Below are 281,835 nucleotides of genomic sequence, written 5' to 3' on the forward strand. Positions count from 1 at the left end.
TTTTGCTTCTGTGTACTTTTTATTCCAATGTTGTGTCCCTGCTGCAGCATTTGCTTCCTTCAAAAGCTCAAAAGACAATTTAGAGAAATATATATCATGATAATAATATATATGATAATACAATACAAAATTAATCAATATTGTTTTAATTAAATACATACTCATTCACTGCCATTGACGTCAAAGTTCCTTTTTTTTTTTTGTTACCTGGGCTGGCACTGAATGAGTTAAAGGCTCACTTAAGTTTTTTTTTTTTTGAGCACCCACTCTACCCCTTTGATTCCCAAAAGACCACTCTGAAAATTGTGGGAGTGCGGCTTGGCAATGTGAAAGAGCTGCCGGCAGTTGGACTGACTGAAGGATTTTGGATCAAAGTGATGAGTGAAATGAGATCATGGCCACTGTTTGCCAAAGACAGCATGCCACTTAGACAGCGCAAATTGCTCATTTGCTCATTCTTTCCATTTCAAGAGTGACAACATGTGCACTGAAAGGTAAGTTTTTAGTCAACTCGGAGAAGGAACAGCAACACGGCGGGGTCACGCTACACGCTGTGCGTTAATTAGCCGATAAACGCTGTGCAAAGAGAAGCTCGACTGTGCAAAGCCCATCGGATATCTGGCTCGTCTGCTGACGCTGATGTCTCAAATCAAGCGTTGTCAATTTCTCCTCCGTCCCTTCGCGGCATCGCAGCAGGAGATTCCAAAACAATCAGAAAGACGTTCGGTTCTTGATGATTGTGTTGTCGCTGCGAGTCTGCAATTGTATTCAAGCAGCAACGCAAAAGAAGACTTTCAAAACAACTTTTGTTCACTCTTTTAAACATAAATCCCTTGTAACATTTGTTGCGGCCATTTCATATCCTGACACGCCCCTCACTAAATGTCATCACCCCTGAAATAGCAACTGGTCTGGCCAAAGAATACTCTTTCTTAAACGCTGTATCAAAGCCAAAAGTTCAGTAGAGCCGCTCTGCGTTTTCCTTAATAGACAAACAGCTTATGGTATTAAAGTGAAGTCAAGCTCAAAATTTTCAAGCAGTATATAAACATTTGCTTGTATTATCAGCTATCTCTTCATATTGTGCTTCAGTGAGTCATGTCCTCTTGATGATAAAAAAAAAAAGGAGAGACACCTCACCTTCAGGATAATTCCACCATCTTACTCTCATGTTGCCACAGACTTACCTATTTGAAATTCATTACATCAGGTTGAACCTTTACGAGTTTCCGCACGCACACACAAGCAAGTTAAGAAAGAAAAAAGTGAATCTTATGTGTGAATATAATTGGAAATGTTTGTTATTCGATGCGATTCAGGCCTTATTATAGCAATTATTTTTGGGGGGGGAGGTTGTTGCTTTTATTTGTTTTATTTTCTCCAAAATGGCAGAGACAACAATTGAATAGACTCTGCTTTCTGTAAGGTGCCATCTTCAAGTGATGAAGCCCAGATTACATACATTTGTTCTAGAAATTAGAAGCGAAACTAGGGACATTCCTAATTCTCCGCGAAGCCAATCCTCATAACTCATCTCTGCTCCTTTGAAAGTAATCTTACTTTGCTGCGGCACTTGACATCCAACTAATTATAGTCTGTCTTGGCCTTGACTTGTCAAGGAGCTTCTCAGCTGTTGGACTGAATCGTACATTTATACTAGAGGGCAGCTAAAGTAACAAGATATTTTTATTGATCATTGTAACTGCTCGGCTTCCTGTTTTTGAGTACCCCGTTGTCTTATTGTTGCTGTTTTATCCATTGCGATGATCCCAGTTAATCCCAATTAAAGGTGAAGTCTATTTCGGACTATATATAATTTCCATCCCCCACTCATGCAGTCAATTATAACCCGACTGACGGCGTGTTCCAAAAGCATCTGCATTTTAGATTCTATCAACTTGGCACACGTTCTGAAGAGGAAGTGAAGATTGAGAGACTTTCATTTTCCTGTCTATGAATGCGTATGAAATTGCCTGTTGAAAGAACCTCCTCGATTGATTCTGTGCCTCTTGCACTTTGGGACATCGTGAGTGGCTTGAGTAGAATCACTCACATTTCAGAAGCGAAGAGCCTCGTCCGTCGTTAAAGTGTGACATCGAGCCTCGGGTTGTGATTATTAAGCTTAGAGTCAGAGATACTACTTTTTGGCTATTCTATACAGCTCTATTAATTAAATCAATTGTAATAATTAATTTTCATAATGAATTGTGATAATTATTACAAATGTATACCTGAGTTTTTAGGTCAAACACTAAAAAAAAAAAAAGGTGGGCCCATTGCACTTTGGCAGGCAGACAGAAAACTGATATCGGTAAACAGTATGTTTGCTCATTATTTATTTACACGTTCATAATTTATCTCTTAGGATGGAACATTTCCATCAAAACAACTAAAGTCCAATCATTTTTTTCCATCCCTTTATGTTTGAATACAACAGCAGGTAAACAAGAGGTTTGCTGTTATCTTCAATAGGAAGTTACAAAGCGCAAATAAAGCGTATTTATGACAGATTACAAATCAAGAAGAAATATTTTGGGTTGACTTAAAATATTATCAACGACGAATTGCGCTTCACTTTGGAAGTTGGAAACCCGAGCTGCTGGGATGATGTTGTGTGTGACTCTTATACTGCAGACGCACATTTACTGCATGTGGTCAGAACTCCTGCAGGACGTATTCCATTAAAACCACAAATGTACCAGGGGACAGCATGTTCCCAGACAGCACCATGAAAAAATGGGCCAAATGTGCATTGCCTGCTGTGGTTTGGCTAGACCCGCTGATCCATAAACATACTGGACATGTATTTTGGTCTGGTCTCAATGCAGTCATTTTAAAAATGCATTAATTTCATTTTATTCACATCTTCCCTTCACCATTTACATAATTGTGCCCCTCACAGAATGTACAAAATTAAATCATCTGCAAAATGGCAGACTCAATCCTGGGTGACATTTGCATTGATGCCACACATTAATTATTGCACACCCAGACTGACTTGTTTTGGCTTCCTTCCACCTGGGAGATTTCTTAAAAATAATTCTACTGCGTCTCTATCAGTAGCTGTTGGGCACGATTAAACAGTTCAGAGTAATATGTCGTATGAGCTATTCATTTTGAACCGTCTTTGCTATAATCTGATTTGCTGCACATTCATTTTTAACAATAAACTCAAACTGTCTCTTTCCTCCATTGAGCTGACAAACTTCCTTCTCTCTCCAGCAGAACAAATAAAATACCAGACAACTGTTGTGCCTTGCCAACGCTTTCCCCGCTTTGAAGCGAGGATGCATAATGCATGTTGCACACTCTTTATGATATCAAATGGCGGAGCGAAGCGCGTGTAGCTCGTACCCTCCAAAATGATGCACTTTTTGCCAAATTGCATTTTCCCATCGGCTCAAATGCACACTCATTTGAAAGCGCTAGAATATATTTCACTGAATCAACTGAGTACAAGTGCAAAAAAAAAAACATCATTTTTTTTAGCTGCAGGCTAAAGTAGCGAGACCACACTTTGGTTGCCATGACTAATATTTACTGGCTTCTTTTGCTGTCATTTCTTCTTATATACATTTTTTGGGCAGTTGGCAAATACTTTTTGCATGCTAAAGAATGTGGCCACAAAAATATTTGCCAACCACCAAAGGAAAGTCAACAGGATTAGCCCACTCTTTGAAAACAGATGAAATAAGTTCCTTCATGCTAGAAGAAAAGCTTTGCTAAAAGATTGCCTCCTCTACAAGCTCCGGTTTTGTCTCCAAGGAAACCAAGCAATTCAACAATTCAGGTACTGACATTTTGCGTGTGACTTTGCCATTCACTGCAGTCACACAATGGGCGGGGCTAGCATGCCTGCATTGGGTGCTGCCCAACCTCCAATTTAGGAGATATACATCTCTGCTCTTTGCTTTTCCTTCCTTTTTATCCCTTTGCAGCCAGGATGTGTTTCCTTGCTAATGAGATGTGACAAGAAGCCTCCCAGCATCATGCACACTTGACGCGGCAGTGATCAATTACTGATGTAAAAAAGTCACGAGCAATTCCTCACTTGTCATGCTAGCTAGGTCTACCCAAGCTTTGGTCACCTCTCCATCCATATGACATGTTCATGGATGCCATTGTTGAAGTGTCTACTGTCTTTGGAGTGGGCATTTATTTTTATCTTTGCCATCTCGGGTCACAGTGTGATACATTGGTGTGGAAATGCGCAAGGGTTAGAGAGAGAAGGCATTTCCTGCATACCTCACCATTGGCCGATCTTCTCTGCCGTCTTTTTTTTTATCGTAATAGAGCCTCACTTGCTCTCCCCTCCCTCCTTCCCTCCCTCGCTGCCTCTCTACCTCACTCTCACTCACCCACCCACCCACACACACAATCACACACACTCGCTGATTCCCCGAGACGAGTGGAAGCTTAAATGCGATCGTCATTTCTCTGTCATCTCCAGATCATTCAACATGTTATTTTTCTGAAAATCTTGGATATTTTTTTCCTTCGCTCCTTCCACATCCCAACTTTGCTGGAAAGCTGAATCGATGCAACAGAAGTTGTGAGACTGATCTAAAACGGCACCTTGAAGACCATTAAGAGATTTTCATCACTGGATCATTTGCTTTGTGTTCAACTAGTCAAGTGGATAAAAAAAAAAAAAATATTCCAGTCACCTTTTTGTTTCACGTCATGGAAACCTTGTAAACGCTGCTTTTATGGAGTGTGAAATTTTGGATGCATGAGCCAAGTTTGGAAGGAAAAAGTCAGACAAAAGCATGGCTGATGGAACAGCTGCAACGTGCTGAAGGCTTCTTTCAAACAAGACAACACAGGTACCAACTTGCATGGCCATTTGATTACACTTGAAAAGGGCAGACTTGCGTAAATGAATTAAAACAATAACACCAAAGCACTACAATTAAGCAACAACTTGTTTTAAGCACCCCTGGCACAAGCCCTAAGCTATTTTCAGAGCTGCTTTAGAAGCCTCAAGAGCGTATGCTTTCCTCATAATGGCCGTTGTCCAAGGTTACTCTCCGCATGTCTACAAGCAGGAGGGCGTACTTCACATTATTGAAAAGAATGACTGCGACTAGACTACGAGTCACTCAAAGAGCCAAGTCACTCAAAGAAATGTTCAGTGTCAGAATATTCAGGGGCCAGAGTTCAACCCGATCGAGGATGCTTTTTTTAATCACTGACGAAAACTCCTCTTATTTCGGTTCTAGTATCTTCAGAAATGACCACGGTGTCCATGGAGCCCGTTGGAGTCCTGGTGGAGAGGAGCACCAATGTCACCGAGCCCCCTCAGAGTGCTCATGAGGACCCGGCGGCCACCTTCACCATTGGCACGATTCTCTCCATTATGTTTCTCGTGGGAGTCTTGGGAAACATCTACACCCTGGTGGTGATGTGCCATTCCATGCGGAGCGCAGCTTCAATGTACATTTATATCATCAACCTGGCTTTGGCAGATCTCATGTATCTTCTCACCATCCCGTTTGTGGTGTGTACGCACTTCCTGAAGCGCTGGTACTTTGGGGACGTGGGTTGTCGGATCCTGATCAGCATGGACTTCCTGACCATGCACGCCAGTATCTTCACACTGACTATCATGAGTACGGAGCGCTACTTTGCGGTGCTCAGACCGTTGGATACGGTCAAACGCTCCAAAAAGTATCGCAAAGCCATCGCGCTACTGGTTTGGGGCGCGTCTCTTATCCTCACCTTACCCATGATTGTAAGCATTCAGTTAATGAAGGTGGGCAACAAGGCTATGTGTCTTCCCACCTTGTCATCCCTGTCCTATAAGATTTACATCACCTTCCTTTTTTGCACGAGCATTGTCGCCCCCGGACTGATCATTGGCTACCTTTACATCCAACTTGCTCGGACTTACTGGGTTTCACAAACGGTGACCTTCAAAACCACCAATAAGCTTCCCAACCTGAAGGTCAGTGGATATCTCTTACAATATATAACTTCTCAAAACACCTTTTGTTTTGTTTTAGGAATACGGCTATGGGGACTCAGTCAGCTAAAAAACCAAAAACCACACACCTTGTTTTCCTGCCCCCCCTTCTTGATCACATGACTAAGATTGAATATGAATTGATCTGTTTGCTCTTTCTCACCAACACATTGGCAACAGACGTCACTGTCAATGGACTGGTATCAAGTGCACACATGATAAGAGCACACAAAAGAGCACATACGGCACGTAGCAGGAAGCCATCTGAGTGACCGTGATGAGGCATTCAGCTTCACAATTACGATCTAGAATTAGGAAAGGCATTTGGGCAGTGGCCAAATGGCAGAGAGGTCACACCCATTGCCATCATCGTTCATCCAGATAAATATGACAACAGCGATGAAGTTATGACATTTTTTTGCCATACGAGTGTTATTCAAAAAGAAAATAGGTCGCTTCTCAGAGAAGGCTGTTATTTTTGTTCAAATGCTTGATCAGTTCCATTAAAGTGGCTTATTCAAGCAGATGAAAGGTGAAATCAGTTTTGCAACGGCATCATAGCAAGGCCAGGATCATCTTTGCATTTATCCTGCTCATCTAATAACAGATGATAAGGATTTGTATTTTCATTGGCTATATTTTGTCCCTTTCAAGGTGACTCAACTCCACAAAGTGTTGATATTCTCACAGACAGTCGCAACTTGGCCTATTTAGAGAGGGGCGATTTGCGCTGTGGGTGTGAACACAGCTGACTTGATCCACAGCCAGTATGTTTATAAGGAGCTGCAAGTAGGCAGATGATAAAGTTCACTCAAGTTGATCTTTGCACATTGTCATATTTATGAAGGAAATCTATTGCCATCCACCACACATGACAGAAGAGCTTCGATTGCTGACATATTCTCTCTGGTTTATCTCCTCCAAAGGTTCTCTACTTGATTTTCACCATCGTGCTCCTCTTTTGGGCATGTTTCTTGCCTTTTTGGATATGGCAACTCCTGGGTCAGTACCATCCGTCACTGCCCCTGTCCTCCACGGCCAAGCGCAACATCAATTACCTGACGACATGTCTGACGTACTCCAACAGCTGCATCAACCCATTCCTATACACACTGCTCACCAAGAACTACAAGGAGTATTTGAGGAAGCACAACCGCTCGTGGTCAGCCGGGAGTTTTTTTGACAGGAGAGGCCGTACGCAGCGCTCGCCGCGCAGGTCACCGTCCGCAAGCAGTCAGCAGTGTACGGAGAGTTTCATGCTCACGCACACGGCCTCCTTGCGTGCCCACAACAGCAGCTTGTGAGGTAGGCACATGCATGTTTTGATGACTCGTCACAAAAGTTGGAGCTGACCAACGCCGTCCAGACAGCAGATGTTGGAATTTCATCAGGGTTCCTCAAACAGTTTTTAATTTATTCAGACAGTTTTTTCTTTCCTTTTTTGGAGGAAGGGAAACATTTAGTCTGTGTCAATGTGGGTATTTTATGAAAGGTCAGCAGACACATCATTCTGCATTCCCTCTCACACAAACAACAAATACTAATTTCAGATGTCCCTTGCAAATGTTTTCTTCAGAGGAAATTGAGAGATTTATTGTTGTGTGATGAAGTGGAATGTGGGCAGATATAGGCATTCATTTCCTATCGCGATTGTCCTCATTCATGCTGCAGGCCAGCTGACTTTGAGCAAGTGGCCAGGGTACATCCTGGACTGGTTGTCAGCCAAATAAAGGACACTCCCTCACAAACATGCATTGCCACTCACATTTCCATTATTTTGTTCACCATCTCAGCTCTACAGATGAATCGCTTGTCATGCAACATTTTGAGTAGAGGTCAAAACATTCATCATGGCTTACCTGGTGTCGGTCACTTGAGGGTTGCAATACGAGCCCAAAGGCAGTTGCGATGCTGATTTCAGTAGACAGCAGTACTGGTTGATATGTAAATAAAGAACAAAAAAATACATGAATAAATAAATGCACAATTCATTATTATTTATTATTACATTTTTCTTCTTAATTGTGATTACATGACATTTTCTTGCAAATTCTTATTTAATAACATCCAAGAATGCGAAAGTGTTACATCAAGTTAATAAAAGATTTTAGGATGGTGTCTGTTCAAGTCGACAAGACAAAAATTGATTTCTTTGTGTGAACTTTACAACCCCGCAATGAAAATATTGACCCATTATTGTATTATGCAGAAATACAGAGCTGACATAAAACATTTACTATAAAAGCAAAGTTTCACACTGACATTTTATTCATTTATTTATTTTCTTATCAACAAAAAGAAACGGTCTCCCGGGAAACACTGGCAGCCTTTGAAAAATACATGTGGCAATAAATTGCCTTTTCAGCAGCCACTCATTTGCGACCAGTCGGTGGTAACATCTATCCCTTTTGGAAAACGACTACAAACTCTGTTTTGTTGTTCCGTCTGGGTTTCCTTTGATTAGTTTATTGTGAGTCTCAAGAGTGCAGCGGTTTTACTGCAGAATTCTCAAGTGCACCATAAAGGTTCTTCGACAAAATATCGCAGGTTAAAACCATGAATCCTCACAGTGACAGATCCCTGGCTGCCAATTGCAAAGTGCCTCCAAGTCATAATGACGCTTGATGGTATCATGATTACAACAACAAAAGGCAGGAAAAGGCCAGCGGACTCAGGAAACGGCAGGCATAAAGCATTGGGCAGCGAGCGGCATGCTTTCTACTTTTCTACTTTGAATGGGTTGTTGAATATTCACTACGGCTACAGTTGAATCTGTTTTGCACTTCACTCTGGAATATCCCTCTCAAGTGACCAAGATTAGCATTAAAAGGCCAATAATCATTGATGAAGACAATAGTTTAGGGCACTATTAAAATGCTGTCTCAGCAACAATAGCAAGGCCATCCATATTTAATACGGGGAAGTGTCAGGGGGGAAAAATGAGCAGCAGAATGAGCAATTAGACATGAAAACGTGTTTTGCAACAGTGATTCATGGCTCCACTTTGCAAGTTCTCCGTACATGGTTGCATGGGCATTTCGGAGCGGGCGTCTTCCTTTCGTGGCAGACAAGGGAAGGAGATGGACAATGTAAGGAAGGGGAAATTGAAAAAAAGAGCCATGACGATATTTGATGTACCTTTTGAAGTACAGTTAGGCGCCAATGTGCCAATATGTCGGCCGCACTCATCTTATTCTTCTACACGCGCACATTTTTACAATAAAGGAAAAGATCTCGACATGATTCTTTGAAAGCTGCGGACACATTCAAGCAATCCTCAATCCGTGACGAGCATGTTAAAGAATAAATGAGGAATTTAACAGGTTGCCATTTTCTTGTCTCAGTCGTAAGTGAGAAACATAATAGCAGTGGGACGCGTGTCTTGTAACACACTTAATTAAAGGTCTGACAGACTAAATGAGAGGTCATCTCTTTAAAGGTCTTCTGGTCACGCAGACAATAACTCATTTCTGCTAGCATGTTTATGAAAGACTTGCTGATCTTACAAGATGATTATAGTGACTTGACCCACAAACGGTAATTAATGTTCTCTTGCCAATGTGATAGGATTTTTTTTTTCTTCCTGTGAATGTAGTGAAGAGGCTGTAGTCTCTTGAAAAATGTCCAATTTAATTTGTTCTTCAGAAGATCTCATGCCTATTCATATATACATTGAAAGTAAGTGGGAACTTAGTAATTGGTTGAAATAGCTAACCAATGGTGGCTTCAAATGGGCTCCACATTATTTATATCCGGTGTATAGTGTTAAGGACTCTCCATACATATGTAAATATCCCTACCTCCTTTTATTTTTCGCGTGTTTCCTCTCTTTGTTTTATGATAATATAGTGTACAATAGCTACAGCTGCCAGGACAATCAGGTTGTTGTTTGTGGTTCAGTAAAAAAAAAAAAATGCTGGGCGGTATGTGCAACAACAGGTTAAAACGTGCGTTCTAAAGATTATCAAGCTGCTGGTCCTCATAGGCCATTGGTGTCAAACCCAAGGTCCGGGGGCAAAGATATAGCCCGTCGCATCATTTAATGTAGCCCGGAAAAAAGAAGAAACATCGACTTCATGTTAACTTGAATTAAAATTGCAAATTGTCTCCAGTTTAAAAAAATAGAGATATTGCTAGCAATTGTTGTTAGAGATGAGTTGAAGAGATGTTCTCCTTTTGCCTCATACCAAAATGCATCCGATGTTCCTCGGTGCCTTGACAGATTTTGAAACCCCCTACGGATGGACTAATAAAATAGTAAGACAATCCAAGTAAGAGCGTGCAACCAGACCGAGCGTTCTTGACTGCTGTTGCATCAATGCTGGGAGAAAACAAATGATGCTAGGGGATTGCAAAAGTGATGTCGGTGCCACGTCATCTTCTTAAGGCAATATAAACCAAAAAATGTCATTTATTTTTGGGAATTTTTTTGTCATCTAATAATGTCAATTATTTCTAGAGGATGACAAACCACCGTTAAGACGGAATGTTCAGGTGTGAAGTGTTTTAAGAACCCTTAAAGAGAATTTCTGGCCTCTTTCATCACGTGTCATCACCTGCTTGCAGAAGCGGCGAGATGAGCCGTGAAGATTGTCAGTGCAGTGCTGTCGCTCATCCTGATGGATATTTTCTCCCACTGTGCAAGTGCAGAGGCATCACTTTTTGCATTGAGGTTAGCCGAGATGGATGCTGACCTTGTAAAAATGAATAATATCACTTTTATAGAAGCACTCCCCCCCCCGACGGCTGTCTCGTACGTCATCACTCTGTACCTGGCGCCTTAAAGCCCAATCTGTGGGACATTTCTTCACCCCCACCTTTCAAAATAGCAAACGTTGCGAAATGTTTGCATTTGATCAGAGCTCATTATCATCATGTACATACAAGCGAAGATGCTGCTGACAAGCTAACCGACGGAATTCTCATGAATATTTCAAGTCTTGCATTGGGACATGCAAGGAGAGGATTCTATATATTAGTACCGTAATTTTCGGACTATAAGTCGCACCGGAGTATAAGTCGCACCAGCCATAAAATGCCCAAAAAAGTGAAAAAAAACATATATGTATATAAGTCGCTCCTGAGTATAAGTCGCCCCCCCACCCAAACTATGAAAAAAACCGCGACTTATAGTCCGAAAATTACGGTATTCAAAGTAGTCACAAAAGTCTCTTTCCATTCATGTTGTGCATTGCATTTCATAGTCAGGTTCAAAAGATAAGTCCAAGTTCTATTTGGGGGAGTAATAATCACTACAAGAGGAAAAATGCAGAGTAAGATGTACATGGAGCTGTATAAAAATGAGAAGTCTTTCTGTGAATATTAGTAGCTTGTTTTTTTTGCATGCAAGTGCACTCCAGTTCTGCCTAAAGTGCTTTAATTGCGTATGGCACAGACGAGATGAGATAATGGCTGTTATCCATTGAGAAGTGCCATTTATCATTTTTTTCGTCCATGTCCATTAACAGTTGTTAATTGTAGGAGCTGTCTTTTTTTTTTTAATATTATAAAATGGCCGTTTTTTTTATTTTTTTCCATTTTTTTTTTTTACAGATCTTGTTTTCAAAAGTATCTTTCTTCCATAAAAATCTTGCATCTTGTGTGCTCACAGAAAAGTCAAGCAGGCAAGTTGATATCCTGGTTGCCCTTGTAATGATAGAACATGAGTATCATCCATCACTGTAAATCACAAGGCCTTCAAATTTGTATTTGTGTCTGTTTGCTGAAAGATGCTCACTCTTTGGGTTTAATCTGAGCCAATAAATCAAAATCCTCCACCAGCACCATCAATCTAAAAAGAGTTTCTCTCACAAAAGAGTGCGCTCATGCTCTCTCTTGTTCTTTCCTGAGACAACCTTCACAATATGAACATAAATATCAATATTTTCTTCAGCGCTTCAATCAAAAATCACTATTGTATTTCTTAAAAAAAGACTTTTTTCCTCCGCTTCAGTGGAAGTAAAACCAGCCTGAGGATATTTTTGACATTGGATGGCTCCGGAAAGTTTGTGTGAACAAATGTGTCTTTCCACTTTTGGCGTGAAGTGATTTCAAAAGCAAGCGATCAATAAAGCATGAGCCCAATTCCAAAACGGCGGTTTGTAAAACTTTGAAGTTCGTAAAACACTCACACGAACTGCCGAACGTAAGGCATGAAGTCGGAACGCAAAGACATTTGACATTGGAGTGGCGACAAGGATAAACAAGAAATGTTGCCTGTCTTTAAATAAACGCTGTGACTATGGTTCTCACAGATCATTTATATTATGTGACCACTTTGACCACGTTATTAATTAGCGTGCTCATACAAATAGAATCCTCTCAAGGGACAGATTATGCACTTGTATACATTCCAAATCCGCCCCCCTAATGTGAATCAGAAATCCCAAATGCTTTAGGGCTAATCTAAAATCCCACTGGCTCACTATCATAAACGAGGATTTTTTTATGATGATTATTATTCTTAACATAATGAGCCAGAATGATGTCACTGAGTATTATTAGTCTGTAGAATGTCAAAATTAATATCAATTAAAATAATGCAAGGTGAATTGTGAGTTTCTTATTTTTTCACGTATATTTGAAATCCAAAACTGATTTTTTGATTGAAATCATTTTGTTACATCCCTAATATGTATTGATATATTCAGCTGGGTCCCTCTGATGCTGATCTTTGTTCTCTCTGTCGTATTCTTCCAACCTACCTACCTACCAACCAATCAACCATAAACAGAATAAGTAACTTAATTGCTAATTGAAAGCACAGCGTGTGTCTCGACCTGCTGAGGCTGCACAGCCTTTCAATGTCAATAGCCACTGAAATTAAGTTATTATGTTGTCAGATTAGAGAATCAACTCGCTGACATTGGAGATTAGTGTAAATCCTGATACCAACACCCAAAATGAACCGCTGGGTAAATCCCTTAACACCTCTAGCAAACACAGTGGATTGAATTTGACGTGATGACATTTCATAAACATCTTGCCGATTTTTATAAAAGAAAGTAAATGTGCAAAGGGTGGACAAATGTCACTGGGAGATGCTTGAGGGAGCTGACAGATGTTAACAGTTAACACATTCTGAGTTTATTATTTTTGAAACTGAAGACGGAGAGTAGCCAGATGTTGTTGTTTTTTTGCTCTCTGCAGTGAGCTTTTAAGACACAAAATATCTTTTTCAAACCACACAAAGGGAGCTATTTTCACACCTGGCGCAGGTCTAACGCTAAAAGCCATCATGGTTAATATTTGGAGAAATCTCGATTGAATGGCTAAAAAATTCATAATGGCGTTAGAATGCTAACAACTGTTTCATTCATTTTCTTTTCCTGCTTTCAAAACGGTGAACTTTATAAAGTGGTTTAATCGAGCAGGCGGTGGAAAAAAAATCTTCAGCCTTGGACTACTTTAAAACTTCATCAAGTAACTTCACGAAGCCAACCAAAACAGCTTACATAACGTCTAGCGACGGCTCTAGTCTTTAATTAGACTTTAGTTTCTAATTTATGTCGGCTGGGATTCATTTGTGTCCCTGAAGAGGATAAGCCATAGAAAAGAATGCAAAATTCAGTGACTTTTCAAAATGTTCTATTCAAACTTCTGTAAATATGACATATTTTGATGTCATGGCTCAATGCCTATCTTAAACCATACAATTGAATGTGACTATTTTTCCTAAAAAAGCTGGTGATACATTTTGTCACTATTTTCTATTCTCCAAATGCACAAATTATTTTGGTGTGGACAGATATGATGATATATGAATGCTTTCATTGTTTCCTGATGACCAAGTCATCATTGTACATTTAAAAATGCCTCGTAACTTGGCCCACCAAACAGGAAAAGCACTCTTCTTGCCTGGCTTCACTTTAAGGGTTTATTAAATCTGAAGCACTTTTTTTCAATTATCCCGTGAAAAAGAAACGAAAAGCCGAGGATCAATGGCCTGAAACTACACAAGACGTACCAGAAAGGAAGAAAAAAAAATGCTCATCTTCTTTCTTACGACTTCTGATTCAGCCAGAGGACGAAGCGGCCGAGAAATTTAAAACTACACTGGTGGACGGTGATGAATCAGAATCAGTTGACGTGGCTGAGTGGATGGCCACCGCTGCGGCGGTCACAAATGAAAAAGCCTGCAAATTTCTTTCAATCCCTTCCAACACTGGACTCTGTGCAAGACTATTCTTATTTATAGAAGACAGAAACAGACTTGCTCCCTTTTCTACTCTATTGAAATAGTTGTCAGATCTGCATTTAAGGCAACCAATTCAATTATTTCCTTGTGTCACATGATCTCTGATTTCTGTCCCTAATGCGACTTATTTTCCAAAGATGATGGCTTTTGTGTGTGAAAAGAGATCAGGAGAACCACGGAGGGTCAATACGCTTTACAAAGCATGAATGGTGCAGCCGCTGTATCGAGTTTGTCTTTAGTCTGCAGTTCTATCGCATTTAATCCTGGAAATTAGGATTCTTTTGTTCAAGATCAATAGGTCTCTCCGAGTAATCGCTGCCATCTCGCAAATCTCGTTCACGCTTGATTGCTTTTAGTCAGGTGAAATTTGACATGTGGACATACATAAACATTGCCCTACGTTGTCGGCCTCCACCTTGACATAAATAGCCAACGGCATCGTGCGAGCGCAGTTGCAGAGGAGTCACAAGTGTACAAGCCAAGTGATAGTTCACAGAAAAAGATTGTGCATTCCATGTTATCTGTTATAGAGGTTAAATATGACACGATGGGCGGACTGTGAGATTTATGTACGCGTTGTTGCAAGATAGCAATCTCTCATACAAGGTTGTTAAAAGGTCAAGGGCTGCTGTTGGATATTCCATTTCAGACATGCGACGGCATAATCTCTCTTTTAAAACACTCCGTGGCCGACTGCTTGACTTTGTAAAAATCCACAAGAACCCACACGGAGAGGGAAAGTTGGCAGTCTTAGCAGTTAGCATGGCAATGCAAACATCCTTCGTGACACTTCCCAAATAATTGTTTGAATAGGAATATGTATTGCTTTGTGCCAAACTATCTTTTGCTTTTGTCTTTGCACAACATTCATATCTGCAGTTAGAGTTTGTGAAATCACTGTATGACCTCAAGTGTTCATCACGAAGCGATAAACAACCCCACAGTTCCTGACACCCCCCCCACCCCCTTTGTCGACACACTGAGAAGTGCTCCTAGCCTTTTATGTGTCCTCCATTACCATGCTTTTGCACATAGGGGAAAATATGCACCTCATTGGATGATGCTGCCATGTAGGTGATAACTGGGCCATTTGACTATCACTGCTGAGAGAGGAGAGTGGCGCATGTGAAAAGTGGGAGTGGTTGTGAAGGAGAGACATTAGCGCAAAGGGCACATAGCCAAGTGCACAGGTGTCAAATGAACATAGACGGCCATTGGCTGGGAGAAGTTGTGATTCCTATTTTCTGCCGCCGGCTATTCAAGTGCCACTCAATTGCTAAGTAGAGAGGGACAAGGAGGACAACCGCTAACTTAAGCCACCCCGACCTCCACGTGACCCTTAAGTGTTTTGGAAAGGAGAGGCGGATCAACACATTGTATCAGCCATGTAGCTATTCTGTTCAGGCAAACTGAAATCGATTGTCATTAAGCAAATGGTTGAATCGTAAATCAAAGTTATGCACAGCTTGTTTGGTTACCGTGGAGATAAAAAAGCTCAAACAAGTCCAGCAGTGTTAGATCACAAGTTTAAATATATCGAGCAGCAATGAAAAGGTAGTACAAGAGGCATGTGCGCTTGTTTGCCAATACTTATATTTTGGATTTTGTTGCTCTGATAAACTAAACAGACACATGTCAGGTTCTACCAAATAAGACCCTACTAAACTATTTTGGGGATTATATTAATACACGTCTACCAGTGTCAGCCTGAATGTTCCATGCTCTGCTTTGTCATTCTGCTCCACCTCCAATGTATTCTATTTTTAGTGCTAGTGCGAGTCTAAAATCTTATCAGAATGTCAAACATTGCAATTAGAACATAATAGCACGTTGATGTAATGGTGATTTATCACGTCATGATTTTCATCCGTGCCACAAAAACAGAGAGATACATCTCGTCCGATGTGCTGTGACACAAATCAATGCTCCTGCACGATTAGCTCCCTCTTTCTTTAGCCTACAGGACTCCTCGTAGATATGAATGTGCGCATTGTGTTGGGAGTATCACGTTCCACATAAAGATGGGTCCATCACTTATTGTGTGGTGGGCATGATCACCGAAGCAAATTGCTGGTGTACATAAATCGACTTAATGTGTTCCCTGTGCTTGACAGATCTGACGGAAGTGTGCTGAAGGAAGAAAAAGGACCAAAGAACCACGTGGAAATGGCGTGTGATCTCTGTGAAATTGACAGGATAAAAAGAAGCGTGATAAATGTAATCGATGGGCTGAAATGATGTTTTTCGAACACACTTTCATACGTGTGCTCACGATGAACCTTTACGCTATGTATCGTCTGCTTGTTTTGCAATATGTGAGTCTGCATGAATATGTGTCCAGAAATGTGTTTAGGTTGTTAAGGCTAATGCAGTACTGTATATACTTCATTTCAACGAGCTTGTGTCTTGGCAAAATTCTGTCATGAACGCTTGCTTGAGTTTAAGCCCTGCTGATGTTAACGCTGCTAAAAATAACAATGTTCATCTGTGGAATAAATGGCGTGTTCTTGTTTTTCCTAGAATTGATATATGTATAGTTGGCTTCAGTTGCTCATGAATTGTTTATTTAAAAAAAAAAAAAAGATTTGGGCACAATGAAAAGAAAAAGAGTCAAAATGACAATACATCTGTAATGCCAGTGGAGAAAGGGAAGAAAATAATGAAGTTATAATATTATGATCATAATTGCCATCGTAAAATAAAGAGACTCTTCTTATAGTACGACAAAATATCTTGTTTTCTTGTAATTTTCCGACTGTTTGTAATATATGTTATTAGTAGTTTAGTCTTTTCAGTGTAGCCCTCTCTACCAAAGACAGAAAGGTGCATAAACTCCAATAAAACGCAACCAGCGCGTATTGTTATAAAGTAGCACAATGCAAACAAGTTCCTTTTTTTTCTTAAATATTACCATGTGATTTTTTTTTTTTTTATATATGTGTAGCTTAAATAAAGTGAAATTGCCTGAAATCTATCAAATGAAAGCACATTTAGTTTCATGCAATTGTATTTTGTTGGGAAACCCAAAAAATAAATGATGTCTGAATGTGTTTAATAAAATGATGTTGAATCTGCGTCTGTGTTTATTCTTTTTTTCATTTAATTAATTACAAGCTTTATCAATAACAAGCAACATGTAGTGTTAATGTAATATATGATTGAATTCGCTTTTAAAGTGCTTTTCTTTCAGCCTGTTCAGATTTGGTGCCAGCTTGATCACACTTTGCGTCCAAGCATCAAGCTATCGATTTACTGAGCATTAGAAGACAAGCTCGCTGTAAACATCACCATGCTCTTGTACTTCTATTTGAGGAGATTTGTGCACAAACATATAAAAACAACCGACATTGCGACACGATTAGTCATAACAGACAACCCGAGATTAAAAACCAAGGTGGTCTTCCTGACATGACTGTGAAATGTCAAGTCGGTGAGCCCTATCTATTCATGGCATAATAAATATAGTCAATTTAATGATGGCCATAAGATTTTGGTTCATGTATGCATCCTCCCAAGCGCTCACTCATCTCCAGTAAATGTCAACCCCAGTGATTCCTACTGCTTGCATAACACCTTTTGTTCACTTTTTTAAAAAAAAGTCTACGGATATAATCCTCAAGGACGGGAAAGTGAAATATTTTCAATACATGTCGTCTGCTTTATTTTCGTCAATAGCGGTTCTGTGTCATGAAAATATTCAAACTTCTCAATGGTTGACATTGAGAAAATCTTCAACGCAGAGGTAGGCTGACTGTGATTACGACTTGAAACAGAATGAGAATAAAGTAACCTGAAGTTTGTTCTGTTGTATCGAAGCAGTTGGGTTGGTCTCATTTGTCTATATACAAACACTTTGGTCCTTGATCTTGCATTGTTAACCTTTTGAAACAAACGAGCGCCTCTTCTCAAACAGACATTTCATTTTTTTTCCCCTCCCCAAATAGAATTCTTCTTGAAAATAATTTGCAGTGAATTATTATGTTGCTGTTGCTGTTGTTTGGTTTGAAATAATTCATCCATATTTATGGGGGAACAAAATGCCAATAAAACAATGGTGGGGAAAAAAACAAACTACTCTTCCCTACCTTCGCTGTGGGCTAATTAAAAGACTTGACTTACCATCTTACTCAATATAATAATCCCCGCTTCAAAAACGGCTTTAAAAAAAGATAAACATGCACTATCACAAAGAAAAAAAAAAGATTGGCAACAGTTTTCTGTTATGTCACACATTTTTCTGAGCACCTCACGTTTGTTCTGATTTCCAAGTATACAAAATAATTTGCTAAACACTGTGTCTTTTATGAAAACCATAAAACATAAGGCAACATTTGGATCATGAAAATGATTTGTGTGGCTATTCATGCTGTGACTGAGAATCAATCTCAAATCCCCCTTAGTTTTCTTCCAATCCCGAACCAACATAACTAAAAAAAAAAAAGAGAGACACTACTAGCAGAGGCAGAACTATGAAAAATTACAATCAATACAGACTGGGAGGAAGATATAGCATTTTGTGGACTGTATAGATTGTGTGCCAAGTGCTTTGTATACTTTGAAGGAAGTTCTATAAATTAGGCCCATTTACCATGTGCCCTCTGTGACAAACTAAGACCTCTATCTCCACTTTCCAGTTTGACCAGACATTCATGAAGAAAATGTTGGGAACATTCATCAAACCTATTGTGCACACAACCGTAATGTCCCCATTGTTGTTGTTTTTTCCCTTCAAAATTGAATGACACCTTTATTCATCTATCAGGTATGAAATATTGATGTGTAAGATTTGATCAATTATTCAGACTTTTTTTTTAAGGCCAGTGGAATTGTGTTTAATTGGCCAGTTCATGATGATGGAAATTGGTAACATCATTATGCTAAATTATAAATCAACAGCTATTTATGACAATAGGTGTCAAACTTGGCTTTTCCTAACGATGTTTCGCTCTTCCACTCTATGAGTGGTGAATTGGATTGCTAGCTTGGTTCAATGTAGTAAAGTAGATTTTGAATAACCTTTAGGGTTTTTAAATGAAATGAAATGTCTGCTGGCGGACATCTAAATGATGTTGTCATTACGATTCATATGAGAATTGCGCAAAAATGTGTAATTGCGTGACCTGTATTAATCGAAATCCTGCCGAGGTTCAATCACAAAACAGTGAGGCAGTCATGCAAAGCCTGCTCCACAAGGTTTAGCTGCATATATTGAAGATTGGACTTGTTGCTGTTATTTCAGACTCATCCAACAAAACCAGGTGGAACCAATTGGCCTTTTTATATACATAAAAAGCCCTTGAATTTTCCTTTGAAGTATTTATTACACCAAATAACATAACAAACAGACCACTATTGATGCCGACGTAACGGTGAAAGTCATTAAAAGTAAATGGCGTGCGTGGGGCGCCAGAGCTCACATGGCCAGTGCTTTTGATCATGATGACCGACGCTGAGCTCAAACATTGTTAGCGCTTCCCCTCAGATATTACATGCCTGTGTGGTGACATCAATATTTTTCATGACGGTAATGGTCACGGATCACAAGGCACAAATCCACAGAGGCTTAATGTAACGATTGTAATTAGTGCTCTGATGTGTGCACCACAAAATGAGCCAAACAGCTATAGCCTAAGACAAATATTAACTTGAATATATCAATGCCATGTGTTTCATCTAAAGAGACCAGGGGAGATTTGGATTTGCACCAACCGCCCGACATTTGGCATGTGGTCATTTCAATGAGTCAACATGTTTTGCCTACTGACACAATCACGAATGTTGTCTGAACTGTTTCGGCAATGTCAAGAATTTGCAGGGAGTCTGCTACATTCCATCCCACAACGGCGCAGACACCCTCATCAAATGAAGTGCCTGCCCTCATTCTTGGAAGATATTTTAAGGCCTCCTTTGACATTTGCAGAAATTAGCAGGAAGGATATTTTTGCGTAATGCATCTCAGATGTCGCCGGACTTGGCAATGCCAAAACCTTTCAAGAGTTACTTGACAGGTTCAGGACAGAAGATGGATCTCACATCCTAATGGTCCTTATTGGCTCCTTCTAGTCATTGATCACGATAATGACATTTACTTAGACTGACTGGAATCAATCAAATGGTAATGAACACATACCTACTTCACATACTAGTACATAGGCGAGAAGTGTAAATGATGGCTCCTGCACGATAATGACATTCCGTATTTGTCAAGATAAAAAAAGCTGGACTGAAAAGGGAATTAGTCCGCCATGCGGTTTCACCTTTTTAAATCGATTCTAATTTCATTCTTTTTGATTTATTACTTATTTTTATTCATGTCCACCTTTTTAAAACTAGTATTTATTGGTAATGTTGCATACTACCCTTGATTATGTCTCACTGCACAAGACTTTTTTACTCCTGTTTGATTTGATTAGGATTTCTTCCTAAAATTCCTGACAGAGCCATTGTTGTCCCCTTTAGAAAATATTTACCTTCCCCGTCCGTCACTAAAGGTGTTTATCAGTTTTCACTAAAGATGTTTATCAGTTTTCAATCTGACAGGTTAATTTACTTCAAGACCACAATTGGAAATAAGACCCATGCAAGCCAAGACGTCCACAACCCTTCCGGCTAGAATCGTAATTGTCCTTATTGGTTCAGTCAAGGTAATGGCATTGGGTCAGTAATTGGTAGAAGCCTGATTTGGGCTTCACAAAATGACTGTTGTCATCTCGTTTGATGAGGACTAATCCGCAATCAAGAAGGATTACAAACAAAGTCAAGTCAATACGATACACTCGTGTTCAAGGTGCAACAGTGGGCCCATGATGACAAGTCACCAGAATATATATATATATAAAATATTATATATAGAATACTAATAATAATGAAAATGATAATAATTCCATAATGCATATGGGTGCAAATGCAAACGTTTTTTTTAAAATCTCCACCATTATATGCAGCATAAATTGTGGATAAGAAGGCTTCATGGTCTTTGGCTTTTATTAGTAGGTTTATAGCACTCTGGCATTGCTTCACACAAATAAAGATGGATGAGCAGGGTTTGGTTCAGCTCTTTGTGTCTGCAGGGGTTACACTAAAAAGCATCTAAATCACCATCGAAATCTGATCTGCATTTTCTGCCTCTTTCTTTGGCATGCTGGCAATTTTTGCTTCAAGATAGGATGGAGCATACTAAGCAGTTCTCTCTTTTCCTATCAAAACATAAAGTATATGTTCTTTTCTTTTCTTTGAGGTCAAACCTCTCCTCAGTGGCACTGCTTGTTTACTTACTGCAGGTCCAGATGGCACCGTCGTGTACAGCCCACATGACAAAGTGTTTTATTTTACAGCTCACTCTAAGAAGCAGCAGCAGCATTGTAAAGATCCAGTAACCCGAATCCTTCACAATAGACAACATATTATGTGTTGTTTGCTCCAAAAAGTGCAAATTCCAAAAATATGCTTGAGCACTCACAACTGCGACAACTTAGTTGAATCCCAAAGGAAAGATTCCTTTCATAAAGCCTCTACAAAAGACTTAAAGCGGCACTGATCAATATTTTATACTGCCATGGTCTCTATTGGCCGGTATGAAAGAACCTAACGCCGCAGTTTTCCAAAGTCACTACAGACTGTGGTCAGTTGAACGTCTGGCTTTTGAGGTTCCCAACTTGTTTCACAGCGTGACTCCCACCAGCGGGATCAATATTCTATCCTGTCACAGCAGGCTGCTAGATCAACACACTCCCAAATGCTTCGACACTACCAAAGAGCAGGCGCACAAAATGCAATCGCATCAACTTATCGCACCGAGTCTTTCATTAAAAGCAGATCATTTCAGATAACTGTCTTAACTTGTTACAAAGAGCGCACCATCTGTCCAGCCATGTGGTGGTTGACAAATATTTTTTTTCAACACTTAAAGATGATATTGTATGCACCAGAGATCATACAAAATAAGTAGACTCCCATTTGGAGACTATTTTTCTGACCGTATTACAATTAGAAGTAATACAGATTCATTTCACCGAATGAATGGATCGTGAAATGCAGACTCTGGTGGATTGTGTGTATTGAGAAGAAGAAAAAAACAATTCACCTCAGCGGCCTCATTTCAGTTCAATTTCACGGGGTTGGTGTGTCATGAGATAGCACCGCAAGCCAGGATTCAGATTACAAAAGAAAGCATTTTTCGTTAGCTGGTTCCAAACCCATGGAGGGAAGGAACAGCAAAAGGATGAAAAAGACATTTACCTGCTTAGGGGATCAACACTGCAGATGTATCAGACAAAGAACTTTTGTTTTCTCGTCGATATTTGTTCCGTGTATTTGAAATCACTGCCTCTCACTTGAACAGACTGTATACACGGCGACTATAGATTAGCTTGCACTGGTGTCGCTAATAAATTATCCATGAATGATTCCATACCTGCGAGATGATTTATTATACGACTAAAACACACGAACCGCAGAAACGTGCCTTTAAGAAACACATACAAATCATACAAGATACAATAACTACTTTGGAGTTTCCCTCGTAAACATTATTTAAGCCTAATGACATTACGTGGGTTAATATAACTCGAATGAGTCATTTTATTTGACCTAATGAATCCTGGAGACTACGATTCATGTTTTTATTGTGATATGCCGGTAAAAACAACACTCATTCATCATCCCTTAGTGTTTTAAAGAAAAACAGTCGCCTATCGTTTCTCAACTGTTGACGTTGGAGCATTTACAAGACTGCTGCGAGAAAGGCTTGGTCTTCAGTCCCTGACTAAAACAACAGAAACTGTAAAAGCACACCAAGACAAACAATGACTTCCCTGTAAATGAGAAAAGTAATAAAACGCCGGCTTCTTTTCAGTGTTGTAAAGCCTGGCTGACAAAACAGTTATTGCTCTATTGATCCATGTATTGTATTCCCCCTGCCCACAGTGGTAATAACGTCAAGTTCTTTCGACACTTACATTTATACTATTTGTGTCCAAATAAATCGCCTCCTGCTTTCAAATGACACTCGAGACTCTTTAAATCTCACAAGTGAGACCAAAACACTTTCGTCATCCATCTATTTTCCACGGCTTGTCCTCATTTGTGAGCCCAGGGCCTTTGCTCGGTAAATTCCAAAGCCTGCGTCTGGCTCGATGTCAGCTTGGATCCATCCAGCTCATCAATTACCCACAACGGGATAAGCCATAGAAAATGGATGCATTAACACTACGTTCATTCACACATTTCACATTTAAGTGAATATTTGGGGAAGGAAGCCAGTGCGGCAAATGTTCACTGTGCCGCCCTCACATAATTAGCTTGGGTCAAACTTTTAGTGGCATCACTTATTAACAGTACACAGAGGCACTTCCACAAAAGACGAGCAATTTTAATTGACTCCACTCAACAATTATTGTCACTCTAAATGTTAATGAAGGAGAGACTGACTCCCACTTTCAAGCTACTCCTGATTCCGATCTGTAAAGAAGCTGACAATGTCAAATTGGGAAAAGCTCCGATAGAATTGCACAAAGCAATACAATAAATAGTTTCTAAGTAGCTGGAACTATTAGAGTAGCAATTGTTGACTGTAGGGAATCAAAAAAGAAATATGATAGTGTTAAAGCAATACTGTAAAAAAGATCAATATCACTTGAAGTGAAACACTTCTTTTAACATGAGGCTGTAGAGCAAGGTGCCCTCGAACCAACAACAGCTAATTGCATATTCATGTTTGGCTGCTGTCATTGGTGAAAACTATTTTGACTTCCCTTTCCTATCTATAAAACAAAACCTGGTTGAGCCAGTCGCTGTAACATGGCTCCAAGTTGGCACTGTCATTAATTAGGTTATTAGATCTCAGCCACTGTTGGAAATGCGGGTTCTTTCTATCCATTTTCCACAATATCATTTATCCTCATTAGGGTGGAGAGCAAGCTGGAGCCTCTCTAAAAAATGGCGTTTTGTCACACTATCACCAGTTTCAAGGGAGCGTGCAATTGGCATGCTGAATGCACAAATGTACGCCAGAGCGCTTGCCCGCGAATGAAATGTTCATTTCTCTACCCTAAGCTGTCTCCAAAGAGGCTTTCATCATTTCATGACTTTTCATCTGCATGCTGGTTATACGTACTTATCGCGGTCTCGACCTTCCCAAAATGCAACAAACGTTGATGCCCTGACCGTGGCAATGAGCTTTTGTTTGCTTTGATTGTACATGCTTCAAATTGAGAGGTAGAGTAAATATTTCATTGGAAAACTCGATTGAAACTGAATGGACACTTCTACTCGTTGTCCAGCACGTGATCATATAATTGCAAGAGTTACAAAAAAAGAAATACTTTCATAAATAGACTTGTTGCATACCTTTGAGCTTTGTCCAGGGACATTTTGTTTCCAATGTGCTCCATTTTTTTACCACTCTGCACTTGGATTGCCGTTTCGGGTCTTGTACTGCGTAGAATGACATCACAGACAGTCAAAACAAGTTTGTGTGTGTGGATCTGACGAGATCCGGCCCGTCAAAATCTGTAAAATGACTTTCCGAATCAATGCGGATGTTTTGCTTCACACAGTCAAGTGCTGACTCAAAAAAAAAAATCACGCTTGATTCCTTAGCATAGTTCATTTTAAAAGCCATTTCACGAAACAGAGTGAGAATTAATGTATAGGCAAAACTGTCACTCTGCATGATGAAACTCTCCATTTAATATTAATCATATTCATATATGCCTATATGAAAATAGACTGATCGAGATCATTATAATTCACAAAGCGAGGAAAAATGTTACAGGCAGTATGCGAGCTTTTCTCTTAGTGTGATCGCCAAGGGAAAAACTAATTATCTGGATTGTTCAAATGTATTGTTCGACAAATCTCTCCCGTCGAGTTTAAGGCGACACAAGTCTTAAAATATAAAACCAGTCTCAAAGTCATTTCCTCAAGTGAGGACTACAAAGCTTATCTGACTATTTGTATATGAATAGCTTGTGGCTGTAATGAACTTGAAATGAAAGGCCTAAATGAGTCACTTCTCCCAGTTGTAGTTGCTTCTGGAGGTTTTGTTCGACAGTTAATGACAAAGCTCCTTGAGGGCATGGCAATTGGAGGACCGGTCCAACGTCAAAGCACAAAACTATATAGAACTGCGGCTCTGGTATGGATCAATCTCAATGCGCCTCTCCTACAGTGAATTGGAAAAAAATGAGAGGATCCGCGTTCATTGGCTGGGAAGCGAGTCAACTGTGTTCACTCCCACAACGGCGTGATTGCCCATTTCTACCTCCCTGCATCTTGTGAAAAGCACCACTTTACCATCACAGTGTCGATTTGTTTCTATTTTTTGTTGATATTATTGCCACTCAGTCCGTGGCTCATAGTGTGAATCGAGCTGTCATCTCGCTATTGCCTAAGGCTGGGGGGAAAAAAATAAAATCAAATCCAAAATGAGCATGTTCTGTTTTTTCAGTCGGTTAAATAATCATGACAGCAGCGAGGCAAGCTTGTTCTCTCTCCCTTTGTTTGTGCTATTGAGATGATTGGAATAGAACTGGTATTGCACTGCTCATTTATGATTTCGCCGATCATATTTTATTGACATTGTCTAGACCTGCGCACTCTGTGCCCTACATTATTCACAGGATGTGGCTTCTGGATCAACTGGTGAGGCTGTCTCTTGAAATAGTATTAACATGACCTGGGATATTGTATTAAGGTGCTAAAATGACATTTCCAAGTGACAGAGTTTTGCACTTGAATAGCACCAAAGGCAGCCTGTGCAGAATGATTTGAACGGAATGTCAAATTTACCATTATCCCTGCAGGGGGAGGGCAGAGGTGCTTAAAATAAACGTGCTCCCAAGATTAGCGTTTTTTCTTTTCTTTTTTCTATCCCATTAGAAATCCCCCAGAGATGGATTAAAGATTTTAACAAACCATTTTCATACCAAAAACATAGAATTACTGTCCCTAGGAAGAAGGATGGATGAGGGATTTCAGATATTTATCCATATTTAGCATGCAATGGAATATGAGCAGCCTCTCGAAATATGAAGGGGATGTAGCTCGGAGGAAATGGCGTTAGGAAAAGTTTATACTGTATAGAGCTGAACTCTGTCAAAAATGTTTTCTTAGCATCTTTTGGTAAATATAACGATATTGAATTTTTTTAAAGACAGCAAAAGCAATACATAAACAACTTGAAATTCATGGTTTATGCACTCCTGTCCCATATGGAAAAATCGGTTATTTATGGATTGCAGAAAAGCGATTCACAATGATGCATGGATAGATAAAAATGTTGCTGAGTTGCACTACATACTCAGTAGTAATGTAGACATTTACATTTTCGCCAGCGTAGCTTCGTACTTAAAATCCAGACGGTAGGGGATAATTACTCGGCAGGTATCAAACGAAAGAGACGTATTCTTTTGATGAGTTACAAATCGGAATGTTGTCTTTTTTTTTTTATAGAGCACCTATTCAAACACAATGTCTGAATTTTACAGCAAACTCATGGGAAGCTTTCTTGAGCTGGACAAATTAATACTAGATGACTTCAAATGAAGAAATCTTATGTTAGGCTTAGGTGGAGAAAATAGGCCAAGAACTGGAAGAAAACTGGTCAAGGAGGCTTCCAAGAAGCACGGAAGGCGTTGCAGGAATTTCTAGCCAATGCAGGCCTTAGATAAGGCAAGAAAGCAAAACATATCTGGAAAAGCCAGGAACATCTGAACTTTATTTGGGTTTTATCTGCGGCACTTTAACAAGTGCCAGGTGTGTGCTGCGCTTCATTTAACAAGAGTTTGATCACTGCTTGGCCCGCTAATCTTGTCCTGTCCTCTTTGGTCCTCATAGGTTGTGTTTTTCCTGCACAGATGTGAGGGCAAATTCCAGTAGTGGACTGCATTTTCACAAAATATCACAATCTATACAACCACAGTTGCACATCCAGCTAATAAGTGACATATAGATCCAGCATTTTGCATGACTTTTCAAAAGAACAGGATCATTAAAATACATCCATTTTTAATAAATGGACAGTTGTTTAAACTGTTGGTGTGCACAGAAAATATGTTTCAAAATAAATGTAGATACAAAAGCTAAACAAAATAAAATACTTAAAAAGATTTTTCGTTTTTCGATTCTCTTATTTGTAATACTGTAATTAATCCCTTGGAGGAAATTCACTTGTGAACCTCTCAAGGTTAGCTGCTGGAGGTTTGTGCTGGATTCCATGAAATCGTGCGAGTGTTGCCAGATTTTCCTTCCGAATGTTACGGTGATGACGTCAGGAGCGAAACTGCAGTGTGCAGCCTGCTGCGATCTTGCAGGCTGATAAGCGACGGACGGGAGACACAGGCTGCGAACAAAACGAGCGCATCTTTCCAAAAACTTCTCCGGTGCGCAAAGCAACGGGGGAGACATGGAGAGGAGGACAAATAAGTCTTTTTTGAGTGCTGCTCCGCCGACAGCCGATGAGGAACTCGTCATCACCTCCACTTTTGGGACCCTCCTGTCCGTCGTGTACATCGTCGGGGTGTCCGGGAACGTGTACACGTTGGTGGTGATGTGTCACTCCATCCGCTTCGCGACCTCCATGTACATCTCCATCATCAACCTGGCTCTTGCTGACCTGCTCTACCTGTCCACCATCCCTTTCGTGGTGTCCACCTACTTCCTAAAGGACTGGTACTTTGGCGACGTGGGCTGCCGCGTCCTGCTCAGCCTCGATCTCTTCACCATGCACGCAAGCATCTTTACGCTGACGGTCATGTGCTCCGAGCGCTACCTGGCCGTCACCAAGCCTCTGGACACGGTGCGCCGCTCCAAGAGTTACCGCAAAGCTCTGGCGTGGGGCGTGTGGCTCCTCTCCTTGCTCCTCACCGTGCCCATGATGGTCATGGTTGCCGAGACGAGCGCCGAATCGCCGGACGGGAAAGTGAAAAGAATGTGCGCGCCCACATGGGCGCCGCTCGCCTACAAAGTCTACGTGACGGTTCTGTTCGGTACCAGCATCATGGCGCCGGGTCTCATTATCGGTTACCTGTACGTCAAGCTGGCGCGCACCTATTTGGAATCCCAGCGCAACTCATCGGTGATCAGCAAAGGCGCAAAGCGCACGCCGAAACAAAAGGTGCTTCTTATGATCTTCACCATCGTGTTGGTGTTCTGGGCGTGTTTTCTGCCCTTTTGGATCTGGCAGCTGCTGCCTCTCTACCACGGCAAGCCGCTGAGCCTGGCCTCGAGGACGCACACCTGTATCAACTACCTGGTGGCCAGCCTCACCTACAGCAACAGCTGTATTAACCCTTTCCTCTACACGCTCCTCACGAAGAACTACAGGGAGTACCTGAAGAACAGACACAAGTATGTATGCCAAGTCTTTGGATTCGTTGGAATTTATTATCATTTGCCATTAGTTTAAAAGTCAACTGGGAATTGGAGTGAAGTTTGACTTGATCACCACAGGCGGAGCTAGAGAGGGGGGCTGTGGGGGCACTGCCCCCCAGATCATTTGGGATATTTCCCATTTTTCCAGGAATCCATCATTGAGTGAATGGATGGGATTCATTGTAAAATTACATTCATATTTACATCACCGGAGAAAACATGCTTTCTGTGTTCATGTTAAGCAAGACTAGATACAAAACAAGACGATACCTACTGAAAAATACATATATTAGAGAAGCAAGAATTAATTGAGAACCAAGCATTAATTCACATTTGTGCATTTCCGATTGATTGACTATAGTCTCGCATTTTTGTTGTTGTTCCACTATTTAAAAACAAAACAAAACAGGAGCTTCTACAGGTACACCTCATCGTTTAAGCAGCGGCCACCCAGCCTGTATTCTTGGGGTAGACCAGCATCTTCCAGTAATCATTTGGAGTTTACGTCAGAGACGTTCGTCATGGGGACGTTCAAGTGATGTGGGAACCACTGGGAAGTCAAGTGGAGGGAAGGGAAGGGAGGCTTTTGAGGAAGCACAAGAGGTAGGTGGAAAAGTTGTTGCATAGAGCCAATGTCAAGTTGCTGCTGAGACGACTTTTCCCACTATACATCATTTTCCAAACAATGTGTGGCTATATTGATGGAAAAAGATTTGGTCAGGGAATAACCTGAGGCACATCCTGTTCATGATGTTCTTTATGGACAAGCAACTAATGCTCAAATGAGTCTCACGTTTAATTGATATGGTTTTAATGAAAGAAGCTTGTTTACTTGAATCGGCCTTATTAATGTATTATCATCTCAAACAGACACCTGTTCTTTTAAGCATCGAAATACTCAAAGAGGCATTATTTTTAAAACAAACCTCAGAGTTTGGATTGTCATTGTGCAGGGAAACGTGCAAAGGGTAGTATGGTAAAGCTATTGTGATATAATTCAGTTCATGAAACATTTGATTGATTCATTTTCTTTATAATACAGCCACAAAATTGGACTAGAAATGACAAATAGAGGAAACGTGATAGAACAGGAAAATACACACTAAAACATCTTATCCAATACAGTATATAAAATATCTTAATAATAAAAAAAAAACAAAAGAATATACACTGTTATGCACAATAATTTAAGATTTTAACAAGTAAGGTTTTTTTTTTTTGTAGCTGGAACTCACTCAGAAATTGGAAGTGGAGCTAATATTTATTTGGTTAACTTTCCCTTCATTTCTGAGTGAATAATTCATAAATCCAAGCGAGACAACATGAACATATTATTTAAATGGAAATAAGACTGAAATAGTTGATGTGTGCTCTACTAATTGGAATATTATTTCCCCATCAAACTTGGTATCAAAATGGACGGTTGCAGCTAATAAACTTGGTAATATGGCTTTGGGGATCATTTTCTGCGAGAGTCACTTAATAGAAAAATTTATAGTGGTACTTGCAAAGATTATTTGAACATAATTGGATGTTAAGTCACCAAGGCAACAGCGATCTGCTTCAGCCCTCATTTGAACTTGTCTACGAATACTAGCTAAATTACATTTTAAAAAGTCAATGTCCCAGATACACTTGAACTGTTAGTGTACAGACTCATGAATAAATTCATTGCCACCTATCTCTGAGTGCTTTGTGTACTCACAAAGCACAGAGGTGAAAAAAGCAGCCTCTTCTTTGCTACAGTCACATTCATTATGTTGTCAATTTCTGGCTGGGGGAGCTCAGTGCCAAAACCTCCTTTGCCTCCTTACATAGCGTTAATAAAATTAAGGAAGCACCAGAAAATACCCAAAAGTAAATTATCTGGCCTGGCATCTGGGGGGGATATTTCAACGGGGGGGCTAAAGCCACCGAAAAATATTGAATATATAAAAGAAAAAAACAATTGGTGAATACTGTATTTGGTGGCGATATTGCAAATGTTATCAAACACAGACAGGGATTGGAGAAGAAGCAAAGATTTATTAAAAGAGTGAAAAACAAATTTTGTCTTCATATAGTTTCAAATAATCACAGGTTAACAATCATTTGTTCACAACTTGATTTCTAGGTAAGAATGCAAACTGGCGTTCATTTCTAGACGGACAAATCAGGAGGTATTTGTCGGTACTTCAAAATGCCTTCGATTTCTTGCCGCAAATATAGCGCAAAACGTTTGGCTTTATCAAAATTGCTCAGGGGAAAAAGTCCATAGAAAATAATTGAAACGCAATGACAGTTAGAAAACATTTGACTGAAAGTTGAACTTTTATGGATATGCATTTGAAACTCAGTTAATCTGTCACATTGACAAAAAATGCCTATCTGATAGGCAAAAATGAAACAGCCTTGTGTTGAACGCTAAATAATGATTTGGCCTATAAACGAGTCGATAGACAATACATGATAGACAGGAACGCGGCTTATAGGTTTCAGCAAAAGACTTATCTTTCCCCCATATTTGTTGGCCATCTCTTCATTAAATATTAAAAGTCACACAAAACAGTCACTTGTTTGGGATCCTGAATGGAACATAAATGCCCTTAACACTTGAACTTCATTCAAAGTAATAATACTGCACAGTAAATAAGATTCAAACACCGTAAAGATCATGTGAATTGAAGTTGCACCACTCTGCACCCACAGAAGGAAGTCAAAGTAGCAACAAATGATTTTTTTTTTTTTTTTCGTCCTTCATCTTTCACCACTTGCATTCCGCAGGGCTCGACTGAAAGGGAGGACTGTGATGTCCATCCCGTCGCCCATGGCTGCCTCAGGGCAACGCAGGGTCGGCGATGGCTTGTGTAGGGTCGCACGTAAAGGACACCGTGATGGCGTATCGGGTACCCCAAGTCACCTTCTCCACACGGTGGAGGTTCTCAGAGCCGGAGGAGAAAAAAGACACTCGACCTTGGCAAGGAGAACGGGAAACGGAGGGGGGGGGATAAAAATGACACTTTTAAGGAAGCGGGACAAAAAACCTTTTTAACCTTTAACACTTTTGGGAAGAGAACTTAATGGCCCAGACCGATAGCAATCACTGAGAAGTTGGAGCACCAAACAGCTACAAATAGAAAAGTGGCCGGAGATTCATTTGCTTTGGCTTTTTTATTTGATTTTTACAAGGATGGTAAGTCTGACATCTTTTATGGACGTCATTGCTTGAGTGAACTTGTGAATGACCGATTTTTCTGTCAATTTTTCATTTTTTTAAATAACAAGGAAGCTCTTTAGTGTTGGAGAAGTGCTCCTTGTCTGCTGTGTGCAGTGACTCATTGCTCAAAGATGGGGAAAAAAACCTTTCCCAGTTTGTCATATTTCCTCTTCAGGGAATATTTCTTGATTTGACTTTTATGGTTTCACTTTGTGAGCTGCAGTTAGGGGGAAGTGTACTGTCTATTTTCTTTTTTTTTTTTGCGCAATGTTGAGATGGAATTCACATGGAAGTAAGTCATAGTTTGATGTTGTTGAAAGGAAGGCATTTTCAAGGACGCAATTAGCTGCAAATATCGTAATACTGCTTCGAAAGAATTGGCAAGATACAACACGCTCCGCTTAGCGATGACAATGGCGGGTAATTCAGGGGGATTTGTAGGAGGCGGGAAATTATATTATGATTGGACATACCAAAGTATTTAGTTGATTGTGACTTCACACAATAAAGTCTTTCAGCACCTGCTTAAAAAAATGGAAAGAATGTGTGAATTTTCTTCCACCGCAGGTAAAAGTGTGGTCGCACAGTTGACTCAGCAAGGTGAAATTAATTTCCGAAGCCTTTTTAATGGCTTAGCTCGGCCTTGATGACTTTGCTGCTTCAGTGTCCTGAAATATTTGTGTAAGAATATTAGTTCAGGGCCATTGGAAGTGTACTGGTTCACAAAGATGACTTTCATTTCGATAACTTGGGGGGTCAATGTCCCATTTACAATCATTCTTTTACTGACTGACATTAGTTTAGGCTGCTGGAGGAAAAAAAAATAGATGGGCAGAGACATTCATGCAAGCGTGTAAGGACTTTATGATGCCAGAAAATGAACTTTTCAAATCTTGAATATAAACTATAAAAATAACTACTTGACAATAAAAAAAAAAAAAATGCTTTACTCAAAACTATTTCACCTATTGTGCACTTTGTGTTTGGCCTATTGACATGATGGCTGATTTAAACAATCAATAAGCTATTTTGCTGTGATTTTGGTTGACATCAAACTGCAGACAGAAATGATGTCGAGACATTACGCAATCAATACAATCTCTCCTCAACAGTTACGGCCCAGCGTGAGCGTGCCTTATGGGGAGATATTTTTCTCTGAGTAAAGTAACAAGTAAAAAGTCATTTCATTGTGTTCTCTACAAAATGTTTTGTAATCAACAAATGGAAAAGACAAAGATAAAAATTAATTCCATGCCATTTTCAAGAGGAATCCTATATATATATATTTTTTTTCTTTAAAATGATCTGTCACTGGTTGAATAGAATTTATTTTTGAAACTGGTATTGGTAGAAAATATGATATTGAACATCCCTAGTGAGTCCATCCACCGATCATTCAGGTATTCTATCTCCCACACGCTCCTGAATGACACAGTATCACAAAGAGACATGATTATCTCAGGGACTTAATCACCGATCCAAATCAACCCCCTGCAAAGTCCAAACATAAGGGGCAATCATGTACTGTCAATGAGGTGAACAAGAAGAAGAAGAAGAAAAAAAAGCTAGGCTACTGCAAAATGTGTGCGAGATGTTTTAGTGATGTCTCTAAATAAACGCATCATGGAGCGGATTCTTTGACAGTTCTGTCATAAGTCAGGCTCAGAATTCGAAAGCAGGTTGTCGTCGACAAGTATGTGTGGCAAGGTTTGGGATTGCCGTGTTCTACTTTAGGAAACTGTCAACAAGATGTCTCAAAAATTGGAAAGGAATACCTTTGTGGATTCTTTTCATGGCATAAATAAGAATTCATTCAATTGACTTAACCGTCATTCATTTAAACTTCACCAGGCTTGTGACCATTTGCATTTTGGTGACTTGAAAATGATAAATTCTGAAAAATCTATTTCACCGTTGAATAAAAAAGTACACCCTGGAAAGTATTCACATTAAATATTGAACTTCATTTGTGCGTAGTTTTAAAATATGGATACAGTAAAAAGTACAATAAAGTTGTTTATAAATTCAAGGTCAGTCAAAAGAAATTTGTGCCATGTACTTAATAATAAAAATAAATAAAATACCACAAAATGATGATGTAGTATATAAAAATAGTTGGGCATGGATAAAAGCAAAGCGTGGGCTTGTGATGTACAACAAACTGCTTCAGCACAGCATGGGGCAAACTTTCAACACGCTGCTGAGGTCACAACAATGACTGCACAGTGTTTGACTTCAGTCTGTTCTCAAGTGAATTCAATGCAACGTCATTTATAATAATGCCCAAATTATTATGATGGATGTAATGCCTCCCTCCCCTTCCACGTCATGCAATAAGACCGTTTGACCTGCACCTCGAAACCGTATGAGGCAGTACATCACTTAGCAAGATTACGCTCACACTATTAGATATTCACTATAATCATTCTCTCATGAGCACTACTTGATTACCATTGTAATCCTAATGGATTACGTCTCAATTAATATGAATGAACAGTTGCTATTTACCTGCCTTTGGTTCCACTGTCTTATTGCCATTTTGGTCCATAAAGACAAATCTTCCTCCAGTGAAGTCAGAGCCATAGTCAGAAAGGTACAGAAGGGATGTGTAATCAAATGAGCCATAAGTCACCTGGGGAAAAAAAAAAAACGGAAAAGAATTTTTATTGAAAATATTTCATTACAATCTGTAAAATTATTTGTCACACAAATTGATAGTCTAGAGCCCGAAACAGGCAACGTAAAATAGCTCGCCGAGCATGACCAAAAGTTTACTTGTACTGTACGTCTTTCCTTGCTATGAACAAAACACACTTTGAATTGCGTCAAAATACAATTTGGGCTGTGACACACTAATCACTGCATGATCGATGGGAAAGAAATATGCTATCAAAAATGTCAGTCAATTTACATTTTAATGAGGGTGGGGGGGTGTAGCAATTACCCCTCCAAAAAAAAAACAGCGCAGGGAAGGCAAATCCTTCCCGGTTCAATTCTTTCTGTCACCCATATCCAGCAAGAATAAATGACACGACCAATATTGATAGGGCCACACAAAACCAATATAACACTGCAAATACGCCAAATGGCAATCCAACCGGAATATACAGTCTCATTATTGTAGTTTTTAAATAATGAAGAAATAAGTGAATTCTCAATTTGAACCTTTGCAAGATATTGGCCCCGAGAAATACATTTGCCAAACAAATTAAAAGGAGGCCTCCAACATGATTTAATGCTAAATATGCAGATGAATAAAAGCAGAAAGTCTATAGAGTCATTGCATTTTCACCTCTTGCTTTTTAAAGAGCCTCAGAGCCAACATTAACATTAAATACCTTATCAATGTGCGGGTGCCAGTACTCGTCATGTTGGGTCTTAGCTATTGTAGAATTGATCCTGGAGAAGAAGGTGGGCTTGGTGAGGTACATCAGTGTTTGGTCCAAATCAAACGCCTCAGCAATTACGGATTGGATTCGCTTGCGTACGTCTCTAAAAATGAAAAAAACATGAACGTGGTTAACAAAGCTGTATATTAAATAAAAGAAAAACAATTATTCATAATTTAATGATTCATTATTATCATAAATAAATAATAACCAATGACTAATAATACAAATTTGAAGACTGTCAAATAAAAGCCTAGTTGCTTTAAAATAACAATAGCAATTGTTCACCTGTAAAGTTGAAAATCCTCTTCTGTGAACACATCCTGGATCTGTTCGCCAAAATATCTGGAATCATCATTACCAAGGAGTCTGTGAGTTTGACTAACACGATTGTATGTGGACAAGAATGCAAGGAAGAAGCCGCTGCTCCCAAGAGGAATCAAATTTCATTGCCAGTTCATGGCAAACGGATGGGCTCTTGGGTAACAACCTGGAGACCAAAACTCAAAAAGCAATATGAGCCAGACTGATGACAACTTGAGAGAACCCATTTCCACATTACGCAAGACATTCCAGTAATATCATAAAAAAAGATGTTATGCTCGCAATAGTGTCCCACCTGTAAATGTTGACAAATTGTGGCCCCATTGACAATGCTCCTGAGTGCAGATCCAAGATGGAGGCCTTTTAAGGGGGAAAAAAAAAAAAAAAAAAAAAACATTTAGCACTGAGGGGAAAAAAACCTATACATTTTTTTTTTAGGATAATAATCTAGGACTGTTTAATGCCGAGAAATAGCTAAAAACCACTATGGACATAATTGGGCCAAATGGTGTTCTGTTTCCATGCAGGTATTTGCAATTTCAAAATGTGTTCCAAGAACATCATTCATGAGAAGAAACATTAAAAATAAGTGGAGAGGAGCGCTGACTGTGCAACAATTAAAGTTCATCTCATTTTATTAGGCAATATACTCACCCCTCCCTCTGATCCAGCCAGTTGAAGTCCTCTCTCAGCCAGGCTGTTTCAAAAACACCAATAAAAATGATTTACTTGTCCCTTCAACGCAGTGAAAATAAATGGCAAATAGAAATCAGACAGATTGTTTTCTGTTTAGCAGTATTCACCTCCTTAGGACCTGAGCTTCCTCCCTCGTCACTAGGCCGTCTGCGACGGCACGCCCGCACTTCTGAGGGGTGCATCCTGAAAAATAAAGGAACATCTTCATTATCTTTATTAGGCAATCTCCCTCTTACTTGACAATCACATCCTTTTCAAATTAAGAGCAAATTAATTACAACATGAAGCATTGGTGGACTCCTGCCCGTTTTGTCCATTGTAAATTACAACTACTCCCCAGGTCCAGCACTATTCTATTTATTATTGCTGAAATGTGTTATAGTGATATTTTAATGAACTTTCAGTCCAAATGGCTCCTCCACTGTAGCTTTAAATCTCCTATTTCAACATTGTGTATGTTGGCTGCAGTGGAGAGTAGAACATTTCTAGAGGGCAATGCAAACCTGGACATGTCTGCTGCATTGCAACGAGAATTCCAAATAAGGGAGATCCGTTTATTATTTATATTTGGGCATTCAATGAATTTGTGATACATGAGATTATTATTATACCAGTCCTTGAATATGAAGGTGGGAAAAGAGGCAAGTGGGAGTTTTGTGTGGCAGTTATTCAAGGTTGAGTCAACAGCTCCTGTCAAGACAATGACAACACCTCAGCGGGTGTCAAGGTGAAACAGCTGCAACATTAGACTGGGTAAAAAAAAAAAAAAAAAAAAAAAAAAACAGTTGGTGGCCCTTTTTTTAACACTCATAAATCACAATTCTGGCCTACAGCATTGCACCAAGTTCAGGCTCATTAGGACTCCAGTTTTCTACCTTTACAAACCTGCTGCCCTCTAGTGTACACTGGGGAAACTTCAAAACCACACCCTACCAGATTGATTGATTTCCACCATTTTTTCACAAATTATTCTGTTTGATTGAATGCCATTTAATTGATCATGCAACAGATGCACACTCTCTTGACAACATAGTCATTCCAGGGGTGTCAAAGCAAAAGCCTCACCTGGGTAGCGTTTGTAGTTCTCATAGTCTTCTGAGCACTGGACGATAAAGACCCTGGGCTTGGGGGACACGTGCTCACGCTGGCTGACCAATGTTTCCGTTATGCCACTATCCAAGGACGTGACATATAGCCAGGCTGCTGCCCCACACAAACAAAGACTAACCAGCAACAAAGCGGTTAGGCTTCTGGAAGTCCACCAAGCAGTGCCCTGCCGCAGTGCATTGCCCCTGACAAAAGAGATGGGGGAGAGAATCAGATTTACAAACTATTAACTGTAAAAGAAGCCAGCTAGTCAAATTTTCGACAGTTATTGATTGTTCATTTTAGGTGCATCAGTTCTGGAAAGTTATATTCTAGATACAACAATAATCTACTCATAATACAACGTGAAAATACCTGCCTGTTAATGAACTTAATGAATAGAAGCAAGGAACATCCATCCATCTATCCATTAAAATTTTAAATAATGATTGCAAGCTGGTATAATAGATTACAGCAGACAATAAATTGCAATATTTCCATTTCCACTCAAACGCAACCCGACGTACGCATGCGCACACGAACTACGTTGGCCCAGTTGATCATTGTTGATAGAATTAATGTCACCGACAGGAATGTGGAAACCTGAAACGTTTAATGTCTCGTTCTGAATTCAAGTCACACGATGTTATTCAACAATTCAGTACGTGTCATACTAACATTATATTTCTGCAAAGAAAGACCGTATCGACGTTAACTAAAGCTGAAAAAAGGTTATTGGCTCACCTTTTGATTTTCTTCCCTATCTCTGTAGAATTCAGGCCTTTCGCATTTCGCTGTCGTACTGGCGCCATTAAAATTGTAGCCTGTCGTTTTGCTTTCTAAACACGCTGTCATGAAAGAATATTGTGGTTGCTTTGATTGCTAATCATTCTATAAACATTGCTTAGCCGCGCCACGAGCACCCGAATCCTTTTCTATTTCCGGTTTTGCGCGTGTTAGACATCATGATTGGGTCGTATGAAGAAAAAGCGATTGTTTCATTGGACAACGTGTGGTCCAATGAAAATGGACATCAGTGAGGGATGCGGAAATGACATATTTTGTTTACATGCGTACTTGAGGAGTGATCTTTCACAGACGTAAAAACACAAAACCTTATTTCTATTATAAATACCATCACAAACAAGTATGAATAATCCACCGTGGCCCAATGGTAAGAAGGTTGTTCACTTGGATTTGAAAGGTGCACCTCCGAAAGTGGAATACATTTACCAGGTAAGATGTCGCATGCAAATGACTGTGCTGTGTAAAAACCCTTATCAGATTTGCCTTTTCGTCTTCACCCTGCAGCTGATAGAATGCTTTTCTAGGCTGGGTGCAGATGGCCTGCTTGTCGAGTATGAGGACATGTTTCCTTATGAGGGAGAGCTGACACTATTGCAAGCCACAGCACAACGTGCATACAGGTTCGACTGGATAATGGAATTTATTTTGCATGTTAAGATCATTTATGAATGTGGGGGTCACTCTTGTTTGCAGCCGAGATCAGATATTATCCATACAGAAAGTTGCAAAATCTAAAGGTATGGAGATCATCCCACTTGTGCAGACCTTTGGCCATATGGAGGTATGACAGATTTTGTATTGTAATCCAGACTGTAGATAATTTGCTTCTTTTTTCCCCCTATGATGTAGTTTGTGTTGAAGCATAGGCCCATGTGGAACCTGAGAGAGGTGTCAAACTGTGTGGGCACCCTCAATCCCCATAAGGAAGAAGGATTTAAGATTGTGGTGGAAATGCTGAGCCAGGTGGTGAAGCTGCATCCAGGTCTAAAGACACTGCATATAGGTGCAGATGAGGTAATGTAAACAGCATATTCTTTTGTTTGTCTTTAGCAATTAGGCCCATGTTCCCTTTTAACTTAAGGTGTACATGTTGGGTGAGGGTGAGCTTTCAAAAGTCTGGTTGGCTTCACCCGGACGCACCGTGGAACAGCTATTCTTGAGTCACGTTGCATCTGTGGTCAAGTACATCAAGGAAACGTGGCCTCATATGACCATCATCATGTGGGATGATATGATGAGGGATATGAGTCAGGACACGTTGAAAGGTTGGTAGCAATTTATTGTATATAGAAATGATATATTTATTATAATAAATAATAGAATTGAACATATCTCTTCTGCCCTTCTTGACACAGCTAGTGGTATTGTAGGACTCGTCCAACCAATGTTGTGGGATTACACCCCTAATCTGGATGTGAAGAAAACCGGTATGAACTGTGCCACACTTGGTCCAACTCAACAATTGGTACTGTTTGTTTGTGACGATTACGTCGGAACAAAATATCTAACAATGGATCTCCAACTTTCTTGACTAGTGTCGCTGCTGGAGAAGTACTCCAGTGCCGGTATGCAAGATATATGGGCGGCCAGCTCCTTTAAAGGTTCCACCAGTGTTTACACCAATGTACCCAGCACACAGAGACATGTCGATAACCATTTGCAGTGGTTAAAAGTGGCTGCATCGGTGCCCGCTGGTTTAAACATTAGGGGTATCGCCATGACAGGCTGGCAAAGGTAGGATTTTATTTATTTATTTTTTTTATAGCATACCACCATTAGGTACCCAAAACTGCAGTTGTGTTTTCCTAATGTCAGGTATGACCACCTCTCCGTGTTGTGTGAGCTCATGCCTGTGGGTCTTCCGTCACTAGCAGCCTGTCTCCAAACACTCATCCATGGCCAGTTTAGTCCTGAAGTTCAAAACAAAGCGATTAATATGTTGGGTATCGCTTCTGTGGAGGTAGAAGCCATGGGAAGGTGAGGTCCCTAACTTTGGTTTTGTCAAAAGACTCCCACGTTGATTCTCATTTTGCCTCGTGTCATGTTTAAGTACGTTTGAGGATGCCACCCTGTTCCCGGGAAGGAGACTAGCAGAGTCAATTGTGGATCTGGACTCGCTTCTTTGCCTTGAGGATCTAAGGTCCTTTGAAAACAATATGTAAGTAAATACAAGATATTCTAAAGAAAATATTCGGCTTGACTTTGTCTTTGTGTGTAACCTTAGGTATGTACGAGGATGGTTCAGTCCTTACCACAGATCAAGGATAGCAAACCCTCTCATCATTGTGCAGATTCAGAGTCAAGCATCAATGTGAGCAAACACGTTACAATTTTGACATTATTTCTTGCCCGTGAAATATCTTCTGATCACTAATACTGCGATTTTGTCTCCTAAGGTATTTGGCTTTGTTGCAGCAGAAGGTGGATGTTGTAAGAGAGGAGATGGTTAGTCTTTATCCAGATTCAACGGCACAAGAGTGGATAGATGAACATGTTAGCCCCGTGATGGCCCCCCTTCAGAGGATTTTAGATGACATCACAACATGCACAGTGGAGATAGCTCCATAAAGTCATTTGCTAAGTGTTTTTGTAAATTGTATTTTAATAAAGACAATGTACAAGCACAATTGGGTTTTTGTGTACAAAACATTCCATTAAACAGTCATATAAAAATGTAAAAAACCAAAATCCAACAGCAGGAAAAACAAAAAAAAAGATTTCAAGTTGTTTTAAGTAACTTGTTTGCTCCTTTGGACTTTAAGACAGCCCTGATTCAGAATAAACACCTCTTTGGTTCACTAAAGAAATTCACGCATAATTTACTTTTGGTCACGGAGAGCCCTTTTGATTGACATAGAGAATAAATAGCAAACTGTTCAGTAGGAAGGCACATTCAATTGGTTTTAAGCTGAAAAAATGAAAGAAAATATCCCATTCCCAAGCTACAATATAATAGTGGAATATTTTCTTATAAAGCCAATACTCTAATTCTGTATTTGCACGCAGAGTACATAAGGTTTGTAAGTGAGCATGAACATGCAATCGAAGCATGATAGTTATCTGAGCCATTGTTTTCCCTTAGCAATGACGTCATCTCAAACTTACTTTCAAATGAGATGAGGTCAAGGTTTTTCTTCTTCATCCTCGGATTCGCTGCTGTTATCCAAAAAATCAGCTTCCTCCTCTGCACACTCACTCATTTCTTTCTGCTCTTGCCGCTCCTCCATCCCCAAAAAGCGTTTGAGCAACGCAGCTACAGCCTCCACATCACTGACATGGGGAAAAAAAGTACAGCGTTAAATTCAATTGTCTTTTATGAAACTTTTCACAATAACACACTTTCTCTACCTTCGCCCCCCAACTGTGGCACTCTGAGTCAGCGGGTAGGAGAAACCTGTCGCCAGACGCAACATCACCATGTAGCCTTTTCCCAAATATCGGACTTTTTCTTCTTGGACACAGACATCCTGCAGATGCTTCAAGTCCAAAACAACTAAAGGATGGAGAAAAGCAAAATGATATACTTTGTGCACTCTGGAGTGACTAGCTGTTCCTTACCTTTCTCTTGGCCCCTTTTCCATAGCGTCAGAACTAAAGTGTACAAGCTAATGTTCTTGAGGTGAATCAGATTCTTAGTTTTGTCAAAGACTGCCTCCTCCCACTCTTCCATGTTCTGAATGGCCACAAACAGACATCCGGTGACATAGAAAAGCTTCCACAAGATGCTATCTGTGTAGAAAACATGTCAAATAACTTCGTCATTCACAATATATTTATAAGTCAGGAAATGATGTAAAATTGAGATTTCACACCTGAGCTGTAGTAGGCTGCCGCCAACCCAACAGCTGCCATACCTGGGAAAAAAAGTTGTTGTTGTTTTTTGACTGTGAAAATGTTACATTTATTAAACCAAACTATACAAATAAGAAAAATAAAATACCAATACAAAGAGACCAGGAACGAATGCCAGGGTCTCTCTTCAGGTGGAGCTTTGTAGAGCTGTGCTCCTCGACTACCATGTATCCCATCTAAACAGAGAAACAAAAACGTATCATTATTAAATCTAGCGTTTCACCAGTAGATTGTTGCTAAAAACATATTGGGTACATTTTGCATGCTATATTTATTCTAACAATGCATGAATTTTTAGATGTCCATCTGTCAATTTTCTGTGAATGTGACTGTGAACGCCAGTGTATCAAAGGTAATCTTCATCATGTTTCTAGAAAACCAAATCTAATATTTAAATGATATCACTACGTTGAATGTGGCAGTACTCATTGTATGTTGACATTGTTTTCTCCCAAATGTAACCATTTTGAGGGTTGAAAATGTGCAGGAAGCAAAACAAGTCAACAAGATGCTGTTACTAGTAATAGTAGTACGTAACTCCCTTTTTTAATTCAAAGAATGCTAAACATCTTACCTTGAATGAATCGATATACGAGAGCTTTCGCAATTTTATTTTTATTCGAAATGAAAAGGTACAGGATAATTGATGAGGAGATAAGGAAGTTCGACTCGTGTATTTTGTGGGCGACACTTCCTTCCTGGATGCGTGTGAGCTGATTGGATGGATTCGCTTCCGTTGGAATTCAAAATAAAACCATTTATAAAAACAAAATGAGTACGCTGTCGTCATTATACGACTAAAACAAATTTAAACTATATCTGTAATATAATGTGAAAATATTGAAATTATGGAAGAAAATACTCAATTGTGCATTTTGTGCTTTGTATTCGCATTAGAAAACGAATTCATGCATTTTTTTTGACATTTTTACTTAAATACTATGGTAATGCATGATAAAATAAGTATTAAAACATAATAATGATCATTTAAAAAAAATTAAACAAACAAAATAATCTTCCGGTCTGAGGGCTGCGTGCTGCGCAATCTGCGCATGCGCTGCTGCTGTACTGTTGTTCACCTCACCGGGTGCGACGATGTCAATAGATATGATTGGCTTCGGATTGAGAAATTTCGATTCCTTTAAAAACATTTATTATAAAATAACGCCTGAGTACTACACGGGTAACGCCGGCCAGTGATTGCTTATATACTGACCCGCCCTAACCGCCTCGCCAAGCCCTCAGCGGTGGTGCTATGCGTCTCTTCGTCGTTTTCTGGTGCTTTTAACAAAGTCTGAACCCGACCTTTTCCATAAAATAACCCGAGGTAAGCTTCTTAAATCTTTAAATAAATTGTGCAGTATACTTCATTCTCCTCTGAGTCTGATGATCTTCAAATATATATTTGGTTTGACTTGATTATATTTGTGTAATATGTATGTAATAAGTCATTTAACATGTTAATTTCAGGGTACTTCTGGAATGTTTATGATAAGCAGGCACAGTATGGGGAGGGTGGAGTCATGTTAAACATTATGTAATTTACATTATTCTGGGAACATTTTACGTGGGACTTTTATATTTCTTGGAAAGTGCTGCCATCTAAATTTACTGCCCTCTATTTCTAGGTAACTGATGAACAAAATGTCTGAGCTCAGCATTGGGAAACGCAAGGAAAAGTGTGAAAACTGCACCAAGCAGGTGATTTCACTTGGATTTTTCTTGTACATGAATAAAAGTAGATCATTGATTATTTTCTAAATCTTGATCGGTCGCTCAACACACAGTGCAACAAGAGACAGAGCGATGGCGATGTCAGCTCACACCAAAATGGAGAGCAAGTCAATGGACAGGTAGAGTCTTATTTCTAAGTAGTCAAACTGAAAACACGCTGGGTTGTTGGCGAAGATGATTAAAAAAAAAAGACTTTTGTCTTCATTCCGTCAGGAGAATAAGAGCTTACAGTTGTTGCTGAGTGCTTGTTTATCCTGCGATGGCTGTATGTCTGAGGAGGAGAGCCTGAAGATCTCTCAACAGAACTTGATGGAGATAGAGCAGGTTTTGACTCTCAATGAGGTACACACACACACACCTCTGTAAGCTTTTGCATTTTTCTTGCATTTTGGTTAAGACCTATCTTTTTCCTCATCAGAAGTGTGATGTGACAAACCACAGAGTTGTGGTAGCATCAGTGTGTCCACAATCGCTACCTTTTTTCGCCGTCAAGTTTGGCGTGGACATCGTTGAGGCCGCCGGTAAACTTTGCGGTTTTCTCAAGAGCCTTGGTAAGCTGATTGCTAACTCGACATTTGGAAATATATCCACAATGTGCATTATAATTGTATTCAAACTTTATGTAGAAATAGATGTTACTTGTCTTCTTACTTCCGCTTCCATAAAAACAGAGCCAATGGTGTGTGTGTGTGTGTGTGTGTGTTTTAGCCAACTTGCTATCTCTTTTCCATGCTAGGTGTGCAGTTTGTCTTTGATACCACTCTGGCAGCAGGATTTAGCATCATAGAGAGTCAAAAAGAGTTTATTCAGAGGTATCACAGGAGGCACCATGACTCCCATGCTTTGCCCATGTTCACCTCCTCCTGCCCAGGTAATCAAAAAAAAAAAAAAAAAAAAAAAAAAAAACGACGGTTGTTTGTGCTTATGCACCAAAAGATGCATGTTTTGAACTCATGGCCACCTGGTGATAAAAATTCCATTCCGACCCGGCAGACCCAAACGTAATGTGAAGGTCTGCTGGGAACATCAGAGTGAGTTTTAACGCCCACCATTTTTTTTTTTTTAGCAATACAGATAAGAGTGCAGTGCAGGGGTGATAGATAGAGCGCTTATGTTCCACCACTCCCTTCTTCAGCAAAAGTGAAAATAAACAAGTTGGAACATTCTCACAGTGATCCATCCATTCATTCCCCTGTGCAAAATTTAGACAGCGAAAGTCTGGAACTATGGAATAATAATAAAAGAATAATGATAATAATAAATAATTGCATGTTTGTACTGCTCTACAGGTTGGATTCGCTATTCCGAGCGTATCCTCGGGAGTTTGGTCACACCTCACATTTGCACAGCAAGGTCTCCGCAGCAAATTATGGGATGTCTCGTCAAAGACTACTTCTCCAAACAGCAAGTGAGTGCAATTGAGGTTCCCACAAAGGCTGATACAACAAAATATCCAAATGTTTTCTCTCTTTTTTTTCCACCTTTCTTTAAACAGAAACTAAATGCGGACAAATTGTACCATATAGTAGTGGCGCCTTGCTTTGACAAAAAACTGGAGGCTGTCCGAGAAGAGTTTTACAACAGTCTGCTGGAGAGCCGGGATGTGGACTGTGTCCTCACCTCAGGTTCAGTATTCCTTATCTTTTACACGGTCAGCAGTTGTTCTAGAGGTCATGTGGACAAATACCACCCCGCCCCTTTTCCTTCTCTGGACTCACAGTAGAATGTCTCATTGGAGATAATAGTTGGAAAAAAATAATAATTGCCTATTTTAGATGCACATGTACTGAGAGATATTTTGTGTCATTTCAGGGGAAATCTACTACCTGATGCAACAGAAGAAGGTTTCAGCAGAGGATTTGGACTCTTTTCCATTAGATCACGTGTGAGTAGTTGACCCCTCCGGTCACGGGCACAATCATATCTTCAAAACAATGACTCTGCAGGAAACCAAAAATACAATCACTTTCGATTGATCAATACTTAGTACATAACACTGACCATTAATATTAAAAATCTCATTTTCAAATTTGCTATTACAGGATTGGAGAAAGTGGAGACCCGGCCCTGGTTCGACACGAAGGTCGCGGTTCTGAGGGTTTTCTAGAGCATGTGTTCAAGCATGCTGCTAAGGAGCTTTTTGGTCTAGATGTCCACGAGATCACATACAAAACCCTCAGGTGAGATGCAAAGACCAGAGTAGAGCAAAACTCTTTCCTACCAAACGAGCACACACATGGGTTCTTATTTGTCTTCTGTAGGAACCGCGACTTTCAAGAGGTGATATTAGAACGAGACGGCGAAACGCTCTTGCAGTTTGCCGCCGTTTACGGCTTCAGGAACATCCAGACCTTGGTGCACCGCATGAGGAAGGGACGAGTACCTTACCAGCTGGTGGAGGTGCTGTCCTGCCCAGGAGGTAACTTCTAACTGAGCAGTCACACTCACTAACACCTCCTTCAAATCATAAAACACAATGTGTTACTTTCAGGTTGCTTAAGCGGCCGCGGTCAAGCTGAGAATGAGACGGGTGGCGGCGTAGATAAACAACTAGTCCAGCAGATGGAAGAAGTCTACAGCAGCCTGCCTGTCACTCTCCCCGAGGTCAACCCCGCTTTGCAGACCCTTTATCAAGACTGGCTTCAGGGCCAGGATTCCCAGCCGGCATGCAAGTTACTGCACACCCAGTACAGGAGTCAGAGTCGCACCCCCTTACAGCCACCTCACATGCAATGGTGAGGATGAGGAAACATGACTGGACACCATTTGATTGGTTCAGATTCTCTTCACATAAACTCTTACAACGATAAATTAAGGACCATCCAATACCTTGTAGCAAGTGAGCGCAGGACTCACAAGATGTAGTTCTTCCATTTGTCCGCTGGAGGGCGGTGTGTGTCTGTGGAAACGAGGGATAAGTTAAAAAATACTTTCAAATCCTACAAAGATGTGTTTAGCGAGGTGGCAAGTGTGATGTAGTTGCTGTTGCCAAGCAATAAGCCAACGAAAACAACTTTTAGGACTTTTGAAGTCAATGAACTGATTGGTACGTTTGTTGTCCTTGCTGAAAATATACAGCAGCAGAGTTACAAAGATAACTATGCAACTGATCACCTCATTCCATCAGTACTACTACGACAAACATTTTTTAACGTACTGTATATGTTATTATTTTACAAAATCTGGGTTCAGCAACTAAAAAGAGATGATTGTTTTTTTGTCCTTTACATTGTACACTTTGTTATTCCATAAATACGTACATTAGCACTGAATTATTTGCAGCATCATTTTTTTGGGTCCATTTAGTGAATATGTATATTTTCACTGTTAAAAAAAAAAATCTTTAAAACAATTGCAGCACATTAGCTGATTAATCTTAAAATATAGCTTGTGTGTGATACGTATTTCCTTTTAAACCACAAAGCTCCATTCAAACAACCGTGCGCACGTCAGGTTCAGTCTGACTAGTTGGCTGTCTAGAAGCAGCTCTTGTTTCAAGGATGAGCACTCTCTGGTGGAGCTTTGTTCTTGGATTTCTCTGTCATTCGTCTGAAGGGAACTCCTGGCCAGGTGAGGAATATCAAATCTGCTTTGTGTTGTTTACCCAAAAATTACGAATTGAAAGAGGTCATTTAAAAAAAAAAAAAAAAAATGAATCTCTCCCTTCCAGTTTCACAGGATCCTTCACACACATCAGATGCAAGTGTTTCCTCATCTGAAATAACATGCTCCACCACGTTATCTGATCCAGTGGGAGTCTATGTAAGACATTTTCCCGGTCAACGCGACGTGCTGTACCTGTCCTTGAACAGAAGCGTGGTAATCAAGAGCACAACAGCTGCAGAATTCAAAGGGCGAATTCACTTAAGCAGTTTCCGCCATGCCATACGCGGCAATGGCTTCACTATCAAGATTTCCCCACTGCAACTTGAAGACACCGGCTTGTATTACTGCAAGTGGAACCTCTTCAGATTGGATGATTTTACATTGCAAACCCTCCTCAGCAATGATACCCTGATTATTTTCAGAGGTACATTTGGTTTAAAATTGAAATTATTTCATAGGTTGTAATTAACAAATCCTTTTTTTCTTACAGATGTCAAACAATGCAGTAATGTTTTGCCTATCGCAATTGTTTTAACTGTGACTTTATTAACTGTCACAATAGTAGCGGTGGCCATGATTATGAGATGGAAAGTAAGTTTCATTATTATCATGAAGTGTTTGGGTTATTTGCATGAAAATAATGGAGTTTCAATTATTTTCTTTGCAGTTGAAAAGGACTTGGAGAAGTTCAAAAGCAACCAGAACTAACAGGTTACATCATTAGCCACAACACTGAGCATCATCCATGGATTGAAATGGCTGTAAACGTCACATACATGACTTATTCTGGAAACCTTCAATAGCAATTTGAGATTAGCAGTCCATATTCTGCATCTTTCATACAAAGCAAACTCTGCAAATATATCAACACATTTCTTTTGCTTTTTCATGTTTTGCAGCCCTGGTTATGCCTAAGACACCACATCCTGTTTTATTTTGCCAAGTGTGAAATGTTAACACGAACATTGCCAGTGTAAGCATTCTCACCTATTCTGCTCAAACAAAATAAAGATTGTAAAGTTTATATCTCAATGACTCTTTAATCATGAATGTTTATCAAACGTTGCTCTAGCAGTGTACTGCAATTAGTGTAAAAGCAAGATAAAATATCAAGTCTATAAAACTGCCATTAAATATTATACATACAAATAACGTGTTAGTCATCTTTCCACACGGTGCTTGCGTGCTTCACCGTTTTCAAAATGTACATTTACATGAAAAAAAAAAACTTTCAAACCCTGGCGCTCAACAGAAAAGCAAGAGAGAAACTGCATAGCAGTGTCTTTGGAGGGTTCGGGCCTCAAACCAGCATTGCATTCTTTGGAGACAATGACGTTATCCACTCAACCATTGCCTGTTGAGTCATGAGGAGAGATTGGTTTGTATTATCACAAATCATGAAGGTATCTTCAGGAAAAGTTCAGAGTAACCTTCAATTACAAACACTCGACCAAGATGTGTAAGACCTCGAATGGCCGAATGATTAAATCTTTTACCTTCAGTTCAGGAGAGGAGAGTTCGAATCATGCCTGTCGCTCGATTTATTTGAAAATGATGCAGAGCGGGTCTGTACAATGACATGAAAGGAGAATCATTGTTAGTCGGTAAGTCAGTGGAAACTCGCTTGTTCTCGTGAAACAAGAGGTGGAGCTTTAGCACTTTGTAGACCAGGATTTGTCACCTCTGCCTGTAAAGAAAAAGGAACATTGACAACGATTCCACTTAGGTTAAATGCTTTTATTTTTAAATGTAGACTGGAACCTGCCGCTGAAGCAGCCGGTCGCTGGTGCACAGGCAGAGTTCCTGAAATGTTGTAAAGACTCTGCAGGGTGGACACCTGCACACAACACAAACAAGGGACCCAATCAAGCTGCCATTTAGTACATTTTATTTGTGTGTCAACTCTGAAAATGGAGGCAGTCTTAAAGAACCTCTGCATGGTTTTGAGGGCTTTTACCTTTGGCCAGCAGGTGGCAGATTTTCCAACTGCATCCTTACTGGAAAGTGCTCTGCAGGAAGAGGGAGGCCTAAAAAAAAGCACCAAAAGTGATTTTAAATAATGGCAAGTTTGTAGTCACCTATCAGCAGGTCAGACAAGAAGTTGATTCCACAGGTTCAAAGCCTTGCAGATCCACACCAGCAGATCCATGCTGCGGAAACTAGGTCCTTTGGCACCACCTGGTGGACAAAAGAAAGAACAAGCTGAAATGTTTGACATGTGTCAAACATTTGGGCGCGTGCATGTTTCACCAGTGACGAATGGAGGGCCGCGCCGGACGTCTCTCCAACCACAGCTTGCTGGTCTGAAAGACAATGTTACAACTATTCTGCTTTTAAATTTTCAGCCTAACAAGCAAATTGAGCAAGAGTAGACCTGCAAGTGTCTCATGAAGCTATGTGAGGACTGCAAGGTGGCCATTTTGGACCCTGCAGACAAGAAAAAGAACAAATGTATGCTTTAGTCAATTTGACAAGATGCCTTGCTAATAAAAATATTTTTGCCGTTTTGCAGTAATCCTGCTCCCTCGGTTCCAGATGCAGGCCTGTGGACAGAAATGAGAAGACAATTAAAAGCAGTCGATTGAAAGAGTTGACTTTAAAACTCACAGAAAGTCAGTCTGCCATGACGGGCTCGTTTTGAGGGTTTGCACCTGCAGACAAAGTAGAAAATTAACACGAATGCATCGAAATCCCTGTTTCAGTAATTCTCTGGTGGATTCATGCAAACGCTGCTACGTCTACTTACCTTCGGCCAAACGACGCTGTCGTCCAGACGTTGCTAAATGTTTGTGCAAAAATTGTGTTAGTCATCTTTCCACACGGTGCGTGCTTGAGTTTTCTAAATGTACATGTACTTACCCACCGTTAAAAGCTTTAGATATATCGTTGCACCAAAATGCACGCCAAAGAAATGCCTTTTGGTGGTCGTTGAAGACGCTAACTGCTAACGCTAGCTTCTGCAAACTTTTTAGCTTGCAAGATGGAAACACTCCCAAAGTGCAACTTGACGCTGAAAGAGAGAAAAAGCAGTTAGTTTCAAAATGAACAAATATTGAACAGCCACCTTGTCAGTTGTGGAATGGAGTGCGGCTGGCGCAGCAGGTGGACCAGAGCAGCGTGGCGCGCGCTGTCAGAGGAGAGGGAAAGACTGGTCGGCGCGTTCATGACGCATTTTATACTCTTTTTGTGATGACGTCATCAAAAGAAGAAAGAAAAAAGAAAAATAACCCTTTCAAACGCAGGCGCTCAACAGAAAAGCGAGCGTGAAACCGCAAAGTGGAGTCTTTGGAAGGCTCGGGTCTCGAACCAGCATTGCAATCTTCGGAGGCAAAGGTGTCATCCCCTCGACCATTGCCTGTGGTTACAAGTGGAGAGATTTGCTTCTATTATCACAAATCATGAAGGTATCTTCAGGAAAAGTTCAGAGTATTCTTCAAATACAAACATTCAACCCAGTTGTGTAAGAGCTCGATCGGCCGAATGATTAAAGTTTTTACCTTTGGTTCAGGAGAGGCGGGTTCGAATCTTACATGTTGCTCTATTTATTTGAAAATGATGCACAGAGCGGGTCTCGAACCCGAGGCTGCTGGACACCGACCCACGTCGTGAACCATTCAACCATTTTGGAGTTGAAATTTTCTGAGTTTTTATTATGTATTCATAGGATATGTCTCACGAATTAGATAAAATCACTAAATCACTGCCACATTGCAGAGCACTCAGTGGTGTAGTGGTTAAAGCTTTTGCCTTATGTTCGGGAGAACCGAGTTCGAGTCTTACACTAATCCAACTTTAGCTCAAAGAATGCTTCGTGTGGGGCTCGAACCATGGTCTCCCGATCACCGGGTAAAGTTAAAACCTTTACGCCATTTTGTCAGCGAAGCCCGGCCATTTTTTTTTGGTAGTGTTCCTTATAATTCCAATTTGCTTAGGAAATTAATGAATTACCCAGGTTTACCTGAACACTCAATCGTGTGGTGGATAACACTTTTACATTATGTTCGTGAGAATCGAGTGCGAATCTTACACTGTTCCAACTGTAGTCAAAGACTGCTTCGTGTGGGGCTCGAACCATGATCTCCCGATCACCGGGTAAAGTTAAAAACCATTCTGCCATTTTGGACGGGAAATTGCGGCTTTATGTAGACTAGTGTATTGTACATAGCCTTAGATTTTTTTTGTTTTTTCTAAACATAAAATATTACCAATACTTATCCCGGACGTTTTTTTAGGGCTCAAAAGTGAGACATGTCCGGGAAAAAAGAGGACGTCTGTTGATGCTATTTTTTCAACCCCCCAAAAAAGTTACTATACCCGGACGTTTTTTCAGGGCTCAAAAGTAAGACATGTCCGGGGAAAAAAAGAGGACGTATGTTATTGCTATTTTTTTAACCCCCCAAAAACTTACTATACTTGTACTTAGCCCGGACGTTTTTTTAGGGCTCAAAAGTAAGACATGTCCGGGGAAAAAAAGAGGACGTCTGTTGATGCTATTTTTTCAACCCCCCAACAAAGTTACTATACTTATACTTACCCCGGACGTTTTTTCAGGGCTTAAAAGTAAGTATAGTAACATTTTGGGGGGTTAAAAAAATAGCAATAACAGACGTCCTCTTTTTTTCCCCGGACATGTCAACATGTCAACATGTCCGGGGAAAAAAAGAGGACGTCTGTTATTGCTATTTTTTTAACCCCCCAGAAAAGTTACTATACTTGTACTTAGCCCGGACGTTTTTTTAGGGCTCAAAAGTAAGACATTTTTTCAACCCCCCAAAAAAAGTTACTATACTTATACTTACCCCGGACGTTTTTTCATGGCTCAAAAGTAAGACATGTCCGCGGAAAAAAAGAGGACGTCTGTTATTGCTATTTTTTTAACCCCCCCAAAAACTTACTATATTGTACTTAGCCCGGACGTTTTTTTAGTGCTCAAAAGTAAGACATGTCCGGGGAAAAAAAGAGGACGTCTGTTGTTATTTTTTTAACCCCCAAAAAACTTACTATGCCTGGTCATTGTTTTACTAAATAAAGCCTTACTATATATGGTCATTTTTATTTAAACAAAAAAAACCACCTCACTTTATAGTCTTTTTTTTTTTTACCAAAAAAGCCTTAATATATATATGGTCATACTTAGTATTCTTGGTCATTTTTATACTAGAAAGAAAATCCCGGACGTTTTTTAGGACTCAAAAGTAAGACGTCCGGGGAAAAGAGAACGTCTGGTCACCCTAATTAGAACAATTAGAGAACTCATTAGTGGGGATGCAAAGGGGCTTGGAAATGAAATATGGAAAAAGCTGCAAATGTTTAATTGAGCTGTGAATAAAGCCTTATGTTTTATTAAAGGGTGAAGTTTTTTTTAATGACTCCTGCGTGGATTCAAAGTCAGGAAATGTAACATCTATCTACGCATGTTCGAGTTGTTTCCAAAAGTTGAAGCAAGTTGTCTTTAAACTTCATTGCACAATTCTCATGACAACTTCTCTGGTGGAATATTTCTGATTTTCTACACCCAGCAACAATAATCAGCTTCCTGGTGGTGCAGCTTTGAAACAACTCAACTGAGTGAAATATGGGATGGTCAGGTTTCAAGATAGAGAAATCACACAACACAAATAAGACATAAATGTAAAAGCTAGTATATTTAATTAGCAAATGTCAATGCACATTTTGTTCATGTTTTACAATCAAACTTAATGATCACTTTTGAGCGGCATCCCTTCAATGTTCAGTTATGGAGGAAGAATACAGTACAAATAAACAATCTGGTGAACAAGTGAAATGTTACGATGAAAATGCTGTCATGGGCCTCGTGGGAAGTTGGAACATATACTTTAGAAAATAGGATTTCTCTTAATTATAAGAATTCATAAAGATGGTGTCACGGAAGACAACTCCCTATTTTTCTTTCGATAGAATGTATGTACACAGCAGAGAGCAGATTACAAGTACAGTATTTTGACATTACGTGTCATCGAAACAAAAAAAAAAAAAATCACAATTTTGTTATGACGGAAAGTCATTTGAAACCCGATTCCTGTAGTTTCCGGCGCGCTTAACTCAATATTGTGTAAGGAAAATATAAACACTTTAGGGCATAAATCAGATTTTTTTTTTTTTTTTAATTTTAAGGACTTATTCCAAATACGTTTGTAGTAGCATCATTTGTTTTTCTTTATCGACTCCGCTACGTGTTAACAAAAAAAAAGGCCATAATACATGGCTAGAAAATGATACCACGGCTATAGCAAAACTTGTATAACCGCTAAATAAAAAAAGTATTGCACAATGTATAAAAAAAAACAAAAGCTTCGGGCAAATATGACTTGACTTCATTCTGCACAATGGTATGTAATTAATATTCAGTCTTGAATTGAGTGAAGGATGCAATGATGAACTCAGCTCTCTTGGGTGCTCTTTGTAAGCCTGCTTGGAGAACACACACACACGCACACAGAAACATTGGTATCATCATGCCACGTGACAAGGTGTTTGCAGGTTCTCTCTCGCTCCACTCAGAGGCACTCCCTAGAATTAGCTTAGGTGGTGTGAGTCGACAAAAATCTCTCTACGTGATTTAAAAAATAGCCATTCGCTGGAAAGTCATCAGAGGACATCTTCAAAGCGACTGATGTCCAAAACACCTCCTTGCTTTTGTGTTTCAGTCCCTCGCGTTTTCTTCAAGGGTGGACGTCGCTGTCGCCTTGACTATTTCTCTGTCCTCTCCAACTGAAGCTCTTTCAGCAGAGTCATTTAAGAGAAGTGCAGCAGAGGGACCTCTCGTCCCTTGTGGAGAATGGGAAGAAAACGAAAACGAAAAAAAAAGAAAGACAACTAGGCTGTGTAATGGTGGTTCCTCAAGAACATTTCAAAGGTCATATTTTGTCATCTGTCATTTCCAGGAACTGGGCATAGACGTCTCTGGAACACTCCCCTTTCTGGTTGTAGAGGAACTTGTAGTAGCTGCCATCAGCACAAATAGCTGCCAGACACAATGAAAGAAGGGCTGAACAACTGTTGCGTATCAAATGTTCCAAAGTCAATCCTGAGAAACTTGCAGCGTTGTTTGGAGAAGATTTATTTTGTGTCAACTGTCATTGTTTGTGACTAGCAAAGCGCTCTCACCTATGACAGCGTTGGGCTCTGTTCCGAAGGCACACAAACACGGGGAGCTTGACGGCAACTGGAACTTGGAAAAGCTCCACATGGAGCTGAAGTACTTGGGAAGAAAGCTGGCTGAGGCCAAGCTGGAGAGAGAGAGAGAGAGAGAGAGAGAGAGAGAGAGAGAGAGAGAGAGAGAGAGAATGACACACAAGGCAGTGTTTGAGATGCGGGAAAACAAACCATTGGATTGAAGGTTGCACACGGACAAACCTGGATTGCCTATTTCTCTTGGCGTCTTCGGCCGCAAAGATGTGCACTGTGCCGTGGTCACTGGATACACAAATGAGAGATGCGTCCTGGTTGAAATTGATGCTAGAAAAAGGAAGATATGGAAGAGGCAAATGAATGAGAGAGCACTCATACGAAGCTCACGTTTGTCTCACCAGTAAATGTTAGCCGCCTGAGAGCCTCGTCTCAGCTCTTGTATGAGCTGACCTGCCGACGTGTCAAAAATTCGGATAAGTGTCCCCTGTTGAGCGACAACATGCATTTGGGTCACCTTTCAACTGGCAACAATCAGAAAGAGAAAGAACAACTTTCATCAGCCTACTTTCTCTGATGCCGTTGCTATTCTGGTGCCTTGTAAGTTGAGGGCGATGCAGCACAGCGCCCCCTCGTGGGCGGGGATGTCCACTGGCGGTTTCTCTGTGTTTGCCAGGTCCACAATCTGAACATGGCCTGAGTGAGTGCCAGGGAACGCCAGAAGGGAGTTGTTGCTGTTGGGACACAGCACACACAGACCTGAAGAAAGAAAACAAGCCAGAGAATGACTGCTTTGTTATTGACACCATTTAAATGCTCGATTGAAAATGGACAAATAATTCGGGTTCAAAAGAAGCAACCCTGAAAGTGCAGGAACCGACCTTTGGGGTTGTAGCAGGTCTCAAACACGTGCAGCTGGTGAGGGTTATGGGTAAAGGTGAAGACTTTGATCATGGAGTCCAGGACCACCACAATTCTGAGCGCAAAACAGTTCAAGTTTCCTTAAATGAGTGCTTGTTCACTGGGGACGGACGGACGGACGGACGGACGGGGCTACCTGTCACGTCGAAGCTTGACTGCTTTCACCTCTGTGGAGAACTCAATCTCAATGACGGTCTTCTTCTTCAGGTCATCCCAGATCATTACTAGAGCAAAATCAAGCACACCTATAAGGACCGCAACGTTGTCAATAAACGGCTGCTCATCCACATACCTTTATTGGTTGGGTACTTGGGTTTCTTTCCTCCGCCCACAAGAGCCAAATAGTTGCACCGGAAAAGCATCTCCACATGGCCCACCCCGCCCTCCAAGAACTCTAAAACACAAAATGCATTGACATCAAAATTAAGCGCTCTATGATTTGATGAAACTCGGATCACTTCTGGTTATTCATTTGCCTTTGGCTCAGACAACAGAGAAGAGGAATTATATGCCCCCCCACACTCACACACACGCACGCACACAACCAGACACACAAGTTTGAAAAAAGGAAAACAACTCTGGAAAGGCTTAAGCTGCTGAGTAAATATATTTAGCCTATCCTGAGAGGAAGGTTACTCTTCTTTTATCCCCAAGAAAAACAATTTAAAAAATGGATGTGGCAAGCCTGGTTATAAATAACTTTTAAGCTAAAATTGTGATGAATAACAATATTAGTAGAATATAAAAACATTTGATCTTTAATGGATTTTCTGTGTGATCATACTCGACACGTTTAATGAAAAGCTGTTGTCACTTTTTTCCAGTAGAATGTGCACTTGCATCGTCCTTGCTTTACAACAACGACCCTCCAGAGGATAAGCAGTTGGAATGAATGAAATGTTTTCAGACATTTTTACCTTGTTTCTCCTTTTCCTTCAGAGGATCTGTGTTGTACACTCGAAATCCATTTTCCATCCCACAGGCAAAGCAACCTGCAGAGGCACATATTTCACAGAAAAGGGGTCAGGAATCAAAAGTAACATGAACTAACAGTTGTCAGCACACAAGACTTCTCAGACTACCAACAACAACATGCACGGACATTTATGACATTATTATTGAAGCTTCACCACGTATTGAACACATAGCTTTAGGTCAAATAGATTCGCGTAATTAAGGCAACAAAGACGTAATAGAGATAAGACTACGGTGTACTATAGGTGTGAGTGTGAAACATTTACTTCCGAATGTTTTGACTTGCCGTTGTATTTTTTTTGTAATGATAATGAACGATAGAATATGAATCACATTACAGTCTTTTCAAATTTGATGATAATAATGAAACGCATGTTAGAAATAATCGGTCCATAATGTGTTGCTGGTTGGATAGCACTCATTTATGTGTTGATTCGTCCACATTGTATTGAAGTACCTCGACATATATTGAACGTTGCACGGTTGTCGAATGTAATCACGAAAACAACGTAATCGGTGGCTAGCGAAGGCTAGCGGTGGCTAACAACAACAAAACGGTAGGTGTTTTGCGTTCAAACTTCCGTAAGTGACAAGGGCAACTGTCGTGATATTCGAGAGTTCCGAGTTAAGAAAATCGGTCATACCGTCATTTATATTAATTGTCGATTATTTTCAGAGGAGACAGTTTCGTTAGCGGTGTTAGCTTAGCATCAGCGGCGCTGTTCGTGTTCCTTTCGGTGAGAGAGGGAAAAAAACATGACAGCGTCACTTCTCACCGTGGTCCTGGTTGAAGCCAGCGTAAAGGAGTCCGTTCCCTTGCGGGTTAGACAGCAGTGAATTCATCGTTTTACGCGAGCAAGTGAATTGCAAATAATGGCATCAGTAATCAAACAACTGCTGCTGCTCGGATAGCTAGCTAGCTAGCTCGCTAGCGTCATCATCATTCCTCCCTCCAGAGTTGGCTGCCTGCATGGAGAAGGAAGGAAGGAAGGACGCTGGTTCCTGTTTAGCCCAAACATGACTAATTCTCAAAGCCGCTCGGTGTACATTTTTGTCCTATTCTAACACATGAGCAAGTTGTAAAAAAAAAAAACTTCAACAGTGCGTGGACCTGCTGGTGTTCCAGATTCCAGAGAATGAACAAAGTTAAATAGACTGAAGCTCCGACTGAAACCACTTGCGAAGAAGAGTGTTAGCGAATAAAAAGATAACGGTGCCACTTTTGTGTTACGTTGACTAGTTGGGGAAATTAGACAGGATTATCTTTGAACAAGTTCCCTGGTGGTCTAATGAATAAAGAAAAGGGCAGTCATGTTGCAATCAAAGTACGAGTGAATTCGAAATGAGTCAAAAATAAAAAAACATCTTTGTCAAAAGTTCAGATGATATTGCCCCTCTTTTATTTGTACAACCCTTTTTTTCTGCAGTTTTAAGTGCGCTGTCAAATTGAGCTTTAGTAGATGGCCCTGATCTTTTCCTGCATAGCCTACTCCTGAGTTGGTTGCATGATCCAACAATAGTTTTCAGAAACCTGAATTTCAAGAAGAACAAAGTTGCCTGAAATGTTCTTTGGGGGTGCACCTTGTCATGGAGAGACAGCCAGCCGGCCGGCCAGCCAGCGAGGTAGCCCAGGATCTCCATGCTGAGGTGTTACCAGCTTTCCTCCACTTGCAGAGTTTGAGCATACCTGCTTCAACATTTACTGTCCGTGGTCAGTCAAATGTTCACAGAAATATTGGGACATTTTTTGCAGAAGACTGTCACGCAGTTCACAGTGGTACATTTCAGTGCTGCAACACAATGACAAATAATGACACTGCTGTTCATTATTATTGTTTGTATTATAGTCATTAGGTTTGTTGAACAATGTTACACTGAACATTTGTTTCGCTGTCCGGTCCTAGTTTGATATTGAAGTGCAAATGAGGTGTTCATTTATGTTCAAGTCAATAACCAATAAAAGCTGAATTTACTGAAGAAAACCAAATTTATTCCCAAAGAAGTGAATGTTTTATCATTTGCACATACTAACCTTATGTAGAACTAACAGCAAACATTTCTGTAAAAAATAGTTACATTTAACTTGCAATTTACAGTCCCCATGACATAACAAGCAGAGAAAGAAGCACAAGCTGACCCCTTTCCTGTTCCCCAACCTCACTTTTTTGTATTAACAAATATTATGTTACTCGCAATCACGTCAGAACCCGCGTTTGCGTTAACTACGCATGGACGAGCCTGCGATGTCTTTTCAAGCCATGTAAACTGGAAAAGGCTTTGTTACAGTTAGCGCAAACATATGGTCTCTCTCCAGTATGAGTTCTCATGTGTAGCGTGAGAAAACAAGACTGGACAAAGCCCTTTTCGCAGACGCTACACTTAAAGGGCCTTTCGCCCGTATGGTACCTGCGGTGGATTTTAAGCTCGGCCGAGGAACGGAAGGACTTGTCGCAGTCGTCGCATTTGAAAGGCCTTTCGCCCGTATGGATCAACGTGTGCCTCACGAGCGCGTCTTTCCCGAAGAAGCCCTTGCCGCAATGCTCGCACGGGAAGCGCATGCCTTTGTGATGGAAGTTATCGTGCTTCAGGAGGCATCTCCTGGAGGTGAAGCTCTTCCCGCACTGAGCGCACGCAAAGGTGGGTAAAGCCTTATCGCTGAGGATATCGCCGGACTGGTGCACGCGCTCCACGTGCCTGGTCAGAGTGACGCCGTGTCGGAATTTCTTGCCGCACTCCCAGCAAAGGAAGGGATAAGCCTTGGTGTGTTTTTTCTGGTGCTCCACCAGGTCGGAGTACGATCGGAACCTTTTTGTGCAGTGGGGGCACTGGAAGGGCTGGTAGCCGGTGTGCTTCCACTCGTGTCGGATGAAACGCTTCAAACTGGCAAAGGTGGTCTGGCAGTGGGCGCAGGTGAAAGGCTCGGCGGGATTGTGGACGTCGATGTAGTGCTTATGCAGCGCCTTGAACACGGGGAAGTTGTCCTCGCACTGGTTGCACTGGAACGGCGTGTGCGATTCTTTGTGCATGGCCAAGGCTTCGGAGTCGCGCACCAGTTTCATGCAAACCTCGCAGTAGAGCGGGTTGTGCGTTTGCTTGTGGGAATCCAAGGTCGACTTGTACTTGAAGGCCTTGTCGCACTCGTTGCACCGGAAGCAATGGCGGACGTCTTCCGGTTGATCCGGGTCCACCTGTTGCTCGTTGTAACAGATGTTTCTCAAATGAAAGCGAAACGTCTGCTTGCACTTGAACTCCACGCTGCAGTGGGGGCAATAGTACGGGCCGTCCAGGATATTCTTTGCGTCCTCCGGGCTTTTCTGTCCCAATTCTTTGGAGGAGGACCTCTTTTCGTCAGCGAGCGTGTAATCGGGGTCGTCCGCCGTGTCATCGGCGGGCAGCGTTTCGTCGCCCGGCTCGCAAATAACGATGGCCGACTTGCTGTCCTCTTCTTCTGCCGTCTCTGCGTTTTCTTTCTGGGCTTCTGCCTCGGTCATGCCGCTTTGGCATTTGTGTTGCTGCAAGAAGCGGAAGTGCTTGAAATTTCTCTGACACACTGCACAAGAGTACATCAGCTCTTCCGAGTGTTGGTTCATGTGGCGCTCCATGAATTTGGCATGGCTCAGCACCTTGCCGCACACGCTGCACGTCCTGTCGTCCAAGCCGTCGCCTTTGGCCGAGACAAGCGAGTCGGAATACTTTTTGGGACTACTGTTGCTACTGCTGGTGGCCGGTGTCCTCCCAGATTTGCGCCACTGCGACAGGAGCCGTTTCATCTTGAGGCCGCGATTCTTTCGCACCGGTCTTTTCAGCAGATCAAAGTCCGGATCCCGCATGCTCGCGGGCACTTGAAAATCTTCGTCATCCAGACGCTTCTTTTTTCTCCCGCGTCTGCTGGGCGGTGCCTTTGCTAAGCTGTCCAGCACCGTCACCTTGCCATCCTCACCTATGATAAGAGTTTCAGATAGGTTGTGGTGGTGGTGGTCCATTCCACCATCATTCGCACGGGTACCTTCTTGAGCCGCCTCCGTTCCAATGTCTGGCTTCTCTTCCTGACCAATTCCCAACCACTGTTTTTGCACATTTTCCTCTGCAAATGGCATTTTGTTGCCAGCTTCGACCTCCATCTCTGTGCAGTCTGTGTAAACCACGCTACTCTCTGGATCCATTCCCGCTTGCTCATGGAGGATTGCATCTCTTTCCGCAGGAGGAAGACAGAGAGTGGACAAGATGCCACTGTCAACCTCACAAGATTCTAGAAAGAAGGAAATATAATATTTATGCTTACCACCCACGTTGGTTCCATGAATTCAATATTTGAAGGAATACATTTCATAAATTGGAGGTAAAAATAATGACATGAAATGATGCATGGATGCTTACCAACATCCTCCAACTGGCTGAGGTCTTTGTGTGTGTCCAACACTGTTTTGAGCCCCTGCGACCCAGTAAAAGACTCCATGCACTCTTTCAGAACTGAAGATGAGTCACTTAACAAAGACGCAATCTGACAAAGAAATACAGAATGAAATGGTAACTTTGGTGTTTAAAAGCCAATGGCGGCAAGATGCAGCCCTGATTTCCATATTCTGGATCACGGCATACAGCAGGATTTCAAAAACCGTGTGGGTTTTTTTTGTTTTGCATGTCAATAAGGAAATCTAATTTCTCATTTCCATTAAAGGATCTGGGCAAAGGCAAAAATTAGAAGTCCATTTGTGACCCACCTGTTGAAGAGACTGACTGGGAATAAGCTTTTCCAGCCTGGACAGAAAGAGCCACATCAACGTCTGGATTGCTTTGTCATATGTGGGACCAAAGTCTTCAGGAAAAACATCCTGCATGGAGAAAATTCACAATTGCTTAGCAAACAGCCTCACACAAACTCATTTGAAATGCGCTGCTGTTCAGTATCAACAAGATTATGTCGAAGAAACATGATTAATGTCAAAATAGTAGGGCATTAGCAAATTAATTCTAAGATGAAAATACCTCTTGGCGCTATCAAAGTGAAAAACAAACTTACTTGAAAAAAGTTGTTTCTTTCTTCTGCATTTCTCAGCAAATTCCGGACGAGGCTCATAAAATGAGAGTCAGAAATGTCTGGAGTTGCATTACTAGTCTGCAAAACAAAAGCAGTCAAAATAGACAAAGGTCAGAGAGAATCGGATTGCAAAATCTATCCAGTGACATCATGAATGAGGTTGCGCATGTTATATTAGCATTATGCTGCCAGACAGCAAATTTGTCATCTGAAAGAAATCAACCTCGCTTCAAAATGCTTGACCACGCTACTCACCTCCACTTTCCACAGTGATTGAAGGTTTTGCATACGATCAAGATGTGGCTGAATGGTCTGGATGTTGGCCGTCTCCTCAGAGCGGCACAGCTCCAGGATGAGCTGCAGTCATGAAGAGAAAAGAATGTTATGACACTTCATCTCAATTACTTGTAGAATTAAATACTATTCTAGTATTTGTATTTCATTATTTTGATGGTACTCAGTTTGAGAGACATTACAGTACGACTAGCACTTCCTCAACAAATCGATGCATAACAGAGATAAGAGTTCAGGGTTTTTTTTTGTACCCGTGCTCTCAGGCCCAAGATGAGTTCCGCACGTTGCCTGGTCGAAAGGAGTTGAGGAACAATGTCGGTAACCATAAACACAAACTCCTCAAGCAGTCCATAATCCGATACAGTCTTCTGCTCTATAGTTTGCCAGATGGCTGCAGAGACCAGACGAACCGGAGGAACCAGGAAGCGCAGAGTGGGGAAGGGGAGAGATGGACCTGGGTGTGAAGACAAATGTACGACTAAATCATAGACTTTTTTTCTTCTTCTCACCACAAGGACACTGACATATTTGAGAATCATAACTACATCTTAAAGAGACAGCAGCTATGTATCGATCGTTATGAAACAGAAAAACCCACGCCCATTATTTTTTTTAACATATGCACTGTAAGCAAACCGGAATAGATGCCTACAATAATAGAATGTCATTAAATCTTTCAGCTCACTTGACGCAGTTGGACTAGCTATTCCTTACTGCAGAATAAGTACAAGTCAAGCGTGATTAAATCAAACATCACGACACCATTTCTGCCGAAATACTCGTTGAATTACATATGTACGATAAATATAATAAATTTCATGAAGTACGACAGACTTCACCAGCCAAAGTCAAGCGCTTATCTTAGCTTGTGACTGCTAAGGCAGCGGAAAAAAAACATAACCTAAAATTTAACCAATTCACACGTACTTTGAAGCAAATGCTAGACAAAGTCAATCACAGGCAAGTTAAGTAACATAAATAAAAGTGCTTCCCCGCAGCAAAAAATAATCATTTGAGCAGCAAACCGGTGTCCGACACGAGTTAGCAATGCTATTCCCGCGCGCCCACTGCGTTGCGGCCTAGCTTAACTAATCCGCCCAGTTTTTACTCACCGGGTTGTTCGGAGGAACCTTCATCCATCCTAATATATTCACATTACACCGCAGTGGGGTGAATGTACATGCGTGAGTCAACACTCCAAGACCAAGATATTTTTAAACAGCAAATATCTCAAAACACCGTAGGAAATGGAGCTTTGTGCGTCAACGGTTGCCTTTGCGTTCCGTTCGGAATAACATTCCGGCGGACTACACTTTGAATTAATGGTTCCGTTTCCTCTAAGCGTCGTCGGATATGTTTTGACAATTACGTTTTAATATCGGCTAATTGTTTGTAAACGTAGTCTTTACATAGGATTAAAATATAACATAATATTAAAATAAATAAATAGACCGTAAGTATATCAAAATGTATCCCGGGTGAGGATAATTCTGATGGGGCAAAATTGTTCATATAATTTTCCTGTCAGTGGTGAGACTATAATGCCGTATCGTGCCTTTGCTAAAAATAAAAAAGTGAGTAGTGCTCAAGGGTACAAGATAAAACTCCCCGAGACAATATTTATTCAAGAGTTTATTTGTTTCGTTGTACATGTGACAATGACAAATAAAGATCTATTCTATTCTATTAGCAGGACAGTATCGTCAAGCTTCATGTTAGACGTTGTGGTTTTTTTTTTAACTGCATTTGTGTCTCACAATAGCTAATAGCTTCAAAACTAAACTACAGTACACAGGTTCGTTATTTATTACGGTCATGACTCAGAACAGAAGAAATTTTGACCGTAGCTACAAATGGACATTGAGCTATGTTTAAATTTGAATCAAGAAGAACCAGCCTTAGGACCGAGTCCTAAATTGGAAATGCATGCACAAGCTTCTTGTGTCTATTCAGTGTGTGGCGCCTTGAGAAAGCCTTAATGCAGATGTCGCACACAAACGGCTTTTGGCCCGAATGTAGCCGAGCGTGTGCATTCCGTAGACCAATTGTGATAAAGCCCTTGCCGCAAGTATCACATTTGAATGGTCGGTCGGTGGAGTGGTGCATGAGGAAGTGTTTCTTCTGTTCAGTAGCCGTCAGGAAAGTCTTGTTACAACCATTTGCGTTGCATTTCAAAGGTCTCTCTCCTGTATGGAGCAACTTATGTCTGGCGATGGATGAGACAGAAATGGACTTCCCGCAGTACGGACAAAGACAACGGCGGGTGCATTGGTCGATGTGTTTGCGCTTGTTGTGCTGTAGGAGAGCTCCTTTCTCTTTAAAATATGTCTGACACTCGGCACAGAAGTGTTTCTTCTTGTCTTTCTCCTCACTGTGGACAAAACGGTGGTGCCGTAGCAGGTTGGTCCTCTGCGAAAAGGTTTTCCCGCAGTCTCCACAGAGGTAGGGTTTCTCCTTCGTGTGAACCCTCTGGTGCGAAACCAAATCGCAATCGTTTCGAAATCCCATGGCGCAAATACTGCACTTTAGCGGCAGATGACCAGCGTGCCTCCATTCGTGTCGGATCATATACTCCAGCCTCGAGAAGGTTTGTGAGCAGTGGATGCACTTAAAGGGTCTGCCAACCTTGTGGAAATGTTGATAATGTTTGCGCAACGGCTTAAAAAGAATGAAGGTCTTCTCACAGCGAGTACACTGAAACTCAGTGTGGGAGGCCTTGTGCCTTTCTAATGTCGCTGCATCTTTTAGGACTTTCCTGCACACACTGCAGTAGAGTTGGTTATGAGTCTGCTTATGGGCTTCCAGCGAGAGGCTGAACTCAAAGGCCTTCTCGCAGTGGTCGCATTTATAAAGCTCCTGGCCAGGCTCGGGATCTTCTCGCTGCTGAGCGTGATCGTAGCATCGTTTGACTATATGCGTCTTCAGGGATGAGAGAAGCTTGAATTTGCTGTTGCAATGTGGGCAGGTATACTGTCCGTCCGGAAAGTGGCTTCTCACGTGACTTCTCAGTTTGGAGCTCACTCGCTCATTGCAGATGAAGCACTTGACTTGGGACTTTGACTTGGGACTTTTGACTTGACGAGACTTTTTTGGAGGGACGCTCTTTTTGCTGGCCCGATGTTTTCTTGATGCTTTTTCCTTATTTGTCACGGGAGTGACCTCATTTAACAAATGTGAAGATGAATCGACAGAAGTCACATCCAAGGCATCCTCACCCGAGTTGTCGAACCATGAACTCGGACTACTCAGAGAGTTCTCATTTGAATAGAAAGACCAGGAAGATTCTTCACTTCCAACGTCCTTACTGTCAGAGCAATCGGGAGATGCTTCCATTGGACTGGAAACACATGTGTTAACCTGCATATCCTCTTCCGTTCTATTCCCTGTGGTTGCTTTTTTGCATGGAGAAGACGAAGGGGTCTCCTGCGAGGAATTACCTGTTACTGCAGCACACTTGAGAGCAGACATGATGTAGGTGCTGTCCGAGAAAATATCTGTAAAAAAAAAAATTGTTTTTGCAAAGTTGTGGTCATAATTCATAAAAACTACAAATTAAAAGAAAATTAAAAACCACTTGCCATTGGGTTCAAGTAGGCTGTGGCCCTTGTGATACTGAAGCAGATTTGTGAGCGCATCACAGCTACGCATTGTTTGCAAAGAGTCACCCAGAACAGAGGACACCTCACGACAGGTGGAAGCAACCTACATGGAAAAATACGTGTGCTTGTAAATACAACTCATGGCTTTGTCATATATTCATGTTTTCGTGTTTGTACCTGTTGGAAAGTTTGCTCAGAAAGAAATTTCTCAAGTCTGCACAGAAAGAGCTCCACCAGGGACTTAAGAGCCTTGTCATATGATGGGCCAAACTCCTGGGGAAAAACCTCCTAAAAGAAAATTGGCATTTCACATCAGAACGTCAGGGTGCCAGTTTTGTTCTGAAAATATCTTAGCACTCACTGTAAAAAAGTGTTCCCTCTCAGCAGGATCATTCAGCAAGTGTTTCACAAAATCCACAAAACTTGAGCATGGGTTGTCATTTTCAGCAAAGCTCTGCAAAACATTGCCAAATCTCATTAGCAGATAGATAACGTTCGATAAAGTCACAACTTGTCTTCAAAGGAGATGACCTTTTCGACGCTGCTCATGTTATATACCTTCATTCGATCCAGGTGCTGCTCTACATCATTGAAATGAGTCTTGCCTTCCAAATGACATAACTCTAGGATCATCTAAAACAAAAAATGAATTACAATTAATATAGCAATTGTATTGACAGTTGTGTCCTAATTTGGAGTGAGTGACCAACTAACTTGCGCTCTGAGGCCCAGGATGAGTTGGGTCCGCTGACAGTCGGTGATCACCTCTGGCACGACGTCTGTAACCATGCAAACAAAATCCTCCACCATCTCATAATCAGTCACAACTCGTTGATCGATGATCTGCCAGATTGCCGCAGAGACGAGTTTAACTGGGGACACCAGTAGGCGCAAAGCAGACAACGGAAGTTGGACACCTACATGAAATATGAAGAGGTCAATGAAACATTCCCAAATGACCAAATGTTGCCAAAATAACTCGCGCACAGGGATATTTTTGGATTGAATGCACCTACCTGTATTCATTTCTATTTCCCTTCGAGTCCAAACTCTAAATGCGCCCACTTTACCAAACTACTTTCCGCGGAGACTCGAGTGTCGGGGGACGTTCAAGCTTTCCGGTCCGACGGTATTTTGTGTCCGATATGGTTGTCACAGTATAAAGAGTCCGCTTCTTCCAAAACCACTTGCAAAGATTTTACGGAAATAAAGTCATTCTTAATTGAGTAACTTTTATGCGTGTTGACTTAATTATCAGAACTAGTGTTGTATGCATGATGTGGGATTGTCTTTTTCCGCAAGTGATTCGTTCTTTTATTTTGTTCATATGACTTCAACCAGTAGGTGTCGGTAATGCGCATTGAAGCTGGTGCCACCTCGCCGTAAAACAGAACGAAGAAGAAAATGACGTCAGGACGTCTTTTCACCCTGTTCTTAAACCAATATTTCGTGTCACCAATTGTTTGCATTATGTCAGTGATTTCTCTTTCAGATGATTTTGACGTAGTGGGAAAACAAAATGACACGAATAACATAACTGCATGTGCAAATTTGAAAATCCCATTTGACCTCCTCATCACTTCTCACCAAATGTGCATGCAGTTGTGATAGTAACCACCACAAGACAAGCGATTGTATCACCTTTATTTGTGGTGGCATTGGCAACATGTTGAAAAAGCTGATAATTGAACATTTTTAATTGCCTGCGTGAACACCTCGAAAACAAAGCCAACTACAGCCATATCTGTAGAGCATTAGTGTGATCTAAAAGTTACAATTATAGACAACAGTGGGACAATTGTGACTTGTTCATTACAAAGATGATGAACATCTGCACCCACCAGAAATATACAAACCCTGCATTACTGTAATGTTTCCCGAACAGTTTAATGGGCACTCACAAATCAGTATAATGAATATGATGGTTGGAGAAAGCCACTTAAATATACTGTATTTTTTCAAAAAAAAATCACGTTTAAAAAACATGACTGTTTGCTGCTAAAACTGATTACAATTTGATTTTTGGTTTTCACCAAGTTTGATGGATTCAAAGTCTTTCTCTCAAAATGCAAGTGACAGAAAAGCAATGTGCATTTATTTCGAACACACACCACCTCAAAAAGTGAATAGCCCACCATAACTGCTTCAGTATTGTACAAGGCCAAATGAAATTGCAAATGCAACAAAACCTCAAACATTTTTTTTTTTTGAACATAGAAAATGTTTCTCACTTTGTTGCCCTTCCTTTATACAAAGTAATAAAAAAACTTAATGCAAGATGCGTCAAACAGAGAGCCAATAAGCTTAGAACAAGCTTCTGCAGATGCTGGGTCAGTAGACAATGCTGACAGCTCCTCCTACTTGCTCTGTCTCAGGCATCTTACTCTATCTAGCCTAGAGGGAGTTGAAAAGGAGGGAGTGGTTGGTTGGTTGATTGATGGGGAAGAGGGGAGTCCCAGGTATCCACTGCGTCATCTCCTCCTCCTGGCCCGTCCGTCCCCCTCTTTCAGTCTTTTGGGCACTTAAGCAGGCAAACTAAGCTTCTTCCCTTTGAGAACTACAATGAGAGAAATTGTGACATTCATTTGCAAAACATTTTTCTTCAAAAAAAAAAAAAAAAAATCATATACTACATGATGTGCTCAGCGCATCATGTCCACGGACAGATATGGAAAGGCAGCAGGACTTACCTTTCGTTACATACAAGTAGAAGAAGTCACAATAGAGGATGGTTTGCACCACCCCTGCAACAATGGCGATCATGTCGAAGAATCCCTCAAAGTAGAACCTCCATATCCAGTTGATGAGGTACAGGGCTCTGTAGAGTCCCAAGAAGAACAAGTAGTGGGTGGTGATGGTCTCAGCCTCGCCCGTTTTGCTTATCAAGAAGAGCTGCGGCAGGATGGCCACTGATTCCAAGTAGATGGAGAAAGTCCACAGGATCTGGAGCGCAACAGAGGAAAGGACTCAATGTTGGGGACATGAGAAGAATATAGATATATTGGAGGTTAGCTCCATCATCTACTTTTCTGCCACAGTGTCAACAAATAGTGAGCCTGACCTCCAGCGGAGAGAAGTCGTGATTCACGAGAAATGCGAGGCCACCGACAGGAACGATGAGAAACTCCACTCGGAATGTATCATGGTTTCCGTCGTACGTCGCTTTGAACTTCATGTAGATCAGGTAGACGGTGGCGTACGCACATCCGATATAGATGACCTGAAAGACAAATGGGCAGAAGTTGCTCCATGCACCGGACAAATATGATGGGACAATGTTGCGTGTCTGCAGGGCCTCACTTTCATGGTTGTGTTGTAGAGAGAGATGAAGGATGTGAGCAAGTCCAAGTAGCGAGTGGTGAAGACCAAGGCAAAAAGGATCTGACTCTTTCCGGAAATTCCTGCGAGGAGACAAAAACAAGCAGTTTCATAAACGCATCGAAACAATTCTTTTAGTCGATGCGTGTCATCTGTTAAGACTGAAGGCTGCCACGTCAGTCAGAGACCACACCACCAAAACCAAGTGACCTTTCTCGCCAAAATAAAATGAAGATAAATTGGAAAAAGCACAAGTAATCGTTCTGAGATCAACTGGACTTTGATCCCGAGAACCTAAAGTTAGGGTTCCGCTGCACTAAAGCGGCATAGCAAGCATCTCTTAACCAAACCACGAACCTCCTTTCAGGTTCCTTGCATACCAAATGAAGCTATAATTAATTTAGCCGCAATTGCGCTGCAAAATGTGACAACCATTCATTAATGTACGACATGACACACCTGTGATAAGCGACATTAGCAGGCTAGCTACAACTAACTGACAATACGACTACAGATGTGTACGATGGAACTTCACATGTCATAAACATATTGACACTATATCAAGTGCGAGTGCTAAAGGTTGCTCGTGTTGCGACTTACCGGCACAGGAACGGCTTTTCCATATTTTTAGTAGCAAGATGATGATGGCTGCTAGGTGGGACAGATCGCCGGTTAGCCTGAAGATATTCATCTTTCAGCAGACGTGAAGGGACTAAATACTGCGCAGTGATCCAAAAAGAGTCTCAGATGAGCTCAAATGCGTGCCCTTATCGCTTTTGGGGTGAAAATAACAGGATCAAGTGATTGTAGCCCGCTAAGATTGGGGAAAATGGCGAGTGATGCGCGACGTGGCTCGGGGGCGTGACGAAAACTACAATAGCCAATAGGAAATCGGATCCGCTTCTGGTTTCGACCAATAAAAAGAGCACTTTACGCCGTTGTCATAATTTATGCTCACTCACGTTGCGTTTATGCGGAGAAACACTCGGAATTTCTTTATTCGGCGCTAACACATCAAGTCAAGCAAAACGTAATTTCCTTGCATGCGTTTCTCGAACGTGCAACAATTTGTGTCTGTCAATACTGCTGCGATTAAAATAAAAAAGCATACTGGAAAAAAAGAAAAAGCCAAATATGGCATCTTTCAGTTGGAAAATGTAATCATATTCTTTATTGAGGAACTCACTGCATTAGAATACAAATATTGCTTGTGTCAGGATTCACGAAGCAATATAACTTGAACACTCAGACATGTCTAAACCGTTGGCAACAAAAGCGTCAAGTGAAACTACGCAAAAAGTGTAGATCCTTTTAATGGCTACAGTAACTTTCTAACACAAGGAACAGCTTATCAGTGGAATACTCTTCCATTCTAAAATCACAGAGCTGGTGGATGTTTATTTCCAGTTTAATTTCAATCTGTACATAATGAGGTACTGAAATTGACTGCACAACACTGATTTCAATATTTGTGCTTTTCAGAACAGGTTTTGTTAAAAAAATAAAATGGGTCTTTGAGGGAACCTTAATCTACCACTATCATGTATACAAGTATAAAAATTGATTAATCAGTCATTGAAATCATGTAAATGAATGTGCATTTAGATTTGATTTTTCACATTGACGTGGAAAGGTAAACAATTTACTTTCTACTTCCCACATAAAAACATTACACAGTACAATACAGCGATGTGTACCATCCCTACACAGCTCAAGCTAAGGGAAAAAAGTCACCTTTTCTTAAAAGTGATGAGGTATCACTGTCTCAAAAGTTTTTTTTTTTTTTTTTTTTTTTTTTTTTTACATCAATTTGACTTGAAAGCCATGCTTTCAGGGTTCATTTTGGCAAAATAGGTGCACCCTCACACCTAGCTCCGTTCTTCATTGAACGAACTCTTCAGTCACGTTCGACGCCTTCAAAACAAAAACTGCATCGTCGAGAACATAGTATTTGTTGTACATGTCCCCTTCACAGAGATATGGCAATCGGGTCACAGTCTCTACCTCAAATCCCGACTTTTGGAAGACGTCATGTGACAGACTGGTTACTTGCTCCTCCCATGTCTTTCCTTGTATGATGAGGTGTTCTTGGGGACGCTGCCATCTCCCACCTATCAAGAAATGACACAGAATTGGTGACCAAAAAATCCTTTCAAATATAAGATAACATCACATGGAATTTCATAAACCACCATTCAGAAGAAGGTGAAACAATTCGATTCCCTAAAAAGACAAACCGATTCGGACAAAATGTACTGGTGTGAACTGACCAACTTCTATGTAAGGCTGGAAGGGAAGAACAGCAGCCAGAATGAGGCGTCCGGTGTGGGGAACGAGCGATCGCCTGATGTCCCGCAGGAGATGTAGAGGATCCTCGCAGCGGTCCAACAGGTTGAGACAACTGATGACATCGTACTGAAGGCCGCTCCGCTGCCACTCGTCGATACCCATCAACCTGTGGATGAAAGGACAAATACAAATAAGAATGGCCAACAGCAAGTTTGCTTGGATTCCCTAAACGTATTTTGATGCCGATTTAAAAAAAAAAAATTCTACCAATAATGGAGGGGTGTAGACTGAATCGGTGGAGGACTATTCATTGTATCAAAACAAACCTCCAAATCCTTACATGAAATTCCTCCTTTGCAGATGCCATTTCATCGGTGGAGAGACCTCAGTAACATAAATTTCCCTGAAATGGCCTCTCATAATTTCTGTGACAGCACCATCACCAGCTCCGAGGTCCAGAAGTCTGTCTGCCTTCCAATCTGGGCCGATCTTTAGGAGTTTCTGAAATTGCTCCACGGAAAACACAAACATAGATCCACGCCCCAGAAACCTAAGCAGGAGAGCGCACGGGTAAAAAAAAAAGTGGATTCCGTATGAAAATGGAGACAGCTGTGTTTCCTCGAATGGACTCACCCATTGATGGAGGTGCGTGAAACCATCGGGGTAAGGACACTTGATACAAAGGAGTGATAGAGTTGTGTGAACAACCAGTTTGACTTGTCAATGCTTTGCTTGAGGAATGCCTTGGTGCCTGAATCGAGATGACTCTGAACAAACAGAGGTCGTAGAGACTCCCCAAGCAGATCGGGGCAGCATCTGTACCACTGCAACAAAAGAAAACACAACATTTAGTAAAACCGTCAGGACTTTGCAGCAAAATGAATGGGGCTGTGCAAAACAACGCTCATCCAACTCTTTAAACCTGTGCGAGTGATGACGTGTTATCATCCTACCTCCTGTGTCTCCATCGATGTTCCTTCCCCTTCGTTCATCATGTTCACTAAAAGTGAGCGTGCCAGCGAACCTCTCGCGTACTTAGCCGTCATCCTGAGGGAGTGCAGAAAGACGACGTAACCCAGCACCCACGCCACAAAAATCAATGTCCTCAGCTGTAGATGACACATAATGGACAACAACTCTGTGAGCAAGCGGACAGTTGACCCATAGACGAAGTCAGGAAGAAGTTAACTCACTGGACCGGGGAGACCAGCGAGATGTTAACATTGAAGACACAAGAAGATAAACGCGTCAAGGGGCAGTAATCTATCGTAAATCAATACGCCAGGATAATTCGCGTCCAAAACAAGCAAGCAAGCAAACAAACTCGAGGGTGTGGTGGATTTAAAAACGCCGGGAAGTGTTCATCCCGTCAGCTTTGGCCGGTGGCAAACCCACGTAAGCCTCTGCTCTGCTCTGCCCTGCCCAGAAGGAAAACAAATATTTCCGCGTGACACTTCCGGTGTAACCACTAAACATGTCCGGGTTTGATGGCAAGTATCCGGCTATATTAACAACAATTATAATACAATAAAATAATAACATTACAGAAAACCTCAATACTCAGTTGATTGTTAAATCAAGATGTAAAATAATAAAACAATACAATAATAAAATAACGCACAAATGTGGCAAAAGTACTCACCCAAAGTTCAGAGTGCTCATTCTATAAAGAATTCATCATTTCAATTATTTCCAGAAGAAAAGCCTTGTGAAATACTTGGTGAGAGGCTTTTATTAGCTGCAACAATACATTTCAGAAATACATTGTACCATTTTCTGTCCTTTGACATCCAAGCCTTCATTGACCACATCACAGGTCTCAGAAATCATGTTAACAGTTACTTGCAGGGAGAACAGATTGAAGAGCAATACTTTTGCATCCAACAGCACACTCATTACTCACCCCCCTGCAAAAGTACCGCAAACACAAAACTTTCCTTCTGTCCTACATTATCCAGGAGAGAAAAAGATTTTGCCATGAATAATTAGCTGAACTCCCCCTTCTCACCTCTTAAGACAACACGTGGACGTGGTTCACTGTAGTCTTACTTCATTATGAGTTGGGATGAGCTCTGTAACAACCTTACAGTCAAAGTCAAAAACGTTTTTAAATGATAACAGTTTCATCAAAACATTGCACTATTTGGAAATTATACTGCCAGAGTTCAAATTTAGTGCGACTTTCTGTGAAATGTCATTGATTTATCTGATTATCACTATCATACCCTGTTTCATATGAAAAGAGGTCCATACAATTGCGAGATAAAAAAAAAGGATGACTTGCTTATCCACCAATTTTATAGCTCACTTCCAATGTCGAAATTCTCCACAATATAATCAAGGGCATTTCCGTTCATCTGCTCACAGCACATATATTTTACCCAGTGGGGTAAGACAGCAGTTTGGGTTAATTTGAACTTCAATTCAAGGTTATTTTTAAAAATATGATATCATGAGGAAAGTGTTAAATAATGGTCAATATAGCAAAATGGCCCAAAATGTAAACGCGTGTTGTGCAAAATTTACTTGGGATAATCCCTAAATTAAACAAAGCTAAACGTACTGTTGCATACACTAACAAAGATATTTATGGGTGGGGAACCAGAATGCAAGTATGGAATGTGTTTCAACCCTCCCTTGCCATGACTCTTGGCTCAGCCAGTGAGCTGTGAATGATACCGGTGATGGAGTCCACTCCCTCTCCTTCCAACAACGTGTGGTGGTCGCCTTCAATGACGTGAACTGACACCTTGCCGTCACATACCTGAAAACAGATCAGAGTAGAATACAGTAGGGCTGTATTTTTGGATTCAATGATTCTTTCTTATTATTTCCCCCATTTATTGTTTAATAATTGAATGCTCTTACCTCGCTGAGCTTGTAGTCAGCTCCCAAGGCTTGTCCGTATTCGCTGCTGGTTTTGGCGCGCAGTAGCAAGACGTTGCCGCTGTATTTGGTAGTAGGGACGTAACGGTCGGCTGCCTTCAACTTGCAGTAAAAGGTGGAGGCTGCAAAGTTCAGCAAGTCCCGGCTTATGTTCTTGCGGCTGGATGTGATGACGTCCACCGCCGCGCTGACACGAGCCTCCAAGTCCGGCAGCGGGAGAAGCGTGTCCAGGAGCTGGTGGGTGACGGCGGCAACATTTTTAATCAGCCCTTTGTCATGATGAAGAAAGCCACAGATGCTCGCCAAGACGTTCTTTACCTTGCTGTACTCCGTGTCCGTAAACTGCTGGATGAAGGCACACAAGGCTTCGGTTTCAGCCTCGGATTCTTTGTCTGGTGTTAGCTTGGCCCTGTATCTCTAAAAAGCAAATCTTTTGTTCAATGTCATTTCCCACTGAAGTATCTCTTGTCATCATCCATAGTGGACATAAAGGCCTACACACACAAATTCTCTAACCTGTGTATAGGCCGCCACGTACGAGTGTGATCCGTCAAAGAGGAAGAGGTTCTCCACGGGCTGTTTCTGGTTCTGCAGCTGGGTGCACATTTCAAACGCCACGCAGGCACCAAATGAGTAGCCGGCGATTCGGTAAAGTCCATCTGGCTGAACGCGTCGAATGCAATCCACATAGTAGGCTGCCAGAGACTGGATACTGTCCAGCGGAGCATCTGAAGAGAGAAGACATTTTCTGGGGGTTAGTCTTATCATAAAATAACAAAACATTTGCTCAAAAGAGCATCATTGACAATACCTTTGGTGCACTGCAAGCCATAGCAAGGCACGCTAAGCTTGGAGGCAAGCGTCTTGAAAGCAGCAACGGAGCCCTCAATCGGGTGGACCAGGAACAGCGGCCTTTCCTGGCTCTGCACGTCATTGAGTGATGTCACCGTGGGGCCGTCCGGGTTGACGAGTAGCTCTGTCAGATTCGACTCGGACATGGTTCGAATGACGTCCTTTTTCGCTGGAGAAAATTGAATTCAATGAATCAAAGCAAACTTTCTAGAGCAGTATTCAGAGATATGCAAATATGTACCATTTGAGCCATCTGGTTTCTTATTGGACAGTTCACGCAGCTTGTTGATGGTAAGCTGCCGGATCTCTCTCATAGCCATAACCATGTCATAGTCACGCTCAAGAGTCTGGCGAACCTCCACACCCATCAACGAGTCCAGGCCCAAGTCAGCCAATGAGGTGTCGGCGTTCAGGCTGTTGACATCCCGCACGCCTAAGGAAGAGGTACATCGCATTGATCACGCCGAACCTAAAAATACGATGCTTACTCAAACAACATCTCATTCCATCAAATTTTACCCAGAATGTGAGCTACGGCATCCACCAAGTCCCTCTGGCTTCCTGCCTCGCTTTTTGTCACGGTCCGCTCGGCCAGCACAAAGCTCGACATCACGGGGCTCCGTTGGCACAGGAAGTGGTCGAGCGCATCCAGGCAAGAGGCGATCCTCTGCGGCAGGGTGCCACCAATCACGGCATCGTTGCCACCCATCGTCTCCAGCACCACGCCCACGTCCCCGATGGCCCCCCATTGGACCGCCAGTCCCGGAAGGCCATCGTGACGCCGCTTCTCACACACGCGTTCCATGGCCGAGTTAGCGTAGCCGTAATTACTTTGGCCGGCGTTGCCGCGACCGCAGCTGACCGATGAGAAGGCAACAAAGTAAGCCAGTTCTGGACAGGATTTTCTTGTGACTCTAGAGAGGGAGTTCAAGTGTGTCAGTAACCATCCTTATAGACAAAATAAGGTACGAGTGCGTCTTACTTGTCAAGGTTCACGGTGCCATGGTATTTAGGTTTGTTAACGTCAATGAACAGCTGGGGAGTCAGATTCTCCAACAAGCCATCTTTCAAAACCTGCAGACATGAGAAAAATGAATTCACTACAAACATAGTAAGGTTTCAACAAGAAGTCAAATTGGTGCTCTCTCGACTGAAGGAAACATCATTCAAATCAAACGATGCTATTTTAAGTCAAGACTGAAAATTATATTACCATGGCAAGGTGGAAGACCCCACCGACTGGACCCAGCCCGCAGGCCTCAGCGATGAGCTTTTCCGTTCCCTCAAGAGTGCTGACGTCGCTGGTCGACACCAGCACCTCCACATTCTGACTTTGCCATTCACTCACGCGCTTTGCCTGGTAACCTTTGAAGTAAGTTTCAAGTCAGTCATCTCTTACAAATAAATTGTAGTGCCTTCTCATTAGACCTTTACCATTCCTGATTCCAGATCTGGAAGTCAGCACCAGTTTGCGGGCTCCTTTTTCAGTCAGCCACTGAGCGAGCTCCAGGCCAAAGCCTCCGAGCCCCCCGGTGATGATGTAGGAGTGCGATGCGAGGCAGTAGGTACGCCGGAGGGCTGGGATCCTTAAAGGTGTCGCCGTCTCCTCGTGACACACCTGTGTGAGAAACAAGTCAAAGGATACATCGGTGATATAAGAATAGTAATTGTTTGATGTCATAAATGTGACTAACCTGCAGAAGGACCTTGCCAATGTGTTTGCCCTGGGCCATGTATCGAAACGCCTCCTCTACTCGGTCCCTCTCGAACACGGTGGTCTTTAGAGGCTGGACGACACGTCCCGAAATGCCCTCCTGGAGCAGCTGCGACACCTCTTGCCACTCACGATTGCCCTCTTCAAAGAGAGCATCCAGCAAGATGCCGTGGAATGCCACATTCTTCAAGAACAGCGCCATACCTGGAGGAATGAACATTTCACCAAAACCGAACAAACAGGCTGCCCTGCCCTGCCCTGCCATCACGTGACTTAAGCCCGGCCGGCTTCTTACTCACCGAGAGGAGAATTGTTGGAAAGGTCGTATTTGCCAATCTCCAGGAATCGTCCATGTCGGGCAAGACAGCGAATACTAGCTTGCAGCTTCTCCTCAGCCAGAGAGTTCAGGACCACATCCACACCTAAATAATATTAGATAGACATTGCACGGTATTGTCAGTTGGCCACATACATGAAAAATCAAGAAATCTCAGTTTCATTTCCTAATTGCGGCTGCATCACAGACAATTTATGACACAAACCTTTGCCCTGGGTGTGGAGAAGGACGTGCTGTTCAAAAGATGCATCTCTGGAATTAGCAAAGGAGTTCGCTGAGAGCTGGGGAAACTTCTGCTGCAGGTATGCACGCTTCTCCGCTGAGCCTGCAACCATGAAAGCAAAGATTATTTTGTTTTCTTTTTCTTCTTACCTTGAAAGAATACCGATATCTGGTCATCTATATTTTTTTGCAATTATTTGAATAGGGAAGTCTAACATTAACCATCAAAACATTTTTTTTGGAAAGATTGATTTGCCAATCAATTACAATAATAAAAGCAACTCACCAACTGTTGTGAAGACTTTGCAGTTCTTGCTGAGGGCAATAGCAATGGCGGCCTGCCCAACACCCCCTGATCCTGAGTGGATGAGAACGCTTTCTCCAGGGCGCAGCCTGCCACGGACCAGTAGAGAGTAGTAGGCTGTGGCGTAGACCACTGGCACTGAGGCAGCCTGCTCAAGAGTCCTGCGCGTGTCAAAACATCGGAAACAACCTCAACGACCAGGAAATTAGGTGGAAATGCCTACGACGGATACTAACCAGCCAGAAGGGACATCCCAGAGGAATCTTTTATCAGCATCCACACACGTTGCCAAGCCTTTAGCAGGTAAAAGTCCCATCACACGTCGACCATCTGGATCACGACCAGAAAACTCCATACCCAGCATGCACTGCTGCAATGCCAAGTCCCCTGCACCACGAGGACATTCGATATCATAAGCTCTCAGAAACAAGACCAACAATTTTCCATCGAGGTATTACCTGGAATAGCATCTGGCGGGAGCTTGCCGGTGGCGAGCATTATATCTCTGAAGTTGAGCGAGCTGTAATAGACGCGGCACAGCTGCACATTGGGGTCCCGCGGTACAAAATGGCGGAGCGGCGAAGCAATCCAGCTCAATGACGAAAGGTCTCCCCGCGTCAATACGTTGACATAGGCGTGCTCGGTCAGCTCTTCGTTTCCATCTAAAAAGACAAAGTCATGTTACAGGTCTAATTAATCAAGAATAATCACTTGAAAATAACAAGAGTGTTTCATTGAATATCTAAACAGTCAGGAACATCTTTTACCAAGCATTATGAGTTGGTGTCTAAATACGCCCCAGTGGCCGTCTCTGAATACGTTCATGAGCAGGTCCCCCTTGAGCGCCGCCTGCATTGATGAATGGTCAACCCGGAGCGTCGGCGCTTCTGATGAGCTGTTTAGATTGGACACAAATGCGCACCTGGGAAACAAACATTGACAATGAATAAAAAAAAAAGTTGAACGATGACAAAAATGCCTTCGGCTTGTGCCGTACCGTATTCGGGGGCCGCCTGGTTCCTGCCGCAGACAGTTGACCATTCCCACAATACCACAGTGGGGCTGAGACGCCGTCAACCACACGGGAGAATCTGAGGGCTCCGCAAGAGTTGCCTGTTCCAAGAGCAACAACGACATTTTCAGCAAAAGAACCACATTGAGGTTTGATCAACCGAAAAAAAAAAAAAAGCCGTGGAGCTCACCTTGAGCGTTTCCACCCATTTGTAGTCAGCCCCATCGACAGCAAGGACGTTGGCTTGTTTGGCGGGAGCCAGACAGCGACAGAGAAAGAGCACGGAGCCATAAAAGGACTTCCTGATGGCCACCGGGGTGAGCGAAGCTTCAGAGAACACTTTCTCCCACTCATCCTAGAGAAAAGGATGACAGAACTTGAAAAGACATGTTTAGCTGTCAGGAGAATTGTTTACTACATCTTCTCCACTGACCTGTGTGAGCAGTCCTTGCTGATTGTTAGCGTCGTTGACTCTGGAGAGGAAGCTCACCGTTTCCCCAAGAGTCTCTCCCTTAAGCAATGTGTGGAGGAGAACAAAGCCCCCTTGCCTGGCCCCAGAAGCTAGATTTGTCATCAGCATACGAGGGTCTACCCTTAGAGGGCCCCAGGCGTGGTTACACACCACCAGGTCGGCCCCTCCGACTGAACCGCCTGGAGCTGGGCCCAACAGAGGGTCCCACTGTGCTGATGTGACTGCAAGCTTCTCCAGGTCGCTCTGATAGGGAGCCAGAAGATCCTTGTCGGCTGCCGTGGCGACATAGTCCACACGTAACATGGGCTGGATATTGAGGAGCTCTACTACAGGGGAGAAGAGCTGACCATCGTTGGATAGAGCCTGGCGACAGATACACCAAAAAACGTATTACGTACATAATATTGCATTAGACCCTCCCCTATTTGCTGAGTTTCTTACTTCCAAGACTTTGATCTTGCCAGGCATGCTGTTTTCCAAGGCGGTGTCCACACAGTGTCTGAGAGCCGGGCCATCCAGAAGGCCCCGCAGCAGACTGTCCTGGAGCAGACACGCCCTTTGGTTTTGCACCGTATGCTCCAGCTCTGAACGAAGATTCCCATTTAGCTCCAGGTCACAGAGCATGTCGAGTAACCGGATCAAGCTGGGCGCAGAGGAATCAGACGTGGGAATGGAGCTTTCCAACGTCTCCTGTAGCCCGGGGATGCAGAGCTTCATCCCATGAGAAGACAACTTCTCCTGCAGTTTGTGGATTAAACCTAGATGGAGACAATGAGAGGCAATTCAAAGGAAAATTATATCCTATTTAATTTCAGAACTATATAGATTCAGCACATTGGAACAAAAGTAAAAAAACACAATACAATGACACATTTGAATGGAGGTTGAGATCAGCACCTTTGCAATGCTTTAGCAGCTCCACAAGCTTCCCGTCTTTTGCCAGGCACTCCGTCTCCACGTAGCGAACAAAGGAGAACTCCTCCAGGGTTGGGGGGTTCTGTTGCTGCTGTCGACGTGGCGCCACAGTTGCGTGAAGCCCGCTGATCTGTACTCCCCCGGCGGTGATTTTATCCAGGCAGCGGTTGACATTGACTGCCACAGCTAAGTCAGATGAGAGCAATTTGGATGCCATAGGACTCCAACCTTTGGTAGTGAGAGTGGAACACATACCTAGTTTTCCATCAGCATACTCGCAGACCTTCTCCAGGTGGATAGCGGGATCGATGCATACCGAGCGAATCCTGGTCGGCAAACGAAGACTCCGGCCAGAAAGCCCAACGACAATCATCTGCAGCATGGTGTCCAGGAAGGTAACCCAGTTTCCTGTCCATTGCAACTTCCCATTGTCACCTGGAGAAGAAAGAACATTTATTTGCAACAGGGGAATCCACACTTGAATTATTTATTTGTTGTAAATAACTGACCAGAATTGTTGGATTCCAAGATGCCCTGAAAAGTCTTGGCATAATCATAGCCACGCAGTCGCAGTTCCTTGTATATGTCATGTGTCAAAAGTTTCAGTTTGGGGTCCTTGTTGTCTTTGGAAGCTTCCTGGTTCAATTGACTGTGGAATGAATCCAAGGCTGCATCCTCCAGAACACTGACTTTTCCTGAAAATGGCAAAATAGTTGGAATTTAAGGCTTCAATTCAATCCATATTAATTGTGGGATTTTAAAATATGATTGTAATTCATTCTTAAAGTACCTACCACTGACAGCCAGGTTTCCATTCTCTGAGACTTCAAATTTGTTCGTGGCGGGCATGAAACGCACTTCTAACTGGACAAGACCTGTGAGAGACAAAAAGTCAAAACAATCCTTTTTAAAATGGATTTTTAATCATCATTTGGGAAATTGCTCTTCACGCTCACCAGTCTTTGGCAGAATTGTGGCCCGGTGGATGGTGACATCATCAAATGTCACAGCTGTTGCGTCCATGACAAGCCCCAGACTTCTCACTAAGGTACGCCAAGCCAGCACCAGGTAACCCGTCGCCGGGTAAAGGACACGCCCGTCGATGCAGTGCCCGATGAGATAATAATCCGGAGATTCCGGATTCATGTCTGTCGGTAATAAGACAATGGGTTAGTGGAAAAACGTTTGACCGATTTTCCGGAGTAAAACAAAGTAGTACTGCGCATACTGATGTTGTAGACGATGGCTGAATTTGATCCCGAGCCAGAGGAGAAATCCTCTGCCTTGGGGACATCCCATGTCTGAGAATGGTCCCAGTGCACCAAGGGAGAGATCATCGGGGTGCCAACTGGTACAGGGTATTTAACAGCTGAACACAGAGCGTTACCATCCGTGTTGATGCTAAAGAGACACACGTGAAATGGTCAATCGCAACGTTATCATTGGATGCAGGCGGACTGAGATATTTACTGACCCCTTCATGTAAAGTTTGCCGAGGTTTGAGAGAAAAAATTCCAGGTTATTGGGGTGACCTCTCTTCATGAGGGGAAGGGAAATACATGATTGCTTCAGGCTACGCTTCAGGATGGCCTAAGGAAAGATGACAGATCAAAATAAATAATATTTTATAAGGACATTGGAGATTCCGTTTTTTGTTTACCGCTTCAATGTTGTATTATAAAGTAGGATGGCCAATCTGTTTTTGTAATCAAATGAAATGAAATACCTGCAGAAGAGCATGAGGCGCTATCTCCAACACAACAGCATTGTCAGGCACCAGGCTGAGGCCCTCTTGGAAGAGAACCGGGCTCACGAGGTTATTGACGTGGTAGTCGGCTGAACTGTGAAGCGCCAGGGGTGTGTCCCATTGTGTCTGAGGGATGCTGGTGCTCACCCAACGGGCTGTGCGAAGCTTGGGATTCTTAATCACCTATAGCCAAGAAAACCATTTCTATCAGAATCATCATCCAGAATTATAAAGTCTTACAAAAGTGAATGGAGTGTGCGAATACCTTCTTTAGGGCTGCTAAGAGGGTTGGCGCGATGGACGCCATGTAGTAGGAGTGGAAAGCCACACCGGCGCTGCGCACCTCCTTTGCAAAAACCCCCTGCTCTTTGAGCTCAGTCACAAACTTGCTGACTGCCTCCTAATGAATAATAACCAAATGAGTTCAACTTGTTCAATCTAGATGGCGATTAGTATTGAACAATTCTTAGCTTACGGCAAAGACTTTTTCTATGGAAACATGTCTGACCTGAGGACCGGAGATGGTGACTGTGTCCTCGGCATTGTGGCAGGCTGGGACCACGCCCTTGGGACACTGAGCTATACACTCCTTCCATGTCAGTCCTGAAACATCATCCATCCATTCATTCATTCATTTTCTGCAGCAGTTCTTCAAATTGTGGTGCCATGACACGCCTCCCTCTTACCTACTGCAGCCATGCCCCCAGGAGGAAGATCAGCTTCCTTGATGCAACGTCCTCTCCAGTACGCAGCCAGGATGGCCTCCTCGTGGCTGAGGGAACCGTCAGCGTAGCCGCAAGCCAGCTCGCCGACAGAGTGGCCCACAATACCGTCCGGCTCTAGGCCCATTTGAGCCAGCAGGTCGATTTGAGCAATCTGCAATCAGAACACAAGTTCAAACGCCATCATTTGAGTCTTCAAAAAAACAACAACAACATCGTTGATCCTCTACCTGTATGGCAGCCAGACCAACAAAGGCATGAACGGTGTCTTCAAAAGTGGCCTCGTCGGCATCCATGAGAAGACGGGACACGACCAGGCCCGTTTCTTTCAAGGCCACGTCGGACCGCATTATGGATTTTCGGAAGTCTGGCAGCTGCATCAGGCTGCGACCCATGCCGGCCCACTGCGTCCCCATACCTGTGAGAATAAAAACGTGTCAGTCCGGAATACGATTTCAAATGGTTGTTTCTGTAAGCTCACCTGAGCATATGTACCAGAGGGGCCTGGGCGTGGCCTGCACCTGCTCGACTTCAGTGATGTCGGTCTGAGAGTCAATCAGCGTGTAGCCTCGATAGGGCATAGCAGCAGTGGGACCTCCAGACACTCCATTCAACAAAGACAGGAAGCTTTCATCGTGACTGCTTTCCTTAGCTTTTTGGAGCAGCGAGTTCACAGCGGCCTCTGTCCGGCCGCAAGCTTGAATCACTCGGGGGATTGTTCTGCTCGGTGCACAAACGTCACCCTGTGTCTGGGTGCTCCTTTCATTGGGGCGAAGGATCACATGGACATTTGAGCCCCCAAATCCAAAGGAGTTTATTCCTACGATGCCACCGCGGACAGGTATAGGCCGGTCGACAACTTGAACACGACCGTCGGTGAGGGCAGGAATGTCAGTGTTGGGACTGTTGAAGTGGAGGTTAGGTGCCCACACTCCTTTCTCCAGAGACAGCAACACCTACACAGAAGATCAAGGATGTATTGAGAGCATATGAATATCGCAAATGAATACAACCAAATCAAACACCGCACCGCACCGCTTCCCTCACCTTTGCCATGGCAGCCAGCCCAGATGCCGGTTCTGGATGGCCCATGTTGGACTTTGTGGACCCAATAAGCAGTGGCTCTCGATTTGGCTGGCAGAAGACATTGACGATACCGCCAACCTCCTGGGGGTCACCCACCTGCAAGTTCAGAGGATAAACATAACACGTGAGAACAGACCCAATCGTGAATTAGGTTCAGGTAGGATTTGGAAAAAAATCAAATTAATAATCCAATGCACTGACCTTTGTTCCAGTGCCATGTGCTTCAATGTACTCGACCTGCTCTGATGTGATATTTGCCTCTTGATAGAGAGACTGAACTAGAATCCGCTGCATCTCGCCTGACGGAAATGTTACTCCTACAGGACAAAGGGAAATGAGTGAGACAACTCTTTTCACGCACATTGTGAGCAGACGTTACTTGGCTATGCGGCTCAGAGGCACCGACTTCATTTCTGTCATTTAATGCTTTGTGAGATGTCCCTCAAATCATGGCTCACCCTGTTCTTTGTATCCATCCGTGTTGTTGCCGGCATTCAACACTGTGGCATAAACTCTCCTCGCTGCCGAGCGCTTGGTCAGCAACACCACCACCGCTGCCTCCGAGCGACAATATCCATTACCTTGACGACAGAATCGGAACAAGATCAATACGTAGAACGCACATTGATTTAAACACACGGATCAAACTATTTTTACCTGAGGCATCAAAGGACTTGCAGGTACCGTCGGGACTTAGCATGCCTAGTTTCATGAACTGCACCGAGGTGTTTGGCTTGAGGAGCAGGTTGACTCCCCCGACCAAGGCAGCGTCACAGTGGCCCAAGCGAATAGCTTGGAAGGCATTTTCCAAAGCTAGTAAACTGGAGGAGCAGGCTGTGTCTATGGCTGTGCTGGGGCCTGCAGAAAAACACAAAAGGCTTCAAGCCAACTCCCACAGACCCAGACCAGTACGAGTAGTCACCGATACCAAGACCTGATACCACCCGTATTTTTTTTAATAAATATTTATACAATTTACAAACATAATAATAGTTTTAAACAAACAAAACAGTCATAAGCATTTGTAAAAGGCTTTAAAAGTACTTTTTTATGAAGGTGAACACTGACAAAAATAAAACCGTCTGCATCATGTGTACCGTTGAAATCAAAGAAGTAGGAAAGTCGGTTGGCAAACATGGCACGCTGGCAGCCCGTCATGCTGTAGCCAAGAAGCTCCTCCGGATCTCTGCTCAGCGCCTCGGCAGCCTCGGAACCGCTCACCCCAATGTAGACGCCTGTTTTACTGCCACGCATGTTAACCGGGTTCAGTCCTGGATGACAACGTAAGCCTTATCAGCAATATCCATTTTGATTCAAATGCGACAATGTTATCATGCGTTTCGCTACTCCGCCCGCAACGTTTTATTGCCAACGTCCCTACCTCCATCAACTATAGCCTCGTAAGCAACCTCCAGCATGAGCCGAAGCTGAGGGTCCATGGTGTTGGCCTGTTTGGGATGGACTCCAAAGAATGCCGCGTCAAAACGGCTGATATCTTTCAGTTTACCGTTTCTCTTTGGGAGACCGTACAGGCCTGAAATACATGCCAGAATGTGTTCATGACTGGATATAGGTCAATCAGGAAAAACAGCAAATATCCTTGAATGTACTCACCCGGTGTCCACCTGCGATCATCCTCTGTCACCATATCCACGCCTTTAATGAGGTTCTCCCAGAATTCCTCCAGGTTGTCGGACTCGGGCAACCGGCCCGATATACCCGCGATGACGACGTCATCCATGCTGGATTTCTGTGAACAAAGGAGGGAAATATAATGCAAATCCAGCCATTGCGAATGACTTTCATCTTACCAATGAACAAATAGAACCCGAGCAGAAAAGAAACGCATTGAATAGCGGCTATGAAGATGGTTCAGTAGCAAAGCGTGCGGAATTGTGTCGGCTTTGACTGGCAGGTTTGGAAATGAGGGTTCCTACAAAGCACGCATGAACAAGCAATTTCTCACCAGACAATGTAGTCAATGTAGACTAGTGTACACATCAGTGATGGAGTGTGTGTGTGTGTGTGTGTGTGTCTTGCTCTTTGTTCTTCCTTTCTGGGCCATGCCTTTATGTCAGCGGGTGCTCTCAACAGCCAATGGGCTCTCCTGAATTTCAAATAATTCAGCCATCATGCTTAGATGTTCAAACATAAAACATTGAATAAATTTGACATTAAAAAGGAACCAAAATTCTGTGGAATCCAACAATGCTCTTCTTAATACGAGGATTTGGACGACAGTTATCTTGAACCTTTCCTGAAGGGATTTGGATTCCGGGATGCGCTTTCATTCGGATTAAAATGACATCTTCGGTACCAGACGCAGCCTTAACTGACCCGGCTCGCACGTAAACAAGCTGGCCATGACATAGCAGAATGACTGATTGTCAAGCATATGTGCTCTATCATCTTCTGGATTTGACCCAATCAGAATAATAACCACACCATATCGAAAGAATGCATTCTATTCCATTATCACTCCTTTATCTCAACCATTTTCTTCTCTTACTGTATCAAGTATGTGTTCTCAAACAAAGTAACAATGTTGACTAGCTTATGTCAAATTCTATTTCCCACGTCACATCTGAGATGTCACGCTATGACTCAGGTTGCCTCTACGAAAAAGTCCATTGAGGAAACTTCACCGATGATCTCACCGAGCGGTTAAACAAGTTTTGACTTGTCATACAACCTGTTAGAGGAAACACATGCTCGCTCGCTCATCCGCCCGCAATCGAGGAGGACAAACGTGCTTTTTTCATCATTAATTCCTAACAAATGTGTTTTGAGCAATCATCATGGCCACGTGTCCAGTCTTACGTAAAATGTCCAAAATCATGTGTCATCTGAATGTGTTAATATGCCTGAATGCATCACTAACAAGTGCACTCATTTGTGTTTTAGGAAATGAGCTAGTGTCATTGTTGGTCATCAAATGTGTCCAATTAATTCGGATGGCTTTGAAGGTTTTTGCAAAAGCTATGATGGCCATGTGCCAGTCAGGCTCTTTATATTTTCATGCCCACCCTTCTACTTTTGGCACACACACAATTAATTCCTCAGTCTGCTTGAGAAAGTCTTTTCACCCTTGTGTTACTTCATTTTAGTTCACCCAGTTGCTACCAGCAACCATGAACTCCAGTCAATTGGCAAGCAGAGAAAATAGAAATACTCTGCCCAGTTTTGGGGTTTTTTTTGGCTAACATTGAGGACACATCCATTACATAATATAGTGTATGTCACACTCCATGTACACTGTGTTTAGAATCATAGTTAATTCGTATGACGTATCGACATCCCATCACGAGGCTAGCTAACACACATTTGAGTCAAATTGAGTCACGCTATAAAGATGTAATCCGCTAGCTCGAAGCGGTTAGCGTGCTTACCTGTGTCGTATTTGTTCCGCTTAAGTCAGGAGCAGCAACCGCTTCGATGGGATGCAAAGGCGCTTGTGGGGCATATGTTTATTCCGTTAGTTACTTTGCGGTGGGCGGGGGCTATGTCGACTATCAACGAGGTGTTGAAAAGCAGCATCCGCACTTGAGCCTTTTCGCTTCTTCCCCTCTGATGAATTTAAATGTCTCGCATTGAGCTTGGCCACGCCACATGGGCTGACTGCCTGAGCAATCCAATGAGAAAAGAGGCCGGGCTCTCGGAGCCAGCCAGCACCGAGTCATTCATTCAACGCCCCTCGTAGTTTAGATGCATTCAAAAAAGACAAATAAATAAAGAAGGAAACGGTTAGTGGAGTTCAAAGCGACGTTGCAAAGTCATTCCCTGCGTCTCCATTCACTCCTTTGATTTGGAAGACTGTTACGGACGCTTTGATAGCTTTAATAAATGAGTTGCTGGCATTTGCTGCGTGACTCAAAACAATGATTCCAATATGTAGTTATTGCAAAACACTACATTCAATAATATATTCAATGTTATGCATTTGTTGTTTTGTCCTACCGTTTGCAAGGAAGAAAGATTTCACCAGTCTATACCATACAAAGACAAATATTTACCTTTGACACGGTCTTATTTTTGCCCTCCCTCCCGGTGTACATTAACCGGTCACGTTCAGACTTAGCGATCAAGTTTACGATTACGTAAATCGACATTGAACGTGAATAACCTCGCAGTGACGGTCCCTATGGATGACACGCACCGATTGATTTGACACATAAATTGACCAATGGCGTAGCGAGGGTGTGGAGATTCATCCAATCAGAAACAACAAGAAAGGAAATAGCGTGATAAGGAGGCGATGCCACTTGATGTGACGTAGACAACAATGTTGGCTGGTGTGGTTTTCCGAGGTTACTTTCGTCCATAGATTGAGCTCGCATGATATTCGGAGGAAACTCCTACTGACCCACTAAGATAGCAGAGCAAAAACTGAAAAGCTTCGTTAGGTCATTAAAAGGGAAAAAAACTTTCATTGCAACGTTTCATACATGGACTAAATTGAAAGTCCTCCAAAACTACTGCATACATTTACATATGTACATACATGTTTTGGCACTAGCAGCAACCGGGAGTAGGCTAGTTTTTGCACTTTAAAAATTGCATGTGACGCTTATATATCCTTTCATTGGCGATGTTCCTTTTTCTGTCTTTAACAAAGGCATCACAGATGCACTAACAACAATGATGACTATTTCCAAAACGCGTAGAGATGTGCAAGGTCAATCAATCCCTGGAATCTTTCAAACTCCAAGTAGCTCTAATCACGATACACTTATTCACTTGTAAACAATTTACTGATCACACAATGATCATATTTATGTGTAAGCCAAACAACAGTCTTGGATTACTGCGTCAGTCTTTAGTATTGTAGTTCCTGATCCTGCTGATTTTGCCAGGGGCTCCATGCCGGCAGTTTTTTGGAGGGTTCGATGGTACTTTAGAGAGGTTGTTCTTCTGCTGCAGCTCGGCTGGGGAACGACTGTGGATAGGGGCGCTGGTACCGGTCACCATCACTTCAGCAGTGGCCCTGCTTCTGCTCAGCTCACCTTCACCTTGATACAGATAGGAGGTATTGTCATTTAGCTGGTGTCATACCAAATAATACATGAGCACATCATACGGATCAAGGGTAAAGTTTCTGACTGAGGCAGTGTTGATTGGGTCAGGGGTCAAATGATTGCGTGCAGGCTATGCCAACTCTGGCATCAACCCATTAATCTGCTTAATGCAACACTGGCAAGGAAACAACAGTTGGGAACATTCTGGGAAAGATTTTCCATTCGTTCTTTGCAACTTGACTCAATGATGTCGAGTGAGTTTAGCAGAGTTGCATCTTTCAAGTGCGTTAACATAAGCTGGTCTTTTGTGTGGCATGCATGCTCAATACAGGCTTTTAGTGAGCTACATTTGAGCATATTCAAATTTTGATTCTATTGGCAGACAGCAAATAATGAAATGACATTGCAGCCAATATTGTCTTTTGGATAAGGTTACCTTCTGAATAAATAGATGAACTCAGTCCATGGTCCAGTACTTCCCAAATGCCCTTTAATGATTGCAATGACTCTTCTGAGCTGGCCTGTGTTTTCACCACCAATGAGGTTTGTTGCTGACTAGTTGTAGGAGTTTTGTCTGACAATTTGGAAGTCTGAGGAAAGAAGTTTTACGTTTTATCTTCATGCAGTGAAAGCTACGTTTTGTACACTATTACCTCAGACTCTTGGGTGGTTTTGTGGCCTGTGTAACAAAGGTTCCCGTCTCCACTTACGGGAGGCTCTCTGCTGTCTGATGAAGCAACATGTTCAGCAACAGTGCAAGCCATTTGCTGCTGCCTCACAGCATACTGGAGCTCCTACAACACACATAGTACATAAGTGAATTCGTTTCGCCCCCTTGTGGTAGAAATACGCAACAAACGTTAATTCAGCTCCTTCATAAGCAAGGGCTTTCATCCATCTATTTTATTTATCCTGTACAGGTGGGTGGAGCCCAAGATATATTAGCACACAGTATTAGTCCATGCATATTATTTATTGGTATAGCATGGCAATACAAATCATTTGGGGAGAGGCAGCAGCATCCTTACTTATACTGTACTAACAAAGCAACATAGCTCGAGAACGAACCTGTGTGGTGAGTTTATACTGCAGCTGCTCCAAAGCAAAAAGACGATCATCTGGATGTCCTTGTTCCTCTGTGACGGAATCCATCTTTGGTTCAATTCCCTCTGTAAGGCACACCAAATCAGATTAAGCGAAGATTTGTATTCGATTTTGTTTGCTCAGGATAAAGATTGGAACGGAGCTGACCTAACCAAAAATGTCAACAGCGCATTATACGTTTGTTATTGTACCGTGTAATCCTGCCGAAGTGATCCGGGCACGAAGGCAGTTGCCCATTTGTATGAGCTGCTGCTTCTCCTTGCTCAGGCGGGCAATGTAAGACGCCGCCTGCTTCAGCCTGGTGTGTGCCAACGCAATGTTCCTTTTAACACTCTGAACATTACCGGATGCGGCACCGGCCATCAGAGCCGAGTTAAGCTGCTGCTGCCACAGATAAAGCTTCTCGTCTCGGACTTGTTGCACCACAGTACTCTAAAAAGGACATGGGGGGGGAATGATTATCAAATAAACTTGCTGACTGTGTTCTCTATTGGTGACTTGAAATGGAGAACCTCTCCAGTACCTGATCTCTTATGTTGGCATGTCTAGGCTCTACGTGTGGCCCTCTCCCCACTTGGTTCCTCAAAGCACTGGAGTCAGCATCCTTCTCCAGACACCAAACTGAGGATCCAAAGCATAATAAACAAAGGTTTAAAAAAAAGAAGTCAGTATTTGCTAGAGAAGAGTGAATTTTGTGAATGTGTCCTACTGCAAGGCTTATCAAGTATGATTAGATTAACAACGTTGTGTGTTGAACAAAAAAATAAATAAACATACTTTGCAATATATAATCACACTTTGAAGGTTGAACAAAAACTCATACTACGATTAGATCCCATTTTCATATTGTACAACCTTTTTTCAGTGCCCTGAATTTCAAATAATCCGATTCCATATTCCAAAAAGTCGCTTCAGTCAATAATACACATTGAAATGAAAATGACCTTCTTTCAATTGGTCATGTGGATGTGGTTTGTCCAAAGATGTGTGAGCCAGGAACTCTTTCGATGTTCCTACGTTTGGCCTAGAAGCACCTTCCAGCTGCTCCTCAAGATGTCTGCATCGAGCTTTCAGGAGGAGCACCTCCTGCTTCAGAGCCTGAGTCTGGTCTGAAACAAAGCAACGAAAAGGTTAGCGTCCATTGTGTAATTCATGTTTGCATTGGTGACAGGAACCTCTTGGTGACATTTTAAAAACATCAACTATGTTTCTCTGAAAGAGACCTGACAAACTAGCTGGGATGGTCTTGGCAGAGATGTCCGGATGCTTGGCAAGAGGTTCAGTTGTGGAGGTAGCGGCAGGCGCTTCGGTGGCCTTGGCAGAGACAGCTTGAAGCTTGGTCTGTGGATGCGGTAGAAGATGACCAAGACCCTCCATATCCTTTCTCATCTGGGAAACGGCAGCTCGCAGAAACTTGTTTTGCTCAACCAGGGAACTTATTTGCTCTGCTTCCTGCACATCTGCTTTAGGTGTGAGACCCTGTTAGGATGTGATACAGCATAGTAAATCCACTAATGAGGACAGTGTAGCTATTATGCAAATCAGCTTTCAGAAAAAAAAGAACTACAATGCACATTTAGAGGAGTAAAAAAGCTTCACTGGATTTTTGCAATACAGGAAGTGGTTTGACCTTGCTAATGTCACACAAAGATACCTGCTGGTGTCAACAAGTAGTATGTCATGGTTTTCATCGCAACCACTTAGCCTTTAAGTGTTATTTGATAAGGTGCTGTTAATTCCTATGGTGCCAACAGTTTACAGCAGCTGCCAGTTTGGAGGAGTCAAGCAGAAAGGCCAATATACCTCACAGAGTGCTTGCTCAAGGAAAAAGACAAAGAGTGAAATTAAAATTCAGAAAATGGTCTTCATGCTTGCTTGCTTGCTTACCTCCATTGCTTTGTCACTCTCCTTTGTGCCATTCAAGTCACGCAACTGCTTTTCTTTCTCACTCAGCTCTGCCTTTGCCTGATAAAGATGAAGTCGATAAATAAAACACCAGATAACATACTTTGCTTTCATTTAAATGATTACAATATTTGTGGGAATTCATATTCATCCTTTTTTTTTCCTCTAAATATTTTTCAAAGATGGCAGCCAATACACATTATGACTTGTGTGTGATTAAAAACACATTTGCTCACCTCCCCTGGTTTTCACTTGATTGATTGTCACAAAAGAAGAAAAAAAAAGTATATTTTAAAGTCTTCTTTTATGATAGGAAGGGAAAAAAAAACCCTGACCTGGTCTTTGGCAAGTGTCAAATCTTGTATAAGCTGCTCATTATCCAGGTAATGTTTCGCTTTGACTGCATCATAGCGCTCCTGCCACTCCAACTCCAACTGGACTCGTGCCCGTTCAAGGGCTGCCTCTCTCCGCAAACCAGCGCTCACATCTTGCTTGTACCTAACAACACAACATGAAAATCAAGTTATCAACTTGACTATTTTACATTTGAATGGAACTGGCAGTCAATCGAGTCTCTCACCTGCTAATCTCCTCCCTGCTCCTCTCCAAGTCAGCACGGAGTTTGCTGTTACTGTTCTGTAAACGTATCAACTCGGTGTTGTTGGCGACCATCTCGTTCGAGGTGTGACTCACGTGCCTCTCCCAAACTGTCTGGGCTGCAGTCACGTCGGTACGAAGCCTGCGGAACACACACGCACGCGACGTTTCAATGTTTGCCTCAACATTTAGTTCCACAAACATAGCTGATCCACATGACGCGGCTCACCTCTTTATTGTGTCATCTTTCTTCTCCAACGTTTTCGCCATGTCTTTTTGTGCCGAGCAAGTTTTGGCGGACTGAATTTCCATATCATTCTTCAGTTTGACAATGTGTTTTTCTGTTTTCTTGAACTGCTTTTCATGGGCCTCCAGTTGTTCATCCTTCTCTTTCAGAGCCCGGGCCACCTCCTCGTGTCTTGATAGACACGGACATACACAATTTCAGAAATTTGTGCCGTGCTTTTTTTTTTTTTTTTTTTTCTTCTTCCTGGCTGACTCACTTCTTTATGTGGTCTTCCTTCTGCTTCTTCAGTTTGTTCTCCATCTGTTTCAATTTTTCCTCAAGTTCCTTTATCCTGAGACCAATTAAATGTAAACATACAGCGGTGTTCAAAGTCTCCAAGGAAATTTATGAAGAGTTTTTTTTTTTTTTTTACGTCATACCTGATCTCCTTGGCAGCAGTGGCTTGATTATTCAAATCAGCCTTGCATTGTAATTTGACTTGTAATTGCTTAGCGAGCTCTTCAGACGCTTTGAGCGCGTGTGTTGCTTGGAGTCCAGCCTGGCTCTGAACATCGTGCTCTTTGGTCAGCAACTTTATCTGAAGAAATAAAAATGTCAACAAAAGATTGTAGCCATATTTTGTATCAAGACATTTTCCTACTTTCTAGACCTTGAGCTCACTGGACAGCAGTACTGCACGCATCTCGTCGAGTTTTAAGTTGAACTCGTGCTCTTGTTGTCTGAGCTTTTTGTCACAAGCTGCTGTCATCTCCTGATGTCAAGAGAGAGATTTGAATTCATTTAAGTTTTGTTCAGAATCAGGTTCTAATTCAGTATCCCTACCATTTATTTTTATTGGCCACATGGTGATGATTATTTTGATGGGTGTGAGTTTAACAGCAGATTTCTTCGACTCATGAACATGAGCATACAAGATCCCTTAACCCTCTGACCATGACATACTGGTATACATAACAGCCAATTCGGTGTGGTTTGATTCCAAAGGTCGGGTTGTTATTTCAGTCTTGCACACTGTAGCTGTAACATGAGCGAGAGTTATGGCCACATTGTTGGTCGCATTCGAGTTTTAGAGTAGAGGTCAGGATAAGCTCATTGCATTGGCAGAGTGTGGTTCCTTGATTCATTTAAAAAAAAAAAAAAAGAAATTGGGAGAGGATGGGTTTCAGCCCTTAATATTTTTTGTCATACATCTGGTTTGGAAGTGGCCTCCCAGTAGCACTGATTGGGAAAAAAAATGCTTTGAGCATTTAAGCTGCCCGTCCCTGAATTAAAGGCTAAAAACCTTTTGTGTCTTCACCTGTTTCTGCTGAGCAAGTTCTCCCTCCATCTGGCGTAATCTGCGCTGTGCCTCTAGTTTCGTCCGCTCATGCTCCTCAATTTGCTTTTGAATTGCACCTGTCATAGAGCTTCCATCCATCCAGCCACACACAAACACATATGATTTGATGAATGATTTGATCAATGTGCCTGAGAGAGAAAATGACTATATCAACGTGATGAGGAAGCATATACAAAATGCTCTAAAGACCTTTCTGCACAGACCTCAGTCTGTCAGATAGCAACAGGAACACCTTTGTACATGTTCCTGCTTTGTTCCCTGTTTACACACATCAAACAGATCTTCCAAACTTCCTTCCACATCCACAAGTTCTCAGATCAAACAACACCTAAGAAAGTCATTAGAGAAGCCTGCAGGGGGGGTCTTTGTTAACGTGGTCCAAATCGAACAACCTCCTCAAGAGCTTTAAGAACAATGAGGCGACGTTGGCCACCCGCAGTCTGACTCGGCATTGATGAAGTCACCGTGGACGTGGCTCTGTAGGCATGCACACGCACAAAGACGCCAAGATGACAGGGACACACTGTGCAGGAAGGCAACGTTTCCTGAGAAGGTTGAAGCCCACCCACCACACAGCAGTAAGTCTTTCTTCCAATTTGGGAGGGGTAGAAAATATCAAACTGGGAAGATTTGAAAACGCTGCCCATTCTTAAATCCACTGTCATTTCATATTGATCTTATTTTCCAATCTACAAATACTTTGCAATGCAATGTCACCCAGTGCTGCATCTGAATAAATTCTTTCCATTTTTTCCCCCTCCTCCAGACTCACTGTCTGAGTTCTTCCAGCTGCAGCCTTTGTTGAGCGGCTTTGTTCTGGCTTATACGCAGCTCCTCCTGTCTCGCAATGGCATCTTTGGCTTGCTTCTCCTCCAGCGTGGCAACCTGGATACGGAGTCGGCTCAGCTCCTCTCGCCTGGAAATGGGAGCGTTTTTTGGGAATGACTTAAGACTACCTGCCAGGATCATTCCTGTCCTGCTTTAATATGTAACCCACAGTATTTACACAATCTGATCCCTTGGGTAATGAAAACATGATTATAAAAGCAGAATTGGTGATGCAGCTTAGCTGTTCTTTTGTATTCTAATATTGCAAAATGTAACTCAGATCAATGTTATCATTTGACCTGGTCTGCTCCGCATTCACAGCCCTGGTGGTGATGACATCGTATCGCTTCAGCTCTTTTTCACGTTCATCCAGGATAGAGAGATTGTACTGAAAGTCCTCTTTCAGCTTCTGGTTTTGATATCTCCAAAAAATATAGTACCGAGAAACAATGGATCAGGTCACCATTTATACAGACGGCATCATGTGCAAAATGTTCATTTTGAATTTGCATTAACTGCAGGACAACAATTACTCAGTAAGTAAATGGTGTCTCTGTATCTTAAGTCAAACAAACAATTGTTGTGATTGAATTATTTCACATGTCGTACTTGTGTATGGACATTTTTAACAGTGATCTGTCTTTCCACATAAAATGTCTTGGTTACTCTTGATCAACAGACCTCCATTGTATTGACTTGGAGGCAGATATCACGGAGACACGTTTCAAAACCATTGCAAATAAAAGCAATTCTGTGTGTATGCTACAATACTGTTAACAGCTGGGTGGGGAAACATGCTCCTTTGTAACATGGCTTCACACTCCAAGAGTTCAAATGTTCAATTCAACTGTATTGTACGCAACTGAGACATTTTGTCTCTGAATACCTGAGCGAAGAACACTCCTCCTTGGCCTTTTGAAGAGAATCTACCAACAGATGGATCCTTCTCGCATGAAGCTCCTTCCACTCCCTCTCTTTATTGGCCACCAGAGCTTCCAGGTCTCCCAGCCCGCAGTCTCGGGTGTTCCTACTTGCCTCCATTCTGGAACTGCAACACACAAAACAAAACAAGTCACGTTTTAATGATGACAAATAAAATGCATCAGACATGCATGCTTGTACGCATGGACAAAGCACCGGATAAAGTGTTAAAAAAAAAAAACAACAACACTCATTAGGTGAGGGGGTTGCTTAATTTCAAAAATACAATGGATGAAAATTTGTCGTACACCGTCCAGTATGCTTTGATATACATATTACTTTTCTTTCTATCAATTACCTATCACCTTGTGTTTTTGTTAAGCTACAAAAATCAACTTAACAAGTATGTAAATAGTATGTAAGACAAGTATGTCAATAAGAACGAAATATCCAGTTATCCCACCATGTAGTTGCCAGTGTGTCCTCAGTCGATGTCGACAAAGGCGCCGTAACCATTTGGGCGTTAAAGTAACCGCTGCTAACAGAGACGCTATCCTACATGACACAAATGTATTCAAACTAGTCAAATTGTGGTTGATAGCACAACAAAAGTGGATATTCATTGAAAACTACTCCTTTGCAAGGTACGACTGAATTAGCTTCTTTTGGAGAGGGGTCAAATGGTTTCCATGGTAACTGTACAATTGCAATTTCTTCCCTGGCTACACAAACAGCGATAAATGGTTCCTGGAGCCTACCGTGTATTTATTGCCTTGCGTATTTACCGATCTTTTGGTATGCTTTAAATGATTTATTTTATTGTATACATCAATACAGACTTTGAATTCATTTAATTTAGTCCAAACTATATTCATACGAGCCGGGCACTGTGTCACTTTGTCTATGGGTCAGTTCACTTGAGCGGGTCAGGTTTCCATGACAACCGCGAGTCTGTTAATATCTTCCCCAGTGACATGGACACCGCAGTCAATCGTTCCTGTATCGATTTGTCTTATTGACGGGAAAACTCAAAGACGATTGTATACCTGCGTTGAAATGTGTGTAAAAGAACAAATAAAAAATAATCGAAGAATAAATGTTTTATTTCATTTTGAATACATAAACACGGGGTACATCCATCATTTCCGTACACTTTTCAAGGTCATTGTAAGCGAGCGATGCTGCATATATACATTGAAACAAAAATGGAGGAAATATGATTTGTAAAATAGCCATTCTAGTTTCTTTTACGGTTTGATCAACGTAACGATGCGTGGATATTTTCAAGTGACGTAACGGTGACTCAAGTCCTCATGGGGTGTCCCAGCAGCACCGCCGTTTATAAAAGCAGTGTCGACATCACGTTCACATGGTCCCGCATTGAACGGCGCGGCGCGGCTCTCCAGTGGACAGGACAGCACAGCAGCATCTCTCCAGGTAGGCGACAGTGGACGGAAAATCTTGTGCTTTTACTCTCTTCAGTTTAATATGCGTCCACCTGTTCAACTGGCAACTGCGCAATAATTTGTGGCAGAAGCAACAGGTACAGAGATATACGGTTTTTATTTTATTTTTTTAAAACGAGGTGATTAAAATTCGTCAGAATAGGGAAACGTGTTAAGAATATCCAATGTTTGTCACAATCCGTTCTTGTCGCGCACTACTGATAGTCAAAATTCCATTAAATTTCCGGAACATTTATCACGTGAATAATATGAAAAAACGATTCTTAAAATAAATCGCGACTATGTAAAGGCAGTCCGAATAACATAAGAATCCAAGCGTAATTGTCAGTATGTGCTAATAAAGGATTTCACATCCATTGAGGAGACGCCGCGGTCCTCACGTACGCCAGCCGGCTTGGCATCACCGTGACGTCACACGCCTCCAAGCATACGAGGCGCTCGAGAGAATTTCACCCCAAAATCCTAAACATGCGCTTCTCAAGGATTTTGAATTAAAACCATCCGTTGTAAAGAGACGCCGCGGTCCTCACGTACACCAGCCAGCCAGTCGGCTTTGCTCTGCCAGCTCAATGTGACGTCACATTCCTCGAGATACGTAAACAGGCATCTGGAGTATCCCAGAATAGATTATACCACTTGAAATGACTCAACACCGCCTCATTACTTCTACTTTATAAAACAACATGAGATGTTTTCCCTCTATATATCAAGGGACGGAAGAAAGTTCAATCAAGAATTTCTGCCCAAATGAAAAGAACAACCATATTCAGAAACTAATCAAATGCTTTAGTGAGTTACATGAAGTGATGTGGCACTTAAAAAGATAGCTCGGATGGTCTTTACTTTTGTAAAAGTTGGTTGGTACAAAAGCATGTTGGTATCTGGAGTCCTTTCATCTGACTGTTAGACATGAGAAATGTTCCATTTGACACTTGCTCCCAGTGCATGCATGTGGATTGCAGAGGGTCTTAAATTAGTATTGGTGCTGATATTTCTTTGGCTCTGAACACAATGGTGGAGTCGAGCTGTGGTCATGCTGTGCCTTTGGGAATGGAGCAAAAAAATATCAAAAAGGAAACATTTGCGAAATCTTCTTTAGGACGAGAAACTAATTCCGTGGTCACTCATGTAAATAGCTGTTTCCAATTATAACCGTTTAAAAAAAATATATATATATATATTAGGGCCAAGCACAAGGCCCTCTTGGACAAATATTCTTCAGACAATAAAAACATGAATTTTTAGGTGGCTTTACATGCTAGAAAAAAAATCCATGTTCACCATTATGTATGTACATTGGTAAAACATTTTGTAAGAATGTCCTGATAGGGAAAGGTTGTGTCAGAAATTTAATGTTCTGTACATAATTCATCTGAAAATCTGAATATGTCATGACAACTTTCATGTTATTTTAAAATAAACATGGGAAACATTTGAAGAGCTTAACATTCACAAAACGGATGCTACAGTGGTTTATTTTTGTGTGTGCTGTTTGTTACCAGGAACACAATGAAACACATTTCATGCAGAACTATCAGGTGTCAACACGTACTCCTGCACATTTCATCACACACATTGCTTCATAGTAAAAAAAAAAAAGGCCAGTACAGTGGCAGCCAGTTATGATTGCTTTTTGACTCATATTCCATATATATTTTGTGTTAGTGTATTAAAGATGTGTGCGTGTGTTGCAGCTTCTGACTACCAACAGATCAGCCCGAGAATAGCATGGGGGGTGCAGTGGTGGACGACGGACCTACCGGTGTGAAGGCACCCGACGGCGGCTGGGGCTGGGCGGTGTTGGTCGGCTGCTTCGTCATTACTGGGTTCTCCTACGCCTTCCCTAAAGCCGTCAGCGTCTTCTTCAAGGAGTTAATAAAGGAGTTTGACGTGGGCTACAGTGACACCGCGTGGATTTCCTCCATTTTGCTTGCCATGCTCTACGGCACAGGTAGGCGCTTGTGACTCCATTTCCAAACTGGTGTGGTCTCACTCTTCGTGTCCCCCCCCAGGTCCTCTGTGCAGCGTGTTGGTGAACAGGTTCGGCTGTCGACCGGTCATGATGGTCGGTGGACTCTTTGCCTCATTGGGAATGATTCTGGCTTCCTTTGCAACCAGCATTCTACACATCTACCTCTGCACCGGTGTAATTACAGGTGGGCCACTCGCATTAACGTTATGGAACAGCTGAAATGGTTTTGAAGGTTGGCAATGATTTCCCCTTTTGTGTGACTAGGTCTGGGCCTGGCATTGAATTTCCAGCCATCCCTGATCATGCTAAATCGCTACTTCAGTGAGAAGCGACCTTTGGCTAACGGGCTGGCAGCTGCAGGCAGCCCCGTGGCTCTGTGTTGTCTTTCTCCTCTGGGCCAAATTCTTCAGTACCACTATGGCTGGAGGGGTGGTTTTCTCATACTGGGGGGAATGCTGCTCAACTGCTGTGCCTGCGGTGCCCTTATGAGGCCCCTCTTGCCACTAAAAAAGCAACCTGTCCAATTTGAGGATGGTCATCTTTTAGAAGCAGAAGAGAAGAAGATTCAGCCCAAGAAGAAGAAATTACTGGACTTCAGCGTGTTTAAGGACAGAGGCTTTGTTATTTATACCGTGGCGGCCTCCATTATGGTGCTGGGCTTGTTTGTGCCGCCCGTGTTCGTGGTCAACTACGCCAAAGGACTGGGCTACGAGGACACCACTTCGGCACTGCTGCTCACAATTCTGGGATTTGTAGACATGTTTGCTCGTCCTCTCTGCGGAATCATCGCGGGTATGAAGTGGGTACGGCCGAGGTGCGTCTACCTGTTGAGTTTTGCCATGCTCTTCAACGGAGTCACCGATCTCATCGGGTCACAGGTAAGGACAGAGGTTGCACATCTGTGATGAACGGACATCTTTGAACACCTCTTGTCTTGGAATGCAGGCAGACACCTACGGAGGTCTGGTGGGCTTCTGTGTCTTCTTTGGCATGTCATATGGCATGGTGGGAGCCCTTCAGTTTGAGGTCCTTATGGCTATCGTGGGAACAGAAAAGTTCTCCAGTGCCATTGGCCTGGTTCTGCTGATGGAAGCCGTCGCTGTATTAGTGGGGCCTCCTGGAGCAGGTAAGAGCGTTGCGGCTCAGCTGTACCTGACCTTAATAACGGTGGCTTCACGTCCTCTCCTCCAGGTCGCCTCTTGGATGCCACCCACAAGTACATGTACATTTTCTTGTTGGCGGGCTGCGAGGTCACATTGTCAGCCGCTGTGATCGCTCTGGGTAACTTCCTGTGCATCAAAAGAAAACAAGAAGCACCGGAGGCTACGCTGGAAATGGCAGGGAAGGCGACAGAGGAGAGCCTCCACAATGAGAGGGAAGGCCCGGATCAGGAGCGAGAAGACCAAGGAAGAGGAAAATACAGAAATTTGAATGCAGGGGGAGACAATGTGCAGATGGATGGTATAGAGCAGAATACTGAAGCATCATTCTGAGGACATAATGCAAAATACTGTATCAGTATCAAGAGCAATTAGCAGCAACATCAATACAATACTGTACGGCAATTGTGAATTTAAACACTCTGTTCAATGTTTTTTTTCTCAATTCTTTTGCTTGTATGATTGCTCTTGCCCACCTCCATGAATATTTCATGGGCACTACACCAAGGGCATTTTTTCTCCTCAAAAGTAGTGCAGAGAATTCTAGTCACACTTTTGCTCATTTTGTGTCGCTAAATAGCACTCAGCACTTAACAAACCAAATAAATGGTCATGTACTGCAAGGTCTCTCGACCTTTATGTCCATTTTATTGTTTTGTTTAAATCACATGTATTTGAACAGCATCAGTGGGTCACACTTAAGTCAACATTCCCCAAGCTCTATACTGCCTACACGACGATTCGTGTTTCGTCATTTCATCTGTTTTTGTTTGAAATACTTGATGCTGCTCGATAAATTTGCCTTTATTCTACTATACGACTGGCTAACGGTTTATTTTATTTTTTTAATGTTGCACAAATGGAGTGATGTCATGTGTCAAGGTCAATAGATGCTATATTGTCTGCTTTCTATTTAAAAAATGGAATTTAACATCGCGCTTACAATTAACTATTTTGGCGAAGGCGTTGTGACATGTTTCTTGCACTGTATTCTATTGAAAAATAAATGATCTAGATGTGTATCTCCGTTGCAATTAGTTTTTAGTAAGATTGGAATGCAGAATAGCATTCCCTGCATTATCTTCACAAAACTATTTCCGAGGCCCAATGTGACTAATTGCGGGATATAAATTAACGAGCAAAATCCAATTCAATCTATTTGACCACTTGCTTGCTGTCAACTAAAAATGACATCACAGCTCAGCTTGTGAACATCACATGACCAAACTCAAAACACGTTGCAAAAAGAAATTCAAGTTAACTTGCCTTTTAAAGCTTGAGCAGTACTCCGACATTCTTTTAAAAGACCATTGAGTCAAGGCACTAAAAGATACAAGGAGGTAATTTATTTACAATTTAGGTACACAAATACAGTGGCAAATATAAATGTGAACAAATGTTGCTGGCCCGGTTACTTATTTTTCTTCAATTGGCTGACTGAAGAAGTGTCAAAATCAAAAACTGCAGGGCAGAAAGAAGGATGCCATTATTTCAACAGATATGGCCACTCGCAGCCAGACGTCCAAAACACCATTTAATCCAAATTGAGGATTAGAAAAAAACACTAAGCTCACACTGCTTCTTACAAAGTGTCATTTGAAAGAGTGGAAATTTGAGAGTCGAAAGAGGACGGGGGGGAAGGAAAAAATAATAATAATCACCTCGCATACAGTACTGGAGTACCCCTGAAAAGCAAGTGAAAAAGTTGGCCACATTCAGTAGAGTGCCTGCGACCAGCACTGCTCTGTGACAAAAAGGGGAGGGAGCGAGCGAGCGAGCGGGTGACACCACACACAGCGACCGACCGACCGACCGACAAGTAGACGCTACACACAATTATGGCTGCCGAAGCTTACATGGGCAGGCTTCCTTAAACAAAGCTTCCAAAGAATGCTCATACTCATCCCTAAACTAGGAAGGAAGGAAACCAAAGACAAAAGCTATTTACACATCTACATTGCAAGTATTTCACAGCTTCAAAACAATACAAATGAGACGGCGCAAAATGTTTTTAAACTCTGTACACACTCAATAGAAATCTGGTCAAAAGTGTCAAATGAAGCTCTCGCCACCTTTCATAAAGTGCAGTTGTTTGGTACAACACTAAGAAAGGGAACAGGGCCCAGTGAACTGTGGACAACAAATATGTATTTCAACTTAAAAGAGGAAATACAGAAGCATTAGAAATACCAAAACGTGTTTGGTACATTCACCATGTGTGCATTTACTTAGACATACCCCTTAACTAGATCCTACAAAAAAAAAAAAAAAAAGCAACATTTTACTGATAAGCGTGAGAAGACACTAGCAACGTTATCTGTCGTGGGACTCGTTTTGCAGATTATCCTTGAAAGAACAAAGAGGTTGCCGTGTTGGCCCTGGACACAATCTTTGTCTTTCGACAAGCTTAAGAAAAGAAAAACGTGATGTGATTGATAAGGGGGGTTGGGTTGTTTGCTTGTCCAGATCTGATCTCCTGCAAAAGTGGACAGAAAACAGTCCTGAAGTCCAACACTCAGACTAGAGACAACATCAAAACGGGCAGGGGAGGTTGTGGCAAAGAGTTAACATTAGAAAGTGACAGTACTGAGAGCAGTCGCTAAGAAAGCGCTTGGCTTCCTATCTTGCAGTAATGTGGCAATTGTACTATTAGTCTGAGTCTCAGTAGGCGCACGGTCTGGACTGCAAGGCTCATCGAGGAGCCGGAGGATGGAGGCCAGCGGGCAGTGCGCTTGACACCATCTACAGAAGGAAACAAAGAAGGAGTGCCACTATGACAATCAACAAGTGTCTTCACAATAATGGCCTTCAAGTATCCCAACATTTCCAGCACATCTGACAAAAAAAATAAGAATAATAATTGACTAAATGAAAAGGTAGCGTATAAAAAAAAACAATTCATCATTGGATTCTTAAACTGTTCTTTGCATTTAAGAAATGAAGAATGACTTTTCCACGTAATACCAGTAAAAGGTTGCCATGATGGAAAATTAGTTCACAGCCAGAAAGAACGTTTGCAGCCATCCAGTCATTGTGTGTGTGCATGCCATTTAGGTTATCATCCCCCTTTCCCTTGAAAACCCAGAGCACTCAGTGTCTGAACAACTGGATGGTGTGCTTTCAGCCAGAGCCATGAAGAAGCTTTAAGCTGTGCTTTCAGCCAGAGCCATGAAGAAGCTTTAAGGTAAGATGCAAAACAAGTAGCTTCATCTCGTGCAAGTGTTAAGGGGGGGGAGATCACAAAGGCGATGCAGGGACTCCGTTTTTGCAGGTAAAAACAACTTCAGAAACCCACAACTGCACCAAAGCACACCGGAGGAGGCAAAGGGGGTGGGGGGAATGGTGGAAAGAAAAGGAGTCAGTCACTTTGGGCCAGTGAGTTGTATGCGTGCCATTGATATGTATGTGGCAATGGTGCAAGCAACAAGCCACAAAGACAAAGCTGTTGGAAAGTGTATTCTTTTCGGGTCGGAGTAGGCGATGGGTGAGGTGGCGGGTAGTTACATTCTCCGACTACAGTGCACACTGTAATGCATTATCCACACCAGTTCCCAGGACTGCAACCTTGGATTTCAGATCCATCAGTTCTGAGACACAAAAAGGCTTGCCAAAATAAAATCCCCTTGCTATAAATGACATATTTGACTGGAGTTTTACAAATCACTGCAACGCCTCAAATGAACAGCGGGGGATCAAATGATCCTGGAAATTCTGGAAGTTGGATAAATGCATTCCTGGTGCTGACAGGGGTGCGCAACTCACCCAGTGTTGCCACGGTCACACAAGTATGTGGCGAGCGTCTACTTGGCGTGATGTTCGTAGGGAATGCTATTCTGAGGTTGGGGGAAGGGAAAGACAAGGCCCAATACGTCAAGTCAGAAACCGAGCGCACTACTTGTTAAAGAGCAGCACTTCAATCAAAGGTGTGGGGAACGCCCTTTATGGGCCTTAATGACGCTTCCGTTTGATGACAAAGATCAGCAGACAGAATTTAGAGACACTTGCAAAACATGCATTTGAAAAAAGCAACTCTGACGTTGTGATCCGTGGCCATCGGCGGCACACACAGCAGCGACCAGCGCCACCATTCACAGCGAGCGAGCGAGCGAGCAGGCCACCCTTGTTTGCTCTAGGGTTAGTTCTCAAACAAAACATGTTCTTCCTTTGTCGAGGGAGGGTCAGCATAAAATGGGACTCCTGCAATATGTGCTCAACTCAACTCAACTATCTTGTACCTGTGAGGTGGACATGCGCGAGGTGTCTTGCCGTCCGGTAAGATCTGAGGAGGAGACGTTGACAGGGGCACCGCGGTGCAGCCGCATGCTGACCTTTCGCTCACGCTCCACACCGGACGGTTGACGTGGGGACGCTGGAGATCAGAGCGGAGACTTCAGAGTAAGAGTCGACAAGCGTGGCACGCCAGTTACCAAGGGACCGTTTACAAACCCGTATGCGAAGTGGGTGTAAGCGGTGCAGGCGGGGCTCCCTCTTGGCCTCCCCGAGGTCGTCCCGATGCGGTGGGTAACCCTCTGGTCGCTGGGTTCCTGCCGTGTCTCAGCCTGTCCTCCCGGTCGCGGCGCTCTCTCTCCGCCTCCTCTGCCGCTCGGTTGGCTCCCTGTTCAAAACCACAGTCAAATACGAGGCTGTGACCTCACCGCAATTTTTAATAGCTTCGGATGTCATCCGGCTAATTGTTCCGAATATCGAGAGGCTGATGTCAAAAAACACAAATCATCTTTTGTATCCAAAACGAAAGACTCACAAACTTCAGCATATTCCAGTCAAACACATAGTCATAAGAGAATCCTTGTCTGTGGAAAAGGTTCCGGAAAAGCTGTCGCAGGTACGAGTAGTCTGGCTTGTCGTCGAAGCGCAGCGAACGACAAAAGTTCAGGTAGGTTGCAAATTCAGCTGTGAGGGGACAAAAGCTACAATCAGCTCAGGTCTTATATTGAAAAGGACAACACAAAAACCATTTCAAAGGACGCAAAACGGTCGACTCACATGGATATCCCTTGCATAGAAACTCAATGGGGGTGGACATTTTCTTCTCACTGATGCGTTCATACTTCTGCCTCTTGGTGGCAGCCTTGAGGCCTTGCCAGGGCAGGGAGCCCAAATTAAAATACATGAGAACATAACCCAAGGACTCCAAGTCGTCACGCCTTGACTGCTCTGTAGAAGATTGTGTTCAACATTGAGTTCCTTCTCAGACAAGTCCAAACATGTTCCCCGTCACAAACAACGTACCAATGCCCAGATGGGTGTTGATTGAGGCGTATCTCGCAGTGCCAGTCAGGTTCTTGTTCTCGCGGTAGGGGATGTGCTGGTGAGTGCGAGCGTCACGATATTTCTTCGCCAGACCAAAGTCAATAATGTAGACCAAGTTGCCCTTTTTGCCAAGCCCCATCAGAAAGTTGTCAGGCTTCACATCTCTGTGGATGAAGTTCTTGGAGTGAATGTACTCAATTCGACTGATCTGGGATGGACAAAGGAAGGGTGACATCATATTAACGTTTTGTTCACTGACAAAGAAAGAAGACGGCTGCGGTCTGCCGGGGTATTTTCTCCACCTTGTGGTTACTTGCCCGGACGGCCGTATGAAACAAAAAAAGAATGTTGGACGCTATGAAGCAGGTTTGATTATGCAATAACTAGCAAGGCAATTTCCACAAAACTTGCTCGAGCATGATTCACGCAAGAATGCAATGAATTTAGGAGGCGCACCTAGGACCTCTTATGATAAGTCATGTTACCTTGGGGTCACATGCTTCAGAACGCTAAAGTTGGCCATCACGATCATTCAACTGAGACTAGACTCCGAGGCGACTTTCAGTCACCATATAAAATCCAGTGGGCTCAAAGATGGGAGGGAGAAAAACGCTACGAGGGAAGAGATGTCCGTCATCTCACCATCTGATCAGCAAGAAGGAGGACTGTCTTGAGGCTGAACTTGCGGGAGCAAAAGTTGAAGAGATCCTCCAGGCTGGGTCCCAGCAGCTCCATCACCATGACATTATAGTCCCCCTCTGCTCCACACCATTTTATGGCTGGAATACCCACTAAAAGCACAAAACATTTCGATTAGTTATTGGTCATGTCATATTTGAGGTGGCAAGGGATTTTTTTTTACCTCCTCCTTGCATCATTTTGTAGATCTTGCTTTCAATGTGGAGTTGGGGGTGCTTGGTCTTCACACATTCCAACTTAATGGCAACCTCGTCGCCCACAGAAATATCTGTGCCTAAAAATGGACAAACATACACACACATGTGAAGTCAAATGCAGTTTTTTGAAGCACAATCCAACTAAAAAAGAACATGTAAAGCCTTCAACAGACAGCCAGTGCTCCCTCCACCTATGGGATCAAGGAAGTGCAGCCCTTGTAAGTGTTGCATGATGAGTAATCAATGCTTAAGTCTGCAATTATATGCTGCCACTTCATTTCCACCCAAACATAACCAGAATGAATCAAGGATGCTTAACACACAGTTCATCATTGACGGACTTGAACCAGACAAATGACTAATATGCATGCATTGAACAAAGACCTATTGAGTCGAATGAATGATTACATTCAGAGGACTGCCAACTTCAATGAAGTGATTCAAAAAAAGATTATGTTATTGCAATGTGAGAAATTCGAGTCACCGAACTGAGTTGCTTTCATTTTCAAGCAGCAGTAGCAGCAGCAGCAGCAGCAGCACAGGCAGAAAGATGAGACCGTGGCCTTCACTGATGGCTTATGGGGGTTGCATTGTGTAACTAGGGCCAACTGTTTCTCGACTGACTCGATTGAAAACGAGAAGCTTGTAGCAACGGGTAAACAACAGGAACGAACTTCTGGGTGGGTCTTCTCAAGCACAACCCACAAGTCGGCTTGATCCTTCAATTCATTTGACGTAACATCTTCCAATGACTAGATAGCATTGCCAGATTTGCTCTTATCGAGAAATGAACTCAAAGTCTTGTTTCCTATCACACCATTTCCACTGATTAAAATAAGGTGAACACTAAATGATGATGCTAGCTAAAGAGTGGCTGATCTCAACACAAAGGTTAAGAAGACCTGAGAGAGTGACGCGAGGTCTTTGCTGCTCGTGACACGTCGTTTAAGGACAAACCACTCAACAATGACAAACAAGTCGAAAACAATCAAGTCCATTTGACTTACCTAAATAGATGTCACCGAACGATCCACTTCCGATTTTCCTGCCCAGTCTGTATCGGTTCCCCACTCGAAGTTCCATCTTGTCGCTGGCTAAATTAAACGTTTTGTTGATTTAAATACACTCAGGTTTCCACCTTGAGTTGATTTGACCACCTTCCTTATGTGGTAAACAAGCCACACACCAATTCTTAATGCTTCTCTCTCCGGATTCGGTTTCTTCTGTGCGATCCAAAATTCACCATCACTTTTCTCCTTATCCGAGATCCGAAGACAAACAATTTTGGTATCAATCGATAGCGTAGAACACGTAGTTAATGTTCTCTATTTTTGAAAAGTCATTTTAAACAAAAAAAACAAAGGATTGGACTGGATTTAAACCTTAGCCAGTACTCGCTCAGCTTCCACTGGATAGTAAGGCTGTTTTTTTATTCGTCGTCGTGAAAGCGGGTTGGTCGGTGACATCACTTCCCCTAGCAACCAACGGCAGATATGGAAATTACCCAAATGCGTGCGGATGTTTGGTATGGTACATATTAATTGGTATAAATAGCAATAATGTAAGGCTGACTAACTCGTAAACAACTTTATCTCTAAAGGCAAATTTGATTCCAACTCATACCAGAGAACCGTCTTTGGAAACGCGTTGCCTTGCATGGGAAACAGATCGACAAGGACGACACCCGCCCATGTTGGTCCTGTCCAAATCGGTCGCCACAGCCTCAGGTTGACATGATCTGATTGGCTGACTGTGCATCAGCTGCTGACGATTTTTCTCATTGGTTGCAAGAGAGCCAATCAGAAAAATGCTATAGACCACTCACATGGCCAAGTTGTTGTTCCAGAGATTGGATAACTGGCTGGCACGTGTACTCTAACGTTCTGCATGTCGTGTACATGCTGCGTTCACATGCTGCGGGATTAACACTCTCTGATAGAGTTCATCTTGGAATCATTCAACACAAGGAATAAATATATGACTGAAAAGGCCCGTTCAAAGTACATCTTTATCAATGCAAACATCCAAATCAGACACTTTAAAGCTATGCAAATCAATCAGTCGTATTTTCTATGCAGTTTTGCAGTAAGTGTAAAATATTTACATTCCACAAATCAAAACAGTGATTGCATGTGATAAGAGACTTCCTGCTTGTACCATGCTCTTTGCATATATGCATTGAGGTCAATAAGGAGTAAGCATCTGTGGGTTAGGCTGGGCTGTCTTAATCCCCAAACTATTTAATCTATGCACCACTCTTCAACTGTATTGTGTTATGTGTAGTTCTCATGCACACCGAGCCTACCTTGTTTTGCCTGTTTGCGCCTACTACCTAGTATCTGTTTATTCAAGGTAATTGACTGATACCTGATGAAAACCATCAAACTTCTCAAAGAGGAGTTCTGTGTCACAAATCAGTCCTTCCATGCTGCGCAACCTTTCAGCACCATCTGGTGGACAAGAGCAGGAAGCACATCCATAGGAGAGAGAAAGCAAAAATAACGTAATAAACTTCAGAAAAATAACTCGGGAATCGAACTAGGAACTATTTTTTACGATTAAGCCTAAAAAGGGCATGTTTGATATGGGCTGGACTGTTCTTCTTCAGATGACAGCAGTTTTTAATGGAATGTTTGTCTGATGTGACACAAGTATTAAATGTGCTTTGGGTTTCCAGTTGACTGTAGTTTTGTATTATTTATTTGTATTAGGGAAATGATTGCCTTTTTAATGCTTTGAACTGTCATTTAAGACTATATATTGCCAACTCAGTATACTTGGGCAGTACAACTGGAGGGTTTAGTAATCAGAGGCTCGTAAAAACTGTGCACATTTTGAAAAAGATGAATGGTAATGAGAAAAAAAACAAGCAACATCTCAAAACAAGTGTGTGTGAGTGCGTGCCATTCCTGAGAAAACCACGTCTTTCTTACCTTACACCACCAGTTAAACCAATTGCATCGTTGGGGTTTGATCTTAGAAGTATTAGGAAAAATAAAAAAGTAATATTTTGAACGCAGAATAGCCAAGCAGAAATTTTTACTCAAAGAAATACAAACATCAGAGGCAATGTTTTAAATAAAGTCCTATATATATATTTATATATATATATATATATATAAAGCATTTACCCACTGAAGCAAAACAAACATTTATCACTTGTCTTTCCTTGTGTAACAGAGGATACAATATGATTTGACACATTTAGTTAACAGAAGAATAGCATTGATAAAGAGACTGCCACAACCTCAACACAAAAAAGGTAAACACGGAGCGCAATTGATAAAAAAATAGAATAGAAAAAAAAAATACACAACTAAAAAGAGGGGTAAGTGCAGCACTGGGCAGAATCAAGAAGCATGATAGATTCAGTCTAAACGTTCTTCAGTTCCATATTCAGATAATCAGCACATTATATCTCTAGATCTGTTAACATGCAAGCTCAATGAAGCACATGGTCAAATACGCATGGGAATTATACTTTTTTTTTTATAATCATCTCATTGGATATTTGTAAAATATGAAAAAAGTCTGTCCATGTACAGTGGCGGAAAAACAAAACGTCATTTGCAAGAATGAGCAGACGAGAATTCATTCTATTAGATAGTGTTTTCTTTAAAAAAAAAAAGACTACATTCATTTCACTGAACAAAGTTCACATACAAAAACAAAAGAAAAATGAAAATATCAGGTGATATTTGAAACGTTCATCAAGGTTTAGTTTTTCTATCTTAATTCATCACTGGTCCTCGGAGAAACCAAGAGATCCCAAGACACATTTGCACAATGGAATACTGCATATAGATCTACTCACAAGTGGGTCTAGGGAGGCTAGCTGCCGAAGATGGGAATGTCCACACACACACACACACACACACACACACACGCGCTTCCCTTGGCTGCATGTTGGATCGCGCCACGCACTTTAGTGGCTGAGGCCGTTGGCATGTTTCGGTCCCCAAAAGTCAGCTGGAATTTTGGATTCTCCTTCCCTGTGCTTCAAGAGGGAGTTGCCGCTCATAAGCTGCCAATGCTGGGATTTTAATTCCATGTGGGAGAGGAAGGGGAGGGGGGGGATTGGAACATTCACTTTTAGTAATCGCTTCTGGTTTTGGCACCTTGCCATAGATGATGACCGCTAAAGAGGTCAGAGTGTGGAAGGCGTGAGGCTCAACGTGGACAACGGCGGGGCTCAGGATGCATATGAAGAAGAACGAGGGTGGGGCGGGGCTACTGGTTGCCCACTGCTTGGCTCACCTCCGCTTCTCCGGCGCCATTGTTGTTGTTATTGCCGTTTGCGGTCATGGCCTCTCCCTCGTCGCCATCTTGCGTCTTCGCCCTCTTGCAGGCGGGCGCCTCCTCGCCGTTCTGCCTTTTGGTGGGCAGGGAGGCGGAAGCCGAAGCGTGGGTGGCCAGAAGGTGGAGAGGGTTTGCAACAGCTGCTTAGGAATGAGCGAGCAGTCAGTCATGAAAGATGACACATTTGAGGACTGTATTTGAAAAATGAGTGATATGACGCATATAACCTGTGGCAGCAGAAGTGATGGGGACCAGGTGAGTGCCATTTTGTGTGATGGTCTTTATGGGGAGCTGGTGTTGACCCAGCGGAGCCTGTTGCATGATGGTTACTGTGGTCAGGGGAGCGGCTTGAGAGGTCTGGATGATGCGACTGACTCCGCCTATAGACGAGGCTGTGATGGATGGGACCGCCTCCACTTTGACTAGACGCAAAAGAAGACGACATCATCATGTGACGCACAAGTGGGACAGGCGCCGCTGCAAGAGGGCCAAACCTTTGATCTCTTGGTGCTCTCCCCCTCCGTTCTCCTGAGGGTTCGGCTTCAGCGTAGCGGCGGGCTGCGCGCCGACACTCGTCATGGTGACGGTGGGGATCTGGTGGACAACGTGCACCGTTTGCATGACGGGCGCGGGGCTAACAGTCGTCGTCACCATGCCCGGCGCGGCCACGGCATAGGTCACAGGCTTCATGGTCGTCTGAGGCATCTGGCGTTGCACGGCAATCAATACGGGCTGGTTCGTGAGCGGAGAACCTGTTACCATAAGAATGACGTGTGTCGTCCGTTTTTTTTCCTTCATCCAGTCAAATATATATTTTTTTACTTTGCACATTCAATGGATTTTAAACACAGTTCTTTATTTTTTCGAATGTATTTCGGGGTTACCAGTGGAGTTCTGAGCAAAGCGAGCCTCTTGGATGACAGCAAGCTTAGGCTGGACGGTGGCAGTTGGCGTGGGGGCTGGCGGTGGGGTCGGCTCTGGTTCCATGGGGACGGGGGACCCTTCCCTGGAGAGGCTATCTGGGGTCTGCACGCCACTGGAGTGAGCCGACAGCGCTCCAGTGTGATTGGGAGAAGCGGGGGCGCTCCTAGAAAAAAAGGAGATCCATTCATTATCGCGGTCAAGCAAACTTCTACTACAGTGAATTTACCTGGAAGAGAGGGGTCCGACGGGGGTCCTGAAGCAAGGCACTCCCCTAGGCCTACGTTTCCTGAAGGCTTGTTCTATAAGTTTGCCTTCGGAAGAAGGGTCAATTCTCCAGAAGGATCCTTTCCCGGGCTCCTCTTGAGAACGTGCTACTTTGATGAAGTACCGGTTGAGGGACAGGTTGTGGCGGATGGAGTTCTACACACAAGCAAAGTCATGAATGCTTCATGAATATTATGAAGTAAGTCTCTAATAAGACACAGCTGCTCCAAGTTAAAAACAGAAAATAGGGAAGAAAACAAACAAGTAGTCACGCACGGCGCTTCCCAAAAAAGAACTCAACGGCTGGAGCGCATGTCACCTGGAAGACTATGAACACTTTCCACATGACACACAAATTTGTGTCTGATCTCGGGTTCTGTGAAAGCTACGGTGAGTAAGACATGACCTGGAATCATTTGATACAAAACTAGTTTTCGAACATAAATCACCTTGATTTGTAATAAGCTGAATGCAAAACAAAAAGTGCCACTGACCTGCCAGCCTTTATCAGCTGTTCTGTAGTAGGGGTAATTTTTTGTGATGTGGGTGTAAATTCCATTCAGTGTCAGTTGTTTATCAGGGGCCATGGTGATAGCTTGGACTATCAGTTGTGCGTATGAATATGGTGGTTTGGAGTCATCCTGTAGAAAACAGCAGGCGTGAGAGAACAACTAAAAAGAGAGCTAAAAACAACACAAAAGTTCAATCGAGTCCTGTATTCCAAAGTCTACCCTGAAGGGAGTGTTGAGCAATTTTTAGACTTCAATGAGTAACCAGAAAGTTCTCTGAAGTTTACAGGCTTTCTTGTATCAATTAAAATACAATCGTCAGATCTAGTGGAATTACGCCTCATCATCCACCAATGCTACTCGCCTTTGGGCTGTCTTCACCAGATGCCTCCTTGTCATTTTCTGACTGAGAGTTGTCTGCTATTAGGTCTGAGGCCAGGACACGGCCGCTCCTATAGCTGGACAGTCCTGCCCCCCTTGGACTTGACGGGCAGGAATTTGCAGCACTAGGAAAAAAATGTTAGCCTGTCGTTTTCGACTTGGAACAATCCAGACAATTAAACCACCGCTTTGACTGACCTTAAGGTGCCTGTGGGTGAAGGCAGCGGGCTCATAAGGTGGGCAATATTGTCCGGAATGTTGATGGTAAGCGGGGAAATTTGAGGTTGGACCGACTTGACCGGCGATTCGGCCACGTTCCTCTGCTCCTTTTTGTCACTTAAAAGTGCAGTGAATGTGATTTTTATACTCGTGCTGGGGAACCGGAAGCAACACCTGAAATCAAACACAGCTCATGTTTGCACAGGCAACCCATTGTTTTGGGGTGCAACACAAGACTGAGGCGTGGAAACACACTGACTGGAAACATGAGGCAAAGTTTGACCCCTAGATCAAATCAGCAACAATAACAATCTAGGTTACACTTCTACACACCCATTAGTAATCATTGCGTGTAAGCAAACGTGAATCGCCATTTTGTCATCTGACACACTTGTCATACGTCAATGTTTTGGCAACACGCGAAAGTAGCTTACTAGCATGAACGCGTGGCTAGAATGTAGCTTGGGGTGGCACCTCATCCAAAATTGACCCACTTTAAAGAAAATTCCAGATCAACCTAGGCCTGAGAACGTTTTCACTTCCATTTGACGGCCTGTGGAAGAAAACGACACCCAACACTTCAACCCGGCGTTTAACAAACAACCCAGTTTAAAGGGAATTAATCAGAGTTGCATAAAATTGTGACCTAAACAAAATGAGATTACCCACGAGTGCGCTGATTCTTAGGCATTGCATTTGAGTGATGCGTTTTTGGTGAAAACAATGCACGCCGAATAAGACCGAATCCAAACCCGATTCAAACGATGGTATAAATAACTCGTTTGGTGTCATTGGACAGTTTGTAAGTGCAAACTTGCATGTTTGGCATGGAGGTTCGGCGTGACGTTATCGCAATAGAAACCCGAGCGTTCCTTGACACAGCACGTGCAACACCGCTGCCGGACAACAAAACAACAACACAGGACAACGTAGCGCACGCACGCAGCACATGTCGTAAGGTCGATCATTCAACAATCTTACATTCGTGGAAGCTGCAGAGGTGGAGCCCCTCTTCTCTGGAACACCCCATCCACAAAAACCCCATTTTTGCCAAGGCATCGGAGGTAGAATTCCCCCGTGCCTGTACCATCTTCGCTCGCCGTGAAAATCTCAAGGTGCCGCCTGGAAATGAAGCTGGAGTGTCCCATGCTGACGTCCACGGATCCCTGCGACGAGTTCCGGCCAATGGTCACCGACCTTTTCTTCATCAAATACTCGAATTCTCGGCCCTCCAGCCGGGCTACAGCCGACCCCGACATCCCGCTTACCACCGCCATCTTCTGAGGTATCTGGTGGGTATTTGAATAATTGTTTGAGGAAAAACGTTTGAATAAATGTGGTATTGTGGTGAGGTTGCTTGAGTTTGGGGAAAAGGAATGAGCTCAATTTTACAACCTTCAGCTCGGCAAGGAACGTGCCACACCGGGGTTACGGCGGCTCCGACCCACCGCCGCGAAGGAGAGGAAAAAATAAGCATCTGGTCCAATCAAAAGTGGACAAACGGGCGGAAGTGCAGTGATGGACGTCCGTTTCAACCAATGACAAGCGAGTCTGTGTCGGCATTGCCGCAGTGTTTACCAATTGCAACCATAATAAAAATAGCCGAAGCAATGCGTGGTAGGTTGCGTTGCACGCTGACACGCAGATGAATGGAAAGATAGAAGACTCGGCACAGTGGATTCATGGATTGGATTGGAACCCTTTGTTTTCTGTATGCCTGGCATATCGGTAGAACTGAAAAGGAGGAATATGGCAAAAACTCTACAGCAAATATAACACAAGACTCATTAACCTCTTGAATAAATTCGGTCATTGCTTTCACTGAGTTATACAGTATTTGTTGTTCTAACTGCAAATACTTTGTTACTGTAATCAATAAAACAAACGTTTTTGTGAAACGATTTTTTTTACTTAAGTAAACGAGCTGAATTCGGGTCTTTTTAAAATAAAATAAAAATAAAATCGAACGTTCCATTTGGAATCCAACTGACTCCAGTTCCCCTCTGAGTTCCTACCGGGATTCTCTTGCAGTTGTTTAGTTTACAAAACGCAATCCACTACGTAACCATACCGACCACCACTGTGTGTTTGTACGTGCGTGTGCCCGTGTGCGTGGAGGTCGCGCGTCTACACACAATCACGGACACTGCTTGTTTATTTATTCGGGACAGTGATATCGATTGATTGCCGATAGATGTGTGCACATCGACCGCACTTATGCAGGAAGCCGCGTTGCAACGTGAAAACATAGGCACCATGTCACACGTGTTTAGCGTGGATGACGTCATCAGGCCTGTCTGTCTTCCATTCAGAAGAATAGTATTTCAAAGGTATCGACATTATTCACAAACGTCGGCTGGAGCTGGAATAAAACTAAAATAAAACTATTATCATTATTATTATTACTATCATAATAATCACTTTTATGATAGTAATAATATTATTATTATTATTATTATTATGATGATGAAATAGGGTACGCCTAGACATTTCGTAACCGAGGTAAGGCAAAACAACAGCAAATCCGTACTGGTTATACTGCACTGCTCCAAGTGGAGTGAAATGTTATGGCAGAGCTGCCCCCTGCTGGCCTTTTATAGTAAGCAACAACGTCTGAGCGGCTAAATTTTCTAAGCAGTATTTTGCAATTTTTACATCAATCTACAAATGCAATGCCCCATTTTTGTTTCTGCAAAATGCCCAATGACAGACTATTATGAGGGACCATAAAGACAAAAGTGGATTTCTGCATAAACTGGGAATAAAATGTGACAATTGATCCAATTACCTTTGGAGGTGTTCATTTTAATCCACATTTAATTTGTTAAACTGTTCTCATGGAAAGATTTCTTTAAGGTACAATACCATTACTTTTGTATATGTACAGTAAACTGAATGTCCATGGTGGTTTGTTATGCTCATTGTTTTGAGTTCACATTTTTCCATACTAGGAAAATAAGGATTTCAAACCAAAAATATGGGTGTACGGTTACATGCAGGTTATGTTTTTGTTTTCAAGGATGAAAGGAAAAGGAAACTGGAAGCTAAAAGTTTTATCAACATATCAACCAATTATTTTCCTTCTACTGTCAAATCACAAGAAAAAAAGCGGCACGGCCGGTAGACGTGATGGACGTGGCACCTCAAATTCAATCATTGTCACTAAGGTGTCAAGTCAAACGGTGTCATGTTCACCTGACCCACACTGGTGTGTGTTTGTGTGTGTTGTTGGGACAGCAGTCTGGAATGACACGAGGTGTGAGTAGGAAATTTAAAGCCATGGAGGCCGACTGCCAGCAAGTTTGTGACACCTTTGACATCCTTGTTGGCTCATTCATTGAGTGCTATGAATTAATAATATACAGTTGACATGATTCTGAACTGTCACCACCACAATGTGAGGCAGAGCAGTTTATGAAGGGCATAAAAGGAAAACAAACGTTTTATGAGTGTAGAGTTTGTATTTGTTTGCCAACCATACTCATACATTGAGTAGAGTTGGTGCTGTTATACTGAGAGATTATTTCAGTTTAAATATAAGCCACATTGTCAACAGGGTGTGACGACTACAGAATGGAAAGCACCTGTCGCACATATTTCAACAAAGTGTGGTGCCCCAAAAAAAAAAGCAGTTGTCTAAACCTTGGACTTTGCATTTTATGCCTTTATAATCATTGATATCATTTGGCTCCATATAGACATCCGTTCCTGTAAAACTAGAACACGCCTCGCTCCACTGATGAATGGACCCAGTTTGACTGGTTTCTTTTGAATTGGTTGAGCGACCATTACTCAGATTTCACAACGTTAAAAAAAAAAATCCCCGCAGAGTCAACACAGTGAGCTGGAAATCAATAGAGAATAAATTAATTGAAGTGATTCAGCAAAAATGACTTCCTTAAAAATTCACAATTCTCATAGAAACCCCCCCCCAGCTTTTCCATATGCATAAGGAAGTCAAGGCAAGTTTTTGATTTCAAAATCAGCTTTGGCACCATCAGGTTCCCAAGATACCAGAAAATCCAGAAGATCAGGCTGATGAAAAGGACAAGGGGTCCGGAAACTGTAGGGAGCAAAGACTATCACAAGGAAGAGGATGAAACCTGCCACATCCAGGAAGAAAGCCACAAAGAAAAATAGCAGGCAGCGGCCAAGATAAGCGATGCAATTCATTCCCATGAAGTTTGCGCATTAACAAATTTTCTGGCTGACCTTTCCAACTCCTGGAAACATTCTTTTCTATACCTTCAGCTTCTTGCTTAATGATGATTAGATTAGCAGTCTTCGATGTTCATCAACATTCCTGTCTTATCTCCGACCTAAGTGAATGCGGAAAACTTTTTGTGCAGTTTAACAGTTATGATACTTTTTTTTTTTTTTTAAGGAAGCATCTTACAAAAGATGAGCTGTAAGTTTCCAAGATGCATTTTGTATTCGGTGACAACAACAAAAGGGTGCACAAAAGCGAGATTGGATGTGAAAACTGGTCCTTCAACCACACGATGTAATCTCGGGTCAATTTTTTTTGTCCCAAACACCACAACAAACAAACAGCTTGGAAAACTTTATTCTTTGAAAAGTATTTGACAGTTCCTTTTTACAAAAATTGTCACATAAAAGAAAAATATATGAATTTGCTATTTACATATGAAAGACTTTCTTCTGTGTGCAGCCCGTCCGCGTTGAGCCGAGCTTGTCCCTGATTAAGAAATCTTTAAAAATAAATAAAAAAGGTGTCGCTCAAGGTTTTCAGTCCTTAGAAATTTTTGAAAAGCAGCGTTCACGGGAATCCAACCTGTGACAAAAAGGAAGAGGTATTGAACAAGTGGACATCAAGTTTGCTTATTCTGTGTGACGGACAACTGGATCAGCACTTTTGGCACTGAACGATATACAGTTTATGCAGAGTGACACTCACAGGCTTACACCTTAATCCACACAATGGACATCAAAATGAAGTACGGGACATTGCTTGTCCTGGCGACACGTTTGGGATTTTAATTCCCCCCCCCAGTAAAATTAAACTATAAAATCTATTTCAACAATTTATTTTGAGGTATCTTATAAATCAAGCCAACATATGATTTGTCATGAGTCAAGCTCTGCAGGAAAATTATTCACAGTGGACAAAGTAGCAAAAAGAAGAATTTTCCTAAATAACCCACCACCCAAAAAAACTTTCAAAACACATTCAAATTTACTAACTGGAACTAGTGTGTGGTATGAATGTGCTTAAAGCATAATTATGAGAGAGGAGGCCTTATGCATCTTCTTCCCTGTCTCCCCTACCACCATTTGTCAAGTCAAGTGGATCAATAAAAAACCCTGAGCTCCATTAAAATGCAATTGCGCCATTTGGGCCAAAGGCTGTCTGGCTTTCCACCTGATTACAAGTTGGCCAAAATAAAACAGAACAATCAAGGTGAGCAGAACCAATATATAAATGTATATTCACGTCCACAGGTCTCCACTTTTAGGAAGACATGTATGTTTTTAAAAACATGCCTGAACTTTTGCAAAATAATGCAACATGGTGTCACAATACAAAGTGGCTTACTGTAATGCGTTTGGTCCGGGAAGTTTACGTATGTGCTGAAGATAAACACAGCAGTAAAAAGATCATAATCTTGATCTTCCACGGTCATAGTTTTTTTCAAAAACAAGTGAATAATTTGCACGCTACCGTCCTGTATTGAGCCCCACTGGCGGAAATAAGTTTTAGCCGCCCGACCCACTTTCATTTTTCTTTTTTAAACCACATTGTAAAAGTATTTGAACACGCACACCAAATAATTTGCAAGTGCAAAATTCCCCGCATGCAGTCAGTCAGTCATGTGCAAAATAATCAGCAAAGTCGCAAATGATAGAAAACTTTCTACACACCTTTTCGTGCAGATTCACGTCCGAGTTCTTCAGCACACCCAACTCGACGTTTTTCCTCTCCGGGTTGCGCTCAGTCTCCTCATCAAAGCCCTTATTGACATGACCATTAGTCATATCCCAACTAATCCGAGTGGGCTCATCACGAGGAGCGGGTCCGTTCATCTCTTTCGCAAAGTTGTTTTTTTCATTCAGAGACTTGATGGCGCTTCTGGAGAGCCTCTCAGACAGCTTCCTCGCCCAATGCGTAAAAGTGAGGTCCAGGGAACCTCTCCTGTGATCCAGTCGCACGTTGCCAGTGTACCACAAAACCCACCACACCAAACTGAAGAAAATCGCAAGCGAGCCGGTGTAGATGAGAAAATCCCCATAGAAGCGTCCGTCCACGTTGAGATCGCCAAAAATCCCCACCAGGATTACAACCAGACCGGCAGCATCAAAAATGATGGCGAGGAAGAAGACCGGCGCGCAGTTGCCCACGCAAGTGGGAGCCATAACGGCGGAGGGCCAGATGCGGTCCCGTGGAACGCCACTCAACTCTTCAAGCGGTTTTGCAGGAGGCACATGGAGACTCTTTCACACCTGCTCAGTTTACCTGAGCGCAAGCCCCGCCTTATTTCTTACGTCATTCTAAACCGCTAGTGATGCGTTCAGGGACATTCTGTGAAAGAACCTTTGCAGCAATCAACAAAGGTACTGTAAATATAGAAATAATATTTTTATATCGTACCCGATTTTTCATTTAAAAAAAACAAATGCACAGATTTTCTTGCCACTTTCTAAGTAGTATTCATTCATGTCTTTCCCAGTGTTGGAAAGGAATCACCTTTTCATCTCGCTTTGACCCATTGGCATTTTCCGCAAAGGTGAAGAAAAGGTGCTATAAAGGTTAGGAGATTTGACTTTCTACATCTCCCATGTGGTCTGGTAATCTTCAAGATTTCCCTGGTAGAGCTGGACCAAGTGGCTGGGGAGATGGATGGATGGATGGATGTCTTGACTTCTCTGCTTAGACTGCTGACCTTGCATCAAATAGATGGATGGACAGATTCAGAAGATATGAAATTGTTCACATGATGTTCATAATAATAACCAACTCTCCGAAAAATACTTGAGTCAAATAAACAGACTTTTTTAAATGTACATTTTAAAATGCATATCATACAAGGGGCAGTGTGTTGTTGTCCGAATTAAAAAAACAGCAACAACCTTTCAATTAAAATGAACTCAGTCAGACCTCAATAAGTCAGAAGATATAACAACGAGTAAGTCATCATCAAGGTGATATTTCAAGTCCAATTTATGATTCATAAACGGCCCTGTGAATTGCTTTCCATAAATATCCCTAAGTGGTCTTTTGCTTGTGCACTTCTTTGTTATTCAGACTCTCAATTTCCACCCCGATGTTGAATTCAAAACTCAACACACCCACCCACCGTTAGTGTAAGCATCGATGATCACGAAACTAGGACGTGTTATCCAAGGTGGAAAACAATGCCTCGACTGACCTGTTTTTCAAGAAATATTCAAATTGTATTACATTCTACAGGCAAATTTGATTCTTTTGCTGCAAAAAGACTTCTGTGCTTTATTTCAAATAAGGAAATATTATGTTCTTTATAAAAGGCACACCACCATTTATTTGGGCAGCAGAAATATATATTTTTAAAAAATCAACAGTTTCATATTTATTAAGCTCTGTGGTTAACTGCAAGACGCATCATCTTACAGTTTCCAATGATGTCCTTCATGCTTCAAATTGATTTTTGTGCTAAGAGAACTCACATCCACGAAAAACAACAAGAAAAAGGTCAAGATTTGAATGTAATTGTTTTCCACATCATTTTTGATGCAGTCTTACTGTCCCCGTGTATTCTCATTTCATGGCTAGAGGGCGCCAGTAACCTTTAAAAAAATACAAAACATGCTTGCTGCAGGAAGCACAAGCATTGTTTAAACCACATTTACATGACAACCTTCTTTATTAGTATACAATCAAAATGGTAACTATATCTATATAAACATCCACCACAAAATACATCATCAAATAATGCAACAATAACTTTCATGCTTTAGCTAGCAAGAACAAATCATTTGATGATGGATTGCAGTGATTAATGTTCTAATTCTGCAATAACAACCTGCAGCCCAGATTTTTATCTGATCGACCTTCTACAGACAGAGCCAGTATATTGTGGGGGGAAGAAATATGATTTGTTGTTTCCCATAAAGTACTCACTAAGTTATAAGAAACTTCTTCTACTGTTCAGAGACTGTATAAGGCTGATGATATATAAAAAAAAAAAAGCTTCCTCAGCCCTCCTTAAAATGACAAAAGATAAATGCTGAGACATTACACTTTAATTTTCCTGCTTTGGGACACCTAGTGTATATTTAGGTCATATCTTTCCTACCCATATAACTCCATATCATCATTATAAAATGTCTGCTTTATTACACATCAAATTCGTATATGATATGAAAAATCGGTGTTCTCCAGCGACCTGTTCACTTAATGCATTGTGGGATCACAAAGAACACGTTTGTCTCTGGGGATTGGATAAAAGTACGGAATCAATCAGAAATGGTACCCTAACCCTAGCGCACAAACAATTCGTCTTTGCCAGGAAACGGCCCAATTGGAGAGTCAAGTTATCCTCAACAGCTTCTGCCACTAAAGGACTCGGAACTGTATACTGTAATTGAGGACGTAGATCAATAATATCTCGGGGCCTGTTCTCATTACAGCCATATCCAGACACCTCGGAAACGTATTGCTCAACGATGATGAATCTGAAGAGAAAAGCGGAGGAATAGTGAGATGGAAACATTTGGACAAACGAGACCCCCTGTCTATCTCATCACAAACTCAAATCAAAGCTCTCATTGCGGCAGGTGCTTTGGCTGCTTCACATTTCAAAAATGTCAAATCGCTGTGCTTCCAAACGGGGGATCTTTCCAGGGGGAGCCTGACGGCTCGCTATGCCCTGATTTCCCCAAGGATTGGCATTCTCGACACGCATGAGCGTCGGTGAGTGTTTAAACAGTCAAGCCCCCAACCCAGCCTCCCTCCCAAACTGCACCCATCTCCCTATTAAAGCCGCTTCTATCCTCCCACGCTTCATTTCAGTTCCCATTGCCTGCTCGTGATGTATAAAGGGACCAGCGCAACTTCCAAAAAGCGTTTAAGGAACTTGTCGGATAAGTCATTCCGTTAAATGTTTATCCTGTCTTATCCACAAGTAGTGATTCAATGAAACTCGGGTTTCAATTTTGAGATGTCACCTGGGGCAAAAACGGGAGGGAGGGATAGAAAGTATGTATGTTCAGCCAACAGCATTTGCCAGATGTTATCTGATGTTATTCCTTCGACAAGGTTTTAAAAAATAAGTCATCTTAACTATCTCGAGTCGCATGGCTCATTCATTTAATGTTGTGGATTCACACTGTATAGATAGTTTGATGATGTACACAAGAAGCCAGTATTAGTGCTATTAAATCATGTAAATATGAACTTTATGAGATGAGTCGGGGAACTAAACGTTTTTATATACCGATTATTAAGGACTATGGTGAGATAGAGAGAGCAAATTTGTGATAAAACCTACAGGGTTAGTTTCTTCACTTTTTTGGTGAATGGAGTAAGATGCAAACTTTTTTTTTTATTACAAAATGCTGATAAAGATTCATAGTGTGTTATCTCTTCTGGGACAGGTGGCCGAAAAATTCAGAAAATACCAAAAAGTCAGGCCAGGCACCTGAGGGCATATTTCAGTGCCCTTGCGGCCCCCCTCTAGCTCCGCCCACGCCTGTAGTGACTAATCACACTATTTTCTGTCCATCAAATGGAGTTTCCAGTGTACAGTCGCTCAACTTTGAAGAAGTTTAGTTTGGTAAATTTGATGACAATTATCAGAGTGCAGAACAGTCAGATTGAGTGAGAAAATTGCAGTCCCAATTCATCTTCTCGTAGCTTCATTACAAAGGCTACTGGTTTTCTTGAAGCAAGACTCCAGGCTTTCTATTAAAGTGCAAGGTCTGCTCCCACCCCACGTTCTTGCTCACCAGAGGCAATGCAATGACTTTGACAGCTCAGCCGCTTGGCTGGGTATGTTCTTTCAAATTATGTCCACATACTTTTCCTACAGGAATTGTGGCTTCACTGGATCAGTACAAGTTTTATAAAGAACCTTTCTTTTATTCCAAAAGCTGATATTCTGATCTTGAAAAATACAAGGACATGACTAAAACGGATCGGGCTTTCGGAATAGGGAGGCCCCAAATCCAACCGGATTTATTTCGGTTTTATGAAATGATCTTATTAACAGTGTTTAGTGAACTTTTTTAGTTATAAAAAAATGTCTAATGAGACTATAATCCAAGTTGTAATACCTCTGCATTACTTTTGACAAAAACTGGTCTGGTACGTCTTGGCACTTTAAAATGTAATTTACTACAGCTCGTTATACTCTCCAGTGACAGCCGCTAAGAGATACACAATGATTTCAAGATATTTTATTATTATTTTTTTAAGGGTCTCACTGGAGTTACAGGTTACGATTTGCATTTTAATTACAATATTTTATGTTGCACTACGAGAAGAGACGTGCTTAGTCTCACTTTGCACTGTAAAAAAACACTGGATGGACAAAGTGAGGTGAACATTAAGATTTTCTCAATTGAGCAAATCAAAATAAACAAATACAAAGATTTTGCAACATCTATACAGCCCCAGACATGACATGTACATCTATTTTTTACTTGTGGCCACAGATATATTAGTAGCCTAATTTGTACCCTCAAAATATACAAACCGCTGGACAAAAACTATGTTTTGGTACCACAGCTACTTCATATCTGCACATTGTATTATCTCAAAAAAACAACACCACACACACATTAAGTGGCCACAATTCATCCTTGCCGGAGTTCTGTGCTTTTCCCAAAACGATCTTTTAGTTTTGAGTCTTTGCATGAGGGCTTCTCTGTTGTCCTGAGAGATCTGCTCTCCAATTACAGTTTGGGCTGTTCTAGCTTTGAGAGTTGTCATACGTGCTCCACTTGAGCAAGAATCAGTCTGGGAAAGTAGTGAACGCTTATGAAATGCCATTTTCCTCTCCGAGTGGATATTGTCTTCATCCTGGTCATTAAAATCAGACAGTGTGTGAAGGGCAGGGAGGGAGGGATTCAATGATGGCTGAAAAGAGCGTCCTTTGGCCAAACTGTCCTCTGCAAGGTCATCACAGTGATTGGCTCGAGCGGGATTGTAGGAGATATCTATGCTTCGAGAATCTTCAGCCATTAATATCTTGACAATGACAAAAATGTGAACAATGGTGTGTGAACACTTCCTGGTGACAGAGAGCAGATGGTTGTCACTCCTACTCACAAATTATTATTGGTATGAAAGTAGGTGTGATATGACATAACATATAAATGATGAAAGAGGTCAGCAATGCTATTATTATTATTATTGCGATAATTAGTTTAATGAAAGAAGTTAACTTTTATTTGTGGGTTGCTGCAGCTACATTGACCTTTATATTCAGTTTGAGCTTCGGACATGATCTTAATATCAATGTTCCAATTCTCTTTCCATAATGGCAACAAAATGGAAACAGCCAAGGGTGCCAAACTCAAATGTATTACTTTGGAGGAAAGTATAACTGAAAAACTCATTGTTATGGTCGTGCATACAGATTATTTTTGTCATCAAATCCATCCAAGAATTTGTGACTAAGCTTGTATTGATCTGACTATTGGGAAATTAAATGATGACACGGTAGCATCATCAACCTGGAGGATAGCTCAACAGGCTTGAGGGGGATCTGGCAAGCAAAGGTAATCTTGGCGAGTCAGAGATATCCTTTGGGTCTAAATAAACAATCTAATGAAGGTTATGTCACCATTTTCTCGCTAGCTAACAAGCAAATGCAAATTTTCAGTATAGTCCTCAAGATGATGCAAAAAAATAATAACCCCAATCCAAAACTTGATATGAGGAAGGTTCATCGCCTTATCACATGGAGAGTATCCAATAATTGATTTCCAAAAAATTAATGAGACGTGACTGTCGTGACAATTTAGTTCCAAAGTGACATGCTCCGAGCTTTTCTGTAAGGCACTCATTTGAAAAATGAAATAGCTCTTTACATATAGGACAATGACCTGATTTATAGAGCCCATTTTGCCAAGACAATAAAGCCACTGCATCAGAATCTCTCTCTCTCTCTCTATATAAATCAGGCTTGGTCCAAGTCTCCACAATGTTCTCTCTGCCTGCACTATTCATTTGCGCTCCCCATTAGTAATCCAATTGAGCACACGGGCTCCTACCATTGACATTAGATGATCATTTCTTAATCATATTAAGTCTTTCAAGTCAAGCTATTGTTTGTTTGAAATTGTCCAGAAACATGGGCTCGGAGGACAAAAGGAATGACACTCTGGGCTCAAATCTGATGAAGGAGAAATCAACAGTTAACTGGGTTACTTTCTACGTAAGCATCCAATTGCTGCAGGCATTTCTCAGCAATCATGAGATGTTTTCCTAGAGTGACAATGCTTTGGCGTGATGGGGGGCGGGGGGGGACAACACGATAAGTCAATCTATATTCTTATAGTATTTTATTTTGATGCATTAATTTATTATTTTATATTTTATTATTTATTTTTTAAACGATTGCTCTATTTTTATTTATTTCAGTATTTTATATTTATTTCTATATTGTTACGCATAGTATTTTGATTGAAGGGATTAAAAAAAACAAGTTGACAAATTGATCACCAAGTAGGGCTGAAGCTCTCTACCAACTGAGATAAAAATCTATGCTGGTAACTGCTGCTAAAGATAAGGAAGGACCTCATTTCCTAGCCCTTTCTTTCTCACAAAGCTGCCAGAGGCATCTATTTATTTCCCTCCATTCTTCTATTAGTCGGGTTTGCTTGCTTTTTTGTTTTTTCTCTCTCTCTCTCTCAACCACACACTGAAAGAACCATTTTCCAGTGTGTAAAAGCTCATGCATGCTGCAACGGCATCACAATCCTGGCATCATGGCTAACAAAATCAAAGCTTTAGTGCTCAAATGATAGTATTAAACGATCGCGAAGGAATTCACCATCTGGCTATCACACTTTCCATGGCTAGATAAGCACACATTTTAGTTTAGCTGCTGCTGTCATTTTATTAGACATTATAGGATATCATTTTATTTATTATTATATCTATTGTGTATTTTGCCACTTAGCTCGCAACATTTTGCAAGTAGCTTGCCTAGCGCTGATCAAAGGTATCCTTAAAGCAAATGGACTGTTTTAGTTGTTGCAGGCTTTTTACAGCCAAGCCATGTCGAGCTCTGCGTCTTTTCTTTCCTCTTCTTTGCCATGGCCACCGGCACAAATAAAGCCCAGCCCAGCCCAGCCATGTTTTCTTTTGTGAAAAGCCCACCTTCTTTGTGGCCTCTCTCCAACACAAGCCGTATTATTATCTTCCCAAGCCACCCAAAATGCAATCTTGCCTTCTGTCACTTTGTTACATCAGACACTTCAAGTGAATGCTCAAAAAACAACCTCTTCACTCTGTCTGACAAACTTAGGAAAGTTGAATTAGGCTTGACATATTGCATTGTATACAATTTAATATTAATGATAGTCTTTACAGTAAACATATAGTTGACTAGAAACAGGGTTCCCTTTTTTTTTTTCTTCCCCTGGCTGTACTCCCAGAAAACTATTGATTTGAGATGCCCTGTCGACTGCTGAGATTTTAGTGTGCGTCTGTTTTGCTCTCCAGGGATCAGATTAGACAAGAGAGGGGAAGATCTTAACGCATGACGGTCTGCGTGACAGTGCATTTTGGATTTGAGGACTTCTCCATCTTTGATTTATCAATTGCAACACTTCTTCCCACTTTTTAAGGTTGACAAGAAGCAACACTAGATGGCGGTGTTTATTTCTGGAAGGGAGCATCATGCACACAAAGCTGTAAAAATTCACATATTGATGTTTCAGAGCAATAAAGCTCCCATGCCTCATTAAATAAAAGCATACATTCTGTTAATATTTGAGTTTGAAGGCATATTGTATCTCACAGATTGTTTTTTTCCATTCCTGCCTGTTGGACACACAAACAGCTTTTTTTTTTTACTTCCACAAAAACAAATATATCTTTCATGCCCATGGCAAACCCAGAAGACCAACAATGTTGGTGAGTCAGACTGAAAATATTCTGTACTTTTGACTTCACTTTAATTTGCACGCTTCCTTTAACTTCTAACGACTATTTCGGATTTAGAAGCTGGCATCCTATTAGCAGCATAAAACGCAACGTATTGACTTCTCTGTGTTGGAAGGCCGATCAAAGTGGACGGAATGGCGAGCGTGGCGCACAGTAATGTGATTCTGATGTGAGTGTTTGTGTATGACAGGTGAGTTGACATGGGTCCTGGGGAGACCTCATTACACTCTACCTCCATCCATCCCTGTGTGAGACAGGGACCCTCGCCTCTTTGTAATGTCCTTGACACACACACCTGTCACTGCTGCCACTGAACACCCATACAGAGCTCTTTGAGAGATTGTACAATAAATGAATCAATGAAAGAGAAAAAAAAAAGCCGCATCCGTCACACTCTTCTCCCCTGGGTATGGTTGGACTTGGCAAAAAGGAAATTGAGACTGAAATGCAAAAGTGTTACTACTTCAAATAAAGGATAGATCTGTTCTTTTATTTTGGTTTTAGGCTAAATTGCGTGGCCCCCTCTCTAGCTCCGCCACTGCATCACAACTGTTCATCCCCTTTTGCAGTCAAACTCATCCTCCCCATCTCCAAGACCTTCCAGATGAGTTATATTGCTGCAAAAAAAATCCTCAAACTGCTCTACAAACAACAAAATAGACAGTGATGAACAACACTGTTATTTATCATTTTATTTGCCTGCCAAACAAAGCGATAAAGATGTTTATTTTTTTTTTTACAGCAATGTGTTGACTTTTTGGGGGGTAAATTCAAGATACTGCGACATTTTCACAATAGTGACTGTGTTCGTGTCTATGACATAAATCACAATCAATTCCTCAACAATGTAAGAATAATGCTAAAGGATCAATGAATAATACAATACTAAGAAAAATAATTTCAGGTTTAGACAATTGATCACGTACTGAATTACAGGATCATCTAAAAGTGGTGTAACAAGTATGTATTCAAATGGTGAGATTTTACAAGTGATACGTTATGAGCCTTGAAATTCTAATCGTGTTGTAAAATTTGGGAGGCGGCCATGATAAAAATCAAGCAGCTTACAAGCAAGCATGTCAGGTATGGGGGACAGGGAGAGAAACCCAGTCAGAGCCGCGGGCAGCCAGGCAGGCAGGCAGGCAGGCAGGCAGTTATCATGACAACAGTGACGCGACCACATATTTCACCTTTGCCATGTATGCTCTGGTGACTGACGTGGGTGCGCCATCTCATTCGGCTATGTCTGGCCTCGCATCAGATTCGCTTATGTGGGTGTCACCTCATTCAGAAATGAAGCGCCGTTCTCGTGCCCTCGCCGGATGGTTTATCAGCAGCCGTGCTGAGCTGAGCTATATGTATGAGTAATACATTTTAGAGAGGCAATGCAGCAAAGTGGCTGGAGGGAGCGGGGGTGGTCACGGTGCTGGTCCAATGAGGCAAAGCTTAAGAGTCTCGTCTTGTTGAACCTCAGGCGGCTGATTATCTAAGTACAGAACCGCAGAGGAGGGAAAAAAACAACAACTTTAAACTCAACTCTGATGATTCTCGGTGACCGGCTGAGTTCAGAGGTCAGAGGAAGAAAGATTTTACAATTGAGATATTTTTTGGTGTATGCGTCATGGCGGAAAAGAAACGGTGCAATTTACAAAAGTGAATAACATCACTTGAATATATGAATACATTTAGAAGATTTTCATAAATTGTTCACCACTTCAAAAGTTTTATAAAACAAACAAAATAAACCGACCGCAGAGCAAAAGATGAAAATGACTTTCTTGAGCAATATCAATATAACAAAAGGCCCACTTGCCTTTCTTCAAACTTATTATTTTCCATCTTTCCATAAATGACGAGACGAACCACAAATTGGGACTGTGTCAACAATATTCTAGAGGACAAGGGGAGAGCAAGAGCATGAAAGAGGGAAGGGAAACAAGCCAATTACAGACACTGATTTACTTCCATGCTGCTTTATAGATGGCTTAGCTTGCTGGTCAGGTTCCAGGTAATTCGGGGGATTGCATCCATTGCCATGTACTCCAGTTATCACGGCAATCCCATCTCTGAAAGCCCGCAGTGAGACAGGAATATTAATAAGCAGTCACGGTGCTCAAAGTCACAGCCTGTAGGATCTAACATGATCCACAGTGACACCTCTTCTCCACTTGGAGCCCAATTTCATGTTTCCTCTTCTGCCGGTGACTGCGTCAAGTTGAAAACAAAGACGCCCCACAGCAACTTCCTTTTTATATCTCTGGTCTCAGATGTTTGGGGATGAAATGCTTTCAGACATACACTAGCACACTTCTGCCCATTGCGCTTTTGATTAATGTGCCGTGCAGTATAATCATTCATGTGAGGGAAGGAGGGAGGGAGGGAGGGATTTTTTTGGTCTAATTGTGAGGAGTGACGCTTGAGTGATCCATTTTGCCTTTCGCTCCCTCACTTTCCAGATATGGAGGTTGCAAAACAAGAGGTGTCCAACCCAACTGGGCTTTCGCAAATCAAAAGACTATTTGTATTGTTCCATCTTGATCTTCCTCACATTTCCCTCCTTCAATCACAAGCGCAGAACCAAGCGACTATGTGATGTAGAAAACTGGATGGCTAATTCAATCCAAGCTATTATTCAGGAGGCATTGCCGTGTTATCAGCAGCACCGCCGCAAAGGCATTTGGATGCATTGCCTTCACACGCCCCCCCCCTCCCGACATGAGAAAATTCCAAGTTGCTCCGGTCTTGGGTTTCTCTGAGTTACTCACTAATGTGATGCAATTGACACAATTATATGTGGCTTTATAGAGGCAGAAAATCCCATTGGCCGTTGTAATTTAGAATTTGTTGAGCTGCATTAACGGTTCCGCACAATGAAACAGCACACAGTTTTAGTCAGCCAGCCAGGCAGGTGAAAAGCCCAGCCACAAACGACATGCTCCTGGGGTTACAAGCCTGATGGCGCCCAAAGATGACTAGACCCCTGTTCACATAGTCACATTACTAATTCATTCATACTAGTTCCCTTTACACTTTTTATTTGACTGAGTTCAAACAATCAAACAAATAAAAGATAAAATTAAATAAGACATAATTGATGAGAACCCCCCCCCCCCCCCCCACAAATTGAGACTTTTTCTTGTGACATCTATACAACAGGCTTTGCTCATGGATGTAATCAATGTAATTTCTCAGTTGCTGAAATAATCCCTGAAGCGTATAATAACATGCTGACATGAAAGCTGACTTGCCATGATATGGATGCGGATGACCACAGCTCACTCTTATGCTGTCCCTTTTGCTTTGCAGGGGACTACAATGTCAAATAGTAATCACTCAGCTGTGTTGTTATTGCTCAAGTTCCATCAAGCGGAAATACAACAATGTGGACAGAGTATCACAGTACCATAATGAAAGTCCTGGCTCAAAGGGAAAACAGAGTCAGCGTGAAGACATCAACCCTACTAAACTGCAGAATTTCACCAGTAATCCTATTTCCAGTTTAATTGAATCTATAGTTAGAGTTGTTGAGCCCCAGTGCAGACCCCACACAGAAGGGTGGCTCGCTCGCTCGCTCGCTCGCACAGTAGATCAAGCAGGGCGCTCCATTTAGCATTTAACAGAGATCGTCTGCAGTGGCTTGATAACTGGATAAATCCTTTGAATCTATTTTCATGAATCTCTGATCCTCTTGCTGGGGATTCCGGTTAAGTACAAGCCACACAAACATGTGCACTTCTTGCTACAGTCACCAGATTGGTGTAATCCTGGGATTGATGTGTTGGTGCTGTCCAGGGCTAAAGGGAATACGAGCAAAAAAAATGATGTTTGGAAGTAGCTGGTCAAATATTCAATAAGAGGATCAAAATGATTCATATGAAAAACACTATGGATGTATACACATTCACATTCAATACAACTATTAAAAAAGGAGGTGATGGGACGATACACTGGTTCGGAAACGTCTCCACAAAAGGCAGATTTTTGTCATCCACTTTTCATGAACAAGATCAAATTTAAAACTGCATGAGCAAATTTGTTTGAGATATTTTAAAGAAGGCAAATTAAAATAATCCTTTCACAGAAAAGTGCTGGCTCAAATTTAAAAATGAAAATGAAATCCTCATTGCTATTCAAAATGGGAAAACATCCACTTCAATGTTATTTGAAAAATTACAAACCATTTAGTACTCTAGAGGCTGTCTAGAAAGTCATAACTACCCGCTGAGGGATGACTTTCTTTTTTTTGCAACTGTGAAACATACAAGTGATCAGATGAGTCACACAAAGACCCTTAGCAGCTTTATCAGAGTGGAAAAGCAACAAAAACAGCCTCTCGTCAATTTAAGTGTGTCTCTAGGGCTGCTGTACTTGTTTTTGAGCCATTGTAACCTAAAGCAAAGCTTACAGAAAAGTGCATCACATGCAGTAGCGGTCCCCAAGAAATATACTTTTCTTCTCAGACAATGTCAAAAGCCATCTTGAGAATTTCTACCCAGCAAAAAAAATCAAGCCCTGTGGCTGCACTGGGCAGAAAGAAATACTAAAACCACCATTTTTGACATCTTCAAACAAAATGAGAACCATTTTATTTGTATGCAAGCCATTTGGTCATTCCATGCTAGTCTGTAGCTATCTTCTGGTAAAGTGATGGTACCGCCCACAAAGCTGTGCTTTGACAAAAGTGAGGTCAAACTGAGGTCAGTGAGGACTGGATGAGGATGCACATTTGTGTCTGACCCTCCTACTGCAACCCCGCCACCAGGGGGGGGGGGGGGGGGACGAGTAGTAGGTTGTACGTTTGCTACCTGTGTTCATGCATATTGGTTTATTGGCTCCACAGTGGGGGATACAAAAACACACTAATGGATGCCGACAAAAGCGCTTATCGGAGCAGGCTGTCAAACAGTAGCGGCTGACGACGGGAAAGCACTTGCTGGTCACTTTTAGTTGCTGGCATACACAGTGTATAAATATAGAGAGGGCTCTCAAAATACTGAAAATATATCAATTATAAATGGAAAGGGACGTGGAAGGCGCTTTAAGTGAGCATTATATGAAATATTTGTTATGTGTGAGATTTATTTTGTCAGTGCATTATGTACTATTAGCGGCACCCTAAAAATGACAGAATATGAAGATATGAAGAAAGGTTGTGAATTGCAGCTCATGCACAAAGTAATACTGAGGAAAAACAAAGGTGTGAAAGACAGATTTTCTGCTTTAAGCTCCGAAGGTGGTGGGCGTCTTGTTTATGCCTTTCCCCTCGGGTCTTTGCAGAAGACGAGGCGCCATCTCTTGCTTTTATTTAGAATGGATCTTTTCTCTGTAGTATTTGGATCATAGATGGCTGCAGAGGACCATTTTTTCCCCCCATCTTCCTCCTCCCCAGGCTTATGCTGAAAAAGTCAACTCTCCAAAATGTCCTCATTATCTCTAGCTGACTGCGTTCGGACGGTGCCCAGCGCTGAGAGCCACCTGACCTTACTGGTGAAGGAGTTTGAAGGCGGGACTTGACATCAAGACATGAGAACATAAGTAAAGATTTTCCAAGGTTTATCTGGGTAAAGAATCATGGAAAGGATACAATTGGCTCCCTTTTATTTGCTCACTTTGACATGCAGCAAAAGTGCTCTGAAATTGTACACATCCAAAATCACAGCTGACGCCCTGAGATGGATGCCAAGAATTCATATAGGCTACAAACAACCCTTCAAACAGTTACACAATTGGCCTATGATCAATTCAGGGCATGGGTGTCAAAGTCAAGGCCCGGGGGCCATATACGGCCCGCCACATCATTTGTAGCCTATACTGGAAATAACTTTTTTTTTTTTTTTTTTTAAACGTTTATTTCGAACATTAAAGAAATACAAAAAAAAAAATAAAAATACAGAAAAATGATAACTCCATAGTACAATAGAATATAAAAGAAAAAAAGATATTGCATTATAATTTTCCTTTATCGTAAAATCATATTTGTTCAAAAAGGGAGTAGAAGGAAGCCTAAGCTTATCGGACTCTACCCCATGTAACTACATGTTTCTATTTAATTCTGTCAAGAAATTGTCCATTGTCAATATATTAAAGAAAAAAAAAAACCATATATACATTTTATACATATATATATTTATATATATATATATATATATATACATATATATATATATACTATATATTTTCTCATTAAAATACAAAAGCAACTTAAACAACTTCACAGCATGTTACGGTATCCCGTCAATATTTTGTCCTTATACATTTTTTTAAACTTAGGTAAGGTACTACAGTTCTTTAATTCGTCACTGCTGGTGTTCCATAGTTCCACACCTCTAACATAAGGCATAATGGCCCACCGAAGGAAACGTGAGTGTGACAGCCCTGATTTCGAGTCTTGTAGGAGGAAGACATGTTTCCTGGCTGATATCAACAAACTACAATAGTTTGGGCTCTTGTTCTTTTTAAAGAAGTAGCTTGCTTGAAGACTTCATTTCCATTTTAGCACATTGCACAACATTGAGTTTTCTCAGTGGGCCACTCTGACATGAGTAATCTCACACTCTAGATGGGATGCAATCTATTCTCTCCAAGGGCTCTTTGTATAATACCTCTAATTGGAGAGAGACCGGAAGGGGAATTCTCTCAGTGGACTCTCCTTCCAGCTTTTATCTCCATCGGCCCCTCCCTCCCTCCCTCTCTCGTTCTCTCTATCAATTACGGGATTAGAAAGTGCACTAGCAGGAGGAACTGGGAAAGGTGGCCCCACATGCCGTGTCACGACCAATCTCGGGCTAATGGTGATCGTAACATAGTCTCCAAGAGAGCGTTGTGGGTTGTTACCAAGTTGACCATTAGCTGATTAAAGCAGTAGAACAGGAAAGCAAATTTGGACAAACTTACTATTTGCATTATTTATTTTTTACGAGTCTACCTCATGACTATTATTTATTCAGAAAGGAAAAGAAAGTACTGCATAGTGCAAAAAAAAGTAGCTCGTAACATGGAAACATCTCCTTTGGGAAAACTGTACATGCAGCTAAAGTGCAGGTTTTTTTTTTTTTTTTTACACTGAACAGTCCCGCCTGTTTGGCCAAAATATGCTTGACATTAAACTTCAACAAAAGCTTCATTGAGTATTTCCAAAACCTAATCAGCCCACGAGCCAAGGTGAACCCAGATGGTTCGCGCCTATGCATATATATATAAAGCAAAAGAATGGCCGCTTCATTCAAAGGAAGGATTCAGCCAAGAAATGCTGCCAAACTTTTCCATCTGTTCCAATTTGAGGGTGGAGAAAGTAAAGTATTAAGCTAGTTTTAGCAACACCATACCAATCCACTTGAGAAATCCAGTGTTCTTGAAACCTCAATGTTAAATTCTAAATCTGCTTTGTTGCCAGAATTTCCCTGCTGGTTGTAACTGTAATCATGCAAATTGTACATTTGTGGATATCCAGTAAAAGTCACGACAGACTCCCTAAAACTTCAGTCATGTGTGAACATTCTGGCTCATTGCTCATTATGTTGTTTTGCCAAATTCTCCAAGCCGGAATTTCTCACACATCTGACAAAATAGCATTTGCGTAAAGTGACTGTGAGCCGAAATCACAGCAAATCAAGCTTCTTTTGAAGAGGGTAAGCCTGCTTGTTAACCAGCCAGCGACATGGCACTTTGGAATTGATTCAACTACGAATGCCTTTGAGGAGAGACATCCGAAATTCCAGCCGCACCCAAGCACAAGAAAATATGGATTTAAATAATTCTATGCATGACTAGCATCCCATCATACAAATCCATGACTGTACATTTAAAGTGTGTGTGTGTGCGTTTGTTAGGACATGCAAGCAAGATCCTTGCATGAAATGTCTGTTTTCATTTCATCTGCCCGTGTTTATTTACGCCGCATGTTGCCCGCGGTGGGTTGTTAGCTCAGATTGTTGATTGCCCTCAGAGAGCCAGTTGCACCATTGCATTTCTTGCTAACTCATCAAGCACTGAGTGGCTTTTCCATTGAATTCTTCTAAATTATGCTGGCTTTCATGGGCTGGCACCGAGGATCCCTGATGTTAAACAGATCCTCGTCTCAGCACAAGTTCCAATGTGATGTCTATAAAATGTATTTCCTTGCTCAGCGCAATCTTTTACTATACTGTTTGAGAAAGAGGAAAAAAAATCCAGATAAAAGAAAATCCGTCTAAACACCAAATAGGACCGATTTCGCAGTTGTACGTGCAAAATGTACTAAAGGTTAGGTTAGTACAAAAAAAATGATGACTTGGTCAGCCAGCTTCTATTTTGGTATTTGGTCATTAGCTAGGATTCATTTACACACAACACACCAGTTTACAAAAAAACATATTTTTAACAATCACACTCATCCTTGCCTTTCAGAACATAGACAAAAAAAAGGATCAATTTTGCCTTTTAACCTTTTTTTTACCTCTTCTGATTTTCTTTAGCAGAACCCGTGAGGGCATGGCTCACATTTAAAAAACAAAACAAAAAAAACTTGCTGTGCACTATTATGATGATGAAATAATATGAGTCATCTTGCAAAATCTGTTATTCCAAGCCAAAGTGAAATAAACAAGCCTTGCTTGCCTTTCATGCGACCAAGCTAAATCCCGGATTTGTCTGCCTTTTTTTTCTTCTTTTTTTCTTGTTACTCTCATTGTAAGGTGTGGGAGACAAAGTCATCCCACGAATAAGCCGCTTTTTGGAAGTAACAAAGCCATAAAGAGGCGACACAATCTCATCTGTATGGATTTGAGCTCTGGAACCTCAAGTTTCTGGTACAAGAGATTAGAATGAGTACAATATATAAATATTATAATAAAATAAACAAATATATAAATAAATATTTCAAAAAATAATAAAATACATGCGGACTGATAATATTCTAACATTAAAAGTGATATTCTAGAAATACTCATTCAGCACATGTATCCATCCTTAATGACTAAATATTCATCTGATCTCTCATTTCACAAGCTGACCCTTTGACCTCTGAGGCCAGCATGCAGCACCATACCATAACCATAGCTCATGCCGCCATCGCAATGTACAATTTCACAGCTCTTGTGTTCCACCTTTATGTGCAATATGTGTTGCTCTGAACACTGTCGATTTGATTGATTGTGTTGCTTTTCTAATGTACTGTCAAAGGGGCACAGGGACACACTCAAGGTGTATTTTTCTTCCAGCTGTACTGAAAGATGTAACAATAAACTCTTGACTCCACATGACGTCAAACGTGAAATTGCCCCTTCTTTTGAACGCCGCCATCGAATATAACAGTTGTCAAAGTCTCACATTGGACACGTTCAAAATTGTGACGCCTTTTATCAGGATTTAATTGAATTTGGAAAAACAAACTATGGCCTGCCGCCATCGCCGTCATAAAAAAGCAGTTTAGCAACAAAATCCAAATTTACTGTAAGTGGCTTAAAAGTACAGAACTGACCAACCCCGCCACATTTCTCTTTGGGTCCCTTTTGACTTCTGTCTCCTTCTAGCACACTCAGTTTCTTTTTTTAATGCAATCTGCTCGAGGCAAATTTTCTTTTCATGCCTTAATGATTGATTCATCTTGAACTCCGACTTAAGTTCAGCGGCATGAAAAAGTGCTAACATCAATCAACAGTATTCAACAGGGTCCTAACACTTGTGTAATGCAATAATTCGGCAAAAAATAATAATTCAGCATTTTCATATTTCAGTTTATTTCTAGTGTGCGTTAAATCGACCTCATCAAAAGTGGATTGCTTAAGTGTATTTTATCTGTCCATAATAGAGAAGATCTAATTCAGAATTATACGCCACACACACACACACTTGTAGCTGATGTCAAATCTTGCCAAGTTACCTATAGGACTATGATGAGGTGTGGAAGTACACACTGCAGGGGCCAGGGTTGGAAAGACGCCCGCCACTGCGGCGAGGGATTACGAAACGCCGCTTAATGAAGAATGTGGGTAATTAGTTTCAGCCTCAGCAATTGCCAATTGTTATTTATATAATTTCCAACAAGCATCATTAACAGATGCAAATTCCCTATAATCCATATGTCCGCATGGCAGCCAATTTGTGAGCTCCTGCTGGCACTTCCGCCTCCCTGGTTTAATCACAGAGGAGTCAAAGTTGTCAGGTACAGAGTCGAGCTGTTGGAGTGCGTCCTACGACTAAATAAACTTCACATTTAATGATGAATAACTCACGTTTATGCTGACACCAAATCCCTCCATTCATCCGATGTGTCTTTATACCTAATTTATCTTCTTTCCAGCCTCATTTTCCCTAGTTTGAGCCTGCAAACTTTATGGTGCATGGCTGAGAGATTTTCCATTAGTTCACCTGCCTGTAGATTTTTCCCACTCAGCAGCGACTGTTGGTGTTTGCGAAAGACGTGCACGATGCTTTTCCCTCAATATTGCAGAGTGCTCGCTCGGTGTGTGGATGGAGCGAATGCCACGATGTATAATATGGAACCTGCTTTTAAAAGTACAATTCATCCTGGGCTATGAGCCAGTGCGGACAAACGGAACAAATTCGAGCGACTGTTCATTTACAAATAAAAAAGAACCAGAAAAACAAACAAACAATACAAATAAAATAATACAAAAATCAATAAATGAATGAATAAATATTGAACAAACATTAAATTACACATGCAGACCACTCCAAATGTTCATCACCATGGCCACGCCAGCGCTACTATTTTAGAAGCAAGTGTATAATCTAATTGGCATTAAGGCCGTTATTGTCAAATAAAATCACCATCTACTGCTACGTCGAACATCTAACTGCAATAAATTAAAGATGAGCTGGAAAATGACATTACTTTGCTCTTGCGGATGGTTCGCAATCCCCCGAAGACTGTACCATCTAATAACACACACTTTTTATGTTCAATCATGCTGCAATGAAAAAGTTCAGAGACGGAATTCCAGGGGCCCTATTTTTGAAGATAGGTGCACCTGCGCTTCACGTAAAAACGCTTCATTTTCAAGTCCAGTTGACCATGTTTGGGAATTTTTAGACTGTGTTGCGCCTCACTGGATGTTCTGATGGACGATTACAGAAAGTGGGAACTTTAGACCAGGTAAGTCGGGTCTAAGTTGTGGCGTAGTTGGTCTGACACGATCTGGGTGGATTTGTTCCAAATGTAAGCAGACATCTTTTGTCTTATTTAATTTATAAATATGACATCAGCCAAAATTCTACAACAGTACACAGATCTGATGTGCAACTAATCTAACTGCTCTGTAATTAATCACTGTTAAGTCTTCATTGTTTGTGGTTAGTGGAAGTTTCTTTTCCTTGTGCCTTTGCTGCAGTTTGGGTCCAGCTGCTACGGCAAGCAATTTTTTGCTCCTTTTAAACTGCAGTTCAGATTTTTTTTTCTCCCCACTTCATGGCTATGGGCACGTCAATTATGACAGCACCCATCAGCACTTTGTCTCATTTTAGAGGTAGTCACAATATTGAGTTTGACAGCGTGTGGTGACATTTCAAATGGAGTTTTCACACTTCACACAAAGTCACCAAGCATATTTGAACCATGGGTTGATCATAAAGGAACGCCAGGCACTCTGCTGCTTTTTTTTTCTCGGCAGGAAATGGATCATTGATACAGCTCCAAACAAGTCATTTTCCCAATTCCATGAGCCGAGCAGATTCGGCGAAGCGGATCAAAGTTGACTAGATTCGACTAAGAGAAAGGTACGGCCCTCGATATGTAGGGGGGAGAATGAACTGCACGCATGGTTTGCTTCTGTAATTTAAGGATCCTAACAGGAAGAGTGGTGCTGTATAGCTGAACGATTCTATCCCTCATTATAAAATGTCGACTTGTCTCAGTCCATAGGCTTGGTGTTATTGCTACCACTGTTGCGGGCACAGGTTATTATTGGGCTCTGTGATATATTCACAAGGAGTAGTTTGCTCACGAGCGCTATGAAATATTAGACAAGGAGTAGGACATGCCAAGTCTGAGTTGAAGTGGGCTTAGTCTGACACCGTGTGAGGGATGAATTAGTCTTGAAAGAGGTATCGCTGTTACTGTCATTCCACAAATAGCTCCTTCCATCATCTTACATCATTTTCATATTCCTCCTCTATCATTATTTTGGTCAATAGAGAATGCCATCTCCAGGGACGACCGTGCCAGGTGCTTCTATCATGTTACAGGTCCAACTCAATTACCCCATACCTGATTTTTTCAATCACTTTGCTCCGCGATCTGATCCAAGATGAGGATATAGCTGGGGACTGTCAGCTGATAGTACATTTACACACAAATAGGTGCCACAATGATCCCTAGGAGATTTGATTGAACAATTTCAAGGTCGTGATATTGTCAATTGTAACGGCAAGCTAACAACACCACCACAAGGGGGGGAAAAACAAAAGTAAACAGAACTTGACTCCAGGCCGATTTGAGTCACCAATCTTAAAGATGATTCAAATGACAATACACTTGGCACAGGACCAAGCTATGATTTAAAAGAATAAAAGTCCTTCCCAGGATATGAATCTCTCAAAGCGAGCTGCAATGATTGAAAGGAACCTCCCGTTTATCACGCTACTTTTCATTCCATTGATCTACTTTGACAAACACGATGCCTCGAGGCTTACAAAGTCTGCAGAGCTGTGGGTTAGAGTAGCCTCCCTTACATACTGATGCCGATCTCAGATCTGGAAGGAAGCGGAGCTACCTGTTTATTTTTAACGATTTACATTTGTTACTGGAATACGAAAGGGATTTTCGAGTAATGTCTGGCTTGTTTTCTCTTTCGACGAGTTGAACATTATTTGGGATGACCTGATGCTTTTTATGTCCTTGACATTTGAAAACAGTAGCGGTGTATCCAGGGACCAAATGAAAAGCATTTCTTATGTGCTTTCCACAAAGCACACAATAATAGTGCCTCTTGTGCAGTATGAAATGACAAACCCCTTGTAGCGCACAACAACTAAATCTTTTTTGAAAGGAGACCATTTTTTTGCCCGATTTAAATCATTCCCTGGTGTTCTCATTTACTGTATCTCAGGACTGCTTTCATCAAAACACCCAAAGGATCACGAATGATAGCATACATAATACACCATATTTCTAGTCTTGCTGAAATAAGCTTGTTTTATATACTGCTGGGACAATGCATTTGTTACACTGATGAGGTGAGTATATGTATCTGAGCTCCAAGTAAAATTAGCTATAGCTTCATTGATTCAGAGTGTAAATGACATCTCCTAACTGATGATATCTTGTTTGTCGTTTTGTCTTCATTTCTTTTCTTTACTTCTGCATGCCTGCCTGATGTCGCAAAAAAGGTCATTGCTTGGGTTAATGCGTTTCATGTAAACGTAGCCACTAGCTGGCGGGCTTTTGAATCACTATCCATTACTATCCACTGTAAAGCCTATCAAATGATCAAATATAAAGCCAAAAAACACTTCACAGAGCTTCTAGAGTGACATATGTACTTTCTGAGATGATGATTCTGAGAAATAGTCAACATCGATATTTGAATGAATCTCATCTCCTGGTCTATTTATTTGCACGACCACCTTGGATGGTCGCCATAATGCTTTTTATAAAAGCGACGCTATTCAGGCGAGCCTCGGGCACATTTCATTTACCAGAGTGGTGAGATAGACGCCAGAGATGAGAAATACACTTTGTGAGGCACAGTTACCAAATGCCTATGGCCCTGCACATATGGATGATGCAGAAATTGAGAGCCTGGAGTACTCATTAGTAGCCTACAAACCATAACACACAGCTTTTTCGCTTTAGGCATTAGTCACTGTTTGTTTTCCCTTTGTCCACAATGTTGCTAAATTCATGTGATGGATCCTTTTTGTTTTCTGTGGCGAGAGCAGAATGTATCTCGAGAGAGACACATGGATTCAAGGAACTCCGGGTAATGAGCTGGAAAACTAATACTGTACTAATGTTGACCAGCGTTCCATGAAGCGTTTGTGCGAGTGTGTCGCGCTTGGTAAAGAACACGTGAGGCTCAATTTGGTGGATGCTGCCCCATGCTGACATTTGTGTTTTGTGCTGATCCCTGTTTAACTTTGAACAGTGTTATCAAAACTTTTTGAAATCTCATGGTGCACCCATCAAACGCCTAAAAAGTTGAGAAAACTGAAACAAATAATTCATCTTACTCACAAATTGACTTCAACATTGTGGAATAAGAGCCCCAAGTTGATGGTAACATTTGCATTTAGTAATTATTCTGCCCGTCACTACATGATGCTTGCATAGAAAAGTGGAAAGATTGAATAGTCTTTAATGAATAAATAATTGGGTGTCAAGTCGTGAAAATGGATCATTTAGATAAATCTGTAAATATCATACTATATGTGCCAGAAGCTGGCATTAGATCATTTGTACAATTCAAAGGTCGAAAAACGTCCCTAAACGATTACTCGATCATTCAAATCGTTGCCGATTCATTTGTTTACTTGTCGATTAATTTTGCCAGCTAACATTTCATGAAGTCACTTTTTATTCTTGTTTCATCAGAGCGGCTTCTTCCTATGATTTCACCAATCCCACATAATCACTAGTGACATTTGACTTCATTTCACCATTCAAACAGAGCCACGCATGCAGTCACAGGCAGACAGACGGAAGAGCCCCAGAAGAATTACGTGTATAGGGGCCCAAGCTTCCAAGCTGAAATTGAAAATGCAAGTCTCCAAAATGGATTTTCACCTCACAACAAAGATAAGGTCAGCATGAGAAACAAGCTTTCCTCATCTTTGGGAGACAGAAAAGATATCATAGAGAAATGAAATGCCGCTTGGAAGGCCCAGAAACGTATAAGAGGAGGAAGGAAGGAAGGAAGGAAGGAAGGAAGGAAGGAAGGAAGGAAGGAAGGAAGGAAGGAAGGGGAATCAATGCACACTATCTGTATGACAGCCTATTTGGAAAATGTACGTCTTCGCATTTTCTCCACGTTCCTGTCCATTTCACAGGAAAGGACATAAGGTTTGAGAGGAAACTGAAGTTTGCTCCACATTTCATTTCTTCTTTGTCCAAGAAAAAGGCTTTTAGCTTGTGAAATGATCTCCTATAGGCAGCTGTGACCCACTTTTACAAGCATACTTCAGATAGTGTATCATACGAGCACACATATGTCCGCACAGCCACAATGTGCTAAAGCCTCAGTGAAGAGGAAAAACAGTGGCATCTGGAAAAGTCGTCCTCTGGGAAGCATTGACATGATTTGCGGGGGCTCGCTGTGGTAGTGCACCACTTTACTTTGACTGCCTCGTGCTAACTGATGGCTGCACTTGGAATGGGTGAACTGCACAATCATACCTGTATCAAGAAGTGGAGCATGTACTTATAATGTAAGGAGACATATGTACATTTGATAAATAATTGCACATTGATGTTTAACTATCTTTTAAGTGTTTCCTCAGGACGACCAGGGAATGTTCATTTCCCTGTAGTTTAGATGAACATGAACCAGCAAATGTCATCTTAGACTGAATGTATTTTGCCGTCGTGACTTGGAAATTGAGGCACTGCTTTTTTTCTTTTCTTTTAAATTGTAATTAGAATGATGTGCTATGAGTAGCAAGTGTGTCTCTCATGCAAAAGAGCCTCCAGTGCAGTCATAAGCCAATGCAATTTAAAACAGACTTCTTCATAATGCAGAAGAAAAGATACTATCAAATGGTGAGTTTATCAAGGACATCCGGGATCAATTCGGCTGTCTGTTGAGACTTGAATCACAGAGTCTGTACTTTAGTCAAAGGAACACTTGTTCAATTACATTTACAAGCTCTGACTGGAAATGAGGCAATCACTTTAAATAGTGGCTGTTTGAAGAAAACACAATTAAGTGGCTAAGGCGTAGATGTTTGGAAGTTAGGAGATCCAAACATGGGCTATAGAAAAAATGTGAAAGGTTGTTTACAAAAGCTGGTGTAAATTATGAATCACTCCAATTCAAAAACAGTTGACTAAATATCATGTAAATAAAATAAATAAAAATCATACATATTCTAATCCCATAGCATTCCACTTGTAATCATGTTTGCTTGTTACAAAGCATGAAGTATGGAGACACCACCACCACCTTAGCTCCAGGCATTGTATAGCTACTCTCCAGAATGCCATAATGTCCATCTCTGCTGCTGTCAAATCTATTCGGTAAATATCTACAGCTTCAAAGTCCTGGGGAGGGATTGAAAAGTTCCTGGGGCCAGCCTAAAAATATAGCTGGTATGAAAACCTTTACGGTATCCATCCTCACTTGCAACCCATACTTGGGTCAGATCAACACTCACCACATACACATTCTGTGGTGAAGTAGCAATTACAAAATCAAATAAATAAAAATAAACAAACTTTGTCAAACTAAATGCAAAATAAAAAAAAATGAAATAAAATGTCTGTACAGCCACTCAACATGTTCCAACAAAAAAAAGTTCAGCACTTCTCACTGTCACTGTGCCTTGTCCGTAATTGGAATCAATACAAGATATTGTTCCCCATATCAGGCCGGATCAGTGTCTCTTGTTCCGAACAAATATGTGCCAATTAGTTCATTAGTGTATGCTCACGTCAGTTTTCTGGTTCCCATCGAAAACCTCTTAATGATGTTCACGCATCAGGCATGTTAAATGACCTATTCATAAAGAATGAAATTGTCAAGTGCGTTTCTAAAGAGGGATCACAATTCAAGAAGATGATCATAATCTGTCAATGATTGCACGGCATTGCAAGGAACCTATCAATCTGGATAAGTGTGTAACATCCGGCAGACTCTTACACTACACACCAACAGCAAATCACTGGATTGGCACTACAGTGAGAATCATTCATAATCTCCATCGTGCTGAACTCGGAATATAAAAACGGATCAAAAGCCAACCGGGCCGGGATCTTGAAAGAGAATCATTTACTTCCGCGTCTGGCTGTAAATTAGAGACATCCCGGTGTCTCGTTGTTGGTTCCACATTCAGGAAGCGGAACTACATTTGGACTAAACAAGGCGGTTATGGGAAGAGATGACAGCATGTTGACAAGTACAATTACCCCAGCTGTTATTTTAAGATCCATTTTTAATGATGCAGCGAGCAAAATAAAATATAGATTGGAAATTAAAAAACAAACAAACGTTTGCCACTGGAATGACTATGATCAAAAATCCTTACTTCATCTTGTCCCCTTTTCCATGTGTGTGTTTTCTATCTCAGCCTGCCTTCCCAGAGCCACCGGCTTTAACTTGTAGCCCTGAGGGCAAAAAAAACAAAGCATTATCAGAAATTCTTGACAAAGCACTTTTATGGAAAGGACTCAGCAGCACGCATAGTTAACTCAAGGGGGCAGTTTGTGTTAAAAGCTCTTGTAGCAGTCAGAGCTCTTTCTGCAATTTGGGAAGCACACTTTTCAAAAGAAATTGGGTCATGGTAATGGCACAACACGGCATGTATAAAGGATTGGCCCCTGGAGAGAGAGCCAAAGGAGTCAAGAACAATGGTGGCCTGCTCCGACGGGGCCCACTTCATTTGCTTTGTCAGTGCTGGTACAGCAAAGTGTTTTCCTGCCCTCTCGTTCAGGTAATGCTTATCTTCTCAGGCTAGCATTTGGGCACATAACTAATAGAAAGCCATTTCATTTGCAAACTATGCCCCAAAGGCCACATAACCTCACCAAACTTGAAGCATTTTCTGCCCATATATGCATAATAACAAGCTTGACGTTTTCTTTTTTCCTCTAGCCTCTAATGATGATGAGCTCCGGTGCTTTTTTTTTTCTCTGGTGGTCATATGGAAATAGAAAAGCACGGCGAAAATGTCTCCACAGCCTTTATTCTGCATGACTTGTTATGATTGCTTGCTTAAAATTACTAAGAGTCGCCAAAAAAAAAAAAAAAAGTTCTAAGGCGCTCCAAATTTTGTTTAAAGCCTTTATTCTGCTCAACTGGTCACCGTGAAGTTGCACTAATGGCCCCGCAAACACAAGAGCGGAAACTTTTTGCAGCGCTTTGAATGTGACTTCCTAATGCTAAACTTATCTTTTAAATGCATCACTGCAAGACAATATACCGTTTTTTTCCGTGTATAATGCGCAAAATTTAACTAATTTATTGTCCTAAAATCTGGGGTGCGCATTATACATGGGTACAAATTTTTTTAAATTTTTTTTTTTTTTAATTTTTTTTTTTTTTTTTTTTTTTTTTTTTTTAAGAAAATCATGGTACAACAAAACCAACAACAGGACTGACCGACAATAGTGTGTTTGTACTGTGCTCTGGTCATTTCGTCAAAGAAGGGATAATAGTCCTCTTCTCTTCTTGACTGACAATGAATGTGATAGTTTAATACAATCAGCAAATAACAAAATGCGTATTACAGGTAATATTTTATTTCACAACACTTTGCCTTGTTCCTTTCGTCTCTGCTGTTCACTTCAAACACGCTCCATACGAACGCAATGCTCTCGTATCAGACGCTTGCTCGATCACCTGCTCGTTTGCTGTCACAATGTACCCTACACAAATCCGAAACATTTGTTGCGGCTCCGAGTCACGACGAGGGGCAAGTTTTGGTTTCCAAGGGTGTTTTTATTCCTCTTCAACTTCTCTCCCATACACAGCCGCCTTTTTCACATGTCCGCACGTCACTTTCCTCTCTTTTCATCTGATCGCGGTGGTGCCTTTACGGGCAGTCGGAGAAATCAACGCCAACAAAAAAAAATACATCCAGCCTAGTTAAGACCATACCAAAGACTATAAAAATGGGACCCATTGCCTCCCTGCGTGTGTGACGATCATTGGGACTTGAAAAAAAAAAGAAAAAAAAAAAAAAATTGGGTGCGTATTATACATGGGTACAGGCTTTTTTCCAGCATCAACATGCCATTTTTAGGGTGCGTATTATACATGGGGGCGCATTATACACGGAAAAAAACGGTAATTACCCCATCCATTCACCCAATTTGCTAACAGTAAACAAATAGTTAGTGATAACACATGGGTGTAAAAATAAAGAAATAAACAGCAGTTGGGATTACACAAGACAGCTGCTAAGTGCAACGGAAGAGACAAAACAGTGTTGCTGCTCAGCACCTCACAATTCAAAACAATGGATGATTTCCCCAAGAAGGTTGAAGGAAGAAAATGGCTCTTCCACAACAAAGGACTATTACATAGTGAAAGTTGAGAAAAGACGAACTTTGTGAGAACTTTAAGAAGGAGCTGGGAGGGGGAAAGAAAAAAAAAAAGCCTGGAGGAACTGACTGATGGACACATAAATATAGCAACAGCGATCAGGTAAAAAGGTACTTGGGTGTATCCTCTGGGCAGACAAAAGAAGATAAAGAGACTTGGTGGTGGTGGTGGTGGAACAAGGAGATTCCGGAAAGTAGAAAGAAAAAGAGCTTTGTGAATAACACGGGGATAGTGAGAGAACTCGAGAGGGCAAAGGCCAAATGGGAAAAAAGCCACGATGAGTTGGACACAAAAGAAGGCGCAAATGCATCTCCAACATTCCAGTCACTTTCAAACTCAATCCTGTGGACAATTACGCATTTAAAAAAAAAAAAAAAAAGTGCTTGTATGGCCTTCTTGTAGATCCTGTAACTTACTCATAAATTGTTGAGCAGTATATTGTATTTATATCTTTTTTTCTTGCTGTATGTTTGTTATAATTTGATGTTTTTTTTTTTTTTTTACTCCAGCCCTGATGCAGATGTCACATCTATATCTCACGGTGGAATAGCGGAGAATGTTTCCGTCATGACAACATTTTTCATCAGGAGTGGGGATAACGTCGTAAAAGGTGGTAACCAAGCAACTGCTTCTCAGCTTTTCAATCAGGATCGCTGTTCAGACACAAAGATCATCACACTCTCTTTAGCTGCTCAGCATGTCACTCAATATGCAAAATCCAGTCCATGTCAATGAATTTGGATTTGATTTCATTTTGTCTTCTTATTGCCGCAATGTCTTTTTTTTTTTCTTTCACACTCAAAATGTGGCTGTCCAAAGTTTGTTTCTGGGGCCATTTTGTCTGTTTGGTTGTTTATCAGCCCCCCGGCTTATTTAAAATAAATAAAATGACACGCGTCATAATATTATTACAGGAATCAATGCATCGCTGAAAAGACAAGTAAGATTAAGAGAAAAATGCAGAAAAGTCATGATGATAGTCGCCATGGGCATTCTAATCGATTAACTAATAATTGAAAATTCGGTCAAGAAGAAACAACACCTAGTAGATCCATCGGCTTTGTCAGGGATGGGCAACTGAAATGCTGGAGGGGAGCACAGTTTTTCATCAGTGCTCCTGGGTGCACCTCTCAACGACAAAAATGCTATAGCTTCATATTGCGAGGTCAAATATTTATACGTACATTCACTCCCTCGTTATATGAGGAGGACTTGCAATTAACACAACCCTCCTGGACTGAATTGAAAAGTAATGAGTGGGAGTCGCTTAAATGAGCTAGGAATGAAATTGGCCGTGTCCACGCCCACAATGGCGCAGACACCCCCTTTAACCTGCGTCTATCAACAAAAATACCACCAAAAAAAACCTCCACCCGTTTTCTACTCTACTCTAAATTGGCAGCAGAGCAGCCATAGAGAGCAGAGTCAATTATGGAGTCATCCTCCAAATGATGCATGTATACGTAGAAGCGTGGAGCTGAGTGATAATAATGCCCGTCTTTGAGAAAAAGGTCGAGGAAGACTACAAATAAACACGCGTGTGGTGGCAAAGTCGGCGTTGCAGCGGACAGTCAGCAACCCGACGAGCTAGTATGTCATTTCCAAGTGTCAATGCAAATAAGCCGGCTTGCTCGAATAGATGGTGGTGCTTTGTCGCACAATGGTGGGGGTCTAAATGAGCTGGCCGAGTACAATTTGCCGACACTTGACTGGGTTCTGACGCCAGAGCAGTGATGTAAGAGACTGGGGGGAGGGAAAAGAGACAAGTAGAGAGAAAGAGAGCTGAGCTGGTCTGCTTCACAGCACTGACGGTCCGGTCCGCTTTACTTTCACGGACCCAGACAGAGAAGGACTCCCCAGCGGGTCTTTTTTAAGCAGAGGTAGGCTGTCTTTCCGCACCCACCCTTTATAGAATCGCAGTCAATTCAATACTTTTCATCAATTTGACTCCATTTAGATAGATAATTGACATTATCGGTATTTTCCTACACGAACACTTCCAAAGGCAAATCCAAAAAGTGTTTTATGTTCGTTTTAGACTGCAAGAATGTAAAAAACAAAACGGATCCAGCCAGTTGCTTGGACGCTTGCATTTCTAGAAAAATGTAATAATGAATGCATGACGTGCCGCTGACGTGGTGATCATACCAAATGAGATCCACTTATGTTTCCGGTGTAACTTTGACTTGAGCAGAAGGAACGTGAGCCCAGTCGTCAGCACCTTGGACAGCGAATCAGCGCGAGAAGGGCGCTCCCAAGTCCGGGCGTCCAGAGGCGTGACGACTGTGGATATGCGCTTGCCCCCCCGCCCGACCGACCGACGCATCATCATGGGCTGGCTGCAGCGGGCTTGAGTTCACTTCATGAGCAATGACAGCTGAGATCTGCCCTTGAAGGCAACACTTACATTCAGCATGAAGGCTGCTGCACACGAGACTCAGCGAGTAGGAGAAGACTCCATGGCGAAACTTACGGAGGACTGAATCTTCTGCAAAGCGCAATCACAGTTGCCTTTCCAAATTCCATAGTCTTTCTTTTTTTTTTTGGGTGGGGGGTTTTGCTCCGCGCACCATGGGGATAAGGCACCTTCTGTTACTTCTCATTTATCTGGATCCACTGAGCGTGTTGAGTGCGGCCACGGGTGGGAAAAAACCCAAGCAGACGACACGGAAGGTTCCCAAAGCCACAGCGGCGCCGACGGTGGGCGCGCAGCCCAAGACGCCGCCGCCCGCTCCGGCCAGCAACCACGACACCTGCCTCGGTTACTACGACGTCAGCGGGCAGTATGACAAAATGTTCGAATGCAACAACACGGACCATCGCTACTGCTGCGGGACTTGCTACCTGCGCTTCTGCTGCGAGTACAAGAAAGACAGACTGGATCAAAAAGCGTGCAATAACTACCAAACGCCGGTGTGGGTGCAGACAGCCGCTCCGTCTCCAGTGCCGACGGGGGAGACTTTTGAGGGCATGGACCAGACCAACACGGCGGTCTACATCACCTGTGGGATCATAGCCTTCATCATAGTCATGGGAGTGTCTGCCAAAGTTGCTTATGACAAAGCCACAGAGCCGCCACAAGAAATGAATATACACAGGTAAGGCAGCATGTATACAAGTGGTTGTCCGCAGTGGTGTAAAATGGCATTCCATCACAGTGGGCACATTTCCTAAAGAAGGGCTCCGGTTTGGTGACATTTCAATCCACAATTCATTATGCTGCAGTACATTTCGACATCACTGCAAATTACAAGCAGAAAAACCAAGTTGAACTACATTGTGATATTCCTCCGAGAGCGGCCAGACAGAGAAAACGCATTTCTTGCCATGTTTTCATCATTGATCACCTTCGCAAACTCATTCATTTGAATTGCCTCGTGTGATTGTCATTTTTGTGTTGTATCTCTGAAGCACACATTTTCACTGTTAAAAAGAAGTTCAAACTGGACACTAGAATGTCAAAATAGCACTTATAATCAGGTTTATCTGAAATGATTCAGTTGGCTCCCAGGTAAATGTATGCATTTTTTTCCCCCGGAGCCATAATGGTACAGGGATGCGCCCATTTAAAAACAAAATGGACAAACATACCAGACAACAATAAATATGTCACCAAATGAAATGAATATCAAATCTTCAAATGAATGTAAAGTAATTGAATGCCTAATGACGTGGGCCTTGCACATCAGATTCTATTAGCAGATGTTCCCTCCTAAACCAAGTGTGTCAGAATGGAAGCCTGAAATAATTACAGAGTCAAAAGAAGCTCATTACTCCGACGCTGCTCTTTGAAAATGTCTGCGTGTCGGAGCGATCTTTGATCGTTTACGCTGCAGTCAAAAATCCTGCTGCATCGCCGCCAATAATAGGCCACATATTTGACTCAAGTGGTAAAGCTACACACCCACTAGCCCTTCCTAGTAGGTGCGCAATACGTATATGACAAGTGGGCCCATTTGATCCCCTCAGCTGGCTCCTGATTCCTCCCGCAGCTTTTCCATGCCAGAGTTATCATCCACGAGTGGACTGCAAACTGCGCCCGCATCTGGAAACAAATTCATTGACATTGCATGCTTTTATGATGCATTATTCAACACTTCTCAAGAATGTGAATAATGGATACTGTTAATGTTGGGGTTGTACCAAGGTCGGGCGACATGCATGCGCCACTGCACATCGAATCAAGAACAGGAAGACGAGGGGAGCGGAAATATTCATTTCAAAAGCAAAAAAGGTTATCCCCAATGTTAGATTTAATATACGAGAGCTTTGGGGAACGGTGCAGCCGTGCAAAAGTAGTTTGATTTCCCTTTTTAAAAGCCATGCCAGAAAAAGCAAACAAACACTTTTTTCGAACTTTCTTTCATCGCCATTGCCTCCGCTTCTCTTCCTCGCTCCCTCTTGAGGGTTTCATGTGCACCTGGCGCAGTCTAAACACATTCCAATTCAACCTAATTAGATGAGATGCTCACACATGAAATGTTGTTTTCCATTCATCATCTTCACAGACTTGAAAAAAAATAGAGAAAGCCTGAATTATTCACAATATCATAACACTGCCCTTTTAGGTCAGGTGTGCATATAGCTGCACGATTGCCTCATTTTTAAATCTCCATGCAGGGAAACTTACAATCGAACATTTTTTTTGTCATTCTCAGGGCCCTTGCTGACATTTTGAGACAACAGGGGCCCATCCCCATCTCTCAATACGACTGTGAGAACTTTGCGGCGATGAACAGCTCGTCCAAAGACAACACACCTGTGAGAACCTCATCCAAGAACCACTACACTCCTGTTCACGCCTCGAAATCCAACCACGGTAAGAGCTCTTCTTTTTATCCACTCCAACACACTAAAACTCAAAAGCATCCACTAACTCGTTGGCCAAATATATCTGGGAGGCCAATTCCAGCAGCATATTTTCACTTTCATTGTAATATTGTGCATTTCTCCCCATGCACCCAAAGAGCACCTCCAGTGCTCAACCTTTCAGCTGCATAATCTCCAATGTTAACATCCTGTAATCATCACATTTGAGCAAGAGAGTGTGAGGGGAAGCGTACCAGAGTGAAAGGGAGTCGGCAACAGTAGATAATTACAGGCTGGCAAGGTAACGCAGCCCTGCAGTGCTGTGACCTCACAGGCACAGTGTCGCTAATAATGTGTGATTTCAGGTCGTTATTCATTATGTGCATGGCAGGTAAATCAGATGTATTAAAGACAAAAAAGTATTTGAGTCAATAATAAATGCCAATGAAGGTCTGTCCCAACAATTGACATCCCCTGGATTGGACAGAAACATGCGCTATTGTGCGTACCATATTTTTTTTTGTGGATGTCATGTAGGCTTGTCCTCTTTCTGCCACATTGCCATCTGTCAGACATCTGCTTCCAGCCTTTTCATTCTGCTTGTTGTGATTGCTGTCCGCATTCCGTCTTTTGGCACCTCCTCTTATTCGCTCCAGCTCTACGGCCAGTCCGCAAGCAAACAATCTGATATACTTTGATTTGACCCTGCAATGGTTTAAGCAAAGGGTAAAGTAAAAAAAAAACGACCTCACTAAGTTCTATCAACATTATCAGCTTTATTTAATTGTAAGATAGACTATTTCTGAATATTCAATGTTACATAGCTGTTATTCCAAAACCTAGACCTCTGTTTACATCTGCTAGCATATGCTGACTTATTTTTTTTTTTTACATGACAGTACTGTGATGACATTGTACTGCAAAATTCCCTCTGTTTTTTTGCATCAACATAATGTGTTGGAAAAAAAACAACAACACTGCGCCAGAAGCAAAAACTGTGCAGACAGCATAATATGATAGCATCGCTGGGAGCCCTGCTAGTTGTTTTTTTTCCTATTATATATCTGCATTATCTGTGGGGGGTTTGATTCCTTTTTAGATCTGAGTGTAAACACTGCGCACCCTGCAGCCAGAACAAGGACTAGACCTTGAAAATGAGGAGCAGATACCTTTACAGGAGTTTGCCTTCAGTTAAAATAAACAATAATCGCTTCTCTGAGTAATGCAGTTTGGCCGGCAGCTCTCTGAACTGAAGTTGATTTATTTAGCGCAGTCCACAGGCAGTGATTTACCTCTTTCTTTCTTTCTTTTTTTTTTCCCCCTCTGCCTTGTTTCCCTCAATTGCTTTTTCCTTGCTCATAAGCATAGAGATGAAATGCATAGCTTGCTAGGACTGGACTTGTGAAGTACGGAAGAAGAAAAAAAAAACAGTGCTATATTGCGGCTTGAAAAAGATAAATGACTGTCAAAAAAAAATAACCCAAACAAACTTATGAAACAGGCTTAAAGAAAAACGATGGTACCCAAAGTTGAAGATTTTGTTGCATAACTTTTTGGGGCATTTAGTGCCATCAAACAGTTTTTGTAACTAAACCTCTCTGTGTGTATTTTTTCCCACTCTTCATATTTGTCTCAAGTTTGAGCCATTTTTCAACCCATTTCTCGTGGTTTGGTTCTCCCACTGTTCAGCAACTTACTCACAAAGCCTTTTAAGGCGGTAACAATATATACTTGCCATTCCTTACAGTATTAAAGGTCAAGTTTTTTTCTTTTAGTGAACCTGATAATAGCTTTGCACCTTTATTTTTATATTTTTTTACCAGCCAGCCGCAATGACCTTTAGCTTGGTTTTGTTGTTTTCCTATTTTGCAGAAGAAAAAAAAAAAATCAGCTGCACTTTTGAATGGTCCAAGTCATATGTCGCAAAGTCATTTAATGGTATTGAGCTAATTGCTGCACTCCAGTTGTTGACCGATAGACCGATCAATATATGATGACTGAGACTCCAAATTGAGGTTAATGCAAGTTGGTGCCTGGCCAGCACTTCCCTTTACATAACAATAAAAAAGGGGCCACTTGAGCAGTCCAGGTCTGCATCAACTCTATTAATTTTTATTTTTGCCTCCATTTAATGGCTTTGCCCTTGAGTTTATAATTAGCTGGCCCTTGGCCTATGTTACGCCCCTTTGCAAAGTTTCATGCCAATCGTGCTGAGAGAAACAAAACAACAGACGTGGGTGAGACGATAACCTCCTCAGTCAGAGGTAATTATCATAACACACTCTTAAACACCCACACCCGTAGCTGTAGCCACCCCGCAATTAATTCTGTGTACGGGCTTTCCGCGGCGACAGCACCGACTCCCACTTGCCAATATAATCATCACTTGTATGTTAAAAACATTTCTAAAGCCCTCGTGAGAGCACTTACAATCTTACATTAAGCCACAGCATCTGAGGTTGTACACACATGTAGTTCATATTTCTCTTGTCTGAATCGATCCATGGATTGGCAAAAAAACTCTATCTTCTCTGGTTGACTTTGTGTCGTAAAAATGATTGGTTACGAGTCAGGAAAAGGGAAGAAAGCTTGCGAGCGATGCATAAAGCAGCAAAAAATGAAGCAACCTGACGTTTATTGATAACTTTAATACAGTAGAATTCTAATCTAATAGACTGATTTGGGGAACGGGTGTTGTCTGTGACAGCCACTTATTTTCTTGTGGCCTAAAAACACCCAATACAATAAAACAAAAGATTGTTTTGAACCTAGTATCTCATCGCATACAAAAATCCTAGTAAAGCAAAACACATACATGGATTGTAAAAATACAAAAAATGTTTGTTGATCCAAAATAACCTTGTTGATGATAATGGCGAGTATCTGGTTTGAACAGCTAAATCTGTTAATCCAACAAACTTTAGAAGGAGTGTTTTGAGTGGACAGGACACTATTTTTTTTTTTTGTCAATTGTTTCCGTGGCCAAGATCACGCTTGCAGTTTGCTTTAGTTCACACAAGTGTTTTGTTTGCTGTATTCACCCCTGTCCAAACCAACTGCACCAGTGGGGGAAACTAACTAGTGTAGGCACCCTGAGAGACCTCCACTAATTTGTTTCCCTTCCTAGATCTCATTATTGGCCCTTATTATACAGCTGGAACCTTAGCCCGCTCGGTGTGCGTGCGCAGCACTTGCTGCATTGGTTTCATTGGAAGATAATAGCAAGGCGGGCTTCCATGTCAATGATTTAAAACTCAATATTTGTCAGCATGACGTGCATGTCTGCATTTCCAACCCAGTAAAATCAGTAATAGCATAGGTGTCAAACCCAAGGCCCGGGGGCCAGATACGGCCCCCCACATCATTTTATGTGGCCCGCCAAGACAATATTTGCATCAGTCTTTGTCATTGTCTTCAGTTTTAAAAAATGGAGACAATGCTTTTACTAGTCTGAGTTTGTTGTGTAGCCTATACTGTATGTCTATAGAAGACGTTGACAGTCTTAATGGGAAACTAAGACTATGATGCGGCCCACGACAAGACAAAAATATTATTCATAGCATCAGTGTGTTCAAGCTTCAATTGACCTTGGGGTTTGCAAAGTCTAACTCCCCAATGACAGCCACACAGTACCCCGGGCCAGCAGGGTTTATAAAAAAAAAAAAAGAGACAATTACTCACAGTTTGGGTGTCCTGTGAGGAATTCAGATTAGGTATTACTATATGAAACCACAGAGCAGCACTGCATGCTCAATTTCATGGCATTGTTGAGGTGAAAATTGTGATTTCCTTTGTAGCAAGGACATTGAATTCATAGTGCGTAGCCCCTTTTGCCGCAGGCACACCACGTGGCCTCACCTTAAGATGAGAACACGCATAGTGGGATGAGGGGCATTCCTTTTGAAGGACCTTTCAGATTCAAGGGCTGTCGTAGTGGACCTGTCTACCAAAGACTTGGGTGACAAACGCCAATGACAATGAGCAAGGGAAAATAGCACTGCAGACAGTCATTTTAAAGCCTGGTGGGAACATTTCTGTTCAAAGTGCATGGTGGGTGGGGGAAACGAATTGCCACGCAATTGTGCTCGGGAAAATGTAAAGACTAGTATATAGTTTTTGTTTGTTGATCGTGTCGAGGGATTTGATAATCCTGCTTTGGAGTGCAGTGGGTGGTAGGCTTGTGTTAAAGTGCATGAATTTCTAAGTTGTTTTGCATCAAAATAAAAAGCCGCATGCATATTTACACCGAGTCCTTCCGTTGCAAATATGCTATTCTAAACAGACACTTGCTGGCCATGACATTTGATAAACCTACACAATGACAAATGAAAAGGGCAATCAGCAAAATAAGAGAGGGAGGGCTGCGCCGCTGTGGGAGTGGCCAATGAAAGTGTAGCTATACTTGTTGTGAAAATGCTTTTTAAATAAAGATGCCTGGCATTGTGTATATTCAGTAACTCTTTCCACATCTGTGTACAAATAGGTCATTATGGGAAGGAGAGTGTGCGGAGTAGTGGCGGCGGCGGCGCAGACCTTCAAAACTTCATCTCCTCTGGCTTTGTGACATTGGGGCGAGGTCCTCAGAAAGGTAATCTTTTTTTTGCTCTTCCGTTAAACTGGACATAGAACATGGACATGCCTGGTGAAGAGACCTTTGTGCTTCTCCATTTTGTGACAGCAACACAGGCAAAATATCTCCTGATTCAATTTCCCTCCAGAATAATCCCCATGAGTTGCTGCCGCTGTTTTGCAATTAAATATAATGCTAACACAATACGCACAACTGATGGGAGTGAAGGTAACGCCAAGTGCTGCACATCTTTTCAGCGCACGTACACCGCCATTAGCGAGAGGGACCACACTTATCCCTTGGGTAATACATTGATTAGTATGCAGCCATGTTGGCCAAGCTCTGATTTATTCTCATCCATTTTGGCTCCACAAATCAGATGCCCCTGAGTGTCACCACATGGGGGATTGGAAGGCCCTTTTGCTTGGTCCTGCTTTCCAAGGTTTATTTGGAAACGTTTGTGCCACAGTAAGACTGCAGGTAACGTTTGATTGGGGCTGACTGGTAAAAGCAAAAGTCTGGACATAATTTGGTTCTTCTGCTTCCATTTCTAATCTTACTTATAACTATGAAACCTTCTCATTTTTGTAAGTGTGCAACTACCAAAGCATTGATATCTGATGCTTGTCAACTAATACTGGACAGTGAGGGATAATAATGCCAAATAGCAACATGAGGATCGATAAAACAGCATACATACATTTCATTTTATGGTTCATGTGAGATTAGAGAGGAAAAAACATCCACTCACCTATCATGCTTCTTCCAAATATAATAGGAATCAGACCACTAGCAATGCAACCTGGAAATGGACAGATCAGACAGAGGTGAACACAAATGATCCCAAACCATTGTGAAAACATTCGATTTAAACATAAATCACAAAGTGTAGGGTATGTTTGCACAAGAATTCAAAGAAATGTCCACATTGAGGAATATGGATCCCCCTTTTAAAAAAGGCCTCAAGATACTGCAACTACACACTGTCCCAGTATTGGTAACAACTGCCCGTCTGTCCTCTACACTTGTGTATTTTGTGATACTTTCCCTTGTGAGTATTATGTAATGTGTCACCACTGGTCAGGGTAACTACAAGTGTTATCAAGCTCATTATTTGGAGAGTGATTGTGATGTACTTAGGCATGTGTTACTTTCCGCTTTGAGACCACTTTTCAAGAATATTCCCTTTTGCTCTTGAAAGTGCAGTTGGATAAACAAGCCAGAACTACTGCATAGTTTTGATCAATAATATATACATACATACACATTCACACACACAGACACACACAAACATACAATAAACAATCATTTTGCTTTAAGGCTGTTTCCATGAAATCTGCTTCTAATACTCAGGCAATAACAGAAGCAGGAAAAAAAAATAAAAGAGTTGTTTTTCTCTGAAGTGAATCCCCTTTACCAGGAATAAAAATAATAACACAAAAAATGATTACGCTGTATGAATGATGTTTGTTATAAACAAATCCTTCCCTCGGTACACATAACACAAAAGCGTTGCGCTTTTGTGCTTATCAGCATGAGGCGCTTGTTAGCATTTAGCTCATGTGTCGTGAAACCTGCTGGTAGCCTTTGATTATACTTCTTAAAACAATACAAAAATATGCTCATGTTGTTCACGTCCGATGCTGAAAAGGATGCCGAGTATTAATGACAGCTTTCAGCTCTTTGACTCATCGTAAGATGTTGTGCCTCATGGCAGGTACGAGTGTGGCTTGAATCCTAAATCAATCAAACGCTGCTCTCACGTTTAGATCTGTTTCACTAGCGAATTATCACTCCGTGTTGGTTGTGGGAAACACTTTAACCAAACGTCTCTACCTGTTTGCTTTTATTTTGTGGGTCAGTCATTCATCCATCTGGGTTTTATGATTTAGAAATGATCACATCCAGTCATTTATCCAAATTAGGTAGATAAATTCTATCTTGCATTTGTGGGCTGACAGTCGGTAAGAGATGAAGTCAGAATGAGGCAGACACTAAGTAAGCAGTCAGGTTGAATAAAAATCATCGTGGAGCTTCATTATTTTTTGAACAGCTTTGCTCGGCTTGTTTTTCTCTGGCTGAGGGTAACAAAGCCGGAAAGGCGAAAAAACAGTTACATATTCAACGGCGCAGAATCCGAAACTTCTTTTGCTTTCTTCACCCTCGTTTAGCACATTACAGTGTTTATTTTATGCCACATTGACAGAATCAGGTTTTGTTGTCAGGATGTCTTCCTTTGCCTTGTGTACGTTTGCTCTGTTAAATTATACAAGCTGATAGAGAACGTGTGTTTGTGTGAGGCTAGGTAACCCTCAGGGAGGACAGGTGAGGTCAGGGGGTGTTCCGACGCATCCTGACAGCTGGATAGTTCACATCTGCTCGCTGACATAAAAAATAAAACTTGAAAACTTAAAATCCAGTGCTGCTGAGCGGGGGGGAAATAATTCCAATTTGAAATTGTTTGCATAAATAAGTTCTTCTGTTTGAAGGATAAATAAAAGGCACTGCTGAGAAGACATTTTACTGCACATGTGATGAATATCAAAATCACTGGTATGTAGAGTTATAGAATAATATTTGGAGTCATTATTTGCCGCCTTTGATCTGAAATGAGATATGTCACGGCTGCTGTCACTAAACTCCAGCAGAGATGTTAGCTGCTTGACTCCTTTCAAAGCCACCTGCTACCCGGTTAGTGTGTCACGCTTTTTTTTTTTTTTGGTGTTTGAGGGTGCTTGTCTTTTCCCAAAGTGACACGATTAAAAAACGTTCAATTTTGCAGTCACAGCAGTGTCACTTTCTGATGTTGGTATATCTAGTCCCTCCAAAATCCATAAATGATAAAAACCCCTTTTAAGTCAAGATAACTAACTTTGTGTTGATTCAAAGATTTTCAGTGTCTTATCACAAACTTTGTTGCCAACTGCAGATCCAATATTCCCACTTAATCTATTAAAGAAAAGAAACGTGGGCTCTAAAGATGAAAAAATAATAAAAATAAAAATGTGCCAATTGTCTTACAGACGGATTAACTTCACTGCTCATGTCACAGCAATTAAATGATTAGAACACATTACTGTGCTTATTATTATTTGGGCCGTGTCCCAGTGTAATTATGGTAATTTGAGATATTTTAGCGAGGCAATACTTCAAACCACTGGTCCATACTTTTTCCTTTTAGAATTATCCACTGAGAAATTAGATGTTGAACGGAGAAATGGCCCCAAATTTTAAATCCACACCAAACTTTGGAGTAAAAAGAAACGCAACGTGGATCAAAACCATTTTCAACTTGGCGCATTTAAAGAAAAAAAAAAATCTCAACCAAACCAAGGCTTTGCGTAAACGACACGGAGTTATAGCTTCCTTGTTTTGAGGGCGGTGCAAATTCTCCCCCACATGATTGCCCCATACATATGCAAAGGAAAGCCCAATAGCGAGTTGAAATGAATTGTTTTTGTCACAGAGGAAGTATGGTGTACTTTTGCGTTCACTCACTGTCACAAAGAGAAAGTCGGCACTGTAAATCACTGTCACATTTGCACACATAGTTCTCTGCCCTACAGAGTGTTTAAAGAGAGCAAAGCTGTGTGTGCAGATGGATGGAGAGAGAATTCTTATGACGAATGTTGCTGCTTTCCAACTCGCATGCCCCCATTGATCAAATGTTTCTACCTTGGACACAGTGCAGAGTGGCTTGACAGCCAGCATGCAAATGTGGCTTTAGATATTCCGCTTGCCAGCTGTTATTGCTTGAATATGTCCATTTGAATTATTTCTCCGTGCGTCAGTCTTGTTGAGAGGGGAACAGTGCCAAATCTTTGCACTCTGAGAAGTGATTACTTCATTGTTCTTCCCTTGGCACGTGCCACACTTGATAAGGCAGATTTTCAAAAGCACCTTTGATATATCATGTTGGTGAAAAAATTGCTTATTTGGGTAGAGGTAGAAGAAAACATCAGCCAATGTTTAATTGTTGACTATTTATTACTATTTCTAGAATGGCCAGTCAGTGAATAATACATTCGATGATTATTTAACAGTAGCTTTTTAGTTCCGATATCATTCCGCTTTAATATTAACCGAATTCATCAAAGCCACCAAATGTTAAATGTCTGAACTGATCCCTCCTATGTGATTTCATAAATGATGTGTTCAATCGTTTGAAGAGTTGCACATTGATGCTAGCTGCTTTTCTATCGATTCCCCTAATGCGGATGGACTAGCACAGTTAACAAACCTCTTTTTCAAAGAATTTGCAATCCCGGTGTTCCACAGGGATTCTAAAATCTGCTTAAGAGCCGGAATGTAGGCAGGTTGCTTTGTGTCTGCTTTTGATTGGCAGCACCCTCCACTCTAACTGCTCATACAAATTGATAGCTGGGTTCACAGGAGGTGGCCAGGCGACTTGCTGCCTCAGCATTTTGTCAAACAACCAATGACTGAGCGCTAATAAGGTTCCGCGGAGAGCAAACCAGGGCCACGGCATTCATTAGCAGAAACAAAAGATCAAGGTAATTTGGACTCAAGCAAAGTTTGAAGGAAAAGATAAGCTTCTTTTGTCCTTGTATCTCTTCTAGCTCCCGTTACTGAATATGCACGACAGATCAACAATTAGGATGAAGGTTAAAAGGAAGGGCGCAGCAGTTTTTTTTCCCTCTTGGTAAGTGTGCTGCCTGTTCACTTGTGAGAGGGAAATATCAAGTAGGTTTATGTGGACTAAGTGGGCCTTAATAACCACCCCTACAGACCTACTTGCTTGTTTCTCTTCACCCTTATTCACACAGCTCATTAAGGAATCCTTGGTGTCCTTTACCCAACAACCGAGTTTGACAACTTCTCCGCCTTGCAAAATTAACACTCGCCTCGCAGCATTCTCTATAAAAGCCAACAGAGCACAAACGTGGAGGTCAGTGAATGACAAGTCACCCCACAATTCCTGACAAGCCTCGTGGGTATCCTGCACTTCCCGACACACTCCTGTCAATTACAGTGATGTCACTTTTGTGGAAAGACACAGGAAATGACAGCACCTCTTATCATTGTCCTTCTGGAAGTGGCCACTTTCAAATAAGTACTTATTTGTCGGGACGTGAGCCGGACGCAAGACAAAGAAGCTCTTTCCAGAGGGACGAGATGGGAACGTAGCCAAGAATACCGGATTGTGTTAAACCGAGCGAGTTGAAGGAGAAAAGCAGGTCGTTGTGCTTCTCAGGTCAGAACCATTCTGGGGCTGTGTGACCGTAGATTGTTCGGATTTGAGGAATATTGGAATTAAAAATTAACGTTTACCACCATTATACAGACAAAAAAAGATTGAATTACTACCTGGAATATGTATATATGATGGCAGTATATGCATCTATATTATTATATTAGCATATGTGCTGGCAGTTCAAATTCGGGTGATTTCCAAATGACATTCAGATGTTTTACTTTGGAGATTTGACAGTACGAAGGCAAGAGAAGAGGTAGTCCTCCTTGCATGCATGACACGGGGGACTATACTTTAAAAGGCTGCTGTGGCGTGCCGTTTGGGGCCTGTGGAAAGCTCCTAATGTGGCGCATCAATCAACTTGCTTTCCGCCGCACAGCATGGGAACTTTTATCTTTGCTCATTAAAGTAAGTGCAGCTATTTTATGCATGGGCTGGAATGCAGGGACTTTTTCCATGCTAATTTCTCACATTTAGGTTTGTTATTAATCATCTTTGATCAGTGGGGTTCTGTGCACTAATAAATTGGAACAGAGGTCGTCTTGGATTCATTTCATGCTGAAGCGTCAACAAACTTATGCAAAGCTGCAGCTGTTTAATGGAAATATATAGGATGTCGCACCTTCAAACAGATTCTCAACTTTACAGTTAAATGAAGCGCAGGAGAGAAATTGGCTCATCCTGTAAATCGCCGAGTAAACAGAAACAAAGTGTGAACGACCGTCGAGTGAGCAGAATCTCCGCCGAAAAACATTTCTAAGTCCAATCCATCCATCCATAAGTCTCCTTTACCCTCCTCGATTCATTCAAAATAAATATGACGAATGAAAAATGTAGTAACCCTCTCTGGAATAAAACTGATTTTTAAAACATTCCCATATGCCCACCATACATATAAGGTACGAAGCTAGCACATTCTTAGCTCCTACCGAAACCAGAAATAGCCACATCACAGCTGAACGAGATGAAATGAAACATCGCCACTGTGTACCCCAATAAAGTTTGTCCAAATAACAAACAGGCAGCACATTCAAAGTGGGACCTTGGAACGTACATCGAGAAATCACCACAGCAAACAGAAAGGATGGCAAAGCTCTGAGAGGAAAGTCAAAACTTTTGTATGGCACAATAGAGGAGAATGTATTCATCCAAACCATTCATCATGTTGAAAAGTCAAACTGTATATTAAACAGCTATGTCCTTGTTGGTTTAAGCCATAAATCATCTGTTATAAATAGTCCCGCAGGCATTTTGAGGATGTCTCCAGGTGGACTGGTAAAATACAGATTTTGGCTTTGTCGTGTTGACCTCAAGCAGCTTTCTATCCACCTTCCCCAAAAAGCAAGACAAACTGAAGCTCTCAACTCTAATCTATAATTCATAACCAAAAGGCTCAGACTGGCAAAGGCAGATAACTTGGTCAGTTTTGCTCCTTTCTCCGCCAGCAGCCGCATGACTATTATCCAGGGGCCATTGTGCGGCGAAACAAATGGGAAAATTGCCTCTCTGGCTTGGGTATTAGGAATTGTGTTGAATGTGCCCAATTTGAATGTGGACTTGCCATTCAGAGGTTTATAACCCGCCTATTGCACTGTGCAAATAATGAAGAACGGGGAGGGATGAGATTCAAATTAATCATCTCTATAGATTGGGCTTTATCTTCTCATCTAGCTCTGGTATTAACATTTAAAAGGGTGATACGTTTTGGGTTTTTTTCTTCTTCTTCTTGCCTTTTTCTTCTAATTTAAAGCGGCTGAGGCGAGTCTTTTAAGAGAAGATGGTCTTTAATATTAGTTCCATCTCCAGTCAAGATCATTTTATGGGGTAGTAGCTGATAAATGACTCCTGCTGTGGTGGTAATCTGTAATCGTTACCAATTTACAATGGGCAGTTGTTTACTAAGTACCCATTTATTTGCTAATTCCACGTTTACAGATGATAAACTATCACGAGAAACCTTTCATTTGTTGTTCTCAATGAATGAATGTTTCTATGATCCAATTGAGCGACCACGAAACGGTCAGATGTCTTGTTATTAAAAGCGTAATCTATTGAGGTAAAGTCTATCTGTGCCTGTCAATAAAGCAGGTGGCTGCTTCCCTGGGCTTCCATTTCACACCGTTGTTCACACAAGCTTGAGGAATGAGAGATCAACACCTTGTCAGGCGTAGCCATTAGGGTCCAATTTGGGATTCTCGTGGGAAGTGAAAGACTTGGCGTGCTGAGCCGAAAGCTCTGCCGGGCTGATGAAACCGGTCCGTGAGCAAGAACGCTCAGCCACGTCTGCACCTCTTTACTGTCACTTAGTCCATCACCCATCACTCACTGCCCCTCTGTTATGAATGGTGCTGCAAATTGCCCCTACATTGTTACCTGCACAGCTTTGTTGAACCCCTCCTCCCCTTGAATTATGGCCGATCCAGGTTATTGGTATTAAATCGACAATACCGGACCATGAGGCGAGATATAAGTGAAAGGTGCCTGCAACAGGGATAAATAATGACCGTTCCCATGGGGCCATTAGCGGTTACGAACGGGAGGGAGCATGTCAGATGGTGGAAGGAATTCTTCCACACAGCAATGGTGCCTGCCTGTTAGTACCCAAAGGGACTCTGGCAAAGGTGTGAAAACATAGGAAACTGCTTTATGTGTGAGCTAACTAAAAAAAAGAGAAAAATGATGAATGCATGAATGTGAGTTTCAGCTCTTACTGTTTTAGTAATAATGACGAGCAATACCTAAAATGTTCCTAGAAAAAAAAAAAGTCTCTTCTCATTAATGTTGGTCCTTTAGTGGTGCTTCCCATCAGCACACTTGATTTTTTTCCTTTCTTTGCTCAGGAAAAAACAGTAAAGAAATTTAATGTCATTCTCAAACCATAAGACGGACTCCAAACTCTTTTCTACAAGCTAGCTGAACTTCTTTTTCATCAACATGTTTTGCTACTAATAAGAGAAAAGCGGAATGTCATCATTCTTTTTGTAATGCAATTTCTGTCCGATATTCTTCATTTAGTCATTTTGTCAAGCTACTTTTATAAAGGGCACAAACTTTGAAAGGTTGCACCGCCAGCTCAAGTTTTGGGAGCAGATTCAAGAAAATGATTTCCTTTCCCCTTTTCTTTTCCCCAAAGTTTCCCCAAGTCATTAGTACTGGAAAGTAATTGTTACATATTTATAAAAGAACTTTCAAATCAGACCAAATTGGCTGCATGCTGCCATTCCTGACAGACAGGAGCTTTTATTGTTCTCCCCAGCTGAGTAGAAGAGTTTCCATGTCTTAATTACCTGACACACTTTTGGCACAGTGCAGCACTACGGAGCTGGCAAACACCACGGGGAAGATAAAGGGGTGGGCTCAGCTGAGACGGACAGAAGCCAGGGGAGAAGGCAACAGAGAGAGAGAGAGAGAGAAGGCCCCCAGCTAGCATGCCTCGGATGACAGATGTGACAGTGGAGGGGGCCTTGAGATCCCCAAGGAGGAGCACAAGAACATGCCAGATCTATTTCGGAGAAGTCCCGTATGCCCGTACAGCAGAATTGAAAGCGCTACGAACCATAAGGAAAAAAGAAAAAAAAAAGAAAATGTAAATCCCTGGCTTTGTTTATTGTCTGATCTATTTTGTTGCAAGTAAGTGCATTCCCCCAGGAATGGCATTTTTTTAAAGATATTTCTGAACTCGCAGTGTAATGAAAAAATACAATGTTGCTGTCAGTGTATGGATTATAGGTGCAATGAAAAGAAAATATCTATGGATATACCATTCTTCTTCCAAAAAATGCCCTACTTTCTTGGTCTGGCAGGTTTTCTTACACTATCACATTCTGACACTTTAACATCCAATATGAGAGGTTTTTTTTGTTTTTAGTAGAGCAGCATGGACAGCAAACTGATTCACGGCTAAAGTGTGAGGTTTTTTTCTTCAGCTGGACAAATTAATTAGAAGTTCGATTTTTTTTTTTAAATAGATAGCTTTTGCTCAACTCGCTTGTTTACACGCCAACTGTATCATGTAGTATATTTTCTATGCTGACAAAGGCTCTTCACACGGCTCAGTTAATCTGGGATTCCAGTGCCTCGTGTTTCTTTCGAAAGCCATCCCCAACTACAGCCGTGCGTTGTCGAACAAAGCCTTGAGGTCAAAGCAAATGCACGACATCATTGTGAGTTATTGTGACAATTGCCGCATAAAATGCTTTTACATGCATTGTCTAGTGTGTTGATCTGGTATAATAGTAGATGCCATCCCTATGGTTGCTCCTCTCGCACTTTACATCATAGCCTACTATGCGGCGCTTTTGAAGCACACAATGCGGATGTGAATCATCCAGTTGTGTCTCTTTATTCTTGGAACGTGGCATTGATCGGTCTGCTGAAGGCAGTCTCTGCCAGCCTGGCCAGCGTCATCAATATTGCATCAGGTTCAGTCGAAACAGTGCGGAACTCTTTAGCAGTCCGTCAAGGGAAGCGTAAAATGGAGGCTTGTCTTTATTTCCCCGCATGCAACTAATATGACCCTTTGCACTGAATGGACCACAATCCACATACTAGTTTGGTTATATTGAAAACTATATTGACGTACGTACATAAGCCAAGCAAATAATTCAGACCTGGAAAAGCAATGATGTACTTAACGTGAATGATCCCCACATTTTCACATCCTTTGAAACTGAATCTGTTCATGTTAAATGCTGCTAAGTGGAAAGCCGTTTTTTTATTTGCACAATAATCAAAAAAATAAACCACCGAATCATTTTGAACTCGTGTTTTGATCCTTTCAGCAGGGTGAAGCTAAAATTGAATGTTAAAAAGTGTGGATGAGCTAATATTGACTGACCGACTTCATTTGGATCATTTGAAGAAAAATCTCCATGGAGACGTAAACAAGATTTTGAAGCAAACTCAATCAGACTTCATTGTTCCCATGTAACTCTCCTTTCGCCGTGGTGGACTGACTGTGTGGCAGACACAGCAAATAAGAAGATATTACAAAAAGGAATTAGCTTTGCAGTTTCAGCAATGCCTCTTAGGAAATATATTGGTAAATGGAGCATGTTCCAAGAGGGGGATATCTGCAGCGCTGGCAACTTACTCACTTCAGTTGGGCCTTTTCACTCACTCATTAACCTTGCATGGCATGGAAGTTGTTTGCATATGTGCATGCGTGGCATTTTGGGCTTGCTAATCAATTTGGGCTTAGAAGAGAGGAGAGTGCCATTCATTTACATTTGTTATGTTCTTTGTCAATTTAAAGCTTAGAGTTTGGAGTTCTAATTTCAGAGCACTTGCAGTATTTCAAAGTAGCTTATTGACTTGATTGAGGGCATAGAGCAGAGGTGAGCAATCTTGTTAAATGAATAGCTCAAAGAACTGATCTTAAAAAACACGAAATGTCTTGTTGTGACACATCAAGAGCCATTTAACGGTTAATCATGCAGGGTCACGTCAAAGACATCCAAATTCCGGCAGTCCTTTTTTTTGTGTGTTTCTGTTTCTGTGGCAGAGCTAAGTAATAATCGAATGAAATAGTATCATATTTTCAGAACACTAATTGAGAAAATGTGACCCTCCCGCCTCAATTGCTTTCGTGTTCCATTTGATAGCATCTTTATTTTCTCCGAACGAGAGAAGTGCAGATAACTCACATAAATTGATAAAGACGAAAAGGAGGATTTCAAAAGAAAGGAAATCATCTTGCTGAGATTGTAAAATAACATTTCATTAGCGCAAGCAGCATGTGGTCTTCCACTGCTTTTTGTGTTTGAAGACGTTACCGTCGCAACCTGAGCTGCACCTGTGGTGCGCCAGCATCACTAAGACAAACCACATGAAAAAGGAGAGATGGTGACCACACAGAGAGCAAATTAAAAGGGGAAAAATAGCGCCACATTTCTTCTCCCGTCAGTCAAGCAGGGGGACGCCACTTACATATCTATTATCATCTAGAAATCCAGTGTACGTCTTCCCTTCCCTCATCTCTACCGAAATAGCCTTCAGATTTGCCACAAGGACATCCAGGTGACAAGATCTGACGGATATTTCTCAAAGTCCTCTGTCCTAGCTGTCCATCTGTCCGTCCTTCAAGGCTGTACGCCGCTCATCCATTATTTTGGCTCATTGATTGAGGCCAGCAATGAGGGATCAGTGTAATGACTGGTAAGCGGAGCCTCCCTCCTATGAGATGGCTGCGTCACACAGGCGTAAGCAAAGCAGAGGTGTCAGCCAGCCAGCCGGCCAGCCAGCCAGCCGGCGGCCTACGAATCACCCTATGCTGTGAGTAATGGCTATGAAAGCAATCACAGGCCAAATGCATCATCTCTACACAGCCTCCATCTATCAAAGCCGCCTGGCTTGCATTTGACTGAAATGCATGGCGATTTTGAAATAGGACATTTTGTAAGAGTCAGTGGGAGCATGTTGGCTCTAAAACCACAGAATAATTAAACACAGCCATAAACGTCTATTGCATTTCATCGATTGACGTGGACGTGTTGTGCTTTTCAAGTTGTTTCCCCTGGGTGAACATTTCAAGCATGGCTTGGGTGCATAATTACAAAAGAACATGCTTGACTGCTTTAGACAGAGTTACAATATACTACAGCAGTTATTTTCCACTTGACTCATCTTTCAATTTGTTACCCTACATGATATGAATCTGTGACTCACTTACACACCAGCACAAAAGTGCTTGGCAAAAGTTTGATTTGTCACTTCTGCAAGGAACACAGTGAGTAGGTGTTCATGGGTAACTAATCTTTTCAGAAGCTAAAGTAGGAGGGATTCCCTGCTATTGTTTACAAATCCAGAGTGTGTGCTTTTGCAGTTCTAGTGGCCTTGAGGTCATTTCAACCAGTAGCTGACACTTGCAATTAGCCTGTCATCTGACCTCCTCCTACAAACTTCTCAGCTTCTGCTTATAGAGCATGCAGTTAATATATTTCCTTAAAGAGCAGGAGAACTGCTATAAATACAGTGCAATCTCCATTTAACAGACCAACACAAAATAGCTACTACACGTCTCTCTGTACAGTAGCTGTCAAAGCCCGTTAGCTTCAGAATTAGATCCCCAGCCTCTCTATGACCCTGAACAGGATATTAAAAAAAAAAAGAAAAAAATAGAGAATAAGGATAGATCTACAGTATTGTAGTATGTAGAAAAAAATGAATAATAATCATTCATAAAAATAAACACATTATTATATCAAAAATGTTATCAGATTATTCGATTCATCAATGGGATAATCGATAGAATAATCAATTCTAAAAATATTTTATAGGAAGCTCTAAAATAATCATCAGAAAAACTTCCATTATAAGCTGTATTCAATCAGCCAAGTGATGGTACATAAAAGCTTCCATAATACTGCTCATATTCCTTTAATGCAGACTCTCAAAATTCCAGTGAGCTTTTGACATTTTACCATTTTGAAATGGGCAATCTCAAAGTGGATTAACCTTTTATGCCCAAATTTGAGCTGGCACACTGGGGGTTTTGTGAAAAGGACTAGCATCAGCAGCAATCAAACTTCATCTCAAATGCATTAGCCTTCAGTGATATGGCATCGATATTTAAATATATTTAAATGCCTACATATGGTACGCTAAAGGTTCATTACATTCCCACAGCCTCCAGCTGCCTACAAGCCTGATCAGTGCAGGCTGCAAAATTAATCACCATTGCTGCTGATGCGACCGGTGGCGCTTTGGTGAAATGTTAATAAAGCTATACGGAATAAGTCCGTAGCCTGTGGCAGCTCACTAAATCTCAATGACTTCATTAGCTCGTCACCGTGAGTCACGCTGACAAAAGCAATTAAAACACAAGCGAAAATACAGCGTGGCCTCTGACACTTATACGCTCTGCTAGTTTCCACATAACTGACATATCAATAGGTATGTTGAATCAATATGCAGATTTGTCTCACTCGTTTCAAACACCTCAAGTCAGGTGGCTTTTTGTGCCAACGTAGACGCTCCCTTTAATGCTGATGTCGCGCAGGATACAATGGCCTTCAAGAATTAATTGCCTGCCACTGATTCCCCCCCCCCCCCCCCCCCCCCATTTAATAGCAACAGAACAGTTCGTTCATCTGTATAAGCCTGGAAACATTAAATGGAAAAAATCAAACCGAGTTGGAGAAGTGAGTGGAAACAAGAAAGGTCACTCTTTGAAATTCACCCAAATCATTTTGTCTTTTTATTTCTCATTCAATCAAGAAGCCAGATGAAAAAAAAAAGTATTTCATCGAACAATAATTTTACTCTGCTTTGCGTTGAAAATTCAGGAAGCCATTCCTCCATATATGACACTGCACTTATGTTCCCTTCTCTGGTCAAATGGAAATGAATTGAAACCGTGGACTTATGTGCATTTAAAGAAACCTTCATCTTTACAAATGAGTGACAGTTGATTGAAAAGCCGCATTTCTGTCTCCTATTTCTGCACGGAGACACTCCACCCCCACACATACCCATTCTCCTCATTATTATGGCTCCATTATTAATGAGTTTTGAATTAACAGGCTGTGGAATGTCTTCAACCGGAGCCCCTGCTGAGTCTGATAGAATTAATTTAATTGGAAATAAAGAACTTAAAGTGGCAGCAAGGAACAATTGTTTTTTATTCCACGGTCCCCTTTATAGTTTCAATGTTTCATTGACTTTCAAGTCGCTGTGGTAAATACAAAATTGAGGTCAACTTACATTTGTTCGTAGAAAAAGTCAGTCGCTCTTCTCTTTTGTTTTGTTTTGTTTTTTACAATAAAATTTCAATAGAAATTGAACATGCGTGTTGCAGTCAATTTCCCAGCATTATAAAACCTTAATAAACCTGACAGAAATGTAAGCAGCCTTTCATTCTTACTGTCCCCCAAGTGAAAAAATAAAAAATGGACTGCTCTTAATAGTAATAGCCAAAGTTAAACAGCCCTAACTTTGATGGCGGGTCTACGAATATGTTGAGCGACTTTACTGCTTCGCATAAAGACGACATACAGCTCACTTTCTGGTCATTTTTCTTTTACTATTATGGCCTGCTCTATTCTACTGAGCAGCCGAAACAGATATTTGTGCTCTTCCCTTCTCATATGAAGTCTCTTCATGCAATCATACCCATTAATATGGCCATCATCAAATAATGTAGCATCAGATGGATATGTCGTGCACAGGAAGTGATGCGATGGGCTTTGAAATAAAAACGATGCCTTTTTTTCCCAACCTTACAATCTTTTCTTCATTAAAACATTGCGAACTAAAGTGGGCTGATCAGAGTCGTGCAACTCCAGGGCTAGAAATGAGACCCACTCTGGTCCTGGTTAGTTGCAAAATTTCCATTTTAGTGTACACTACATTGTACTTTGATTTGAGTTCTCTCTTTTTCCTCTGTCCTACAGCACAATTCTCAATAATAAGCAGATCAGATAGGATTCTTGGAATTAAAACAGCATTTGCCCCTTTGATCGTATGCTACTACGGAACGCCGAAATAGGACTCGGTCGGCCCTTCTTTATCGAATCTTTGCACTCGGTCTTATAATCTTCCTCCTGTGCACGCTCTGCTCAAACTGTGCTTGGAGGACGGCTTTTTGCGATGAAGAGTTAATGAAGAAAGCTTTTCTTCTTAGAAGAAAAAAAAAAAAGGCAACTTTGTACTCTGGCTTTGTTAATTGCGTCACAATTGGCTTTTAAGCCCAACACTGCTCAACCAGACCATCATAAATATTTAAGAAAGATTAATAAGCTGCTTCACCTACATCTATTCCACATATTATTGCGGAAAAACACTGCCGTCCGTCCACGAGTGTCCTCGCCCTCCCTCATAAAGTGTAAGTGAGAAGCACCATTGTCAACAAGCCATGTTATCATGAAATATACAGTAGAGGCCAACGTGGGATGGTGCTGCTGGCAGCGTGGTTATGTAAGCCGCTTTCTCAGGGACTGATAGCAATCCAATACACCCAGCAGGGGAGCTATGGTGTGTGTGTCTCAGTGTTGGGGATGTGAAACAAATCACACATTTGAGTATTACACCCCGTCCGTATCTTACCACAGGTACAGAATGACTCACACTTGATGTGCCAATGTCACTGTGATTTGTTATATCTCATTTCTAAATCCAATGTGGATTGAAGATTATTACACCAGCTCACTAATCATTTTTTTATACTCTATAGAACTCAAAGAATACATATGTTAGCATTAAAAGTGAATTCTAAACCTAACACTGCATTTTTTAGTTGACAATTCTTTTTTTTGTCATCCAGTCTTGCTGGTATCTAACTGTTTGGCTCATCACACATTTCCGTGTGCATTCCCATAATCTAAACCCAAGCTGCATCACTGCACAAGTTTGTGACTTTTCTACTTGTTAAAAAGGCCTGGACAAAAATAATGGTACCCTTAGGAACATAATGGAGCAAAAGGAGCAATTGTTTCAACTTGTTGCCCTCTTAAGAGGATGTCAGTCACCGTGTTGGGTGACATTCTCTTTGCATGTACTAATCTATCGTGCACCTTGACAAGCGCTGTTTGAATGTCTCTGTCACAAGGGATTCCATGAACCTCCCACTCTTATCATGAGAAAAATGTGAAATTCATGCTAATAAGCCGATTTGCCGCAGCGCTTTCCTTTCCCAACACGCCTACCTCTTCTTATCATTGATATACGCGTTTATTCGGTGAGTAAGTTTAAGGTCAACACTGTCGTGCGTATTGTTCCGACCCGCTGATGGGGAACGCCTCCCTTCTGTGTGGGAGGCAGCCCAGATGAAAATGGTGATGGCTAATCGTTAAGGATGGATCAAAGTAGCGCATGGACGGACGGACCGCTCGTGTCAGTGGACGTCAGTCACTAACACCATATTTTTCATTCTGTGGCATCAACCATAGCAGGAACATAAAATGCTAGCTTGATATACGTACTGTATGTATTCCAACCAAATTTGTGGATGTGTATGGAACCAGGACTACAAAGGAAGTTTCTTTAAAAAACGTTCTATTCCTTTGGAATGTTTTCTTGTCACTGTTGATTGATGTATTTTTTATTTTTGAATGTAAACGCAATTATTGAGCAATTTTGTACCTTAACCCTCATTCCCATTCTAAACATACTCTGTGTTAAATATATGTTGTGACTCACATTGCCTCTTCTGTTATTGTATGAAGTGAATCATCTAATAGATAACCGCTTGGTTCTTTTTTCTAGGAGAAAAACATTGGCCCGTCCGCTCCCAGAGTCACCATGGTAGGGATGGCTGTTCTTTGTTAAACGGTCAAAGTTGCCTCTCATCACTTATTCTCCAATCTAGCCGAAAAATATGAAAGACTAAAATCCAGAACCTGATTTGGGGATGTAATATTTCCAAAGTGTTTGGAGGCAGCTTCTACCTGTAGTGTAGCTAACCTATGTCCGTATTCCTCGCTCTCTTGTCTGTGTGATGAAAATGAACGTGTGTAGCTTTGTCCCTGTGCTCTACTTCTGGGGTTGTAACCGTACATACACTATTATTATCCATTTTCATCAGCAGAATCTGTAATTCTCCTTACAGCTCAATGCCAATTTATTACACGCAATTAGCAGTCCAATCCTCAGTAATTTGGCATTCCAGAAATTTGATAAAACATAATATTGCTGTCAGGAGGAATCACCCTGTGTCCAAATTTCATCAATTTCACATTTTTTCCACATAGATTGTACTGGTCAGTCCCCATGTGGGATTGTTATTTTTGTACGAATTATTAATTAAGTTAATAAATAAAAAATAAAAAAGCCGTCGGCCAAGGCTATATTGAATTTCCTGCCAAGTGATTGCAATTACGCATTGCTAAACTCACTGTCATCTAAAAAGTTTGATTTAAACACACATTCAGTATGTAGTTACAGCCCTATAAGATTCTGTTTCAGTGATCAATCAGTGAAAAAGTATGTTTGCTTCTGATTCCAAACGCCTTTGTGAGACCTAATTAAAACAGCTATAGGAAATGCTAATAATATATTGTACTTCTTAATGTTGGTTTGTTGCAGCTGACCTACATTGTATTTATTTATTTTTTTTCTTTCATCGTGCTGTACCTTACAACCCAACCGGTCCCTTTTCACTCCTCTGTACTCTTATTTCTAAGCTTTATGTTTTTGATCTGCTTAGTAGCGTCCTAATGGCAAGCAACGGTGTGTGCGCGCAGCACAGTGGAGAGGAGGTCTGGTTTATGAAGGCATGGATAAAGGCAGTTTTGATGATGTTACTTCTTTTATTTGAAGAAGACATCAGATAAATCTGTGCTTATCCTTGCTCACGATATACGGACCCTCCTCTACCTCTTCCTCGTCTCCACTCAAAGGAAGTCTGCTTCTCAACAGTCCAATGGAGTCTGTTGGTATGTCAATCAACTGGTGGAAGAAATCCCTTTTGTTTCTCATTATCACATTATATACAGGTCTATATGGGAGCGTGAATCCCACAATGGCAGTGTGACACTGATTTCCGGAAAAGCTCATTACCTGTGCTAAAAGTGTCATTTCAGCTTTGAGGTGTAGGAACAGAATGGACGAACGCATGCTTGCTCAGCTTCAATCAAAATGGAGCTCTTATTGCCTTGTAACGTGCAGGGTCACACATGGGTTCAGCGCCAATCACATTTCAAAATGAACTCGTACGAGTTCCACCAGCTCCACCTCCTGCCCTTAGCCATCCCCTGCTGAGACTATCAGAGTGCATTTGTCAAGATGGAGAGGCAAGCCCATGTCAAGTAACCACTTGGCTCTGGTGTCTTGGGGGTGATTGTGAGTTATGAGCTAAAGGGCAATACTTACTGGAAATGGCCAAAGATACAGACCAAAGTGGGATTGGATTGCACTTGGAAGGCAGTGAGAGGCAGCGTTGCAATCTGTAGCTCATTTAAGGCTCATTACGGAATGCACTTATGAAATGTAGCACCATATCCGAGTAGAATAGCCATTGGTAGATTTAGATAAAGCCAGAAGCAGAACCATCTGGATCCAGATGATCAATGTGCTCTGTTTTGGGGATCAATTAAGCAGGTTCTACCCAGGGGCCTTCAGCTTTATGGTAGTTAGCATTCTGCGGTAAAATGTGAACAGCCTTTGTCAGTTGTTAAATGTCAAGCCCTTGGTGGTTTCCCCTGTCCTTTGCTGTGAAAAGAGGCCATGGTTGCATGTGTCACTCGGCTGTCAACAAAACCAGTGGGACACAGACTAGCACATTTCTACTTTAAACACACGCACACACTATTAAAAGCTTCATAAAACCTCGCCGGGCTGTTGAGAAGCCCAACAGCCCCACTTGGCAGAGCTAATGGCTTGGCAGGTTGAGGAGAGCCAGCCATGTTGTGAAGAGTTGAGCATGACTCTGATAGATCTCATGAGCTCTGAGGAATCAGGGATTGAAAGGCTGCTCTTTGGTGACTGGCCCACACTTGCCTTTTTGTCTCGTCTTAGCTTCGAAAAAACACTGATACAGTGCTTCTCAGTTATTTTCAGCTTTTTTTTTTTTTTTTAACCATGGGAGAGGTGTTCGTTCTACTATTATATTTCTTTCTGCAAATGTTTTCTCTCCTGTTTTTCAAATTGTAGTTCCTCCTAAGGCCTTTCATTGCATTGCACGTCCCTCCTTATCATCATTGTTTTGACAATTACATATGGCCTACATTTGAAATGAAGTAGAGGAACTTCATGCATATTCAAATTTGATGCACAAGACTCTTACAATAGTAAATATTTAAATCTCTCCTTGAGGTGTAAATAAGAATGACATGGTGCACTACATTGGTGGATTTACTGGAAAGTCCTTTTAAGTGGGTCAGTAAGCTAAAGCTTTACCACTAGTCAATGTGTCAGCTGCATCGGAAAAGTCCTTTTCAGCTCAGCCGAGTTTAGCAATTTATGAAACGTATAGACATTAACAATGGATTGCGCCGGTTAAAACGCAGTGTGCTAGAAATCTCTCAAATTCATATAATCTACGCATTCTAGTATAATTAACATCAATAATAATGATTTTCTATTTTTCATAAAAAAAAGTAATTCATTCTTCTTGTGGTGAGTGTTTAGAAAATGTCTGGCACTGGTTATCAATTATGGTCCACAATGCTCTATCTCCTACTAATATGCAAATGCATCATCGCCTTTAAAAAAATATATATATATTCGTATTACTTCAGGACATCTTTTGCAGTGTTTCCAAAAGAACAATACAATACACACCCACACGTTGGAATCGTCAACAGAGAGCCTTCTGGCTATCAAGGCAAGCTTTTTGTTTGAATGCAAATTTCCAGATCAATATTCTTCTGGTTTCCACAGTACCTTCAAGCACGCCATTGCAATCAATTTTCCAAATGCTTAGTTAACCTCGGCACAAGGCGAAAGGTGTTCAGCCCCCACTCGTCTCCCAAACGTTGTGTATGGATGCAATGTGGGAAAAAAAGATCACATCAAATCTCAGCGTACTGAGTCATGAGTGCGCCATCTGGATGCTATTATGCAAAGAGAAGCGGATATACGTCAAATAAAAAAGCATGACTAAGCATTGGGCAGTGCTACCTAGTGGAACAACATGTTTGCACATCATTCAGCCTCTGCATTTGACTGACACCATCTGAAAATCACAGCTGTGACCTAAGCAAAGTGATAGAAAACATCCATTTAGCAATTTAGATGGGGACCCGTGTTTAACCCGACAATCTGGAAAGCACGTCAATCACTATTAATCAGCTATATGATTAAACCACAGCAGTTTGAGCGAATGACGATGACGGCAATAAGTAATGAACACCGAGGGACTTCTTGCTTTGCTTTTTTCATTATCGTCACGGTTGTTGACGCAGGAAGGTTATTTATAATGTCCACTCAAGGAGGCGGCGATGATGTATCGACATGTTAAGCAACCTTCTGGCTTTTAGAGGTCAGGGGTCATGCAGGGAATCATTCTGAATAGCGTATATCTAATTAGACCTCAGATTACACAAGGCTGTTCTGGCTCTTAATGAGCCATATTTTTGCTCTGCTAAATCCTTCTCTGGATAGCCAATGTTTTTAGGAACCAAAAGTAATTCAAATTAGGAACCAAATACTTATATTTATCACATTTGATTTTGTCAAGTGGTTGCTCAAAATAAATACATACTTTTTTAATAAAACTATCATCTTAAAATGACATTTAGTGAAATCACTTCAAATAAAATTATTATTATAATAAGTTATTATAATTATAAGTAACATTAACATTATATATTGTAGGTTGTCCATAAGAGCAAACAGCGATGCCATTCTAATTCTGCATTCAGCAGCACCCAACTTTCACAATCTCTTCTATGTAAGTTTCAAAAAAGAAAAAAATGAATATGAAAGTAGCGTTACGAATACACGACATCTATCTCCATGCACGGAGCAAATATTGAAACACATGATGTGAGCGCGCCAGCCTTGGCCGTCCTCAGTCACTTGTTTGACAGATGTAAATGGATGTTTCAGCAGTTGGCTCTAATGTATTTTTAAACAGGCACAGCAGCAGCAGATAGCAAATGAAGTGTCGCCAGCACAACTCTCTACGATGGGGTCCTCCATCTATCTGCTCTTCCTCTCGCTCAGACATACAAACCGGCAATGACAACCATGCACGCACGCATTCCTACACAGCCACCCACCCACCGAGCGAGCGCTGAGAAGTCGTGTCATTCATCAACTTTCTTCCAGCAATGGGCTCGCTAAAGGTGCCATCTTTCATTGTGAAGCACCTCGGCTCTGCAGTGTCCAGCCGAGCCTGCACTTTGCCTGTCCATACCTCCATGGATGATTTAGGGAAACTGTTGTTTACTCTCTAAGCGCAAATTAAAGCCGCTGTGCAGACTGTTGGTGCTGATTATACTGTTGCCGTGTGTACACACAAGCATAGGGAGAGAGAAAATGACCAGCTCTGGTTCTTACCTACTCGACCTTCTATCGACAAGGGACCATGTTTGTTGCACACTGTATCACTATTTGAAAAGGAGCTTTCCATTGCCGTGATATCTTCAACATCCATGTCTGGGCCACACGGGACTATTTAGCAAGAAATAAATGTCACGGTTTATTGCTTTGTGCAGCTGATGCGTTCACTTCCCTTTACACACCGAGCTGGGACAATTAAATGCTATTTAAACTTCTTGCTTAGTCAGGCTTGTTTTGCTCTGCAGTTCCGATAAATGGGTACTTCATGGTTTTAATTGACAACATTTCCTCCATATGATATAAAAACCAAAGACCAAATTGCAAGATAAAATGGTTATAAAATTGTCAGCACAAAATGAAAACAAAGTCATGTTATATGGAAAAGAACGATAGAAAAGACAATGAAAATAGTTGAAATGATTATTCTTTTTTTCAAATGCATTATTCATAGCCAAGCAAATATAGTCTTAAAGGGAAGCATACAAATAGAATCAGTATTCTAACATGCTGCCCGGGTCCTCTATTATCCCTGACAGTTTTTCTATTTGCCTTGTTTCATTGGCATTCCCATGCCATCTTTATTTTGACTTGAAATGCATAGATTTAGAATAGCTGTGTGTTTTTTACATTTATATTTCAAAATGTCGACGGCGTTGCAAGACAAGAAGAGCCAAATGTCTGCGAGCCCCATCTTTTGAAATGTTCTCGAATGGTTTCAGCGCAATCACAAACATGTTTGCAACCTTGTTTTTGCAGGATCATGATTGGCCATTTTTTATTTCAATTCACCAAAACAACATGAATCCTTTTGTCGTCGTGAATAATCATTTTCATTGTCATGGTCATGCTTCTAACTCTCTGTATTTGCTTCAATACAGAGATAATTTTTCCATGAACACTGCTGAACAGATCTATCATTGCTTTTGTCATTGCAGGTACCCATCAGCACAACTATAACCATGTGGCTCTAGGTAGCCCCATACGCACACCTAAGAATGGTAAGACAAACTAGAAGAACGTTCGTTTACAGCTCACTCACAAATTCAGAAGCTCGCCCATTAAGCTGATTACAATGCTTGACATCCCTTCTTTCACACTCCACTGTATATCTTTCCGTGATTGGAAATGATATTCTCTGCAGTGTGGAATTCCCAGTTATGACCAGGAAGCAGCCACTGACCAACTCGGGGAAAGTAAATAATTGGCTGGAGGTCGGCTCGTCCCCTGGCTGACAAGCCGTATAAAAAAACCTTCAGCATTCCCTGCTGCTATCAAACGTTATCACCTCATGCGCTGCTGCTGCTGCTGCAGCAGTAGCGCATTGAGCTAAATTGTTTTCTATAAGTTGTCACTCACATGTCTGTCCTAATGGCTGCGGTCACTAATTGACTGTGTTGCGTAAGGATACACAGTGGAGATCTCCATCCAGTCAAGCGATGGAACGTTTCTAGAAATGCATTAGCCAGCTTCTGGATGTTGGGGTGACAAACACATGTACACAAGCCAATAACCAAAAGCAAAATTCATTTGACTTGTATCTATGTAAAACATGAAGTCAATTCCAACAACACATCAAAAAAATAAACCTTGACAGAAGACTCTCAGACAGGCTTCAAATTTAAGCACAAGTTTTTTTTTTTTCTTTTAAAGATTAAGTCCACCGGCAAGAACCCCCCAGTGGCCTGTGACAAACACGCAGGAAATAGCAGCGAAAATGCACATCATTTGCACTTCCTTTATCACAAGCCTGGGAGATAAAGAAAAAAAAAAAGTGATGAAATTCCTTTTTCTGAGGGGGGACTTTGGTCACAGGCTGCGCTGAATATGAAGTAGTCTCTGTTTGTGTCATCGTCAACATGTCACTGAACTTATCTTTTTCTACTTGGTTTTGGTAGCTCACCGATCATTGAGGCGTGGTAAGTTAAACTGAAATGACATTTTTGTCCCCATACACACCCCACATGTTTTTCCACTCAATAAAAATGTGCTGTTTGGTATGGAGGCACGCACGCACGCACGCACGCACGCACAGTGTTTGTGTACGACCCAGGGAACCAGATGAATAATGTACTAAGTTGAAAAAGCTTTAGGAACAGGCCAGAGCAATTTCCACAAATCCCATGAAAATCTCCTGTGTCCATGCAGGAATAATTAAAAACAATTAAAACCTTCCCTTCTAGTTATGCACCAAAGAAAATTTGGCATCTTTTTCAAGATGTTAGTTTCAAGCCTCATTTCTTGTGTGGATTTTGGGTCACCGCTGTTTTTCCATGTTAACCAAAGTGCTCTGTAGGGTTCACACCATCTGTTTCAGGATTCATTGTTCTTGTCTTTGAACAGACCTTTTTACATATCTGCCAGTGAATTTGGCAGCTTTTCACCTTCACACGGTGAATATGAACGGGAGAAGACGTTGTGTGATAAGATAATCCGGTTTGTCTTTGACGTGACCAATTGTGGTAGAAGAATCATACATTTCAATGTTAGGAATTTTTTCTGCAATTGGTGCAAGAGCTATAAAGCTGCGTAACTAAAAACATGGCAACAGCAAAAATAATTCATACTGAATTTAGTCTGTCGTCTAATCAGCTAAATGAATACATACATTTTTAATAAGCATCATCACTATTTGATGCAGTTAACATACTATATTAGTGGTTTGTATAGTCAACAAAAATAATTGTAAAAAATACGACAAAAGTTGCAATACTTTTTGTATATGATATATTCTAATTTATAGGGGATTCTACACCTTTTACTGTACTCGAAAGTAATTAATATATCAAAATGATCTGGGATTTTAAAACAATGGACAAATACAATAAGGTCAAGTCCAACTTTTTGAGCCCGTCACTACATCTTGCGTCCGCGATGACATTCGTTTGAAAATAGAGAACCCTATAGAGCAGCCCGAGTCAAATCATCCCTTATTGATGCAGTCCACACACATCCTTCACAGTCCTTCCGGCTCCCGGGACCCCTGTTGTTGCCCCCCTGCCGTCCGTGCTCAAGCTTTCCTCCTCATTTCATTCTATTTTTTCTCGTCATCATCCTTTTTTTTAAGCTTTGCTTATCTTCAATGTCTTGCTCTCTTCCTGCCCGTCCGTCCGTCCTCCATCATGCAGCACTTACCAAAGCTGTATTTTTATCTGTTCATTGGAGGCTGGTGTGGGGCCGCACCCATGACTGCAGCTCCGCACCGCAGCGCTCCACAGACTCGCTCATATGGGAGAACCAGATAGAGCTGGAGCCAGTGAGGAAATGAGAGCGAGCAAGCGGGGGCCTTGTAAACGCACAAGAAAGAATTAAGGAGCAAAAGTGGGTGGCAGCATGGTTGGATAGATAAAACTGACAGAGCGTGGAAGTCTGCAGCGGATGGGAGACACGAGGAGGATTGCCAATACGTGCCATAGATGAAAGTAACCCTGTTGCTCTTCCCGGCCGGCCGGCATCATAGCGCACAACATTCAGCCCGAGCAGGCGTTAGCTGCCAGACACCGTTCCTGTAGCGACTGTCACGAGCGGGGTCACTTTCCAAGCGCACGCATCTGTTGTTTGTGGTCGTGTCTCGGTCTGTTTTCCTTTTCCCAATCTGTTGGACATTAGTCTTTCCTGTCAAACCCTGACAATTGTCAAGTCAGTCCTTGATATTCGTACAGTGTGACCCCGAGTTGGAGTTTTTAAAGCTGCAGTCATTCCCCAAGGCAGATTCACTTCAATTTAGTGATTAAGTTGAAGCCCGGCAAAGGAAACAGCTCCCTTGAATAAGTCGACGGTGAAGGCAGGTGCTGAGCCGAGATAGCCACACAAGGTTTGAGCCATGCTGTCACTCCAGCTCCATCAAATCAACAAAACTATTCCTCATTGAGTCAAAGTTCTTAGAAAATGGTCTTATTTCCCACTTCTTTGAAGATGATTTCAAAATGAACCAATATTTATTTCGCCTCAGCAGCATTTTGACACACTTAAGTGGGGCTCTGACTTTTTTCTTAATAGATGGATTTATATGATCAAGAGTTTGTATTGATTGTTTTATGCATTTTACACTTTTTATCTCTGTATGTTTATGTTGAGTGCCCTGCAGTATCACTTTATATGGGGAGGACGTTCACATATCCCAATTGTGTTGCAAACACACACATGCAAACCTATTTGGGGTCTCTTAACAGTTTGCTGCAGCGGTCTGTTTTCTGTCCTATCTCCAGTAAAATGCGTCTTCATGTGTTAGCCAATAGTCACATGCCAAAAGTTTTTCCAATGGTTTTTTTTCCGCACCCAATGTGGTGTCGATTCAAGTGTCAAGATTTTAAAATTGACACTGGTGCCAGTTACTTTGAAAACTCAGTACTCTACTGATTTCAATCATTTTAAAAGCAACTCAGTTAATTTACAATTTTTTTTTTTTTAAGAGTACTAACTAAATTGGATCACAAGTTTCTTGAGAGTATTTGTGTAGATTTAAAATGACTCGGGTACTTCAAATTCCAAGAGAGGTATTCTTTGTCATAACTGGTTGCAACATCCAGAACCAAAATAAATATACCATATGCACTTCCTCTGCTCTGGGGGTTCCAACCATGGATTTGAAATATTCACGCCAGGGAACAGTGCAAGATTGGTTCACAGCAAATCTGCCTCCAGGAAATATTTGTAGGACTAAGAACTCCAGCTTCAATCTTTGCTTTTTTGTCTCAGCGGGTGGTCTTCCATGGTGGTTGCCTGTGGTGTCATCGTGCTTTGACTCATTTTAAACGGGGAGAAGGTCGGAAAGGAGAAGCCAGTACAGCCCATTTCTTTTTTCCTCCCTTCCTCCCTCCCATGTGTCTGTATATGTATGTACGTGTCTCTAGACAACAATCGGATAAGTGGCATCCTGACCTCGCAGACGGAGCCCTACGACCTGTCTTTTTCACGCTCCTTCCAGAGTCTGTCCCACCTGCCGCCCTCCTACGAGGCGGCCATCAAAGCCGACCTCAGCCGCTTCTCGTCTTTGAAGAAACTGAGTAGGTCCAAGTTCACAGCACTAATGCAAGAGTAGGCCTCCCTGATGTCATGCATGATTTTTGTGCCTTGGTGAGACCTTGAGAAACTTTGTCTGCTGGGCTATTGTCACAAGTGTAAAAAGAAAAACAATCATTGATTTGCACGTTTCTGGTTCACTGTCCCGCTATTCAGATTTTTACTCTCTATACTCTATTTTGGTCAGATTTTTGTGAGTCCTGTAAATAAACTTGGCATAGAGAGCTTATGTTCATGTCAGCAGTTTGTCACCTTGAAAGAATTCCAAATTTAGAGGGAGTCAGTTGAATCCACTTGTGTATCTCCAAAAAACAACGACTCATTCTCTTCTTTCTCTGTTCGACTTCTGCGCTCTAATCGAACCTTTAAGATGTCTCAGCTCTGTATTGATTTTGCGCTGCTTTGCTGGATTTCTGGAATACAATGTGGTCTCATCTCATGCCATTTTTGAAGTGGAACGCAACTTTTCCCTAAGGCTTGTGTAATTTCATCATTCCTGCCTCATTTTTACTTTTGGCTCCCAATCAATGTGAGGGGAGCCATCTCCAATGCCTTCAGGTCTCACTCCATATGGCTCACTTGTTTAGCAAAATGACAAGGTAGCAAAATCCACTTCCTTTCATACATTTGTTTTGGTTCGCCAAAGTGTTTACAAATATACTAAAATATCCACAGTGCCTTTAAAGCAGGTGATTAAAAACAAGGTATGCTTCTTGAGTTGTCGGCAAAAGGCCAGGAAGTTTTCCAGTTGCTTTTATGTCTGTCACACAACTTGAATTGTGCTCAGAGGACGATGATCGAGATGTTTTCAGTGTTGGGATATAATAAAAGAAACAAATGTAAGAAGGCTTAATCATAGAAAGTACCAAAATGAGAAATACAGGCAATATACCTGTATATTACAAATTATTACGCTACATGGTAATAAGAGTACATTATACTCGAGAAAAGAACGTTTATTTTTGGGAAGAAGGCGGGACAGGCCACAGAAGGGGATTTTGGCGGTGAGTAGCCTTGACAGGTGGCATAAACAACACCTCACATACTGTATATAGCTCAGACTGAAAAGGTCGTGTATGAATTCTCAATAAGGCTAATGTTTGCTCCCTTTTTAAATTACACCCTACCTTTCACTGCGCGGCATTTGTGTCAGCGCTCGGAAACAACGCTGACATTTTGTTTATTTATTTATTTGATGTAGAAATGTTGAATAATAATGATAATAATAAAAGAGGTTTGCTACCACTTTTTTCAGATCGCTATGACAGCATAGAAGTGCTCATTCTTTGAGTACTCACTACCTTTAGTACTTTGGTAAATAAAATATCATTTCACATTGGCATAAAACAATAAAAATTGACGCAGATGATGGTTCGCCTATGTGTCAAACTGTTGCATTATAGCAGCAACTCCTGGCGTGGAGAATTTAGAAATTATTTTTGTTTACCTAAGTATTGGTGGCTAGCATCAGCAGCAGCATGTTAAAATAAGATCACTTGGTATCGGCACCCTGCCATCCCTAATAATTACAAAACGATACTGTATATAAATTGCACTTGTTTGCATGGTTTCATGTGGCATGTTGGTGCTACAGTGCTTCCTCGAAAAATGTTCCAATCTCAATGCATGTTACACTTATGTACAGATGATCCATCAAAAACAAGGGAAAATAACGACATTGAAGAATACATACTTCATTGTACAGTGTCACTCTGCTGTTTAGCATGTACTGGATGCCACGTGTCTATGTGATATGACAATGTATGAATCTCCTTTTATGTGACCTTTGAGAATTCCGCCCCCACAGCCATTGCCTCCTGCACCGTCGGCTTCCCAATCTGGACATGTGGATATTATGTGCCTGGCATGTCGTATCATCTGACTGCAATTCCGTCTCTTCTTTCACACTGTACTCAATGACCTGTTCCCTGAAAGCCGTAGTGCTTTTCGAGCTGCATTCTTCCCGTGCATTGAAACAAGAGATTTTCCTCTAAAGATCCTCTTGCATCTGTTTTATCCTTCCTCATTTCCTCTGCAGCGGATAAAGACGTTGAGGACTACTACACTCGGAAGAGACACCTGCCTGACCTGGCAGCAAGAGGCACTCTTCCCTTGCATGTTCTCAAAATCACTCAAGACCAGGTGAGGAAATAAGTGCTCATTTTTGGCCGTAAGCCAAAGTACATAAGAGTCTTGACTACTATGCTGGTTGAACCTTGATTTTCTGCAACAAATAATGCATTTAGTGGTCATAACAGTGCCTGTTTGTGTTAAACAACATCTGGGATTCCATCAAGCAGTGCACTTTGATCTAGATTGGTGCAAACCAAATGAAAACAAAACAATCTCGAGTCAGATCGTATCCCGCCGATTTCTCCCGATGCTGTTAAAGCGCTTTGAGTACCTTTGAAGCCAGAAAAGTGTTATATTTCAATATTTCTTTGTTCAATAATTATATGACAGAATTCCCACCAGCTGACATTTATCCACTGCATTGCAATTAGGAAAGAGCAATTATAGAATTCATAACACACCCTAGTAATTTGACGATATAAAAATCTCTACATACAAGCAGTAATAATAGCGCAGGCAATGAGGACACGACTAAGTACCGAGAGCCCGTGATTAACAATTTCCATTTGTCTGCTCTGCTCCCTTTATTGCAGCATCGGGAACAACAGCAGCTTCAGAGTCAGGTTCCACAGTCTTCCATCATGCAGGCAACTCCCCAGTCACAGTCCTCTCAACAGCAGTCCCAGCAACGACAAAGGCCCCGACGAGTCCAGAGAGCCATGTCCCAAGATCGGGTCCTCTCCCCACAGAGAGTCCCACAACAGGATTACAACACATCCTCGAACGGGATGTCCCCTTACGGAGGCCGGATTCTGTCGGACGAGCAGCTGCTGTCTGCCGAACGTCTTCGATCCCAGGAGCGCCTTCTTCCGCAGGACCGCCATACTTCCCAAGACCGCCTGTACACCAAAGACCGCATGTACTCCAAGGACCGACTTCTCTCCCAGGAACACCTCTATTCAAAAGACCGCCACTACTCTCAAGAACGACTCTACTCACAAGATCGCCTGTACTCACAAGACCGCCTTCTATCCCAGGATCCTCTGCTCTCGCCGGACAAGCTGATGTTGTCGCTGAAGCGTGGCATGGTCAGCAGTATCTCCGGTGAGTTTTACGGAAGCGACAAGTCCATGTCACGTGCTATCTCGCACACAGACGTCTTCATACCCACCACGCCTCTTATGGATCGCTACAAGATGACCAAAATGCACTCCCATCCCAGTGCCTCGAACAACGGCGGCGCCGGAACTCCGGCGGCGGCGGCGGCGGCCCCACACTCCAACACTTTAGCAATGAACCAGACTGTATCCAAGCGGCAGGCGTTTGCCGCCAGACGGACTCACACTGTGGAGCAGCTCCACTACGCCCCGCAGCATCACCAGCAGCAGCAGCAGCAGCAGCAGCAGCAACAGCAGCAGCAACAGCAACATCCACAGCACTACCGCACAGGAAGCAAGACTGAGGTGACTGTGTAATGGCAACCAAGGAGTGCCTGAACTGCACAGACAAAAACACAACTGGCCTTGGTCGGCTGGTGTGCTCACTACTCTCTTAGACTTCACTTTACTTTGACCCATGTTCCAGGACCAAGAACATTCACTAGCTTAATGTGAGAGACCGGTAAAACGAGCTACACTGTACACTGCATTCAGAGTATTTTAATTTGGCAAAATTCTCACTTTCATATGCCGAATACTATAGCTCCCTCCATCTTCATTCTCTTATCCATGTACAGGCCCTGGCCTCATTCTCAAGTCTCGACTGACCCTCTTTGTCCAGCCAATCGACAAGATCTATGAACATTTGGGGCAAATTACAAAGGGCTTTGCACAGTGAAACCCACGGGCCAAATTCCTCCTTGATTTCTGATGTACAACACAGATGATGAGCTTGGATGAACCTGTAATAACCTTATAAATATATAAATAAATCAAACAATGTGCACCCTGTCCTACTCATAAGTGAAAAGCATCTGAAAGTTGCACTTTCAGGTGCCTCTAACAGATGTTCCATTTCCAAAATTGAAGTGGTTATGTGGGTTACAAAGCACAATCATGATAGAATAATAATTATATTATTTCAGAGTTTTTAGTGATGGCTAGCATTGTTTTGCAAGTGAACCATGACAATGATACATTTTGGTTTCTTTTGCTTCAAGTAGATGATTGTAAATAAGCTATAATATAAACATTATCCTGGATAGATCTGAACTGAATGGACTTCGTATTAGAGTGTCTGTTTTCAATGGATTCTTAAAAAGAACGACTAAAAATGATCACTGTTTTGTGAGTTCAGATTAGAAACCCACTTCAACAAGTATTTGACAGGAAAAAAAATACTATATTGTGTGTGTCTTTGCAAAACTGTTTGTAGGGAGAAAGGAACGACTGTGTGACGATTAAAACAAAATACAAAAAACACTGTTCATACTTGGATGTGTACCGTGTTGCATTGACATCACCGATGTTGAACATTATGAAAATGGATTAGAATGCTCATAGGGACAAATAAACATTCATATTTTTTTAAACATTCAATATTGTTACTTCAGGACTGTGTTTATTTGGATGTGCAAGCGTCATTTGTGGGTTTTAAATTGGTTGAAGAAGGCTTTATATCAGCTGACTTCATATATACAAAGTAATTCAATATTATTAAATGTACTACCAAAATAGTAAAGATTATTAATGACTTAAGGCTATTATTTTTACAAGCTATACTAACCAAAACTTCCTGCTCTTGACCTTTCCTAGTAGCATGAAAATGTCATGCCTCAACATAGAAGTGAGATTCATGCCCTCCCTCTCCCGTCAGTGCCCTCGGAATAGCTTATGAAATTGTTTTAGTCGAAATGAGAAGCATAGACAAGTCATATAGGTCTCCTATAATTCAAGTGAACTTTAACATTCGTCTGGCATAACAAAGAACAAGACTAATTATACTGTATTAGACAGTAGTGCATGCAATTTGGCATTTAGGCTGCATGGATGAATGAATGGATTGTTCAAAACTTGGAATACAGTATACTGAAGAATCAAAGTCAAATCAAAATACTAGACAAACTATAGGCAAGAAATGATAGAATTTATCATCAATATATAATATATAGCATACTGAGCAGCAACAACAAAATGACTGACTATGCCATCTAATAAAATGAAATACAAGAGCAGCAAGGGTAAAGATAAGGGCTGCTGCACACTGAAAGACATGAAGTCATTAAACTCAGCATTATGTGCTGCAAAGGATTACCTGTATTAGTTTTCATTGAACCACCAAAACATTTCATGATTGTCAAGGGAAAAAAGCAGATTTTGGTGTGTTGCTCAATTAAAATAAAGCTCAGTGCAAACACAATAGTCGTACCATAACAGCATTTCTGGACTGGTCTACTTGAATGTCAAAATATGAAAAAGTGACATGCGCAGTTGTCATTCAATTCAACTGTGGAAGCTATACATTCAATTGAATTAGGATTGTTTGAGCGGCTTAAGAATGAGAGCAATATTTAGCATCTTGCCAGCAGGCAGGAACAGACTCACCCGAGAACATTTTCCAAACTGTTGAGTTGACTTGCAGCTCTGCAGCTGTCATATCCAGAGTTGACTTCACACTAGGCCATAAAGCAAGAGGACAGTTAAGAGCACAGCCTTTTGCAGTCAATAAATCAAAGCAACATCTGCTGTCATATTTGCACTTGAGCTTTTCTTTCACACTTTGACAGCGACACCTAGAAAATATCAAAACTATGTAACACTTGGTGACTTCCAACGAAAACAAATATTTAAGATATTTAAAATGGCAACAATTCTGGAGATGGGGATAGTTTAAGAGTCTGCAGCTAGGTGGTCTATGATTTGAAGACACTCATTTAGTCCCATTTATTTCACAGCCAGAGCTTGGTCTTTATCAAACAGCTTCATCTTGACATCGGGCACATATGTTTAAACTAGGTCAACAGTGCAACACAATCTGGATTAAAAGCACAGTCTTAACAGCTAGCTTGAATGCTGGTCAGTGAAATTGTCAACCTCCTTTAAATTCATGGAAATCTGTGTGTGTGTGAGAGAGAGAGAGATTTGGTCAAAAACTCTCATTGCAAAGTGTCGCTAAAAAGATAAGCTTGCTACTCCAATTCTCAACCCATCAGCATGTAAATGAAAATATTTCAATCTGAGAATTTATTTGCTGGGAGGCAACAAGGGTGACACACCTGTGAGCACTGCAACCTTATTTTTTTCTTTCTTGTTTAATATTTCACATGGCACTCTTCATGATACTGTCGTAGGATCCCTTTTATTGCCTATACTTGAAACACAAAGATGAAAAGAAAATTCTGACCTGTGCACAACGTCGTGGTGTTGCTTGAGTTTGTGTTCCTTAGTGGGCAGGATTTCCTTCTTGTACGCCTGCTGCCTAATTAGGTAGGTGGAGCTGGAGAGAAAGGACAGACAATTCTCTTTACTTCCATTTATAGTTGCTGCTTGTTTTCTCTTATACAAAATCATTCTATTACACCATTTTATTATGGCTCATTTAAATGCATGAAGATAAAAAAAGTAGTTTCAACAGCCAAATATAAAAGTTTCAGTGAATGTCTTCTTGAATGTGGACGAAAAGATAATCAGTGCCATTATGAGGCACAGGAATCTCCCAACATTACGTGTTTTTGCCGTCAACTAGTTTCTGCCAGAAAGTACTCTGAATCCATTGTTGTCTTGCAGTTTATCTCCCCACGTGCAGCACCCAAACAGAGCTCTTTGTGATAATCCACTGATTGTAGGCCGCTAACAGACATTTGTTTTACGACAGATGGCAGATTCGGATAAACATTTAATTAGCAACTCATCAGCTCTGTCAAAGCTAATTACCTCCGGCACCAGCCGCAGCCAAAAGCATCTCCTTCCTTGCGCTGCTGGTCTGCAGAGGCAGTGACTCGCCTCGCCTCGCCTCGCCTCGCCAGGCTGCATGTACGTATTGTCCCAATATTGAAGCCTCATCCAGCCGTTCTGTCACAATCCACTCTTCTGGGTGGAAGTAGTGAGGAGAAGGACTTAGCATTCCAAACTGAGGCAAGATTGTGCCATTTATCAACACTTCTTATGAAAATGACTTGTTTGCGTTCGATTCCTCAAAACAGGTTACTTAGAATGAGAAATTAATCTCAACATGAATTTGACACTTTCACTTTCTTTCTTTGACCATGGGACTCTTCCACTGAAGGCTCCGCTGTTGGGCCTTATTCAAAGATTCATTACTCATCATCAGTGATGACACTCCCGACCGACCGAGCAGGTCTGGTCTCATCATCACTCACTCTGCTCATTGCTTGACAACCTGACATAGAGGATATTCATATCAAACATATCAAGAGAGAGAGAAAGAAAGAAAAAAAAGGTGGACTGGCTTTAAAGAGCTGAGGTCAGGAGGTTTTATACTCTAGGGCAATTACAGTACATTAAAGAGAAAAACGTACTATGTACAGTATGTTTAGGTCCAGGTCGCATACTTTATTTTAGAAATGAGAATGTTGCATAAAGTTGACAATGCTGAATATATATAGTATAGATAACATTTGTGTTCAGTAAGGGTCCATTATAAACAGTGTGTCTCTTGAAAGGATTCCTATTACTGGACTGACCAGTAACCAAGCAACCACCAAATGTCTCACACATACGTATACAGATGTCCCCCACCCCCACACTCGTCAATGATGTCCATGTATCGGGGGCACTATTTGACATCTTTCCAATATTGCTTAAACAACACAAAGTAAATTGCATCAAAACTGGATATAATATCTGCTACAATTCAGCAAAATTAATTATAAAAGTAATTAAAAACAGATACACAACAACTACTGAGCAATATATGCATGGAAACAAGACATAACATGAAACAAAACTAAATAAACTGAACACTACCTATCTAGAGATAATGAGTCTCTCGGTGGTTTTGGTGCACTGGTGGGAAATGGATGCTCAATTTGTCATGTCGTAGATAGGTGATCATTTCTCTCTCTCTCTAAGCTTTGGCATGAGCTATTTTCTCTCTAAGAGGTTAAGATGAAAGCCTGTAAAGTAGAATTGTTTACGGAACACATTAACTCAGCGGACAGCAACATCCATTTCACCCGAGAAGGCATTAAAGAGAAAGCATTGTCATTTTTGGACTGCAAAGTGTGGGCAGAGAAGAAGGAAAGTCTTAAACTGCGGTCTACAGAAAAGCTGCCCACACAGACTAGTAGTTTCCCTTGACTCCCATCACCTACGAGGATTAAAACTCCCCAAACAGCAGCCTGTGGCTTGGATGGATGCTTTTTACCTAATATCTTACACCTTTGTAGCAGTTATTTGTGGTCTGCATAGTTCGCTTTTTTTTTTTTCTCAAACCAAGAAATCATTTTATCTGGGAGAGTGCGAGCCAGAGGTGTCAAACCCAAAACCCTGCCATAGCCAAGCACCTGTGGCTAAAACCAAATTGTGGCAGGCAGGGATTTCTCATTTCTGGACCTTGGCGCCTTTTGTTTACAAACACTATGAAAAGGTCAGTTGGACTGCAATTGGAAGGTCAATAGTTTGCCACTTCAATCTGTATTATAGTTGTTCTACTTAGATTGTCCTCCATGTATCATCTGCTCCACCCTCTTCACACCTCCATGTCTGTCTCTGAATACATGATTAAAGCACTCCAAGTTCTGGATGAAAAAGAAACGGAACAGTGTGTCAGTCTCTATTGTATTTATTTATTTATTTATTTATTATTATAGTCTACATTTACAGTTTTGTTTTGTATCATCATGCAATGTGGCTAAGAGTAGATACACAAGCAACAAAAAGGCATTTTCTTGTTTGGTGTATAAAAATCTTTGGAACTAGAAAAATAATGAGGATAAACTGGATAGAGACAAATGACGTGCTGATTTCCAGGATTTTCAATTTCACCAAGAGTGACGGAAGCTAAAGACAAGTAACATTGATGTATCTATGTAGCAAGAGGAAGTGAATTGACTTTCAATTAATGTGCAAATTTATGTGCTGAAGAAGAAGAAAAAAAACCCACAAGAATTTCACAATTTCTCATACCGCCAGTCTAATCTATTCAGTATTAATGATTTGGAATGCACTTGATTAATGAAGCATACTGTGAGTCTTCTCTATGAATCATTTGCAATACGGTCGTTTTATGAAAAGCTTTTTGAGACCCCAGAATATAATTCAAAACAAATCTAATTGGCATCGTCAATTGAAACGTGACCCTGTTGTAGCACCGCACCGCTACTAAAGCTAGATCTGTAAAAGCAAAGCAACTCCAGCCAAGGTCCATTTGGAGGCTTTTTCTTTGGTCTTCAGGTTAAACGTCCACACGTATGTAGGCCCTCTTTGACGGGTCTTGTAAACCGGACACTGGTACATGTTCTTGTTCTCCTGTTTGTCCACGGGGATGGCCCTGATGAAGATGACTGGCATAACGGGAGTGAGCTCTTTCAGGCGGGCATCCGCAATCAAGCCGGTCTGACAGAGACAGGTGACAAGAGGATGACCCCAGATTGGCATGTGTCAAAGTACATTCATTTGTGTCCAGTGCAGCTTGTTATTTCTATATTTTTCTTTCGGCATTTCAATGTTGGCTTCATCCTGTTTGACACCAGACTAATGGGACACTCAGAGCACACAACATTGTCATAATCTTGAAGTGTGTTTGAAAGTCAACAGTGTTTGAGACAAAGTCAGAATGCCCTGCCTCAAAAACACTCACTGAAACAGGGAGGTCTGTTTTGCTAATTAATCCTCCTACATTTAGTGGCTGACAAACTCAAGTTTCACCATGCATGCATAGAGGATTGCAGGCAGGGCTGTGTATAAATCCCCATGACTTTGGTTAAGTCCAAGGACAAAAGCCTTAATTGAATCTGGAAACGATGCACAACTTTAAGCAAGCATGGCCGACCATAACATACCTCACTCAAATTTTTTCTTTTAGGAGGGGGGCCGTGTAAAAATATGCAACAACCATTTGGCTTTATTATTATTTCTTTTTTTATCATTCATCTGTGTACAATCATTTGATTTGTTATCGTGTCATCGGTTGTCATCTCCATGATGTCAGACAAAATGTTTATTACCATGTTCGAATAAAGCGGAGCTACTTATCCATCTCTATAACGATAAATTCATCCTGTGTGCGGCTAGATTTTGGATTGACCAAGAAAGAATACAATTTACCTCAGCGGAATTCAAATCAGATTTACTTAGATTCAGTATCTAGCAGTATCTTTTTTAATGCATGATACCCCTTTGAATAAGAGGTGAACTTCATAAATATAGATCAGTAGGCTTATCATAAATCTTTGACTTTTATTGCTACACTGTCTTGTAGGAGTAGCGCTTACTCTCCTATTCCTCGACTGGCCTTTGGAGACGCGTATAAGGAGGGCACGGGAGTGGATGAGAAGTGACGAGAGCAGCAACAAGAAGCTACTGGAGTCATCGAACTGAGAGTCTATTTGCCTCCGCCTCTAACTTTAATGAAGAAAAAAGGAACCACTCAACTAAGGGGAGATCTAAATGTTCAAGTGCACACTCTGCACATTCCCCAATTAACAAGTCTACAGGGATGCAGCTTGAAAGCCAAGCAACATATTCTCTATACTAGAGGTAGCATGCTTAGATAGACAGAGCCCAGAGAAGCAGAGTAATGCAAGTGGGATGCAAAGCAGAAAATTCAGACGCAAATGGTATGCTGAAATCCTTACGGGAATAAATATCCAACTTCATTTACCGAGTAAGTGTAGGGTGCATCGAAAGGTAAATTCAACATATGGCCACCAGCTAGTCGGCATACGCTGCAATCTCATGAGCAATAAAATAATCAATAGACCCCTTAGCCCTTAAGATCTTAATTATTAATCTTGCAAAAGACATTATTGACAATTCTATGCTCTTAATTGAATGGAGCCTGTTTTGGAGAGGGCCGCGAATCTATATTGTTTCCATTATGAGTTGTGGCAGATGTCAAAATACTTCACTCGTGAAGCAAAATCAATAAACAACTTAAGCTGTACCTGTGTGTCCCAGCGGGCACCTTCCATGTATAGTCCATGGACATAAGCACCTTCCCGAGGTGGCGCCGTTACGTCCTCACGGTTCTTCTTGGTAACATCACATTGAAGACTCATGCTGTCCAAAGGCCACTCGTTCCTGTCATCCAAACGTGGGATCACTTTCAAACAAGTCAAGAATCCAAGCTGCCATACCGATAAAGCCCTACTTGCGAGCCATGGCTTGCATGATGGCGGTGAGGAAGGACTGCGGGTTGAAAAAGCCAGTCAGCCACACTGCGCAAGGTAGGACAAAGTCACTTGTCCAGATGTCCAGTTCCTTGATCCGGGCCAGCAGGTCAGTGAACCACAGAGTCAGGCCATACATGGAGGGGTAAGCACGCTTGCTCCAAGTCTCTGGTACCATGTCCAGAAAAATAGCATTCTGCAGGTTCTCCATGTCACTGGTCATGGTTAGTTCCCCCTAAATAATCATTAAAAGACAGCAATCAATTTTTGGGCTATTGGTTTTCCAGCTTTAATATGCTGATCACACAAAGTACATCAAAATCCTATGAGGTCTATCAGACCTTCCTACAATTTTGGCTCTAATATAATGGAGTTCATTTTGTGCGAGGGGATGACGAAAACGATTCAAAATGATTTTTCAACGACACATTACAGCATGTTAAGGGGGGGGGGGGTATGTGTACTCATGCAGGCAGGCATAATGAGAGAATCTATGTGACAACGTTGGTGTCCTTCATCCACTGATGCCGGAACTGTTGTTTCGCTGACACCCACAAGCGTCAGTCACAAAATGCTTTACGAGGATGATAAGCCTTGGGGTATTTATCTATGTCAAAGCACAAGCATGAAAGTTGAATAATAATCATATGAACACAATGAACTGGCACACCATTGTACTCGTCCCTGTTTATTTTAGTGTAAAGGCAAAATATGATTCCATTTGCTGGTACAATAGACACCGTGGCCTTTAAATCGCTGAGCCGATTTATTGGTGGTGCTAATGTTGAGAGATCCTCATAACTCCTGACAAACGGTTTTACACAGTTTTCTTCCTTTTTTCATTTGGTTGTTCATATATGACTCAATAAAACTTGACACACGGTTCCCGCATGTTGTGCCTTTTTATCATTTTTAAAGCTAGGTCGAAGTCAGTCTTATTAAGAGTGAATCTTACTAATAATTTAGGCAAAAAAACTTAGCTGGGATAGAATCATAGCTGTTCATGATTCTTATTGCATAGCATAATATTTATTATTCAACATAGCACCTTGTCATAGAAAAATGCAACTCAAAGGGCTTTACAGTTTGAAATAAAATCAAAATCGATAAAAGTGGACAACAAAAAGATCTGTTAATCTTCCAAGAACACCGTGGACCAAAGTAAGGACAGCGTCTCTCGGGGAGTGTGTCGACACCAGAGCCAAGCACCACTCCCAAGCAGACCAAGAGACGATCAATAATTAATGTCTGCCTGCATTTTAATGATCTCACCTTGAGTCCCAGACTGAGCTCATTGAGGGAACGTCTGATTTCTTGGGTGAGAAGATTCATGCGTTCACACTCTTGCACCGCCACAACCTGGTAGGGAGTCCTCTCCTCGGCTTTTCCGAGCAGCTCGCCCATGTTAAATTCCTCAGGGAGTTTCTCAATAAGGTCATCCAGCACTGTACGTACCTTGAAATAAATGAACAATAGTAAATATATCTGATATTTCTTTCTCAAGAAATAGTTCTTTTTAATTAAATTCATAAAAGACTATTGCTGTATGAATCCAGCACTAACAATGACTGAGGAACTGCTTTGTTATAAATAAACATGTCCATAAATATTTATGAGCATTTTTTTTTTTTTTTGCAATGACAGCTTCTTTCTATCAATAACAGCCTAATCCCTTAAGAAAAATCAATGCTCATGTAATATTTTTGTCTGATGTCTGTCTGTGTCAACATTTTTCCAAGGCAACTGGACAAGTCATCTTATCCATGCATTTTTCAAGTTCAAATATCTGATCATAATTTGGCAGGTACTGAGCTGGCTGAATACAAAGTGGGTGTTAATATGCAAGTAGAATGTTTTCTCAGCTAAAAAGTTGACACATTTGAAATGGTTCACATTTGGGAAAATCCACTCATGAATAATACAAAAATGACAGACAACCATATCATTATTTAGTACGGTCATTGAAACATTGTTTTAAATTAAAAAGAAAAAAATCAGAGTACCTTAATGGTATTAATGGTACAAGAAGAGCACAATACTTCACACCCTACTGCTTTTCAGGGCAAATAAATCTGACATCAGAGCAACACTGAAGCAAAAAGGAGACCAGAGAACAACCCCTTCCATTTAAACAAAGAAAAAAAAAACATGGGGAAAGTCAGCTCAAGCAGCAGTTGGCTGCACTTTCTTCCCCCTCAGAATGCAGTAGCTCCACAAAGTGTCACCTGTTGTCATCTTGCATTTAACAGCAGGTCCAACTTTCCAGAATCTAGCATGAACTTCACATTTGTGGAGAAGCATGCTTTATACAGGAGCTCAAGGTGACAGCTTGACTCTTCAAATCACAATCATTACCGTGTTTACATGCTATGTTTTTATTTCCTTAAGCCTTCCATACCAGAGGTGCGGATTAAGCGTATTATGTTTGAATTTTGCACCAAACAATAATTGAACAAAATGGCAGTTAAAGCTAAAAAAAAAATCCCGATAAACATTCACATTTTCCACTAAAGTGGGACAATATTATGATTTGTGTTTTCTTTTGACAGTTCAGCACCGGACAGTGCTAATAATCATATTTGACCTTTTCCTCCCGTGTCATTCCTCCCCCTTCACTGACACCTCCATCCCTGGGCTGCATCTCCAGTACAGTATGGAAAAGCTTTTCCGACGTTTGTGTCAGGAAGCCAATCTCGGCGTTGGGATGAAGGCCATACAGATAGGGCGACTCGGCTGGTAGGGTCTCGTCAATATACTGGAGGACAATAAAATCCATGTTAGAGTTGAGCAGATAATTCCAGACTCTTATTTCCTAGTATAAATTTTCCTTTTTTTTCTAAAGTTTTTTTTCTTAAACAGTATATAGTAACACTAATTCACGCAAACTTTTACATAGATCATACTTTTCATTTGACTCAGGTGTTTGATTTGAACTATTGCTGACAAAGGAGGAATAGAAACAAATAAAATGTCTGAAAATTCAAACACTTGACAAGCTGCAAGGGGGGGAAAAAAGAGATTTTCCATCTGCTGCTCCATGATGATCAATATACTTTTTGTTGGACATGACATTAAAGAAAAACTAAAATGCTCAGGTTTGTAATCATATTCTTTTGAAATGGGGGTCTTTGACTTTGTTGTCATATTGCTTGATCTACTTTTTTGCTGATTGCATAGACGTGTTTATTTCTAAAATGAAAAGAAAAGTGCTGACTCACTCCTTTCCTGTCCTACGACGTCTCTTTCAAATATATAACTCAAGAAGCTAGCTCCAGATGGCTGTGTGGCAGTGGACGGGCCTGTCAGATGTATCATAAATAAATTGTATTTTTATAGAGTCTTTATTGTGTGCAGCAGCAGTTGACACAATGACCTGGCTCTATTCTGACTTGACCCTGTCATTTAAGGTTCACGCTCACAGATATACAACATCATATAACAGTCGAGGTGAGGTAGGCTGAGGTGAGGCAGTAACTTTACGAAGCTTGCAGCTGTCACAATTTGTTTCTGAAGTGATCTGAGAGAAAAAAAAAAGGGTTTGGCCTAATAACTGTGTTCGCGAGGCTGTGGTTGCCATGAAGGCAGCTCAAAGTTAATGTAGTATTTTAGAAAATGTTATTATAGAGAAGTCATTAAATAACTGGCACTCATTCCAACTCTATAAAGAAAAAAAAAAACCCTCCTGAATTCCACAGATAAAAATGTTTGAGTGACACTGCAAGAAAGTTATTACTTTTAATATTAGTTGTATTAAATATGTTTGTAGTGGGGTAGAACTGCAGTTTTTTTTTTTAATTCATCCTCATATGTGTGGGAAACAACTGATATATTCAATAAAAATCATTCTAGTCAAACTATTGATTAGTACAGCGCTGCAGTAAATTGCTGTTACTATAATATATTTGTATGTATCATTGCTATATTCCAACTCAAATTTAGTTCATGCCTTCCTACGAACAAAAGGGACTCTACTACTTCTGTTGAGTTCTGGAACCCATCTGGGAGTTTTATTGCTATTGATTTAGCACTCTCATTTGGAAATGGAGCTGATTAGCAATTCAGTTTGAGCAATTTCCAGCCATCGACGGTGTGTTGGAGGAAACTCTTGGTCATGCATCTTCTCGTATAGAAACAGCCGCAAAATCCAGTGGTACAATTAACTTTTTTATGTAATCAGTCATGTCTTGCGAACAATTTGGGTGGAAATAAAAGAGCTCAATAAAAGTGTTTGCTCAACCTGGTGATAGCTGTTGTAGTCCATGTTTCCAGGCAAAGGGAAACCCGGTGCTAAAAAGAACTCTCCTTCCATCATCTGAGGCTGAATAAACTCCTCGAGGTAGGTCCCACATAGATGGCGGTCCCAATCATCTGTGATGTGACCTCCATACATGATCTCTCCAAAGAGGTAGCGTAAATCATCATAGGGCACCTAGGAATCAGGCAAACACTAGGGTAAAGCTTTCCCCCCCCAAAACTTACAAATGGTTTATGTTCCGACAGAGCACACCTTGGGATTAGCCTCCAGGTAGTTGAAAAGGACATTGATTGAGATTGTGAGGTCTCCTGTGTTAAAAGGATATGATCTGTTCCAGCCTTGAGGACCAAACTTCCTCCTCTCTGCAACTACAGCATGGAAGTAGCAGAGTGCAAAGAGAATACTTTTGAACTCGTTCTCCCGTGCGCACATTTCCAGCGTGTCCTGCAAAAAATGCAAAAAAAGTTTGTTTAAACCAGCATAAAATTGGAATTTCAATTGCAAATTCTAATTTCAAAAAAAGATATAATATACATAATAAAAATATATAAATAGGAAAATATATATAAATAATACATGAAACACATCTGGATTTTATTTCATTTGAAATACAGGCAATATTTATTGAATAGCAAATTGAGGAAAATCAACCAAATGCAATTTGGAGGAAAACAGTCACAGTTAACACATCAGATATCACAACATATTCATCTTGATGAGGTAAAACAAATCTTGTAAGCAAGACCACCGGTCAGATTCGTTTGTCCTGTCACCAGCCGAGTTTTTTGGATGTGTAGACGGCCAAAAGCATGACAATTACCTTTTAATTGTCACAACTTGTCAGGCGCTTCAAGCCTCTACCAGTGTCCCGAGACCATTATTCTCGACAGGCAAATAAAAAACAGGAATGGCAATGTAATCTCTAGTGGGAAGTGACTGTTAAATAAGCAACCCAATAAAACCTATGGAACCAAAGATGCTGGATTCGAAACATTCCACCAGTATGTCACGGATAGTGTGACGACGAGGGCCACTGAAGTATCGCCCTGGGGAGCTGACTCCCACGATGCCCATGCTTGCCCACAACTCCATTGCATAGTGACTATGGCAAACACACACCTTCTGGAGCTTTAATTAACCTTCTGCACAATACTCCCTTTGCGGAAAGAGATGCAAAGCCTTGCTTTTCATCACCTGAGTAGTCAAGCAAAACAACAAGCGGTCAGATAATCAAGAAAGACATTTGCACACACATACTACATGCAAATGGTATAAAGAAAAAAAAAGACAATTGGTAAATTAGGAAAAAAATCTCAATACAGCACACTGAGCACTATGAGGGATACGTGTGCCAGGAAATGTCTGGTCACAAACAAAAAAAACAAAAGTGGGAAAGTGACTTTGCTTGCTTTTAATGCTCACATGTGCCACACTCGCTCGCATCTGTCCTTCCTCCATGGCTATGAACTGTTTCAGGTTGAGTGAACGGGCCATCTGCTCAAGGCTTCATTTTGGCAAATTGGCATCTTGAGGACAAAACTGGAATGGAAACTAGCATATGTTGCGTCACCTACCACTCAACAAACACGGAAATACGCTTCGAGAGACCGCGTATGACCTAAATATTACAAATACTCACAAATAGACCTAATCAAAGGTTGTGCTCATATTTCTTTGCTATATCCACTTGCAACCGAGTAGCTGAGCTATTTTAAGGGCCAAAATAAGGAATAATTGACCATGGCCTGAAAGTATTGCCATGAAATTCAGGGGCTCTTCAATGGGCAGGGGACGGGGTCATGAAAGCAATTACAGAAGAGGCGAGTAAGGTGGTCAACTCTAAACCACGCCATTGATATAGCTATTATTGCACTCTTGTCTATCTCCTTTTGTCCCTTTCCCCTCTTTCTTCATCTGAACCCAGCTGGCTAAGTCAAATGTCGCCCCCCTCATAGTCTGGGTTTTGTTGGCTGTTTAGAGGGAATTTGTGGTTTTCCTGGTTCTTGACCTGCACTGGATGATGTGAATCTTTGAGAATAATACAAATAATACATGAAAAACCACTATAAGGTTTTACCTGATTGAAGTTGTCCAGAGCCTTATGCAAGTTTGCATGCATGCCCGTTGGTGGCTCATTGGTTATCTTGATGGAGTTCTCCAGGATGCCTTGTGGAATGATGTGGCCCTCAGGGCTGGAAGAAGGCTCAGCACTGACAAAAACCCTCAAGTTCGCATGGCTCCCCTCAGCTTGCTGCTCTAGAAGTTTTTCCAGAGTACCCAGCCAGCGAGCCACCAAATGGATATTCTACAGAAAAAAAATAAAGAAGGAATGAGACAAAAATGTGATCTGGCTAAAACAAAGACACAGACTAACTTATTAAGGGTCTCGGTTGTGAAAGCACCCATGTAATTCCTAATTGTAATGACAACTAGCAAAAAAGGAGAAATTCATTTTGGTACACTCCCCCCCATCTTTTTGACTTTGAAGTGGCACTAAATTAAATGGTACACAGCACTTGAAAGCAATTTTCAAGATGCTGACATTAAGCAAGCGTTCTCGCTTGATACTTCAGCTTGACTTTTCTGCAAATTCATCTTGCGAGTACAGCCCGGGCAGCGGAGCTGACTTGTACGATCACACAAGCTTGGATGAGCTCAATTTTCCATCTCAACTGTCTTGACACTTGCAGGACATCCCGTGAATGATAAGCAGTCAGCCGTGCCCCCCCCCCCAGTACCCACCTCCCAACACATTTAACCATGCAGCACTGCCCATTCCCTAAATCTAATTACAGCACTAATAACTCCAGTCATTAATTCTTAAGCCTCTTTACTTTCTCATTTCCATTTGCTCTTCATATTTAATCTTCCTTATGATGGCTGAAGTTAGCCTTTTTTCCGAGCGAGGGGACACGACAGAAAGGAATGTCTGATTTTTGGGGAGACATTGAACAAAAGGGGGGCTAGCGTAAAGAGAGAAAAGTCGAGTCGGGTCAGGGCCAATCGCTGAAGGAGACAAAGCGATGAGTACATTTTTCTCTTGGTACTCTAGAGAAGAATAAATAGAAGTCGAAATTCAAGCACTTTTTCATCAGGCTTGAGCACAAGCCCTTCTTCTCGCCATGTAAATAGTCAGGCAATAAAGACGTCCACAGAAGAAGTGCGAGAGGGCCTTCCAATTTGTAACAGTAATGAAACCATTTATCCTCTGGCTACAGAGTATGGAAGTGAAGAAAGACAGATGCACTTGTGAGTAACAAACAAACAAGACAAAAAGAGCAGCTTTCAAATCAAGTCGCAGAGAGGTTTTCTTCTTACCCCTGCATCAAACCGTCATCTACTATTTCGATGAATCTTTAAATCCCATCAGCAGCCACAGCTGGCAAAACTCGTTTGATACATTTCTATCCAATACAACCCGAGGGAACGCAAAATGGAGGTTCCAGCGAGCGAAGAGCATACAAAGGCAAACGCCGATGTTATGCAGGCCAAGGAGCAATGCTATGGATAACTGCACAGCTGAGCTCCAGCACTGAAGATGCAGCCCTGCGGGGTCACAACCGTTGGATATGGGCAGGACAAACTGGATTGTGGACCCAGTGCAAGAGCTGTCACAATGACTGGCAGCGTAGTGGAGATTCAATTATGTGAACAAATTTAGAAAACACAGCACCTCACATTTCATTTCAAGTTCAAATTGTTAGAGCACAGTGAAGTAAGTGGTGCCCAAGTCCAGAGATGGGAATTCCACACTGCTGACAAATGACAGAAATAGTATAAATTGCCCACATCTGCCTTGCAGTCAAAAGTTCTTGGTTTGAGACCTTTGGAATCAGGTGCGTTGCAACAGGGAGACACCATGTAGGAGAGCGCCCTTTGAGGACCAGAGTTGCTTTCCCTATTTTAAATGCACCACTGCTCATGACCATGACGACCAGGTGCAAAGCTAGTGGGTGGCCATTTAAATGTAAGGCCCAGATGTTTGTGAGCACAACTCTTTGTGGCAGCTCACAAAAACCACTTGGGTATCTTATTTGAATGCTTGGTCAGATTACAATTTCTTTTTCTTGTCTCCAACTCTTTGGGCTACTGCTTGCTAATGCGGTGGCTTTAGCAATAAATTTAGGCCACTTGATTCCCACTTGTGTAGGATATTCAGGTTCAATCTACTGGACTGATTGCCTCCCCATCACGCCAACTACCCATGAGGTTGCTTCTGCAGTATAAATGTTGAAGGGTAACCGGCCAATGACCCAGCACTGCCCTGATGGACTTGGTGATGGATGTATCATCTAATTGGAAGTGGAGAATCCAAATCATGGTGGGAAGCCAAATACAGTATGTGGGGGAAAATAATATCAGAACTGGTAAAATAAGTGAGATAATGACACCCCCAATGTTTTCTCTCTCTCTCTCTGCTACTTGCCAGTGACATGGATCCAGCTCTCAGCGGGCAGACAGATAGTTGATGATAAAGCGAGTGGGTGGTTTGTTGCCAAGGGGACAATCCTTTTTAAGCCTATTGATCTTAATTCTTATGCAAAGGTAATTAAAACAACTGCTTCTCTGTGTTATCCTTTTCGAGTGGAGAGTTGGGGCATACCATTCTTTTCTTCTTATCTAACATTGGTGCATGTAAATACAGTATTAAAAGAAAAATAGGGGGGGAGGGGGGTTTGCGGTTTTTATCCGTCGATATTTCCCACTAGAATTCCAGCAAGGTTTCCACTTAAAATGCAAACGTGAGCCTTATCCTCCTGATAAGAGGTGAACCGTGGCTATAGATATTGCGCTATTGAATGCCACGGCTCTTCCAGGAAGACAATTCCCGTAGAGAATTTCATTCATTTTTTGAAGCTGGGACAAATTTATGTGTTGCATAGATGATACTGGTCAAGCCTATTTTAATGACTGGCTTAGTTTGTGTTAGTGCTAGTGTGAGAACCATGGTCTAAATTGACATATTACGAATATAAGATGGTTATACTGGACCTGTAATATGACCCAATGGCCATTTTTAGCAGCCAAATGAAGAACTTGTTCAGCCATGGCGTCCTGACCTTGACCAAGAGATACATTATGGAAGTTCTTGTTGTCAAATGTAAAACCAAGCTTCTTTCCTGAAAGAAAGAAAGAAAGAAAGAAAGAAAGAAAGAAAGAAAGAAAGAAAGAAAGAAAGAAAGAAAGAAAGAAATAGCAACATGGTAATTGGTATCCAACAACTTCAGAGCGTAATAAAAAGTAGTACGTTTGAAAAAGAAAAAAACAACATCTCGAGGTTCACTTTTGGTGAAAGGTTCAACCTCTGTGTTGACAATAACCACACCGACATGGCAATGAAATTGATCTTCCAATCTAATTCCCAGTAAGACATTAAACACTTTAATTTAAGCGGAAAGTAAATGGCTTTTTACCTGTGTCGTTGGGATTGAACAAGACAATTAGTTTTGTGGCTTACAACGTCGACCTAGCAGCAGACAGATAGTGAGCTTCCTAAGAATAGTCGCCCCCCTACTGAGCTCAAAATCATTTCATCAGCGCCAGTATATTCAAAATGGAAACGGAAATGATTAAAGTTGCCAGTAGTTGTGATAAAAACATCTTCTGGTGGCATCCTCTTTCCATCGCAATGATATAACGTTCAGCTTTGATCCACTCAGCATGAGGCTTCTGATATTCAATTAGCACATCTCTTCTCTTACAGACAAGGTCCTGGAGAAATCATTCCTGTTATCATATTAAGAAAGGATTTAACAAGAGGTTCAAGGTCTGTTTGCTTCATCTCGAGCTGATCCAATCTGAAATGGATTTGTTTGTTTAACACTGGCTTTGAAGATGTATCAAACCAAGAGAGTCCAATCGAATAGATGGCCCTTAGATCAACATGTTCAATTAGTGTCATGTAAACATATCAATTGCTCTCTTGGGATGATTATTGTGCATTGTGAATGCTCCATGGCATTCAATATTTGGCAGCCAACTCAGTGAGACTTTTAGGTCATCAGTACAATATGTTGGCCAAAAATGGCTATAAAGCTCATCCACATTATCCGCAACTGTAAAGTAAGTCGGAAGCAACTGGCATTTACTTTCTGTTGGCCCTATTTCAGCAGTGGTGTGGTCTCATAAATATGTGACCTTTTGTAAAATCCCTTCAATCTACCCATGGTGGCTTACATAAAAGAAGGCAGAAGTGATGGAACAACTGCTGTTATCGCTAATCTATTGGATTTGCAATCAGAGTAGCAAGTAGGTATGCCTGCACTTCACTTCAATGGTCTGTTTCACACACAAAAAAAAAAGAAAATCGCACATTTTCCACAATATGAAGAAATGACAGCTGTGTTCACAGTATGTATGCTCTGATAACGCCCCACATGCTGTGAGAAGGAATTTTACGGCTTATTAAAGATAAAACAGCCAGAGCGTTACCGTGTTTCTCCACATCCTTCAAAGGATCAACTCCGGGAGAGAGGATGAAGAACATGGGCGTTGTCGGACCTGTCTCTTCAAAGGACACTGCAAAGTCCAGAGATCTGCCAATCACATATTTGCCCCCGAGTTTCTCCTCCACAAAGTCTCTGTGAGGAGAAGGAACTATGTTATCAGCGCTACTCTTTGGTACATTTGACAGATAAGCCCAAACGATTCCAGTTTCGACCGATGGACAGATATTTAAAATTTCAACATTGCAATATTTTTGCAAACATTGCAAATTATGATTATTAAATAAATATCATATATAGTATTAAATAACATACAAAAGACCTTCAAGTACCTCTGGAAATTATTATGATTATATTTTTGTTTTCTCTGGCTGGCATAAAAAAAATGAAAACACTATATATAGCTTTAACCACAATGTAAGATTATTTTGACAAGCTTGTACGGTTCCAAAATGTCTTCCCGTCAGGACCTGCATTCATTTTTATGAGGCTATGACACTGGTGGTAGCAAAGTCATAAAGTCAAACCCAACATCCCAAAGATTCTCAATAAGGTTGGCTCCGGACTTGTGGTGCTAATTCATGTGTGAAAATGATGTCTCATGCCTCCTGAACCACTTGTTCGCAATTTGAGTTTAATGAATCATGGTATTGCCATCTTGGAAAACATCCATAGAACGGAGGGAGAAAAACTCCATTCATTTTCAAACATGGCTATTGAATACATTCAAGACGCTAGATAGTAGAATGTAATCATTATCATCTTATGAAATTCTTCTCCCTATTTGCTTGGTTCAAGCCATCTCGGATTTTATTTGTATTATTTTGGCATGGCAGAGCACAATTAGGGTGGACAAGGCCAGAAATTACATTAGTCAGTTAATTTGTGAGTCTTTCTTTTATTTAATGAGTTCTACATGATATAAATTTTCCCAACACAGCTGACTTTCATTTTACATTAGCAATTCTATAATGCAATTTTAATAGGGTGGCGCATTTAGACCAACTCTTAATAACCTTGTATAATTTATTTCTAATCGTAATTCCATCTGTTAGGTGGCTATGATGACCCATGTCAGTGTCAGAGAGTCAAAACAGGTTATGGTAACATTACTTGGACTGGAAGTACTCATTATGACTGGGGCAAATGTTAGCGAACATTCGTCCATTTCTAGATGATAGTGCTGAAAAGCAATCTTGAGAAATTGTTAGCCTGTCAAAAACAATGATATGCTATCTTCTTCAAACGTTGGAGTTAATGTATTTGTGGCTTCACAACATGCATTGATTAAGACTTCAAGAAGTGCTGCTGAAGCTATTTTGGTGCAAAAGACAAATGGCTTGGTGGTATACTATAAATGCAAACTTTGAGGCAAAGTTCAATCTGATCAACCTTTAGCATTTAAATAAACATTGGAGGTCTGTAAAGAGCATCACAGATCAGAGAGCAAAGGCAAAGTGATCATTGAACCTCTCTCACCTTACAGCATACGTCATGCGGTCAGGCCTCAGTGCCCTCATTATGCACAGTCTCTGGAGAGAACTTTTATTCTTCCACTCTTGTGGGAATTTTTCCTTTTCTGGACACTCAGACTCGACAAACTTCTTCCAGCGTTTGGCCGAGCCTTCGATGTCTCGGTCGAGATTCCTGAACTCGTCCATTAGACACAGCGACTGCGAAGAAAAATGTCAAACACGTCAGACCATTTTATAAGATGGTGTGTGTGTTTGACAAACTTGTCAGAGTCCAGCAGATTCATTAGGAAAATGTCATTCTATGTGGAAAGTGGTCAAAATATGCCTCTGGAGATTTGAACCTCTCTATGTGCTATTCTATCCCGATTCCAATCAAATTGATTCGTTTAATAAAATGTTATAATATTGATGTACATCAGGAAAGGCAATTGAAAAGCTTTAAAGGTTCACAAGGGATTGCTAATATCGTCAAGAGCACTGAACAATCAAAGTACCGAGTTCAAGAGAGAATTCCATCACTTGGTCTTTGGGCATTCACATGAGGCTGAGTGCAGTTGAGGAAAGCTGTCTCCAAAGCCCGTAAGTGGAGTTCAGCTTAAGATAAAATCCATAGAGTCGTGATTGAAAAATTCATTCGTGTGAAAGGCTAAAGAGTCGCATGCTGTCATTACGTTTGCTTTGCTGCTAAACAAATGTGACAAGATGGGCAAAAGAGTAGAGGGTTGCTCTTTAGGGCTAAATTAACAAAAAGATGCTCTTTAAAGAGACTTTGGGGAAATTAGGTTTGTTCTTGTGTCATTCAATGTGAAATGATCATCGAGAGTGACACAGGGATACAAAGATGAATCACCAGCTGTCAAAACACTCATTCAAATGATATGAAGAAAACACTCCATTGATGTCCCCATACGCATACGGAATTGGTAGGAATGCAAAAGGACGTTGCCATGTATTCAAATATAAACCCCAATTTTCATGTAGTTGAGAAGTAACAGAATAAAATGATTTGCAAATCGTTATCAAGCTGTACAAGGCTCAAAATGAAAGGTTTGGCATCACAGTTTAAAAGTCTGTACATTAAATGCTCTCAAATTTCATTTCTATTTTTTTAAACTCAATAAAAACAATTGTTCAGCTGTGGACTAGTGAGAAAAAAATGTATCTGCCTATGTGAGGTGGGAGCCTGTTTACATGAGATGCATTCTGAAAGCATGCAGTGTGGCAAAAACTGCAAAGAGGAAGTGACTGAACGGAAATGAGATTCCGAGCCTAGGAGATAGAAATAGTAGCATATAGGATATACATTCCAAAAAACTTGGATGCTTTGTAACTTGCATCTATCTTATGGTACCTTGATTCCTCCCCAAGAGTGATTGGAAAGAAACTCCACTGGTGATGTTTCCGCAGGTTGGACAGGGTATTTTAGAAGGAAATCCAACTCGGCAGGGTTGATTTCTTTGTTCATTAATAGAATCTGCAGAAAGGAAAAACAAAATGTTACACAGTAGCACATGCTGCCCATTGATTTCGCTCCATTTGTAGTTGAAAGCAAACTTTTCTTACCTGGAAGGCGAGCTGAGCAATGTACGTGAGTTTGTCACACTCAAACAGGCCTCTGGTAGTGTACTGGAAGACTGAAGACGTGATGCTGTCAATTAAGTTGGACACCCGCTGCTTTAGATCATCGTCGGGTTCAGCCTTCACAACTGCCTTCTGAAAGACCACGCTAAATGCCTGCAAAGGCAGAGGAACAGCTACAGTCAACTTTGAAACACTTCCTAATTCAGTTTTAACTACTACATGTAATACCATTCAATTAAAAGCAGCCATTTACCTTAGAGACAAAAACTATTTTTAATGAGGATTCGTGGCTGTTTGAATGATTCTGTACTGTATTTAATGCAAGGACCTTTGCAAAGGTGGGAGCCATTTTCTTTTGACGCGAGGGAAAACTTCACTTCAAACCGCCCCAAACTGCTGACGTCTGGTATTTACTGCGAAAATCCGTTTCTGATCCCTGAACTTCACACTTATTTCCAACAATTAACTGAAACTGCACTGCCCAACCCATCCCAAAGTGTTTCCTCCCTTACAAGTTGTCAACACTCCAAGTGTGTTTTTTTATTTGATTATGTTTGAAAATAAACGGTGGGGTGAGAATTGAGGGTGATTGCAAACCATATCTCAGACTGCCTCCTCTTAGAGCTTGCTGGCTGACAATATGAAAGACGTTAAGCTCTACATAACCACATTAGGGAGCCACAAACACAATAAAACAGGGCAAAGAGCATAAAACATGGTGAGCAAATGGAAGGAGCAGGGAAGTGGGTGTTAAGAAGGATCTCGCAGAAGGGCCCTTGAGGGGGGTAGGAACATGGCCGGCCGCTCAATAGACGGGCTACCTTGAGAGAGAACTGGTACATGGGGTGGATTTTATTGAGGTCGTTCATTATGAAGTATAATAACGAAGCCCGTGCCGCTGCAGGTCTGTAGTGCTCCCGAGCCTCATTGATTTTGGCTTCTGTCACCTTAGATTCTTTTACCTACAGTCAAACAAAATCACAGCCATAAACAAAAGCATTCATCAACTCAGAGAGGAATTTAACACACGTTCACGGAAGCTTTTCCAATTTCACGCTTTTGGACCAAATGATCTTATCGAGTGACAATTAGTGTGACATTTGTTTTCAACACAAAGAAAGCTTTGGGATACAAGAAATAAATCTCATGCTCAGCAAAAACAATGACATCATGCAACTTGACTTACAAGGTCTGAAAATGTATCTGGACTTTTTTTTGGCCCAGTAGAAGACCTAAATAGTTAACTTGAAGTCCAATAATGAGCCCTACAGGGAATCCTAGTGCAGCTTTCATATTACATTGTTGTGACGCCAGTAGCCCTGCACAAATTCTTGTTTTATTAATTTCTCTCACGCGAACATTAAATGTATTCAACAAGCTCGCCTTGTGCTCTAAGTGCAATCAATTATATACTGTAGGTAATTACATCATCAATATTTTCTCTCTCATTCTGTCTATCTCAGGGGAAAGTAGAGATGTATTCTGAACATGGGAAAAGATTGGATTAAACAAATGTTCGATTTTAAACATCACTTTGCTTTGATTAGAAAACTATAATAAAGAAATCAAATAATAAATAAAACATAAAATAAATAAAACAATAAGAATACTTTTTCCACAATATCTGCAGCAGTGCGTTTTGTTGTCTCCAGGTTTTCCACAAGCTCAGTGTCACCCAGGAAATTCCCGGAAGCTGAGGACAAGCGAGAGAGCAGGTTATCCTCCAGTGTCTTCAGCGTGATCTTGAAACCATTTTGCTGTTTTGTCAGGTTGGACTAAAAAGAAACAAACACATAAAACAACACTTAATGAAGTGCACCATGATTGAAAGAATATTTTTTGTTATATGTCCAATATTATTGGATGCGGTTGCAGGTGTTGAAGGTTCAAGTCGATATATGACATGAATACTAAAAGGCATGTCAAAGGCAGAACTAATCTATTTTCTATTCACTGCTGGCCAGATGCAAGAAGGGAACGGCTCAGAGCCAGATAAGCCAGCCTCCCGTTGGATGCTGATATCAAACGTCTGCCAACCTCTGCAACCTAAACCTTGGTGTGTCAATTCCAGCAAGAAAAAAAAGGAAGTAAGCAGATTAGGTTGACTGCATACACATATTTATTTAAATGAGCCTATAGCAGCAGAGCGTCATTACGCATTTAATTAATATGCATATAAAAAAAATGAACATTTGGCCGGTCATGATTTTACTCCATACTATATAGCCACATTTTTTTGGTCTGTAAGTGAAAACAATTTAAAGTGAGGACTTTCCAAAGTTAGGAGTTTGGAGAACAAAGTCAATAGCAAAGGGTAACTTTCTTTATTGCTTCTTCGCCCTTCATTATCGTGTGTTGCAGCTTCCGCTTGATAATGACTGTCTTATTTAACTTTTCCTTCAATATTTAACATAATGGTAATGACAGAGCGGGAGGTTCAGCTATATTCATTTGTTTCGACTGGCACGGCACCTCTGCCTGAATTGGAAACACACCATTTTTCAGAATGACTACTGTCGCTGAATGTACCATGGTGGAGTTTTGTTTTGACTTGTGTAGCACTTCAGATTGTCAAGCCTCCATAGTGACCCACTTTCACCTGGATCATTAAAGAGCTGCTCCTACGGCTCTACTGTGGCATAATAGTAACGCCAAAGACATTCATTACCTATCTTAAATCGCAGCAGGTGAGCTGTGAGTTTTGCAAATCATGCTGCTTAATTGCTCTCTTTATGGCAGCATTTCCTACTGTGGTGATTAAAGTTATTTTGCAGCGCTGTTGGAACTCATTTCGCTTTTGTTATTCCTCAAAAGTTAGCCTTTTGACACAAGCGCATGCGATTTGTGGCCTTTTAACGGCGGACCTGAATAAGCTGGACAAAATGGCTTTGAACAGAGGACATTTTACCGGAGGATGTGTGAGTCAACAGTGACCTTCTATTGCCCACACTCATGTGCGCCTCAGGGGAAAATGCAACCCACTCCCAAAATATTCCCAAAAAGATCCAATTACAAGACTGCATCTAGCGATTAGCTGTCCTCTGGCACTCGTAATTACTCCCTGCTAGGCAAAATATAAACAATTAACCAGTCAGCAGAACACCCTAATTAGGACTTAACTATTTTGTAGGCAAATCGATCATCTTTTCAGCAAATGAACAACCCTGTTAAGGTCATTTGGGATGTGGAGGATTTAAATTGTCATTAACCAACATGAGCTTGATTCAAGAGCAGAACACCACATATGCAGAGAAAGGAAGTAGTAATTGTGGCAAAAGGTTGAGCCCCCCTGAGGACCCTCCAAAAAGCCAAGTTGACATTTTAAGCTCCTTAGCCCATCTTTGATGGGGTTAAATGTGAGCTTATATGGCTCAACAGCAACAAAACCTCACTAAGGGTATAATGGGGCTAAGTCCTTCAAATGGGTACACCCAATTTGTACTTCACGATCAAATGATTATTATATCAGTCCACGTTGTATACACACAATGGCATTTCATTCTTTGTTTTCATAAAGGTTACTCCCCTCCCTCCGGGCTGAAACCCTTCTCAAATTTCATTGTTAATTAAAATGATGAGTGAGATCTTTTTTTTGTTGCCTTCCCTTTCCAGTTAAATGCTAATTAAACAAACTTGGTTAATTAACATCTCCCTTTTTCCATTTGATTTTTGCTTTTGGGTGTTAAGTGTTGAGCACACCAACACGTCCACACAAAATGTGTATGCTTCGACTTATTAAAAATGCTGATTTATCCATGGATGAAAAGCCTTGGGTCAGAATATAGCAAAACATACAGCGACTCCAAAAATAATAAAGTATTGCTTAAAGTGGAAGTCAAGTCCGAATGTTTTTTCTCAATATGTACTAAATAGACTCTTCTGATTTAAGAACACCTGATTTGTTTGACTTTCAGTTAAAAAGTCTATCCGACCCATTACTCGACTTCCACATTGACTTTTGATCCCTCCGACAATTCAAGCACAAACATCGCAAGCAAAGACAAGAGATATCGCACTTGTCAGTGGAACCTTGGAAGTGCTTCAGCGATTTGTCTAATTGCTGTGCTACTGTAGCTCCAGCAGCCAGCCAGCCAGCCAGCCAGCCAGCCAAACACTCTGACATAAAAAGAGCAGATTTGCCGATGAGACATGCAAGCGTGAGGGAGGCATCATTAGGTGCGAGAGCTTTGATCAAGTGAATTCTCACTTAATCACTTGCGTTTACATTCAATCCATGGAATATGCTGTCGACATGGTGACGATGTTCTGCTCATTAATCCTCCAAAAGTACAGCAGCAGTGACAGCTTAAAGGTACAGCTGGTTATCAACTAAGTGGAAGCGCAGTGTTATCCTCCCTCGCTGTAAAAGGCCGCATAATAAGGGCCGTCACTTACATCGACGGGAACATACACCTTTAATTATTCAGTTTGAAGAAGTACACCCAAATGTCTGGTTATAAAACATAGATGTGACGTGAATGCTACAAATGATTTCATTTTAATATCGGGTGACATGATTGTATTACTTTTTTTAATGGATCACTTTAGTGAGCCTCGTTGTTTGGGTGGTGTCGTTTTCATCTGCAGGTTTGCCGATTTGGTAGACAATGAAGCGAAGGGCGAGGTACGCTGTCACCACCCCCACAACGGCGCAGCCCTTCTTCTCTCAGTCTGTGCTACACCGAATTCATGTTGAAAAACTACATAGCATGCTACTGGGAAACCTCAAGGGACAATTTGGACGTCAATGATCTAAATGATGGATCGACATCAATACCGTCATTGTAAATGACTGTAAACCCAAATAATTGACACTCCAGATTTTGATGTATTCATACACTTCAAAACTTTGTTTTAAAAGTTTTGCAGCACTAAATTAATTAGCTCGGCTCGCATTTGAACAACCATGAAAAAAAAATCACAATCAACAAGCATCGGTCGGCGAAGCGAGAGACTCGTGTCCCAATAATGATCATAGAAGTGCTTTGTGAGCTACTAATCAAAGGCACCATCTGAAAGTTGAACAATCAAAGCGACTGGACCTGTAGCTTCTTGTGATGCTTGATACGATTGTTGATGAATGAGTTTAAAGTTGGGTAATGATGCGCACGAGTTCTACGTCTGCTTTGAAGAGGACCTTGGAGCCAAATGTTACTTTTCATCGCCACAAATCATACAGTATGATGACAGAGTGGAGCCACTTTTGAACATTTTCAGTTCTCTGATAGCTCCTGGAGACTGTGACAGGTAGCACTTTCATGTCTAAGCACTCTTAGGTGGATGTGACATTTTTCATATTTGTGCTGGGTTGTAAACACCACTTTGCAGTTGGACGGTTTGATCAGACAGTGTTTTTCGGCAAGCTCGCTCACCTTCAGCTCCTCTAGATCAGGTCTCTCCATGCTAACCACAGCTGCCAACAGCTGCTCCTCCAAGCCATCTCTTGTCACTGTGAAATTGATCAAAGTGCACTGAGCTTGCAGCTCGGGTTGATAATGAGGGCTGGCAAGTTTGGTGTGCAGAATGAGGCGGAAGCTCGGGTTGTACTCGCACTCCCTGTCGCCAATCTTTATATACCTGTTTCAAAAAAGTGACCTGTGGTAAATTCAAGCTTGTGAAATGTGACTCATATCAAGTCCTTTTAAGATGTCCTTGGCATTTAAACAATAGTAACAGTCGATGTTTTACAGCCCAGTAGATGAAAAAACAATGACCCTTAGCCAGGCAGTAAAAGAAAAATGCACGTCCTTTTTGTAATACCCTGATGTTACTACTCATCTTGAGATTTTCACTGTCAAAACTAAAAGCTAACGGGCTGGGATGTGAAGTCCAAATACAACAATTCACAGCTCGTTTTCTTACCTGCCCTTCTTAATGGTTTCTCTCCCCAGTAGCGCTCCAAGAACAGGATCCAAGTTTTCTTCCAAATTTTCTATCAGGACAGCATCGCCCTGTGCCAGTGCTCTCTCTATGACATCCAAGTACCTTTCAAAATAAATGAAGTTAAAACACAAAACGACATTCCCTCATTTCAGTGGCCAGGAACTTACCCTCTCTGTCCAATGCGGATGACATGCAAACGTTCACCGTATTTGGTTTTAATCCACTTGATTCCCTGCAGCTGAGGGTCCACCATGAGGGGCCATCGCTGACAGGACGTAAGAATGGTGGCATTCTCAGTGGACATCCTGTCTGCAGGTAGTCCTTCATTCTGCCACGTGGCAATGTCAGCATCATCCGTGAGCATGGTTAATGGGTCCAATCCAGGTGTTACTGGGATGGGAACCTTTAAAGCAAATATTAGAAAGAGTGTGACCTTGTGCATTGTTGTCAAAAGTGGGATGGTTAGCCATCAAGCTATCAATGGCTTGGCTCTTAGGGAAGGTGACCTCTGAGCAATAGACCTGGAGGTGGATGATTGAAATTGTGCACTTGAGTGGGAGATGGAGCCACTTGGGAAAGGGGAGCAACACTATTTATGTAACCTGGCTATTTTTGTATGATCTTCAGTAAACGATTGCTTAAAGCCAAGAATTTGAAAAAACTTTTTTTTCTTATAGAATACAAGGATATTGAGCAATCGCTACCCACCGTCATCTGACTAAGGTAAGGCCTCCAGGTTTCAGCCATTAGTTGTAACCTGTAGCCTTTGGTGAAATAGCCCAGGTAGGAGATGAAAGCGGTGATGAGGAGGACATCCCCACACAGAGTTCTTTCCTGCTTTCGGAAACTTTCAATCGCGTCTGCCCAGCGAACATTCTCTGACGCCAGCCCTCCCACCTGCAATACAAGATACATTGTGACAATATTCCCAAAGGGTTTGAGTGTGATTTCTGATATAAATTAATCTGTGGTCTCGAGCACACAAGGAAGAGAGGAAAAAATATCCTCACAAACAAGTTTGCCACCTTCAGGTCCACTTTTAATAGGCTGTTATATCCTTTACTGCCTCTCTGCTCATGTAACAACACCTTTACTCTTTACTGCGGCAGTGATGCCATTCCCCTCCAGGGATCAACAATATTCAACTTAATATCTTAGCTTTTCCAAACTTAAGTGACGCTGCCCTTGGGCGTCACACTAACTTCTCCAGCATACATCACAGAAACACTGCACACTTCAGCATGTTGGCAACATTTGCATTGATATTTACCACTGACTGGCAAGACAAGAAAAAAAAAAAAAGTCTCCTATTATTGCAGCTGTCAGGCATTCTGCTCCCAAATAATAATTTAGATTAACAGCGTAAACAGTCCTCTTGTTTGTTTGTTTGTTTCGGTCCAGTCAGCAGAATTACATATTATGCATATGTGAGATACCAAACATATGGATTTGCATTTGAGAAGGAGACAGCGTGCGTGCGTGTGTACTATCTTGTTTGTATGCATAAGGATTAATTCACATTTGTGTAGGAATGGCCTGACACATTGTATATAGAAAATGGGGGATGAGGAAAGAGCAGAAAATGAGCCAAAAAACGGTTGTACAGTATAGGCTACACAGCAAACTGATGAATAACTAGTTTGGAAATCAGATACGAGTAAAACATCTTTATTTCTTTTTAAAAGTGAAGACAATTTGCAATTTTAATAATGACACAAAAGTCCATTTGTCTTGATGGGCCAAATATAATTACACTACGGGCCAGAGTTTGACACCCCTGATTTAAACAAATGTGAAGTGATACTGTAAACGACACAATTATTCAGAATCTTAAATCAAATCGTAACGGCTCTCCAAGTAGCAAACTATTCTGCTCAGTGAAAATGGAACTGCACTATATATCGGGCTGCCACTTTCCTCACATTCGCACCGACTAACTGATTGGATCAATTTGCATCCTTATTGTGCAGAGCTACGCCGGACCAATGCATGGAGCAAAAGGGATATGCTCACCAGGCGGTTTGCCAAGGAAATAGTGTGGGCAGTCGATTCTGCTTCCTGTTGGCACTTGAGTTTGGCTGCAGTTGCTTTCTCAAACTTGGCCGTAAGCTTGGCCAGGTTCTCATTAAGGTGCTGGTACACACACACACAAAGAACACTCATTGTCATGTATTAGTACAGCATAGACATACAGAGACAAATAGTCTGTATGTGACACAAAGTAGGAAGCGAGTGAAAAGTTGGGTAAAATTCATCACTCTGTCCGCAATGGATTTATTTGTCACGTTGAGGCAATTAGCACAAGGACAAACAGGATTATTCGGTGTAGGCACACTGCTTCAGGAGATTAGTTTGTGGATTGCTTATTCCCTCTGTACTCTCTTTTTAGCCCAAATGATCTGACAGGGGTGGGGGGGGGGCTGAGAAATGACAAACAGAAGTCACGCTGGATCTTATTAACAATCGTCACTGCAAACTCTGCAGGATTTGACGCAAGCTGCAGATAGTGCCGCAGCATCCATCCCAGGCCGCTCAGAGCGTCACGCTCTGCTGGGGCTCGTCAGCCGGCCCGGCCGGCCGGGTGCTGAATGTCAAGCGCCGCTGAGAAACAATTATTTACAGCTGCTATTATCAATAGGGGTTTTAGGCTGATGGATTGAGTTTTGATTAATGAACAGTAAAAGCCTAAATAGCACTTGCCCAAGCTTTGTATTGATGAAATGCTGGGAAGTATATAATTAGCGGCTGAGCTCATGTGTCAACTGTCACTCAAAGCGTGAGCAAATAATTCAGGCCCTGAAATTGTTTCTTTGCTTTATTGCCTCAGGTTGTTTTTGTTTCATTTCTGTGGAATCAAATTCTTATTATTTCATAGATCCACAGGGTTCATCCTCATTCATGTATCTAGTCGAATATTTATGCATGTTTGCTCGACTGAGCGGCTATAAAAAAAGTGAAATCATCTGTAAGCCATTCAGGCTCTTTGGATTTCTGCTATTAAAATCTTGATTTGATTTCTTATTTGTGTCAGGTGTCTTACATTGATCTTGTTTTTGATGGTGGCGAGCTTCCCTTGTGCAGCAGCTAGTTCGGCGTTGGCTTTACTCAAAGCCTGCCGCTTGGGCTCTACTTCGCAGTATACTTTGTAGAATTTGACTATGTTCAAAACCCAGGAGCAAAGGCCTGCTGCTGCGTTTGACTTTGAGGCAATCAGTTCTGGCTGGAACTCTGGATCCTGAAAGGTTTCAAGACATACACACTTATTAAACACTTTGATCAGAGGCTTGATTTACTCTATCGACCTACATATAGCATTATTAGGACTGTAAACACAAAACTTTGAGACTAGTTTAGCCCAAAATACTCACCTGCAAATAAGGCTGAATCGCATTCAGACAAGTCTCCGGGATGCTTTCCTTTTTGAAACGTATGAGAGAATCCAGGAATGTATCCACTTTGGCCATCATCACCTTAGCGGCCTTCCAACTCCGATCCTTTGGGACTTTGCCGCCGGGCGACATTAAAACCATGACGGCCGCTGTGACATTGGTAACTGCTGCCACTGGAGAGCCAAATGACTTTAACTCTGTCAGGTTGTTCTAAAGTGGGTGGGGGGGGGAAAAATAGATGGAATCATTGTATAATTAAGGAGCCATGAATTGTCTGACTGGTCTACTTGGGGGAAATAAGGAAAAAGTAAAGAAGGGGATTAACCTGCAATGACTTTGAGAAGACAACAGAGAATTCAAATTAGGACATTTTACAGAGCTTGGGAGAGCAGTGATTGAACTGTCTGTTCTGGTTGTTTGAACAGAGCCAACCTTCTAAATGTAAAGGGTGTTTTTAAAAATCCCACAGGCGCCACATAAACCTATATGGCTTTCAGGGGGATGAACTCAAATGCCAGCATAGAGAACACAAAGATAACATTCAATAGTCTTTCATCTCAACTGGAAGACTCGTGAGCAACAGTAATTGTCATTTCCCGTGTGCAGAGTCAAATCAAAATCAATGGGACCATTTGAAATTCTAAAGAAGGGTGACATACTTTGTTGAGAGTGTTGAGTGCATCCTGTGCAGCGACGAGAGCTGGTTCAGCCTTGGCCAAGTCCTCTTCACAGTCTTTTTGTTTGCCACGGACCAAAACAGCCATGGCCGCCACTTTTTTCTCTTCATCGTCAGCCACCGCTTTCTCCTTGGACACTTTCTCAGTTTCGACTCCAACCACCTGAGGACCAACACATTGCATGAGCCGGGCAGAGGTTCCAAAACTAGCTCCAAAAGTAAGTTACGTTCTTGCCCGGATCAGCTTGTCAGCATCCTCGTTCTTCTGCTTGACCTCTACTTCTTGAGCTGCCAGCTTGGCCTTGAGGTCATCAACCTATCAAGATGATGAAAGGTGGAAGGGTGGAGGTCAGGAGGTGGAGATTAGCTGATACTCCAGTTGATAGCAGACGCCTTGCAATAGAGAAACGCTAGTCCCACTGTTCTTAGAGAAAGCAAAATGGAATCTTTTGAAGACCTTACTGTTCCAATACCTTTGAGGAGAATGTACTGTCAATAATTCTGAACTTAACCGTTGGTCTATCCCTGTTGCAAAATCAAGGCGGAAATTATTCATACCTTGACTTTCCATTGTTCCACTTGGAAAAACATTGGCATGTTAACAGGAATCCAGAACATTCAGGGAGGGGATTCCCTCCATCTCCCTGTTGAAAATGTAAATGACCATCCCTTGTGGTGTGCCCACGAATAATTTCAGCCCTCAGGATTTGACAATTTATGACCCTGCGATGCCATTTTATGGAAATCCATGTAAATACATGCATCATTCTTTGGAGTGATTAGTATCGTGAACTTGAATCGATATTGTTTGACAGAGTGGTCATTTTCTTTTGACTTGGATGCAAAGTCGAAGATGATAGAAACGGCCAAATCTCCCAATGTAACAAAAGACCATTTGGCATTTTAGCCGACCGAGCTGGACAAATGAGCTTACAAAGGGGCCTCGCCCTTTGCGGATAACATTTTGATCCCTGCAGGATTTGGCCCGACACCATGCATGTGACCTTTAAGCGCATACTAGGACCCATCTTATTCTTGCCAAGAAGATCAAGGAAAAGATAGGAATGAATGCATATGTGGAAGAAAATTTGTGATCGACACACATGCACTCTCAGACCAAAGAGAAATTAAGAGTATTCCAAAGTCCTCATAACTTGTGGACAAATAGGACTTGCAGCGCCAACTGACTCTATCAAAATGCTGCACCGGGGAAATAAAAACAGGCTGTTTTTCATGCTTGTCTTTCAGCTAATTAAAAAACAGGAAATCAGGCCGCGGGCGAGACAGCCTTTCCAGATTGTGACAGTGGATGCAATGGATTCAGTCAAACATTAGAAGAGCAGCAAGTGAGCCATCAACATGATGAATAGGCTGGGGGGAAAGAGCAAAGGGAGGTGGGGGATTGCGTTGCACGGGGAAGCAGGGCCCAACTAATTGGCGCATGGAATGGGTTATAGTCAATATATGTAAGCAGGCTCTCTGTTGTTTGTGTACTATAGAATTTAAGCCTCCCTCCACTTTTAACAAGCAGCTATGTACAAGCAGCTTTCATTTCTGCATTCCTTGTAAGGAGCCATTGACTGCTACACTAAATGGTCACTTAGTAAGCAACACCTGCACTTTGTAATAAAATGAAATTCCAGGTGATTATCAGAGCGCAAGCGGTTCATCAGCCAGCCATTTTGACCTGCTAATTTGACCTCTTTATTGTCGAGGTCAAATCTCCATGATGTAAATGCATTCCTTTATTTGCTACTGCTTCTGCTGTTGATGGAAAGTTGGTGTCCACCCTAGCTGACTCTGGGCTGATGTTTGTTTAGTCCATTTATTTTGGTAACGTATGCTTCTATTTCTTTTTCTTATCTACCTGATTACCTTGTTTGCTTCCTATTGCCTCTCCAGTGAATTAACTGGCAAGACAAGGGCAATCTAGAAAGAAAAAAAACCTGCAGTTTTTGTTTCTTTCCATCTTTGAACCAGTTCACCTACCGGCTACACTGCTGTCAAAACAATCCCTAGTCACAGAGTTGCCAATGAAAACACGCTAATCTGCATGCCAAGTAAATAACATCCACACCAGCAGCTTGTCTTCTCTTGTGTTAGTCTAACCTGAGTATATTTGGGTTGAGAAATGCAGTTATGGAACTAATGTGTCTCAGTTGAATCAATAATGAAGTCTTCACTGGAGATGCATTGTCAAGAAGAGCAGCCTTCAACTGTTGTTGTTTTGAATGTAACATTCTCACATTTGGTTTGTTTTGAAAGATGGCTGCTTTACAGTGCTTGCATCTCCAGGCTCTAAAAGGTTGGGGCTAGTATTATATGTATTCTTTTTGTTTGTTTGTTATAATTGGTTCTGAGTTAATAGCCCATAAACCTCTATGTGACAAGTTCCCTGTCACTGATTAAGTCACACTTTATGCCTTTTCCTAATCAGTGTCGCCACAGGTACCTTAAAATGGTAAGTTGCTTTACTGATTATTTCTTTTTCAAAGTTACTTTACTGCTTACTTGATTTTAAAAGTAATTTAGTGCGATTGCGAATGACTTTAATGGTTACATTCAGCAAATGCCGACGAGGCGATTTTGACACGTTACCTAATTAGAGGTGCATCTTCAATAGGAACATTTCAGAATAAAATGTGTTTTTATTAAAAATAATAACTACCTTATTTTCACCTAAAAAAAATCTTTCAGGATTTCACTTAAAATTTCATTAGAAATTAAATAAATAATCCAGATTTTGTAGACTTCACAAAAATACGTCTGGAATAAAATTGAAAATAAAAGTCTGCTCTCCTTTGGTGCTGTTCTGTCACCACACTTATGATTTTTTTTTGTGGATAGTGTTCTTGTGTGGTGAATTTGTATAGATAGTCATTATTAAAGGTTCTTGTCATTGGTTTATTGAGTGTGTATTGAGCCCTTGTCTTTAAGTCTCCTGTGTTTCTGTCACATCGCAATCAGTCAATGAAGATGGATGCCCCATACTGAGGAGCCAGTTCAGTGTGTACGAAGCCTGGAAAAGTCAGCTGGAATCGGCCACAACGAGGACACACATATGGATGATATGAAATTTAAAAAAGGTGTATAGTTGCAAACTACTTTTAAGTCTTATTGAATAGTTTCTTGTTTGCATGTGAATAGCCAATGAATGCAACAAGAAAAACGCAAGTCACTGTTGAGGAAACGAAAACAAAAGAGCCATATAAACATAGCAAAAGACAAAACTAATGTTCTCTGTGGAATGAATGAATCACAGCTAACACAGCATGTCCTGAAGTGTTCTTTTTAACCCTACTGGCCCTTGTTTATCATGACCACAGCAGCCCCTGGTGAGCTGCACAACCTCCTGCACTGAATGTTAAATAACACTGCTTATGGTAGTATGGATGCATCAACAAGCACAGTGTGCATTAATGGTGCCTTGCTATTGCAAAGAGTCTGCTCTCTAATTACAAGGCTTCTCCATTAACAAACCATCAAATATGTGTGTGTGCAAGTGCAGACTGTACAAGGCATATACTGTAAATAAAGAACTCTAGTGTTACACACAGTACTGACTGGATTATCTCTCCTGCAAAAATGCTGAGTTGATAAACATTTGATCAGAAATTAAAGATGCATTTTTTTATAGGTATAATTAATATGCACGTGTGAACCATAGCAGAGGCCAACAGCTTTCTGCTGAGGAAACCATTTTTGGGGCTGTAACTTTTTTATTTTTAGACAAAGACTGGTTTCTGGTAGCCTATCCCATCAAATATAATGCATGCATGGAAATCTTTCTAATGAGTGAAACCTGCCTCTTTGCTCTTTACCACAATGCAGTATTCACAGTTGTGCACATAATGTTGTCGATAAGATGCAGTCATCATTTCTTCCTCTGAAGATATTTAATGATGTTAAATTACCCCCGCTCCCTTTAACTGGCCTGGAACAGCAAGGCATTTTTCCCCCCTGTGTATAAACATTATACTAAAGATTGTCACACAGCTGTTTATGACATCAAAAAAGCCGAAATGTCGATCCTTCATATGCATCTTTTGATGTCAAAATGTTTTAGGTCTACAGCAAAAGTGGATCGGCCTCAGTGTTTAGAGCAAAGTGTATATTGATTAATTTTTTTTTTTATGATGTCAAAAAATTGATCAGGAGCTGTAGAAGTTGACAATATCAAGCTCCGTTATCTGAAGTGGTCTTAAACGTCCGTGTTTTAGTGATTATAGGGATGAAGTCCAAAATCACTTTATCGGCAACATAACAACAATCATAAACGGTGATGCTGAAATCAGTTTGTTCTGCTAACAAAGTACGAGTTGTATAAAGATAAGTCAATCAAGGTCGTAAAGTGTAAAACTACCTGAGCAGAGGTGCTGTTGAGCCTCTGCAGGCCATTCTCCAGCCGCTCCATTTTGCTGCTTAGGTCTTTACTCCTCTGGCCCAGCAGACTTCGATACAGTTCGATCTGTTCGAGGAAAGATTTCGGTGTGGTGTAGTTGTAGCGACGCTCATTGGCCAGGTACTCCTTTGAGGTGTGATTAACACTCATGTGGACATATGCCATGAATTTACTGACGGAATCCTTCACGTGAGGCTGCAGATATTAGGACAAAGCACAAGTGAAATGGAAGCAATTCATACCAGAATATGAACAGCTCTTACATCAATATTGTCCACTTCCTGTAGGAACCTGAGGCTGACAGACTCCAACGCCTCCCGTGGCCATTCGTGGAACCAGTCGATAGCTGTACAGTTGACCACGGCGGGGAACTTCCTGCTACGAATCCTCAGTTTACTGCCAACCGGGGAGAAACACAGTGCCACCTACCAATCACACACACGCACTGGGGATGATCATCCAATGATAAGCACTCTCTACAATCAACATCAAAAATGGGAAACAGAATAAATTATTCGTAGCGACATCATTAAGCAAACACACCCTCTGGCAGGCATGTGAATTAAAAGATTGCGGTGAGCTCTGGGCGATGTTGGAATGATTGGAGACTAACAGCTGGCTTGTTGTGAGGCCCAACCAGATGCTCCACACACAAACAAACACACAGAAGGCAAACTCAAAGCACCATTTCAACATCGTCAAGTCGCATAACTTCAAACAAATCCTGCATTATTGGAGGCGTTTGACACAGTAAGGCCGGCCACTCAATTGAGCAGCCAAGGTTAGCCAGGTTTTGCGCACGCCTCCCTCCAATGTTGATTTTTTTCGTCAAGGTCGCAAGCAAAGACGCTTACCAGAGATTTACCAACGAGTTTTTTTTTGGTCGCAAAGTCATTACCAACACTTCAATGCGTCTAAGCTTCAAATAAATGTGTTGTTTTGAAAATATAATTACGTTCTTACGATTACGCAACTACCACGATACATACTGTATTTCTTGCAAAGTGTCTTCTTTCAAACCTTAAATTAGACTTTTCCGCCCATGTATTCAGACAGATCATTTCACATGGTTACAGATCTGGTCTTTACAGGCTGGAGTCTGACAAGTGCGATTGCCTTCCTCATTTATTCACTCACTGGGAGCGAGACAGGAGAGGTGGAGATGACTGGGGATGACTGGTGATGGGGCTGCTGCACGCTAATGCCGACAGGATAAGCAACCCCCACAAGAATGCCAGTCCCCAAGGGGAAAGAAAACGGTTGAACGTTTTTGAAATCATCTGCAGCTAAACTGCAGCTTTTTTGCAGTCCCGCCAATGATTTATGACATAGACCCTCCGCCTATGAAAGCATTCTGAAAGATCATTAAGGGGAAATTGTCTGGGGAGAGCTTCATCTTAAAGCCAGACGTTTACCTATCTATGAAAATGTTTTTTTTATTCCGCAACCGTAAATTGGGTGCGAGGTGACAGGCAGCGTACTGAAGCTATATTGGGAGGAGATGGAGATCAAAAAGAGGTGCAGGTTCTGAGAGACAAATTAACAGCAAACGTCCCCCCCCTTCCCCGAGGACAACCACTAAGAACAACTTTCTCTGGATCATTAGTTGTGAAATGCACAGTAACAGAACACACAGTTCTTTGTACAGTACGTGTCCCAGTATCTGATTAGTTCACCTTGAGCTCCCTGCGAACCCGGTCGATGAAGAACTTCCAGCAGTTTTCTCTTGTATCCATCAATCCGGAGCTGCGTACCTCCGGCCTCACACTGCCAATGATGTTCTCCACCTCATCGTCTGGGAACAAGTCCGGGATCTCTCCTTGAATGATAAAAGGATGCAAATTAGCGCAACTATTGTTTGTAAGTTATTATCGATAGTGGCTGTAATCGGAAGGCGATCGAAAATATGCTTTATTTATACACAAGTAGAAGGGTAACATTTGCCAAGCAGGAATCTGCAAGGGCATGAGCTGTTGTTTTGATCACCAGTGGCTTGTTCTCTCTGGGCTAGTTAGCTCTCAGGACTACACAAACATTTTCAAACCTTTAGAGGATTGACACATCCTCCATGTTTTTTTTGTTAACAGCTTAACCTTGGGAGAGGTCTGTATTTTTCTCAGAGCAGCTGCTTGTTGTTTGCTTCATTCTTTTTTTATGCTAAAACATTTGGACTCCAGAAAGTAGAAACTATTCACGGAAATCTGTCGATAGGTTGTCTGAGAATTGTCACTTCCAGGAACACAACACAAAATGCGGTGCCTTTTCAAGCAAAGCCTTGTCATCTTAGAAAATAAGAAATTCTGTATGTCCACAGCCTTTGCTAGTTTACTTCCAACTAACGGAAAAAAACATTGTTTCATTCTCTGCTGCCTCTATTCAGTCAGTAACATGTTGTCAACAGAGCTGGAAAAACAGCACCACAATTACTATATTGGCTGTGTCATAGCTAAGCTAAAGTCTTTCCCTCCCTGTAAAATGTGACAGACAGCAATTAGTGAAGCCAGCCGTTACCCGATGCCAACAGATCGTTGACCAGAACGAGGAACCTCTCATCTGCCACTTGGGCATCAGTCATTAAGAAAACGGTGCCAATATTCTTCACGCCAGCTTTGATGTAGAGCGATGCCAGGTCACTCTGGGTGAGAAAAACACAGATTGGGTGAGTGACACTCTAATGAGATTCTGCTGTATGGTTCCTTTTTTTTTTTTTTTTTACAGCGGGGATGCCATCAATTCCAAACATCTAACTGGAAGGACGATGTAAATAATTCCAACGGCAATTACTTGGATCTTACACATAAACAGATGACTCAAATGCATGCGAGACATTACGATTTCAATGGTGACTTCAGTTTGTTTCTGCTTACTTTGAGGTCTGTGATAGCGTAACCCTTCCTCAAGGTGATTTGGAAAACCTCCAGATTGGAGATAAATGCAGCCAGTCGGGTCAGACTCTGCTTGCCACTTCCGCCTACTCCGACTAGCAGTGCGTTACCCCGTGGAGACTCCAGGATTCGATTTATACGGCAGCTGCATGTGGAGGGAGGTGCAGACAGTCAGATGAGTGTAGGGGTGGAAGTGGAAGATAAAATGTAAGGAGGAGGTAGGCTGGAACACAGATCTGACTCATCAAGGGAAAGAGGAAAAATGAATTGCAACAATGGGACATTTTGTTCATTTCATTTGACTTTCATACCTAGCGCTCCCACCGTCTGTATTTAACAAACCTTACAGAAACATCGGCAATAATCGTTCATCAAACTATCCGTGCGTGATCAGCATATGGCAGATTTATTACTTGTACAAAACTTTATGAAATGATGGAAGAAGCAACTGAATGCCGCTCCAGGATTTCTTTTATGCGTACTTGTTCTGATTCTGATTAGCCACTTTGCTTCAGTGGCAGTCAAGTGACATTCTAGTTCATGTTGTCGTTTTTGTCAGCCATTGCAAATAACTTCTGACAGCCCCATACCTCGGCTTTTGACAGTCTATAAAACAAAATGGACCTATTCATCTTAAAATACCAGCAAAACCAGTCCATCTCTTTGACAGACAATTGAGAAAGTGACAGAAACACTTTATCTCTGTTCTTTTTTTTTTTTTTAGCCTCCTCGTATTCTCCCCGAGGTTTGTGATGTTCCACTCACATGTGAGCCATGGCATCCTCAAACAGCACCAAGTTGAGTGTGGCGTTGACCTCATTGTAGCTGTCCAGTACTTCCAGCAGGTTTTTACTGAGGCTGCTCCAGGATTCCACGGGCATGTACTTGGCTTCCCCAAGGCCGTGGGCAAAGTGGCAGTACAGGTTGATCTTCCGGGTCTTTTCCAGACTCTCCTGCATGTCCTTAGGGAGGGACACACAAACGACCCTTGTCAGCATAACATTAGTGTTAAGCTTAAACAGTTTGGACAGGGGCACAGCTGAATATCACTGCGGCACAGAGGGTGACCTAGTTCATTTTCACTTCACCAACTATTTGGCCCCTGAATATTTCACTGGAGAGATTAGGTTTTGTTTTCCCTGCCAGCCAACTTCCTCTGGTGCAATAATTCCAATTCACATCTATATTGCAGACTGCATTTACATAATACTAAATTGACATTCTTGACTCGCTAAAGAATTTGCTGGTAAAAAAAAATCATTTGCAACTCTAACACTGTCATTGTTTCCAACGTGCTTCATTGTCTCTTGATGTGGGTGCTTGTTCACATACACTGTCAAGTTCCTTATTGTGGTATGACTAGTGTGCATGTGACGGACCCAAGGAGTGGAGTGAGGCGAGCAGAGGACAGAAAACCATTAAAATGTTTTCCAATTTGTTGGGCTTGACAGCACAGGCCCTGACAGCCAGAACCCTATACCGCACTTATTAATATTCTCGACAATGCCCTCTCACTCTACACCCCCTCGCCCATTCCTTGAGTATTATTTTCACTCCTCCCATCTCTGTTCTTCGGTGTTGCTCAGCCGATGTCAAGGTCCAAGCCGCAGAGCAGGTAGCCTAATGACCTCCCCTCCCTTGTCTTTCTTTCAAGGAGTTTGTCCAAAAAAAACTTACCTCAAAAAACTTTTTCACCATGTCTGCCTGCAGCTTATCAAAGACCTGGAAGTCCTGCTCCTCAACAAGCTTGTCTTTGTAGACACGATTGGACTCGTGCAGGTAGATTTTCAGCAGGTCCACAGGGGTTTTCAGACACTCAGAAGTACTGAAGAGAATGCCCTGGGCAGGAAGGTAGAAAAGGGGAGCTTAGCCTTACATTCCAATTTAAATCACAAAAAAAGGTGGGAAATGCACTGAAAGTCAGGCGTGCCAGAAAAAGCGGCATAAATAACGCTTTAGTTGGGCTTAATCTGACTCTTTTAGCAGGACTGCGTCTGAAGATAACAAGCAGGTATTGGGGGAAAAAAAGTCAAGCTTACTAAAGCATGCATATGGAGAGCAGTGATTTGTGACAACTACCCACAAAGAGCTAATTGCTAACGATTGTCTAGTTCAGGGATGCCCAATCTATTTTGTTTTTAAGGCCGATGGATGGTGTGTTTATGTGTGGTAATGTGTAGACTGAAAATTCACACTTAGCTGAAATGATTGCCATTACTTGAGGTCTAGATGTTTTCCTCCAGTATTATATGAATCATCGAATACTTTGACTTTTTTTTTCTGCTTCATTTCACTGCCTAATGGTGTGAATAACTAGAGCCCCCACTTTCCAAGTGTCCCTGAGCAAAACACATAATTCTATGCTGGAAATGATGTAGTCAGGTGAGAGAAGAAAAAAAAAAGATACCAAGCACTTTTTTCTTTTTGCATTCTGAATAAACATAAAGGATAAAACAACAACAGATTCATGATATGCTTGTTTTTGGCAGTAGCAACCAACTGTGGGTGTGATCATGTTGACATTCCAAAATATTGCAAGCAAATACAGCAAACCATTTCCTTCGTCAACATTTTCTTAACTACAGGAGAGTGAATTGTCCTGTGGTAAGCGAGACATGACAGCAAGTGTCAAAGCACAAACAAAAACAGAGAACTTCTTTTTTGTCCCTGTGTTCTGAAAGCTCTCACCCTCTACTGTCCTTGATTCCTAAATCCTGGTTTGAATTCAGGCGAGGCGTGTACATGTCTGTTTGTTTTTTTGCTTTCCTTCTCGCCTGACAGCAGATGTGAGACCACTCCCGCAACACATTATCTCTCATACTGTTTCCTACTTTTTTCGCACCACATCTGTTTGAGGAGCTGAAGTGGAGGAGATAAGGCTTGGGATATGACCAATAGCTGTGACAGAGAGCAAACAAACCTCTTTGTTCCCAGTCAAACTGTTTATCTCGCCTCGTGGAATTAATTAAGCAGAGAGTCATCGTGACACGGACTTGAGTCACTGATGTGATGACTTGATAAAAACTAAAACTGTAAGTCTCTGCATTTGACACCTGATGACTTGAAAGACTTGATTGTTGTTCATTTTGTGTGTTTGGTTGAGAGTTCTTTTTTTTTATGGGGCACTAATCATCATCATTATTATTATTATTATGAAAGTAAATAAGCAAGAGAGGATAACGCTGCATCACCAGCAATAAACAATGAAAATATTCAGTAGATGCTTATACTTGAGGAAAAAGTCCCTTCATGATTTCAGCCGAGGCAAACATCTGAAATGGCAAAAGTGGTCACTTGAAGACACCAGGGCAGCCTTTTGTAGTCATTGAATACTACTGTACACTTTCTGGAGCGGGCAATTAGTGCTGAGCGAGGAGGGTTCCAACCTCTTCTTATCTGCCCAGAGGCATTTGAGCTAGAGGATGAAGACGTACTGTTTTTTTTGGAAAGTCACTATGAACTGAGTTTTTTTTTGTTTCGATATAGTATGTAAAATGCATACGTGTCTCATGTCTTCTACTGTATGTTGAAAAATGTCTGATCAGAAATCAACAGTGACTGAAAAGAATAGAATATGACTTTCCAAAGATCCTGTACGACGGAAAAACTCGGAGCAAGAATGGGTGTTAGTGGTTGTTGGCTTGCATGGCGCAGGGCCGCTACGCCATTCAACTATATACATATGTACTACTATTTAACTTTTCGTGGGGTCATTAGGGCTTGAGCTTTGGGATGCTAATTATGTCAAGTCTCAAAGTTTGGCATAGTCAACTTTAAAACTTATGAACTCATTATCAGAGTTAACTTTACGATTTCATTTGCAAGTTTAATAAGCTCGAATATTTTCCTTATGGTACATTTTGGGTGGGCACGTTTGATATTCTTACTGTTTATTTTTATTTCATTTTATCATTATTAAATTCCAGCTCGGTGGCACAATTGACTTTTTCTCAGCACTTCTGGTAAATGGGTTTACTGACATATATACATACTATATATATATAAATGTCGAATATATGAATACATTATAATATTGCATCACCATATTTTAATTGGAGGATTAAAGCGATAATTATGGAATAGTGCACCTATATATTCTATTCTCATAATGGGACTCCTGAGCTATCTTGGTAAATTCCAGGTGGATTTATGAAAATTGAAGTTCTTATAACCAAGGGGCTTGAGGCATTAATTATACAATGGAGTGTGTTAAATCAAGGAGCCTGCCCTCCGTGAAAGCGTGGAATATTTTGACTTAAATATTGCCCTGAAAGCGCCTCCCTTGTTGAGCTTCCTTGCCCTGATATTATATTTTTTAAATACATTAAGTCATCAGTAATACCCGTGCGAGTGCAAATCCATTATAAATTTCAGACTTATTTCTGGCTTTTAGGGGCAAAGCCATTAAATCAATAATCATTTAAATGAAAAATTAGTAACACTAGCTTGGCTTTTTTCCATGTGGTGCCATAAAAATAGAGAGTGGAATAACTTTACTGTGGTGAGTGATTTCTTAAGGCGACCTCTGACATTCTATGATGAATAGATTAACCTGAGGTTGTTCTTTTAAAGTCATTCTCTTCTGGATAATTCCCTATCCTATACAGTATTTGCTTTCTGTGTGTCACCTGGTAGATATTGGAGAGGTCTCGTAGGTTGAAAATGTAGTGGAACTTGACTGCAGTGGGGAGAAAAGTGGAGGCAACGCTCAGATGCAGAGCCAGCGATAACTGGACCAGGGTGGGGCAGCTCTTCCGGATGGCGGCTGGGAAAGCGTCATTCTGCAGGTGCTGCGACAAAATCGAAGTGTATATGGTCGCGAGGGCGTCAGCTCCGGGGAAAGATAGGGCGATGACTGAAAAGTGGCGCTGCGGAGAGAAAGAGGATCAAATGTCCTTACGCTGACCCATGGAAAAAAAGCAACACAGCATTTCAAATGTAACCATCGTTCATAACGCTTTGAACTGTGTGTACGAATACCTGCAGCCTTGGATTGATGGTAAAGCTTCCAGCCGTGGGGTTCATACACGACACATACTGAACACGTTGTATTTCCTTCAAAAGGAGTTTATTACGGTCATACCTTGAAGAACACAAAATAATCATCAGCTACAGATCGACATATTTTCATAAATGGCCATATGTATTGAGGAGGGACCTTACAGAAGAAGGTAAAAATATGCTTTGACTGCAGCGGCTGTTCCTCGGAATTACACTCATCAGCCGCTGACACTCTATTATCTCAATGAACCCTTTCTGTGTTAGTATAAGGGAAAACTGGCACCTTAGAAATTAAACTGGGTAACAAACCAATAGCTTTTGTAAGACTTGCTGAAAAGTCCCTAGGAGAAAAACATATTGCAAAAAAATGGTATACCAGTGGTTGTAGTCCATATGTTGACGTATTAGTGTGTGAGGTTGAACTGTGCCATATGCATCCACCTCAGGCATATTCAAGTCATCGATAAAGTAGATCAGCCTTCTGCTGCCGGGAGGTCCGTAGTTGCGTCCTGCCTTTTTCTCAAGGGGCTTTTCCAACACAGCTATGAGGCAGATGGTAATAAGGGCACAATCCATTTAAAACGTATTGTTATTAGGACTTGGGAGTTCACGTCACTATTCTGACATGAATAAATGTCTGCCTACTTGAATATCCACATGCATACCTTGCAGCATTGCCGATGTGGTGTAATAATTGAAAGGGACATTTGCAACCGCATATTTGTCCGGATCCAGTGACGTCAGTTTGTCAGCGACCAGGACAGACTTGCCGGTGCCGGCATTCCCGACGAGCATGATAGGCCGGCGGTGCTCCAGCAGACAATCGATGAAGAAACGGACTCGAATGCTCTCTGCTGTGTGAACTAAGCAAGCCTGAGAAGAGGAAACAAATCCACTGTGCCTCTCTTTCTCCAACATGAACAAATGTTATGTACCTGAAGTGGAGTGTCAGCATCCATCTCAAACATGGGCACCATTTTGGACCAGGGTTCAAACTTCTTGCTCTCGGAGTCAATGTAGTAATCAAACACTGTGCCGTGGGATGGAAACTTGATGCTTTTGAACTCTGCCACCCACCACTTGCTGAACTCCACTCTGTAGTCAACCAGCTTCATTCCCACAAAGACAGGAGGTTTCAGTCAATATCCTAAAATGGCTTCCTTTCCCCGTCGTAGATATGCATCCACGCGTCTCATTCAATCATATGTGAATACAAATAAAGGCAATAAAAAAGACGCATCACCGGAGCAGTTAAATTGTGAAAAATGAAAAGATGGCAGTAAGCTTCAGATAGCCTCATCACTTTCTGACTGACAGTTCCTTGCCTTCCATTTTTCTTTCTCAACTATTTGCTGCTGTGTGCCTGTATTCCCTTCCAACTCTGCAGTCAATAAAACCACTTAGTATTTAAATGCATCTGTGATGAGGAAATAAAGTAGAGTAGGAGAGAGCAGTTTCTATGTATGGATTCAAAATACATTTCAAGTGTTTTTTAACAAAGAGAAAGTTGTATGAAACGCACGAGGGCTTTTCACCACAAAACCTTTTAGCATATTTTAAATTATGCACAAACAATACCTGGTCTTGAAACAAAGCTCCCCCAAATGCCCAGACAGCAGCAAAAACAAAATAAAGCTCATAAAGTTCCTTTGCGGAGTCAGCCGGGGCATTTTCTGGTGTTAGTAGGCACTCGAGCAAATAGCAAAGCATCTGGACCATACTCTGGTCGGGGATAGGGATGATCTTTTTAAACCTAGGGGAAAAACAAATAGACAAGAGAAACATAATGCCACTCCTTTGTAGAACAATCAAACTACAATGAATGCAGCAAGTTGGCACATAGTCAGATGCTCAATCCTTGATTATTGGCTGAAAACTAAGCATGCCAAGGTACTTGGTGACACATTGGTGACGATAATAAGCTGTTAGAGAAATCTCTCACCTTATTCTTAAGACATCCAGGCAGGAGGGGAGATACTTGTCAAACAAAATGGTCAGGTTAGCCTTCTCTGATTGCACCTCCCTCCCATCAATCCAGCTTGACACCAAAGGGTTCCATCCTAGGTCTGCTGGGTTTATGTACAGGATTCCTGAGGGGAGTGGGACAGATTGGGTTTTAATTGCTCTCTGCCTCCGAGTTGGATTTATGTAGAAGGAAAGAAAAGGCACTTTTGTTTGACTGTTATTTTGTTCCCGTTGGCGATTAAATGTGCGTGGATGGTAACTTACCCTGGCGTTTTCATATGACGCAACATTCCTACAATTCCAACGAGTCACGACGATCCTTTACCTGCTCTGGATACAGTCGCTGGGGTAGCAGTCTGAAGGTGGCTAATCTCAAATAGCAGTCTCATGCTTGAGTTCAGAGGGATCCGTTCATTACTGGCCAAGGTCAGAACCTAAAGCGAAACGGGAACTACATTTAATAAACATGCATTGTGCTAAAATGGGTGTCCATATTCCAATGATTTCAACGTCACACCTTGTTATCATCCATGACTGTGTTGAGCGACTCAATCCACATTGGGTCAATATCTCCATCCAAAACTATCCATTTAGGCCCATTGTGACTGATATTGGAGAGTTCACGCATTATACAAGAGAACAGACCTGTGAGATACAATATACGTGCATTTTCATCAAATAAGGTGATTCAAATATTTGACAAATATTTTAATGACAGAATCCCTGGTCACCGTCTTTCCATTCTCTGGTTGATGGGTTGATGATGCCAAAAAGTTCATCATTGGTCACAGCTTTTGGGTTGAGATCCACCCAGACGGGTCGACGTTTTGTATTCTGGTAGGTTTTTTGGAGTGACCTCAGCACCTGGCTCTTTCCAGTACCGGCATTCCCAATCACAAATACTGAGTGTCGCACCGTCAAAAGCTCTTCTAGCTGCACCACCTTGCAAAATAGGCAGAAATGAAAAAAATAGGAATGTTTTGATTATAATCAAAACTGGACATGTATTTTTTTTAACCACATAGTATGACTGTCAATGCCTTATATTATATACAGTGTAAGCTACACAACAAACTGATGAATAACTAGCTTTGAAATCAGACAAGTAAAAACTGTCAAATATTTTAAAAAGATGATTGGAAATAGAAATTGCGAGCAATATCTGTATTTTAAGTGAAGACAATTTGCAATTTTAGACGATCCACAATTTGTCTTTGCGGGCCACGTAATATGATGCGACGGGGCGTATCTGGCCCCCGGGCCTTGACTTTGACACAGCGGACTAGAAAGAATGACACCAGTGACTTTCCATGTCTGCGTAAGTGAAAAGGACAGAGACTTGCTCTGTTCTGTAGCATAATCTTGCTTTGATGCATCGGTCACTGATATAAGCGCTTTAATAATTGATTGGACTATTCCACTTTCTTTTTCTCCATTCCACTTGTAGTTATTCAATACTGAATACCTTTGGTCCAACAATCTTGAGGAATGATAATGATGTCAGCTCAAATTTGAAGTCGGAAATGCACTCTCGGGGTGATTCTGTGACTATTGTTATTCTCGGCAAAATCCATTTGTCCAAAAGTCGGAAGTTTGCAATTATATTGAATAACATTTCTTGAATCCTTTTGATGATTGTTGAGTTCAGATGTGACATGACAGCGAGTGCAAGAGCAAGAATAAAAAGGTCTTTCTTCTCATTTTCTACTCAAATATACAGATGGCGAGCTCAATCAATGCCATCGACGTTGCTCCTCGGGGCTCCTCATCCATTTCCATTCAGGAAGAGCCCAGGTGGCTTTCCACTCTCAAAGGCCCTGGTTGATTACTACTTTGATGCGAGAGGGACTAATGCTAGCACGGGCTAATGCTAAAGGCATGCAGTCTCTTTCACCTCGCTGCTTTCCCCTGTGTTGCGTGAAATCAAAAGGTTGGCTGCACAAACAAAGACAGTAAAAGTTCAAGCTCTGGGGGTGGATGGTTGTTATTGATCGCATTGCCATTCTCTCGCTTTAGTTCTCTCTCCCTGCCTTCCTCTAACTCTCGTTTTTTTTTCTTTTTCCTGTGGCTATCTCACACAATGCCAGGGTTAAGTTGTACGGTGCAGCCCCGGCCTCCATTGGTGTTGTGTTATTATGTGTTTTCCGTGTCTATTTGACCTGAGGCAAATTGCACTTATTTTCCGTGGCCCTGTGTTCATCCATCTCTGACATAAGGTGCTTTCTTTGAGGCATGCGTTATGAGTAGGTAATATAACGAAAGGAATCGGATCGGCGGTTCAGGCACCTGAAGCCTCATCACGGCCAAGCATTGGCGTTTGCAATATTTGCGCAATTCATCCAAGACCTCAGACACGTCGGACACTAATGGCTCTTTCCCATCGGAGGATTAGGACGAGGCGTAAACACGTTTTGGTGAGAAGTAAGATAAATCTGAATGAAAGTGCCACAACTGTAATATCTTTCTAAATTGTTAAAGATGAAATCCCATTAAGGGACTTTGTTGCCGCTCCTCAGACATCTTGTGATTGCATTTTCCTATTTCCTCGCTTTCGCAAGCAGCTCGAGCTTGTGCGTTTGGAATTAATTGTAAACAAAATCAAATCCACTGCAGCAGGCAATCAAGGAATTGGCTTTACTGTACCTTGAGTACAAAATTCTCCTCGGGCTGTAACTTCATGTCAAGAATAGATTTCTTGACCTGCTTCTCAAAGTCCAAGTCTCTTTTCCTGGGTACATCCAGAGCAGGGAACAGGTCACCTATCAACCCCATGAACACTGGCATGTCATCCGTCACAATTTTGGGAATGTTGAAATCTCTCAAGGCTCTCATCAATACTTGCTCCTCAGCCCGACTGGGATCGCCTCTCTTTAGAGAACCGGCAACCACCAGTACGGACTTGATGGCACGGAGGCCCCAATCGTAATGGTCCTTCAAAAAAAAAAAAAGAATAGATTGTTCATTTGTAGTGATACTGTTTCCTAAATCAACACTGGAAAAAAGTTCCGTAATCATGCCACTTTTATTATGAATCTTTACTACCTGTTTGGAAAGAAGTTCTTTGCACAACGTGTAGAGTGTGATAAACTTCCTAGCGAGAACCCGTGCAGCGATGAATCCCTCAGCCACCAACATGATTTCACAGATCAGCTCAAAGTCTGGCACCACCATGGCACATGGTCTGTGAAAAAGAAGGTGAAAAGAACACACTGCAATATAAAATCACTTGATAACAGGATTAAATTGACTTCCGCATTGTCTGAGCAAATCGAAGTTGATCGCATGCATTTCTAGATCACTTGCTTTAACTCATTCACAGTTGAAACGCTTCTTTGCCGCCGTCAATGGTAGCTATTTGACTAACCTGAAAAGAGCTTTTAGGTTCTCAGGAAGCTCTGTCCTACCAGCATAACCAGGATTCATCGTGACGAAGATGCCCACACTCGGGCAAAGGGTTATGTCTTCGCCCATGAAATTAAACATCTGTTTCTTATCTCGAATGGCATCTTGAATACTTTTGACCTACAAAGAAGTCAAAAGTAAATACAGCATACTAATCACGTTGGCTTGTCAATATATTGAGAAATCGAACAAAAAGATTTGCATTCTTCCGGCGGTTTTCAAAACGGTTTCGAGGTTTTCTTGAGGTTTGAATAATATACGTATTTAAAAATTTAGATATATTTAAAAAGAGTTTCACACTGCTGTGGTAGAAAAGTGTAACACAGTTGACAGCTGGAGGAACATCTCTTCATGGATGAGTGGCACTCGGCAACAGATCACTCGCTCGTATTAACACAGAAAAGGAAAAATGTTGCTGCACCGCAAAATGGAGCATCAAAAGGGCTTAATTTTAAAGGGTGGGATTGTTTCGCACTCAAAGTATACTTGGTAAAAAGTACCACATTCATGTTTATTGGACACTCATTTAAATCATTTATTAGGAAATTCAACAATTTGACTATTAATAATCATACTGACGTTCCAGTGGGCAGTTCTTTTCTTTCAGTAGGTGTTATTTAAACGAAACAAAAAATTTGATTCGCTTGGAAGGTTCATAAGCTTTAAAAAAAATGTGCAATCTGAGAATTGGAAGCATCCTAAAAAAAACAATCATAAAAAAAAACGGTTCAAATAATGGACACTAAATTACACAAAAGACAAATCAAGATAGATATAGGCAAAAAAATGTATATGTTGGGAGTACGCACCTGTACTGAATGAAACTAAATTCAAATCTAACCAATTTATCCTCACGATATCACATCTGGCGGACATGTGTTTGCATCTGCTTCCATAATACGGGACTCAGCCCAGCACCTGCAGCCCCAACTGGTAATGGAGGCTATCACCCTTTCATAGTAGCTGTTCCTACTTTAAGAGGGCCGATTATTTGTGGCGGGCTACGCTCGCCACGGTGCCAGTTTGCTCGGCGTAGCCCATTCCACAGATGCTGGCCAAGCAGTGAAACAGCCTGCTGACTGTCACAGTCCAGGTTTGATGCTTCTCTCTCTCAAGGTCTCTACTTCTCCACATATAAGGCACCGTGATTTATTATTCATTAAACCTTGCAACACCTAGTCATTTCAGTGGCTCTTTAAAATTCTCCACGCTCACTTGCCGGGTCTTGAAGAGAAGACGGCTTGACTTTCATTGCAGCTATAACAGAAAAGGCAAGGGCATAGCACTGGCTGTTTTATAGAGGAGTGACTAATGAGCCAGAGACTAAGGGGCACTATCACCATTATCAACAAGATCATAATCAGCATCTTTATCAGTGCTAGATGATACTCCATGACAGTGTTCCTTCCACTTGCAGGAAAATCATGTCAAAATGGGCAAAGGCAGGATATGAATGCACGTGAGAGAGACCACAACCACAAAGAAAGGCTTCTTTTGATGCCAGATAGCGGAATGTGCAATGACAGAAGAGCGAGCATCAGCTGAAACGCAGAAAGGGCCTGACTTCTAACGGGAGAGCTAGGTCAGATGCATTTATACTTTGGTTTCCACGAGCTTCTATCAAGTGGAAGATGATGAAGACTGGAGCTGACTGTGACAGAGAGCATGAAAGATGCTAATGATCATGTGTTATGAGGAAAGGTCTTCTCACTTATGATGACATTGTACCACCAAAACTCATTTATTGTTATTTTGAAAATATCTTTTTTTTCCATAAGCAGTAGCTCTGTCAAAACATTTTGTCATTGCAGAGGCCTTTTCTCATCTCTGACATCGTTCTGTCGCCAAAACTAGAAATTAGCAGACTGCAATTGCACAGTTGAGTTGGTAGCGCACTCGAGTTTGCCGCAATTGCTTGGATGATTAATGAATGCTTACATACTTACACATACTGTAATCAACACAATTCCAAACAATCAATTAATCAATATCACTGCCATCCATTAAATCAATGCAAAATATATTGAATCCGTGCTGTAAATACAATATGTTGCTATTATTTTTAAAAAATGGGAACAAAAAGCCACAATACAAAAAATAACAACCCCTCACAAAGACTTGGAGAACATGCAAACAGAACACAGGAAGGCCTGAAGTTAAAATTGATGGCCTGAGGAAGGCAGCAGAAGCACATCATCAGCAAAAAGCAGAGGCCCAATATTGAGACCACTAAAGTGGACCATGACAAGATGATGGCTGTGGCTATAAATTGCGTCCGTAAATGCTAGCAACAAACTCAGTGACGTAAAGGCAGCCTTGGCAGAGTTCAGCGATAACTGGAAAAAAACAAATCAGATTTACAAGAACAGGACATTTTCTTTTCTTACCTGTACAGCCACCACAGACAGCACCTCCACTGAGATTCTGTTGAATTCATCAAAGCAGCCCCATGTGCCTGTCTGAGCCAAACCTTTGTAGATGTTTCCACAAGACTGATGAAAACAACAATAGAAATAATCAAGGTGATGAATAGAGATGGACAGGCCAGGGGTGTCAAACTCATTTTTGTCGCAATTTGCAATTTTAGTCTCGACACATGAAGACAATGCACAATTTGTCTTGGCGGGCCACAAAAAATGACGTGGCGGGCCGTATCTGGCACCCGGGCTTTGACTTTGCCACCCATGGGTTAGACAGTTCAGTATGTTACAAATATTTTTTTTTTTCTCTTGAAACACACAGAAATGAACAGAGAAGATAAACCTGGAGCTACTCGAACACAACAAGATACTGACAGCAAAATAAGTGGTCAGAATGCTTCCCACCCACATTGAACTTTTTCTAGCATCAACTTCTGAGTTGTGAATTGTTCTCCCGGGACTAGTTGGAGCAAGATGAAGGAGGCAGCTGACTTCTCTCCAATTACAGGCCAAAAGGAATCCTTTCCTGACGCAAAACAGAGCTGACTGGAGGATTGATTCAACTTGTGAGCTTATGAGAATGTGTATGCCAGTGCATAACTGAATATGAGCAACAGCGTTGGGGCTCTGATGTCAGTTTGTACAGCCTGTGTTCCTCCCGGAGTATATTAGCTTTGACAACTTGCTGGGATGTGTATAGCCAGGGGTGCTGTATGGCGGGATACTGTAATGATGCACCTGTCTGGGAAAGCAGGAGGCAGCGGGATTGCAAGATTATGTTTATGCCTCCTTTGACCACTCTATATGCAGGAGGTGTACATGAGTGAATAATAAATCAGGTTGAAGCCAGGGTGCACGGACGGAGGGCATTTTGACAAGGCTCGGTGAAGAAATAACTGTCAGGTAGGAGCAAATCAGCTCTTCTTCCAAAGGTGGGATGAAAAGAGGAAAAAAGAAAGAAAGGCAGCAAGACGCTTGACACATTGAATGACAAATGCGCAGCATACTGCTGACAGAGACAAAGATGGAAAGATGAGCACATCCAAGTGTGGACTCACCTTGTAGTCCATCTGCTCAGAGCAGTTAAACACATAGACCATGATGCCGAGGGCTCGGCCCAAGTCTTTGGTTGTCTCCGTCTTGCCTGTTCCTGCAGGTCCTGCCGGAGCTCCACTCATGGTCAGGTGCAGGGACTGAGTCAAGGTGATGTAACACCTAAATGTCAAGTCCATACACAAAAGAGGACACTTTACATTCACATCATAAATATATCATCATTATAAATACAACTCTAATTGGATTGTAAGGTTCTCAACACAAACTACAATAGCATTTGAAAGCCAATCATTAGTGGCTGATTTCACAAATGTTCTTCTGGATGACTGGGCAACACACACACCACTGAGGCGCTTAAATCTTTTTTAAAAGATATGATGTAACTGTATGTTGCAGGCAGCCCAATTCAACTGTCCCGTTATAATCCTTGTGATAAAATGGTGTGGTTAACTAAGACTTTGAGGATGCATTGAAAAGTTCCAATTCTACTCCCGCCGTGTCAGTACAAATAAACTCCTGACATTTGTATTCTTATGAGCAAAAGAATTTCCCTGTGTTTGCTGAGCAGTCATTGTGCATAACCTCATTATATGATAATAGAATCAGCTTCCGTGCGTTGATTAGCATAGAGCCTGATTAGCAATAGCAGTGATTTCTTCTCCAAGAGAAACCTGTCGGGACTGACAAACAGTCAAGCAATTTAATATCAATAAAAGCAAGCAGCGGCGGCATGGATGTGAAATGATGGAGACAATCAACACATTATCGATCAGGGTGATAAATATCATGGCTTGACTTCAATACCAGCGGAGCGCCGATTTTAACGAGTTGCCGCTTAATAAATGATGTATGGACCAGGAGAAATAATGGAAAGCATCAACACAGACAGAAAATGGGAGAAGACAAATGATTCCATCTGTAGACAGTGTATCAACCAAATATGAGTGCCAACAAGCTTTGTGGCAGTCCCTTGAAATATGTGCAAAAATCTCCCAAGCTGGACTTTGGCTGCTTTTTTTAAGTCGATTTCGAAAGAAACTGCAATACATCAGTGTGTCTCGGTGAATTATCATTCGACACCTGCATTTCTCTGCATCTGCTTTGTGTGTGCGTCAGTCAAATATTCCTGACAATGCAGCAGCGTTCAAACTCCTGCAGTAAATAAATATTGATGCACACACGCTGCCAATATCACTCATGCTGTTACAGATTGATTCCTTTAGTCCATAGGTGTCAAAGTGACGGCCCGGGGGTCAGATCCGGACCGCCGCATCATTCATTCTATGTGGCCTGTGAAAGCAACTTCAATGATAATTTTTTTTACAGCAACTTCAAAACTAATGGAACAAACTGCTATCCTGGATGTGATTTCAAAATGAGTGATCTATCATATATGATGCGGCGATTAAAGAAGCCATATCTAGAAAGTGGCCTGTGACAAAAATAAGTTGGACACCCCTGTCATGGGTCACTGACAGCTTGCTGGCTCCATGTTGCCCCCAAGGACCACATTAGTAGCCTGATGCGGGCCTGTTCCAAAAATAGGTCATTGTTTGCAGCTCGTGAAACGGAACATTGTTATTGCATAGATAGAAATGACAATCTATCCGCAAAAAAACAAGTTGCAAGAGTGCTGACCCATGATTTAGGTGATGCTGTTTAATATTGGGATGCTTTTGTTTGTGAAAAATATGAAATGCAAACAATGCCATTTTCATCTGACATTTTCCATCAGGAGAGACAACTATAATACTGAGACGGACAAAGACAAACAAAGGGAGGTGAAGGTATCACCAGCCACTCTTTGAAGAAAACTTGGAGGGAAGAAATTTACATACACCTTTATAAGATTGAAGGGGAAAAAAGGGGACAAGATGCAAACCGCTCATAAGCAAAAAAATAAAATACAAATTGAAAGAGGCTATCCTCACCAGAAAACTAACCCTAGCTGTTTCTGAAGTTATGGATCAAAGCTTAAGACAAAATGTCCTTTAATCCATAGTCCATTATCAAAATGGACACTGTGGCTTTCTGCAAGGGCATGCAGCCCATTCTTGCTGGCTCCTACGCTGGCTGATGTGGCCATCAAAGCCTATTGTTTCTGCTTTATTCTGGCTTCAAATGGAAGACCGGTCGCTCGGTCAATCTGGCAGATCTGGAGCTGCATAATCACACTGCGCGGTTTGCCAAATGGCTCCGCGAGGCAGGTTTTTATCTCTATGTTGTAAAAAAAACGTTATCAGGAATCCTGTGGAAACATGTGCTTGGGAACAAACAAAACAATGGTCAACTTCCCCCAGGTGAGTCGATCCAAAAGATTTTGCTTGCCATGGATGTCTACTGTCATCCAAATGGAGATGACTGGAATCTTTTTATTTTTGTTATCGCGTATCATATAAAAGAAATTGTGAATTACTGAAAACATACAAGCGCAAATATTGTGCAGTATATTGAAGCCACTGTAATTGCCTTACCAGAGGTTCCGGACTCCTTTAATCAGTCATATTGTTTCAAGAATAATTGGCAAGACAAGCTTCACAATTACAAACATTGTTTGTTGACATCAGATGTAGTTCGGAGAATGAAATACTAGATTGGAGCTAAGAAAACATGACACAAAGGTACCTGTCTGTTAGAGGCGTGATGACGAGTCGCGGCGTGTTGCCAAGATACTCGTAAGAGTAGCGGAACTGGGCATCACAGATATTTGCAAAACAATGACGCTCCTTCTCATCCCATCGGTGTCTCAGCTGGGAAAGCCACACAAATGCTTGAGAATTCTCCACCTGAAAATACAAGTTGAGAAAATAATATTCTATTAGTCCACACTTTCTCTGCGTTTCCATTCTTATCTCCAACATTCTAATCTTATCGGCCTGGAGCCAATATCCTGCTTGTTTATGACAGCGTTGTCTTGTTAAAAGACCCAAATCAAGGGCATTTCCTTTTCAGAACACACTTTGTGACCTTGTCAAGTATTGTGATTTATTCAAATGGATCTGGGATCCCTGCTAAGCTATAAATATCATGATGCTTGTGATTCACTTTGCACTATGGCTTCAATTCAGTGATGTGGGGCTTCTGTCCTCGGCAGCCCTGATACCAAAAATGTTGCTCCATTTCTCCTGAGGCCAATCTTTAACTTTGGGATTCTCATTTTCCCTTTAGCTCTTCCGCTTTACCTTGTGTGCAATCATCTTGGCAACCACATCTCTGGCGTGGACGTCGATCGTGCAGATGGTCGTGACCTTCTGCCGATCTCCGGGCGAAAGCTGGCCAATCAGCATGGAAATGAGGGTGTTGAGCTGAGACACCTGTTTCTTGTAATAGTCCTTTAGAGCGCTGTCGTTGCCTTCTTCCAGACGGCCGAACGCCATTCCCACATCGGATGTCCACCAGATCTGAGTGCAAGTAAGTGCCACCTGAAAATATTAGCATTTAAGATTATATTGAGTCTTGCCGCATTCATATGCCATACATGTGAAAAGATAGCGACAGGAATCAGACAGCACTTGTATGTCCATATTCCTTATGCATATAAATGATGCTTTTAGAGCTTCTCTTCACTTCCAGACAAAGTTAATAGCACCCAATCATGAGTGTTTTTTTTAATGAACCTTTTCAAATGACAGACTCAATAAATACTAACACATGGTTGCTAGCCTAGTATAGTATTTAATACAGATATTTAATTCCGGTTAACGCTAATTTAAAAAAAATACTTATATACAAGCATAGATGTTATTTGAGTAACATTCTTTCCATGCAAAATTAAATCAGCTGATGTAAATTTGCATTCATAAGTCATGCTCTCCTGAATTAAAAACGGGCCAAAGAAAAGGGCAGGAGAGCTCTGGTTAGTAAGGATGCAAATTAATCACATCATCAAATATTCGCTAACTTATTCTGTGTGTGTGTTTTTTTTTTAGTAGGGGTCACATAATTAACCCATGATGTCATTTCTATTTTGGAGGTCAGTATTAAAACGGTAGACGTGATTCATAGATTAGTCTGGAGATTTCCTATTACATGTCAGGCTGAATAATCATTTTCTTGATTTTACGTCAATATAAAGATGCACAATACACGTGCAATAATAGTTGCCATTTTGGCAATCAAATAAAAAAATAAAAAATAGATCAAATCAAATCCAAAATAAAGTTGATCAATTGTCCAATTCATTTATATTTAATTTACAAGTCATTACCTGAAAGGTACGACCTTGGTTCTTACTGCTTTCCCTACTTGGGACTTAAAAAGCAATATTTGACATAAATGTTGCTGCTAATCTATCTGATTAAAGTTTGAGGTATGAGTCATTTTTTGATAAAACAAGGTCATTAGCTCGAACATATAGATAACACTTGACTAATCTATCCCATCTAGAGAACAGCTTGCCAGATAATGAATACCTTTCTGGCATCGTCAGGCAAAACATATTTTTGTAAGAACAGAATGATTTCCCAAAACTCCTCGTGTATCTAATTTTGTGCGAGTTTCACCTGAGCTGGATAATCAAACAACCATTGCTCTCTGGGCTTCTCCTCATAGGTGCTCACTGACTCGGTCAGCTCACGACGAACAGTGGAGCGCATGCTCTGCAGAAGATGGTTTAACCACACTTCCACCTTATACAACAAACACAGAAAAACACACAAGTTGCAAATAACAATGTATTCATTGTTTGGAGACCTTGTTGTGCATATACAGTAAGTGTGAGTATTTATATATCCGTGTTTGACAGCTTCTTGCATTTATTGTTCCATAAGTTGCAGATACAGCAATTCTGTAATAATTGCCTCATCAAATTTGAACTCAGCCTAGAAGACATTTACAAGACATGAAGCCATGAGAAGTGGATTTTTACCTGTCCAGTGCAGTCACAAGACTGATTAAAAGGGACATACTCCTCTTCTTTGCTATACATGCCCAGGCCCGTCTTAGAAGGATTTCCCTTTTCATCTACTTCAAATTCCATTTTCGCCATGTTGTCAAATAGCTTCGACAGATGCCTCTGGACCTGAAAAATGCAGACAATGGAAAACTCAAGGTACACAGACAAAGTCATTGCTATTTTATGCTATTGTTTTTTTCATAGAAAGCCATGTCAGGCTGTGTGCATCCTCTTAAATAGATTCAATGAAAAGATTTCGTTTCAAAACTCTCTTGATGAGAATGCCATGAGCAACATCGCCTCAGCGTGGAAGCTTGCAGTACTACAAGACGCTGACTCAGAATGCTGATGAACCAATTGAAAATTCTTCTAGAAAATAAAATGTCATCATATCAGGTACCAGGACAGATATCCGACTTTTGGGTCTTTTCTGATTTCACTCGTAGGGAACATCTGAATGTTTTAGGAAGATTTTTTGGGGGTTGTGAATGAAGGTTATGTTTTACTCTCCAGTGGACATGCATAGTGTCTAAACAGCAGTGACTAAAATAATGATGATAGTCGCATCTGGGTACAGGCACTGTAACCTGGCAACGGCTGCGTGAACAGTATCACAAGCTGAGCCTCTGGAGCAGATGGTGCAATGTACACAGTGATAATGACAGAAAAGAATTCCATTGGTGGAGATTCACAAAGCTCAATGTCCAGACTCTTCTAAGTGGTTCCTTCACAGGATTGCACCACCAAAAATCGTAGCCCCGCCTCCTTTTTTTCATATGCTTCTTTGCTGGACTGCACCATCTTGAAGTCAAGTAATAAAGGTCGGTGAAGTTTGTGTGGAGCTATGTGGCCAGGCCTGTCAATTTTATTTGCCAAAGAAATTTCACATTCCCCAGAAAGTGGAGTCATGAAAATAACTTTTGCATAACTCACCTATTTGTTTTTTTTTTGTATGATTGGCTGATAATTTTAGTCTGTCATCAAGCTAAAGGTGGAAAAAAGGTGACCTCCCCACCACCCCCAAGTTGGAACAGACCTAACTTCATAAACAAATAATAAAGCAGCCACCTGGTGTGGGTTGGTTCCATTCGAAAGAATGTCTAAGAGATCAGCTGAAGAGATGAAGTAAAAGCGAGGGAATGCCAGTCGCTTGATGTCCAGATAATCCGCCAGAGCCTTTTCGCAAAGGGACAGCCTGTAAAGGCAAAGACAATCCATTTGTGAATTCATGTGCCAACCTGATACCCACTGCATCATGAGATTTAAAAGAAAAAAAAAAAGACACCAGCATTCATATTGTCTTAAGCATCACCTGCACTGGATGTTCTCCAATTTGTCAAACAGAGCAGGTTGATTGGTGGCCTCTACAACGTTGGGCGTTTGATGCAGCCAGTTAGCCAACTCTTTGAAATGGGCATCAATCGCTTCGAAGCGCTTAGAGTCCTGCAAAACAAATTCCACCAGGCAGCACAGCCAGGGGATTTAGTTTTCCACATGAGAGAGGGAGAATTAAAGGTATAATAATAATAAACATCTGGGTAGAGGCTCACATCATGGAAGCAATTAAAAAGTCAAGTAACAACAGCTCTACTAGCAGTATGCTGACTAATAAATTCTTCCTTAAAAAAAAACACAACTTTATCTCAGAGTTCGAGATACTTGCTGTTAAATAATCCACGCAATTGTCGAAAATCTAACCTCAGGCAGCTGTGACCGAATGTCCTCTGAGCCGATGAAGATGCTCTCCAGGTGAGTCCATGTCCGTTGCACCTCAAACCAGATGGAGATGACAGAGTCGGCCACAGAGAGCTTACTCTGCCAAGATGATACTTCATCCAAGAAGTGGGCAATGTACTTGGAAGAAATCAGGTTCTGCAGTTGGACCTGGTTGTCTTCCAACGTCTCGATAAGTTCCTCGTCTGAACGCAGTAAAGGGATTCCAGTACGATGGTGTGGCTCATATTGGAACCGCATACCTGTAAAGGATCATGTCAAGAGAAGACATCTTTTGGAAAGCACCAATAGTGGAAGTTAACGCTAGACCTGTCCATGTGGAGTTGAGCTCCGAAAGAACTTTCTCCATTCCCAGCTCTTTCACAGCCTTGTCTACAATCCCTCTCACTTCCTCTTCAAAAGCATGCAGGTTCAGTTGCAGCAGATCAGCCAGAGTGGTTTCCTGTACACAATAGCAATGAACCTTTTGTACCCTTACACTGTGGGATTTTTTTTTTGTGTAATGCTTCAAAGGCTGTACAATGTGGAAAAACATTTACGGGAAAAACACTGAGGTTGGGCCGTCGTCATGTAAAATATTAAAAGCGGTCAGCAAATTGCGCTTCACCAGAAGTGGATAATTAAGGTTTAACCCTGGAATTGGATTCACTTATTATTATTCAGTTTGGTATGCAGACAAATTAGCCATCCAACTGCTGCTTTGTGAAAGAATATTTACAATGTACAATCAAAAAAATACATAGAATAATAATCAATCAATAAAAACAGATTGCAAACCTGGTCCATGTTAAAACAAACTCCAGTAGCAGCCATTAATTGATGCCAGTGTCGGACCCGTACGGCTGGATTCTGCAGCTCTGCTACTGCCCTCAGGGAAATGAGAAGGTTCTTTACCATGCTGTCCAAACCTGTGAAGGCCTCCCACGCTCTAATCTGCAAGTGTCAAAAAAGGAAATTTAAAATGAAAAAAGAAGCCTTGTTTGATTTAGTTTATCCATGTGAAGTCGAATAAGCCTGACTTTAAAGTCCCATAGCTTAATTCAGCTAATAGTAGCTCCGCGAGTAACTCGACATCAAACGTTGTCTATTGATTATCTGCGCGAAGGGCAAGAAAACAACTTGTTTTTCTGCTGCGGCACTGAAATGACTGACGACAAAGAAACGAGGGAGCATTTGTAGCTTCAATTGATGTCTTTCCATTTTTACAGTGCTTTTCACACCTTTAGGTTACAGTACACCACCCGATTAGTCTCCTCACCTCCTTATCCAGCCCTCGAATATCTTTTGAGAAGCGTTTGCACTCCAACTCCATGTCCTCCACATCAATCTTCCTCCAGGGAGTCATTTTCCATTCGCCCATGCTGGATTCCACCAGAGTGATCATGTCCCACAGCTCCTTGAGCAAGCCCACCTCACGCCTCAGGGATGAATGACACAAGATAAAGTCAAACCAACCGTATTCAGAGTGCACATCTAAATAAGGGTCACTGATTTCATTGCTCATTAGTGCCACATTTGACATCGAATTGTGAGAATTGAATCTTACCTGCATCGGCGTAGCTGTTTGTATTCCGAGACAGTCACCTCAAACAAGCTGGCGGATTCCACCAGGGAGGCCATCTCTGCCTCCTGTTCCTGGATCTGCCAGTGAAATATGTCCAACATCTGGTGTGGATTCTCGCTGTCAAATCTGAATGAATGCAAACAGGTACACATTAACCCCGGTATAGGGGGGCTCTTGTTTTGATAATAAGGCCCTGTATAATTGCCAAACCTGCAGCATAACAAGAGCAGGTTTCCTCATCACAAATTAAAAATGACTTCCGAGACATAAATAGGATGTAATCACGCCGCTATTAGCAGACCAATTACACACGTAACTAATGCGACAATTAGATATTATGACTAAGCGTCTCAAGCAAAGAATTAATGATCATTATTGTAAGATTCAATTAGCCTTATCAGATGTGCCGATAACAGTCCTTTACCAATGAGGACGCAGAGAAAGGTGACGTTCGTGCAAAGATACTGGAAAACGAAATCAAAAGGTCAACTTCAAAACCTTTTGCAATGTGTATAACCAATGCTTATCCGTATTTTTAACAGGAGAGTGTTTTTTTTGTTTTGAACATGTTCAATAAATGCTGTTGAATAAATATAATAATAAAAATAATCGTGATTATGATTTTATACATAATCCCTAGTTTGAACCCACCCCGCCCGACTGAAATCCTGGACTGTTAGTGTAATAAATTGCATTTGCATGAAATCACTCGATGTCTTCAAATTGAATTTCTCCTAATGAAAAGACACTGAAGTCCATGCAAGTGGGAGGTCCAGTATAAAAGCAATTAATTTGGAAGCACAGTGTACAATGCATATGCATTATCTCAGAGGACACGTCCTTTGACAAAAGCCGCCTTTGTTACCTGAAGGGCCCATTGTTGCGAAAATGTTCCCGGAATGTGTGTTGCTCCACTTCAAATGAAGCACACTTTCTTCGCAAACTCGCAACCTCAACGGCTTGCAGAGGCGCTACTTGCTGTTTGACTTGCATGGCCTCCTTTTTCACATTGCTCCACTTTTCGGGCAACTCCTGAAGACAAAGAGACAGCCAAGATGGAAATTGTTCCATTCAAGCTAAAAGATTTCAAATGATGCTTACTTGTAACTGCTTATGCACAGCATCAGGGAGATCCTGCTCATAATCTTTTAGCAAAGCAATGGTTTGCTGCAGTGGCTGAAATATGCCATCTGTTGTGTGTTGTCTCTCCTTGACAGCAAGCAAATGGCCCAAGACTCCCACCAGGGTTTTGTAGTCTCCTTCCTCCACTTGCTGGCTGAGGCCAGTCTTCGCCACGATGATGAAACTCTCCAGTTCTGATAGACTACACAATACGATAATAATGGCGAAATAGGAAGCGGGAGAATACGTAGGTGGCATGGTAAAGTCGATGTAGTATTGTTGAAATGTACTCAACCTGTTAGTGACATGATCAATAAGGTGTTGTTTGAACATGAAACTCCATTTCTTGATGGTGTTGAGCAGGGCAATCTTCAAGCTGCGGCTGTTTACACGCATCCAGCCATGGAATACGTGGACTGGCTCCAGATCTTGCACCTCATCATAGATCTTCTCATACCTACGTACATCAAAATGTCAAATGATTTGTAGGGCTCTCACTATTTAGAATCCATTATTTCATCATCAATTATTTTGTGAACGAATCGAACAATCGGATACAATTTTCTTTGCATTCAAAATATTCAAATACATTTTTTCCTGATGACAGTTATTTTTGATTTAGTGATGGAAAAAAACTGAACAACAGCGAAGCAATAGGACACAAGAAGGATTGATCTTTGATTTTCAAAGTAAAAGTAGATTTGTGGAAATGTCATTTGGATTCAACAGAAATGAGAAAACACCTTTATTTGCAGAAATGTAACAAGCACTCACCTATCCACTTGATCTTTAAAGTTATCCAACGTCGGTGGCTTCTCTGGGATAGAATCTTCAACTCGATCTTCCATTTCCTGGTCGGTCAGAACATGACCATAGCGGAGAAACTGGTGCAGAAACTCCTTCCTGTCATCTATGTAAAGGTAACTGTAGCGTTCCAACGAATTCCGGAAAATGCAGCAAGTCGTCATGACGCTCTGCACACGATCCATGAGGAGAAGACGCATATCTGCCAAGTCTGGCATGTCTTCCATGTCAGCCTGGTAGAGGGTCAGAGTTCAAACTTGTTCATAACCATCTTGGAGTGGTGAAGGTCACGCTACCTACCTGGTAGTGAGGAAAAGAACTGTGCTGGGAGAGGCGTGGCACCAATGAAGACACTCTGAACACATCATTGATGAGACTCTCCACCAGGTCATGGAAATTTGCTCTTTCTCCATACTCCAGAGATGGTATAAACACCATGTGAGGAACTTTGAGATCCAGTTGGGCCTCAAACAGGGGTACTATATTGTCTCTTTCATCTAGGCCACATTGGAATAAACGAAATACTTTGATACAAAATTAGGGACACATTTCATTTTAACAATGCAGTGGGTAATATAATAGTAGCGGAGATTAAACATTAATAGCAGAGTATTTTTATTTATGTTAAAGAACTTTACAAATCTATACAACAAAATGAATGATGATGTAAGTTTTTGGCTTAAAATTGTTCCGATTTTCTGTCACATGTTTTAGTCATTGTTTCAAAATGGGTTCAGACTAAAGTAGTATTTTTCAACAAACTCTAAAGACCTTGGATGAAATGGATTTAAAAGCTTAAATATTCATAGGGACGCTGGTTATTGTAAGGTACAAAAGTTTTCATTTCTCAGCATTTCTATGGTAGCTTCACTTCAGCTCAGTGACGCACTCAGGGGTCAGTTTATTGAATTGAGAAATATTCTATTCACAAAGCCACAGGGAGCATATACCGTTTCTGCTGACATGCTGCTATATTGTTCTGTGGAATCTCATTTCAGAACGTCCTCAAAATTAACCTGATATGAACCATCGCCCCCAAAATAAAAAAAAAAAAAGCAAAACAATGGCCATCATTCGGGCCGTGTTTGTCTACAGTTTCACCGCAATCTAGTAGCGGTGAGGAAACAACGAGAGGAAGGACACAGTAGCAGCAGTCTAGCAATAATTCCTAAAATGAATCCTCGTCCATCTTGACAGTACAAGTCTATCTCTTCCTCGCTCCCAATAAAACACCCGAGTGACATATACTGCAAAATCGCTGAAAGAAATGTCTTAAAGGAAGCTGTTTCAGCCAGTCGATTACATTTTGATCTTTCATTAAATATTTTGGCATTTGGAATTCAGGAAGTTGCAGACTTGATTCACAGACTCTTAACAACTTTTACAAAGGTTAACAGAAAGATGTTAAATAGTAGTTATAATTGGCCCGGGTTCATATAGCTTGTCTTTTTGTGTGGAGTTAGCATAGTAAATGTATCTATTATTGCTTTTATTCCTCCAAAAAAGTGATATGTTGGAAAATGTCCACACTAAATTTCGGAAAAGCTTACCTGTGTTTTCCAGGAAAAACTTGAGTGAACACTCTATGCAATGATAAAATCCATCAATGACCATGTCGTCAATATAGTCCACATAGGCTTTCCAATCTTCTGAGGATGGATCCGACCTAAAAAGCTCAAGATTTCGCTGAAAAGAGGATATTGGAAAAATCACAATTACTATGTTTACCAAATTGCTAACCAATTTAGTAGAATAAAAACGATTCATTACATTGGTGAGGAAATGAATCTTATCTCCTGTCGATCGTATCACCGAATAAAAGCGATCCAGCCTTTCGACCCGATCGTCCAGACTCAGCAAAGTGTCTTTTTTCCCCTCCTTCCTGTCAAACAATGGTCTTGCCCAGGATTTGATACAATTCTGGATCTCTTCCACATTGTCTTTGGTCTTTTGGAGTCGGCTTTCCAGGTCACAGATGGAATCCCGCAACTCTTGAATATACTGCCAAATGCCTAGAAATAGCAAAGAACTTTGAGTAAATGTGTTCTTTGGTGAAGAATCTATAAAGGTCACACCTTGGCTGTTCCAACTGAGGCTCTCTTCAGCCTTTCTCAGCTGGGTATCAATATCACTGAGCTGTCTCTGGAGGAGTGGATTCTCCACATCAAGCACAGACTGAATCATCTAAAATATGTGGTCGAGGGAAGAAGATCAAATGAATTGAGTTTTTAGCTCCGAGCAGCATTGTGAATTTCTCTCATGTGCGGTACTCATAAAGCTGATCAAACCGTATTAGGCAAGATGAGATTTTACAATTTGCTTTTTTATTCTTCCAAAACACTCAGTTATCAAAATGAAATGATTACTTTATAAGAGCAACAAATCCCACTGATCAGAATAGTGTCATGTAAATGTGAGCATATCTCAAATCATCTTTCCCCAATGAAATGAAAGGCAATGCCATTAATGTGTTCCAGCCCCATACATTTTGTTTGGATTAAAACGAAAAAAATGGAACGTAAGATATGCAGACCGGTAGCACACCCTGCTGCCTTGGCGTGAAATGTAAAATCAAACCGTATGTTGACCTTGTTGTATCGTCCTGCAGCAAGTTCCAGGCTGGCCACAAACTGCCACAAGTGCCATCTGCTAGCATAAATCTGCACTGCAGTGTCGGGAATCACTTCAGTCTGTGTGGCCTCCAGGTACTTCACTTCCCTCAACACAGATGCAAGCTAAAGAAGAAGCATTTTTGTAAATGTTCTACTGACAAAAAGAATATGTGCATGCAATGATTCACGTCAACCTGGGTGTTAAAGTTGACCGAGATCAGTCGCGAGGATACGTCTCTGCAGATTAAGGGGAGGCTGAGGTTGTGATGACAACTGCTGTCAACAGTCCTCGTCCATGTCTCATACAGGCTGATGCGGTATCTGAAAGAATGTACACTTAAGGCACCAAAGCAGAGTGGTCTAACATTGTTTTTTCATTCCCATTAAAACAGTCACAGAAGTGCAAATGGCTGGGCAACACAGAATGGAGGCTTTGCGAGGGCAGCTGGAGGTGATATGAGGATAAAGACTGCTTCATTTGTCAGGCCTCCGTACTACGGCTATGTCAATCTGTAAATAGCAACTTTTATGACGAGTACTTCAGTGTGCTCCTTATTGGATTTCTGCCGTGAGCTTCATTTCCTGATAGTGGCAGCGCAGACACAGAAGCAATCCAATGTCTTGGTAATGGTCATAAATCATGCAGCGTTTTGTCAGTGGGGAGTAATGTGTAAGGATGCCCAGCCCAATCAGGAGTGGAAGGGTTAGAATGATGACGCTTTGCACCTATGATTGTTAATATAGCAGCAAGTCTTATGAGAGTTCAATAGGATGTATAGAGATCATGAAAGAGAAACAGGTTGCTATTATTCATTCATTGTTTAATAATGAATAGAGTTGCACTACCAAAGTGGTTCAGTGACTCAGTGACTGAGACCGATGGGATAAGCTGAGAGACACATTAATATCTATTAAAACGATCAAGCAGCATTAGGATGGAACTCTTATCAGTCTGCCTTAACGTGTTCTCTACAGGAATGGACATTTCATCTCACAATGTAAGGTGTCACATTGTAAAGATGTAAAAGCATCTGAAATGTTAGTGTGACGATTAAACCTTGATAGATTACAACTTGACGTGGTTAGTGTTAAGAATTGGGAAGCAAAAGACAAATGGAGGAACAGAAGAGCTCTTTCTTGCCGTTATTGGCTCTTTCATAATTCATAGCAGCAATGGTGGCCCTCAATGAGATGATTTATCGTACAGGTTTTGATGTTAAATGTGGTCTAAAAGGCCATTTCTCACTTGGCATCGGTGAGTGGCGACAGGGCATGCGAGATTATGAGACTCCTGTGAGATCATCTACAGAGCAGTGCCCCAGTAATGAGAACATCAATCACGCCTGGAGCTGCACGTCTACATTCGCATTTCACGTGGGCAGCTTCATAAACTAACTACATCTCATATATTTAGCAGATGAGGCTGCTGGGTAGCGTTCCATACGACAACTTTGGACTGGCTAATACAATTTCAATCTACCGTAATTTTCGGACTATAAGTCGCACCGGAGTATAAGTCGCACCAGCCATAAAATGCCCAAAAAAGTGAAAAAAACCCATATATATGTATATAAATCGCTCCTGAGTATAAGTCGCCCCCCCACCCAAACTATGAAAAAAACCCGCGACTTATAGTCCGAAAATTACGGTAATTGAGATGTGATTTTTTTTTTTTCCGAGAGGTGAATATTCCGCCATAGGTTCAGCAAACATCTACAAAGTATATATTTTTCCCAGCTATATGACATGTTATGCAATATAGGAAAATAAGATGCTCCAACCTGTCAACCTCTTGCATCAGCTCCTCATACTTCCCAATGACCCAAACTCCTTGTGCTGACTCCAGGCACCTAGCTCAGAGAATTTCCCCAAGATTAGATTTATGGAAATGTTCTTACTGGTAACACAAATGCAATGTAGTTATTTGCTCTATGTGTTGTCTGTGGAGATGAGAGGACACTCACGGGTAGGAGCAGAATTTGAATTTGGAGAAGGGTGTCTGCATGCGCTGCTGCAGCTCTTGGGCCCATCTCAGCCCTCCAGCTACTGCTGGCATATTCTTATTCACTGGAGCAGAACCTGTGGTGGAGTAGTATATTACTGCTATTTATATATATATAAAGTCTGAGCATAATTATATATGCATTGTTTCATTAGGGTATGCATTATTCCTTCAAATTGAAGCCAAAAAAGAGGTGAGCTGCTATTGTCACCTGCACGTTTCTTGAATATTCCTTTGTGCTACGCTGTTAGCATATTCTGTATTCATGATTGTTGGCCGCCACGGTGTAAAACTCATTAAATTCACCCACTGAAGAGTTTTCAGGTGATGCCAAAAAACTCTCAATGAATTTAGAATTTAGTTGACTTTTAAAACTTACTCAGATCATTTGCAAGCTTAATACGTTCCTGGTATAGGACTTTGCAGTTGTCCAGATCCTTGTCAAACATGCTTACTAAGCATGAGTATCTGTCCAAAGCATCTTGAGCTACCAAAGGACGCTCCAACAAGCCTCTGAACATATCCACAACCTGCAGATAAGGAGATCATGAGAATGTCCATGCCTTTCAAAGAGCGGGTTCATTACCTTGAAGGAATGTTCCAATCCTGAAGCGTCGTCAAAGGCCTGACAGAAGATGGCTCCTAATCGCCGGTCCGTGTCATCGGCTAACAATTTGAAGTCGCGGACGTCTTTCTCAAACTCCTGCAGGGCAGAAACCACAGCTAGGCCCGCAGCCAAGAGCCGACTGAGCTGTGTGAAGTACTCCTCACCTTGTTGTCGAGGTCCAAACAGTCATAGGGCTTCTCTGTTAAGCTCTTGAAATGATCCATAAAGTCCTGGTGGAGTTGGTGGACCTGTTGGCTTAGCGCTCGGCCTCTAACACCTCCAATCTCTAATTTCTCAAGCTTTGAGAAGTCCACTGCTACCAAAAGGATATCCTGATATGGTAGATAGAATGAAACAAGAAATTGATGCAAATATAAAAGAACACTTTTTTTTATTTGAACAGACTTACTTGTGTGGACACGAGTCTGTCGAGAAAGCTATCAAGTCCAGAGAAGACCAAAGTAGAGGAAAGATTCCAAGGTTTCACCAAGTTCCCATTCCTCTGGTACTGGCTCAGATTGGTTCGGTGGTCCTCAAAGGTGCTCTTGAAGAGTTCCAAAATGTCCAAGGTTGTTTTCACTTTCAGAAGACTCTCAACAAGCTCACCTTTGAGAAGTTCTTCTGGTATCAAATAACTGCGAGCCTGACAGAAAAGCCAAGACCGTTTATCAAAGCAGGCAGACCAGATACATACTGCAATTACATCCTATTTCAAGTCTTAATCAAATACAACAGATCCTTCTTTTGCCAGAAGTGAGAATGATTTTTGTATTGAAAGACTGTCACCTGACATTCCAAGTCATTCAAGTCGTGGTCTGTTTTTTCCAAGTCAAACCAGAGACATTTCTTGAAAGAGCACTTTTCAACACATCTTTTGAAAGAGCTTTAAAAGTAGTGTTGAAAAGAAATATTGCAAGGAAACCTTAATGAGGCTTTTATCTGAAGCAACATGGGGGAGAAAATAACCTCAACTTGTCTTTAATGGACTAACGTAGCACTCCGTTTTCACTTATGGCGAGCCTTGCACTGACAGGTGCTTAATTCAGAAAAAGCTTTTGAGGCAGAAAAAAGAACTCGCGAAAAACATGTCGACTACTCCCTGAAAACCCCCGCAGCTGACCTGTTGTATGAGGAGATTGCAGATCTCTCGGAGTAGAAGAATGAGTCGCGGTGGAGTGTTGTAGTGTCCGGAGTTGGCCCACACAAGACATACTGTGTGCATCAAGGGGCCCATCTGACCTTTGACATGGGAAAACTTTCCATTCTCCATGTCTTCAAACAGGCGCTGCAGTGGTGCCAAGTAGGTAGAGATGTCCTTTGCCTCCTCCAAGGCTGCCCAATCAACAGTGGCTTACACACACATATATAAGTATATATTCAAAGTCTCACAGTTTGAAGTCTGTAATTACCTTCCCGGACTTCCCGTCGGATGTTTTGAAAAGCGGGAGAATAGCTGCTCTCCACAGCGTCAAGCAGCATCTCCATTTTGTTCCCTTTGTGTGATGTTAATTGGGTGTAAATGCACTCCAAATCAGCATATCTTCAAGGCGAGAATAAATGGAGAAGACCAAAGGTCACATTTGTATGCCTTTGACTTCTTGTGGAACATTTATGAATAATTCTAAAGGTCTTTGTAGTAAGATGATCTGTAGATGTAACAATGACTGCATTTTACTTAACAGATTACAATACCTATTTTTACTTGGTGACTCATCACAAGAGCAACATGGATTTCTGTCAGCCACTACAATGAAAACATCTGCAAAACGATCTGCATAATGTTGAGATTTTTTCGACAACTCAAATGTTATTTTACGTAAGGTGTTAAAGACTTCATCAAGCGGTACAGAAAAAGGATGGACTTCATCATAGTAAGACTAAAAACACCTTTGTTGGAATCAGTAAATGGTCCAAAAAAAATCTACAATAATCTAACTCCAGGGCTCTGTGACACAGCATTAAAAGTATTTGTTCGAGGTTGCCAGAGGTTATTTTGTATCCGTAGAAACAGATCTGCTGACCTGTTTTTCCAGAAGAGCAGCTCTGTGTGCGGTGTGGGGGCTTTGCCTTCAAGCAAAGCCTCCGCTGATTCTTTTATCAGCACTGCACGGATCTGATGGCTCCACTCAATCACTGTTGACTCCAAGGAGTGGATGATGCTTTTATCTATTGTTTCCCCCCTGAGAAATTTCCCAGCTTTGAATGAAAATATGCTGCATTATCATACAGTCCACTCGGCTTACCTGTTATCTGTCTCCACAGCGTCGAAACCGACAGAAAGGGGCAGCAGTGTCCGGCCTTTGACTTGGCCTGACATTACAAACACGCTGCTCTTGAGGGAGTGGATGAGGTTCTTCACATCTTGGGCTACCACCTGAGGCCATTCGGTGTGGTTCCTACTGTTGGACAGCAGTGGGGTGACAACCTGCAACAAAATGGTGGATTATCCAGTTGCAAGTATTGATCTTGAGAATTTGTTTTCACGATAAGGAATGTGGGCATCATGCTAATGATCTGAAGTTGACTCATCCTCTCATAGAATCACAAATATCTGCTACAAGTCAAAAATAAATGTACAGATACCTGAATCGTTGACTAAAATACAGTTACCTTTTCAATCAGTGCAGAAAAGTGGTCTAGTGGCGAGTGAGACAAATCACCGCACACCAAGTTATCCACCATACGTTTGGCAGTCAGCGTGGTTTGACTTCGTTTGAGAAAGTACACAGATTTGTTTTTGGACTGGAATGTAAAGTTAGTCACGGGCTGTAGCAATCCTGTCGCGGTCACACACACCACCAAAGTCCTGTGCTGCGGTTTGTCCAGAAAGTCCTGTAGAATCTGAACGTTTTCTTGGCAGGACAAACATTTTTGCCATCGGTCTTGTTTGACTTTGAGAGTCCTAAGCACGTAGTCTTCTATGAAGTTCAGTCTGTGGTCCTCAGCAGGTGAGCCGTCCATGTCCGCTGGGGAATTCAGCCACTGGGCCCAAACCGCGTGAGTAGGAACTAATTGTGTAGCAGCCTCCATAGCAACGCGATGTTTGCATTAATGAGGCCGTTGCTAGGGGAGCTGACTTGGGACCATCCCTCCCTCCATGCACGTGCTTACTGGTTATCTTGTGAACCTTTTGTTTTAACTTTATAACAATGGGCGTGTCGTTACGTGCCTAATAAAATGAAAAAAAAAGTGAAAAAAAATGTAAACATGTTTTGACATTCAAAGGCGCTCCCTGTCAAGTCGCATTATGACTGAAATCATTTCTTGTTCAAGTTAATGAGTCTATTGATGTAAGACATGCTGGGGATGAAAGACGATTAAATCTGCAGCACAAAATTATAATTTTGTTCATTATGAGAAGAAAGTGATAGGAAGATTTGTTTTTTTGAGGGGGGTTGGTTCATCTATTTATTCTAAAATGAGACTATTTGTCTAACAGAGGAGACATGCACGTTGTAGCAGAAAAAGCCATTAAAACACGGAAAAAGTCAATGGAGCAGTGCACAGCTCTCATATTCCAAATTGCACATTGATGAATTGAAGCTACCAACTTAACTGAGGCAATTGAGTTCCTTGTGATTTGGAAACCCTTTGTAACAATTTCCGTTATTTATTTCTAATTTGTTCTTTAATTTCATTGATCTCAACATTTTGTTCAAGGTTTTCAAAAGCTTCATTTTGTCAAGCAGTTTCAATTGAAGTACTTTCTTGATTGAACCGGTTTGGAGGTAATCAGGCTTGGCTGTGATCAGTGAAATTGAACTGGGCTTTCCAGAAAATGAGATTAGTGAGAGTTAATTCATTATGGAACAAGGCAGGTGATTACATTTTGGGCCAGAAAGTTTTTTTTTTCCCCCCAGCTCTAAAACATTAAATCGTCATTCAAAAACTGCATTTTGTGTACTGTTGACACTTGTTTGATGGTTTTCAGAAACGGATATCTTACCATCCGTCACGCGTGTTGTCTGGGGCTGCTTTGATAATTCAGGACCTGGATGACTTGCTGTGATTGATGAAATCGTGAATTCTGCTTTTTACTAGAAAATCCTAAGGGAAAATGTTTGGCCATCAGTTTGTGACCTTAAGATGAAACACATTTTGGGTTGTGGATCACAACAACAATAAAATAAACATTAGCAAGTCAACTTCCGAATGGCTTTAAGAAAAAGAACAACAAAATGAAGGAGTGGCCTTATCGAAGTCCAGACTTGAATCTGATTGAAAATCTGTAGCATAACCTTTAAAAGGCCATTCATGCTTGAAAACACTCCAGTGTTGCTGAATTAAAGCAATTGGGCCACAATACCACACAAATGTGAAAGACTCATTGCCGGTTATAGAAAACGCGCAACGCTTGTTGCTGCTGCTGAAGGTGGCCCAACCAGTTTTGAGGGCAGTAAAAACTTTTTCATTCAGAGCCATAAAAATACTTGTGTTGTTTTTTATTATTGAATTTATTTGATGGTGGAAAACATTTAAGGGAGATAAAAAAAAATCAATATTATTTAGTATTAATTTGTATTTGTGATTGTCTCAAAATGGGCTATATAAATAAAGTTGCATTGCATTGCATTGTATCAATTGTTGGTTAAGCTCTATTTTGTCCTCTTTTTCCACCCTTTCCTGCTTTCATTCCATCTTTAAGCCACTGCAGAGGCGCAGTCAGTCACCACAGGAGGACGCTCCAGTATAGCAAATGGACCACTGTGTTCCACCTCCGGTTACTCTTTTGCTTGGTCAAGGCAATGCCAAGGCAAACGAGACCCTTTCACTAATGCTTATTAAACTACACGCAGCCAACTATTTGATTTAGGAAAAAATAAGTGACTTCAGTGACCAGCTATCAATTGCTGGAAAGCACTACAGCCACAGGGAAACCACAAACGGACAGAGAATATGTGATTCATTTTACATCCGGTTTCATCTCACATCCACATTTCCTTCCCCTCTGTCACAAGTTGTCTTTGAGTTGAAAAGTATCATGCAACACGTGCCAAGTCATTCCTGGCAGAGCTGGCTAACCAACAAATGTCCTGCAAAGTCTGGAACTGACGATGTGCCCACAAGTCATCAATGCAAGAGAAATTTGGTTCCTGGGTTGTTGGCAAGTGCTTATTAAAAGTCACTTCTTGGTTAGTGGATAGCCAACCGAGTGTTGTCACAGATTTTTACCTGACATTGCAAGGGCTGAAAGCATCTCCACTTGACACCTGTATAGCTCTTACTACTGCCAGGAGTAATAGTAAACATATTTGGCTTGCATCGGTCATTTCAAATGAAAAGAACAATTGTGATGAGTTCTTCATCAAACGCATGATGTCAATGCTGACATAACCCAAACCTAAACTTGAATAACATCAGCCTCAACAAAAATAGATACAGCATATCACATTATGTCTTTGTCCAGCAAGCCAATGAGAATATGAGAAAGCTGATACTGGCGAGGGGAAGCCAATTCTGTATTATCAAGGCTTTATGAGCAGCGATAATCGCCAAGTCTTGCGGTCGGTGACTCGCACGGCCTTACAAAGGGTTCGGAATGAACCCCGCTTAGTTGATCATCGGGGTGAAGGGTGTAAAGGGGGTTTTTGATTTCGGGGGGCTGGCGGTTTGTGGCGGCGGTGGACGTGGGAGTCATGTTCTGCCAGTCTGGTCTGGCCTTGCAGCCATGCAGAGTTCTGTTAAAGAACACTGATGGCTTTTAAAGAACTGGATGTTATTACTTGATGGCTCATTTTCATACTTCAGCAAGTTGGTAAGAGGCCAAAAGCAACATAGTGCAGACTCGTGCTCTCTGAAACAGGATATTGGGGTAGAAATAGCTAGCATGGGACTGACTGGCTGACTGACAAATACGTATGCGATGCTTCCATGTCTTGTTTTGCATATACATACGTGGAAGTCATCCCAAAACGGTTTCTCTAATGACTTCTGATGTGTGTGATTTGAGTGTTTCGATTTGACATTTGTGGAATGTGGATTAAAAAGGTCAAATCGGCCTGGGCAGCCATTTTGCCACTTGCTGTCGACTAAAAATGACATCACGCAGCTCAGCGGTTTTTGAAGCAGAGTAGAAGTAAGCTGACAACAATCCTATTTTTCAAAGTAGAAATGCTTCGTAAAAACTAGAAGCTCTGGCTCGACACTGAAAACATCCCTGGAACCAAATGCTCATTGATATGATGTTTTATTTTCTGAGTTACTGATGTAAATCAGAGGTTTTGAAAGTTTCAAAACAATTTGGGTGCCTCGTTACAAATCTTCATCAAGGCCACCAAGACTTTTCATGGAAAGCGGCTGGTGTTGATGAGAAGACACGGCGTGACATTATAAGATGCCGTTTCTGGCACGGCTGGTGAGTGTCCTTTACCTCACAGATTCCTGTGATACGACTAAAGTAAATTTGGGTCTTGTTGTATATGCCTTACCGAAGTATACTGTTTATTTAACATCTCCAGTGGGCTGAGTTATGTCTAGTAATGATTACTCAAATGCCCAGTGTTTGGCCAATTGTACCAGCAGTGCCTCCAAACAGACACACTGATGTTTATTTGAATTTTCCATTTTATATTGCCACATGTCATTAGGCTGTTTACAGTTTACTCCGAGTGATAGATCATTTCCTTCAATGCTATGCTCTCACAAAAAATAAAAATAAAAATCAGCAGGATGGCGCCCTCTTGTCCCAAAGGTGGCGCAACTTAATGGCAATTGGAGAGCTTGACAGATGTTTTTTTTTTTTTTTTTTTTAAATCATAGACAACAGCTAATTTGATTGAACTTTAAAAGGCCCCATTCCTAGTTTGGTGGACATAATGTGTATTCTCACAACGATAAAAGTTCATTTTTAATGTGTGGACACTTGAAGAATTATTGATAGAAGGTTAAATTGTAACCTGTCCAAGTTGTATTAGATCCGTTTAACATTTTTATAGATCCAAGCTTACTCCTCTTTCTGTTATCTGTCTGACTCTTTCACTGAGTCACCATAACATTTCATTAATAGATTATGTTCAAAGGTTTGGAAAGTAGCAAAATAGCAATAAGTTCAGCTGCAGGCTGAAACATCTGGGGATTTGCAATGTTTCTCTTCAGTCAGTGGAGAAAGGCATCGTAATTTAGTTTTCCCTTCTGTAGTCTCTGCACCCTGGCTGGCTGTCACAACACGTCCTTCTTGATTTAAAAGAAAGCGTGTATTATTTGTGTTGGCTGAGAAACAATATATGCACCAAAACTGAGATGATGTATTAAAGACACTCTTTGGATTTTGTTTTGTTTTGGGATTTTCCTTTGTTGGATTGAGGGACTTTGAAGGCAAACTTGTTTGAAGGTTTTTTTTTTTTTAGTTGCAAGGCTTTAGGACTCGCTACATTTCATTTGTGGGAGGGAGGAAATACATTTGAAATATTTGATTGGGATTTTGGTCAAATGCAAGTCAGAGACCGCAACAGGCTCCACAATATGATGCAAAATGAAGTTCATTTTGTTCATATGATCATTTGGTGTTTTAGGATACCAGTTGTCAAAAACATGAAGCACACTTCGATAATTTTATACGACTAGCGTGCTTCTCTTTTCCATTTATGTCTCACATCACATGTATTAAAATCTGCTTTGAACGCTGCTTGTGCAAATGAAATATTCATGTAACGTGTGGAATGCATGAGCACCAATCTTACTCTTGTTCGAAAAAGTAAACAATTTAATTTGTGCGTCTCAAATTCCTCCCACGAGTAAAAGCTCGCACTGTTCACATCGCTACATTTATACGGAATTTTTTTTTTTTTTTGCATAAACGTATCGTTGTCAAATTTGAACAGTTGAACCTGATTGATGTGAAAAAACACTGATTACCACATTCATAAATCTGATTTCATGAATGGAAATATGCTTTTGTTATGCATATGGGAATAGAAGTCTTTCTTCAATAAATGACTATATTATGCATTGTTCAAAGATGTTTTTCTTTAACGCGCTAATCCAATTACATTAGTGAGGTCAGGTGGATTCTGAACATTTCCAGACAAGAACATCAACTCAGAATTCTGAATAGAGTCATATATATTGTGAGACTTCATAAAATGTCCTTGCTTCTGTTCTAAGTGAGATCATAAGAAGATGCAAACAGTGCCTGCCTGTTAAAGGTATTCAAATCGTGAGCATTTCTGACATCTGGTTTGAATTACTTTGGGGTTTTTCGGGTTGATTTTGTGGGACAGTGCAGCAAAAAAAAATAAAATAAATCAACCAAACCAACATGTGCATTTTGTTTTCAGTTTGCAGCAAAAGGAAGAATAAATGCGACTGTGTACAAGCGAGGTTGTTTAGCCATTAGGCGAAGAACAGCTGTGCCGAATTCAACATGCTGTGAGTTACTATTACGACTAGATGACATTGGCCTTCCTGCTCGGCCCGGCTCGGCCCGGCCCGGCCTTCAAGCACACAACACTTGCTCAAAGCAGCTGAGGTAATGCTTGAAGCGCAGGCCAGAACTCCCTCCTCACAACAGGGATACAAGATCACATGCAAATTTAGAGCATTATTAAGTGCACTCAGTAACAATTCCATCAATCAACTTGTCCGCTTTCTCCTTCTCAAGTTTTATAAATAAAGATTTTCTGTATTTTATTGCCATTTCTAATGGATGACATCACATTGCGGTTCATATGCGAGGAGTTCTACGGTGTCACTTTTCACATGCCGTACACGAGCGTCATGGTAGGCGTCCGCATTTATTCGTCAGTCCTTAAATGCTGTTTTGGGGGGCCTCTTTGTAGTCCTTATGACCTCGGAAGAGAGATGCAAAGCCGCCTCGCCTCGTTGCTCATCCTCAGAATGTTATGATACTTTGCGTCTTGATCTGAAGTGAAAGATACCAGCTTCTGGTAAATACCAAGCCGACTGTCAAATATTTACGGGGTAGAACATGAGCCTGCCTTGGGGCGTCACTGAAAGCTCTTAATGCCCACCAACCTACCTCAATGCCATTTTTCCCAGGAGCTGATCTGTCTATCAAACTACTATCACTCCGATAGATCAATAAAGTTGAAATTAAGCCTGGGAAAATCATTTGGATGAATAGCACCTGCTCAAAAATTCAGGATTACCTCGTTGGTGTATCGAGAGTCACCTGAAAACAACCAGCGTGGTTTGTAGTGTCCCGAGAACAGCTAACTGACAATCCCGTCTAATTTGTATTCAGAACTTGAGTTTCGCAAAGCAAAGCAATCTGGAATAACAAAGGCAAAACATAAATAACAGTGAAATAATATTGTTCTGTCATTCATAAAAGATTGCAAAAATCGCATGTCCTCTGCTTGACTGGTCCATTTTCAGTTCATGTAGTTTTCTACTTCACTCCTTCGAGCTGATCAAAGTATTTTTGAAAAGGATGAAGATATTTCACTCAACTATGCATTGCCATCCAGACTTCAAAGGCAGTGAATTTAAGATTCATAACTGTGGGCTTTGGAAGCTAACGGAACCAAATGATGTAGAAATTTGGGATGATAATGCAAAGGTTGAATTGTTTTTCTAATTTGAGGGGAAAGGTGTTGAATTTGTTTTGCACATTGAGGGAAAGAGAAGTTAAAAGCACTGGAAATGAATGACAATATTTTGGAGTAGCCAAGTAGCGCTGATATTTTAAAGGGATGGTGTGTATAAATTTATTTTAATATTTAATGTTCATTCATTTGAAAAATCCATGATTAATTCCAATAATAGGCAAACTACTCAGTGTACATTTTTTAATATGATCTTGCCTCACCTGACATGTTTCAATGCTTTTAAATCATCCTACCACAAACTTTCAGCATTTCTTCTCATAGTGCTTGTGTCAGCCTTCACCTCACATAAAAAAACTATTAGCACACAGTGCAGTAGCAATCAGTGTTGCAGATGTTAGAAGATGTTTTACTGTCTGTGATTGTCAGGAGCCAAAGGATTAAGGCCCCATTGAGATCAACTGGAGAAGGCGGCTTGTTTACCGACAACGTTTGGGAGGAACGTATCATCTGAGCTGGCCGGCCGGGAGCTGCACCTAATTAGAAACAACTGGCTGGAAGTTCACTTCAGTTTTTTTGTTACTAGCCTACTGCGACTTGAGGCACGTCTCCATCTTTCCAAGTCACCTCTCCATACAGTACCCAAGGATTTTACGCATGACTAAAATGATAATAATGCCAAGCCCTAGCAGTTAATTCCCAAGTTCCTTTGTGGGCTTCAAACAACATGCTAAAATCACACTTGTCAGGTCAAATCTGTTTCCAATTGGCTCTGGAATTTCATGTGTTTAAACCCAGGCCCGAGCGAGTCTTCTAAGAGCGATTACATCATGTACCTGGTTAACTGTAGGTGCCTCATGGTGCTTTAATCCCTCACCCCGCTGTTTGGAGTTGAGTCACTTATCATTAGTGGTGACATCACCAATGGATCGCGCCGGAGATCAACAAGCGCGCCGTTTCCAATGTATGAACTTTACCACGATGCAAGGTGATTACACGTCTGGCAATATCAGCGTTTGGCACACCTCAGCGCAGTCATGAACCTCTATTCCAAACTTTCAAGTCAATCTATGCCTGACATCTTATGATGTGGTGATGTAATTCCTCATTCAGTTGGAATCGGATCATTCAGCTCACCTCCAGACGGGTACGGTTTAGGTCAACCAGGTGATGGGGTTTCATGTCAACATTTCTCAGAGTAGAGACTAAATAATCTCAAGCAGATATATAGCGCCTTTAGAGCTAAACAGATGATGTTACTTAGCTTCAGATTCTCACCTGACACTTTTATTAATGGAGTCTGTAGAAATAAATTGAGTGCGAGATTGACCGAAATTGAGATGCAGTGAAATTTATGGAAAGTTGTGATTTGTGCATGAAAAGATAAAATGGTATGTACAGGCAGCATAGAACAGTGCACATCTGCGTTCATCGTCAAGCCAGATATTTCAGGGTTATTTGAGACAAGACAAAAAAAATAAATCAAGCCTCCCATTAAAATAAACTAATTCTATGGACTACGAAGAAGGTTTGACGACTTTTCTTGTTATGAACATGGAGCAGTCAGTGCCTGCGGCTATTTTAATGATGGAATGATTGATAATTATTGGATTGAAAAGCACCAATAATAGAACTAAAATGAAATCTCATTGAATCATTATGTTTTTTGTTCTTTTTTAAATGACTTCAAAAGTTGGATGACTGCCAGTGTGTAAACCAACGCGTAGTGCGAAGTTGAACGCTACGCTTTACGTCAAAAGAAATTGTTCTTGTCTCACTGACGTCACCACGCAATGCATTGAGCCACAGCAGCTGTGTAAACGCACACTTCCAAAAAAATGCAAGCTCCCGCTTCTTCTGAAAGGGACAGGTGAATAAAATCTTGGCACTATTATTATGCATCAATTTACAGAGAGGTCAACGTAAAAGAAGCTAAGGATTGGAGCTCTGTTGTTATACACCCCCACACGCACGTCGCTCTCATGAATCTTTTTTTTTTTTGTAAAACACACATTTCACTGTATGCACAGTGGGGGGAGAAAAAAAAAAAGACTAGGGGAAGTTCTTGTCGCGGAAAAGGCATTTAAAAGCAAGCCAACCTAAACAGGAGATCTTTGTGTTTGGAACAAATGTGACAATGGCTATGGCATTCAGATTAAAGATTAAATGTAACATCTTCATGTTACCATCATTCATAGGCCTCAGTATTCAAAGTATCACATTGATAAATGATGTCATCCTGGACCCTCTTTGTAATCATGTGACACATCACCGTGAGCTCCGAGACGAATGGTATCAATTTGCGTTTTCAGCCCATTGTTGAGTGAGGAGGAAGGGTTAGGACGCAAACATAGACCCACCGTGGTCTTAAATCAACAGACGGGCATTTCCCCAAAACTTACTCCAAGTTACATAGTATACATGTCTTTGCATGTTTTGAAGGGAAGGATGGAAAATGTTCCCGTCATCTTCATCTTTGCGAGATATTCCCTCCCCTCTTTGAAAAGGAGGGGGGGGGGGATGAAAAACAAAACATTGCATTCTCTCCCTTCTCCATTGCAAGCATGCGCCCCGTCCCCCGGAGAGAGTGCACCAGTGGCGTCCAACAGAAACACCAAACAGAAATAGAGCTGCTATTTCAGTCTGAACCCACTGTTATTTTTAGAAGTGACTTGTTCTATGGTAAATGACTACATCATTAGGTCACCCCATACACTCCTTACGTACGGCGGATGACTCACAACAAAGTATGCGGTGACGTTAGCCCCATACTGTCCACCTTCATGTTCGGATCAAACATTTGATACCTGGCTCATTTACCCGATTCAATCAACAGGGGTTACAATAACTAGCCTTCGTCTGCTTCTTGTTTAAACAGATGCTTGGATATTAGATCAGATCAGGATCAGACCTCATATTGATTCCTTTCATGTTTGCCCATTGTGGACCAGTTCCACCATGGCCGCCTGCCTCTGACGGCACGTCATGAGATTCGTTTGTGGCATGAGAAAGAAAGAAAATGCAAACATGTAACAGGATATTGCATTTGTAGGTGTGCCAGCCCAAAACTTAATGAAACAAGCAAAAAGACACGTGCTTCCAATTTCTTACCATTTCAAGTACGTTGGCCAGCGATGTAAATCAAAAGGTAGGTTAAATGTAAAAACCTTTATAGGAGATTACCATGTATCACAAAATCAAAAACAGAACAATCCAAGAAACATGACTAGCGCTCTTAACAGTACATTTGGTTTATACAGCACAGAGTCTAATGCATTGTACAAGCACGAGAAAGAGGGAAAGAAATTGGATTATGAAGTCAAAGTTAGAAATAAAAATAGGACTAAGGACGATCTCCATTGTTCAGACAAAGGGGAACTAAAATGGGGAAAATCCCGATAAAAATAATCTGAAAAGGGATGCATGGTATTACATAAAAAAAATAAAATAATCTTCAGGCGTCTAACTGCAAATATACAAGGTTTATTTTTATTGTTGAATTAGGATAGTGGATATTTTACACATGCATTGGAAAATGACATGTCAAAGGCAGAAAAAGAAGGAAGTCACTGATCAAATCTGCATAATGCAAATGCATTAAGTGAGCATTCTGACCTCGGGGGGAGGTCGCAGCAGAATTCACTTGTCTCGTCTGGATAACTACGATACTGGAAAGTGGACGTCTCAACATCTGCGGAGGAGTTTTGATGACAACAGTAGTGTGGCAAATTCAAATAAGTCAATCCAATTGTTGTTTATGGAAAGCAGCTGGCCGAGCAGCACATGTTGGTAAGTGGAAATATGAGCCGCTCGCTCGCTGAGTGCTGTGTTTGTCTGTGTATCAAAATGTCTTTCATTTGTACACTGGCTGGCAAAGCCAGACACTTTCAAGCATCTGATGCCATTTGTTGTGTTTGGTGGCAACATCATCCATCTGGACAGGTCTTGGTCGACTCGGCAAAGCTGCTCTCATAACAAGATAACTAGCCTCTATGGGTTGACTGAAAAATAAAGTTAGTGTTTGCTTTCAGTCATGTACAAACGCTCTTATCCCTGTATTTATTTACATGCACTGAATCAATTCATCTGTAATGCAGCCAGCAGTCATGTTCTGGATAAGCTTTCATTTCAAAACATTTGGATTTAATTATCATGGGGATATGATATCCAAACAATCTGGTTTCTTCCATTAATAACATGATTGTGGTATGGCGGCATGAGCTAAACCTGCAGTATATTTTCAGAGATTTAGAAATGGTTATGGGCATGAGGCAAAACTCAATTTCAAGTAATGACACAGTTTATGTTGAAGGGTTTTAAGAGATCTTACAGAGGAAGTGTCTGGCTCTATCGCCACTTAAAAAACAAACATGAGTCTGGTAACTGGCGAACGGAGCTTCGGGACCGTGCCGTCAACACGAGGAAGGGGAAACTGCTCAAAGGTTTTGCGTAGCTGATAACTAGAAACTGAGGAAAGCGAATGCCACAGCGCCGTGTGCTGCTTAACAGATAAAACACCAGAGTGTGATATCCTATTAATAGTATTGGGCCATGATGCAAAAATTGAGCTGCAAAATTGTGGGACTGTTTGTTTGTTGAAGAGGTCCAAAAGTTTCATTTGTTGATAGAATCAAAGTCAATGATGTGATCTGTGAGGCACTTATTGACAGTGAGTCTTATGTGACCACTGTAGTTTTTGCTAGCACAACAAACAATTGGCAGGAGTCCCATTAAAACCACCCTCTGGTGGGTTTTTTTTGCAGACATGGAGTTCACTAAGGAGATATCTGGCAAGTCTGGGCACTTAGAAGCGCACACTTTGCTTTGTCTTAAGCCAAGAAACTAGCAAACCCCTCAATTATGCATCTGCGACCAAGATATTGCTTTTAAACAAAAAAATCTGTAGTGGGGTAGATTATTCATGATGTTATTTTGTTCTTCTCTGGCTCGGAATATAGTAACTCATGGATTTCCATGATCATTCAAATTTAGCCGAGAGAATGTACAATAGGCCATACATTTGTACAAACTCTGCAAATCCAATAAATCTGTCTGTCCTGCTGTCCATCTGTCTGTCTCTCTCTCTGTCTCTCGCTCTCATCTCTATATTTTGTTTGAGCTGAATTTTGGTGCAAAGCTCCTTGAGTACATGACAGTTCAAGCAAGTTAATAGTGTAGCACACATGTTCCCAGTTTAACATTCAACGTGCATTCATCGTCAGCTGATGAATTATTACTTGAACACATCCCGCCACATGTGTCCAATTAGAGTCCAAGTTAACTGTATTGGCACAGCAATTCTACATTATTCGTGACGCTGAATTGCAGCAGACTGCTTTTCCTGTGATGTCTAATTACATGGTAAGACATGAGTAATTGGAATAATAACTTATGTGTTTCTGTTATGAAGAAATCCTGCCAGATGTAAAACATCTGGTTCGGTACTGTTGTTTCTTATTGTATAACACTCGGACAACTACATTTTCGACATTTCTCTTCCATTCTTTCTTGCTGTTTATTTGCAAGTGAATGATGACTAAAGGATAGGCTATAACATTTATAAACATGGTGAAAGAGTCACTTTCCCGGTATGTTTTGCTTCATTATCTGTATGCCGTCCTAGCAGATGTTTAGTATTTGGCAGAATATGAGAAGACGACGTCCCAATACACGTCACAATTTATCTTGCTGAGTTGGACTGAATCATATGATTGTTTTTGTTGAGTGTTTATCAGCATATTCCCTAGATGGACTTCCATTTTTCATTTTGAATGTATTCAAGTACATCTTCAAAAAGACCCAAATATGTGGTAAGTTAAATAATCCCTTTGCTATGACTTTATTCTACATTCATGCACTAACTGGTTTTAAGATATCATTGCAGAATCTGTCAAATAGCTTTGTGAGTTTGTGACGAGGCTTAGAGGGATTGAGTTCATGAGATGGAATCCTTGTCCAGATGCTTTCTATTCTTTCAACCTTCATCAACCTTCAACCCTGTGCAATATATACGCTAGTGACTTGACAAAAGATCAGATGTACATGAAAATCTGAAGTGGAAATATTAACTCATTCACTGCCAGCCCAGTTCAAATATACGTATCTTTGACGTCTATGGCCGTCAATGGCATTGAATGAGTTAATACAATGATCTGTTCCAAATGGTTACAAATATATTTCTGTCATTAAGTAGCAGTTCCTTAAAATGCTATTTGAACTTTTTCTTCCATTTTATTTAAAGCAGAGATGGGCTGCTGATCACCTTTCATCATTTGCTTTGTAAATTGGCAACTCTTTATTTACTCTGCCTGATTGGACTCTCAGTGGTGTAACACAACCTGTGCTGGAGAATGTAATGATCTCACAAAGCGTGCAGATGTATCCAGTCTTTCTTCTTTTCATGAGAAAACCTATTAGTGTCCTAATTGCATGTTCCTAATGACACAACAAATTCCTGTTTACACACAAGGATCTTGAAGTGCTTACAAAAGTGCTTGGCCAGTGTTTCAATGTAGTATATACGCACTGTATATACCCAATGGCATACTTTACATATTCTTGGCCACGCACAAACAGAATATTAGCAAACAGCTTGCATTCCCCTCTAACAACTTTCTCCGAGTAAACAATCGTGTATACGCTTGTCCGGCAAATCAACAATGTTCATTTGTAGACACGGTGGCCTGTTTTAAACAGCTATTGACTTTGTGTCAGGAAAGCCGTGATTTCGAAATGCGAAGAGGATTTTTGGACTCGCTTTGGATTAACACTGCTCTGGTGGCCGGATAGGTTGTGCTACGGGCCTGGCATTAAACCAATACCGGTTTCCACCCATCCCAATGAAGAAATGTTCCACTGGAAAGCCAGAAATCTGTCACAGCATTTGTTGCAGATCTGTTAATTATCTTATTGTTATATAAGGAAAATTTATCGACGCAGATCAGAGGAGGTAGTGAAGTCAAGGTTCCCGGAATCATCCCAATTTAATAATGAGGATCAGCGGCTTCGCGCAATACAACTTGTTACAAACGTAGACATTATTCATCCTCTGCTAGTTCGCCAGTTGACCTCCTTGATGACGGCACGCGTGGCTGCGAGGAGATTTGTGGCACGATTGGAGGTTTTTTTTTTTTACCTCCAGACAGCAAAGTGTAGCACGAGACTTTCGTTGCTTACATTTGTGTATATTCATTTTTTACACGTAAGCCCTCATCATTTATCAGCGCACGTAGGATTGCGAGGAATGAACCATGTAAAACATCATACTGTCGCCTCTTGACTGTTTTGTATAAGTCTGAAGTGTCATTGGAAAGCCATGGAAAGTCTTCTGGAAAGAGTGTCTGGAAAATGGGAATTTTATTAATTTCATGTCTGAAAGGTATGGTTTTAAATGTTCTGCTTTCGTACGTGTCCCTTTTACATTCAGGATTAGTGTGATGTCGCTAAGATATTCCCCAGACCACTTAACTTGACAATCGTGGAAAAATGACTCGTTCCATATTTGTTTTTTTCTAGTGATGTGGTTCAAAATTCAGTAGATAAAATGATCATACATATCTCTAATGACTGACGCGCTCTTGGTAATAAATGTTCATGTGTTTACGTGTTTGCCGAAATGAACACAACCACCCTGACTCATTCGATTTAGCGGACGCCGAACGCTGCTCCAGCCCACGGTGAGCTGCCCTCTGGGATTAAAAGGCTGTTTTGGCAATATATGAGCTCATGGGTAATTGGCTGTGGTGATATTTCCTGCTGAATGCTACCAAGTTCTTTTGTGGTCACCTTCATGGTTGGCTGGTTGTAAGGCTGGTAATTGAGCAGCACTTTTGTCTCGCAGGCTGTGAACCACGATGGGGAACTTATGTACAGTATTCTGACCTTTCTACTTCAATGAATCAATAGACAAAAGACAAAATCTATACTGAAGAAATCGAGAGTTGCTTTCACAGGAACTAAAGAGCCAAGGCCTGTTCTTGAAAAGCAACCTTTTGATACGCTATCTAATGTGCCTGTATCGACGATGTAGTCATAAGAGGCCTTGACTTCACCAAAATAGTGTCCAGAAAGGGCAGCGGTCTGGACAAATGCAGTTGTGAATTCCTTCACTGAGTTACAACATTGCTGTTTGTTTCATGAAACAGATGTTGCAGCGAGTCTATCAATCAAGGAGCAAAGGATGAGGTGGATTTTAAAAAGAAGAAAAAAGAACTCACTGAGAGTAGTGACACATTCTGAAATATTCAAAACTTTTAAGGGAGAGATGGATGGCAAAAAAGTGGAAGATGTTGCTGTTGGCAGTTTGGTCGGATGAAATGGTTGAAGTCATAGCTGAGAGAAGTCGCATGACATCATGTCAGCATAATTTGAGTGGAAAGTCTTTACAGCCTTCTTATCACGTGGGAAAGAATGATGTTTTCAGCAAGCATCAAGCCTTGCAAACATGCTTGCCTTGGTTTCATTTGCAATTTGGGGGAAAAAAATATTAGGCAATACATTCTTATTTTTACAGAAGGTGAAAATCAATATAATTCTTTTGATAGAATATTACAAATAAATAAAAACTGTTCATGTCATTTAAAAAGATGAATGGTAATAAAAATTGCTAGCTATATCTTTCTTTTTTTTTTTTTTAAAGTAAATACTATTTTGCAATTTTAGTATCGATGCCATGCACAATTAGTATTGTCCAGGCCACATGAATTGATGTGGCGGGCCGTATCTGGCCCCCGGGCCTTGAGTTTACCAACATGCGCATCTCCAAACCCTGCATTAGCGCCTGAGCGTACCTGAATACGAATACGCCCCAAAGAGCCTTGTACGAATTTTAAACAACAGCATGACTTCTGGAAAGAGTACACCTAATAGTTTCCACCCCATAAAATCTCCCTTCAACATGAAACATATCAATCTGCCAGAGCTGTTTTGTTTACTTTGAATCCTCAAAGCAACTTTGCAGGCCGTTGTGCATGCGCTTGCTGACGACGCTGTGTCTAATGTCTGCATGAGACTCAGTTTGTACTTGTGACATTTATTACAAAGCTGTCATAGAATAGCTTATGGTGTCTTTTTACTGTCATGCTTCTGGAGTGTGGGCCTATTTCCAAATCGCCTGCAAAGTCAAACCTGTGTCACTGAAGCATCCCTCTGCTTTTCTGGAAGCACGTGTTGCAAATAAAATGGGAAAAACACGCAGTACGACATCCAAACTAAAATGTCATCTGACACTCCAAATCTTAGCCGGTAAAGATTTGTAAGCTTTTCACTGATGGGATCTCATGGCAGCATTATTTCATGACCTCGGAAAGGTTAATACCTTTTACTGGCAACTGACTTCCTTTGGATCAAAGTTGAACACAGAGGTTAGATGCTCGAGTTACTCAACATGCCGTGCGCTCTATTGTGATTGGCATTATTTGGTGTTTTGGTGCTTTTTGGATTATGCTGTTCACCTGCTCACATATGAATGGTCAGTGAGATAGAGGCTTTTCATTCATGCTTTTATTCAGTGGCAATGAGCAAGTCTATTTTTCTTTTTAATGGAATGTTTACTAAAACAAAATCAGTTAATATAGTAATTTTACAGATTTTTTCCTTATGAGTGAATTTTTGTTCTTTGTTTCCTCATAGTAAAAATAACTTTTGACTTTATGCCAATAAATTCACAACTAACGTCTTGTAGTAACTTGTGTTTTTGATTATCTATAAGTGGATAGCTTAGTGCAGTGAAGATTCATAGCCTTAGATCAATGAACCACTTCTAACCTCCAGACCTGTGCACCCTACAATCCCCTCAAACGTCCCAGATGCCATTAAAAAGGAACGCCTTTTCACCTGTGACCCTTCTGTTTTCACCATAGTGCCATTTTAACAACAGAGGTTGGAAAAAGCGGATCTTTGTAATCAAATTCATCTCATTAACAGACATTTATTTTGTCATGATTTTGCTCGAAGAAATTCTTGCCCACCCACGGAGGCCTTTCTTTTTGGGTAAGACCCACGTCTTGTCTTGTTCCTGGATCTCGGAGCTGTCCTGGATGTAAACAACCTCAATGTGACAAGGGAAGGAATCAAAGTGTATTACTCTTCCTGACAGAGCCGTTCAACCACACAAGAATTCAGATAGCATGTGCTCACTTTACTTTATCACACAAGAAAAACATCACAGTTAAAGGGAGGATTATTTCAAATATAAAAAAAAAAATCCACAGTGGAAAAAGGGTGATGTGGCCAAGTCAAGTCCCTAAAATAGAGTGCAGTCTGAGAATGAATTAAGGAAAGGTAAGCGGTGTTGTTTGGTGTCTTTTTTTGTTCCACTCAATGTTTCATTTACCTCTACAACAACCTGAATCATTTATCTTCACTCTGCTGGATAAACTATTTTCTTGGCCTTTCAAAGATACGTCAGCCATGTCAGTTGCGGGGTATTATTGTTTTCTTTTAATAAATGGTCTTTTGCGCTGTGTTTAATGTCAATGTTTTGGTTGAAGAATGCTAAGTTAGCAGGTGTGTGTGAAGTGCTCTTCTTTTGTTTACCAGTCTTTTTGGCTCTCGCACTTTTAATGTGATGAGCTTATAGTTGTGCTCACTCACCCACCATGTTGAAGACAAGTCAAGAAGTCATTTCTAGCTACACGTGTCAGAGCTGAGGATAAGCCTGGCAGTCATGCAGACACCAAGTAACCTCACTTCATTCTATAGCACGCTGAAGATAAATGAACGTTTGTATTTTAGTGATGTAAATAAGGGGAATTTTCAGGCCGTCGCTAGAAAATCTGCAGACATGGTTCCCATGATAGGGTCGCGCCAGTGTGGTGGGCGGCTACTGCCGGCCCCCTTTATTTTATTTTTGACCAGAGACTCATGGGAAAGCTATTTCAAGACCTTTCTCCTGTTGAACTTACAAAATATAAAAGTAGTTTGGTAACAGGTGCAATACAGTGACTTTCTGAGTCCGAATTGTTAGTCGATATTTTTATTCAAATAAATATGGTTTTACTGTCCGATGAAAACCATCTTTCTTCTTTTAGTAGAAATGGAAACGTACTATAGAACTCGCACCTCTGAACTCCCTATTCTCGGTATGGTCCTAATAAAATGACATGGGCAATTCCTTCAAGACCTAGTTCAGGTTTCCTTAGTTCGTTGTCCGAGACATTCTCAGCACTTCATGTAACTAATGGCGAGGTCAAAACACCTTAGCAGCATTACAGTGGCATTTTGGCCTTGCTTTAGCTTCATTCCTGCCAAGGCAAAATGGCATTTTGGCAAAATCTCCCACCCTAGTCCTTCATTCCCTCAGGACTTCTCGAGAACATGAACACATCTTGTTTCCCATCTGCAAGTCTACAAACAAACGCAAACAAAGAATTTGGAATAGTGTTGCCAAAAAGGCCCATCGCAATACGTCATCCGTAAAAACAAGTCCAACTAATAAAGCTCCAAGACCAGCAAGAGGACTGTGACCAGAGTCCCACAATTTATCGGGGCTTTCCCTGTGGTCTGGAAAGTTATTTCTATCCATTGTATTACGCACACCCCCACAACAGCAACTCCTGGGAGTCCCGTATCATGCCATCAACTGTTGAGCTTTCAAAAAAAAATCTGGCTGTCACAGAATCAAAATGATAATAATTGGAAGAGCCCAAGACTTGAAAGGCCATGTAAACAGACAGTGTGAAAGTTCACATGGAGCCATTGCGCATCATGTTGGATTGAAAAGGCTCATGCTGGCGGATATGATTTGCGAGTCCCAAGCCACTTGCCCTTTCTGACACCATTAACTATTTCTTCTTGCAGAAAGCATGAATTTCCCATACAATAAACTCGCTTTTGTTAGCAACTCTCAGATCAAATTGTCGTGTATTAAGTGTCTCAACACATATTTCAGATGAAGTTAGCCAACTCCAGAGAGTGTATAATCTGCAGCGGTTATTTTTGAGAAATTCTTTGCAATTGTGATATTACCAGAACTGTGTTGTTGATTTAGCTGTCTCTAATGACACAAGAACGTCACATCACATCGAACAATTTGTTGCAGGAATATTAGTATTATGTCATTACTCTTTGCCAATCAGTGCCTGACTACAGGCCAGACCACAATTTTGACTCCCAGTAGACCTCTGTGACTCACACAAAAACACAGATGTTACAAGGCAGAGGCACAAGTCGAAAGTCCAAGAGTCAGTCGAAGAGGGTCACATTGGAGTCCCAGACGAGGACATAAAATGATGCATGAGAAGATTCTTGTCAATATAGTTAAGTGGAGGTATTTTGAGTATGGGGCAATGACATTATTAGACCCCCCCCTCCTGTCTATTTTATACTCAAGAGGGTCTGGGGATGGGAGAGGAATATGGGATGCTAGATTTCCCAGGCTAATATCCAGACCAGGGAAACTTCCCTGCATTTCTTGGTGGTCCAGACCAAACAGAATGCCTGGCACTGACCCCCACCTTAAACCCCTTATTTCTCCCACAGACTTGAATCCAGAGACTTGACACAGTTGCTAGAAATGTACACCGTAAATGTTATTCGGTTCGTAAACTGCTAAGATTCCGAAGACTGGATCGGTTAACCGTACGTGTCCTATTATTGTGTTTTAGAAAGTTCATCGTAGGTGAGAGGGATGTACTGTACCGTCCAGAGGTCAGGGATGGCAAGACATGTGCAAGAATGTGTCAATAAAAAAAACCTAAAGGCTCGGTAAATTCTTGAGATCAAAGCCAGCAATTGCGTGGCAGAAAATACAAGATGTTCAGAGCGTCTAGATGGCTAACACAAGGCAGGAGGGAGGAGACAAGAGAAAGAACTTGGTCCAAAGAGGCTGAGAATCTCTCAGGGCAAACGAGGGATTAAAGCAGAAGAGGCTCTGGAGCGTGTGCTCCATAATTGAATTTCATGCCTGCTGCCTCCTTCTGAAGTAGTGTAGCAAAGCAATCATTTGAAAAGAAAGCTGTTAGTCAAGACCGTTCCTAAGCTCAGAGTCGGACCATAGAAAATTTGGGATTACCCTGGCAGCAGTCGGTGATTTACTTCGCCAACACATGAATGTCATGTTTTGCTATATTATGGACACTTATCAGGACAATCACCTTCCACTGGTTATAATTATTAAGATAGCTTGATTGATATGAGTGTAGGTGGATGATTTGTTTTTGTGGATGATTGGAGGATTTGGGTGAAAAAGTTGTAGCTGATAAATGATTTGATAGAGCTTGACCGGATGATTGCTTTTGGTGTGATGGACAGGACTTAGACACCTAGGAGCAATTTGGAGTGTTTATTCACCCTACCATGCATGCTTTTGGGAGTAAAGCGGAGGAACCCCACGCAGGCACGGGGGGAACACGCAAACTCCACACAGGAGCCCGAATCAAACCCACAATCTCAGCACTGTGAGGTGGACGTGCTAACCTTTGTTTCTCCAGGTATGGCAATTGAGAACAGACTTTTAATTCCAATGCTGACCTGGCAAAGTAGGCACATATTCATTTTTTTTCTTCTGGCTTTTCTAGAAAACGTTCCAAAAAGAAAGCTGTTACTAAAAGATTAACCAGCAGATGTGATGAATTAGCAGTCATTCAAAGAAGAAAAGCTCTGGTATTGTCCAAGTGTTTTTTGTTCGAGACTTACCAAGTGTTATAAGGCTATGCCAGTTGAAGATTGTAGCCATGTGGGTGAGAGAGAAGAGACTTAGCATGTCACTGCTTGTATCTTGGCAGCTTCTACCTCAGACTGTGCAAATGTTTTACAAATCCATTCTTTTTGCTTTTAACGTCGTAACCGGCCGGCAACGTGTTTCTTAGTCACTGCTCCGCTTCGTCGGAATCCCAACCCTGAACTGAACTGTTATACACAACATTCCATCACACGGAGTTGCTGTTTAGAAAATTGGCTTCCAATTGCTTCCATCACAGCCAGATATGTTAAAGTTATAAAGTTGTTTAAAGAGCGCGTCCCCAAAATAGGCTTTGAAATGTATCGAAGAGTAAACATCTTCTGTTGTCTATCTGCAGTGTTTGTATCTAATGAACCAAAGAATTAACGATCACTTATAGAATGTTAAATCTCTCTCTATTTCCTCACAGTCAACCTGGTTTGGGATTCTTGGCAGAATGTTCCGAATCACATAAAATGTTGAGGAGCGTTTTAAATGTCACAGACACTGAATGTTTAAGAGATTTGTGCCAGGATTATGTCAACACGGATTACTTTTAAATCTTAAACCGGTTATGAACTTAATGACACATTTCAAATATTTCTTCGTGCCGTCCACATCCATGTTTAATGCAAAATATAAAGTCAGTTATTGATGAGAAATTTCATTTATCTTTTGCATTTTCTTCTAAAAAAAAAAAAACCCACTTCTAACCTGTTTTCTTGCATGAGTCGTTCAATTATTTCTTCTGCTGTTCTCTGTATTGTTTGGCTTGGAATGTAGAGTATTATAAATTCAATAAAATACCATTCCAATCAATAAAACACTCATATCCTAAATATCATCTCCATTTTTCATTCTGTGTTATGCAGATAATAAGTCTCCCTTCATTTCAAAGCAACTTCATCTGATCTTCACTGTCTTGTCCTCCCTGCCTGCCATTGTCTCAGCACATTTAAATCTTCGACTTTGTCTTCCTCCCCAAGCAATCCCGGGCCAAAGTCCTGCCACCTTCACGGTCTGAAAACCTATTTACAGTAGGTGCCGCCTCCTAAAAGCGTCAGATTCCATTTTAGCGGTGTGTTTGTTTTGGAAATGTAACACAAATCGCAAAAGGAACAACAAAGGAGATAAGATGCTCCATGTCAGGATGGTTTACCTTTCAAACGGTGAAAACCTCATTGAACGCGTGAAAAGTATTTGTATGTTCCAAGTATAACTATTACCAAGACGGACGGCTCTTCATTCAAGTTAAATTTGATTGAAATCAGTCATCCCTATGAAACTGAACTTGATCTTTTGACTGCTAGAATTGCAGCGGTCTTTCCGCCTAAACAAATAAAGCAAAAGCGACCATCGTTTTTATTTGGAACTATCTGGATATATGAAACCCAATGTGCAGACGATGAAGTTTCGAATATTTGAGAAGAGGGCTTATCTAAATGTTTCTCTAACAGTCTATATTCACAAGGACTTTATGATCTAGTGAGCGTACTCGGTCGGGCTCGATTCATCCGAGACACAGCAGACATCCGTTTTTTTCGACTCGGTTGCAGGTTGAGTTTAGAGACTATTTGACAGAAATCATATTTGTGGGTAAATTGAATTTCACTTGGAGAGGAATGGTGTTGCAATGGCTGCTTTGCTCTGTTGGAATCGCCAGGTCTCACATCACAGTCAGGTCTTAACACAAAGCTAAGCAGGCGACCAAATGTCTTCTACTGCCACTCAGAATGACCGTCACCTTAGAATATCATACAGATTATACCCATCAGAAGTAAAGTTAGGCAAACACACGGTAGCCTGACAATATAAATTGTCAACAGCGGATTTTGGACACGGAAATCTAAAGGAAGTTGGGGAATGCATGAATGGAAAGTGGCAGAGTGGATTCCAGGGAGGTCCGTGGCTGTTTTGAGGCTGATGGGTATGGTGCGTTCAAACTTGTCACACAAAAGCCCAGCAGAAGTACACTCTCTATAAACTTTCCGGGAGCTTTCTAAACATGAGAGTGCCAGCCTAAGCCAGTGGAGATTGAGCAGGGGGGCAGAGAGAAAATGACGCACACACAATTGGTGGCGGCATTGCTGTTGTGCCAGATGATATGGTTCCTTTGTATTTATATTGTACTTTATGTATTTAGATTACATGCTTTTTTTCTATTGAGCAAGTCAAACACACAGGCCATTAGTCATGTTGCCAGAAGGGAGTCGACTCACCTCACCGGCACAGATTGCTGCACACGGCCACAGTGATGTCATCAAAGTTGTTTCAAGACAGGTGGAGTACTTGCAGATAGATCTTTGGACGTCATGAACGGCCTGTGGACATCACATTGGAAGAAAAGTGTATATTACATGTTCTTAAATTCGACTTTCATCCATTAAAATGATCAAGATGTACAATTAGCTGCAGTCAGACTCTGCTCATCTGAAATTTGTTTGCTATTTATTCAAGAGGCACACTCTGTTGAGTAAGGGAAACCTGGAGTTCTCATTTATTGTGTAGTCTTAGATTATTCTGCAGTCTTAGTAATTATCTGTAAAAAAAAAAATGAAACATAGTTTAAGTATTATTTGGAATACTCCAATACCAAATATGCTAATGATTTATAGATAAACAAACAAATAAACACATTACATTCAATTACAATGGTTTGTCGGATGATGGATTTTTCAAATATTTTGAGGCAAATGTGCCTTGAATGCGTGAGATAGAAAATGTTGGTGATGGAATTATCACAATGTGTGACATCAGCATGGAGCGCAAGCTGTCATACATTTCACTAGCTTTCATTTCAGTCATTGCGTTTGTTTGGCTTTTTGTGACATTCTTGCCCCCTGAAAGACAATCCATCTTAACAATGGCTGATGAAAACACAAATACTCACTGGAGGATTTTGTTGACCTCAAGATGACAGCTCATAATGCTCGTAAATATATTTTTCACTTGTGGTTGAAAAAGTAGCTTCCAATCATTGGCAAAGGTGATTCCGAATTTCCAGCTGCTAAAATGAAGGACCGAACTTTATGCAATCTGATGAGAGTCTGACGTCTTTTTCCCTGGTTTTCTCAGTAATTTACTTTGCTCTGCTTCTTTATCTCGTCTCCGATCATAAACTGATATTACACAGTGTCCACTCGAGTCGCAAAAGTCAGCAGACCACCATGTTTGTTGGCACGTGAATAACATTCAAATATGACATGTCGCAATTCCTGCCTGGCCTATTTGGTCAAAATCACAAATTGGTTCACATAGTGCGTTAAAATGGTTCTCTGTGTTCCTGTGAATTGGATTCGTTCAAGTTCAGTTCAGAAGAGGTCATGGTCGCATCTCCTCCTCTATGTGTGTATTCCCTAAAATGTTCATCCTCTCCGTAGTCAAGTATTCCAAATTGTATTTTTTATTTATTTTTTTAAACTGTGACAATGCTACCTGACTTTCCAAATATGCACAGTACACTTTTGAATTCTCAGATCGACACAGGTTGCCTTCCCCTATAGCAGGGGTGTCAAAATTAAGGGCCATTCAAATTGTCAACCCAAATAAATATTGGATATATGTATAGTGTAGGCAACACAACAAACTGATGAATAACTCGTTTTCAAAACAGAGACTAATAAAAACTATTCAAATGTTTAAAAATGAAATATTGAAACCAAATATTTCAAACTAAAAAGATGCACAATTTGTCTTTGCGGGCCACCTAAAATGATGCGGCGGGCCGTATCTGGCCGTATCCGGGGCCTTGACTTTGACACCGGTGCCCTATAGCTTGCCGTTCTAGTCCCTTTGAGACCGGGGTCAAAGGCGGCATAGATATCTTACACAAACTCATCTACCACACTCCAGTGAATTTGACTGGACAAGCTTTGGAAGATGATGGGTTCATAACAAGCAGTTTATTATCATAACACTCGGCACACATCTGGTGAACTGTAAAATATGAACGTGTCCTCAACTCTGGAAGATCTTAATCTCTCTCGGCGTGTGCATTCAGACAAGACAATGGCTGCTACTTGCTCATACCATTTTGTTGATGTTAAATGTGTGTATAAGTGGTCCGGGGACATAATTCACCATTTTTACAGGAAAGTGTTGATTAAATGCTTGCGGCTTAATTCTTTGTGTGATTGATGAGGACCAAAGCCATCAAACTAAACAGTCTATACTATAGAGGCCCAGCTGTTTTTAGCCCAGTGCTGCTTTTTACTCCTACTTCCTTATGCGGGGATAAAATCATTTCCAACAGGCAAGAAACAACAATAAATCAAGTTTCTTCATGAATGATTATCTCAAAACTGCGTCGACATAACTGAAATGAATTGACCAGAATCCAAACAATTTGAATAAATATTGCGTGTTTTTGTGGTCCATCGCTCCCAACTTTCAGCCCAAAAAAAACCCCACACAATTTACTGTAGCTTCGTCATGTTTATTTGAAACATCTGACCTTGTGACTTCATTGGATGCTGTATCTGCCCTAAGTTACAGCAGCTCTGTGTATGCATCAACTGTCACTGGCTGCTTTTAGGGGCCTTCTAGACTAAACCACCATGGTCATAAAACAGGTAAAAGTCACCAAAAATCTCGGGCTTGTTTAATGTACTTTCAAATTAAGAACCATAATAATCCTGTGCTTTAGATTAAACCCAAATATGAGCTGAAGCTGAAAAGATGCGGTGCATTTTACCTTCATCTTTTCTTGTTTTCTACCCAGAAGCGCGTTTTGTTGATTCCTTGCCATACTTGTAAATAAGTCAGCTAATTCTTTAAGTCGTCCTTTGCATTTGCAGCCTCTATATCATGTTTATAAATGCAACATCACGTTTTTGGATCGTTCTTCAAAAGCTCCGGTCTGTGTTTACAGGTTGAGAGAGAGAGAGGGGCTGGGCTCCAGGATATGGAGCCTGTACTCTTTTACAACGTTGTCTTGTCTGTCACTTGACAGTTGACTGCTGCTCAGCAAACAGCTCGGTTATATTTTCCATTCGAAAAATCCCAGAGGTCACCAGTATGTCTGACTATTTGTTGAAGCCAGATGGGGGTTTTCTTATAAACAAGTGTATTTATACGGACTGTGGCACCTGACGCCGTAACAATAATGACACTGGTCTAAGTTGCCATAAGTCACTTAAATAGTTTCATGATAGCCAAGTTATTATTATGAAATGGCAAATTATTCAGAATCTTACCAAAAGGTCTATTAATAAAAAACACAAACTTGCTGGTGATTATTCTATTCAACGTCTACCCTGAAGCCTGACCTGGGTTAAGCATGCCCAAACTACTCACTAAGGAGACATCAAGAACGTGTCTGTAACAGATGCTGAAACTACCATTCCTAGATAGCCCAGCTCCTAATGTTTACATGAGCTTTCCAGTGTCTACAGCTATCGTGTTTCAGGCCACAAAACGGGTCCGGTGTGACACAACAAGCCCCTTGTTGGCCAGGATGGGCAAACATGAAATATCGTGACCGCTTCATGAAGCAAATTTGAAGCTTCGTTTTCCCATCACCAATTTACTCATTGAATTGGCCGTGGCATGTCTGAAATCACTAGTTCCAGCATCTTGACTTCATCGTGGCTCATACGCCTTACAAAGTCCTTACAAACTGAGCTCTCTTGAAGACTATAAAATCCATGCTTTGAATATTCTCTGAGTTGATGAATGGAGCAGGGAATCCCCCCTTATCAATCCCTACTGTTTATTAATTCACAATCAACAGTGGAAATCCTGGACTAACCCCATCATAAATTACGTATTAGAGTCCATGAAAAACATGGTCGCCTGAATGTTCCAGATAACAACAGAGGCATTCAAGGAACGAGATGGCCAGATGTGATCACCCAAAGTAATAACTAGTGA

The 281,835-nt window shown here is 41.4% G+C and overlaps 19 protein-coding genes and 6 long non-coding RNA genes across 45 annotated transcripts; 10 read left to right on the forward strand and 15 right to left on the reverse strand.

The window, feature by feature from the left end:
* Positions 1–4,367: 4,367 nt before the first annotated feature.
* On the forward strand, positions 4,368–17,236 carry LOC119138660 (urotensin-2 receptor). Its single transcript, XM_037278958.1, has 4 exons — positions 4,368–4,826; positions 5,223–5,947; positions 6,892–7,270; positions 16,277–17,236. Exons 2-3 carry the CDS (start codon positions 5,234–5,236, stop codon positions 7,267–7,269), a joined length of 1,092 nt encoding a protein of 363 aa, XP_037134853.1. The 5' UTR covers positions 4,368–4,826; positions 5,223–5,233; the 3' UTR covers position 7,270; positions 16,277–17,236.
* Positions 17,237–27,464: 10,228 nt separating this feature from the next.
* Positions 27,465–29,539, forward strand: LOC119138664 (urotensin-2 receptor). Its single transcript, XM_037278965.1, has 2 exons — positions 27,465–28,511; positions 28,945–29,539. The coding sequence occupies exons 1-2, from the start codon at positions 27,568–27,570 to the stop codon at positions 29,072–29,074; spliced, it is 1,074 nt and encodes a 357-aa protein (XP_037134860.1). The 5' UTR covers positions 27,465–27,567; the 3' UTR covers positions 29,075–29,539.
* Positions 29,540–30,540: 1,001 nt separating this feature from the next.
* uts2r2 (urotensin-2 receptor 2) lies at positions 30,541–38,186 on the reverse strand. The gene is made up of 9 exons (XM_037278982.1): positions 37,971–38,186; positions 37,206–37,432; positions 36,248–36,323; positions 36,099–36,141; positions 35,740–35,804; positions 35,409–35,465; positions 35,070–35,223; positions 34,240–34,363; positions 30,541–31,487 (listed from the first exon to the last, which is right to left on the reverse strand). The coding sequence occupies exons 1-9, from the start codon at positions 38,036–38,038 to the stop codon at positions 31,351–31,353; spliced, it is 951 nt and encodes a 316-aa protein (XP_037134877.1). The 5' UTR covers positions 38,039–38,186; the 3' UTR covers positions 30,541–31,350.
* An 81-nt stretch (positions 38,187–38,267) lies between these two features.
* Positions 38,268–40,889, forward strand: hexdc (hexosaminidase (glycosyl hydrolase family 20, catalytic domain) containing). The gene is made up of 11 exons (XM_037278879.1): positions 38,268–38,462; positions 38,538–38,653; positions 38,727–38,814; positions 38,883–39,047; positions 39,115–39,298; positions 39,389–39,460; positions 39,569–39,767; positions 39,849–40,010; positions 40,084–40,191; positions 40,258–40,344; positions 40,430–40,889. The coding sequence occupies exons 1-11, from the start codon at positions 38,376–38,378 to the stop codon at positions 40,599–40,601; spliced, it is 1,440 nt and encodes a 479-aa protein (XP_037134774.1). The 5' UTR covers positions 38,268–38,375; the 3' UTR covers positions 40,602–40,889.
* A 156-nt stretch (positions 40,890–41,045) lies between these two features.
* LOC119138713 (cytochrome b-245 chaperone 1 homolog) lies at positions 41,046–42,592 on the reverse strand. 2 transcript variants are annotated; one of them, XM_037279034.1, is made up of 6 exons: positions 42,460–42,592; positions 41,974–42,061; positions 41,846–41,887; positions 41,592–41,762; positions 41,382–41,526; positions 41,046–41,303 (listed from the first exon to the last, which is right to left on the reverse strand). In XM_037279034.1, exons 2-6 carry the CDS (start codon positions 42,059–42,061, stop codon positions 41,156–41,158), a joined length of 594 nt encoding a protein of 197 aa, XP_037134929.1. In that variant the 5' UTR covers positions 42,460–42,592; the 3' UTR covers positions 41,046–41,155. The 2 variants fall into 2 exon arrangements, with proteins under 2 accessions (XP_037134929.1, XP_037134930.1); XM_037279035.1 differs by having other exon boundaries at positions 42,453–42,592.
* Positions 42,593–42,934: 342 nt separating this feature from the next.
* Positions 42,935–46,894, forward strand: narf (nuclear prelamin A recognition factor). The gene is made up of 12 exons (XM_037278885.1): positions 42,935–43,212; positions 43,514–43,586; positions 43,673–43,738; positions 43,833–43,961; positions 44,038–44,170; positions 44,356–44,490; positions 44,909–45,027; positions 45,115–45,244; positions 45,432–45,504; positions 45,662–45,799; positions 45,881–46,038; positions 46,111–46,894. Exons 2-12 carry the CDS (start codon positions 43,521–43,523, stop codon positions 46,356–46,358), a joined length of 1,395 nt encoding a protein of 464 aa, XP_037134780.1. The 5' UTR covers positions 42,935–43,212; positions 43,514–43,520; the 3' UTR covers positions 46,359–46,894.
* A 1,547-nt stretch (positions 46,895–48,441) lies between these two features.
* Positions 48,442–50,830, forward strand: LOC119138753. Its single transcript, XR_005101205.1, has 2 exons — positions 48,442–48,503; positions 50,508–50,830. It is a non-coding gene; the product is annotated as an uncharacterized LOC119138753 (long non-coding RNA).
* LOC119138770 lies at positions 48,882–49,252 on the forward strand. Its single transcript, XR_005101227.1, has 2 exons — positions 48,882–48,914; positions 48,979–49,252. It is a non-coding gene; the product is annotated as an uncharacterized LOC119138770 (long non-coding RNA).
* On the reverse strand, positions 48,984–49,403 carry LOC119138757. The gene is made up of 3 exons (XR_005101211.1): positions 49,304–49,403; positions 49,157–49,234; positions 48,984–49,062 (listed from the first exon to the last, which is right to left on the reverse strand). It is a non-coding gene; the product is annotated as an uncharacterized LOC119138757 (long non-coding RNA).
* Positions 49,381–50,064, forward strand: LOC119138755. The gene is made up of 2 exons (XR_005101207.1): positions 49,381–49,540; positions 49,761–50,064. It is a non-coding gene; the product is annotated as an uncharacterized LOC119138755 (long non-coding RNA).
* LOC119138741 lies at positions 49,568–50,371 on the reverse strand. The gene is made up of 3 exons (XR_005101188.1): positions 50,290–50,371; positions 49,877–50,235; positions 49,568–49,652 (listed from the first exon to the last, which is right to left on the reverse strand). It is a non-coding gene; the product is annotated as an uncharacterized LOC119138741 (long non-coding RNA).
* Positions 50,831–52,851: 2,021 nt separating the features above from the next.
* On the reverse strand, positions 52,852–57,260 carry wdr45b (WD repeat domain 45B). Of its 4 annotated transcripts, none has more exons than XM_037278953.1 (10): positions 57,047–57,260; positions 56,213–56,287; positions 55,588–55,689; positions 55,432–55,519; positions 55,256–55,350; positions 54,943–55,133; positions 54,776–54,861; positions 54,541–54,704; positions 54,354–54,482; positions 52,852–54,210 (listed from the first exon to the last, which is right to left on the reverse strand). In XM_037278953.1, exons 1-10 carry the CDS (start codon positions 57,111–57,113, stop codon positions 54,104–54,106), a joined length of 1,104 nt encoding a protein of 367 aa, XP_037134848.1. In that variant the 5' UTR covers positions 57,114–57,260; the 3' UTR covers positions 52,852–54,103. The 4 variants fall into 4 exon arrangements, with proteins under 4 accessions (XP_037134848.1, XP_037134849.1, XP_037134850.1 ...); XM_037278954.1 differs by having other exon boundaries at positions 54,354–54,475; positions 54,603–54,704; positions 57,047–57,257; XM_037278955.1 differs by lacking the exon at positions 57,047–57,260 and adding an exon at positions 56,915–57,001.
* An 832-nt stretch (positions 57,261–58,092) lies between these two features.
* Positions 58,093–62,910, reverse strand: LOC119138544 (zinc finger protein 37-like). 2 transcript variants are annotated; one of them, XM_037278722.1, is made up of 8 exons: positions 62,715–62,910; positions 61,854–62,056; positions 61,564–61,665; positions 61,291–61,386; positions 60,992–61,102; positions 60,648–60,771; positions 60,277–60,519; positions 58,093–60,210 (listed from the first exon to the last, which is right to left on the reverse strand). In XM_037278722.1, the coding sequence occupies exons 1-8, from the start codon at positions 62,740–62,742 to the stop codon at positions 58,493–58,495; spliced, it is 2,625 nt and encodes an 874-aa protein (XP_037134617.1). In that variant the 5' UTR covers positions 62,743–62,910; the 3' UTR covers positions 58,093–58,492. The 2 variants fall into 2 exon arrangements, with proteins under 2 accessions (XP_037134617.1, XP_037134616.1); XM_037278721.1 differs by having other exon boundaries at positions 58,093–60,519.
* Positions 62,911–63,293: 383 nt separating this feature from the next.
* Positions 63,294–66,347, reverse strand: LOC119138568 (zinc finger protein 708-like). Of its 3 annotated transcripts, XR_005101165.1 has the most exons (8): positions 66,218–66,347; positions 65,916–66,118; positions 65,733–65,834; positions 65,563–65,655; positions 65,379–65,489; positions 65,181–65,304; positions 63,460–65,096; positions 63,294–63,414 (listed from the first exon to the last, which is right to left on the reverse strand). XR_005101165.1 is itself a non-coding variant. In XM_037278778.1 (7 exons), exons 1-7 carry the CDS (start codon positions 66,225–66,227, stop codon positions 63,514–63,516), a joined length of 2,199 nt encoding a protein of 732 aa, XP_037134673.1. In that variant the 5' UTR covers positions 66,228–66,347; the 3' UTR covers positions 63,331–63,513. The 3 variants fall into 3 exon arrangements, 2 of the variants coding, with proteins under 2 accessions (XP_037134673.1, XP_037134672.1); XM_037278778.1 differs by having other exon boundaries at positions 63,331–65,096; positions 65,760–65,834; XM_037278777.1 differs by having other exon boundaries at positions 63,331–65,096.
* Positions 66,348–66,831: 484 nt separating this feature from the next.
* On the reverse strand, positions 66,832–69,384 carry LOC119138709 (ER lumen protein-retaining receptor 2). Its single transcript, XM_037279026.1, has 5 exons — positions 69,120–69,384; positions 68,502–68,602; positions 68,263–68,421; positions 67,892–68,144; positions 66,832–67,758 (listed from the first exon to the last, which is right to left on the reverse strand). Exons 1-5 carry the CDS (start codon positions 69,208–69,210, stop codon positions 67,724–67,726), a joined length of 639 nt encoding a protein of 212 aa, XP_037134921.1. The 5' UTR covers positions 69,211–69,384; the 3' UTR covers positions 66,832–67,723.
* A 291-nt stretch (positions 69,385–69,675) lies between these two features.
* mettl9 (methyltransferase like 9) lies at positions 69,676–72,251 on the reverse strand. 3 transcript variants are annotated; one of them, XR_005101178.1, is made up of 6 exons: positions 71,762–71,995; positions 71,442–71,632; positions 71,149–71,358; positions 70,790–70,974; positions 69,858–70,630; positions 69,676–69,827 (listed from the first exon to the last, which is right to left on the reverse strand). XR_005101178.1 is itself a non-coding variant. In XM_037278979.1 (6 exons), exons 2-6 carry the CDS (start codon positions 71,852–71,854, stop codon positions 70,401–70,403), a joined length of 909 nt encoding a protein of 302 aa, XP_037134874.1. In that variant the 5' UTR covers positions 71,855–71,917; positions 72,002–72,251; the 3' UTR covers positions 69,676–70,400. The 3 variants fall into 3 exon arrangements, 2 of the variants coding, with proteins under 2 accessions (XP_037134874.1, XP_037134872.1); XM_037278979.1 differs by adding an exon at positions 72,002–72,251 and having other exon boundaries at positions 69,676–70,630; positions 71,762–71,917; XM_037278977.1 differs by having other exon boundaries at positions 69,676–70,630.
* Positions 72,252–72,522: 271 nt separating this feature from the next.
* Positions 72,523–86,698, reverse strand: fasn (fatty acid synthase). Its single transcript, XM_037278564.1, has 42 exons — positions 86,467–86,698; positions 84,692–84,827; positions 84,459–84,611; positions 84,175–84,348; positions 83,735–83,935; positions 83,536–83,658; positions 83,279–83,394; positions 83,039–83,173; positions 82,473–82,947; positions 82,222–82,409; positions 81,956–82,145; positions 81,778–81,872; positions 81,535–81,669; positions 81,249–81,452; positions 80,997–81,112; positions 80,751–80,923; positions 80,479–80,670; positions 80,317–80,397; positions 80,032–80,217; positions 79,778–79,957; positions 79,505–79,708; positions 79,049–79,365; positions 78,569–78,970; positions 78,326–78,490; positions 78,121–78,236; positions 77,891–78,045; positions 77,582–77,785; positions 77,360–77,510; positions 77,106–77,284; positions 76,803–76,922; positions 76,560–76,682; positions 76,241–76,464; positions 75,981–76,164; positions 75,760–75,911; positions 75,529–75,620; positions 75,066–75,460; positions 74,788–74,979; positions 74,506–74,715; positions 74,211–74,422; positions 74,013–74,111; positions 73,677–73,928; positions 72,523–73,572 (listed from the first exon to the last, which is right to left on the reverse strand). Exons 2-42 carry the CDS (start codon positions 84,816–84,818, stop codon positions 73,435–73,437), a joined length of 7,530 nt encoding a protein of 2,509 aa, XP_037134459.1. The 5' UTR covers positions 84,819–84,827; positions 86,467–86,698; the 3' UTR covers positions 72,523–73,434.
* Positions 86,699–87,066: 368 nt separating this feature from the next.
* On the reverse strand, positions 87,067–95,733 carry ccdc57 (coiled-coil domain containing 57). Of its 4 annotated transcripts, none has more exons than XM_037278705.1 (20): positions 95,497–95,733; positions 94,999–95,160; positions 94,412–94,534; positions 94,057–94,200; positions 93,243–93,351; positions 92,595–92,696; positions 92,365–92,522; positions 92,202–92,276; positions 91,928–92,116; positions 91,682–91,840; positions 91,437–91,599; positions 91,084–91,161; positions 90,420–90,675; positions 90,231–90,305; positions 89,720–89,817; positions 89,388–89,628; positions 89,161–89,261; positions 88,746–88,886; positions 88,529–88,682; positions 87,067–88,086 (listed from the first exon to the last, which is right to left on the reverse strand). In XM_037278705.1, exons 1-20 carry the CDS (start codon positions 95,547–95,549, stop codon positions 87,887–87,889), a joined length of 2,781 nt encoding a protein of 926 aa, XP_037134600.1. In that variant the 5' UTR covers positions 95,550–95,733; the 3' UTR covers positions 87,067–87,886. The 4 variants fall into 4 exon arrangements, with proteins under 4 accessions (XP_037134600.1, XP_037134598.1, XP_037134597.1 ...); XM_037278703.1 differs by having other exon boundaries at positions 88,803–88,886; positions 90,141–90,305; XM_037278702.1 differs by having other exon boundaries at positions 90,141–90,305.
* Positions 95,734–96,268: 535 nt separating this feature from the next.
* Positions 96,269–100,653, forward strand: slc16a3 (solute carrier family 16 member 3). Its single transcript, XM_037278873.1, has 6 exons — positions 96,269–96,470; positions 98,194–98,450; positions 98,512–98,655; positions 98,736–99,349; positions 99,417–99,597; positions 99,663–100,653. The coding sequence occupies exons 2-6, from the start codon at positions 98,228–98,230 to the stop codon at positions 99,962–99,964; spliced, it is 1,464 nt and encodes a 487-aa protein (XP_037134768.1). The 5' UTR covers positions 96,269–96,470; positions 98,194–98,227; the 3' UTR covers positions 99,965–100,653.
* A 302-nt stretch (positions 100,654–100,955) lies between these two features.
* On the reverse strand, positions 100,956–107,241 carry csnk1db (casein kinase 1, delta b). 3 transcript variants are annotated; one of them, XM_037278917.1, is made up of 10 exons: positions 106,806–107,241; positions 105,765–105,875; positions 105,545–105,693; positions 104,882–105,110; positions 104,636–104,806; positions 104,394–104,542; positions 104,078–104,246; positions 103,867–104,000; positions 103,394–103,459; positions 100,956–102,373 (listed from the first exon to the last, which is right to left on the reverse strand). In XM_037278917.1, exons 1-9 carry the CDS (start codon positions 106,879–106,881, stop codon positions 103,409–103,411), a joined length of 1,239 nt encoding a protein of 412 aa, XP_037134812.1. In that variant the 5' UTR covers positions 106,882–107,241; the 3' UTR covers positions 100,956–102,373; positions 103,394–103,408. The 3 variants fall into 3 exon arrangements, with proteins under 3 accessions (XP_037134812.1, XP_037134815.1, XP_037134813.1); XM_037278920.1 differs by having other exon boundaries at positions 103,394–103,464; positions 106,806–107,240; XM_037278918.1 differs by lacking the exon at positions 103,394–103,459.
* Positions 107,242–108,933: 1,692 nt separating this feature from the next.
* On the reverse strand, positions 108,934–113,837 carry foxk2 (forkhead box K2). Its single transcript, XM_037278829.1, has 9 exons — positions 113,376–113,837; positions 112,374–112,568; positions 112,159–112,300; positions 111,780–111,926; positions 111,248–111,441; positions 110,982–111,184; positions 110,592–110,849; positions 110,325–110,519; positions 108,934–110,237 (listed from the first exon to the last, which is right to left on the reverse strand). Exons 1-9 carry the CDS (start codon positions 113,669–113,671, stop codon positions 110,029–110,031), a joined length of 1,839 nt encoding a protein of 612 aa, XP_037134724.1. The 5' UTR covers positions 113,672–113,837; the 3' UTR covers positions 108,934–110,028.
* LOC119138763 lies at positions 113,543–114,287 on the forward strand. The gene is made up of 2 exons (XR_005101220.1): positions 113,543–113,679; positions 113,796–114,287. It is a non-coding gene; the product is annotated as an uncharacterized LOC119138763 (long non-coding RNA).
* Positions 114,288–116,943: 2,656 nt separating this feature from the next.
* LOC119138718 (transmembrane protein 238-like) lies at positions 116,944–118,855 on the reverse strand. The gene is made up of 2 exons (XM_037279041.1): positions 118,278–118,855; positions 116,944–117,189 (listed from the first exon to the last, which is right to left on the reverse strand). The coding sequence occupies exons 1-2, from the start codon at positions 118,767–118,769 to the stop codon at positions 117,175–117,177; spliced, it is 507 nt and encodes a 168-aa protein (XP_037134936.1). The 5' UTR covers positions 118,770–118,855; the 3' UTR covers positions 116,944–117,174.
* A 28,641-nt stretch (positions 118,856–147,496) lies between these two features.
* On the forward strand, positions 147,497–185,871 carry LOC119138578 (protein shisa-6-like). 7 transcript variants are annotated; one of them, XM_037278802.1, is made up of 10 exons: positions 147,497–147,586; positions 147,901–148,804; positions 150,365–150,525; positions 154,999–155,103; positions 171,503–171,541; positions 177,178–177,240; positions 178,138–178,158; positions 181,093–181,245; positions 183,300–183,403; positions 183,928–185,871. In XM_037278802.1, the coding sequence occupies exons 2-10, from the start codon at positions 148,278–148,280 to the stop codon at positions 184,807–184,809; spliced, it is 2,055 nt and encodes a 684-aa protein (XP_037134697.1). In that variant the 5' UTR covers positions 147,497–147,586; positions 147,901–148,277; the 3' UTR covers positions 184,810–185,871. The 7 variants fall into 7 exon arrangements, with proteins under 7 accessions (XP_037134697.1, XP_037134702.1, XP_037134699.1 ...); XM_037278807.1 differs by lacking the exon at positions 181,093–181,245; XM_037278804.1 differs by lacking the exon at positions 171,503–171,541.
* A 4,186-nt stretch (positions 185,872–190,057) lies between these two features.
* Positions 190,058–255,798, reverse strand: dnah9 (dynein, axonemal, heavy chain 9). Its single transcript, XM_037278558.1, has 78 exons — positions 255,409–255,798; positions 255,042–255,223; positions 254,820–254,978; positions 254,208–254,338; positions 253,919–254,130; positions 253,208–253,441; positions 252,963–253,130; positions 252,778–252,894; positions 252,571–252,721; positions 252,154–252,268; positions 251,971–252,039; positions 250,384–250,510; positions 250,166–250,312; positions 249,653–249,761; positions 249,348–249,589; positions 249,128–249,263; positions 247,878–248,074; positions 247,548–247,810; positions 247,069–247,230; positions 246,753–246,975; positions 246,517–246,683; positions 245,634–245,777; positions 245,346–245,505; positions 244,865–245,020; positions 244,397–244,529; positions 244,052–244,329; positions 243,666–243,796; positions 243,422–243,548; positions 242,327–242,479; positions 241,962–242,087; positions 240,642–240,881; positions 240,085–240,245; positions 237,462–237,618; positions 236,371–236,475; positions 233,946–234,103; positions 233,624–233,762; positions 233,225–233,512; positions 231,313–231,523; positions 231,099–231,226; positions 230,907–231,015; positions 230,559–230,706; positions 230,195–230,369; positions 229,552–229,725; positions 229,282–229,489; positions 228,993–229,158; positions 228,596–228,698; positions 228,244–228,483; positions 225,293–225,454; positions 224,381–224,577; positions 223,598–223,760; positions 223,242–223,365; positions 222,407–222,549; positions 220,994–221,155; positions 220,692–220,925; positions 216,564–216,644; positions 216,312–216,491; positions 215,632–215,862; positions 215,304–215,498; positions 214,277–214,396; positions 212,972–213,160; positions 212,431–212,666; positions 212,243–212,365; positions 211,753–211,957; positions 207,991–208,155; positions 207,202–207,342; positions 206,363–206,533; positions 206,151–206,273; positions 204,804–204,997; positions 203,311–203,459; positions 201,871–201,998; positions 198,956–199,183; positions 197,131–197,322; positions 196,861–197,052; positions 195,208–195,378; positions 193,896–194,078; positions 192,605–192,858; positions 192,399–192,534; positions 190,058–190,848 (listed from the first exon to the last, which is right to left on the reverse strand). The coding sequence occupies exons 1-78, from the start codon at positions 255,757–255,759 to the stop codon at positions 190,621–190,623; spliced, it is 13,380 nt and encodes a 4,459-aa protein (XP_037134453.1). The 5' UTR covers positions 255,760–255,798; the 3' UTR covers positions 190,058–190,620.
* Between the last annotated feature and the right edge of the window lie 26,037 nt (positions 255,799–281,835).

This window comes from Syngnathus acus, chromosome 19 (genome assembly GCF_901709675.1).
Source record: "Syngnathus acus chromosome 19, fSynAcu1.2, whole genome shotgun sequence".
NCBI lineage: Eukaryota > Metazoa > Chordata > Actinopteri > Syngnathiformes > Syngnathidae > Syngnathus > Syngnathus acus.

What these genes read in the sequence shown, in the direction of transcription:
- LOC119138660 (XM_037278958.1), top strand. Translation starts at nt 5,234, where the DNA reads ATGACCACGGTGTCCATGGAGCCCGTTGGAGTCCTGGTGGAGAGGAGC. An exon ending in ATAAGCTTCCCAACCTGAAG is followed by an intron (nt 5,948 to 6,891) that starts GTCAGTGGATAT and finishes TCTCCTCCAAAG; the next exon opens with GTTCTCTACTTGATTTTCAC.
- LOC119138664 (XM_037278965.1), top strand. Translation starts at nt 27,568, where the DNA reads ATGGAGAGGAGGACAAATAAGTCTTTTTTGAGTGCTGCTCCGCCGACA. An exon ending in TACCTGAAGAACAGACACAA is followed by an intron (nt 28,512 to 28,944) that starts GTATGTATGCCA and finishes AAAACAAAACAG; the next exon opens with GAGCTTCTACAGGTACACCT.
- uts2r2 (XM_037278982.1), bottom strand. Translation starts at nt 38,038, where the DNA reads ATGGCGCCAGTACGACAGCGAAATGCGAAAGGCCTGAATTCTACAGAG. An exon ending in GAGGATTTTCAACTTTACAG is followed by an intron (nt 35,224 to 35,408) that starts GTGAACAATTGC and finishes TTTCATTTTTAG; the next exon opens with AGACGTACGCAAGCGAATCC. An exon ending in GACAGTGGAACCAAAGGCAG is followed by an intron (nt 31,488 to 34,239) that starts GTAAATAGCAAC and finishes CTCCTTGCCAAG; the next exon opens with GTCGAGTGTCTTTTTTCTCC.
- hexdc (XM_037278879.1), top strand. Translation starts at nt 38,376, where the DNA reads ATGAATAATCCACCGTGGCCCAATGGTAAGAAGGTTGTTCACTTGGAT. An exon ending in AGACCTTTGGCCATATGGAG is followed by an intron (nt 38,815 to 38,882) that starts GTATGACAGATT and finishes CCTATGATGTAG; the next exon opens with TTTGTGTTGAAGCATAGGCC. An exon ending in GAGTCAGGACACGTTGAAAG is followed by an intron (nt 39,299 to 39,388) that starts GTTGGTAGCAAT and finishes TTCTTGACACAG; the next exon opens with CTAGTGGTATTGTAGGACTC.
- LOC119138713 (XM_037279034.1), bottom strand. Translation starts at nt 42,061, where the DNA reads ATGGGATACATGGTAGTCGAGGAGCACAGCTCTACAAAGCTCCACCTG. An exon ending in TTCCTGGTCTCTTTGTATTG is followed by an intron (nt 41,888 to 41,973) that starts GTATTTTATTTT and finishes TTTTTTTCCCAG; the next exon opens with GTATGGCAGCTGTTGGGTTG. An exon ending in GGCAGCCTACTACAGCTCAG is followed by an intron (nt 41,763 to 41,845) that starts GTGTGAAATCTC and finishes TTTTCTACACAG; the next exon opens with ATAGCATCTTGTGGAAGCTT.
- narf (XM_037278885.1), top strand. Translation starts at nt 43,521, where the DNA reads ATGAACAAAATGTCTGAGCTCAGCATTGGGAAACGCAAGGAAAAGTGT. An exon ending in GTGAAAACTGCACCAAGCAG is followed by an intron (nt 43,587 to 43,672) that starts GTGATTTCACTT and finishes CTCAACACACAG; the next exon opens with TGCAACAAGAGACAGAGCGA. An exon ending in GAGAGCAAGTCAATGGACAG is followed by an intron (nt 43,739 to 43,832) that starts GTAGAGTCTTAT and finishes TCATTCCGTCAG; the next exon opens with GAGAATAAGAGCTTACAGTT.
- wdr45b (XM_037278953.1), bottom strand. Translation starts at nt 57,113, where the DNA reads ATGAATTCACTGCTGTCTAACCCGCAAGGGAACGGACTCCTTTACGCT. An exon ending in TGGCTTCAACCAGGACCACG is followed by an intron (nt 56,288 to 57,046) that starts GTGAGAAGTGAC and finishes GTGCCTCTGCAG; the next exon opens with GTTGCTTTGCCTGTGGGATG. An exon ending in CAGGCGGCTAACATTTACTG is followed by an intron (nt 54,705 to 54,775) that starts GTGAGACAAACG and finishes TCCTTTTTCTAG; the next exon opens with CATCAATTTCAACCAGGACG.
- LOC119138544 (XM_037278721.1), bottom strand. Translation starts at nt 62,742, where the DNA reads ATGGATGAAGGTTCCTCCGAACAACCCG. An exon ending in AATCACTGTGGAAAGTGGAG is followed by an intron (nt 61,387 to 61,563) that starts GTGAGTAGCGTG and finishes TTTGTTTTGCAG; the next exon opens with ACTAGTAATGCAACTCCAGA. An exon ending in AAAGAAACAACTTTTTTCAA is followed by an intron (nt 61,103 to 61,290) that starts GTAAGTTTGTTT and finishes TTCTCCATGCAG; the next exon opens with GATGTTTTTCCTGAAGACTT.
- LOC119138568 (XM_037278777.1), bottom strand. An exon ending in ACATGAGCAGCGTCGAAAAG is followed by an intron (nt 65,656 to 65,732) that starts GTCATCTCCTTT and finishes AATGTTTTGCAG; the next exon opens with AGCTTTGCTGAAAATGACAA. An exon ending in AGAGGGAACACTTTTTTACA is followed by an intron (nt 65,490 to 65,562) that starts GTGAGTGCTAAG and finishes ATTTTCTTTTAG; the next exon opens with GAGGTTTTTCCCCAGGAGTT.
- LOC119138709 (XM_037279026.1), bottom strand. Translation starts at nt 69,210, where the DNA reads ATGAATATCTTCAGGCTAACCGGCGATCTGTCCCACCTAGCAGCCATC. An exon ending in TCTACAACACAACCATGAAA is followed by an intron (nt 68,422 to 68,501) that starts GTGAGGCCCTGC and finishes TTTGTCTTTCAG; the next exon opens with GTCATCTATATCGGATGTGC. An exon ending in ACGACTTCTCTCCGCTGGAG is followed by an intron (nt 68,145 to 68,262) that starts GTCAGGCTCACT and finishes GTTGCGCTCCAG; the next exon opens with ATCCTGTGGACTTTCTCCAT.
- mettl9 (XM_037278977.1), bottom strand. Translation starts at nt 71,932, where the DNA reads ATGTGTCATCTACAGCTGAGGACATTGATTTTTGTGGCGTGGGTGCTG. An exon ending in CATCGATGGAGACACAGGAG is followed by an intron (nt 71,633 to 71,761) that starts GTAGGATGATAA and finishes CTTTTGTTGCAG; the next exon opens with TGGTACAGATGCTGCCCCGA. An exon ending in TCACGCACCTCCATCAATGG is followed by an intron (nt 71,359 to 71,441) that starts GTGAGTCCATTC and finishes TCTCCTGCTTAG; the next exon opens with GTTTCTGGGGCGTGGATCTA.
- fasn (XM_037278564.1), bottom strand. Translation starts at nt 84,818, where the DNA reads ATGGATGACGTCGTCATCGCGGGTATATCGGGCCGGTTGCCCGAGTCC. An exon ending in TCTCCACACCCAGGGCAAAG is followed by an intron (nt 76,683 to 76,802) that starts GTTTGTGTCATA and finishes AATATTATTTAG; the next exon opens with GTGTGGATGTGGTCCTGAAC. An exon ending in GGCACCGTGAACCTTGACAA is followed by an intron (nt 75,461 to 75,528) that starts GTAAGACGCACT and finishes CTCCCTCTCTAG; the next exon opens with AGTCACAAGAAAATCCTGTC.
- ccdc57 (XM_037278702.1), bottom strand. Translation starts at nt 95,549, where the DNA reads ATGGTTACGGCGCCTTTGTCGACATCGACTGAGGACACACTGGCAACT. An exon ending in CAGCTGGAAGAACTCAGACA is followed by an intron (nt 93,352 to 94,056) that starts GTGAGTCTGGAG and finishes GATGGATGGAAG; the next exon opens with CTCTATGACAGGTGCAATTC. An exon ending in ACATGACCAATTGAAAGAAG is followed by an intron (nt 89,818 to 90,140) that starts GTCATTTTCATT and finishes TTGGATCCTCAG; the next exon opens with TTTGGTGTCTGGAGAAGGAT.
- slc16a3 (XM_037278873.1), top strand. Translation starts at nt 98,228, where the DNA reads ATGGGGGGTGCAGTGGTGGACGACGGACCTACCGGTGTGAAGGCACCC. An exon ending in CTGCACCGGTGTAATTACAG is followed by an intron (nt 98,656 to 98,735) that starts GTGGGCCACTCG and finishes TTGTGTGACTAG; the next exon opens with GTCTGGGCCTGGCATTGAAT. An exon ending in AGTGGGGCCTCCTGGAGCAG is followed by an intron (nt 99,598 to 99,662) that starts GTAAGAGCGTTG and finishes CCTCTCCTCCAG; the next exon opens with GTCGCCTCTTGGATGCCACC.
- csnk1db (XM_037278918.1), bottom strand. Translation starts at nt 106,881, where the DNA reads ATGGAACTTCGAGTGGGGAACCGATACAGACTGGGCAGGAAAATCGGA. An exon ending in TCCTTCTTGCTGATCAGATG is followed by an intron (nt 105,111 to 105,544) that starts GTGAGATGACGG and finishes TGTCCATCCCAG; the next exon opens with ATCAGTCGAATTGAGTACAT. An exon ending in TACACCCACTTCGCATACGG is followed by an intron (nt 104,001 to 104,077) that starts GTTTGTAAACGG and finishes TCTGATCTCCAG; the next exon opens with CGTCCCCACGTCAACCGTCC.
- foxk2 (XM_037278829.1), bottom strand. Translation starts at nt 113,671, where the DNA reads ATGGCGGTGGTAAGCGGGATGTCGGGGTCGGCTGTAGCCCGGCTGGAG. An exon ending in CTGGTGAAGACAGCCCAAAG is followed by an intron (nt 111,927 to 112,158) that starts GCGAGTAGCATT and finishes TGTTTTCTACAG; the next exon opens with GATGACTCCAAACCACCATA. An exon ending in CTTTGCTCAGAACTCCACTG is followed by an intron (nt 110,850 to 110,981) that starts GTAACCCCGAAA and finishes TTATGGTAACAG; the next exon opens with GTTCTCCGCTCACGAACCAG.
- LOC119138718 (XM_037279041.1), bottom strand. Translation starts at nt 118,769, where the DNA reads ATGGCTCCCACTTGCGTGGGCAACTGCGCGCCGGTCTTCTTCCTCGCC.
- LOC119138578 (XM_037278802.1), top strand. Translation starts at nt 148,278, where the DNA reads ATGGGGATAAGGCACCTTCTGTTACTTCTCATTTATCTGGATCCACTG. An exon ending in CAAGAAATGAATATACACAG is followed by an intron (nt 148,805 to 150,364) that starts GTAAGGCAGCAT and finishes TGTCATTCTCAG; the next exon opens with GGCCCTTGCTGACATTTTGA. An exon ending in GGGGCGAGGTCCTCAGAAAG is followed by an intron (nt 155,104 to 171,502) that starts GTAATCTTTTTT and finishes TCTTTTTTCTAG; the next exon opens with GAGAAAAACATTGGCCCGTC.
- dnah9 (XM_037278558.1), bottom strand. Translation starts at nt 255,759, where the DNA reads ATGGACGGCTCACCTGCTGAGGACCACAGACTGAACTTCATAGAAGAC. An exon ending in TGGTGAAAAAGTTTTTTGAG is followed by an intron (nt 224,578 to 225,292) that starts GTAAGTTTTTTT and finishes TCCCTCCCTAAG; the next exon opens with GACATGCAGGAGAGTCTGGA. An exon ending in TTTCCTTGGCAAACCGCCTG is followed by an intron (nt 213,161 to 214,276) that starts GTGAGCATATCC and finishes CTTGTATTGCAG; the next exon opens with GTGGGAGGGCTGGCGTCAGA.